At 39.3% G+C, this 288,358-nt stretch overlaps 2 protein-coding genes and 1 long non-coding RNA gene across 4 annotated transcripts; all 3 read right to left on the reverse strand.

Moving 5' to 3' along the window:
- Positions 1 to 6,521: 6,521 nt before the first annotated feature.
- Positions 6,522 to 151,762, reverse strand: MTHFD1L (methylenetetrahydrofolate dehydrogenase (NADP+ dependent) 1 like). Of its 2 annotated transcripts, XM_053938391.1 has the most exons (27): positions 151,628 to 151,762; positions 148,832 to 148,882; positions 148,701 to 148,754; positions 146,057 to 146,181; positions 144,893 to 144,993; positions 143,903 to 144,027; positions 136,697 to 136,808; positions 131,967 to 132,046; positions 131,101 to 131,198; positions 127,098 to 127,271; positions 119,242 to 119,378; positions 117,989 to 118,035; positions 117,047 to 117,154; positions 116,064 to 116,138; positions 114,622 to 114,724; positions 111,336 to 111,412; positions 107,020 to 107,160; positions 100,292 to 100,360; positions 92,847 to 92,958; positions 72,791 to 72,930; positions 71,069 to 71,110; positions 69,931 to 70,031; positions 69,353 to 69,530; positions 56,652 to 56,759; positions 55,102 to 55,254; positions 13,126 to 13,234; positions 6,522 to 9,550 (listed from the first exon to the last, which is right to left on the reverse strand). In XM_053938391.1, exons 1-26 carry the CDS (start codon positions 151,760 to 151,762, stop codon positions 13,145 to 13,147), a joined length of 2,736 nt encoding a protein of 911 aa, XP_053794366.1. In that variant the 3' UTR covers positions 6,522 to 9,550; positions 13,126 to 13,144. The 2 variants fall into 2 exon arrangements, with proteins under 2 accessions (XP_053794366.1, XP_053794367.1); XM_053938392.1 differs by lacking the exons at positions 119,242 to 119,378; positions 127,098 to 127,271; positions 131,101 to 131,198; ... (6 more) ...; positions 148,832 to 148,882; positions 151,628 to 151,762 and adding an exon at positions 118,479 to 118,529.
- Positions 21,369 to 23,702, reverse strand: LOC128785645 (uncharacterized). Its single transcript, XR_008429958.1, has 3 exons — positions 23,629 to 23,702; positions 21,711 to 21,786; positions 21,369 to 21,525 (listed from the first exon to the last, which is right to left on the reverse strand). It is a non-coding gene; the product is annotated as an uncharacterized LOC128785645 (long non-coding RNA).
- Positions 151,763 to 153,238: 1,476 nt separating the features above from the next.
- Positions 153,239 to 242,911, reverse strand: PLEKHG1 (pleckstrin homology and RhoGEF domain containing G1). Its single transcript, XM_053939387.1, has 18 exons — positions 242,848 to 242,911; positions 200,266 to 200,804; positions 182,748 to 182,848; positions 178,128 to 178,197; positions 171,055 to 171,101; positions 170,441 to 170,591; positions 169,325 to 169,456; positions 166,802 to 166,984; positions 166,618 to 166,713; positions 166,418 to 166,504; positions 164,533 to 164,566; positions 163,976 to 164,071; positions 162,716 to 162,754; positions 162,220 to 162,242; positions 161,101 to 161,319; positions 159,885 to 159,992; positions 157,400 to 159,068; positions 153,239 to 156,442 (listed from the first exon to the last, which is right to left on the reverse strand). The coding sequence occupies exons 1-18, from the start codon at positions 242,894 to 242,896 to the stop codon at positions 155,340 to 155,342; spliced, it is 4,746 nt and encodes a 1,581-aa protein (XP_053795362.1). The 5' UTR covers positions 242,897 to 242,911; the 3' UTR covers positions 153,239 to 155,339.
- Positions 242,912 to 288,358: the final 45,447 nt, after the last annotated feature.

Consider the following 288,358-nt stretch of genomic DNA (forward strand, 5'->3'; position numbering starts at 1 on the left):
GCTCCCTTCACTACTTAGTAGGACTTGGGATAATTTAATATATGCAAATGTATACAAAGTGCTATGGAGGATATAAATTTTATTGAACATTAATTGGAAGTGATCTATGGGATCACGCAGAGGTATGAGTGGGCAGGCCATTTCCAGTTTGCATTTATGTGTGTGAAATATGTGTGTGCACACAGATGCACACAGCCCTGGCAGTGATTACCAGTGCTGAAAGCAATCACATGCTGCAGCTGACAAGTCAAAGATCAAGTAGAAGTTTTTTTGTAAAATGGGGGAAATCCTGCTTTGAATAACCAATGACTTGACCTTTGGCAGCTGTTAGTGTAGTTGGTAGCAATTATCCAAATGAGATTAAATTATCAATCTCAAGGCAAGGTATTTTGCATTTTGAATAAAACCAGGGATTAAACACAGACACTTTCTGAATGCCAAGGGAGTTTCCAGCAGGATAACAATTTCAGAGGAAAAGCACACTGCTGTGAGTAAATGGCAGTTTTCTTCCCCCTTCCTTGCTCCTTTTCCTTAGCTTGAGAGCCCTGAGGAAATATTGCTATGAGCTGGTGACAGCACTGCTGGTTTATCCAGCAGGCTGCAAGCGGGACAGAGATGACAGCACTCGCTGTACTTGCAAACCAGGCAGGTGGTGTGCGAGTCCTGCTGGGGGTTCACAAACACCTGTGTGCCAGGTCACAGTATTTTGTGGTTGGATGCTGATTTCTAAAACCTGACACCCATTCCTGAACACCATCCAGAGTCCCAGGAGCACCGGGCATTTCCCCAGAGACACAGAGGACAGCTTGCCCAGGCTGGGCTGAGGGACAGTTTGCCTCAGGGGTACGTGTGGTGCTGTGACTCATGGCACCATGGTGCCAGCCAGTTCCAGGACCGCTGGTACAGCAGGCAGAGCTGGCTGCACAGCAGGATTCAGCCACACCAGCTATTCTCACCACCCTCCTTAGCAATGGAGTGGTTCCTGCAGCACTGTCCCACCTGCTCCAGGGCAAGACTGCCTGCATGGGTTAAGGCACCCAGAACTGGTGGTTTAAACCCATCCAGCTGCTTTCATAGAAGGGGGCTGTGGAGGGGCTACAGCTTTGCTGCCTCTGCTGGGGCAAGGGTAGCTCTGGCCATTGATGCAAACACCTAAGTCCATCAAGCACTGCAAGACCAAAGCTGCCAGCTAAGGACCTGGTGTGGATAGGTGTTACAGCAGACATCACAGCTGAGACAGCCACAGTACACAGAGTATCATCATACAAGTTCAGAAGGCTTCAACCCATACAGAGCAACAACATACCACCCCAGAAGGCTTCAAGCATCTGCTCCTCCTGTCCTTCAGCCCAACCTTTTATACCCCTCACCTTACATGCATTGCACCTGTGTGTCCCTTTGGTGATTGGTCAGTGCACCTGGGCACGCCCAGTCTCATTACCTTCAATGCTGGTCACCTGTCCTGCACAGCTGCAGCCCACTGGGGATGAGGCTCAGCCGCAGCCCACTCCCACTTACCACAAACTGTGTGCCTACAGGTAGGCAGCACCTGTACCTGCCAGACTTCGTTGTTACAGAGAAAATTAAAACACCTGAGGGTTGGGGGGAATGGAATGAGAGTTGTTTCCTTTGGGTATTAAGGCTTTTTCTTCTTGTTTTCTCTCTCAAGTGCTTTGAAATGAGAGATTAGGCCAGTGCTCTGAAAGTCTGCAGGATGTGACTTGGGCTATGACAACTCATCCAGGAGAATGAGCAGGTTAGTGGTCTTAATGTGGCTCCTTTGAGGTGTTGTAGGGGAATAGCTGTGCCATACTTCCACAGTCCAGGGTTCTGGCTGCCCTACCTTTGCAGCAAGCCTTTGGTTTTTCAGCACGTTGCATGAATGAGCAAGTCCGTCAATTTATAGCTGCTAAGTAGCCCTACAGCATGTGAGCTAGTCCCTAAATCTGTACATGAAAACACAAACGTACTTAAAAGAAATTTTGTTTGGTAATAAATATAATGTTGAGCATGTGGTGGTACCTGGTGAGCTCCAGAGGTCCTTTCCATCCTGAGTGGTTCTGTGTGGATAGGGCCCGCATCTGTACCAGATCTAAGTGAATGTTTAAATTATAAAATATTTTTATTAGAAAAAATATAGAGTTATAAGCTGCTGACTCTATACTGGATTCCTCACCTCTACTGAAAATATATTTTTTAAAAAACCTATTTGCCTGCTGGACACTGGCATTTAAATAAATAATGTAGAATGGAGCAGGATTTGTCCTGTTTGTAGGATGGGGTGCTGTGCGGTGCTCAGACTAGGCTTTGGGCTTGGTGGCATTATGGCACATGTCTGCAGTGAGTCCAACTGATCCAGTGCTGATTGTGTCTGCACCGTCCCCAGACACTGGTTTCGAGATTTAGGCAAGGTTTTCTTCTATCCTGCTGCAGCAGATGGCTGTAAACATTTCTGTAGCTGTTCAGGCTCAAGTCAAGCTGGTTGAGGCAATGTGAAATTCTAGGTCAAAAGGTGAAATGCTGCTAAATTTAAGGTTTAAGTTTGTGTAGATGAGTAAATGGTTACTTGGACTGTTTCCATTTCAGTTACGCTAAGTAAGGTATGGCTCTCCAAGCATGTCTCCCTGCCACAGCTGGGTATCACAGCCACTTCCCTTCGGGAGTTATGAAAAAGGTCCTCCCCAAACATGTTTTCCCAAGTATGCAAGCCTAATTGCTCCTGTGCATCCAGGCTTGTCTCTCTAAATGTTTGGATTTGGCTCTGTAGGTTCACTTCATCATCCCTTATACAGGATTAAACAGTATTCTCCTGTCAGTTTGTTCCTACCACTTGTCTTCAAACAGTGGAAAAACCTGAGCGTTAGAGATGTATGGGATAAGAATCCATTTGCAGATACGCAACTATATTTGATGGGATCCTCTCACTGGGAGAGAGTGAGATTTTGGGACTTTTTTTATTTTGTCAGAGCTTAAATGGACAAAACTAGAATACCAGCAGAAAAGCAGTGTTTTAAGGAATCGTTTTTGCACTCAAGTACTCCTTCCCCAAGTAAGGTGTTGGATGAGGATGCTGTTGGTCCTTTCCAAAGGGTTAGAAAAATAAACCATCTGTCTTTTAAACAGCTCGTGAAACTCCTAGTTTGATAATTGCAGGTTGTCTGCACAGCTCCCAGACATGTTTAAATCATACTGGGTATAACTCTTCCATTTCTGCCTCCAGGCTGGTGTGTGGTTTGTTTGTTGCTGAGTAACTGCAGTCGTGGGATAGAGATGTCCAAATTTAGCCAAGGTGAGGTTATCTGTTGCAGCGACCTGCCACAGAGGAGGCACGTATGCAGAGGACTCAGTAAATAGAGGAATCTGAGCCTGGAGCCTCCTTCCTCTCTGGGCTCCATGGCAATTGCTGCCACCCCTCTGATCCCCTGCATTTTCTATAGGTGATGCCAGGCACAAGCTCAGTGCAAGATCTTCTTCCTGTCTCTGTGGATCTAGTAATCCATCCTGTGAGGAAGAATTGATGAGAAACAGCTTACAACACCTTGCTATGAATTGGCTCTTGGTCATCTCCAGAAGCGTTAACTTTCCAAGTATATTATTATCTCAGAAGCTATTTTAGACTTCTTTCTTTTTTTTTTTTAATTGATAACATTTTTCACTTGTTGGTCACTCTCTTTATCTACTATTTCCTAGTTACACTTCAGTACATTGTGCTGATTTAGTGTATTTCTTTAATATCAAATTAGTAGTAAAAGTTCCCCTTTCAGCAGCAATTTGCAGTTAAATGTACTTTTGCTTTATATATAGCCTTCTTCAGAACTGTTGGTGCTAAGTTATATACTGCTCCATTTATAGGATTTTTTAATGTGAGATTTAGTGAAATTGCTTCTCAGACTCACCTTGATTTACAACTGCTTTCATACAAATCTGTCCCAAAAGCATGAACCTGATTCCTATGGTTTGTTCCTTCATTTACCATCTTCATAGTTTTTATTATTTTTCATTTCCCTCATCCTATTGAGAGTTAAATAACTTGAATACTTGGTTATTACTGACAGGACTGAGGTTTAAGGTCTACCTGACTTTCAGTAGTTCAAGAAGCAGAATTAGATAGAGGTTTCATCCTGGATGAACAAGCTTTTGCCAGGTGTTAACATCTGACACTGAGTGACAGCAGTTAACATTCTAAACATAGGGGAAAAATCAGCCTCTGTATGGCACTGATGTGCGGGGCCTGGTTCATTAAACTGCCACCTCAAGCTAATGTCGTAAAGAGCAGATGGGAGTTAGGTGTTGGTTTTGTTGATCTCCTCAGAAACCTCCCTCAGGGAGAGTTCACTTACCTTAAACATTCAAAAGAACCCAACGGGTTGGCAAATAGAACTTTTTCTGACTGCAACAGAGACAGCAAGGTGATTGAGATGAGCTGGAGCCAAGTAGGAGTAGGTGTTGCACCCAAGCACAGAACCAGCGAATAAAGGGATTTTGTGTCCTTGCAGAGATTCTGTCTGACTGAAAGCTGTGTAGGGGCTGGTCTGCTGTCCCAGGTCAGACATTCTCCTCTCTGTTTTCCCCTTCAGCCTTTCCTCAAAAAAGAAAATGGAAGGAAATATCCTGGAGTTCATATAGTGGTGCAGCTACATGTCATGTACATAATACATGTTTTGTACAAATACAGCCATAATTGTATTTTTCTGGAGAATAAATATAAGCTCTGTGTGTGATAAGAACATGCAGGGGCTGCATTATATGGGCAACTAACAGGCTATATCCTGAAAAGCTGAAACTCTTTGGCATTAAGAATGTAACTTTGACCAGATGTTGATGGTAATTGAGTTGAAAGAGCATGATGGAAATTGCCCAGTGGGAAACAATTTAGCTTTTAAAATGTCATAACTTAAAGCTTGATTTAGTGTATTGCATAGAAGTGGGCATGACTTGTATTTGATACGTCCTCTTTTTTATTAGTACTCTGCAAAGTGAAGTTCTTAAGGTGCCTGTGGCATGTGTGTGGGGTGTATTCCAGCTCTGGGCTTCCTCAGTGCTAACTTTTTCTGCTAACATCTCAGCTCATACGAGCATAGAACAGTTTACCTTGGAAGGAACCTGGAGATCACCCAGTGCAGGGTTGATTTTAAAAGGTTCATCAGGGTCTTGCCCAGTTGAGCCAATGCTGGCATGTAGCAGTTTAGCTCCTCCCAATCATTACTCAAAAGGTTTAAGTTAAAAATTTTACTGGGGAAGCAAATATTGAAGATTTTACACAAAAGCTGCATACACAAATTGATTCTTGCTCATGCTTGTGTGTATGTAATACATTACACTCAACCACATGGAGTAGGGAACTATTATTATGACCACACTTGTGAAAATATTTGAATTTAGCTTACTTTATGTAAACTCTCTGGCCTTAACTCCACAATGAATGGTAACATGTATAGCACAGCAGTCCTGTTCTCAGGACAAATGCCTGAAGGAGCTTTCAGTGTTTCCATTCCAACCCTCTCAAGCAGGGGGTCATATCTTGGCCTTAAAATTTTTCTCTATAATATTTTGTCCAAAGAAAATTGCATGAAAACCTGCATGTTTAAAGGGGTAACATCCTCCCTCATCACCCTAGTAATTCTGTGGAGTGGAGAGTTTGCACATGCCTCCCACACTCACCCCTGGCTGACTGGGTGGCTGTCAGTAGGGCAGACCCATGGGCCACCAAGAACAAACCCAGTGCTTGAGACCTGTTCCATATGGGTAAGGTCCTGGCTGAAACATTGCAGAGAAGCTGAGAAGCTGTTTGGAAATCTAGCCATGAGAAGCATGTTAAAATCTTAGTACTAATGCAAACCACATGTCTGGGACTTCATTTAGCTATTTTGAAAACAGGAGTACTGTCAACTGTGTGCCTGCAATGCTCAATACCTTCCCCATTTTACTAATTCGTGCTCCCAGGATGTTTTCTGCTCTGTTATGGCCTAATGATTTAGCACCCATAATTCCTGAAGCTTTTGCGTCACTTGTGTTTGAATCCCACCTTGAGAAGCCCACAGATAATATTTTTGTACCTGACACTGCTTCACACAAATCCAGCTGACAACTGAGAAGTGAAAAGTATCCAACTGACCCTTGCATCTGACCCAGCCCTTCACGTCAAGGACCAAAGGCAACAGCAAGATTATTCTGGGATCAGGACAGGATGTTAGCCTCATGTGTCCTTCCCCAAGCACAAACCAATTTCAAAAGGAGTGTACTGATGGAGAAGAATCCATGGACAACCCTCTAGTGCATGGCCCTTTGTGGCAACAGCCAGGCACCAAACACTTTCCTGGGTTCTGGGAAGCCAGGTAAGAGTCCCATGTTTTGCTCACATCTGGCACTTCACCACACCATGGCTGAGCTCCTCTCCTTCCTTCGCATAGCTGTGTTTAGCTGGAGACACGGGCATGACAAGACTAAGTGGCTTATGAGGAATTAAAAAAAAAAAAAGGAAAGTCACTATTTAAGTAGACAAGATCATAGAGAGAACAATATTAAATAATGGATGTATTTATTAATGAATTCAGACAGGCACCACTTCTGCAAACTAAACGCTAGCACACAGACTTTATTTTAATGTTCATAGCAACTGAAATTCTGGAAGCTTGAATTTCAAACCACAAATGAAGAAACCTGTTGCATGTATTCTGAAGTATTTCAATGTCATTGCAGAATTAGTTCAGCAGTAGCAATAACAAAGTATTCAGTCACTACAGAAAGCAGATCTTCTGATAATAAACAACCGCATGGTGCTAAACACACTTCAGCAAATGCAGGGAGAAGCTTGGCAAGCTGCCTTAGAAAGCTCTGGTTCTGCCATGTGACAATGTTGCTCAGAGTAGATGCAAAAAAAAAAAAAAGGAGTCCCACAGTCACATCCATGCAACAAGTGACACACATACCAATAAGACTGATCTTAAAAAGTTTTCATGTTAAACTCTTCTGGAGGAAGGCCTCAGAATCAGGGGGGGCCCAAGGAACATCTTGTGTCAGTTTCTGCAGCTCAGCTGGTGGCCAATAGCTCAATCCCTTTGGATCAAAGGACAAAAATGCAATTGCTTGAGAGATTTTGGAGCTAGTTAACTAGATGGGGTGGGGGAAAAGCTATGACAAAAGTGGCCATTTCAGCTTTCCTTGAATTATTGAAGCTATCTAAACAATATAACAAATCCTGTGCATATGACAGTAGAAAAATTACAGGATGTTTGCCAACTCTCAACTAAATGAGCTGGAATGGTGTTTTAGGGAGAAACTGCTGGGTCAGATAAATGGCCCCAGCATGTGTGGCTTGAAGGGATAAGATGGAGACAACACTATAGAAAGTATCAAACAGCAGCTTGAGATGACTTACAAAACTTGTTGCTCAAACATCCACATCCATACAGAAGCTTCACAAGCAATCAGACAGTGCCACGTTTAGTTTCCCACACTGCATGGGGACAATTCCAGTGCACCTGCAGGGGAACCACAGTGACTCCTAGAAAGGCACGATTATGTATTTTCTGAATTTCTCTGGACAAAATGGAGGGAAAACCTTACTTATTTTTCTTGTAAAGAAGCTACTAGGAAATCTGTGTCTTGAAAGTACGCTTATTTTCTTCCAAAACTCTTCGGCTATTTCTTAGCTAGATAGATGAGTGTGTGCAAGACTAATTTACAACACTGCTGTGTATATGAGTAGGATTGAGTTGTATTTTGTGGCACAATTTAATAGAAAATATATGAAATCTCTCTTCCCAGCAGCTCTGAGAGCTTGAATTTGACTTTCTACTTATCATGTTTGTCATGCCCCAGTGTAATTAAAGCATCCACAGTCTAGGCTATTATGAGCTCTATCGTCTAGTAAGGTAAAAATATTAAATTGCTCTAGTTTTTACACTTCACAGCAATCCCGGTAGTGCTGGAGGACCACGCTATGAATAGCACTGAAATGCAGTCAGCAGACATTTCCGTGCTACTCCAGGGAAGGCACAGACAATTAATTGTCTCCAGTTTGCTCTACTGTCCATAATTATAGTTTTGAGTTTATAAATAACGAAGCATGATTTTAAGAACCAAAACAAACCCTTCAATTACTACAGAGTTCCTGAGATAATTAAGTCTCCAAATGTGGCTCTGTAGAAGGGAACCAAGGCTACACTGCAAAAGCCCCGTAATATGCAGATGTGCGTAAGCAGAGCAAAGCGACAGGATGGAAAACGTCATCAGGAAAATAAACTCTCTCATCATTATTTCACCGCTTTTTACCTAAAAAAACAATGGCCTATTGTCTCGATTCACCCTATTGTTCTGTCACATTTTTTGTTATTGAAGGAACCAACAGTCAGTCAGCGAGAGTTTCCTGAGGAGTAGCAGTTTGGAAAGTTCAATGCAGTATCCTGTGTTTTGCTACAGGTTTTAGGAAAAGTCAGGAAAGTAGAGTTACTGAGAAAAATTAAAGCACACAGTTTGTAATTCAACTTGTTTGAATACCCCTTCAAATGAAAATACCCTCCACTTTTACGAGTCTGGTCGTTAAAACCTGCAAAATGAAGCAGAAAAAAGCTGTGCCCTGTCTGCATCCTGCTTGATGGACGTTCCTCTGTTGTTACTGGGCCGTTGTGTACTGCCAGCAAAGAACTCTAGGTTGGGAGCCAGCACAGCAGGAGGCTTCATTAGCCATGAACAGGAGCAAAACCGCTTCAGAAGGAGCAGTGCCCTGTCTGAACAACCAGCTTCACCACAACAAGCACATAATCAGCTAGACAGCCTGTAACACACTCTTTGGATAAAGACAGATCTATGGATACAAGACAGCCATGGCTTAAGTGTTTCAAAAGATCTTTGCCCAACAAGGAAACAAATTATACATTAAAAACTTTTTACAAAATACATGCTCTGTTCTTTCTCTGTTTAATATCTTCCTTGCTTGAAGCTTGGCTGTTGCCCAAACGCATCCAGAGCAACACTTGATGATAACTCAAAAATGTGCAGTTAATCCGTATGTAGTTTCAGCTCTTGAATGCCAGGAGCAAAAGTGTACTTTTCAGAGAGAAATAGGCTTGATCACACAGCATAATCATGTTTATGCAAGTTTTTAGTAGATAGCCAAGATAAAGGAAATAATTCTGTACACTCCTCTGAGAAAAGACAAAAACTCTGAGTTGAAAACTGCTCTTTTTCAATGTCATTTTATCCACACAAACAAGCGTAAGCCCCAGTAGAGAGCTTCCTGCATTACAGAAAGTAAAACTTTAGCTTGCTGTGGTGGTTGGTGTTTTTTTTTTTTTTTTTTTTTTTTTTTTTTTTTTTTTTTTTTTTTTTTTTTTTTTGTTTTTTTTTTGGTTTTTTTTTTTTTTTTTTTTTTTTTTTAACCTTACAGCTATATTTCATCATAAAAACTAGTTTGAAGAAAGAGTAAACTTTTGCTCTTTGGTCTATCTTGACATTGCTCCAGAGACACATAACAGGAATATTTCAGATTCATTTTTTGTGTCCTACTTGCAGGAAACAGGAAAAGTTGGAGTTCTTAATTTTCAGGCTTCTGAAATGACAAAGATAAGAAATTTATACATTGAAACAAGATATCTTTGCTTTTTTTAAAGAAAAAAAAAGGCGTCACATTCTAAAATGAGTGCTTCAGTGAAATGGCATATTTTTGCCTTAACCATAATAAAAAAAAAGTATAGTTATGCCATATGCACCTCCTATTTATTATCTGTGCAGCCCTACTAGGTGAGAAACAAAAATCTGTACTTGTACTCCAGCATGATACAGACTTCAGACTGCACATTACTGTAGTAATTGTTGCTGACTGAAAGCTAATTCTGTGGAATGAGACTAAAAGTTTTTTTTTTTTTTTGTTCATAGGCTCAGTTTTGTGGATGTAAGGGAAAGGTCTTAAAACACTTTCTGTTCATATTTGAATAAATGAAGATGAAAATATCTAACAAATAGGTTGCAATTTTAGAACACCAGTTTTGGTCTCCTGCTCTTATGGACTTCTTTATGGCCATGAAGATGGTCACAGGCAGAGCTCTGGGATTCCTCTCAAGTTCAGAAAAGCACTGAGGGCAGCAAAGTATCCACGATGTGCATCAAAATAATTCTGATGCTCTGCCAGTTTTGAAGAGTGTGAGAGTACATCAGACACTGGGGACAGTGGCAGCCTTACGAAGTCACAACCAAGTGAGGAGAACAATTTCCCCTGCAGCCACCAACTCAGATACTCAAAGTCTGCACAGTATGAGCAGACACCAGGTTCAGTTTGGGACTTCCCCTCACTGAGCAAATTTTTTTTTTTTTTTTAAATTTCTTCCTATTGGCTGACTTGTCTCCAGGTAAATCTTACTCTGGTGCTCTCTACAGAGAGCTCCCATGGAAACAATTGCAACTTTCTTAGTGTATGAGTTGGGCAGTATAATTTAAATAGGACAGTGGCCAGTGACGAAGGACTAGCCAGATTCCTTTGGGTTCATTTCTGCATATTAATGTTTCATTTTTTTTTGATAGATCATGTTGCTCCTACAGAGAGACTGCAATATTGTGTACCCATGTATTGGCTATTTGTCAACACAGAAAAACAGAGTTGACTTTTATGATAAGGTTTTTGCTTCTATGACTTTTTAGAGCACGTTCAAATGACTGGTGTGAAGTGATAGAGAAAAATAGAGTGGCAAATGACACCCAGTGTTTTAGCTCAGCCAGAGCCTCACACAGCATCCTGAGAAGCAGGAACTTCTGCCTGTATCTCTTTTACAGGTCTGATGAAGATATGCATTGCAGAGCAGGACATTAACTGCACACTAAAACAACTGTTCTCAGCTCTACAGGCACGTTTATAATTAAATATCTGCAGCTCTTCCAAAAACTTCTAACATTTTTCAATTAAAACGTCTTAAAAATTTGAATCAGCCCTAATGAGCTGGCAAAACACCATATTATTAGTAATATTACATCATACACTAAAATGCTGAAGAATTCAAATTCAATGAAAAAAAATCCCTTGATCTGCCATCACAGAAACAAAGACCTCAAAGCCTAGTATCACCTACAGTGTGGGTTCACTTCAGTGTGTGTGTGAAAACAAAGGATACTACTAAACTTCTCCACAGAAAGTTGGGAGTAAAGACATGGGAATATGATTTCTCTCTTCCACAATTAGCAATGTACAAATCTAGCACATGAACCAGATGAATTTTAGAGCTAATGAACACTTGACTACCTTGTGTGGTGCTCACTGGGTATTACCATACTATCAAGGCATTTATTTAGATTTTAAAGGTAGGAACACAGGTGAGCATGTACCTATATTGGTGAAATATATATATAATCAAGCTGCTTTTTTCTTTAAAAGGTTTAAAGTTAAGGATCATTCATCTGTCAGATGCCAACAATATCTCCACAATGAAATTAAAATAATTTATTAACAGTTTGCTATATATGTTATTTCCTACCTATTATGTTTTTGTGACTTCATTGGCACTTCTTTTTACATCTGACAACACACCATCACTGACTAAACGACAAGTTTAGCATTTTCATTTCATGCACAGCTTCCAGTGAAAGGCCTTCACAGTTGGAATGGAATATTTCATCTGCTTAATTACTGTTGTTCTTCCAAACTCATCAGTCCCTGGTTTGGATGGATTTGTGTAAGACTAGGCAGTAAACACCCAATTAAGCAGGCTATGTGAATCTGCATATAGATTTTACATTAGGATTCTACAGTCATTCCAAATGATTCAGAAGCAATTACATGGCTGACACATGATGAATCAATATGTATGCATGAAGATGCCAGACATATCATGTGTATCAGTAACAAAAATGGGATATATGCCAAGGAGTGGTATGTGCAACGCTACCCAGCCACAGAATAGTCAGGGATGGTTTGCATGCAGGTAATTACCTGTGCATGCAGGTTCACTTTCAAGGTAGGTGCTTTTTACTTGTCTTCACTGGCACACACAAACTGGTGTCTTCACTGGCACACACATCTGCTCTCACCAGATGTTACGTATATTGTGGCGTTCATGTGAATGTGTGGGCAAGTGAACAGTTCACTTGGTCTGGCTGGGTTATGCAAACCTCTCCTCACCTCCAAACAATCCATCAAAACACAGGAATAGAAAATGAAAGCCCTTTCTCTCAGTCCACGGTAAGAAAGGACTGTTAAAGCAGGGCTGAAGCACCTGGGCACATCCACCTCAAAGCTGTGGCTGATCTGTGGTCCCATCACAGTCCTATTAGCTCATAGTAATAGTGTTGTTCTGTCTTAAAAAAGAAAAACCCTTTTGCTCTCCAGACCAATCTATTGGGGGAGAGAGCTAAGTGATGAAAGGAGAGAATCCCATGACAGGCACACATGGTTTGTTTCAGTCAGGGTTACATTCTCTCTTACTCCACTTATTATGTTAAAAGGTTAAAGTGGAGGAGCATGAAATATTTTCATAACATCTTGTATTTTTAAGTGAGGAACATGTGCTGCACAAAATTAAAGCAGGACACCAAGAAGATTAAGTACTTAGAGAAAGGGAGGAGGTGGTGGGGGAACTGCAACCTTCGAGGAAAAGGGAGAGAATCCGGCATGAAAAACAGGCTAAGAGGAAAGCTTTGTGTTCCTGAAATTCTTATTACCATTTGAGAGAGATGACAGCAGCTATGAAAACAAAACACAAGAAAACAAAGCAGAGCTCATGAACAAATTGAGAAATATCTTCTGTGGTATCTAGGCAATGACAGACACACACTGCCACGGGAGTGTAGTATCAAAGAGTGTTTCTTTTGAGGTTAGTAAGATGACATGGTTTCTTCAGACTGCCGTTTTCCATAGCCAAGAGTGGTACAGTTGCAGAGCTGGCTTCTCCTGATGCCAAACTGACAGTGCCAGGAAATCTGAAAGGCACCATCAGTGGACAACAGCAAAGTGCCAGTCGCCATTCAGCAAATGAGAAACCCATGTGATAAATTGCACATTATGAAATACACCCCCAAAGTGTCTGAAATCCTTAGTGAAACTAGAGCCTAGATAAACTCCTGACAACCTTTCTTGCACGCATACTAGGCACAAACATCCTCCCCCAAGCTGGAACAAGAAAATAAAGGCTGTTGACTGACCTGAATTTGGATGTCATTCTCAAAACAATCCTTTCACTTGCTCTGTGATGGGGTCAAGGTCAATGTCATAGAAGCACGGCCTTGTGGGCAGTCCTGGCATGGTGCTCATCTGTGGAAACAATGACATTCAGTTATACTCCTGCACCTGTAAGCAGATAATCAGTCTACCCTTGCATGTAAACCTTAGATTAAGAGAAAGGTTGGATTGTTCAACACAGGCTCGACCACAGATGTGATCTTTACCACATTTTTTGTTTCTGTTAAAAATTTCAAACTTGGTGGTACTTTATGAATTTTTAAGTATGAGCTTCTAAAAGACAAGAAAGAGGAAACAAAAGCCAAAAAAATAGAGCCTAGCACAGCAACCTAAGAATAAATTCTGTAACAAAATGAACACCCTTTGGGACTTGCTTGTTTCCCAAAATATTTATCCAGAACATTTATCCATTTATATCTCCTGAAAAAAAAAAAATCACACAGCAAAGGGCAAAGATGTAATTGTCTGATTTTACCTGGTGTTATGAATGTGTTAAACTCAGACCTCTCCCACAGAAAACCAGAATATAGAAGCAGAATTAATCACAACACTTACCTAATGTCAGGAGCAAATTGAAATAGTTCTACTAAGCATACAGGAATTACAGCTGAATCCTAATTTAGTAGTTAGAACTAACAGGTTGAGATACTAAGCTAAAGCAACCCAATTATCTCAAATTATGCATAATTAAGATCCTGATCTAGCATAAGACACTAGCATCTGCATACTTTTAAACATGTCAATAGTTTCATGGAATTAAATTACACAGCTATAGCTCTGCTCAGGCTACTTATGCTATTATTTGAAATTGGCATTTTTAGCAGCAATTAAAGGCACATGACTGACATTGAAAACTTGAAGTGCCCCACAACAATTTAAGCCCCTTTAAATCAGAGGTTCCCCTGTTTCCCAACTCCCTGCCTCAGGATTCCTCACTCCTCCCCTGCAAAGGAGATGTCTGGAGAGCAGGTTTGGCAGAATAATGCTGGTTTTCGATCTGCTTAATTTTCTCCACTTTCAGCCCCTTAAGCCAGAGGCTTCCCCATTTCCAGTGCCCCCACTGGTACAGTGTAAAGGCTGTGCCTGTGGGGCAGTTTTAAAACAGGACCAGTTTGGATCAACTTGGGTCACTTTGGATTACCACCCTGAATATCTCACTATATTTCCACTAATTCAAGGAACTCTAAAAACAGCATTTGGCCTTAATGCCTCCTTAAACCCTTTTGATATCTTAACCTCATAAGTGGAGAAAGTGGAGAATGCCCCTGCTATAATAAGCCCCATATTAATACCTAAATTGATGAAAGACCTTACAATATCTCAAAACAAACATGGAATTCAACTTTGCTTGACTTTTTGTTGGCTGAGAGTCTTTAAGCATTAAAACTTATTTGCTAGATTTTGAGGAACAAACTTTCCGCCAGGGCAAATCAGCAGAGTTCATGAAAACTGGTGGTTAACCTGACCACAGGAGGCAACCTTCAAACATGGCTGTGTAGGAAAAAAAAAAGCCTTGAGTACCAGAAACACTCCAAACACAATAACCTACAGAAAGGGTCAGATTAGGGTGTGTCTTCACGAGTGAGCTGAAACAGCTTGCTGGAAGAGGGATGTTTCACCCTGGGAACTCCTTGAATGATTCTGCCTTGGAGCTGGCTCTGGCATTCATCTTACTTCAACCAACCTTGTTCAACACACTGAACTGATGTCAATACATGCTTTTGTGGCCAGGGTTGGTTGGCTAATGAACTAAATCTGCTTAGCACATGACCAGATCACCTCCAGGCCCCAGGCTGTGCCGGGGGAGCAGCCAGAGTACACTGTGGCCAGCCATCACCTCCAGCTCTCCAGCAGAGAACTCAAAGCCAGGCAACCTCCTCCCTCTATCCTCCCTAATTCCCCAACAAGCACAGCTCAGCTACAGTGTTTGCTCTGGCCAAAGGCAAGCCCTAACAGGATAACTGGCCTCGAAAGAGGAAAAACTTATGACCACCACCCTAGCTCCAGAGTGCCAGACTTACAGGCCCCCCACACTCTGGGTCAGACTGTGTTTCACTCTGTTAACCCGACGTGCTGCATACTCACTGAGGGGGTCAGCATCTCCCTTATGCCTCAGCTTTGCTCTGAACACTCACGTAATGACTCCATCATGGGAATACAAGCAAAATGTAAGACCTCCCCAGCACAGTCCCATTTGCTCCAGAGGGTAAATGCTGCTGCCATTGCAGAGGTTAATCCCACACTGAGGGGGGAAAGGCGCCTCGGGAGCTCAGTACCGGCGCAGCCATCATCTCACTTGAGATCTAGCTCAGAGGAAAAACAATGCAACAAGCTCTGCTAATGGCCCAGTACATTTCCTCTGTTTTTAAATATAGTTCTTCCTGATGTTTTGTTATTGTACGTAGTAGGATTAAAAGACAAAACTGTCAGTTTGTATTGACCAAACCCTGCCTTTGACTGCATGACATCATTTATTGGCTGACATTACCCTGGCATCTTAGCTAACTACTAAAACACCTTGCTACTATTCTTCATCCATTGGCCACCGTAGTTGGACTACTACATCATTAGGGTTACTTAGTTATTTTCTGTCTCAGATTCCTTCCAGTTTCTGAGTTAATGTTTGACAAGGAACTGCCTTAATGAATTACATCTCCCTGGGAGGGGAATGAACAAATTGCCAGAGAAAACTTTCTGGTTACTTTGTGCATGGCAGTTCAACATCGGAAAGCAAACTCCCAAATTCCAAGGTGTTGTTTTTTTTTTTTTTTAATTTTTTTTAACCATTACTAATTTAGAAGAGGGGTTTTTCTGTTGTTGTTGTTTTTGTTTTGTTTGATTTTTGTTTTGGGGTTTTTTTGGTTTTTTTTGGGGGGTTCTTTTGATTGTTTTTTAAAAGAAATATTAAATACAAGTCCTATATATGTATTTCATATTTTGGATTTTTTTTTCTTTTATAGGCACTGTATTAACTAATGAAAAGTCGCATTAAAAAAACGTAAATATCAAACCAGTTTATTGCTGGTTTGGGAAATACAACTATTCTCATATTGAAAACTGAAGTCAACAAAAGGGAATAGGTTCATTTGAATTAAAACCACTACTGCATAAAATGAAGTACAAGGCAAAAAAAAACACCTCCAGAAGAAACTCTTTGGAACACATACTTATGTGAATTACAGACTGAAAATAAACTAAGTACTGTCATTTTTCCCATGGCCCAGACTTTCAAACAGGCAAAGCCATGTAGATTTATGATCATTACTCTCTGCTCTCATTATCTGTACACGCAGAGGTAACCTGCAGAAGAATCTATCCCTTTTTCATTACTTCAAGGTCAATAGGAAGAGATGGCTGCCTGGCTGAGGAGAGTACTGTTGATTATTCCCTCTGCAGCCCTCCATTTCTCTCCTTCCACCACAAAGGCAGGAGAGAAAAGAGGGCTCAGTCTGCTGCAAGGTTGCAGCGAGGCTTCACCTGACTGGCTTTCCACATGGCTGCAGGCTCAGGATCCTCCTCCCTCTCAACATTTTCTGTGATGCTGAATGAAGGCATTAGTAAGTGAGTTGGTCTTTACTCCAGCAGGCATGATCCAGAGGGATCCCTCTCCCTGACCTCAGTAACCAGAGCCCAGATTTTTGTGCATGGAGGGGGAAAGCCAACCATCCCCTGGCTGTAGCACATTCTGTACCTGCACAGTGCCCAGCAGATTATCTCCACCTCCCCAACGCTTCCTGAAATAACTAATTACTAAAATTACTTCAGTTTTAAGACTTGAAAAAAGCAGAATGAACAACGAAAGAGAAAATATACTTAAAACATAAGTCGCTTTGGTAATTAGCAGCTATGTACAGCACAAGAAAAACCCACAGAAATTTAGTCATACAGCAGCTTGCTTGGCATCTCATAAAACACACATCCTCTATACATTGCCTAGAGAGCAGCACTACTCTCCACTCTAATGCAAAAACATTTGGGTTATAGATTGGTAGCTGTGCAACATGGCTCAGCATGGCTGTGAGGAAAGAACAGGGTAAGAACTTGACAGCACGTTGACAGCAATGACAGCACGTTATCCACCGAAAATCACAAACTAGATTTATATGGCCAAAATAATCAGTACTTAATTTGAACAAAGCTGCTACTATCACACTTTTCCTGGGAGAAGGAAAATATAAGGCATAAGCTTGGTACCTGAAGGCTTAATGCAATTCATATGAATGCTTCATGCAGGGAAAAAAAATTTATACAAATAATTTAGAAATTAATAGGAACTAGTTTTCTAGGAACAGACCATTTTCTCTACAAACTGTGCAACTGTCCATACATCCATGAGAGCAGATCAACTATAGAAAGATGATGTGAAAAATAGAGTGCTATTTATTACTATGGCTCTCTGTGTTTAGAGCAGCAAGTCTTACAGTCAGCTTATCCTAAGGATCATTTACACTCCTGGAAATGCACAACTGGTGGAAGATAAAATACAATTTTAGTTAAGAATGCCTGAAGGCTACTGTTATATTAGGCATTTATGATCCTCCAGAAGTTTACTTACATGATTGAACAAAAGAACCATAATGAGCTTCCTTACAAATTGAGAATGCCAGTTATTTTCAAGAAAGCCATATGCAAGTGTTGCTCTACCCCCACTCCACAAATGCATCCAAAGTTAATGGAAGAGTAACTAAGTTTCATTTAAATTACAGTTGTGTGTTGACTTGTAATTTGAGTTGGCCATGAGATCTACATAACAGTTGTACGCAGTCAAGCACCAAGACTCTGCTCACCACATTTGTTGTGGTCCCATGAGGAACTATGCTGCTTAGCTTCCTTTTTTTATCGTACCTATATGCCTATCAGTGGTTGACATCCTGCCTTTGTGGTGTATTCATCCATATATGTATCTATATTATCTGAAAAAATCCTACCAGAACTTGAGGTTGCCTTAACAGGGTTAGCACAATGGCACAATTTGCAAAACAGATGGTCCCAAGGACCACATCCAATTCATGTTTAGTGTCTTTTCCACCTATAAGACAAGAAGTGTCTATTTTAAAGGAATAACACGGTTTCTGTTGAATGGAGAAAGAAAACCAGAGGAATCTGTACTTACATAAAGTATGGCAAACAACTCATTAGAAAATACTGAAAAATCAGCAAATAGCTTATAGAGGAAACCTCCCTATTGTGTGGCTTATGCAGTTAACATTGACATAAAACACAAGTAATTCACATTTTTTAATTGTATCCTTTTGTTAATTAAATACCCTGTAACAACTCACAACCATTTCAAACTTGAAATACTGCAGAAAACAGATGTTGTTTCTCAAGAGAATCCAGCATGCACATGACTGCGGATAACTCCTCAATAAAATCTGATGGGATGAATTGCATATCCCACACTCCCTCAGCAAGAAACAATACAAGAGGAAACTCAAGAGATTTATAAATAGTGCTATAAACCTGTATGCATTATGGTCAACGTGCCAGAACTTGTTGGAATCCTGAGGCACAGCACGAAGGAGCTGCGCTTCAGGGTTTCAATAATGTTTCCTAGTGTGAGATAGGGCCCTGGAAGACAAATCCACCAACAGAAATGTGCTCGACTTCAGTGCATCTGTCAGTCTCAGGGCATGCAAAGGTGAATGGAATAACTTTCTGAAGAAATCCTTCCATGTCTCCAGTCCTGCCTGCCCTAAGGTGCGCTTTGAGTCCCAATTACTCCCACTGACACATGTGGTGCTGGCCACGCGCTGGAAGCTGGCACCAGGGGAACTGCAGTCCATGGAGCAGGAGAGAGGGATTACCAGTCACCTCACTGCACTGCATGGCTGGAGAGGTGTGTGCAGATCTCTTTACTGGTCTCTGCACTTTCCATTTCAAACTTATACTCAGAAATACTTTATGAGACTATCCCTGCAGGGAGGGTCATGGTAGGACTCCAGCACTCTGAAGCAAGCAACTGTGCAAACACTTCCAGTAAGCAGTCACTTATTTCATCTTCAAATTGGACTGTCCTACAGCACACAGAGGCACTCAGTGTGAAAAGGGTACAGAAAAATTAGGCAGCATATACTAAGTATTTCCAGAATCAGCTAGAAGTTTGTTCCACAGAACTGGAAAATTCCTCCAATCTGCAGAGCTCTATCACTTCAAAGGTAGCTCAGGTTTTGAATGATGCAAAAAAAAAAAAAATGGCATGAAAATAACAAAAGAGAATAGTTAAGAAAACAGCATTTCCAGACCTGCCCTCCTCCCCAATAACTACAAGAAGAAAATCAAAACAAAATGGCCAAAACAAAAAAATGCACAATATAGTCTTCATCTCTTCCACCAACCACGTATTACAGAGGGGAATGATACCATACCAAAGCATGAAGTGATACTCAAGTGACCTTTCACCACCTCTTAAAAGCAAATAAACCTCCAAATCTCATATTAAGAAAAGCAGATGCATAATGGAGGCAAGTTTGTGCTTCCTTCAAAAAACATCAACCTTTACAAACTAATAAATTCAGTTTTGGAAATGGCAATGTTTTTTTAAAAAATTACTTTAATAGTTACATAATTCATAATGTTTAAGAAAATATTGTCTCATTGTTTTTCATTGCCTGAAGATAACAAGGGTTTCTGAAAGCAGCTAAGCAATGATCTTTAGTTACTGTTTAAATAATGGTTTACTTTTAATTTTTAATGAAAATTTGCCAAACCTGATGATGGCCACAGGAGTTAGGGAGAGCGAAGATCGTATTTCCTTCTCAGGAAATCTTTAACAGGAAAGGATCGTGCTGCAATGTCTAAGAACAACCACAGCAAGAAACTCAACACTTTAGCAGCTTTCAAAATGGTTAAAATAATGTTTGAAAAGATGCTGATGCTACCCTGACATATGCTGTAGTGTCCCTTGCAGAAAAATGGCTCTTTTTCACTGGCATGTTGACTGATCTGAGGTGCAGAAGTCCATCTGGCATCAATTATTGTATTATAATTGCCTCTTACTTTGATGTTTTACACATTCTTGGCAATTGTTTGATTTTCGTGAAAGTATTTACAACAACAAAATGTATGGACATTGCTCCTCTGCTCTCAGCATCTGGATGAAGTTATAAAAGTACTGAATATTGATTATACAATCCAAATTGGTCTTGCTGCCAGGTGCTCAAGTTAGGCAGAAGCAACTTGTGCCCTGCTACATCCTCTGAAGGATTATCAGGATCCAACAAATTACTCGTCTTGAATGGAGATGATCTGAACCCAAAAGTGACCTCCTGGGCACCCTAGGGAATAAACAAAACCCACACAATAGTCCACATCTATCCAGTACAGCTTTTGGATCTTTGGGTGCATATCCCAAAGGAAGCAAGGGATTCCTTGGTGAATCAGTCAGTGTACTGGAAGTCAAATGCTGCTGTTAGTGATGTGCTGAAGGACCAAACACCCAGAAAGGACATTTTTCTAGCTATTAAATAAAATATTTAGGAATAGATGTAATCTGTAACAGAATGAGCAATTTCCCCAATTAAGTAAAATATTTATGACTCACATATATGACTACAGTTCCTCTTGGCAGAGTTCTCTCAACTCATTTTCATCTTAGAATTTATAAAACCACACTTGAAGCAGAAGAAAATGGTCCCCGTTATAACAGCACAATGGAAACAATATATTAAATTTTAATTGAAAAATACATGTCACTGAGGTAGCACGTTAGATGGTGTTAGTTGAGTGTACTGTATTCTATACAATCCACACCATGTTTTACAGAGTATTCTGCCCTACACAGGGTAATTGATAAATAAAATACTTCAGAAATGAAAGCTACAAAACCCAACTTAACCAAACAATTCCTCAGAAAAAAAAAAAAAAAATCATGAAGGAAATGAAGGGGGTGAGAAAAAAATGAGACTACAAATTCCAGGTGACTTGTTCCAAAACACTTCCTTCATCCCAGCCCACTCAAATCCATTTCCAGAAGTAATTGCTCCCTTGACCAAGGCCTACATCCTGATTTTCCTTTCCCCCTTGGGCTTTAGACAGAATCCCTGGCAGAGGACTTGTGCTCACTGCCTCTTGTACAAAATCACCTCCTCATACAGGAGAAATCCTTCCCTGCAGCTCAATCCTGATGTCAGATGCTCCCAGGGCTGTTCCCATTCTTGAAAAGTGTCCAATATATCAGACAGTGCTGGAAATGGGCCTCTGAAAGAATAAATCCAGAGCATTTTTCTCAAGTGCTTTAAATAAGATTTATTATTAATATTTAAAGCACCTGATGTTCATGGCTATATAATTCTCCTGCTTTGTTCAGTGTTCGGGTCTCCTGGTAAAGAGGAGGTGTCCAAACTGTGCCAACAGCTCAGTTCCTGGTGAAAACAGAGCAAGTTTTGTGGTATTTGGAGGGGAAAGATCTTGGGTGACCTGTGGCAAGCACATTTCTCTCTCTCTCAGGACTTTTTATTGAGGTGCACAGAGAGAAATGAAAGAGAAAACAATTTCTATTTCTGCTCCTTGTTTTTCTCTTGTGGAATGTGTTTGGAGAATTGCTTACCCAGAGTGAGTGCTTGGTTGGATCATGGTGGATTGTTTGGGCCTGAGAGCCAATCGGATCCACCTGTGTCTGGGCTCTGGAGAACAGGGTCACGAGTTGTGAGTTAGTTAGATATGATAGTTAGAGAAAGTAGCATGCAATATTTAGTATCCTCTTTTATATAGCATATTAATGTATTATAACATAATTATAATAAAGCAATAATTCAGCCTTCTGAAATGGAGTTAGACATCATCATTCTTCCCATTGGGTTCGCCGACATCTACAACAGTGACCCATCTCAGCTGCCTTGTATTTGCTCAGGGACTGGGCACCCTTCCTTTCCTCTGAAACCTGTTAATTTTGTACCAAGTGTGTCTTTAGAAGAGCTGTTCTGGGAGCAAGTCGCACTTTGTGCGGCTGACCTGCACTATGACATTTTGGTTAAAATCTTCATAACTCTGCAAAAACCTCAATTACAGCCCAGAAACTGGAGATGGTGGCAGCAGTAGAATATGTGAAGCAAATATGTGTGCTCAACACGCAACAAACTTTAGCCTTCTCAGCACACCATACTAGAAGAGCACGAGGAGCATCATGCAGTCATTTCATGGCAAATTACAACGTGGAAAAACCAAAAAAGATTGTATAACTGCGGTGAATAAAAGCACATTAAACTGCTGCCATACTAGCCCTTTTGGTTACAATTAACTGGATCCACTGATATCTGAGTAAGTAAAGCTTCCCAGGAAACATCATCTCAGGCAAAGATGATGTGTGTGCGCGTGTGCATATGTGTGCGCATATCTATGGGAAAAACTGCTTCCAACGAACTTAAAGGTATTATAGCGAAGGACTCCTTAAAATTCGTTCTTTTTAACAGTTAAATTGCCAAACTGGCTTGGTCTCATTACTTGGTTTAAACTAAGTGCCAGTGATGACCTTTGTGGTTCCAAAGGGTATTAGGTTTTCGGAAACCACCTCAAAACAATAGAAGGGGAAAAAAGTGGTAGAGGAGGTGACTATACTTTGCTAGTCCCATCTAAGTAGACAAGATCTAGTTTTCAGGACTGGGAAACAATAAAAGCTAGAATGAGCACTTCACAGGTGCAGTTCTCCTTTCTGGTCTGTAGGTATCATGGGAAGTATGAGAAAGAAGAGCCTGGGAAGCTTGTCTCCAAAGAATGATCAAGTGTGGTGGGCACCAACAGCATCAGTCACTATCACTGGACTGTCATCATGTACTAACCTTGACTTGTAAGCATCTCTAACCTCATTAGTTCAAGTTTCTATATCTACTTTCTCAAGTCACTTGTTGTTTGGATAAGCAATTTAAATTATTTGCTCTTTGCAAATTAACCTTAATTAACACACGCTATTTCATGACAGGCTGAAGCAAACAAGAAATAGACAATGACAAAGAAACACTTTATATTGTAATTTTGGATATGGGTGCTTTCTAACCCTACACAGTTTTGCTTTTCAGACAAATTACTGTTCTGATATGCTTGGTCCATGCCATCTTAGCTGCACTGAGGAATTCAAAAGCTTTTCCTTTCTATTTGTTCCTAACCCAGAAGATAAGAATGGATCCAGCTTGGATGGACAAGAATGCCGAACTGTTAAACTGTCTGCGTAAATCAGATAGTCTGAGTCACAATTCCACTGCAGACCTCTGACATTACACACTATTCAATATAGTGTGTCCTCTAGAATCATGCCAGAATGTACTACAGTCGTCTTTGACACGGAACAAAATAGAAAAAATAAGGATATCACTTAGATAGCAATTTTCCTCTTGTAGTCTATCGAACCACTATTTTAAGAAGTGAAGGCTGCTAAGAAAAGCAAGCCTTGAATAACCTATGCTAGAGCTCACACTTCTCTTGGAAAATAAAGGAACATAGAAATACTTTGAAAAAGGCTGAAAGCTACTGACTTGTGATGAACTCGAGTGTTCAGAAGAGCCAGCTCCTTTGTAATCCATCTTAACAGCAGTAAGGAGAAATATACAGCCATCTAATAGCTGTAAGGAGAAAGGAAAAAATTCTAGGCATGAATGTGGAATTTAACTTTCTTATGGCAGTACTGATTTTCAATGTTTCTCTAAGAAGATACTAAAATCTTAATTTCTGTTCACTTTCTGTTAACCACAAGTTAATAAGCTGGCAAGACAGATTTAATTGTCATAGGAAATCAAATAAAATTTTGTTAACTGATGGAGAGCACAATCTTTATCCTACAAATGTGTATTCTTACATAGTAAAATAAAGACCTATGTATTTTTTATTTATAAATATAATTTTTCTCAAAGTACTTACAGATATGAATGAAATACTTCAAGTACATCTGAGAAATAAATAAGATCACCACTTTAAATTGTTAGCTAGGAAGCAGGGAAGGTTAAATGATTTGCCAAAAGGAGCTGAGGTGCTGCCAGGATAATGGAACTTGAAATTGGTAACTGATTCTTATCTTTGTCTCATATAACTGAAATTCAAAAATAACACTGCATGCAACATCTTTTTCTATTAGATAATGAATGCTGTATCAGCATTTTTATACAACTGTGAGAAGTGGAGAACATTTCTCACAATTTGTTCTCTGTGAACTTGCAGTAAGTCACTTCCCTAACCACAGTTCCAGCAATAAAACAACGGTTAACAATATATTCACAAAACCCCCAAAATGTTGCTAAATAATCTAATTAAAATCAACTCTATTCGGAAATATATTTTTTTCAGTCTGAAGAACAAATCAACTCCCAAACAGATGTTTTGTGGGTAGTATTTTTCCCAAATGAAGTATATGAAAGGACAAAAAAGAAAAGGGAATGTAATGAATTTTCTCATCCCAACATTAGTTAGCACAATGTTTTTTTGTTCTGACAAACATCTAGTACAGTCTATGGGAACTTCCTTCCAAGCACTAGAAAAACTGTGAATGTGTCACTAGCATGGAAAGGTTTTTGTGCACATACAGAGTAAATCCTAAAAAGACTAAAAGCAAAAATTGGTAACACAGAAATTAAAAAACAGTTAGAATATAATCCCTCTACTGCCAAAGTGAACAAACTGGCAGTCAAAGCCATAAGCTTTATTTACTCTTATGGTATATCCTCCCAACTCTTCCTAATCAAAACAAGGCCAGTCTGTAATGAACTTTCATTTTTGGCAAAGAAATAATTTACAACTCCACTGCTCAGCCAAAGGCATAACCAACACAACCCGTAACACAGCCGCTAATGTCCAGCCTTCTTCCTTCCCTCCTGGCAACCCCATGAATACAGATCCCCCCAGGATGGCACACCAAACTCACCTGAAGAGCTGCAGTGCCCCTGCAGTGTGTTGCTACCCACCTGCCAGGGCACTTTCCTTGAACAGAGCTGCTGGTGAGTAAGAGCGCTCTCCCTTGAATGCAGCCACAGATCCTGCTGCAATCTCATCAGCAGCTTCCCCTCATTCTCATTTGAAAATTACTTGTTTATTTGTAGGAAAACACTTTATCTTTGCTTCCACATTGCATTTCTCAGACTGTGAGAATAAATACTGACAGTAATGCTACTTTAAAGTTGATTTTTTTTCTGTGGAAGTTATCAAGAAATTTAGCTTTTTTCTTTCTTTCCCTAGAAAATTAAAGAGACAAAGAGCTTCACAAACTCAGAGGGAGCTTATTTGTGCTGTCACAAGCATTCCTTGATCCCATTCTGGATAGATTACCTGCAGAGAGCTGATTTTCCATGTCTACTCTCTGCATCACATCTTTACTACAGGTGCCAAATACAATGGCATTGATGTTCTTTCCTACAGTCTGGAGCAGAGCTCTATAGTCAGCACAGCTCATTCAGAGTCTCAGACACAAAGCAAATCTGACATACGCAGTGCCAGCAGTGTGATGCTTCTCTCTGATGCATAGGCTTTACGCTGCTCCCTGTGCACCACTGCATGTTCCCTCTCCATTTTCCTGCTGCTTTGCTGCAACTATGCCTGACCCTGCAGGATAGTGCAGAGCACATGCCTGGCTGCAGCTGAAACACAGGAATGAGAAAGAGCTGTCAAAGATAGAAGAAGGAGGGGAGTCTGTATCTACTTTGCTTTATTTGTTTGTGAACATCATCTTTCCGTTTGATTCAGTCTAGCAATAAAAGCTCCTGGTGCCTTGCTGCCTACAGGCACAGAGCAGCAGGGTGCTGTACACCACAGAAAGCTGGCACAGTGTGATCAATGACTACAGAAGCTGCACGCCTTAAATCAGCCAGAAGGCAGGCAGGGCGCGTGTGCGTCCCATGTCACAGCAAATGCGCGTGTCCCGGGTGTTGTCTCGTGCACGGGCTGGTGCCAGATGCTGTACGGGGAAAAGCTGAAACTATGGAGGTTGACAAAGCAATCTCTGTCCAGCTGGGAGCTCATAGCTGAAGACCAACTGAATCTTTGAACAATATGCTTAGCATTTTTTCCAAATTACTTACTTGTATTAATTACAACCCTTGTATATTGTAGATGGCTATAACCTCTCAGAAGTCCTGTTAAATTCTTGGACTCAATGGCTTTCCTGTGTTAATGACTTCCACATTTTAGTCACATGTGAGAAAGTATTTCCTTCTTTTATAGAAGTATTAATATAAATGCCTGGCAGCATCTTTTCACAGAATGAAAATATTTTTAAAGATAAACTAGTTCCCAGGCAGTACGGAGACGGCTTCAGATAACCTTTAAATTATGTATAATACCACAGGGACACAATACAGGTATAAATACAAGTCTATGAAATTCACAAGACTTTGGATTTACAGATACAAATTCTATATGAACATGACAACTTAAAAATTCTTGGCATTCTCAGTACTTCAAATATTAGAAACATGGTGACATGTCAAGAGTCTTAAAACTGTTTCTGTGAAGAATGATCCAAGAAGTTTTGATTAAATGGAGAAAAAGAAAGTGGTCAAGTTGCTTAAAAATATGAACCTTTTGCCAAATTGATTCAGGGATAACAGCAAAGCTCTGATAACATCAATCCACTCTAAACATATATTTTAAGTCAGCAAGCCTATGCAAAATACTACATGTCATACTGCGTGCAAGCTGATATTTAAAATCCAGTTCAGTATTTTGTTTTTAGAAGGGAATGGCCACATATTAATGCGCCAATATTAACTGTATGACAGTCTCTGTAACATTCTGCCTTTCAAGATTATTGTCTAGATAAATTCAAATTTTAGCTGAAAAAGGTACTTTACGTAAATTTTAATTTTTGTGAGATCCAGATTATAATGTAGAAGTAACCTGGGTTATGTATGCCTAACATACATGATAACCTTCATAACTGAAAAGTTTCTCTTTCTTGTGAATAGGGTTGCATTGCTCCTCCAGTTATAACTTTGGAGTTTTAACAAGCCAGCTGAAGTGGCTGCAATGTCACACAAATAAGGTTCTTTACGTTTTTGTGGATCTGCTGGGATTACGGGGAAGGTGATGAAAAGCCTGGCAGACACTGAGAAAAACAGCACAGGCCAGAAAGTAATTTCTGGGAGCAGATGTTTGTTCTAAGTGCATTTACAGATGGATGCCATACAAAGGGAAGCTGGCATTTAACAGGTCCTGCACTCATCCACTTCACTGTCACTGAGGCTACTATTAAAAATACATATAAATAAAGACGATCCAGTGAGAGAGAAGGGAAAACAATGACATATCCAGGGCACAACTCCAAATAACGCAGGAGATGGTCTGTGACGTCCTTATTACTCATATCCTCTCATAAGATTTTGACCCTTGCCTACCTCATCTTGATGTTTAAGGCTTATGGTCTCTTTGCTAGTGAAGACCCCTTAAAAAGGAAACAAAAGGCAGCCCTTCACACTGCTGTTCCTTCAGAGAGGGCTGAGGCAGGCAGGGCTGGGAGCCCGGGCTCCTCCCCAAGGCAGCAGTGATTTACAGCTTCCAGAGCACAGGCACCTACATCCAAATTGCTGCCAAGAGGGGCACGCCTGCAGCCTGTTAGACCACTCCCTGGTTCACCAAAGGACTGCACCAGCTTTATGACTGACCAGGGGACAAGGACAGTGGGACTTGGAGCAGGAGCTGAGACAGACACTCCTGCTATCCTTCCCTTAGCTCACATTACCGAAATACCTCAGTCACTTCTCAACCCAGTTTCTGGACAACCACTTGTTTTTCTTTAAAGTGATATAAAGCAAAGTGAAAATATCAGAGGCTTACCTACAAAACACTAAATATAGCAAACTGTGGAGCTGATTCACAAACAAATCAGATGTTCATGCACTCTGGCCACTGCCACCCCTCAGAGAGACAGGGGCTAATACAGCTCCAGCAATATGATTTTCATTTGTAGACACATGTCTGTCAGAACCCTAAACCTCATACTGTATTACCTTTGAGGCTGATATTATGTAGATCTGGAAATAATCAAAGGGCAGTCAGTTGTCTTGAATTTGATAAAATGTAAGAATTTTCCTTACTCAAGTGTCAAAAAATATTAACATAACTTGTACTTTATAAAGGGGAAAGACTCCAAAACCAGGCAGTGTTCCATGTACCTGCAGCGATAAGTAGAAGAATGGTTAGCTATAATATAGACCTACAAAAAAAACCTCCCTTATAAGTTTCTTTTTCCATCTGGGAGAATACTGCAATTCTCCATGAAAAATTCCAAACAGCAGCAAACTGTCATGCTGAATTTTCCTCTACAGTATGTATTTGACTCGGAATCAATCCCACAGAGAACAGCAGACAACATCAAAACAGAAGTCTTTAATTGCCCCATAAAATGAAGATTACTTTAGACCCCTAAAAATGAACTTTTATGAGTATATCCCTGGAAAATGAAACCACTAGACACTGCACTGCAGTTATCTGGGATTCATCTCATATACTACTATTTTTTTAAGCTTTACTGGAAATCATACTGAAAGGCCTACAAGAAGGCACATTTTTGGATTATCATGGCTTTTGTGTCTGGGAAACAGACTTTAAAACATATCTTTAATGAAATGGTCCATTTGGCCTAAACAATCCAAGGAAAGAAAAAAGTTGCTTTTCCTTTAGAAAATGGGACTTTAAATGTTTTCCAGTTGCAAAAGTAAATGTAGGCTGAGCGAACATTTCAGAGCAGCTTCAGTTTACCTGGAAAAAAGCACTTCTAACCTGAAATAAAAATGCTTGCAGCCATTCTGTTTAAATTTTGAAGGTACCCCATTCCAGCATGACACGTGCATGTGTGTGGTAGGTGTCTCTACACTCACCAGATCTCCCATCATGGTCCTCCTGAATGGGGAGTAAAGCAAGTCTCCCAGTTGTGCCTATTTTGTAATGTGCATGTAAAGCATTAGGAAATGGCATTTAAATAATTTGAAATGATTGCTAACATTTCCTTCAGAAAAAGGTGAAAGAATCTTACTGTAGTAATCTGTTCTTACTACAGACTCTGCAGCAGCACATTTATCACTAATATCACATTTCTCAGTAATATACGGAAACGTGGTCACTGACTGACACAGCTTGCTCAGCTACCAGGTATCTCGTGGCAGATGGACTTTCTACATTCAAATTAGGATAACCCTCTGAATAAGCCAAGGGATGGGAGCTCTGGAAGACAGGCTACATTCACCAGAAGGTATTTTTTAATGGTATTATACCAGTGTATCCTACCAGCAAGTTAACCTAAAACAAATTCAAAAGGAATTCAAAGTGGCAACTCGGGAATACCAACAACTCTCCAGCTCAGTGGAAACACATCTATGGGACTTGATGATCCTTATGCAACATGGGCATATTGTGTTACTGAACAACTGGAGCTATTAGGAAAACTAATTTGCTTGTAGTCCCCACTTTTTTATGCCCACATCTTAGGGATTTGTGGTTGTAATGCCACCTTGGCTCTTTCTCCTGAAGGAGCCTTCTCTCTCTCTCTCTTCCAGAGCACAGGAATTAGGATAATTTTTATTTTATTTTTGATTGAGTGTCTAGGAGAGGGAAGAGGAGCCATTGCACTTTGGAGGTGCTCATGTGATTTCATGTGTCTGACTTTATTTTTTTCCTTTTCTACTGGCTTTGACCACTTGAATAAGTTTCAGTATTGCTCTGAGTATCTTTCTCCCTCTTACACATAATCCTTTACAGATTACATGTCTTGTTCAACAGCACAGGGAATATTTGAAACAATACATCTATTTGTATAGCTCTGCCAGACATTCTTCCTATGCTCTTCCTGTGCTGAGTTTGTAATTTTATCTGTCTTTCAAAAATTCAAATAAGGGACTGTTAATAAAAATTAATTAAATTAGTCCTCTGACAATACAGAGCAGCACCACATAGATGACATATTACCAGTTCATGACAGTGCAGTGAGAAGGAAGCAGCAAAGTACCAGTAAGTCTTCAGCATCCCTCAAAATACTGAGGAAGGATGCTCTAAAGTGGCTTGTTAGAAAGGATATCATGTGGTGCAGAATGCAAAACAGCTGCTGCTTTCTATGAGGCATGAGGGAAGCTAAAAATAAAACAAGCAGAAAGGTAAAATGGATGAATCCTGGATGTCTTCTCCTTATTCCTAATGAAAATAACTGTCGGCATTTTTTTTGAGAAACAAGGGTGTAAATATACAGAGGACGGTTAAGAAAGACTATGGATGAAAACACCCAAAGGAGGATCCAAATAATTAATAAACAACCAAGCAATACATCTGCAACATTACATCACAGAAACAACTCTCCAACTGTCCAAAGTGTTTTGTTTTCCAGTAAAGATGCAAAAATCCTAAAATGCATTACACTGTGAATCGATACTACTTTTGTATTTGATTCTATTCCAGCACATATCCAATATGCTGGGGTGGGGAAAAGAGATGAAAGGAGGAGGAAGGATGAAAGATACTTTTATCTGTGAAGGGTATCTGGAAAGGAGCCACTGTGAAGGATAAATAACTTATTTGCCAATCAAAATGAACATGAGGATACAGAGGAATTTTATCCCCATGACTGCTTACCAGTTTCTTCTTACTGTAGTTAAAGCATAAAGATTCTTGACAATGTAATCTCCTTGTGAACGTTTCTAAAATTTTATTTAAATTACTTAATTTCTCCTGAATATGCAAATTCAGAAGTGGAAGCATTCTTAATTGCATACTACAACTAAAGGTGTGTAGTGTGCAGGTAGGTGGGTATGCCCATGTGTGTTCCCTCTATTCTGAATGCCCGCAAATGAAAAGTTTTCTTGTCAAAATGAAGCTAGTTAAAAAAAATGGTATTGCTGTTTTTATTCAAAATTTTCTGTTAAGATTTCCCATCTTGTTCACTTAAGCCTTCAGTTTATGATTTTAAATTATATGAGACTTCTACTTTATTTCTTTCTTCTGGAAACCAGGCATCCCAAAGCAAAATGATGAGTGACAGGCTGAATTGACAGGGTTGACTAGGTTGAAATGCTCCCACCATTCCTGGCTCGCTGCACCTGCGGTTCACAGCACATTAGTCACAATATGTGCTGCAGAGCCCATGCATGCCCCACCTCTAGGTTCCAGCACTGTTAATTGAATTTGGGGATGCAGCCAAATAGCTTAAAACTTTCCCTTTCATATACAATGCAGTACTTTGTCTTGTTAGGACAGGAACCTTGGGTGAGCTTGCTTAGGCGTTCTGCGAAGAGCTAGCACTGAGAACAGTGCAGGGGCTGAGTTTGCCCCAGCCTGCCTTCCTGAGACTTACAGCAGGACTATTTCAGCAGCCACATTTCCCTTCATGGTAGGGCCTTCCAGAGCATCCAGCTGCAGTAATGTAACCTGTCTGTGAGGCAGGGCTGTGTCCAACACAGCCTTGCAGGGAAGTTGATTCACCCCTTTGGCACTTATCCTCTCAAGTGATGAAAACAACTTTATTTTAGAGTCCAATGAAAACCGATAAATTTTGACACTTCCATGCCATTCTTCATACGATCTATACCAAAATGAGGAAACTAATATGGAATATAAATGTGCCAAACCATCTAGAGCTGATCATGCACATCAAACAAGCACCTTTCAGCATTACCTTCCACCTGAATTGTCAGCCAGCCATGTTTCTGCTTAGCTTGAGAAGAGGACTGTGCCCAGCACAGCACCCATTCACAGCTAACCCAAGGGATGTGAACAAAGAAGAAACACTGTGCTTCGAGCTACTGCTCTTAAAATGCTTCAGAGCAAAAGGAACTACAAATTTGGGGTTGAGGAGTGAAGGAGGACTGAAAATCTCAGAACTGGGTATTTCAATAAAATGATAATCAAATATGCATTTAAACACTGTCCAGTACCATTATGTTGTAAGAAACCAATTAACCTTCTTTCAAGTATCACAGTATTTAAGGACTCATTAAATCAATTAATAATATGATACTTCATGCTAGTTCATCAGGTGCTATTAGTAGCACACTGTGTTCTACCACAGTTCCTTTCCCACTTCACTACAGACCAGAATTGAGTATCAATATTTTTGTCATTTGGGTTACAAACCAGGATTATATAAAGTTGTAACCTACTGTTATTAACACTGACTAGAAGTTATGGACAGTAGTAACTACAAAAAATTATAGAGCCAATATAAGCAAAGCAATTGTTACTAAAACAATTACAAAACAATTAAAGCACTCATTTTACAGCTGCTTTTTCCCTGATCCACTTTGGGTGTAAATGGATAATTTTATCTGAGCTCTAGTCACACAGTTGGCAGCTTGTTGGTTTACTGTGGGTAACCAGCAATAAATTTATATGATCAAACCCACTGAGACACAACTGAGATCATTTTGATCATGATGAAGAAAAACAGCTAACATGAATTTTCTAGCTTTCAATAATCCTGTGTGCTTCACAGATCAGTCATATGAAACTAATAACTGATGATGAAACTTTTTATTACGGAAAATCCTTGCCGAAGTGAAGGAAGATATACCAATTCAGGAAACAATCATGGAGAAAAACCCTCCACTAAAAGCATATTACGCCTGAGACTGAAAATAAATGGACTTCATAGGATGATGTGAAAGTCAAAAGACCCATTCAGCAGACAGAAGGTGTGAATTGCCTTCTCATCAGCACAGGTAATATTCCCCAAAACCAGAGGGAAGGTTTGTCCCTGGCTGTATGTTGGTCCAGAACTGTCCTCCTCCCTGCTTGTTCATTATGCCCATGCTGACAATACCCAGCTCAACATAGCATCAAGGTGGCAAAGCATACCCACCGTATCTTTGGAAGCAAAAGCTAATTATATATGTGTGTATTTATTTATTTATATGTATATATATGTAGATGAACATGCCATTGAGCCAGAGGGTGTTCAATGGCACAGTGCCCTGCTCATGGCCATCCTACCAACTTTGGAACCACAGGCAATCCTTCCCATGCCTGCTGTGCCATCCACTGCACCATCACAGATATCCATGCTGTACTGCACAGCATGCCATGGGCTCCTCCCCCTCCACAGCCTAGTAAAGCACTACTTCAACGCTTCTCAAAAGCATCGAAAAGTTAATAGAAGGAAAGAGTTTAAAAAGTCTAAACACAGAGATTTGGAGAAGTTAGTGCTTTAGTGATAAGATTTTGGCCACCTCCTTTAAAACCATTGATGTCTCTCACACTGAGTTACCATGATGCTAATTTAACAGAATTTTTCTTCAATTCTGCATGCCAAAATCAATATCATAGCAGTGGCTATAATTCTCTTTCTCACATCATATACTTGCAGTCCCACTCCATGAGCTGGGAAACCAAATAAGAAACCAAAGAAAAAACAGTTTCATTGCCAAATTGGAAGGACACTAATAAACAAATTCTTGAAACTATCACCTTAAAAACAGACTTTCAAAAGCCTTAGAAGCTTTGGGTCAGTGACTAGACTACAGATGCTAATCCAAAATTTGAGTCAGCTTCTGAAGCAATCAAAAAATATCCATGCCTATCAGACTTCCAGGACCACACTCCTTCTTGCCGTGTTCATCCCATAAAGGCACAAATGCCTGCCCACTTTCGTGTCTGATATCTTGGCCCCATTCCCAGAGCAGTGTGTGATATCCTCCTTCCACTCTTTAAAGATGTGACATAGAATCCAGCTGCAACTACACTGAGATTTGGCTACAAATACCATGTGCAGCATATCAGTTGCTGGAACTTTCATTCTGATATACAAAGCAGTGAGTTATGATAGCTAAATAAATAAAAGATTACACAATAGTAAAACCAACCTGCTTCCTTACAGGATTGTGCAAGCTTCAAATGAATGCTGCAAAGTACTTTGTAAAGGAGAATCATTGTAGGAGTCATGAAGACAGAAAATGGATGGGGATTGTGATGATAGGACCAAGTCCTTTGTCACACTGGCCATAGTTTTAAGAACTAAGAAATAGAAAGGTGAATTCCAGGAATAAAACTCCAATGTTCAACAAGACAATTTTCCAAGCTTTGTGACATTCAGATACTGAACTACCCTTAAAAACAACATGAATTTTATAGTCATTAATTCTTACCTAGCTTTGTAACACATGACTCTATCTATGCTGCTTATTACAAGAATCAGTTCACTTGCATGTTACCAAATCAAATTTCAGTAATACCTACTTTAATTTCATTAGACTTTGAGGAGCTGTGAAAAATATTTTAGCTGAGAAGAAGCCAGAGGTAATCTTCCTAACTCTCAATGTTAGCAATATCCCCAAACAAGACGCCAAAAGATTTGCTACTTAATTGTGCTATGCAGCTCCTTTGACTGGCAGCCATCTCCTTCCCCACCAGCCCATCCCAAGAGAAAAATTCATACTTTTCCTGAATCAGTTGTCCCATGACACTCACTGGAGGTTCAGCAGCAGCAGTATGTGCACAGCTGTAAAACATCTGGCACACAGGTGTATGAAATGGCATTTGCTTGCTGTCTGGCTAGTCACACATTTTTTGGAAAGATAACAAAGAGTTATTGTGCAAAAAGACAGATAGTACTGCTGTGCTCACTATTGTAAGTTGCATTTATCTTCAGTGGTGTAATCTCCAGGGCAAGGAAGAAGAATAAATGTTAAGAAAGAGAAATTTTATGGAAGTCAAGCATGGTCCTTCTCATTGGTACTGATAATCCAGCTTGGATTCAGGTTTATTTCCAAAGAGCAAGTGAGTGGGACTGGAAGGCACAATTTAAATAAATCCTCTGACACTGCCTGAAATGGAATGGGAGCAAATGCTTTCCTTTGGCAGCTTGAACTTACAAGTTAATGCCAGCAACATTACAAACATTAATCTTAAATACAGCACCAACGACAGACTAAACACAAACCTCTACATAAGAAGTAAGGTTGTATAAAAGCAAATTTGATATACAAAAGGCAGCTTACATAGAGCAAAGAAGAAAATGCATTGCTTTCAGCATGAGACATTAGGTACTTGGAAAAAAATACACTAAAAATGCAATCAACGTCACATTTGCTGAAGGTGTTGATTGGACAAAATTGCTAACTCCAGAGTTCTACTTAAAATAGTACAAGACAGACCTACATGGCAAAACTGAGGAGGTAACTCATGCCCAAAGCCTACCACAAGCATGCAGGCACACATGTGAGATTTAACACAACAGGTACAACACTAGCAATGAAGATTTTAGCATGGACTGATTAAGCCACATTGAGAATCCATCAACAGCTTGCACTACAACTGGAAGCTGCATCTTCATCACTGGCACCATTTGGGTATGCCTATGCTTACTCACAGTACAAACATCTTAGATTTCTCCTCATGTGTTGGCAATGGACGTATGGTGGCTTGTGTTGTGGGCCAATGGAAGCAGTGCCTGCTACACGCTTCTTCATTCCCCAGTAACTCATAAAGAAACTTGATGAGACTCTGCTGGCACTAGGGTTCTTCCTACCTGAACCAAGTTTTCAAACAGCAGTCCAAGGAACAGACTCTCTGATTTGCATTCTATTAAATATAAATCACCAGGTCTATATGACATGACAACATAATGATTCAGCTTGCAAACTCACCGTTTTTACTATTGCAGAACTCCAAATTTTCCTCTGCTTTTATCCTCTTTCTGTTAAGAAAGAGCATATTCTACAGCAATACAACACCAAACTCTCAAGGTGGGTAATGCACACAGAAAAAACAAATGTGTAATCTAATCAAATTATCCAAGCAATGTCAAAACCACAAAACACTGACTGGTCTTTTCCACGCACTTTCATACCCAAGAAAATGTTTGCTTTTTCTTTCTATGTTAGCTTTCTTCAGGTTTTCTCCCCAAAAGAAAAGGCTCATCACATCTCTGAAAAGCATACAGTTACTGAAATGAAATGGAACAAGACTGATTAGATGGATAGTCACAAAGACAGGAAACATGAGACAGGCATTTTAGAAGGAAGGGCAAGTCTTTACTGTAAATCAAAGCTTTCCAAATGTTCCCAGCACCAAAATGGATTGGCAGCATGAGGTGATAGGTGCTTTGGCAGAGATAAAACTGACAATGTGAAATGAAATATGTGTAAGTTATTAAAACAGCAAGCTTTGCTGTTAGCTGGGGTTTGTTGAAATTCTAATCAAGTTTCCAAAAAGAATTAATATTTGAAGTTCGAAAGGAATGCCTCATCTATTGGCAGAAGCTTTGGCTCATTTAATTAGTCCTGAAAATGAACGGGTGCAATATTTTTCTTCAACTGATGTCATGCAAATGCATGCACGTTTCAGTTTACCTGTGCTTCTCCAGACTTCACACTTCTTTATCCTTGCTGTTGAGGCAGCTGGAGTCAGTGAGCAACTATCTCCCATTTTGACACTCAAAAAGCAATTCAACTGTTTTGTTATCCTATCAGTACAGGACCAAACCCTCTCAGCATGTTATTGGCAACTTTTTGATTTGAAAAGTAAATGCTAAAGATTTACTAGGAGAAGTAAATCTACATTTCCTCCTCCAAATACTCTGTTCCTAAGGTAGGAAAGTCCCTCTCCAAACACTTCCAAAACAGATCAAAAATAACAAACATATTTCTTTTTGCTTAAGAGATATGAATATTACCTAGAATGCTGAATCAGCAGCTACCTTTACCTTTTGGTCATCCATAAAGGACAACCTTCAAAAGATGAAACAAAGACCTGAAAAAGACCTAGCTTTTGCTAAATAAGTGGCAAGGAGTCAGAAGCAATATTCCATGAGCATCATTGTGCCCTAATGCATCATCTACACTGTAGCAACATTTCATAAACAATTTCAAAACCAGGCTTTGCAGCTGCTTGGCCTGGGATGTGTATCATGGGATCAATACACAAAATGAGAGCAAAACAAATACCTCAGTTGCTACTAAAAATTTCTGCTGGAAAATACCAAAATTTTGTTTTCAGTTTTGTTAAGAGATTGACAGATCCCTCCAAAGGATTGCAGATAAGCAGCTCAACTTTAAATTACAACATTTAAGGTAGATGTTTTTAGCTCTTTATGGGCTTCTTTTTTCTAGTTACCATAACTTTTTATTATTTTATCAAAAATAAGTGAAAACCCAAACCAACAACTTACACATTCCTGTGTTCAAGACCATGTGAACATCAGAGAGTAGGAAGGGTTAACTTGTGTATATTGACATAAACAGGTTGGAAAACAGTACTAAAGAATAGATACTCAGTGCAAAAATTAACACAACTCTGCATTCCTCATTTTGGTCTCTTTCCTACCCTGTACTTAAGTCTCCATTCTGCCCAGGGGCTCCATCTCCTCTCTGGAAGGAGAGGACTGCAGCTGGAAGGGGATGAGGCTGCCCCTAGGCAGCACGTACTCATGTGCACACTGCAGCCCTGCTCTTGCTCATCCACGGCCAAGGTTCTGTGGGACTGCAGGAGCTTTATCTTAGCTCTGTGTAAGCTAACTTGGGACTGGCCATCCTTCTCTGATGTGATAAGCTTGAATTTGTATACACACTCAGGTCAGCAGCTTTCTAATATCTGCATATTTGTGGCATCTGCCAGTTAACGTGGGTCACCAAATGTGCCCTGTGTATTGAGTGGTTAATCTGTGCCTACGGAAATGTTTTGGAATAAATATAACAATCTTCAACATCTCAAAGGATTTTAAGACTTGGGTTGCACTGTCATTCAAACAAGGCCTCAAGTGGCACATACTATTGCTAGCAGTACTGGTTTGATTTCCACAGAAGTCAGGTAATTTCCCAGCTGTGTTGCTTTTGAAGGACAATTTCCTTCTCATCCGAGTACAAGGATTGTACCCAACTTGTGCCTCCTCTGCAACGCGTCAGAAAATGAATGATGAAAGGCACTACGAAAGACACAGCGTGTTACTGCAAATATATCACATGATAGCCTATCAAATGGGAAGAATGGCACTGCAGATTGATTTTGAATAGCACATTTGGGAGTTGCTAAGAATGTCCATTGCACAGTAAACATGTACTGCCTGACATCTTATCTGCCACTGACAACAGATTTTGTATCCATTAATGAACAACTCCCAAAATACACTTTTTGCAGCCTTTATCTAAGAGTATGTGAAGTAACTTGTGATATAAGTTAAATAAACTCTTCAAAATATGCAGCCCCCCCCCCCCCCCCCCCCAAACCAGTCTCCTTAATGTAAGGTCATTTCTGACGTACCTTATTTATCTTTCATGAATGCCTCAAGGCATAAGTAGGTACACTAAGAAATCAACAACCACTTTTACAATTAGGTAATTGAGTCTGCAAATTCCAGTTAATATCCTCGATTCCTGGCTATCAGCTGAAGGCATTATTCAGAGGAGATGCTTGATCCGAAGGGAATGCATGAAAAAGACTGAAAAATAGCTAAGTGTGCATATGGCATTCAAATGAACACAAGAATTTCTTTCAGAAGAGAAGCAAGACATTGCTTGGAAAATTATTACATATTTTGATTAATGGAGATGTAAACCAGAATTATTAAATAGAAAAACCAAAACTTTTGAAGTCTATCAGCTGGAAGGGAAACCAAAAATTGAGAACATGGCTTTAGAGGCAAGATAGAAAATAATATGCCACCTATGAAATGATACACAAAATGGACAAGAAAGGGGCCCTTCACAGCAAGAGAAACAACCAGATGCTGTGAATCGCAGCGACTCTCAGGTGCCAACAGGGTGGAAAGCCAAAAGACTATAGACCTGCTGCCAAAGGGTATAAAATAAACCAGCACATCTAGAACCACACTTAGTACCTACTCTGAGCACACCTGGCTTGATTCCTGGATGCTGGAGGTGACCTCCAGCACAGGTGTGTCTTGGTGTTTGGTAGTACGTGGCAGCCAGAGTGACAAAATTAGTTTATTTTCCCATCCTAATTTTGCCTCAAGATTTGCTGCACTGTTGCAACATTATTTTTTCTACCTAGGAATGTTATTTATTCTTTGAAGGATATGTGGGAAAACAGTACAGGGAGAAGAAACAAGTGTTGTGAGGCGAATGAGAGGGCCTGGAATAAAAAGGGGGGAAATATGTCCTGTGCAAACAGGGATGGTACCAAAGCCACTTGGGAAAACATAGCAGGAAGCAGAGAAAAACACTAGCTGAACTAACAGACAGATTTCATCAGCAAAATGCAAAGAACAGAGGCACATGACTTCAGAAGACAACTGCTAAAAGACAGAAACAATGAAGCAGCAGTAATGATATTATAGAGTCCTTATACCTCTCTGAGACCTGAGAACAAATACCATCTATAATGTAGTACAAGCAACATCCATCTCAGTAGCCTGAACTTCAGGAACAATTCTGCCCTGGTGCCTGTGAACTAGGAGAAATTCCTATTTTGAAGACCTTGAAGTCTAAATAGCCAAAGCAAACAAGGAAAGGAATTTAAAGATATTGAGGGGTTCTGAGAATGAAGTTCTGAGAACTGCATTTTTAAAGCTGCAGTAAAGCACTCCTTATTAAGAATTTATCATATGCATCTTAAAACCCATTCTCAATGGAATTAAGAATCAATACGCCATTGCATCCAAAGCCAGATAATTTTAAATGCAATTAATCTTTTCTTCCATGGAAATTATATAGAGCTGCTAGAATTATGAAGGGCTGAAAATAACATTATTTAGAGGTTGTGAAAAGGCAGAACCACCTGATTGCCTTTTCCCCCCATTTTTTGGAAATGGTTTTCTTTCATTATATTTCTACAGATTAAAACCCAATAAATTTCAGCAGCTGATTTCCTCTGAAAGTCTATTCCTCCTATAGTTACTTTAACAGTTGGACTGAAGTGCATCACAGGATACCCAAATCAGAATAAGAATGGGTCTCAGATGCATTTACCGTAAACAGGCATGTTCTTTCCCATTTTATCTTTGAACACAAAAAAATCAATTAGTTCTTAACTTAGTTTTTTCCCATGAAACTACAAAAATCCATAGAGTTTTGTTGGTTTTCTGTTGTTTTAAAACAGCTCCTGCAACTTCGTTCATAGTTTGTAAGAAACTGCTGTCCTATAGCAGCTGCTTTTAACACTTCCTAAGTAGAGTAGATTTATCTTTTGAATTTCTCACTGCAGTAAGTTGCATCAGACTTATTACACACACGGAACAAAACAAATACAAACTATATGGCAATGCTTCCCCATGACCCGCATTAGTGACGAACACACTAACTCATCTATTTAGAAAAGCAGACCTTATCACGGCATCAAAGACAGAAGCGATTCGGATTGTCTTGCTCTGAATAGCTGGAGGTTTTTCCTCAATTTACAAATGAGTGTAGCAATTTCAATTTAATGTGGTCCTGTAAGTAATTATACCTCATGCAAAATGACACACTAATGTAACACAACGAAGAGCACTGGCCCAAACAAGAGAGATCTTTACACTTCAGTTAAAATTGATTTAGCTGAAGGTTTGAATTCATTTTACAATTAAAGCAAATATATTTTATGCACTTGGCAACCTTTCCTTCAAACTTTCCTTTAATTTGTCAACTTTTTCTACGAATTTACCCACAAGAAATTCCTTGAGGTTTCACACAAATTGCCTTTCTACTTAATTTTTGTTGGTTTTCACTAAAGTACAGAATAAACTTTACTGGAGGGCAAAGTACAATTTACCAAAACAATTTTAAAAAGTGGGAGCTCATTCTGTGGCAAAGGCTAAATTATGTTTTCCAAGAATCACATTTGGCAGGAGTCTTAATACAGCAGACTGCTTTGGTTTCCAGAGGTTACGTCTGAATTAAGAGAGAGCCAGCAACACCAGCCCATAAACAGTAACACAACATGTGAAGGAGAGCTGAAGCAGAGAGCTAAAGATCATGAAAAGTTCAGGACTTTCTGAGATTGAATTTAGGATGTAAAAGCTGCTTACTGCTCAAGCAAGTATCATCAAGAACACACCTTTCATTCAGTACATTCCCTGGCTCACTCATGCCTGGAAGAAGCCAGAAGTCTTCTAATTGACCTCCCTCCCCACCCTCTATCCTTTTTGACAAGCCTGGAAGAACAAGACATAGTGACACTAAAGCAAAAGGATGTAACACTTCATACTCAAGGAGTAAAATGTGATTTGAGTGACACAGAGATGGGGGCCAGCAAGTCTCTCCTTTACAACTACACAGGCAAAAGAAAGGAGGTAACAACACACATTTTAAGGGTATTCACGCTCCTGCTCTTCTGCACAGGTGTTGCAGGCACATGGAAAACACCTCCATTCCTTGAATGAACTCAGTAATATTGGCATGTACATTTTGAAATTCTGACCACATGGAAAAATCCCACATTTGGAGACACATGCTTTTCAGTTCAGGACTGATCCCAAGAACAGCATGTATGTGGCTATTGGTTGGTTTTGTTGTTTTTGGGGTTTTTTTTTTTTGTTTTTTTAATAAACAACTTCCTCTTGGCTGGATCCCCAAAGTTGTAAATTACACATTCTATGTTTAATGTATGCCATAATCTCGTTTGCCATTTTGTTTCCATAAAAAGTTAAGTTTTATGGTGCCAACAACATAGCTAAATTCTCTCCATTTAAATAAAGCCCTTTAACTGAAATTTATTCTCATGTGTATCCTAAGCTGAAACCGAAAACTATTTATATTTGAAGGACCAGAAGGAATATCCTTAATTTCTGCAGTGCAACAATTCAGTTTTTCTTCCTCCACTAGCTTTTCTGCTTCCCAAAGTGGACACATTCCATCCTTTATGTCAAACGTGTCAAAATGGAAACTGCCTCCAGCTGCCAAAACAGCTCCCAGGAGGAAAAAAGAGAGAAAAAAAGGAGGAGGACAAAAAAAAAAAAAAAAAAAGAAGGAAGAGGTGGAAAAGGTGGGGGGGAAAAAAAACGGGGAAAAAAATGCAGGAAAAAAGATTAAAAAGATTAGGCTTTTGACCACTATGATGAAGATATGATGGTCAATTTGCTGCAATGATATATACTAAAACTGAACACAGCAAAGGCGTGGTTTAAGGGGCAAAAAAAATGCATACATTTTCAACACAGTCCACAATCCAAACAAAATGTAGATAAACAACAAAATGACTCCTAATACTCTCAACTGTCAGCAGAAATCTCTCCAGTTATAGAGAAATTTTCCACAAATACTTGATGATCAAACTAAAAGAACACTTCTATCAACAAATCCATTCCCACAATACACATTTTTCTGTACTTATAAGGAAATTCTTCTTATATCACATGATGACTGCTCCATTCATTGCACTCCACCTCCAGTAATAACATGATGAATTAAGTCAAACGTATAAACCAATGGGTGGAAAACTGCCTTTCCAACATAAATACACAGAAATCCTTAAAACAGTTTCAACAAGAAAGAGATAGCACTCAAAAAATGCTGGTCAATGGCAAAGATAAATAGGAACTGATCTGTACAAATACATTTCCTCTGGATACTGATACAGTGCATACAAGAGCAGGAATACTGCTGTTGAGGCTGGGTTTGAATGGGCATTTACAGAAGGTTCAACAAGGTTCAAGTGCTGTGTCCTACACTTGGGTCACAACAACCCCAGGCAGTGCTACTGGCTGGCGGAACAGCAGCTGGAAAGCTGCCCAGCAGAGAAAGACCTGGGAGTGCTCGTCAACAGCAGCTGAACATGAGGTGGCCAAGAAGGCCAGTGGCACCCTGGCCTGTATCAGCAACAGTGTGGCCAGCTGGAGCAGAGAAGTGATTATTCCCCTGTAGTGAGGCTACACCTTGAGTGCTGTGTCCAGTTCCAGGCCCCTCACTACAGGAAGGACATCAAGGTGCTGGAGTGAGTCCAGAGAAGGGCAACAGAGCTGGTGCAGAGTCTGGAGCACAAGACTGATGAGTGACTGAGGGAGCTGGGGGTGTTTAATCTGGAGAAGAGGAGGCTCAGGGGTGACCTTACTGCTCTCCACAACTCCCTGAAAGGAGGCTGTAGCCAGGTGGGGGTTGGCCTCTTCTCCCAGGCAACCAGCAACAGGATGAGAGGATATAGCCTCATGCTGCACCAGGAGAGGTTCAGTTTGGATATTATGAGGAATTTCTTCACAGAAAGGGTGATTAGAAATTGGATTGGGCTTTCCAGGGAGGTGGTGGAGTCACCATCCCTGGAGGCTTTTAAGAAAAGACTGGAAGAAGCGCTCAGTGCCATGGTATAGCTGACAAAGTGGTGTTAGGTTACAGGTTGAAATCCATGATCTCAGAGGTCTTTTCCAAACGAATTGATTCTGTGATTCTATGAAAAGAGTAAAATGATAGAAGAGCAGAAGCACTATTTATATATCAACATCCTTTCAAACAGGCACATATCCTGCATAGTAGTAAAACTCTTGGAAACCTGAAATTGGATCTGAGCCAAAACCATGAGCTGGATGGTGAGAAAAATCTGCAGGACAGCATCCTGAACAACCACTGGCTGAATGAAGCCTGGAGATGCTCACAACTCTACTGTGAGCAGGGAAATCGGGCATATATAATCTCATAATATGAACAGCACTGCATGTAAGATACCAAACTAGCTTTTGTTTTCCAGGAAAATAACCACAGACCCCTGTATTTTGGGTTATTTAATGAATCAAAGAAAGGTAAAAGTCACAGCTTTTGTCACACAGCTTCCTTGCACAAACTCTCAGACTAGCAGTGAGCCCCAGCAGTTTTTGAGAGCTGTGTAAATGTAGTAACTTCTGAGCAGTATGAGGCAAATGTTGCAAATGGAACTGGGAAAAAACAGCTCAGTGGTACCACCTATGTGAGGTTTACTACTTCTTTTTTGGGGGTGCATTTTTCATATTATGTTATAAATAGTATTGCCTAAAAGAAAAAGAAGTGTAATATAAATTAACACTACTGAGATTCCACCTGTCTCAGCTGTCCCTAAGTATACTTCTCCAGCAGTACTTCTGCCCCTCACAGCTGACCGAAAATAAGGAAGAACTCTTAAGTAGTGTTCAACTTCATGCTGTTTTGTGAAAAAATGTAAGTGAAAAGTAAAACCAAGTCAGGAGATTTATTTTCACTTATCTAAGTTAATCTTCAAAAAAAAATACTAGAACCACTACAACAGGTTTCTACAGGTGACAAATTGTCATAGTTCTTCCAGCCTCAGTCTACTGGTTGTTTTTACTGAGTAAGCAAGTAACAAACCCAGATCATCTCTGCGTAAGAGCTTACTGATGACTTACTAAAAGGCAAGCACATTTTCTACATTTCTCTGCTGCTTTCACTTATGGTATGCTCATTTGATTCCAACACTGAAACCAGAAGGCTACCTCAAGACACACTCAATATTCAGTATTTGAAGGGTGTCAGCCTGGTAGGTGCCTTAGAAGATACAAAAGATTTGCCACTTCAGTGAGAGTTATTATGCAATCCTTTCCCATGCAACAATGCAGCTTTCTCATCAACACATAGCCAGTGCTCCTTTATAAACTGCTTTTGATTATAAAACCAGAATTTAGGGAGAATCAGAGCAAGATTTTCTGATGATTGCAGGGGATATAAATGATATTTCTGTAACTATCACAAGCCGCCATATGTTTAATCATTGATGCGTTGGTTACTAAATGATAATTGAAAATTAGTATCTTTATGCCATTTTGCATAGTTGTAAAGAAAAGAAACAGTTGATTTGGACTCAATCACCTTTTTAAAATTGCTGTAGACGTGTAGTCCCCAACTAAAAAAATGAAGTAAAATCCTGTAAAAAAGTGACATGAAAAAATAGCCCCTGAGCAACTGTGCAGAAAAGGAACCATGACCTGATTACCTAATTCTCACTACTTTTCCTGAAAGCATGTACTCTGAGGTCAGCTTTAGACTCAAAGTCTTCAGAGCATTGCTGAGCTTGAAGTAGGACAGCTCGTGCAGAACTTTAACATTTCTAAAATACTTTCTTTCCAATTGCAACATTCTTATATATGACTGAATAGCTCATTCTGAATTTCTTCATGTCACTACCTTTTCTTACTAAGCCTAAAGCCCAGCTCCTTATGTTGTCTAAAGAAACAAGGTTATTAAACAAAGATGCTGTGGTCAGGCACTCCAGCCTAAAATATAATGCAATTATAGAATTTTATCTTCTGAAAATATGGAGTCCCTAGAGAGGAACTGTTTAGCCTACTAGCTCCAAACTTTGACATGTTATTAAAAAACATTATTAAAAATGTGAGTTAAAAAGAATGTTCCAGTTAAAAAGAATGTTCCATTTGTATCAGGCATTTTTATATGACTTCAAGAAAAGCTGAATGTCCAGCTGCCAGACACTAACGTGTAAATTGCCAAGCACTGGTACAGCTAGCATGGGATTATCATCCACTGGATAGTTATGGAGGTAAGAGTCAAAATTATCTCAAAGAAGCCAAACTCTGCTGTAAAAGTGAACACCCACCCATCTGGTGCCACATCTTGGATCTTTTGCAGCTGTCCCAGATGGCACCACTATTGAGCGTGTTTCATTGGGAATACTCTCCTGACACACCTTCGTGCCATTCCCTCGGGTCCTGCCACCAGGACCCAGAAAGGGGAAGTTGTAGACTGCAATGAGGTCTTCCTCTCAGTCTCCTCTTCTGTTCATTTCAGAAACCAAGTGATTTCAGCTGCTCCTCATAAGGCTTCTGCTCCACACCCATCACCACCTTCACAGCTCTCCTCTGGATGCTCTCTAATAGCTTTATATAGTTTTTTTTATGTGGCACCCAAGGCTGCACACAGGACTTGACCAAGTTGGTCAAAAGGTAATGCATGGCATTTCATTATTTCATAAGTAAAGAAAGAGTGCTCTTTTCAAAGCAAAGCCATTACCACTTATCAAAAGCAAAATTCAGTATGCCAGCATTTGTATCCTTTGTATTTTTTAAAATAAGGACACATGAGGAATATCTCAGGAAATACTTTAGGATTTTTATGTGGGAGGCTGGGTGGAGTAGGGGAGGAGTAGCAGCACAACTTTATCTTTTAGCATTGTGCACAGAATGTAGGTCAGCCTACTCCAATGGAAATACCCCATGCTGATTCTTTACATTCTTAGACATAAACATCTCACAATTTTGTAGCCCAGGAAATTGTGAATTTTATTTATGGTCCTGTCCCAGAATTGTCAGGGGGATCTTAATGTTTGTATCTCTGGACTTCTTATTAAAAAAAAAAAAAAAAAAAAAAAAAAATTTAGCTTTTCTAGCAAACTACTAATACAAAGAGATAGTACGTAAATGTTGAGTATTACAGCTTCTATCGTCTATGTCACAACATAATAAATTAGAGAAGCTCAGTTTCTAATTTCTGAGTAAATACTTTCTCTGCGTAACAAATGCAGGATGCATTCATTTCTGGAAATAAATCTTGAAAATGCCCTTCCTTCCCTAGAAAAGCTATTTGTTAACTAATAATAGATATATATTTTACTGTCTAAAATTATAACCTATTTTTAACCTCACATTGTCACACAAAGTTTATGGAGAAAATACTTAAAAAAAGGAAATCAGAGTCCATTTCCCGTTTTAACAAGGATAATCCCTTGACCAGAAGGCAAAAATATTCATTCTTCTTTAATGTTAATTAGCACACTGTTTATTTTATATGTCATAATTTAACAAAAGAAAGCAAGTTGCTGGGAACATTATTAAAGTTCAAAACATCTTTCACCTTATTTATCCAGAACTCAATAAAACTGTTCAGTCACAGACTTGCAGCCTCCAGCTAGGTTCCTGCTATGAGCCTTAAATCATTTTTAGAGTTTCAGTAACAGTAAGTTGCCAAGCTCAAATATACAGCTATCTACATCTGCTAGATAGTTTGTCTTACTGGACAGTCTGGAAAAATTTTACTCACTTGATCCAAACTGTAAAGTTTTTTGCTGCTATCAAGGAATCAATCTTTTTAAAATTTGCAAATCAGCATTTGAAAAAATGCATCTGTAAGAACATTGAAAGGACAATGTTTTTTTTCCTTTAGGTGAGCATAAGATAGCCTCTCAAAAAAGTTGCACATAGACAGTTTTAAAAAGTAACTACTCCTTCCTTAATGAATGTCTGAATCTCTAAAATTCCCATTTGAGCCATAGAGAACCTTTGCAGAAACTGCAATTTCTTCAACTGAGGAAGCTTATCAGGCTGAACAAGCAAAAATAGGGAGCATGAAACACAATTTCATTTTTTCCCTATACAGAGGAACAGCAGAAAGCTGGAAGTGACAGTATGGCTGTTCCTACCACACTGAACCATGACAGGCAGCAGCAATACCCATCCTGCCCCAAAGCAATCAGATTCAGTGACTCCTATGTCTGGCAGCATCAGCCTCTTCCCACAGCAAGTCACCCAAAATATCATGAATGGGGAAGAAATGGCTGCCCTCTCTAATGTTTTAAGTCTGTACATCTTCCACATGGATACCTTAATCTAACCCTTACCACCACTCTTTCAAGGCATTCTATAAACTGACTTTTGAGCTCTTCACATCTGATCAAAGTCCACATGTACTAGGCTGACTGAATGAGCTCTTAACCAAACCCATTTACGTGCTCTGACACACATCAGGTGTGCTAACCAGCACTCTGGGACCAGGGTGGGCAGGCAGCACTGCTGCACCACAGAGAAGATGCCATGATTCACCCACCTGCTTCCCTCTTTGCCCTGCAGAACATGCAGCAACAGTGGGTGTTCTAACTGCTCAGACTTGCACATGCCTGTATTTCCACTGCAACATCCCTATTTCTTGTCTGAAGTCATGCATAACATCCAAGGGCAGTTGTCCAAAATTGGTGCTGGCTTCTGTCCAAATTGCACTTCCCACTTTTAACTGACACATCTTTGTTAAAAGCAAGCCCTGAGAAAATAAGCTAATGTACATCATTTAAAGAGCCCTATACTCCATATGGAATATCAGTCTCTTTTCCTTCTTAACTGATGCAGCCATATCCATTCTTATTGGGGATCATGGACTGTAAATCAGAGACAAGGGAATGAAACAGATGGAAGACATACCCAAACTGGTTATGATCACAGGTAGGTCTCACTGGAACAGAGAGCAAGGATCTTAATGACTCCCAGGCTCCCTGAAGGACCTGAGCAAAGGATGCTTTCCCAGAGGTGCGCCTTTGGCTCCATGTGCTCCACAGGTGATTTCCATTTGCCTACACTGATGGCATCTGCGAGCCTAAGCTGCACTGAGTTCATTACACACAACTTCTCAGCTCTGATGAGGGCAAGACATTCACAACCACAATGAACAAAACTGTTCAGAGCATAACAAGTTCTCTTGGTTCCTGCATCGCGTAAACTTGTCTGCACTAGCCAGGCACTACCCATGATCAGTGAATCCGTACTGCCTGGGCTGGTGTGCTGAGTCAGCTCATCTTAACTGAAAACATGTGCTCAAGCACTCCTGATCCTGGCACACCAGCCTGGGAAATTCCTCTGCAGCTGCTCTGATCCACCATACCTTCCATGCCCTTTCACATGTAAAGCAAAGGAGGTTAGGTGAAATTCCCTCAAGAGATGGGAGACCATCAAAATGCATTTTCAGGGGGTCAGTCTGAAACTTTTTCTGACTAAAGTGAAACGTGAAAGTCACCTCTTATACTTGTAAGTAAGTTTTAAGTTTACCTATTCAGACAAACTACTTTAGGTTACCACTGACATGTCTAAGAGCTTAAACATAATTTTACATTCCTATGGATGTATTTAATATAAATATATTTGGAAAAGATGACCAAGGAAACCTGATTGGAACAAGAAATACACTTGGTTCATTTTTATCACTAAAAAGTTTATTTTATTTAAAACAAAATTTAAACATTTAGATAGAAAAAATTCTCTGACAAGGCTTAAAATATGGTAAGATGGGAAAATAAGTTTGGAAAACAGTGGACACTGGATACAAAGAAATAATATCACAAGAATCATACTGGAATTCCTTATAATGGAGGTTGTAGTAAGAAAAGAAATCTCATCAAAACTAAACATGAAATAACCTACCAAACCACAGGGTCTATTTTCTTATTTGGTAAGTTATGTAGTGATTTCATCCTGTCCCAAAAAAAACAGGTTTTCCTTCAACAATTCAGTTCACTGAATAACACACACACACCTATCAAACTTCTTTTTTCTTCTCAGTAGAAAACAAATCAAAATCATTCATTAATTTCTCTAACTACAAGTGCTGGCCCTCAAGGAATGTAAGGGTAGGTGGAATAAAGCAATAATAAGCTACAAATTTAATCTGGCCAGCAATGGGACATGGTTTTTCATTCAGAAGAGGCAATATATGGTACATTATTATGATGTAGGTTAAATAATGCTTACTAGCAAACAAACAGCAGTCAAGAGTGACAGCATGAACTATACAGAATCTAAGTGTCTTGCCTCTATTATCTGTCAAGGTATGGCAGAGGATGAAGAGCAGCTGGTTTGTGGGGTTTTTTGGGTATTGTTTCAGGTTGTAAGAGAGTATTTTACCATATGCCTGTGTCACAGCCATGGCATGGAGGTACAGTGATCCAAAGCAAAGTATATTTACTCTGGATAAGCACTGGCTTATCCACATCAGTTTAAAGCAGGTAAAGTAAACAGTAAATGCATAGACTATATGGAAACTTCTGTCATGCGAATACATTCTTTTCTATTCACTTTCAAAAGTTACAGAAATTATAATGATATTTTCGAGCCAGCTAAACTCTACTCTTTTCCTCTTAAATTTAAAAAAATCCTTAATCATCAGCACGGCATGTTCTGCTCTCCTGTAAATACATTCATTACTCACATTACTTCTTCCTGCCCAGATCTTAGGTCATGTCATTGTTTTAACTGATGCTGTTGGAACATCTTCAAAGCTCTTTAACCCTTGTGGCTTTTATGTCAGTCTCCTCTTCCAGTTCTCCACGTACATCTCGGATGTGTCTTCAAATCATTTCACAGGTATCTCCTCACATCAGTACAACTCTCAGTTTTTTCCCTTCCAGCCAATCCCATCTCTCCAATCCTGCCCTCAATCTTCTATTCCCATCTTCTGATCATAAATGGCCACAGCCATCCTTGAATCTTAACTGCCTCATAGTCCATGCACCTGGGATGTTTACAAAGGCAAACCGTTTTGGCCCAGGACGACAAACGCAGCGCAACACCATTCCATTATAATCTACAACTTTTTCCTCAGCCCTTCAGCTAAATCATTCACTTAGGACTATTTCTGCCTCATCTACAGACACCCTCCCCTCTCTGGGCAACCCAATACCATCACAATCACATTGTGCAATCCACCAAGAGCCAGAAGTGGATTTCCTCAGTCTACTAACTAACCTCTCAGCCTTTAGCTTTTAGACACAACAAACTGAAGTTGATTGTCCCCACCCTCACTTCCAGCCATCAATCACACCTATCTGGTCACCTCCAGCCCATCAACCCTACCCTGAATAATTTACCAGCCTTCCACCAAGTATAACATAATTCAGCATTTCCACATGTACATAGCTGGTCACTGGACAAGAATGATGCACTCTTTGTAATTCAGAAAACCTCTCTACCTCATTGGGATGACACCTACTGTGATAGATACAAAGGCACATCATCTAACAGAGGGCAGCTTTTCTTTTCCTGTTACCAATTTTCTTTTCCTGTTACTAATTTTCTTTTCCTCTTACCAATTTTCAATAAACAATTGTTAACTTACTTTCCCACATGAGTTGAACTTCATGGCTTTCCTTTACCAGCCCACAGAGTCTGTGAGCACCTAGCTTTCACAACTAGCTGTTCATAGCACTGCTACAACACAGCAACTATACAACACCAAAGGCAGGTGCCAAATGCCACAGGGACATTTTTTGGACTAAGAGTGGTCAGAATGCCTAGCAGAGTTTAAATCCTTCGTAAATACAAAATTGAACTGTAAGCTAAATGTTTTACAAAGCAAATATAAACTTCACTATCATTTCTGTTTTTGAAATGCTGTCCTGTGTTACACAGATCACCAGGATGAGTTGAGCAATCAAACAATTATTATTCATCTTTCCCACAAAAGCACCTCAGAAAAGTGATAAAATGACAATTTGGAGACAATCTGAGCATCATGCACTACTGAAAATCTGCAATTTCACTTCAGGTGGCCCAGACTCCAGCTTATGTTCAATAGACACTCTCAAAATTTGTTAAGTTCTTAACCACAAAGAAAGAAGAAATTAATTCAATAGGGAACAGTATTTTCCTTCTGAACGTATTAATAAAAATATTAATACTTATGAGGTCTTTTTCCTCTTACAATATCCAGGTAATATTTTGGCAAGACAGTCCTGGCTCTCACCCACAAGTGAGCTAGAGCTTTGTTCCTCCCATACACTGATTTCAAACTACACTGGGTCACCCCAAGAGTTCCTTCCAAGGGGATATATTTCAGCAACTTGAACTTCTTTCTCTACGAGGAGAAAAATATTTCTGTAATAGGTTGACCTTTCTTCAGATATGTTGATATCTGAAGGATGTCAGTTCATTGTGAGAATTTGGAAGCTGGCCATGACTCCAAAGGCTCCACATATTTTCAGAGTGACCATGCCTGTAATTTTAACCCATTGAAATGAAAGTGCATGGCTGGAGAAGAGTAGTACATGCTTAAAAATCTCACTGTGACTTAAACACTGATTTATTTCCTGCAGCAGTGATTTGGTAGCATCACTTCACAAAGGCAAAAGGCAACAGGTTTTATTTCTATGACCTTCCTGCATTCTTGCAACTCACATGAAAAGGAACAATGGAAATGTGGCTGAATGTGAGAAAGCACCAAACTGCTATGGCTTTTTGGGTGGGTGTGGAGAGAAACACAAACTACAAAAAATCTAGTAACTCCCCACCCAAGCATTGCTAGTGAATGACCTCACTGGTTTCCTACATATACTCCAGCAGTTTTCCTGCCATCACTCTGTTAAGCCAAGCAATGATGTCAACAGTCCACCTGTGAGAGTGATGTAGCCCTCTGGGTCATGGTCTCAGAGAACTTGGATAAAAGCTGTGCCAGTGTTAATTAAATGCACCTCTTGTTTCACTGCTGATTTCCTCTGATAAGGCTCAGCTCATTTTTCCTGGAAAGACTTCCATGCTGTATGGGAACTGAAGCCAACCATAACACAAACCAAATATTGCTTAGAGAATATGAAGACAACATGTTAAATATTTAGTTTAAAAAAAAAAAAAAACCACTGTGTATCAGAGCTAAGATAAATACAAATCTCATTACTATGCATGTGCTAGTGACAAGACTAAACAACAAATGCTAGTTACTGCAGATAGTTTATTATCTTTCAGCAGTACTTATCTCTCTCATTTGTAATGCTCTTCCCGATTACATTGGAGCAGAACTCTAACAACCTGCTTTACTGATCAGTTCTGACAGGTTAGAATATGAGAAGTTCACCCAGTAAAAAATATGTTTCAAGAATGGAGTTTGACATTTAATTAGCATCATAATTATCACTACAACTTTAATGAAAAATAGCATTCTTTCCTGCTATCAGAAAAGCCTTAGCTGTAAGAAGGTTCTGAGCAGCTTAGGTATTAAGGGACCTCTCCATTAATATAATTAGCCAGCAAGCAGTGGAAGGGAGAAAGATTTTATGCTGCTCCTTCTTTTTTTTCCTACATAAAGAAATCTAGTCCACTGTCATGACTGGATGTTTTCACCATATGCTGTCACTGGGATTTCTGTAATCCCTCTACTCATCTCATTGACTTCCAGCCACTTTAAGCCTTCAGGACATGCCCTTTTACACTTGCTTTGTCCTTGCAGACATTTTCAGATAGCTTTATTAGTAAGAGAACTGCCAAAGCAAGGTTTTCCGTTTTGAAATGAGACATCAAAAATATTTCTCCTTGCACAATTTAAAAAGTAACACTAACCCTAAGACTTAGCTGCTGACAACAACACACGCAAAAAATCTGAAGGTAACAAATTAGTAAAGTGGTTTCAAAAGTTGTGGTACAATTATATTATGAAAGTTTGTTTCATGATGCTCACAACTCTCCACTCTGAAAAGCAGCAAGTTGGACCTCTTGCTAGAAATTTAATTCTAAAGAAAGAACTGTGTGGTAACAATGTTAGGAATACATTCATATTCATTCATTCATTCTGATTTGTAGCAATTGTGATGGTTCCAAGAAGTGCTCTGTCCCACATTCCTGAGCATTTCATTCCTGAGCATTAGCAATATTTTTCCAAACAACCGATGATCGATGTCCATGTATTTACATTTTTACCTCTTGGGGATCTTATGTTTATACAATAACTCACCTACAAACTCTCTTGGAATACATAACACAGACTATACTGCCTTCCCAGCTCAGGATATGGGAGAAGTTCCATGGCTAATACTGCCTCGCACCAAAGTTAGGCTAACTAACTTAGACATGTTTTTTTACACTCTCCTCCAGAAAGAAATCTCATATACAAAATGTCTTTCAAAAGAATTTAATTTTTTTGGTTTCTTAATGGAAACAGAAAGAGGTAATCCTTGAACTTGTTTGGTTTATACTGCTCCTATGGACAGTTTCTATGGATTTATGACACTGAACTGCAGCTAGTTTATAGCAAAGCATGAAGGGTGTGACTCATTCAGAAAGCTCAACCCAAGAATATTTCATTCTGACATCCAACAGAATAGCTCCCTCACGGATTTGAATTAGTTGCTGCCCATTACTCACATGCACTCCTTCTCATAACTTCATGACACACAACTTGCAGTGCAAACTTGAATCCAGGCCATGACGGAGATACTAGAAGTTCTGACAAATTTTACCCCTGTCATCAGTAACTGGAATTTGGTCTTACACAATTTAAATACACAGCTGTGCTCTGCTTCTGGAGGATGTGCATAATGTGGTCATGCAGAAGGAAAGCATATCCCCAAGTCCAGTGACTTAAAGTGACACAGTTTCCTGAACTCCAGGAACCCTCCTGGTCAGAAAGTACTTCCTTCCTCATTTCAAACACTTGATTGTTTCAGAGGGAATTTAAAACAATAGATTAGAAACTTTCAACCTTTCCTAAGTGTACTGCTACACAAGGAAATCAGGCTGTGCTCTGGGGAGATGAGATAACATTGGGAGAGTACTCTTTCCGGAAATGCAATGGCTTTTGCATCCCTTCTCTAGCACCATCCCATGAATCAGCTACATGTAAGTAGTAACTCTAGCTATGAGATGTCAGATGCAGTTCAACTGCTGTTTGGATTAAGATGTGCATGGTTGGCAAAAGGCATGAGCCAACTCACTTCTCAGCTATTTCGAGAAGGCCTGTAAGGGAAGAAAGCACCAGGAGATTCCTAATCTGAGTCTGTACTTGTAAGGATGGATAGGAAGAAAGGATGACGATTGCCTCTTTTTAGCACCTCATTGTTTAAATCTCTAATAAAGGAGAAGGAATGTGCAGTTAAAAATTTCTGCAGTTAAAAATCTACCCCTTCCCACCATAACTTACTTTTACAGCATCAGTAGTGATGTTCACAAAGACTAGGAGCAGATCAGGCTCATCAGCTGAAGAGCAATTATTTTAAACATACTCTGTTCCCCAACACAATTCCTTTAATCTAAATGCATTAAAATGGTTTGTAATGACCAATAAAAGATTTAAAACTTAGAGTAATATCTAACTAGTTACTTACAGGCTGCAATTTGAATAAGAAAAGGCAACGACAAGTAAATTAATTTTTCTACAGTATTAGGGTGCATAAATACCCTAGACTAACCTAAAAACAACAGCAACATAAACAACAGCAAGAGCCATTCTCTCAGACCCGACAGTCAAAGCTCTTATATGACATTGCATTTTCTTGATTATCTTTTCCTATCAATGTAGAGCTACATAAAGTTTGAGGATAAGATTATTAAACAAAAGCAAGAACTCACATGGTTCTACACATTATTTTTGGAGGCAAACAGGAAATGCACTTCCCTGTCAAGCTGGGTGAAAGGGGAGTTAACGAGTCGAACGCTTTGCACTCACCGTTCCTACCAGAGGGTAGATGAATCCAGCTCCAATGCTGGCTCGCACATCGCTAATCGGCAAAATGAAACCAGTGGGAACACCCTTCCTCTCAGGCTGATGGGAGAGGGATAGATGAGTTTTTGCCATACAAATGGGAAGATTTCCAAATCCCTATCAAACAAAGGGAAAGAAAATAAAAATGTTTTAAAAATCACAGTAAAGGCACATTATGTTTTTGTTTTGTTATTAGTGTCTTCTAGGAACCTCTTGTATAGCAGTTCCCTTTGGGCTCTAATGACCCAGTTAGACACCAACCTGAGTCCAGGATTCAGAGTCCAAAATTTTCTAAGGGTATTAATGTTCTCTTGGGGGTAAACACAGATGGTGCTCATGATGCTCTCCTTTGTTTTTAAACAAGACAAAACATGCAGGAGATGATGGCACCCTCTTCACTAATGTCAGTGCACTAATTACTGAAAATGTGGGAGAAAATCAGGAAAAGTGCCTCAGCAGCTCCCCCTGCCCATAATTTGTTTCAAAGTTATTGATTAATCTTGAGTCAGGCACCTTCCACTCTTCTGTTCAATTCTTTTACAAATAGGGCCAGGAGGAGAGATGGGACTTCAGGGAATTGTCCCTGCAGCCCAGTGCTGACAACTCTTTAGGTGACATTGTGAAAATATTTCCTAATATACTAACATTTAGACTAAAAAATGGATTAGAGAATCACTGCAGGAAAAAAGAGGCATGTATTATTTAGCTTCAAGTACACTAAGTAACCTTCTTTTCCATTTAGAAAAATCCAATTAATTCTCAGGAAGTTTGCATTATAGGGAAGATGGCTGTCCACCTGACTAAGGACTTCTGCTTGTCTGACCAAGCTGCTGAAGTTTACTCAGGAATTTTTCCTGGACATATTGTTTCTATTTTCTGACAGAAAGGCTCCAGCCACATTTATGTTCAGAAGCCATTCCACTACAAAAAACACATTCACCTCTCCACATGGTTTCAAAACTTTTCAAACTGTAACATGCTCCCACATGCTTTAGGATAGGTATTTCATGTTCTAGTATTCATAACTCCTTGAACGTAATAGGAACAGAAAGAAATCAAAAGATTTTACAAATATTGGGACCCTTGTTATCAATGTGCATAGCTGTGCACAGGTCTTACTGTGTTTGCAAACTCTTTTTTTGCAGGTACAAATGAACACTCATGCTAAAATTGGTTACATTTGCTAGCAGCAACTTTTGCAGATATGCAGTTGTCAGGTTTAAGTTGTCAGTTATGTCCAGACAGCATAGAAAGTACAGTTTCATGGCCAATCTCAGAAGTATTCTGAACACCGTTCATATCTCACAGGAGATCTCCTACAAGGTTAAAACCATTCTGTTCTACCGAAACTAAACCAATCCATACTGACCTCCACAGTTTCCTACCACGGGTAAGCTCATGCCTTTCAGCAAAGCTTGACTTAAAACTCCAGTCTGAGAATATGTTACACCCTGAAGTTTCCCAAGACTCACGTCCAGCAGGTACCTGCCTGCACAATTCCCTTGTGCTCTTACCTGCCGGGTGTAACGATCAACTTGAGACTGCGCAACAGGAGACAACTCGATATCCTGAGCTCCATACACCTTCTGAGCAATGATCCTTATTTTTTCAACAATAGGAAGCTGCAGAGACAAGGAAACAATACAAGGATGAACACTGGCCAACAGAAACTAGGATCTTGTTTGCTGAGTGAGGTCTTTGAATATCTCATTTAAATTAATCCCTGTTAAACAGGCTTGCTAAAGCATGAGACAAAGTAAAGAGCACTGGTGATGGACATACACAGCTACAGGTACATGACCTAACAGCTGGGATTTCAGCTACTCCATCATTTGGAAGCTGCACAATTTGTGCGTTACGGAGTTGACAACATGAGCTTACGCTAGCCTGAAGTGGGGGAAGAAAATTACTGCCATCTAGTTATGAGAGTGAAGAGATAACCTACACCTCAATCTCCACTGGGTTAACAGGGATCACTAAAACAGAAAGTTTCATTTCAGAACAAAGATAACCTACACGAGTGGACAAGGCAAGGTGGGAGGCAGCCAGGGAAGGGTCCCCTGAGAAGTGAGGAATTGTAGCAGAAAATTCCTGACCCATCACTCCTCCTTTGACTGTGATTTTCTTTTATTGTTATTATTCTTACCTCCTATCCTTTCTAACATGCATATTTTTAATTGTAGCTTTGATATTGTGAAGCACTTTGGACACTTAAAAAAAAGAATATGAAAGCATTCTAGAATTAATTTTGAAACCTCAAGTCACCAAGGTCAATCCCAGTCTCCAAGAGTATTCACATCATGTTATTCAGCTCAAACTGAACAGGTTCTGCTTTGACATCTTGTATTTCAAGGCAGAGGCAGACCCTCACATTCAATCTGTTAGAAAACCCTTAACAGATTTTCAAGAAACAGTTTCTTGTGGTCAGATCAGGCATTACTTTTTGTGCCATAATTTTTGTGTATTTAGAGTAAACAACTCTTTTCTATTTCCTCATTATCTTTCCTTTTGTTTTTAATGACCCAGGAGACAGCAATTGTGACTCCTCTGGCCTATTTTAAACAAGTCATTCTCTGACTTCTTTCAATAGGAACAGGATGATGGAGGAGGGATCTTACCACGAGTTCAGGTAATTCAGTGCTGACTATAGATGGCCAGAGATGTGTGCAATATTAAAGGGAATATCTCATCAGTAACTTGTAGAATACTTAATTAACAACACACGTGGAATAAGTGCTAAACAAAATCTAGAGAGATGATCACTTGAGGAAGAAGACTTGGTAATACAAATACAATACAAAAAGCAATACAAAAAGCACAAGAACACAAAATAAAAGTATCATTTTATTCTAACAAAGGCAAGAAATTAATTAATTTGTGAATAACGAACTCTATCTGATGCATTTATAGGAAGTTCCACAGTTAACCACATTTTTGCAATGCCTGTCTGGAAGTAGTTCTTTTTCTGCAAAGATACATCAGTTGAAGGGTTTGTGTCAGGCCAATTGTTTTTGTATTTATGATTGAATTTTAGAAAAATTAAAGCTTATATTAATAAAGAACTCCAGTAACAGAGGTATCACAAGAAAAGAATCTCTCCAGACTTCCAAGTACTTTAAGTGTAAGGCAGTTAAAAACTACTAAGGCTCAGATAAAATTCCCCCTCAGATCTGAAATTTCAAAGACAGGTTTAAAGAAGCTTCACAAGACACTTTCTGAACATGCTCACTATACAATTACTGCACCTTAATTGGGGGGAATAATGTCACATTCCCAACATCAGGCTTTTTACAGGAATCCAAGCAGTGCAAAAAAATCTAATCAGGACTGGAGATAACACACTGCAAATATCCTGGGTATAATTCCTGGCTGCAGTAAGCTGAATGGAATACTTAGTGTCATGGAGACCCATCACGAGACAAAATTTGTCTCAGGGTGATTATTAAATACATTCATATCCATGGCAGTTTTCAACACAGTGGGAGAAATGCAAAACATGTCTGTTAATTTGCCTTTTGGGTGCTGTTTGCTTGCAGTAAAGGTCTAACAGCAACGGCAAATGGAAAGGCAAAAAGAATTCCATTCCCTGTTGTCAGTGGGCCAACATGGAAACGAACAGCTTTCTGCTTAAACCTCAGTAAATTAATTGAGATGGAGATGGACATTTAGATTCAACTTGCATTTGTGTCAAAACATTTCAAACTAATTTGACAGCAGTATAACTACTGCGCCTTCAGCCCCCTTCCAATGACCACAGCAGTATTTTCCAAAAGAATCCCAGCAGGACTCTGGCTAATATCAGAGGAGAATGCTTTAATGACAGTGGTGGCACTTTGCTTCTCCTGGGATATGTGCAGTGTGTTGCATGACAGAGTCTGAGCTGGACAGTCAAACCATATCCCTACGGATTTATGGCTTGTGGTTTTTTTCCTGGTTTGTTTTTTCTTTAACCAGAATTTCAGATACTTATTGGGTCGGTACCCACACCTCAAATTTTGCAAATGTAACCTCAGATGAATCACCATTGAGGAAGGAGTTGTGGGAGTGTGAAAGGCAAAAAAAAAAAAGTGGTTTCCTGAGCCTGTCATGCTCTTGCTAGGCATGTGCACACAAACAGGTGAGGCAATGTGTGCATGGTGTCAGAGGAGAGTTGGAGCCTATTTAATCTCAGCAGAGGCAAGATGAGTCTTGGCTGAGCCAAATTCAGACAGAAACCAGCAGGAAGGCACAGATGTGCTATGGACATTAACATAGCCCATGCATGCTCTCAGATATGCTTCCTTCCAGAAGTTTCAGGAGTAGGGAAAGGAGTACCCTACACCATGCTAAGGATCCACCTGTTTCCTAGTATTTAGTGTGATTTTTAAGGCATTTTCTATTTAGAATCACAGTGTAACAGGGCATTTCAAGCTAAAAAGTTTCCTGTGTTTCAGTTATCAAGTAATACTGCTGGGAAACTTCACTTTCATTTAAAGAAATATTTTCCAAATGAAAAAAACACCTACTGCTTTACATGAGAAATAAAAATTAATTTTACTTGATAGTGCCATAATGGTATTTTAACAGAAAAGCTCTACTTATTCAAGAGGCATTTTACATAGCAGAAGCCTGGATTTACAAGACACTTGTTTAGCTTTAGTTTTTCAAAAAAACTGTTGATTATTCAGCACTTCACTATCAAAACAGTCTCACTGATGGGCAAAGACATCCACCATATGTAGCAACAATGCTAATTCATATGGAGAAGGGGGCTAAAAATTAAACTCCTATTGCACAAATAACTAAATCTTTAGGGGATTTTAAGCTGGACTTTTGCTCCAGCTGATACCAGACTTACCTAGAAAACAAAATCATGTGTACTACCTGTTTGTGCCTTATATACTTTGGTCAAATGTCTGCCAGCAGAAACCACATATTTCAGATACTTAAAAAAGAGTAATTTCACATCTGCTGTGGTTTGGGAATGGTACTCTCCAATTCAGTGTCCCCACCAAGACTCTCCAGGAATGCCTTCTCCCAGGAACCAACTCCTTTTCCCCTGCTCCCATGATGTGACATCGTGCAGAATAACCTCCTGGCCAACTGCTCAATACTAGTCAATAACCTCCCTTCCAATTGCTGCAAAAATTAACCCTGTCCAGGCCAGAAGCAGGACACCATCTCTCACTTTTATTTTGTCTGAGAATTTTTTACAACAGCGTTAGGAACTTCCTGAACCAGTTGTTCATTCCCACTAGCAAACCCCAGTGCTGCACCCTTAGCTATGCTGATGCAACCATTTGCAGGCCATCACCAAAAGACTCTTAAGGAAAGGAGGATTAAAAGTCTCATATGAATGGGGAGTGTTGATGCATCCCTATCAACAGCAACTTGATTCCACAGCACCTCTGCCACCTGGAGAACTAGGGTGAGAAAGAAAGTTGTAAAATGTCCAGGGTGTCAAAAGCATGAAAGATTTATGATCAACAATAAAAGCTATCCCTCTTCTCAGTTCCCTTATGTAAAGTTGTGACTGTTGCACAACTAAGTACATTTAGGTGAAGATTAGGTGACAGATGGACAATAGACATTATGGATTTGGATAGAACCTGACTTTTATAGATATACAACTATGTATTAGTACTACTGCTGAAGCAATTATGGCAGCTTCAGAGAATTTGTTCCAAATTCAATTTCAGTTTCCTGAGAAAATGGTATCATAAAATACTTATGTAAATTTACATTGAATATGAGAAGATGCTTCAGGGCCTCACAAAACAAATATCTGCAGACAATTCATTAGGATTCTCTCAGAAACAACCAATCTTGCCACTCCTGCCAGAGAGAATGTTCACTTCTGAAGTCTCACACATTTAGAGCTACCAAAGCCATATGCTGCTTTTGAGGCAAGCACAAACACACGCTTGCTGAGGCTGCCAAGCACCCACACCATAAACAGGATTATCTCCTAGGCTAAAGCATAACAAGTGCTAAAGCACAAATTGCTTTGACAAAAACAGTATCTATGTAGCTGTACATTTCCTTACTTGATAGAGAATGACTAAACCACGAAATCAGCACTGATTAACGTGAGAGCCTGTCATTCCCAGGATTGTATTGATTATCTAAACTGAATCATACCAGTGTTATCATCCAGCCATACTGCCACTTCCAGTCCACCTCACTTGCAAGACATGATATTGATGCCAACTGGTGCTGTTTATTACAAAATCTTCTTTCTTCCCTTACTATTGACAGCAACTGACAGCTTTCACTAAAACGTAATTTAATAGGGCTTAATTTCTGCTAACCTTTTCTCACATTTCCTTCACTCTTCATCTCTTCCTTCACTTCTAACAGCTGACTTCAGATTATCAGTTTTTCATGTAGGGCTTGATAAGGATTTCCATGGACAGCCGACCAGCTACAATAGACCTTCCTTTCATCCTTGTTTCTTCTGCTGCTCACACCCATGTGCCAGTGCAACTGAGGTAGCACCGCTGTTTGTGCAGCTGCACATACCAAAGACAGTCATCCAGGCTAAAACATATCCCAGGGAAAAAAACCCTATTGCAATCCCTATCAGTTCACACATCCACCTTATCATAAAGGCAAAGCCTGTGTGAAGCAGGAGGAATTGCTCAAACTGTTCAAATCTGAGCACTGAAAGGTACCAGCAGAGAAAGCGAGTTGGGGCAGGGACACACACCTTGGCTGGGATTCCTGAAATCAGTCTCGATGCCAAAAGTCAGTATTAAGAGAAACAAAGCATGCATATTACCAGGCATCTGGTCTGAGACTGTGTTCAAGATTTCCATCTTTTGCATCCTAATTTGGGCACCTGACTTTTCAAGCTCTTCACCTACTGGAGAAAGGAGTTAATCTTTTTAACTCCCCACAGCCAATCACTGAGACTGCTGAAAACAACCTGTGTTCCCTTCCTCCTTAATTTCTCCTGCTTTTAAACATCCTCCTGACTTCCTCACCAATATATCTCTGCAAAGCCAGAGACAACAGCAGTGAGTCCCTAGTCATACTACATTCCACTAGGTTGCAGCTAAGTCCCACTTCCAAGAGAAGCCCTGGTCTAGTTTAAATTGAGTACCATAAGTGAATGCCCATCAGTGCAGCACTGTCTGACAGGATCTCTTCACAGTTATACAACATAAATACTTAAAACTACTTTATTCTCCAACAAAACTATGATTCTGAGAAAAAACACACATTTAACCAGAGAATATACAAAAGCATTATTTACTTGTAACTTACACATTTAATACTTCCAGTACCTTAAACATTCACTTTAGTCTCAATACCTATTTTTAATTATGACATCACCAGTTTAATTATAAGGTGAGAACCTCTGGCCTTACTGTTACTAAACTGTGTTTTAGCATAAATTCTTAATATAATTTGAAATGCAAGGCAGTGGCACTTTTTTTTTTAAACTTACACATTCACTGAAAGCAATAAAGAAGAATCACTAGTTGGCTAAGTGGAACAGTATGCAGACATCACTCATTCCTCTTCTTGGGAAGGCTGCCAAATGAAAACATGATGGGAGTATGGCTGAAGGTGCTGTGTGGGGTGACAGAGTGCAGTGCTAAAACAATAGCTGACTCTGCACATTTGAACTCCTACTTCTAGCTTTTCCCTTGGATAAAATAAAAACGCATTTATTGAAGCATCTGTATATTCTGGTTCCAGAAGATCTGTGGCTGACAAAAGGATTTCCAAATCTTCCTTTGCTGGCACAGGACAAGAGTTGGTTTTTTTAATTAGTGGAAAAGCATTTTCAGTCAAGCTAAACAGTTTGTGAATCAACACCTAAGCCTGTGGCCTTAGAGATTTATTTTCCATTTCCCCAACTTTGAAATCCCAGCTGTACATAAGAAAATTGTTCTGTGTGCAAAGAATTGGGAAATAATGAAAACAAACATAAAAGTACAGCGCTGTCAAGAGCCTACATCCACAAATAAAGACATGGAGTGGCAGAAAGACAGATTCCAACCCTAGAACACCCAATTCAGTGAAACAAGTGTCCAGACTCCACAGAAATCTCCTTGATGGGAGTGGGAGGAGTGGGAGGTACAGACCTATGGAATTCCTCTTTAATGTGGCTTCATTGCTAGATGTCTTACTGGCAGTAGAGGGGAGGGGGGAAATAGTTTAAAGCCCAGCATACGGTGCAGGGCAGCACAGCCTGCATTTCAGGATAAGAAATCATCACCATCAATTACTAGGAAAAGTTTCAGTAAGGACCATTTTATTTATTCCCACCCCAGCAATACCTAAGGACTTTCCATTAGGTCCACACATGACTGAACTCATGCTGTATGGAGAACAAGACAGAAGCTATTTGCTTCCTAGACAAATGAGCAGAGGTATGCTGGGCTGGTGTGACAGCAGATACACAATAGATGGGTTTCATGGCTTAGCAACTCCATGGTATTAGTAGAGGAAACAGAAAATACTCCTGTTTACAAACTATAAGAAACACACTGCCTTGGGATATTCTTCTGGAGGTTGGCATCCTCAAACACAGGCCCCATGAGCCCTTCTTGACTATGCCTTCATCTTTGAGCTGCTCCTCCTCTTGCAGTACATGTGCCAAGGAGCCTTCTCCTCCACCAATGGGACTCTTCCTCCTCCATTATCACAGCTCATTCTTGCTTTTGGAGACCATGGATGGAAAAGAAAATTATGCACAGAGAACCACTGCTGGCAGAGTTTTCTCTGTTTTGATACTACCCTTAGACCCCTCTGAGTGACCCATTGTCCGTGACAGCTGAAGCAAAGAGTCGAGGGAATGAGATAAGTGACAGCCCACACCATACTGCCACAGCAAAACAGAGGCAGAGGCAGACAAAACTCTGGACTCAGATGCTCCAGATTTGCCCAAACTATTATTATGCTCCCAGCAGGGGAAGAAAATACCAGGGCTCAGGCTGCTAATTGCTTGAATGCCTCTCTGAGAAGTGCTGCTACTCAACCTTGCTCCCAGGGGATGGTCCCAAGCTGAGAAAGATCTCCTTTGTTCTGCAGGCTGGCCAGGCAATGCACTACACTCTGCCTAAATATCTGTGCAATCAACTTTGACTGGATAACCTGGAAATATTTTCATTTGTCATTATATTATCTAAAGGCATAGCGCTGTCAAAAAAAATTGTCATCTGACAAATTTGGAAGGCTGGAACAATCCCTTCTCCTCCCTCCCATTTGTGACCTTTAGAGTCTTCAATTTAGTTTTCCAGTATATCAAAAATATATATCAGTATATATTAGTATATAAAAGATATACCAGTATATCACCAGCATAAATCTGGTGATTTGAGGCTCTTCAATAATATTAGTCAGGTTACCATGTCGTTCTTTTAAGGGGATAGTGCTAACTCACTGACCAGCCAGATATGCTGATCCTGCCTCATGCCAAATGCCAGTCCTTCTCCTTTCTTCTATCTCCCTGGCACCCACTCCACTCCAGCTGCTTGTAGGAAGGGACAATGTCTCTCTTAAAAACCTAATGCCTGCCTTCTTCAGACCTATGCTTCCTCTCCTAGGTTGAGAAGGGCTGCTCTAAGTCAAAGGAGAGTTCACCACAGCAGAAGAGAGGAGACCAGGATAGTGAAGGCAGGTCACTCAACAGGCGTGCATTAGCGAGGAATATAGCTTCCCCCCTTCTCCTGATCAAGAACAGGCGCTGAAGCCAGAGAAATTTGGGAATGGGATGCGTTTCCATCCTCTCCTTTCCTCCCCCTACTTATCTAAACTTACTTTTAATGGTTCAGTCAACTTTATTTTGAGTAATAGCTTTCTGCCGCAACTTAAAGACCCATACTTCAAGAAAACTGAACCCAGAAGGGAAGTCAACAGTGATAAGAGGATTGATATTTTGATATTTTCCATATGTAGCAAGAATATATATTAAAATAAACTGCCACAGATGATTTCACAAAGAGTTCAGGAGGCCTTTTAAACAAACCCATTCTTCAAACACTGAAGAGAAACTCTGCAAGAAACCAACTCAACAGTAACTTAATAGAGGTTATTGTGCAGAGGGGGCAAAAATCCACACTAAAACCACACAATACCATAGTACTTACTTCAATTACTGCCAATAATATTTTAAGCTATGTTATAAACTCTGAAGTCTATGATATGGAAACTCATCCTTGCTACTGAAGCACCCCCCCCCGACCTGTGCAATTCCTAATACTGTAAGCATTTCAGGGTACTCTATCTGTTTCTGTCCTTTTCTTACACTTTTACTGCGGCAATGGTGCAGTATTTACTTGTCATAGGTCATGTCTTGTATTTGATCCATGAAGTGACTGCCATACTCCCAAAACCATATATGAGATATTCTGTTCTCATTCGAAGCCCCCAAAAATATTTGTGCATCTCATACCAAATGTCAAACAAACCCTTGCTATAATCAAGATTAAAAAAAAGTGGGACTTTAGGAAGAGTGCATCATGGAATGACAACCTAGGAAGTTTAAAGACACCAAATTAGATGCTTCAAGGAATCAAATTAGCACAGTCTTCTAATTAGACTGGCTTGCCATGATACTGAACAGGAGCAGAGCCTGAATCCTGAACTGATACAACTGTGTTGTGTCCAATGTCTAAAACGGCTCATTCGGCACATGCTAAGGTTACTGGATAAGATGGCATAAATATATGAAGATACTTCAGAAAAATCCAGCTGATTCTCAACTTTTAACCAGCATATGACAGATCTAGAAAATACTTTCTTCTAGTGTTCTTCTCACACTATACAGATTTGTAAACATCCTTCAAGGAAGCTTTTGTTTTCAAAGACATATCTGGAAATTACATAAAGCACTACAGAGATGCATGCATTTAGAAAAAAAAAATGAAACAAAGAGAGCCCACTTGACATGGGCTATCCTCTAAGTACGTGTCTGCACACTAATAATATAGTTTACTGCAATGTTTGTTCTAACTAGAAAGAAAGGACATAAATCAGTTTTACATAAAAGGGTTTGAAGCTTTTTTTTTAAATACCCTGGGTGTTGCTGTTTAACAAAAGATCAAAATATTGAATGAACCTGTTACAGCTACAGTGGTCTGTGCTGTTAGAAATTTTTCTAATTATAACCAGTTTTGTAAGCAAATTCTGATGAAGCTTTCCAACAGGAAAACAAGGTGCATAGACATCGCAGGATTAAATGGAGACATGGAGTAAAGGGAACAGTAGAGCAATCTCATGAAGACAGACAGGTATATGAATGAAGTGGTAGTGGTTTTAAGCAGAGTATTTTCCCTCTTTGACATTCCAAAAGGGAAAGAAAACAGAAAAAAAAACCCAACCACAATAAATCCTGTGAAACTTGAGGCAACCAGGACTTAATATTATTCAAGTAACTGGACAAGTCTGACAATCAGATAAGGGATGGAACTATGTCCTTTCACTTACACCCCCTTTAGGCACAATGGGGGGGAAATAATCTATCTGAATCCCATTTTACTGCTTCTTATCTCCGTTAAATTTCTTAATTTTACCCCTTTGAACAGCAGAAACCACACCTCAAAATTGCTACAACAACCAAAATCAGGGCAGGCTTATTTGGGAGAGATGGCTTTCCTTCATTTCTCTGTGAGCCTACTAACCAATTGACCTACATACTGTAAAAGTGGCAGCATTGCTGTTTCATTCTCCTACTTCCAGCTGCTTCAATCTCCATCCTTTGCACAGTAACGATGAAACAGAAGCCTGAACTTTACACTTCACTGTTTTTGTTGGCCTGAATGTACTTTTTTACAGTATTTAAAAATCTTTATATGTTTTTATAAAATCCCTTCAACGTATTTTTAAGGCTTACAATACTTGTGTGAAGTTACAGGGTACTAAGTTGATGTAAAGATGTGATTCATTCCCTTTGTGCTCGAGATCCTGCTGCTTATGCAACACAGTACGAAACGACGTGTCTGGGAAAGACATCAAAGTGGAAATCATTCTGATTTTCTTTATAGGCAGAGTCTCCCCCTACCAATCCTTTTTACTCACTAGTACCACCAGATTGTAAGCTACACAGTGTATAGTAACACCAGAGCTTTAGTATGAGCCTTGTCAAAGGCTAATGTGCTATCCCTGTAACACAAGTGTCCAGTGGGGAAAACTATTATATGTATTTCTCAAAGAATTTTTTCCCCCCATTTTATTACACAAGCCCCATAAGATGATAGTCTCAGTTTTCAGAGCATCTCAGTAGAGACAAACTTAGAAAGGCTTATACATTGTCCATTTTTCAGCTGTAAAATTGTTGCATGGGCAAAATGCCTTGAATACATGCTGCAGCACTAATATTCCCAACATATTTCCATCTATTCTGTCAGGGCAGGGGTTAATACTGATATGGGTTGGCTGGATTACTGACATTTTGTAAAACAGCAGGGGAGGTGGAAAGAAAAAATAAAATGGGTGCAAAAGATACAGGGGAGATATCGAGGAGAAGAGAGAATGAAAGATGACCGTAGGGCATATCTACCTCAGGCTGAACTTTTTTCTGGAGAAAAGAATCAAAACAGGAACTTCCAGCCATTTAAAAGAATGAAGCTGAGGTTCTGCTGTAAAAAAATAGCATTTGAACATTTTCTAAAGAAACTTAAGTAGCACGGGCACAGGATCTGAAACTTGACAAGGGCTTCCCTAGAGCCAGAGAAGTCTGTTTGGCTGGTCAGATTTAAACCCACCCACATTTGGATAGCCAGGAAGAAATCACTTGTATAACCTTCTTGGCAATATGTCCCTCCAAATGTTCTGCCAGCACAGTGGTACCCCAGCACCTCCAGTGCTCCCAGGGGTCCAAGCTCCTCTTGACAGCTCACAATGCTGTGATGTTACCTTGCAGACAACTGCAATAACAGTCTCCAAGGCATGGAAAAAGAGTAACTAACTCTGGCAGACACAGGACTGAAACTTGGACCACACTATCCTTTGTTAGGTTATCTGAGGGCTAAGCAAATTAGCCCCAAAGCCCCAGCAAGGATCAAAGGAACAAAGATAGGTGGAGGAACCCTCTGTGATGTAATCACTGGACAAACCTAATCAGTGAAAATTAGAGCACCCTGAGCCTGTTTCCTATGACAATCCAAGAGGAAGATGAGACCATTGTCCTTGGTGTGAAATGCACCAAGATGGGTCAATAGGGAAACTCTTTGATCAAAAAACTTTGCAAATGAAAGGAAGTGATTGCCATACAGCAGCACAGGGCTCTATGGGACATATGAAAAAGCAGATTTTGGGACCATGTGAACTTTATGATGGGATTTTCAAAGAGGATAGTGGGAATGTGTAAAGATTGTTTAGTGGAAAGAGCAAAGATTGGAAAAGGGAGTAATCAAGGTGGACTGAAAAGGAACAAGTGTGGGAAGAAAATGACAGAATAGGGGAAGAAGGGGTCAGTTGTATGTAAAGGTGTCTGGCCAGTAGTCTGACTAACTGAGCTATGTGCTTGAGGATCTCTCTGTTATTAAATCTGGTCTCTGACTGCCTTTTGTGTGGGTGTGCTGTCTGCTTTGTACATATGAGGACAGAGAGTGTGAGGAAAGGACTGTGCCCATCAGCTGTAGTGAGCTGCAAACCTCAGGGGCTTGTGGACTCTGGTACCATCAGCTGGAGCAGGACAAAGGCCCTGGGGGCTGCTCCTGAATAGACAGAGTACCTGGGGCCAGCAGCAGTAGCAGTGATCCATGTACTGTGTGTACCATATTGTACTGGCAGGCTCCAACCTGATCATCAGGAGAGAAGGAAAAGCACTGGGTCACCTGCGCTCTTTGTGTTCAGCTGAGAGCTGGCTGTGTAGGTGGGTGCAGATAAGGGCAGTGCTTCCTCTCTGTATTGACCTGGCTGGGCTGGGCAGATGTGTGGGATGAGCATGGACATGCTACCTGTCACATCCTTCTCATACAGACAGTGAATGCTTCAGGAAACCACAACCTGGTGCAATACCTGTGACTGTGAGACAGCAACTACATCTCTTTTTATTCAACTGATCATTACTAGTGAGTATCCTGCTCTCTCATTAGACAAGCCACAGATTGCTTGTTCTCCCCAGAGATTTTAAAGATTTAAAACCAAGGCAAGTTCCTTTCCAAGTATTTTAGATAACTTTGTTACAATGTTCTCCATGTTCTTCTTGTTTTAAATCCAACTCTTATGCAGAATGCATTCATTAAAAAAAAAAAAAAAAAAAGAAAAGAAATCTTACCTCCAAGCTGTAGAGATATTTGAAACTGTTTTTTTGATTGGCTGCCTTTTCCACAGCTTGAGCTAATTTTACTGCTCCTTTACCACCAGCTGACCAATGATTGCAGGGTACGGCATCAAATGCTCCAGACTCCTTTGCAATCTTACACACCAGATCAACCTCAGCTGGAGAGTCAGTTCTGCCAACCAAACAGTCCTGTCTCATTATTTTGTTTAATTAGTTCTCTGTTACAACCTTACAAACTTAGCCTTATTTTACAATCAGCAGTGGTAAAGCAAGTATATATAGAAATTGTGCCATATACATAATGCATTTAAATGCAGCATATGGATTTACATGTTTCAAGAAAATTTTGTAATTGTTATAGCTAATTAACATGGAATTATCATCATCGTAATAGTATATACATTTTTTGTTGGTTTTAGAATCTTAAGAACAAGCTAAGAACTTAAATATCTTTATATTCCTGATGAAAAAAGGAAATTATTTAATAGCTTCTTTGTTCATGCCAAACTGAATAATTTAAAAACCAAGAAAAGTGAGGAATTTGAACAAGAGTAATGAAAGAACGGACTTACTTGAAGACGTTTAGAGCAACCACAACAGGAACTCCAAAGAGCTGAGTAATTTGAATCTGTTTCTGTAGATTACAGCAGCCATCAGCTACCAGCTGGAGGTTCTGTGCAATTAAATAAAAATTATTGGAAATGGTAAGATACATAAAGTCTTCTCCAGCCAAAGAATTTTCCATAAATTTAAGTGAACATAAACAGTGCTGATCATAGCAGTTGCAGGCAAGTGAAATTCTTCCAGACGAAAGTATTCTGGCACTTATTAATTCTCATTCCAATTAATAAGCACCAGACATAATTAGTGCATGAACCCATTGAGACACAGGATCTTCTGAGACACAGGAAGATGGTGCAGCTGATGACTGGTTGCCTGTCATGATTGTGAAAGGGATGTTAGTCTGCTGTTCGCAAAGTTTACAAACAGACTGCAGTAGTGGGGTGGGGTTTGACATACAGATGTGTTAGATGCAGAGTTCATATATACACATACATAGACTAGCCCAAGCACATTACTGGATTTCCTTATTTACTCTTTTACCTCACACTTTGTAGGCCCTGTCTTAGTTGTAACAAAATAGATACCCTTAGCTTCATAGAAGCAGAAGACCAGAACTTGTCTGGAGTGAAGTAACAAAGAAAACAAACCAGCAGAATTCACTCTTTTTTGAAGAGTGACATCCCACCCCAAATGTGAAGCATAAACATATTAAACTTGTTTTTTAATGAACAGGTTATGCTATCATTAATTTCAGGGAGCGTCCTCGACCCCTACACCACACTGCTCTTGTGCTTTTATAAATGCCTGTACATTGATCAGTCTGAAAACTTAGTGGCCCTGGAAAAACTATTGAAAAAAGGTTATTTTTCAGCTATTTCAGTTCATTATTACAATCCACTATGCAGTCACACACATCATACACCTAAGAGGGGTAACACAAAGGGGCTGAGGGAGGATGAGGTGGTTTTAGTTGTTGGCAGTGCCTGTTAGAGATGTTCACTGAATGTCAGCTTTAGAGCATGCTACTGTCAAACCTGAGGCTGCACACTGTCTAGCCAGAGCAAGAAGTTCTGATTCTCTGTACACCATATTATTTTGTTCCTTTATACAAAACCCTCTTTAAAGTTTTTTAACAGTTCCTCTTACCTCTTCTGTGTATTCTTTCTTCAAGGGTGCACCAGCAGTTACCTGGGATCAGGTAATAATAAACAAGCAAAGTCATCACAGATTGATACTTGTCATAACCCTAAAGGGTCTGAAGTGCAATTTTGCTTGCTTTCTGTACTGCCAGTTAACCCATACCATTGCACCCAGCATCACAGCCTGACTGCAGCTTGTGTTTTATTCCAAGATGCACCAGCACACAAACAATAGCAACACCTCCTATTGTATTTGGGTAGCAAGACACAGGTAGTGCCTCAGCAATTAGCTGCAGAAGACCACTAGGAGAGGCAGCTGGATCTCATTCTACATGTTGTTACAGCACACCAGCAATGCAAAGACAATAGGCAGCAATTTCCAACAGCTGAAGATATAACAGCAACATAGAAGAACATCATCTTTGATGCTCTTTAATTACTGCCCATGGCAAGGAACTACATGCAAGTAATCTGTTGGAAAGCACAAAGGTATACATGCAAAGTGCATCATGGGGGTGATCACTGAGTGATGTACTGAGTCTCCAAACGTCAATCCCAGGCACCAGACTTACTCAATTTTATCTCTAGCATTAGTCCTTTTTATAGTTAACATCCCAGTAAAAGTATCTGGTACTCTACATGCCTCAGTGATGAATGCATTATATTGTAAATAAATTAAACCTTTAAACTTCTAAGGACACAAGTGAGACAGAAATAGACACAGTTATTAAGATATATTTAAGTCCTGTTTTTGCTAGATTGAATGATAACACATGTGAAAATATACTTGCCTTGATAGGGATGGAGAAATAGAATTCAAAATAAAGAAAACATGCATCAGAAGTGTACCAAAATGATAGAAAATTATATCATTATATTAACCTGAAAGACTGAAAAAGGGTAGCTCAGCTTTAACTCTTAGAGAAGATTAGCTGTAAGGGAAACCATGCCTTCTAAAATTTTGTGGCGGTGGAAACAGCTCTGGTATTTTCCCCCAGTGCGACTGTTTCTCTGGCAGCATCACTCTCCAGCATGCTACTGGGCAGATGAAAGTGCTCCTAGGAGTTAAGTGCCTGTGTGCTTGGCTAGCACAGTCTGATCTGATCGCACATTCGGGGAGCATTTCTACAGTCAGTAATCTGTAAAATCTCTTTGTGGCTTAGACAGCAAAAAATGAGACACTGGTGACTCCTGGTACACCAGGAAAACACTTGCAAAATTTCATCAGTCACTTCAATATCCCCGAGGGAATTAATCTGAGCAAAATAAAAGGACATAATGGGTACCCATTACTGGAGTGAAAGAAATGTCAAAACCTTCACTAACAATGTTCTCTACTTCCACTCACATACTGCAACTTGAACTTGTCCCATTCCTCCTTGGCTGTCAAATTTCCCAGCCTGTGAGACTTCAGTGCACTTGCAAATGCTATTTCAAAAGGCAGGGAAAAGAATATCTATCTCTTACTGCTTTTTTTTTTTTTTTTTTTTTTTTAATGCAAGAACCTTCCCTCCCTCTGCAAGATATAGTACTTCTTCAGAGTAATTTGTGGCTTAATTTTAGAGATAGCATTAACTTTAGTGATAACATCTATACAATGAGGTATCTCAGAAGGGTTATCTAAATACTGCCCCATAGACTACCCCAAATATTTCTTAAATCAAGGTATTTTACTTATTTCAAATATTAGCAACAATTTGATTTTTCCAAGAAAGGTGCAAAAACTTACATTTGGCCCACCTCCATGCATCTTCAAAGCCCTCACTGTAGCAACAAGTACAACCACACTGGGAACCAAGCCAGATGCTCTGCATTTGATGTTGAAGAATTTCTCCATCCCAATGTCAGCACCAAAGCCAGCTTCAGTTACTGTTAAACATTAAAAAAACAAAACACAACCACACATTAAACATGCTTTTGGTTAAACACTGGAGGATATCTCTACTTCAGCATACAGTGCACTTAAATACACACCAGTACTCAGTTTTGAATGAACTTTTAAATAGAGGTCTATTTACATTACTGAGTCTGATTAAAAACCTATTCCCAGCTCAGAAATAAATTCTCTTATTCTTATATGTACAATATCCCATCAAAGGTAGTTACATGGTGGGGGGGAAACCAAGCAATTTAAATTAGTTTTTTCAAAGTCAACCAAAGTCTTTTAAATATACTAGTCCTCTAAAACCACTGTTTCTGTGCAATTATGTGTAAAATTATTGCAAGTTTTCAGATATAAGACTTCCCTATATTATTCCTCCTCCTTTAATTTCACTAACAATGTGCTTTCATCACAATTAATGCACCTAAATTCTCCTAGGTTTGCAGAACTTCTGGTAATCTCTTGCTTTTGTGGAGAGGATGTTTAGTTATAAACACAAACCAGCAGTTACAGTCACATTTCAGTGTTGAATATGCTGTTAAATAACTAATTTAATAACAGGATTTTGCACCAAAGAAGTCAGATGTGAATGTAACGTGACACAAGAGAAAAATCTGTGCAGAATTAGGATACACCTGTCAAAGTATGTTTAGTGAAACTACAAATAAAGAGAAGATAATCTGTATGAAATGATACCAGCCTCTTCAGAGTGAATTTGTTCTGAGTTGTCAAATAGAAATTCTTTTGATTGCTTATTTTAAAGTCCAAGTAATTTCTTTCTATTAGGCAAAGACAAGCACACAGAAAATAATAATTAAAAAAGGATTAAATCTCCTGTTGGTTGAAAATTTACTGATGCAACGATTTCCCACCAGAATACATTAAAGAGCTGGGCTCAATGCACAGCTCTCAAAGATGCGAAGGGACTTTCAGGCAGACAAGTCAGGGCGAGAAAACAGCTTGCTCCAGAGGCTTCTGGACCTGACTCCAAGCAGGGCTGGTAACATGTTCTCATAGCCCAAATCAACTTGTAAAAACTCGTAAATTCCCTTCTCTTTCCCTCTTGCCAGCAGTTTTGTCTCTCATACTTAGGAGGGGAAGGGACCACAAAGGGCTGATTGAACATTTCAGGATTGACAACCTTCAGCAGGGTCAAGGAGGAGGACATACAGATGTGCTCTGTTGCTGGGGTAGAAAGCATCTCACTGTTGGCAGCCACTGCACTTCAGGAAGTCCCAGCCTTTGAGCATTTGTCCTAATCCCACTGGTCCTTTTCCACCTCTTCTTCATTTCGCACAGGCTGAAACAATTGCCTGGATCTGCTCTGAGGGAGGAAATGGCTGCTGGGGCTGGGAGAGGAAGCAAGTAGTAGCAAACAAGGGGGTGGACCTGCTGGGGGGAGCAGGGACCTCGTGAAATAGTAACATGGCAAGTGTCATGATTAACGTTCTCCTCAAACATTGTAATAACTATATCATCTTTTTCTAAATAGCCCTGAGAAAAACAGACACACCAAACATGGGAAAAAAATATGTATGTTTACACAAATGCAGTAATTCATAGGAGCAAAGCTAATGCCAGGATAAGTCACATTAAAAGCAGACCCAGGGATCAGATTTCTGCTTTCCAATAACCTTCATTCTTCTTCTCCAGTCTCTTATGTGGCATAGGGTGATTAATGGGAACCCTGAATTAGGAATATATAACCACGATCAATCTTTAATATAAACAACAGATAAACTACCAAGTGCTTGAGAGGGTGGGAAAATAATTTGTCTCTTACAGAGATCGCCAGCACATATACATAGCAGTCTCCTAACATTTCCAAACAAAGTTTCCAGGGAGTTAATCCATTTCATGCCAAGCCTTTTCAGGGGTCAGTTTCCCTCTGAGAAAGGGGGGGACTGCAAGTCTGCCTTTCAGTGGGAGAAAAGCAGAGATGTCAGCCTTCCACAGCAACTGCTTGCACAGCAAGCCACCCTTTGGGCAGTCCAGGCAGCCAGGGCTGTGAATATTCCTCTATTCTTTGCAATCTTCCCTTTGATATGGAGGGAAAAATTCACATTTGCCTAAACCCAAATAGTGTGTCAGAGTTCACTGGAGTGAGTGCTACAACATGGAGACAGGATTTTTTCATTGGACGTGGAGGAAAGGGAGACAAACGTCAGTGCTTTCTCCAGTGTGCGGAAGGAAACAGGATGTAGTAGAAAAGCTGCCTGGATGAAAGTTGCAACTCCATTTTATTTCCTCCAAGGAATATTAAGAAGATAGAATAACATGCCAAGCTATTCTATTTTAAAATCTTTGTGCTGAAACACTTAATACAATTACTTTCAGATTGTTTCCTGCCTTCAAATGAAAGCATCAATGAAAAACACAGACTAAGAATGGGAAGTTTCAAACTACTCTACATTTAATGATCATGAGATAAACCAGCTAATCACTTTAAATGTAACAACAGAAATTGAAAGTAGTACGTGGTGAGCTAATCACTTTACATGTAACAACAGAAAATTAAAGTACTACACGTCCATTTATTTTGATAATAATTTCTCATACATAGTTTGTCAATAGAAGAGAATTACAGGTGAACTCACACAAAATTTAGGCAACAAACATCTACTTCAGTAGTTGTGGTCTGCTGTACTTCAGCTGAAGAAAAGTTTATGACACAAGAACTACCTGCCTATACATCTTAGCCCAACTTCAGCTCCCCTCCCCTAGATGCCTGTTTATCCTGTTTATCCCAAGTGACCATTTCCCAGCTCCATGAATCATGGCTACCTGGGCTGCCTGAAAGCAGGTAGGGGGTTTGTAATAGGTACCAGCATGATGTTAATTGCTTGCTTTGATTTCCAGGCCACAAACACAGTTCCAATGCAATTTTAATGAAAGTAAAGAGGTAAATGATTTGCCTTCAGCAAGTTCACAGAAAACACACAGGTATTTGCGCTTCCAGGCTGAGAACACAGCTCCATGGCAAACATATCAGTGTTATTACAGTCCCAGGCCTTGTTTTGCGTTCTGAATCCCCTCTTTGCGCTGACAAGACTCAGTGATGAGTTGGACAAGTGCTAAAAGGTTACCTTCTGTGCACAATTTTCAGCCAGTACAGCTCTCTGGACTCTCACTGTGTGGTCATATAAAGTACAAAACCAAAAGTGCAAACCTGTTGTTTGATTTTGTACTTCAGTTTTAGAGCCTAAGCATCATAAAGAACATTGGAATGAGGATTAAAAATTAAAATTCCATGTATCAGCAGTGCACTACCATTGCATTACTGTTAAGAGTGGGCTATAGGTCAAACCTAGCAATTAGTTTACATCTATATCAGAAATAAACTGCATCAAAATGGTCAAATAAGGTCAAATAACTTGTTCTCATAAAATATCCACATGAGTGGGACCAAAAGCAGCTCATTCTAACACATCTGGGTAACTGCGGGATCTTGGGTCAAAAAGCCAGTAGGCAAAACACAACACACACTTGCTACAGGTCTTTCTAGAGATCATTTAAGTGACATCTACTTCACCCACTCCTGCTACAAAAATCATCAATAAGCCATAGTTTTCTTTCAGAGCAAGAACCAAAATATCAAAATTAGGTAGGGGGAAAATGGGGAAGGAGAAGCCCATAGGGGTGAAATTAGGCAATAGAGAGAAAAGTCAGTTAGGTGGTGCAAAGTCAGAACAAACTCTCTTCACTGGAGTCTTTAATTCTACTTCAGGGTTCAGGCAAATGAACAAATCACTCTCATGGTTTTGTTTCTTGTTTATAATTATCATAACCTCCTTCATGTAATTACTGCCTTATCAAGGACATCTGGGAATCACCTACATGTGACAATAGCCTAAATAGACAGTGTCCTGTGTTAAGCAGCTAATCAGATTTCACCATCATTCTTAATACAAAATCTAATTTTTCTCCATCTAAAAATACATCTGTCTTGCTAAAGCTGCATAAAGTGGTTCCACATTACTCGTACATTGACATAGTGCTTAAAAAGCTGTACAGAAAGTCATGTTTAGAATATTTTTCAAAAAGCTATTTCACCCACAATTGAACTTGATGTGTACTGAGGGTAATTTCTAATGAAAGTATCTTTTCCTTAGTCAGCCCTTTGTATCAACAAATCAATGTCAAGATAAAGTAGCTGTACTATAAAGGGCCAAGTCAGATGCACACACATGAGGCAAAGCTTGAGGACGAATTGTGAGCCTGGATTCCTGAACAATGTAAAAGGAAATGGAAACTCTGATCTGCAAGTTGCCATTTACTCCCCACATGTAAACATATCTGTTCTAGTGCAGCTGTCTGCTGGTAAACTTGGGAAAGGAAGAGATCAAAGTCACAGAAGCACATGAACTGTGAACCTGGAACTGGAGATATGCTAGCTATAAAGTACTGATACGCTCTTTTTAAAATGAAAAATACCAAGGTGCGCTATCGCCAAAATAAACCAGGATGATCAGTGATTTCTCTAACAGGATATCATATTTTTGTTAGTATAGCTAGGGATGAATAACCAGATGTTTGTCCATTCTGACTCTGGCAATAATTTGATGTGAACTTCCATTATTATGACTGATTTTGGAATGTAACAAATACTTTTTTCTCCCCCTCCCCACCCCCCTAAAAGAGGGAGTTTTCCTGTTCATTTTTCTTTCCACACATTCTCAGATGTCATGGAACACAGGAACTCACTGCTACCACTGCTGAACACAAAGTCCAGCAGAAAACTACACATGAATATGTTAAGCCTGAACATCTTCCATCCCATGAAGAAAATACGTTGCACTGGTTTTCAAAATTTTATGTTGTTGTTGTGAAGTCTAGAAGAAAAGGTAATGGGAAAAATATTTGCCCCTAAGTTTAACAGACCATAAGATAATTGCATGTAATCTGTACTTTCCATCTTTTGCTAAAGAAAGATGCCAGGATGGTATTTGCCCTGCTGACTTCAGGGCACTGGAGGTTTCTGATTGTTGACACCCAATCCATGCTTTTTACTGAACCAGCAGATATGGCAATTCATTCTGCCTTCCTTCAAAGGAGACTTATTATCTCCTTTGGCTGAGTTTCAGGCCTCGGCTAACAGTCACTGCTTGCTGGCAGCAAGGGCTGCATAGGAAACTTGGCTCCCAGGAATACACTTAATTTAAGTGCTGGTTCCCTCGGGACTCCATAACAAGCTATTTCAATCTTTTCCTCAGAAACATTTATTTTTCCATAAGAAACTAATTTTACCATTGAAATGCAGAGTAGCTTTAATTGAGAAACTAAAGGTTACCTCATAACCTCTCACAGTTACTCACTTTCAATATCAATTGCTGTTAACTTTCCAAGAGCATCCCATACATTAAACAAAATAATATGCACAATGACTCATACAGATCATTCCAAGACTATAGACAAAAAAGAAGTACAGGAAGTTCATTTATTTACTGCAAGCCAGATAGGTGAAGAAAACTTTTAAATCACAATCCTGTAACAAGCTTACAATTCCTTTTTCTGGGTGTTAAAGGCCTGTTTATGTATGCATGCTGCAGATGCTGGATTTTAAATTCAGTGTGGGAATCAAACTGAAAACTCCAGGAGCTGGCAGGAGTAGCACTGCGTGACAGAAAGCATGCTCTGCACATCTCCACAGCTCTGCTTGCTTCCCCATCTTGAAAATATACAGAAGTGCAACTGCAGTGATTTCTGCCTCCAAACCACCAACTTAGGGCATAGTTTTACACTGTGGCTGAACCAAATGAGCACCCTGACTTGCTGAAAGGGTAATTCTTGTTCATTCTTAAGTCTTCTACCTTTCTCTCCTGCTCTGTCCCTGCTGCCCAGACTTTTTCGGCATCCATTTAATTGGAAGGTAAATTGTTGCAATTTGCTAAACAGAAAGCAAAAACCAGAGTGCAAAAAAAATTGTCAGTTTTTCCACTGGGCTATATTTGCATTAGTTGAAGTAAGATCAGACAAGTATCTGAACGTGTCCAAACAAGCAGCAGAAGCAAGGGAAGGAAGGAAGATACATTTCAGCAGTGGAAAACTTAATTCTTCCCTAGCTACCTTGTCAAAACATATTCCAATACTTCTAATGTAAAATTTGACATTTTCTTGCAGCTCACTATAGTAATGAGCTCATTATTTAAATTTATTACTAGAGATTAAAACCAGAGGATGTCTTACAAGTCACAAATTATTAATTCTAATAGAAACTAAGTGAGCTGAATGTGGATTCATGGGCTATATGTTTCTTTGAATGGCTCTGCTAAGCCTGTTGGGTTTTACAGTCACTCTCTCGTAATTTCTGTGTCTTATACTCATGTAAAGATCTGTAACTCTTAGGCTAAGTGTTGGGCCCTGACATGAACTGCAATGCATAGCTGAATATACTAACCAAATATACACAGTCCCCGCTTTTGTAGCCTCCTTTTGTTACAACATTAACCAGAAAAATTCAAACAAAAGAACTGTGAATTTTAGGTTGCCTCCTTTCACCATTCACAGCACGTTTTCTTTGAGGTAACAGAGTAACATTTGCTCATAAGACAGATGACCACGTTTGGAGCACAATTAATGGCACAGAAATAAGGCAATTACTTTACATACTTTAAAGATCACCATGGTCTTTGGCAAAAGAATTATTAGTCTTCTGGTAATTACAAAATTAAAACCTCACCACCTCTTTATCTGGAGTTGCATGGAAAGAAAAATTAACAGCAGCACTGATGGCTCTTCATTTAAGGCCATTCTTTTACAATTCTGCAAGGAGTACATTAACTTATGGTACCCACAGTATTTCCCTAAGGGCTTAAAATAAATTTCATCACACTTAAACCACGTTACTCAATGCATATCTCACTACCAGACTTTCATTTACTTCTACTTTTAAAAGATCAGTTGGCTGAAGCTCCTGCCACAAATATACCTTTCATCAGAGTGAAACTGCTTTCTGTTGAGCTCTCAAGTTTTGGGTCCTTCTACACTCCCCTTAAAAAAGCTACTGAAAATGGACTTTGAACATGCTTTGAGAATTCATGTTACAAACATCTGGAAAACACTAACTTCAAGGGGCAGGCAGAGAGCCTGCAAATTTCTTCCCTGGAAAAGTTCTAAGCATTTCATCAAATGGTCATGAAGCAAAACATGCTTTAGCACCAATACTGTACTGTTTTGTGAAAAAGGAAAGAAGAGATGCAAAGAACCCTCTTCTTGAGACAAACCACCATTTCAGCATATGCCCTGGAAGACGACCTATTTTCTGGGCAGCAGAAACACAATCGGGCAACGGATGATGTTACAGGTAGTGATGAGGAACACAGAATTTCTGCAGCCAGACAAAGCTACCATGAGAACCTATCACAACTCCGAGCCAAAATCCATGTGAGCAGCACCTCCCACCACCTGCTGGGCTGTGGGTGCCCTCGCTTGCCTTCAGACGGGCATGGCTGGCAGAGGGGGGAGCCCAGGAAATCACTCTGCCAGCCGCCCGCGCTGCTCCTCGTTCTCGTCACAGAACAAAAGCATTTGTGCACGGACAGCAGAAGAGTGGTGGCGGCCGAGGCTGCGGCGAATGCCACACAACAAAGGGCCGCTGAATCACGATGATCAATGTTCCTGTCACTTGCGCAATCACCCGAGGCACGGCAGGCACGGAGTCATCCATCACCGCCGTGTAAGCCCACCCCGCAGTGCACGCAGCTATTCGCCCCGGGCAGCCGCGGGCAGAACTCCCCCCGACTCTGCACCGAGGCACTTACTTGGAGAAGCGTTCTCCACTCTGCCCTTCTATCATCCGCGGAGCACTTGCATATTATGATAAAGTTTTTGCCCATGACTTAGGCACTGTCTTTTCTGTGTACCCATGTAGTGCATCCTTCTCCCGGAGGGACAAACAGCTTCTGGTTTTATTTCATCCCAGTTAAATCTTTGCTAGGAGACAGAATGCCTTCCTTGCATGACTGGCCTGGGAGAGGACACCAACAACACTATTGACAGCACAGCTACATCTTTTAGAAATTCATGGGAAAGGGCATCTCCTGTTATGTATCCCCAGGAAGAAGGTATTATTCCCCTGCATGAGCAGTTTGTCTTGATGTAAAAATGGCCTAGTGAAATATCTGATGCAAAGGCTCTAAATTATGCTACAAAACCACCCCAAGAGCTTTGCTGGAGAGTTCTGTGAGAGCGGAAATTATTCTACAAAGAGTGCAATTTGTGTGTATTAAACACATACAAAATTTAAGGTATCAATAAACAAAAAGACATTCCAAGGAGACAGAAAACACCAGGTACTGTTAGTAGTATTTTAGGAGACAGGAAATAATTCCTAGTAGTGAGACCGTGCAGCATAAGCCACAGAAGAGCAGAGGAGGGTAAAAGAAGCAGGCAGGAAAAGCCCACTGTGCTGCACAGACTTCATGCAATAGCCACATAGATGGAGAAATGCAGCAGAAGCAACCTTGGAAATCGTGGAAACTCTCCAATACCCTTTGCAGGTAGGCATTAGTTTGGTTGCAATCACCTGCATTTTTAAAATACTATATACAAAACTGGTATTTGAACCTCTACTCAAAATGTAAGATTGATGATCTGCAACAAACTTATTAATATGTATTTGCTGTTTTCCCTATAGATTTTGGATACGGAAAAAAAAACCTCAACTGGTTAAAATTGCTCTGGAAAATAATTGTGTCTATTAAATGATATGATGTCATGTGTAATTTATCTTACAGAAAGAATTACAAACTGAGGAGAGAGAAGGTACTAAGGTCACACACCAACGAATCCCATCTTTCTACATGGAATTCCCAATTAAAAATGTAGTCAAAACCAAAATCAAACCAAACTACAATTCTGCTGGTTTACACGACATATACTTGCAACTGCTCATGGCTAAATCAATTCTTTAATGCCTTTGGTGAATTTATCCACTTAACTACAATTCATGTTATCAGGGCAACAGAATTGCCATTGCAAACTACCCATTACCATTTCTGAAATATTTCTACATTATTAGTTGTCCCTCCTTACTACAGATTATAAATTTTTTTTTTTTTTTCCTCTTCATAATTGCCCATCATCTTGTCATCTTAGCTACTCTATCATCCTTTAGCCCTCCCCCACATTTTTGTGCTTTCTTGCTCCTTGCGCAGTGAAGAACCCTAAAACGTACACTGAATTCCTAATCGGCTTCTGGTCAGGCTGAACCTGCAGCCCTTGATTTATGAAGCTGTTACTCAGTCTCCTGGGAGCTCTGTTTGAGATGCCGTAGATGGAGGCAGCACAAAGATACTGTGTCCTCATGCATGTAAACTATCTGCTTGTCCCTGAAGCTTCATTCCCACTCAGGGTTTGCAGCCAGTGCCAAGCTGAAAATATTTTAGAAGCATGTGCCTTATTCCTGCAGGTAGCAAAGTTGAAGAGTTTGAGCCTGTCAGCTTCAATAAAGCTGTCCAACAATAAAGGGACCAAAAAATAGGCCCACCACGTAAAAGACAGGTAGGCCACCCAAAATTAAAAAAAGGCCGTAACCTACATTTTCTCTTATTGTAGTAACCTAATCTGTTTTCTCAATCAAATCAAATTAATTAAACAGCAGCTTTATAAAACTGCAAAAATTAAATTACAAGGTCAGAGCATTAAACTGACCCTGAGATACCATTTTGGATATTAATCTTTCCTTTTAATGTATTATTTTATAGAACCAGAGAGCAGCATTTGAACACTTTCAAATATTGTCAGCAGCCGACCTCCAAAAGCACTTTGGCTATTTGCCAAAACACCACTCTTCCCATTAACAAATCATACTGGCCATACATAACCTAGCATTATTTGCAATCTCATTAACATGTTTAAAAATGGTTTAGAAACAAATTTACATCCCTAGACATGAATTCTTGAACTTTTCTTTAAAGCTAATCAAATTAGATGGTAAGATCAGATATGTAAACAAACATACTTTCTGTTTTCAAAGAGAAATAACAATTTTTCTGTAATTATTTTCTGTTAAAATACCCAGCATACAACAATACATATAGATTGTTGCCTGAAAACTAAAAAAACCCAACAAAAAGACAATTTAAAGTTATCATATTTTCAGGGAAATCACAGTATTTTTCTTTTATGTTGTATTACCATAGAGTGCTTCATTTCTGAGGAAAAAAAAAAATCTGTAAATAAAAATATTTGGAACCCTTAGCATCTGCACTTTTCTTCCAGGAACATTTAAAGACATAATCTTAACCTTTTCCCCAAACCACATTATTTTAATTGGTCTCATAGAGAGGGCAGTACAGGATGAAAAGAAAACATATCAGAGTTCTGATCCTGAATAAGAAAATGTAGCTTTAAACAATAGTTTTTGAAACCCCTGTTAACAGAGCTCTCAGTGTGCCTGAGCTTATGGAATACCAGTGGAAAACAGAAAATTAACTCTGCAAAATGTAAATTTATACTAGATGACATTAAAACTTTGCCTACTATAATTACTGTAATCAAAAATGGAAATACATATATTTATGGCCTTTTCACATTCCACATTTGTATTGACTTCTCTGAAGCCTTGACAAATTAAGTCAGCCATTGCAAAAGTAAATATACGAAGTAAATAAACAAGCAAGCATTGCACCCTCAGTACGTGTACATTATTAACAATTTTAATTATAAAAGCTTTCAGAAAACAAAGGACTTCAGCCTGCAGATTCAGAACGAGTCAGAAAATAAAAAGCAAACACTGGTTTCTCCAACATGATGTAAATATCTGAAGAAACCTAATTCTTACACAAGTTGTGCATAAAAAGAACATTAGGATTCAGGATCAAAAGGTCAGTAAACCAACCAAACAAAAATCTAATAAAGAGCTAACATTTTCAACTGATATTAAAAATAAACCATCCACTAAAATTAAAATTCAGCCTTTGAAATGGGAATTGAACTCTTTATGCATACTCTGCCCTGCTGACCCTTGCTAAAGGGTGTAAGTCAATATGAAATACTCACAAATGGAGAGAGGATGATGGATTTTCTGCCAAATAACCCTAAGCAAAAGTAACGCTGTTAGCTGGGGAGCCTGCTTTTTTTTCCTTTGCCAAGTGATGAATTAAGAGAACTTCCTAGCATACATGATGTTTTACTGCTTGCAATTTTTTTAACCCCTGGTTCTTTTCTTCTTATAAATAAAAACAATACAACCAGTCGGCAACAAGAGAACAAAAGGAACTGCTTCTTATGTGTTGGGAGTTTTAAAACTAGGTAAGATAGCTAACTTGGGGAGGGAAGGGAAAATGAACAGAAGTTGCAATATCATCAGTTTCTACTCTCTAGAATGGTATTTTATTTATCAGGAAATGGGCAGTGCCTCTACTTTCTGAATGAATGACAGATCCTTCCTATCTATTTTTACCTCTGGGTAGCTATCCTGAGACTGAGAATAATGGATAACCCTTAACAGTTGTACACTCCACTTAGTTTATGAATATCACTGCCAGAGGAAAGAGTTGTGTTAATCTCTAACATGTTGCAGAAGAGGTCAGCATACAGGACATTAAAATACCATGTCAGCTTGTAAGTAAATTCCTGATGCATGTTTAAATACTGCCAGCTGCTGTGGCTCTCCAAAAGCCCTGTTACCTTAAAGTTCCTGTTATAGCAGCACTTGTCATCTCCCCGTTTGCTATGGTGAGACAGTTTTTGCCCCCAAGAAAGTTCATAAACTGAAAGAACACATGGGGAGGAATGGGATTATATGTGCAGGCATAGAGGCTGAAATTACTTGCTTAAGGCCAGAAAGCCAGTCAAGGATGAAGGTGGGAATAAGATGTATGGCTCCTGTCAGGCACTGCAGTGCCACAGCCATGTGACAGAGCAGGACGTCTCCATCAGAGACCGTGTGCTGCTGGTTGCAAGCAATGGGACTCGGCAGCTTTATCTCCTTGTCTTTCACTGGGCCAGAAAGAGGAGACAGGACAGGTTTCCTCATGGCACCAGCTCCTCAGAAGCCAGCCAGCTCTCATTACCAGCCAGCCAAAAGGAAAACTCACATGGCGCTTCCTGTCTGCCCATCATCATTGCAGCACATCTCCCAGGCACACAATCCCATCCCAAACACTATCTCACTGCATCTCCGTTCTATTCTGAAAACCCATATGAAGGGAAGAAAACACAGAATTCTCAAATAAGCTACACATGTCCAGTTCTCTGCTTGTTTGTGACCCAGCCAGCTCAGTGGCAGTGTGACACTTCCTTCAGCACACAGCCAACACACATGTGCCCCATCACAGCTCCTAGTCTGTGAGAAAATAATTTAATCCCTTTTCCAGTGAGGCACAGAGCAGCATCCATCCCCCCAGAAACAATAAAAACCCCATTGAAAACAACTGTGATAAGACCACTCAATCTCTTAATTATTTTCTATCATGTAACCATTAAAATTTCTTTCTTCATACTGAAATCACCAATTAATTCAAAATTCTCTAAATGTACAAATTAAAATGTCTGGTCTCTCACATGACATCTGGCATGAGAACAGTGGTAAATTCTGGTCACTAGGAGGAAAGGCAGTCAAATAAACAGTTTTGCTATCCTGCAGGGTTAACTTCTTGAGTAAAAGATAATGTCACTATTAATTACATAAGCTCTAAAAGAGCTGCTATGCTAGGGAACAAGTGTCAGAACTTGCAAAAGAAATGCAAACAAATTACAAGGGTTCAGTGCCACAAATTAAAACACAGAAGCTGATGATGTGAGGTTATTGTAATATATTGAAATTGGAATTAAAAACCCAAAATACACAAGAGTTGAATGAATTTCTCTTAATAAAGCATGAATCAGAGTTTTCAAAATCCTGGAAGAAGAAGAAAAATACAAACCACAACGCTTGTATCAACATCTCAAATAAGTTTCTTTTTTTTGGTGCCTTATGCCTGAAAAGTATCAAAACCTATCTTCAAGTAATGGAGGGAAGTCTGAGTGACTACAGACTTGATGGTTTTCCAACAGATTTTTAAGAAGAGAATAACTTAAAAAAAAATTGAAATAAGTACAAAATATAACCATTGTCTAACAAACAGATGCCATATTTTAACAGTTAACAGTTTTCTCCAGTGATGAAAATATGACGACATCTCATCAGTGATGAGGAACAAAAGAACCTGCTACAGCAATACACAGGAGTCTGTTAACCAGGCTAGAAGAACATTACTACATGACTAAGGGGAGAACTGTGGGACAGGAGAGAGGACTGGCCCCAGGGCTCCCATTTACTATTTGTTAAACCATGTCCACAGAAAGACTGAGGAGCACTGATGGAGTTTATTGGCAACAGCAAAGCTTGAAAAGGTATCACGTGGGAAAAAGTTTCTGTGGATTTATGAAGAAGAGGAACAGAATAAAAGCTATTTACAGTAAAGAGTTACTGCCATTGGAGAAAAGAGACAAAAATCTGACCTATGATTTGGGAACTTCATACTTGCAAATATCAGGGAGGAGTCTGGGAACCTAGCAGTATTAGTCACAGTCATGTACAGAAAATGTGCCCTTGAATAGTTAGAGACAGTATTATTAAAAATTATCACTTGACAAAGAGAGGACTAAGCTGTAACACAGTATTACAAAAATTAGTTCAAATTGGCCATGGCAAGAGTTAAAAATCCTAGCTGGTCTCAAACTGGAGCTAAGTCAGTTTATGAAGGAGATCACTCGATATGCTTGTCAGATAAAGCAGAGAACTCAGCTAAAAGGCTGATGATTTATAATCACATGTTATTTTATTCCTGTAAATTACCCCTCGCAATTACAGATATAAACAGCAGATTTGGGAACAAACATTTACAAATATGCTTTGTAGCAAGGAAAGGAGAAGTGAATTTCCAATGTATTTTTTGGATTTTTTTTTTTTTAAAGGAAGAAGTTAAAATCTCACTACAAGACAGTCCATAATTTAGGAGGCTTTGTCTTCAAAATAGCACCACCTTTCCTGACTGGGAAAAACATAACTTTTTTTATGCCAAGTGTGATATTTGTCAGACATAATTCAATAGTTCATGATCAATACCAACTTTCAGTTTTGAGTTCAGCTTTGCATAATTTATAGGATTTCAAATTAATTCAGCTCTGAAATACAGTGACATATGATACTGAAGTCAATGCTAGAATGCTTCCTTATACACAAAAACATTCAGGACAGCTCTCTTGTACTCAATCTTTCTTCTGAAAAGCTTTATATTGCAATGTATGCTAAAGAGCAGAAGAAAAAAATTATAGAAATCTGCAAGGTGGAGTCATAACATTCTCAAGGACTCTGAACACACAAAAATATAAGAAAATATTTGATTCTCATTTCACATAATAATTAATAAATTATTTCAAGACTGTTTTAAGCACTAAAGAACAAATAGATAGTACTTTAAATCATTGTCACCTGACTTGCAGCAAGCTACAAGCAAGCATGATTTGAATCCAGATTATTTGTGACAAGGCAGTAAGTAAACTCAGCTTCCAGGAACTCTCATTTCATTCATGCCCATGAGAAAAACCACATTGCACTACATCTCATCTCTGAAGACTTTCCTGCTTACTGGTAAGAAAATTTGCTAAGATTTTAAAAGCATGAAGAAGGAGACGATTTTTTTGTTCCCACTTTACAACAAGTGAAAGCAATGGAATTTACATTTACCTCAGCAGCTGTGAGGAAAGTAATAAAAAGGGCAGCCTGGATGTGAATGGCACCACCACTCACAAGAGAACAGCACAGATTCACGGATCTTCTAGCAGTAATGGTACCTTATTTTGCAGTTTGTGGTACCACTGAGACTTGTATTATTAGACCATGACTTTAAGAGCCTCACAGCAATACCAGCTAACACAGTATCACCTTCCCTCCCGCCCGCCCACTGTCACAGTTGTGCCCAGCACAGCTGCTTGAGCAGCTGCACTATGAATGGGGTCAGAGAAAATACTGTGAAGTTCTGAACATCCTTCTTCTTGTTTGTAGTACACACAGATCAGAGTAGGCAAGCAACACCTACACTGATAATGCTCTCAACCACCCTGTACCGTGAAACCTTAGCTTTGCTTTAACACTTTAACAAGAACAGCCACATTGTTCAGAGAGCAACATCCTGGAGTGCAATCGCACTAAATTTTGGGATTTTTTGTGCAAGTAAGAGTGAACAAGTCAGAGATTAAATAATGCAAGCTAGAAAGATGCTAGGCAGATTCTTAAAAATTAAAGCTTTCTGGAGGGTCACTGCATGGAATCCCCTTCTAATGATATCAAGCAAAAAAATATTAAAAATAAATCCTTGAACTTGACATTTAAATGTAATAATATCACATTACTAGTGGCGCCAAAAGAAGTTTAGCCACAGTATTTGGGCTTTATTTCCTTTTTTGGAAAAAGAGTACACAAAAAAAAATGGATTGAAGTGTCTTATGACATTAAAAAAATCTACTGAAGATTATTCACTTAATGAATTAAACACATACAATTTTTATAAGGTGCTTTATAAACCTGTTAAACAATGTCTGCTCTGAGAGTATGCAAAATGAATAGCCTTTGAAATAAAACTTCGTATGTACTGAAGAGATACAACAGCTAGCATCATTAGCTTACTCTAACCAACAGAGTACCAACACAATAAAAAGAGTCAATTACTTGGCTTATAAAAATTTACTGTGTCCACAAATTCTTTCCAATTACATCAAGTGTACCAACTAAAGAAAGAAACAGAAAGTGGACTTTTCTTAAGTCAGCAACAGTTTTCAACAATTCTCCTCTTGTCACCTGATAAAACACACCAGGACAAAGCTGCCCAGCACAGCATGCTCTCAGCATCCAATGTGACATGCTTATCGGGAGTAGCAAAGAAAGCAATCAACAACCATAAAGTCCAAACCTGAAAAACAAACTTGAGAAGAACTTTGCTTTAGGATTCCAAGGATTTACTCATGCTTTACTTGTCTTCTGATTTACAATAACCCCTCTCTTCAGCTGAACACAAAGGGATTAAAGAGATCGATAGGGTAATCTGTTGAGTTGTATAGTGTATTCCTGACAGCTCAGGAAAAGCCACAAAACCTACAGTTTTTCAGAGAGCCACAAAACCTACAGTTCCAGAGACACAGCAGCTGTGATGATGGGTACATTCACTGTGCCTCAGTGTGGGTGCTCCCCATACAGGAGCTGCCTGCAGCCATCCTCAGTGGGCCACTCATGCTCACAGCAGAGCCAAGGGGAATAGTTTCCCAGAAGGGAAACACTAAGAGGCTGAGAGGACAAACAAGTGCAAACCAGCCAGTGGCAGCTGCAGCATCGCACTTAAAGTTCAGTAGCAAAACTCATACCAAGAACTCAAAGTAAAAAGGCTGAGTTATTGATACATAGCAACAAGGTTCAGGAAAGAGAGAAAGGAAAAGATGAGCTAAAAGGCTTAAGCTATCTAAAACCTAATGAAGGCCTGTGATTCACTTGGATATCTGAAACTGAAGCAGGGAATGCCTTCAGTTAGAGAGTGTTCACAACAGGACTCAATGGTTAAACTTCATTTATATTTTCTTTAAAGCAGACTGTCTACATCACTGTTACCTGACACTACTCAAAAGGCACAGCACGATGCCATTCCAGCTGAAAAGCAAGCAGAGAAATAGGCAATGCAGGGTAGAGAGAAAAAGTAAGGTTTAAAAATAAATTTTAAAAGAACACTTTGAGAGGGTTTCTTTTTTTTTTTTTTTTTTTTTCTTGCCTTGGCTGTGGCACATGGTCACACAAGTAATTGGATCTACATAACAGATTGGTTTCTCATTGCTGGCTGTCCCAGCTCACCCTCTCCTGCACCAGCTCTAGTGTTTTTGTGACTCTGGGCTGAACTGCTTCTGTGTTAAGTCAGCAGAAAACTAAGCCAACAAAAAAGGCAATAGGTTTCTGCTGGGATGTCATGCAAAAACAGTTGAGCACAGGCTGAGAAAGGAGACAGGCTTAGCTGCCCTGGCAATGCAGGCTCAGTCTGGTCAGCTAGTGCATCCACAATAGCTTTACTGGCACTTGAAAGCTCCAAATGAGGCTTTAATACTACAAATATTTATTTCAGGAAAAACACCATCTTATGTGGCATTATATCATCTTCCCCCTGTCACACAAAGCTGTTTGCCCAGACACTGTCTGTTGAGGGGGAAGGAAAGGGCTTTTTTTGTTGTAGTTGTTTTCAATCGAGACCAAGTCTCCAGTAGTTTGTCACATGGCTCTGTGAACAGGTGTGCTGGTGAAACAGAGGGATTGCAAAGGACTGGAAACACGCAGCTTGAGGAAGGAGGGTGCTTAAAGCAGGACAGAGAGTTAAAAAAGTCTGTGTTTGTAAAACTGTTGCAAATTCAAGCTATGCTATTCTCCTTTGTACTGTCCACACACTTAACAGGAAATTCTAATCTAAAATAAATATGGTGTAAATGAAAAAAAAAAAAAGAAATAGATATAAACACTAAATATATAAAACAATAAATACATGAATTATATATATTTTATATCATCACCCCATCTCACAGTGTGGAGCTAATGTATGTACATTACGATATTTATTCTACTATTCACGAAAGTAATTTAATTGCAGAATATGTCACAGATTTCTTATGTTCCTGCTTTGGATGCAGCTGAGAGTAATCTCATAGCCTGTGGTCCCTCAAATGTCTCTCACAGCCACATGGTTCTGCAAGATACCTTACTCTATTTCTAGCACCTTTTGAATTCTTTCCTGAGCTTATGCAACTAACTGACATGGCAGAGCGGTACTGTAATCGCTTGTACAAGATTTAACAAGTGTCAGATCTAATGCATAAGAACACTCCCAAAAGGGAAACGTGGAACAGTGAAAACTTCTACTTTTAGCAGGAGTGAATAAACTTATTCAACAACTTCCCTAACTGCAGCATAGCTGTCCTGCATCCTGGTTGTCTGAAGTAGCTACAGGATCAGCCTTCCTCATGTAATTTCAATGGCCATAGAAGGCTCAGGCAAACTCCATCTGTATGGATGTCACCTCAGTGTGGACTGGTGAGCACTTTGTAGCTGTCATTTTAGACTTCAGTTGTCTAGGGTAGGACAGGAGAGTATTTAATAAACCAGTGGGTGCTATATGTAGTCTCTGCCCACGTGCTCTGACTAGCTACCAGAAAAAATGTATTTTTTTAAACCATAAAACTTATGGTAATTACAACCATTAGAACAACTATTTATACTTGTGACTACCTGCGAAGTTTATTTAAGTAGGCCACTCTAAGAACTATTGCTTTTAATAATCTAACAAAGGACTACAAATCATGCTGAAGTTCCTGGCTCTGCAGAGCAAAGGCAGTCTTATTCTGAAGCCAGTTTCATGGGGATTTGTGTTCTGTGGAATAGAATCTGAACAAGAGCCTTTAGCTGGCAAGGCACAAAGGTTTTCCTATATTGAAGCTATGCTGCTTTGTCTCCCAACAGAGAAACTGGAGCCAAAGACAAACAAAGCAGAAAAGAGAGTTAAAGACAAACAGGTGGATAAGACTGAAAAAAGCACAAGAAATGCAAGAATATGCTCTCTGTGCCTGAGGGACACTCTCAAAGGAAGGGAATCCAAATCTAAGGCAATACATTTTGGACTCTGAAACCTGGATCAAGACTCAAGCCTGTCGCCAACATACTTTCATTCAATTGATACACAACTGAGTCCTCACTTGAAAAGACTGCCCACTGCAGAAACAAAGTCACTTCACATGGCTTATGAAAAATGTTAGCTACCCTAAATTCTTTTGGTCTTCATTCCACAATTCCATGTAACAACAAACATGGCCCAATGAAATAGGAATCCAACTATCATTAAATAAATGTATTCAGAACGCAAGATCTTCTTCTTTGAATGGATGTTTGATTAATAGAGGGAAATAAACAGACCTTTAAGCTGTACAACACTGTAAAAAACAATCCTTTCCTGTATGTAGGTATGACATAAGCATATACATGCATGTTTCTCTACTAGTTTAAGGATTCTAGCATAAGAAATCTCATGTTTCACATTGCTGCATCTTTTCAAGAGCACTGTTTCACAGGTACTCAAACTTCAGCTTTAGGATTAATGTAATCCAGCCTGGATGATCAGGACTCTGAAGAGAATGGCTGCAGCAGTGCAAAGGCATCACCACTGCAGTGAAGGGGCTGCAAGGCCCCTTTTATTTAATTAATTCTAAGGTTTAAACTCTCGCGACCATTTTTATAAAAGCTAGTTCAATGTTCAGCCACAAGTTTATTTTGCCTGCAACTGCCAAGCTCTGTGTGTCTATTGTTGCTTGTGAAGGCTGAATTCCTAATATAAAAAGAGTCAGCCCACTCAAATGCTTTCATGGGAACATAAGGGCCTCGCGGTGAGGTTTGACAATGCAGCTGGACCAACCAAATGGCTCACAGCCACCAAAATGAGGCAGTATTAATCTTTTTTCTACCACCTTGCCTCTGCTAGTCCTCTGCACTGGCTCAGGGACATCTAACCTCTGATTTGGCTGAGTTTATTGAATTGGTAGAGAAATAATTCATCAGGAAAAAAGAATGGTTTCTGTTGGCTTATCAAGTGAGGCCAGATGAATACTAACAGAATGAATAACAGGACACCTCTTTCAATGAATCTGGTTGTTTGACTGGTTCAGCCACCCTGTAGAGTGAACAGGTGAGTCAAACATGGTGACAGGACCATGGTGACAGGACTTGAGAAAAAAGGCAGGGTAAGAGAAGAAGTGCTTTTGGCTTATTACACATTCACATTATTTTATACTGATATTAATAATGAAGTAGTACTCTTACCTGTAACTGCTAATTTTTCCATTCATTTGCATCATTGGCAATTTACTAACAGAACATAATACAATAAACTGAATATTTACTTACCTACAAATCCTTTCTCTCCAACTAATTTAAGAGCAATTTTATCTGCCAAAACAGAAGAATTTCCATGTGCAATGTTAGCAAAAGGTCCAGCGTGAACAAATACTGGTGTTCCCTGGATAATAAAAAAAATGTGTAAGTAATTCAATGTATAGATGTCATGGTTTAACCCCAGCCAGTAACTAAGCCCCACACAGCTGATTACTCACTCCTCTATCAGTAGGATGGCGGAGCAAAACAGAAGGGTTAAAGTCAGAATACTCATGGCTTGAGATAAGGCCAATTTAATAGGTAAAGAAAAGACTGCACACACAGGACCAAAGCAAAACAAGGAATTCATTCCTGCTTCCCGTGGGCTTCCCGGCAGGCAGGTGCTCAGCCCAGGAAAGCAGGGCTCCATCATGTGTAATTGTTACTTGGGAAGACAAAAGCCATCACTCCAAATGTCCCCCCATTCCTCCTTCTTCCCACAGCTCTGTATGCTCAGCATGATGCCATATGGCTGGGAATACCCCGTGGGCCAGTTGGGGACAGCTGTGTAAGACTGTGTCCCCTCCCAACATCTTGTCTACCCCACAGCCTGCTTGCTGGTGGGGTGAGAGACAGAAAAGGCCTTGACTCTGTGCAAGCCCTGCTCAGCAATTATAAAAACATTCCTGTGTTACCAACACTGTATCCAGCACAAATCCAAAACACAGCCCTGTACTAGCTGATGTGAAGATAATTAACCTTATCCCAAGCCAAACCAGCACATTATGTAAGAAACTCAATAATTTTTCAGACTTATCAAAGTCACATATAAATCAAAGCACATATAGCAAGGAAGTGCTATTAGACAATTTAGGGGAACATCTCAGGTGCTTGAGATTTGCCTGCCTCATTCCTAGAAAGGTAATAAACAGTAGTGCAAACCTAGACAACTTCCTAACCCCGCCTTGTACTAGTTGATGTTTCATATTTCCACAGCTCTAATACTGTGGTGTGCCATTCTGGCACACGTCCTGTAACAAGTGCTAAATGCAGCACTGCAGATACACAAGCAGGAGCCCAGCTCCAGCCCTTCTCCAGCCCTGTAAGCCCTGTGTGCTCCTGTTTTCCTCACTGGCTGCAGCAACCATTCCTGTGCTGGCAGAGGAGCCAGCAGGAGCCATGAGGGACCAGAGTCAAGGGTCAAGGAGCTGGAGAGGGAGATGGCAAGGGATGTGCTGGGATGCAATGGGGATACTGACACAATGGAAAACACATTCACTGCTGCTGGAAGCCCAGCAGAACTGAATTATCCTACATTTTTCATGAATTTTCTCCTACAATTTACATGAATTCACCATACATTTGTATTTACACAGGGAAAATCGACTCTGTAGACAAACCAATCTAAACCAGAGAAAGGAGAGGCAAGGAGTGAGCAAATTAGCTACGTATAGGGAATTTGTGAGGTAGAAAGCAGTTCTCAGCTTCCCACTTGTATTTCTGGCAGGGACCCAAAGGAAAGGAGAAATTAGAAAATAATCAGAAAGGATTAGGATTGAGTTCACATTAACTGCTATTTTTTCTCTAAAACAGAATACACAATCAGACAGAAGAATGTCACTTCAGCTGTCCTACTACAAAATACTTAGATAAACAAATGCCCATTGTTGTGTTTATACATCTTAAAGTGCCCAGCTGGTTAAAGAAAAGGTAGGCAGACAATTTCACATTATTTCCATCGATGCTCTTCTCACATTCTATACTAGGAGATACTGCCAGCCCTCAAAATTTCAGGCAAACTACCAGGCAACCTCCTTCAAGTTTTGACCAGAAATACCAGTTAAGGAGGACAGTGTTCTGTGGATCAGCTGCAGGGCACATCTAATAGTCCCCTGAACCACAGCTTGGAAACTATTAACCATAAAATACAAGTTGGTTCTTCCTCTTCCCTTTCCCCAGCCACCAATGTCTTAGGAAATAACCTACATAGGAAAATCTCTATCTCACTACTGTAATCTAAGTGGTGTTTTACAGAAAACATGGACATTTTAGTAATGATAACTAGAAATCATATACAAAAATGATATATCAACAAAAAGCATCTCTTCTTACTGCTTCCTTTAGAAGTAATAGCATATAGTTAATTGTTTTGCTCAGAGGAAAGACAAGTAACTTTTTAGGCACTGCCACATGCACACAGATGGGTGGGGGCTATTCTCCAGGAACAACACAGTTAAGCTACAACTCAGATAACTCTGCCTAATACATGTTAGAGTAGAAACAGGGGACAAAAAAGAGAATGAAGGAGAAATCATGGCCTGTAACAAGAGAACTGATTTAGATCACTCTAATCATTACATAGTGGTTACCTAGGGTTAGCTTTTTTCTTGTTTTCTATCTGCTAATGGACACATACTGCAAAATCAACTGTGATTTTACAAAAGTACACCAAAACTGATCAGGAACTACATGTGCCTTCAAAGCTTCTTACTTGGGCATCAGACTAATAGGTGCTATGCAAAATATGTTATCCCTATCCCAAAGAGCTTGTAACAGAAAATCAAATGTAAACAACTTTCACCAAACTAAGCTGAAGCTTTACTTTAATCAAGGATATGGCATTCAAATAAGTAGGACCACAAATTTTCAGCTACCAGACCATAATGTTTATTCCAATTTGTCTTTTATCACTCAGCAAGACTAATTTTACTCTTCCAACCCCTAACTTCTTGCGGCAAGCAATCACAGGGCTGGTCGTATTAGACCCCAGAGTACACACTGGGCAGATGTGATGCATGGACCCACAGCCACTGCCAGTGACTGGGCAGCCCAGCACACACAGCAGCAGCTATGCAAAGAGAGGTGCCAGAAGGGTCTCCTCCTACATTCCCTGTGCTACTGTGCTTCCAAGAGTTCGTCCACACAACATGGATAGGAAGGGAATGTGGACTGCAGGATCCAAAATCCAGAATACTGGAAGTCAAGAGGCTCCCATGACTAACTCGAAATCCAAACATACTACTAAATCAGTGGCACAGACAGATGCTCCCCTGGAGCTCTGAAATCCACCAGAAGAAAAGGAAGAGCTATTGGAATGTTTTTTTACAAGAGCAAGCCTGGAAGAAAAGTATAGTCTAGGTACTGAAGAGAGTGAACTCCAGCAGGACCTTGGGAGCCTCAGGCACACCTTGGAACAGGGACAGCAATGTCTTCTCAGGCCAGCTTTAGTGACTGGGCCAGTCCATCTGTCCCACTTATCTTTGCTACACTCTTAACAAACTATAAGGAGAACCAAACAGTGGCACAGGGGTGCATTCTGCTGACTATTTTCAGTACAGAAAATATTATTTTCCAAGTTTCAGTAAAAGAAAATAAACCCAGAATGTCAATAAATATCTGAAGCTATCTGGCTGCTAGAAGGATGTTTATAATACTTACTACCATTCTTCTCTCATCTTTACTATGAGTGGCACTTCAAAAGTAACACAACAAACCACCCCAGAGCAGCCAGCCTGCAACTACAAAGGGTTGTCCCATAGAGCAGCTGCTCTGTTACGCATGGTATAAATAAATGCTAAACATTAAGGGATCAGTCGACAAGAGAACAAATCTGTCATGAGAAACATAGATAAACACTATGAAATCATTATGTACATTCCAAACAAAGTAATCTCAATTCTACAGCACTGGATATAAGTAAGCTCCACCGAAGTCTGCAGTTATTGTAGATGGAGTGCCCTGTGTCTCCCATTTTCAGACTTTCACTGTCATTCCTGCATATAAAATGCTGTCAATCACTAACACTTTCAGGCAGAATTTCTGGTGTCAGTGTAGCAGGACTGTGACGGAAAGCAACCCACCAAGAAAGCTCTTTAAAAACCAGCAGATTAATGCACACATCAATTCACATATGAAAAAAAGCACTAACATAAGTTGCCAGTTCAGTTCCACGCAGGACTGACATTTGGTTATTTTTGATTTATGACCTTCTAAGCCTTTTCTCCAGTGCATGCAGACATCCATATAAAGTTGGTGCAAATCTACCAAGCATGTTGCTCTTCTCCCTTTTCACAGGCCCTTAAAAGCAATTCCTCAGACATCCATGGCTTAACACAGTTCCCATCTACAGGCTTGTGGCCAGATCACAGAGGAGTGCAGGTGCACTGGCTACTTTTATCTGGCTACTATCTCAGCAATGGCTCCTTCCAGTCACTGCTACCCACAGTCACTATGACTTACAAATTATGCCAAATCAACTATCAGTCATTCAGAACTACTGCTCTCCCTCATCTGGCAGTCTTTTTGCCATTCCCCAAAGTGATCTGGAAGTCCTACTTTCAGTTTCGTCCTTAATTGCCAGACAGGTCCATGGCCCATTCTGAGCTGTATTTGTGTTTTTTGTAATCATATTATTCTGTTTTTTCACCACCTATGTGCTGTAGGATTATTTATAATTTTTCTGTTGTCAAATCATGGTGCTTTTGCTAAAGCATACTTTATGAAGAACTTGTTCTCCCCAAAGGGATTACGATTATGTTGCCCAATTACTACTGGTAACCTCTCTGGAAACTTAAGATGCTAATTTTTGGATGCTACTTATTAGGTTTATTTCAAGTGCAATGTAGGCTTCATTTATCCTCATTTCTGATTTGCAATTCACACATTCATCAGAAAGATGGCATTACTCACAGCAGAAGAAATACTATTACATCTACCACCCCAGGGTATACTAGGATAAGTTTAGCTTAAAATCTATCACTCTAGAGAGCTCTAAACGCGTAAGTGGATCACTAGAGTACATTCAAGCGTGCAGGACACAACATCATCCTTGTTCCCCTCCTTTTTCTTTTTTAAACTGAAGCTATTAAAAGTAGCACCTCTTACAGTTATTCAGATGAAGAATTAAAAATAATGAAGAGAGCTCAAGAGCAGCAACAGCACAGGCAGTAGTAGAGTAGGCCACTGCATCCCCAGGAAAGCGAAGCGTGTCCTGGGGTGCATCAGGCACAGCATGGCCAGCCAGGCAAGGGAGGGGATTGTCCTGCTCTGCTCTGCACTGGGGCGGCCTCACCTTGAGTGCTGGGGACAATTTTGGGTGTCACAGTGTAAAAAACAGACATTGAGTCATTAGAGAGTACCCAAAGGAAGGCAATGAAGATGGTGAAAGGCCTTGAGGGGCAGCCATCTGAGGAATGGCTGAGGTCACTTGGTCTGTTGAGCCTGGAGGAGACTGAGGGAAGACCTCACTGCAGTTACACCTTCCTTGTGAGGGGAAGAGAAGGGGCACATTGTGATCTCTTCTCTGTGGTAACCAGTGACAGGGCCTGAAGCTGAGGTTTATGTTGAATACTAGGAAAAGGTTCCTCACCCAGAGGATGGTTGGGCACTGGAACAGGGAACACTTCCCCAGGGAAGTGGTCACAGCACCAGCCTGACAGAGTTCAAGAAGTGTTTGTCTTGGGCTCATGGTGTGGTTCTTGGGGCTGTTGCTGTGCTGGGCCAGGAGCTGGGCTTGGTGATCCTTGGGGGTCACTTCTAACTCAGCAGGTTCTGTGATTCGACATGAGAGTAATGACACAGCCCAAAAGGACATCAGCCAAAGCACAGCACTATCTTGGAAAATATTTAGCTAAACTGGGGATCTCCATTACTTGGATACGTGACTCATATTAGCCTGCAAGCCAGCAAGTATCCAAAGGGTGACAAAAATTCATCTTTAAGACTCAAAGCGGAGGAGTGGAGCATGAAGCAGACTTCTGAGCTGCTTTGGTTTGCTGTTTTAAAAATAACTTTGTGAGAAAAATTTAGGGGGAAAATGAATCTTTGGGTAATGTGGTTAGGGTCCTGCTAACAAGCAGTAGTGTTTGATGAAAGTTGGCAGATGGTTCAGCCATACTATAGATTAGACTAGAAAAGAATACCACATAAAAGGCAGGAATTTTATTGCATAGAAATGTGAATATAAAGAAATGCAGGGAAAAAATAAATGCATGCAAGCCCCAGAACCAAATGCCTATCGATCAAAAGAATCTCTTCTGACATTCATAATTGTCTTTCAGAACACTGCAACAAAACCGCAGTATTTTCCAACAGATATGTAAAGTGCAAATAGAATGACAAAACAGAATCAAAGCTACCTTGTCACTGGTGCTTAAGACACACAATGTTACCCAAGTGGTGATTATAATACTGAGCTCTGGCCGTGACATTCTTAATGCTATGTGACCTCCAGTTTCTGCTATTGGATGTTATATTAAAATTATCACACACACACACACACACACACACACACACACACACACACTCATTCTTCATACAGCCACATGAAAGAACGGGTTTTCTTTGCAGGGGAAAAGAATTAAGATGACTATAATAAAATAACATAAAATTCTGTTTTTCTAATATTAAATGTCTAATTTAATTCCAATATTTTCGAGTATTAAATTCTGTTTTTCTAATATTCCCCGAGACTAGAAAGTTGTCCCCATCCAAACACAAAAGCAAAAAGGTCGTTATCACTTCAACATGCTGTAGAAAATGAGACATTTTTATCAACTGGTGATTGCACTGGTATCTTTCTGCACTCTTCAACTTTTCATTATATCAAGAATCATAGTGAAATATTCCAGCTATGTAATTTTAATGGTGAAATGAAAAAAAAGATATACACTGATTTTTCTCCAAGTGCATTTGTTTTCAAAGATGCTTCATTATTTTCTCATTTTTCTTTCTCCTTCTCCCCATGAATGTTGCTCATCAGTTTCCCATAAAAATATCAATACCAGACTGCCCAGGCACAGAGTTAGCTTGCACTAATTCTACATTCTTTAAGCTTTTGGAAGAAAGCTCACTAGGGTAGGTGTACATTCCTCTCATAGCCCATCAAAGCTACATTTAGTCCATGAAGCCACTGTGGCAAGATAGGGTAGCTGGGAAATTTCTTTTGAAAATGCATAAACAGATGAAAGGGTCCTCCTGTGATTTTGAATGGCCCAAACTGTAATACAGATTAGAATGTACACAGGAAAGCACCTTTTCTCCACCCAAAATGCAGGGCTGTGGGAATCATCATGAGAACATCCATATAAAAGAAATACACAAAAAGAACACTTCGCTGTAAGAACAAAGTGGGAAATAGTAGTAAATCTGTGACTTAGAAGATGAACCTGCCTCCCATTGTGCTCAGAAGCAGCTCAACAATGCACTGCAGCTTGTTTGCAACACTAGATAAAATTATGACTATTGACAGATCTCAAAAATGAAAAGACAAAAACCAAAAATATATAAATGCAGATAGAGTTGATTAGTTAACATAAACAAATGAATGTTTGTTAGAATGCCTTCATGGATCAGACCCTGGCTTGAACTTTGAAAGTCAAGCGCAGTTGCTGAAGAGAAGAATGATCAGCACATTATGGAATCAGCACAGTATGGAATCTGAAAGTTGGAGAAGGGCAGGCATCATAAGCCATACTTACCTCTAATGTCTGCATTAGCGTGGGCTTAATTGCATCTTTCATCAAAACTGCCAAAGCACCGGTTACTCCCTAAAAGACAAGAGTCCACATTTTAAGGAAGTCAATTCTAAGGTGCAACATTTCCAAGTTACACTTATAGTTTAAAAACCTTACAGTTCAAAGCAGTGTTGCAGTGATGCATAAAGAATTTATTTAAATATTACCTCAAGACTTCTAAAATTCTGTATTTACAGTGTGTCAAACAAAAAATTATTTTATTCCTAACACACTTAAAAGGCAATAGGTAACTTCTTCGTCCTATTTCATAGAAAGATCAGAAACAGAATTTAGTGATCAGCACGAGGATGTTCAAGGTAACAAAAGATTAAGTGCCAAAGGCCACTGAGACCTGAGAAAGCAAGAAGGCAACAGCTTGATAAAACTGCCTAAAGAAATGACAGATGTATTTATTTTATGACAGAATCAAGAACATAAAACAATAGCTAACAACAACCAGAAAGAGTATTTTTCAAGACTTGTACAAATAGATACATAACAGATACAGGATGAAAGCAGCCACAGAGTTTACCAGGGGCAGATAACAAATATATCACAAGATTAAAAGTTAGAAGTGCCTTACTGTGATGATGAGATCACAAAAAGGAGCTGAGCAAACTGCTGCATTTTGGTTGCAAAAAACCTTACTCCTCCCTAAAAAATCTGTTGAAGTATAAATGTCACACTGACTGACCTTAAAATAAATAAGTCATAACAACCCTCTATACCAAATTTCAATGCTCATTCTAGAAAAAAAAAAAAAAAGTTACAGTGTGTGCACATCACTATCAGATTATATGAAGAGTGCTATCTAGAAACCACAGCATATGCTCAAATTTATTCTTGAATTACTTTGATTTTGAGATGATGGTTTTCATTTTGAAAGAACTAGATCATGGTTCAAAAAAAACCACAGTAGTGTTACAAAGAGTGGCTCACAAATTTGCCAGAGAATGCAAAAAAAAAAAAAAAAAAAAAAAAAGAATATATTTTTGTATTGAAAAGAAACACGAAAAGCAAACAAAAATCCTAGCTGCTGTAAAGTGTTTAAAATGAAGATTCAAAAACATGGGTACAATATCCAAGTTGCCTATAAAGAGATGAACAATAATATTCAAATTAAGAAAAGCAATAAAAATAGTGCCTTTATAATTCCCAACACAGCTTTTGTCAACTAACCCCAAATGTGAGCAATCAAAGTCTGCAAGAAAATTTTGACGGCAACAGATAAGACATAAAAGTTTGTGATGATTAAGTGCAATATTTTATAAAGTACAATTTTCCCCTTTCTGAGCATCACGTCTGAGCACAGACTTCAGAGGAAAATGATGCAGAATATTTGGCCTTAGATAAAACTGAATTGAAACCAAAATAGTAAAACTGGCTTCTACAGATGCATAGCAAGTGTTTCCTTGGAGGACTGTGAAGGAGAGAGAGAAGGAAAAGATTTCTCTTTGCACTCTGCATCTCCCACTATTTACAAAACCCAATGGATGCACAAAGATATAATATGAGAAACTGATAGCAAAACAGCATAGTTTTTTCATCTTCTGAATTAGACTGCTGTTTCTTAGGATGTTAATTTTAGAAGCTAGAATTCAAATGCAAGGAAACATAAGCACTCCAGCTCTTTCAAAATGGGTGAGACTCCACAACCTCCATAGAAACAGCCTGGTGTTCTGCTGTTTATCTACCCAAATACTCTCATTTCTAGAGGAAAAAAAGCAAATGCAAAACTTTACATCTGGTCTTTCAAGTGGCCAAGAGCAGGAATAACTACGTGAGCAGCCACAGATCAGCCCTACTGGAAAGAAGACTTGGGGGAAGAAGAAGTGAAAAATAAAATCAGGACACTTCTCCCCTGCTTCTTCTAGATAATAATGGCTCAAGTCCTGTGTCCTTTGTTTTCTGATGTCTTCACCAATCTGATGAAAACAGTGAAATAAAAAAAACACTTCCTCTGCATTTTAACTTTTTGGGAGATATTACTTATGCATTATTTGGGAAATAGTAGACACACCTTCTGGACATGAGAACTCATTTTATCTGAAGCTGAAAGCAAAGAAAAAAAGACGTAAATACTCCAGTAGGCATATCTTGTGCCTCACATGGTCCTTAACTAGGTTTGGTGTCAACAGCAGGCCTTAAAAGCTAAACAAACAATAAGGTTTTCATACCTATCTGACACAACTGTGAGAATGAAGCTTTCATTTCTTTGTATACTCACCAAGATACTCCTCCAAGTATCTAATATACAATTCCTACAGCTCACTCCAAGTCCTGGATCTGATTCACAAAGCTATTTAAGGAATCAGGTTCCTATTTCCAATTCAGAAAAGGTAGATAAGCTTCTTATAAAACAATTAGGGGCTTTGACACTTACACACCAATTAAGCTTGTGAGAGCTCAAAGATCATTAGATTTCCACTAACTCACTGTCAGAGGAAAGCAGCAAGGCTCTGAATCAATTGTATACAGATGTTCAACTTTTCTGGGTTCCTTCCTGGAACTGATCACAGGTATTCCTGAAAATAATGCTCCTTCCATCTATCCAGCAGCCATCAGGACAGGTATGCTCCCCAGGACAGCACAGATCACAGAGCATAAAATAAATTATACACGTGACACAGAAAAGGCAAACTTAGATGAAAATCCAAAATACTTTCAAAGCAACTTCCAGTGGAGCACTGTCTGAAGTTTATCAAGACTGGAAATGAAAGCTAGCACCAGATGACAAGGAAAGTGATTGAAAGTAACTACTATGAAATGAATAAAGGCTACACAGACTGAAGGGCAGAGAAAAACCCTTTTCTTTATAAGAAAAATAATGAAGTACTTGCAACTTCCCTTCAGTTGAAACTATAGTCTCTAACAAAATAATAAGACTTTCTGCAATTTCAGTCCTGTAAAAAAACTAAACTTTAAACCATAATCTGAGAACTGCAACTCCTTTTGTTTGAAGTGAACACTGTACACAATGTTTCTGATGAACCAGAGAACAAAATCTCACTAGCTGACAGATCATTTACATAAGCAAATATGAAGCTTTTTTTTTTTTTTTTTTTTGTCCCAGAATTACTGAAAGCTAACAGTATGGCACAGCAAGTAAGCTGAGAAGAAGTCTTATTTTTTAAAAAATAGTGACATATTTATTTAATATTTTTCATATCTGCTGAAATACTGATCTAGGGCATATATACTGATTTAGCTTCACATTAAAATATGGTATGTGTCCATCAGAATTCTACCTCACTGTAAAAGCCAAAAAGCAATTAAGTCTTCAAAATACTGTACAATGAGCACCACATTTTGGCAAAAAGTTCAACATATTCCATTACAGAGGAGAGACATTTAATCCATTACTCTTGTGGAAAGAGTCTTCTTAATTCATGAAATATTAAATTTATCTTTTTTTCTATTATTCCTAGCCTGTCTCTGCATATGGTTTATATCTGCCAATGTGTATTTTAGGTTTTACTATTTTATTATGATAATTATATTGCATATAAAGTCAAAATTAAGAGCAATTGTATTTTTGTGAAGTATTTTGTGCATACATCTGGAAACAAATCACAGAGAAAGGTTTAGTGGTTTTGGTTCACATAGATTTCAAAGAATTAAAGACTACTGTCAAATATTTAAACTTGCATAAATTCAATCTGTGTAGGATATAAACATGAACTCCAGAATTTTTTTTAAAGATGGGTAGAACTGACCCATTATTCAGTTTGTGTGGTATTTCTCATGATAAAGGTGCCTTTAAAGTTTCTTAGTACTATATGCAATTGGAGTTCTTTGGGCTAAAATGTTCCATGTCAATGGACTATGACAGATTCAAGCTTTTGAACTTGATTTTGTTTTACAAAAATAGAAGTCAAAATTATTGAACCTGGACTGAGAGCATTCTAACATCTTGTACAGTGTTCTTCCTTTGTTCAGCTGTCTTAAGATCTTTCCTTACTGAACTATAGAGCTTTACCTCTTCACCGACCCTAACCTGAAAGGAGGATGGAAATTCAGGAGCAGAATGGCTTCACATCAAACCTCTTGATATGTGTGAAAATTTTCTCAAGAAATAATCCTTGGATTATATCAACACAGGCAGCACAAGCTGCAGGGGAAGCGGGGAAGAGTAGAGACTACATTTAAAGTCTAGAAACGGTAGGTTTAGTTGCAAGCTGCTCAAACAGACTGACCACCTGTGGGAAGAAACCAGCAAAGGAGACAAAATGCTACATGAAAGAAAAGAAATTTATCTTCTTCGTACATATGAATTATGACTTGTTATGATCTTTGATTATACTTCTCCTGCTGTTGTTTCCAGAGGATTCAACTTTATACAGTTCACTTTCAGCAGTGCAGTATGGTTATTCATATGCTCTCTCCCCTTGTACAAAGTAAGCATTATTTAATTTGATACAGAAATCATAGAGACCCCACTGCTAATTTCTTTTGACATTTTTTAAATCCCAACACCACAGCATTTGACTTCTTCAGCAACATTAGTAAGTCTTTAGAAATGAACAATTGTTCCTGTTCTTCAAAAGAGAAACCTGCACACACAAGAATCAAGCTCAAAAATATTCACCAATTTTGGATGCACAACCTGGGACAACAGAAAATAGTTTCTCCTGGTTTAAAGTTCTTGATGGAGTTTGACTTTCCATAAATTTCAGTTAAGCTCCCTAGTATTAAACCAGACTGAGGAATGCAGAACTCCTTATGTACTGTAAGAATCAGTTTGTGTGGACAGAGCACCTCATGGATGTTTTGCTAAGAACACAGGAATAGAGCTCTCCAAAGAGATGCTTTACATCCTTAACCATGAAATCATATTCCTCTTATTCCCATGGTTCTCATACTCATTTTTAACACACTGCACAACAAAAGAGGCAGGAGATCCTGCACTTCCCAATCATGACATGCACCCAAGTCTTTCCTGTGCATGGGATGAAGAACCTCCAGAGGGAAAAGAATGCAGCAGCATAGCTGCAGATGCTCGTAACACATGTCCTTCAGACTGTGATGATTTTTTCTTTCTGGGCAGGTTTTTTTGTTTTTTTTTTTTTTTTTTTTGTTTTTTTTTTTTTTTGGGGTTTTTTGGGGGTTTTTTTTGTTTGTTTGTTTGGTTTTTTTGTTTTTGTTTTTTTTGTGGTTTTTTTGTTTTTTGTATAATACAAAACACTCCTCTAAAGAACAACTAGAAACACATGTTCAGAACAAGCAAAACTATCAAATGATTGAGACACTAAGCATAGGAAGTTTGTTTTAAAAAAAGCCAAAAAAAACTGAATTAGTACCAGACATTTTGCTGAGCACTACTTTCATTTTAGGGACACAGTGGAAAAGTTCTAAAATTCTTTTGCCCCAGTGGAAAAGCCATTTCTTTCATTCATCAAGCTGATTAGCATTAAGTGGTTAGTAGGTCAAATATTTTGTAGTGCTAATAAATAAAAGTACCTTCATACAAAAGTAGTGTCAAAATTAAAATCACATACTACAAATGCAGTTTTAATTCTAACACGAAATAATTTTAAAGTATTTGCATATGCCTTATAATGTAACTTATTCCCCATTTCCCTCCAGTTGGCCAAGACAAAGTTATACAATTGAAAAGCAAAAGCAAAACTTCAACAGCTAGAATATTAAATGCAGTTCTTCATGTCTTCTGCATAATTGGGAATAGATGATTTACTTTGAATTTTAATGATGACTGTAGTTAGAAATTTTTAACCTTATCTTAATTTAATTCTTAAATCCAGGCACTCTAGATATCATGTTTTCATTTCTTTATTAAACTGGAATCCACTAAGGCTGTGAAGGTGCTCCTGATTTGCAGATTTGCTGTCTTTGCTGACAGGGCAGGATACTCATTGCTTTACTCATTTATTACACATTAAGTTTGAGCAAATGTTCACAAAACAGGGAGAAAGAGGAGAAAACATAAAGAGCCTGTGTGACACGGGCAGCCATTACTGATGGGCTGGCATTAGACTGCTCCTGGACTGCAGCTGATTACAAACATCAGCTGGTAGCTTCTGGCTGCACCAGAACCTGCCATACACAACCATGTGTGAGCTTCCAACCACTGTTCAATGACTCACGGCCCAGATACAAGGGATAGAATGTGATTTTAAAGAAAAAACATACTGATTTTTTTTAGAAGCTGAAGTAGGGAATGAGGAAACAGCAACTAGTGAAGGTAACGAAGAAAAAAAAAATTCTAATGACAGATGAACCTGTCCCAAGCACTATCAGCAACCTTTGAATTAAGAACAGCTTGTTTCCATTCTGATTCAGTGGTACAGGCATTCATGTGGTAACTATCACTGCAACATCTGAGCAGACTCTAAAAGCACAGTAGCAAACATTACCAGCTCTCTCAAATAAGAGCCCGCACTTTGACTCCCTCCAGCACTGAATTTGTTTGCCTTAAGAATTGCAGAAAATGATCCAAGTAGGTTATGGAGACCAGAGGCTTTTTGAACCAGATGTTACCAGAATTGAAGAAATGAGTTCAACATCTTGTTCTCATTCTCAAGCAGGTTTTGGCCCAGAAGATGATCTTTCTTTGATATCTGACTGTGCTGTTCAAAGCAAAATCTTTGGCGTGTACCTGCCTTTTTAATGCTTCAAGAGGCAAAACAAACATGTTTGAGGTTATTCACAGGTCTCTATAGCACTGAACATACCAAATCCTCTGCTGTTACTGGTTCTCCTTTCTTGTCATTAGCCACCACCATTCTCCCCAGTCTTTCTTTCATATCTTGAAGGCTGGTGGTAAGTGCCAAGATGGCCATAATTTCACTTGCAACAGCAATATCAAACTGAGCCTGTAAAGCAGAAATGAGAATCATGAACCAAATCAAAGTCAGCTGAAATACTCACAGGGGATCATCAGGAATAAACTCAGGAAAGATAAATTTCACACTGGAATTCAAACAAGGTCTAAATAGTAACTTACAGCTTTGGAGATTACTCAAGACTAGAGTAACTTGTATGTACAGACTGGGCAATGAGCTGTGGGAAGGAAGAGCTGCAGAAAGGGACCTGCAGGTCCTGGTCAGTGGCAAGTTGAACATGGGTCAGCAGTGCCCTGGCAGCCAGGAGAGCCAACCCTGTCCTGAGGGGCATCAGGCACAGCATGGCCAGCCAGGCAAGGGAAGGGATTGTCCCACTCTGCTCTGCACTGGGGAGGGTCACCTCCAGTGCTGGGGGCAGTTTTGGTGCCATGATACAAGAAAGACATAAAAATATGGGAAAGCATCCAAAGAAGTGCTACAAAAATGGTGACAGACCTTGAGGGGATACCATATGAGGAGCAGCTGAGGTCACTTGGTCTGTTCAGCCTGGATGAGACTGACGGGAGACCTCACTGCAGCCTACAATTTCCTCATGAGGGGAAGAGGAGGGGCAGGCACTGATCTCTCGTGACAGGACCCGAGCAAATGGCCTGAAGTTGTGTCAGGGGAGGTTGTTTCGATATTAGAGAAAGGTTCTTCACCCAGAGGGTGGTTAAGCACAGAGTCCCAGGGAAGTGATCACAGCATCAAGCCTGACAGAGTTCAAGAAGCATTTAGACAATGCTCTCAGGCATAAGGTGTGACTCTTGGGGATGGTCCTGCACAGGGCCAAGTCCAACTTTGATGTATCCCTTTCAACTCAAGATTTTGTATGATTCTGTGAACTTCAAACACTTTATATTCCCTGATTAATATTCTCCATTAGAATACATTCATTTGAGGACCAGTATTACAGACTGTTTAGCCCCTTGGCTCACATTATCCTTAGAGAAGCTCCCTGAAGGATCAAGAATTTTCTTTCTGTGGCAGAAACAGGAAATCACCAGATGTCTTTTGAGCTTTACTGGCCTGAGCAAAGGAACACTGCATTGTGGAGGGTTTTTAAATTTTTTTTTTCTGTAATGATCTCCAACAGCTTTTTATTCTGGTTTCAAAAACATTCTTGTTACATTTGATCATTCTTTTTCTACTTAAGCTCAAAATTTAGAGTCTATGCTCTTAAGACTTGTGCTTGATCTATGAAAACATAAAATATATCTTTGCCCTTTTTTTTTCAAATTAAATGAACAAATATGTAAGTCAAAAAGCACAAAGAACTGTATGTGGCATCAGTTCTATTGCTTTTGTAGAAACACACCCATACTGTGTAGCATTGCAGCACAATGTAAGCAATAGTTTTTACTTTTCTTTAAGAGTATAGATTAGTAGTACTTGCACTAATGCACTATTAGCAAAGCTCAGGCCACATGCTGTCAGAACATAAACAGAGAAGAAAAGAAAAGCCACTAATGTATTATGTGATAGGAATGCAGTGTTGGCAGTGATCAGGAACTGCAATTTTTTTGGTAATCTCTCAATCCCCAGCAATTAAAGTCTACATAAAGTTTAGTAACTGACATCCTACTGCTATCTATGTAAGAAAAAAGCCCAGGACTGTTTCTATCAGACCTCTGGCAGATGTATCCCATACTAATACCAGAGGAATCTGTTCAAATTGAGAGCTTTGTCTGTTTTTAAGAAGCATCTACATAGAACATACACCCTACCATTCTTGTGCATTTCCCTAATACTTTAAGAGCTTCTGCCCTTTTTTAACCCAAAAAGCAGGAACAGCTTTTTTTAGCTGCTCTGCTAAAGCCCAGAGCAGCCCTATTCAGGCTGACCTCTAGGTACCCACTTGTTTAGTCAAAACTTCTGAAGACAACTGAGCACTTTTCTGCTGTGGACATAGGCAGAGAGTCCTACATATCATGGAAAAGAAAAATAATTCTGTAACTGAGACTTTCAGCATAGTGATTCAAGTGAAATGGTGAAATTACAAAACAGATTTTCTGTATTCTTTGGGACCAGTTCTATATGCAATGAACTTTGTTAGCATTGCGATGACATGGATTCCACTATCTTTTTCGAATTTGAGAATATCCTCAGTAAGTCATTGCAGCATATGTAAGACAAGAAATAAGTCTGAGAAATCTATGTCCAACCCATATGGTGAAATACTTCTGATTTATCAGAATGTTTATTGGAAGACCCACAAAAAAAAGTTTTTATCATTGTTTCTATATAAACCCAAAAGGACAGGAAAAACATGGTAGATGCTCAAAGAGTGACATAAAATTTAATTGAAGAAACAGGCACAAAAGATTGTAGTAGCAGGTGCCATTTTAACTCTAAATAACCTCTATACACCTATGAAGTGCTGACAGAAGTCTTAGCTGCAAAGTCAGTTTTTTATTGATGAAAGGGTACACCCACATGGATTCAATTGTAGGATCAAGGGCATCAGTCATGTAATACTCTTCAGAAACCACAGCCTCCCTGTTCATTAAAATGCAGACTTTTGTGCCTGCTGTGCTCCACCATTTTACACAGGTGTCATTGATTTTAAGAGTGCTAGAACATCACTCCAAATATTTATAAAATGCATCTGTTAACTATGAAGTCCTGTTTTCTCTGGATCTCTAGCTAGGCTCTGAAATGAGTTTTCCTAACTGCTAACTCTATTTCTTGAGTCACTAAGTCCACGTTAAAATGTGAATGGATATGCATCAGTCTAACATCACAACACTGAAAGCATTAATTTTACCCGAAAAAGTACAGAAGCAACATTTGACAGCGATATTGTCAAGTACTACTTTATAATAAAATAAGCCACATTTAACTCAGTAGCACAATTACAGAGGTAAAACACTACATAATAAGGCTGGCAGAACCCAGCTTAAGACTAATAATCATATTGAGTCACTGAAACAGATCTAAACATATGAAAGTGTTGAAGGAACTCACACCAAATATAATATTTTGTAGTCCCAGCCCATTATCAGAAATGACTGTTAGCTAATACTGAATTTCCTGTGAGCCGCAGACAGAAGAATTTCTATTTTGTGCATTGAAAACCAAAATAAGTGACCATTTCTAGTGGAAGGGTCCCTGCTTAGGGCAAAGGGGTTGGAACTAGATGATCTTAAAGATCCCTTCCAACCCAAACTGCTCTAGGATTTTTTGATTTCTCTTTGAAGTTCTTCTCTCCAATTTGGCTTTGTTTTACCTGCTCCAAATAATACAGCACTGTGCTTTGGTCTCTTTATTTAGGCATATGTAAAGAAAAATGTTGAAGAAATGGTAAACAAAAAAAAAAAAGTGAAAGCCTTATCTCTACCACAAGAGCTGTTCACATCAAAATAGTCAGAACCTCATTAATTTCATGATCCAGAATGTTAGATTACAAGATCATCATAAAATTAAGAGCCACTCCACATCACCACAATGAATTTACTCCTCCTGACGCTGCTGTTCCATGCTGGGCTGTTTCAGAAATTCATTTACCTACATTACACCAGGAACACTTGCTCAGGTGATGTTGGGAAAGCCTGGCTTTCAATTTATTGGTAAGTTCTTTAATAAACTTCCATAATCGCTCATTTAGTAATGCAGGTTAGCTTTATACACCACTGAAAAGTACAAACATACTCATTTGCTGAACTATCCCTTCAAGCCCACAGAGCAAAAGCAAGCACATGCTCACATTTCTTACAGTTCAGATTCCAAAGCTGAGATGCATGAGAAGGAAATGAGAACTCTGAATAAAAAGCTTATTTGTAAACAATTTTTAAAATTAAATTTAAATGTAATTTGAATTATGTGTGTCCTACATAAATTGCTACAGAGATTTAAAAAAAAATTAAAAGTCATACAAATTAACTTTATGAGGGCATAGAGGCATCTTGGCATAGGACAATGTTACACCCCCAACACATGCAATTTTTTAAGTGCTTTTGACACATTGTAGAATATGCATTGGTTTCTGTTTCTGAAAATTCAGATTCAGTTACTCATTAACATGATCAGTTTCACTGCAAGATTCCTATACAACAGCAACAGACATCATTACTGCAATTCAAAGTATGCTGAAAGAAGTGCAGAAATTCTCTCAGCCTCTAATGCAAAGTCTGTCCAGAATGTGATTTATTCATGCCTTTACCTACCTGACGGACAAATCCTTTCTCTGTGTTTGCCTGCCCAACCGTTATTTTGCGCAGGAATCTGTCATTTGTATCCACCACTGAAATAAGGGAAGAGCAAAAGCAGAACATGTTAACAAGGACTCAGGAATATGGGTTTTTCCAGGCATACCTGTTGTTACACATATGAGATTCAACTGCTCCAACGGCGTAACCAGATGGCCACACTTCTGCATATCAGCACTGGCACTGACTTGGTTGCTTCCTTCTAGCTGATATCGTTTGATGACAGGTTAAAACAACTCAAATACAGTTTATTTGTACAGCATTTGAAGCTAACAGATTCTTAGTATTCTAACATACTATTTAAAATTTTACCTACATGAGAAAAATCAGTCTTAATAGATACAAAGCATCAGATCTACTTCAAATTGTCTGCTTCATCGCTGACTTGTTAAGAATTGACTTTAAGACTGCATGATGTTGGTCAGATTTGGTCAGTTCCTCTTTTAAAGGATGATTATGCTGTCAGATTGGTTCTTCCAGACAAGTATCTTTCACACACATCACAGTAACCAACTAACTCCACATTCAGCTGCACAGCATGAGGACGATCAGAGGGCTGGAGCACCTGTTGTGAAGACAGGCTGAGAGAATTTGGGCTGTTCAGCCTAGAGAAGAGAGGGCTCTTGGGAGACATTATAGCATCTCCCAGTACCTAAAGGGTCCAAAGAGGAACTTTTTACAAGAGCATGTAGTGATAGAACAAGGGGGCATGTCAATTCCTACTCAATGAAAAAATAGACTCTTTTTCTTACAGGTTCTGTAGTCCTAGAAATGTTTAAGTTTGCACCAACCCTAAAATAAAGGTACTCTTGATAAGTTCAGCCTGTAGCTTGGTAATGAACTCAATCTTTTGGTAGATTTGAGTCCTGTTCATTTATAAGTAGAGAGTCCAGGAACCTCCAGAGAAGCTGTCATCATTCAAGGTAAGTGAGCTCCTTCCACTTTTCCTGCTGCTTTTGGAAATTAAAAAAAATTCTGTCTGTACAGAAAAAGATGACATAATTACCCAAGAACAAGAGGGACTTTGAATGTTAATTAAACCCGAGTTCAGAGTTGTGAGTGAGCTGGGAGAAAACCAAGATTTAAATCACTGTCCCCCTTCTTGGGCATTTCTCTTGGGGCTGTTGTAAATACCACACATATCTTTTCTCCTCTGCTCGGTCTTTAGGCCCCTAATTTCTTCAGGAATTCCATTTAAGGGATGGTGCAACACAGATTTGGCCAACTCATTTTGGCTTCTATACATATACAGTCATACTCTAAAATACTACACTACTGGCAGGAATTGCAGAACATCCTGGTACATGGAAGCTGTAGCCTTGCACCAAGCTGTGGTACCATATGGCACAATGAAGCCATATGGCAAGATGATTTCTCCTGCAGAATTCTCCCTTCTCTTCCTCGGAAGCTCAGTCTCACAACACAGCTTAAGCAGACCTAAATGTCTTCCCTGTCTATGCAGGCACTCCTAAGGGCAACTCACCTTCCCACCAGCCTGGACAGCCAGTGAGCTGATTTTTTATCTGCACCTTCCTCGTGAAACCAATGTAACCTAAACACCCCTATCATGAAATTGTAACTGTTTCTGCAACTCCTGGTCACTGAGATATACTTACTTTCTCACTGTGGTCACTCACTCTCCAAGAAAATTCCAATGAGTAGTAATAAAACAAGAAATAACTGGTTTTGCCAAAAAAGCAATTTTTCCTTTTGCAAATCTTCCCTCTTCCTTTACCCAAAGTAAACCTTTCACTAAGGTTTAGGTTCAAATAAGTGTTGGGTTTAATGTATCCACTTCCTTATTCTCTAGAGATGTAAACAGAATCTGACTATCCGGGAAACACAAAGAGGGGAGAAGCTTTCTCACTTTTCAGTATATTGTACGTTTTCAAGTTAGCGTGAGCTGACAATGAGTGGAAAGTTTGTGATACTTCTATGGGAACAGGTTCTGACTAAAATTAATCAATCTTTTCAGAAGATCTGATAGCTTAGCTCCTTTTCCCTACAAATTCCCTGGTATGTAACAAGTTTCACAGACATATGGACTGCAGGAACAGTCCTAAATAAAACATTATCCAAGTTATCTAAACCACTCCTAAATCCAGGTTTTTCTTCTAAAATGTTTAAGGTATGTACATCATATAGAGCTGTGTGGGACAGAAATTTCACTAACATTGTTTGAGATTAATTAAATAACTCCCTTGATGTTAACAGCTGTTGAGCAATGTTGCCTTCTCCCAAACCCATGCTGATAAAAAAGAGGAGTCATATTACACTAAACATTTATATTACTTCTTTATCCTAGTACAGGTCTCTTCCAGACACACTGTGTGACTAATAAAAACATCTTACGCCACAACCCCAGAATTATCTTGAGAAAAATATCCCAAATCTGAGATGACATGCACGCAAAGGGCGCAGTAAAGCATGGCCAAGACTCCTCTCTTCTCGATAGATTCACTTTTTTTTCTGAGCATCACAATATATTCCATTTAACAGTGATAACTTCAGTGTTTGAGAACTAAGAAAGAAAATAAAATCCAGTGGTATTTAGCTCAGAACTTTATGCAGAGTTTACTTCCCTAAAGAAGAAAAAGATAGGTATAGAAATTGAGGTAAACACTGAAATTTGACCCAGCATTAGAACTGGAAAAAGCAGAGGGGAGTTATCTAAGGGTATCAAAGTGGGTATCAGTTTGCTTGCAACAGTACCACATCTTTCATCTCTTTTTCCAAATGAAGCAAACAACTAAAGAGACTTCAAAAAAAACACAGACTTCAGAAAAACACGTAATCCCTTAAGCCTATTTAGTCTCTTGAGCTACCCAGACTGCTGAGTTTGGGAGGATGAGGGACCAAAATCAGGAAGAATAAATACAAATAATCTAGAACCATAACAGACATAGTTAAAAAAAAATGGCTAAGATTTGCAAAATGCACAGAAAGGACACTTTCAAATGTCTGGAGAGGTATTACCTAACGTGAGAGTGACTGGGTGTATTTAAACTGCCAAAGAAACCGATCTTTCAGGATTTTAGCAAAGTCTCTTGAGTTATTGCAGATACTTGACCAAGTTTAGAGCAACTTGCTGCACCTGCATTTGTTATGAACCCACACGTCCCACTTGCAAATTGGTTATTCTTGCTATCAGAGCAGAAACAGCTCTGATTCAGGTAAAATGAAGCAAATTAGGAGATAAGTTATGATGAAATCCAAGGTAAAGTAAGGCTTTCTGACTACATACCTCTTTGCCATGTTATGGTTGATGGGTCAATATCAAGGCGCACAAATTTGCTGATCTCCTCTTCTGTTAAAGTCTCAGGATCAGTCTTGTGTATTCCCAGCCTCTACAGAGAAAAAGTTCAAGAAGTGCAATGAAATGGCTTATTTGTTTCAAATGGTGTAGCTGCTCTGGCTTATCAACCCCACTATATAAGCGAGCTGTTTCAATCTTAGTAATCTCCTGTTTTGAGAAAAATGCAACATGATCCCACAGTGATTTCTTTACAACTGACATCTTGTTATATATAAGGAATCATCACACTGAGAATAATTCACAGCAAAATAATTCAATTATACTGGAAATTATGATTCATGTATTTGAATCTTAAAAAGCCAAACTTTTATTTACTCAGTTGCAGCTCATGTGAAGAGAAAAATCCATTTCAAATATAGAGATAGTTGGTATGTCATAAATAAAGCAAACACTCCCCCTCCTTCCCTAACCTGTTTTCTATAACAGTGTAAACAAGAACAAACTGAAAATATCCCAAAATTCCAATGGAACAATCTCTGAGCCTGACTCTGCCTTAGAGTCAAGCAGGTATCATCCTCATTTTAGTTGACTGACATTCAATTGAGCAGCAAAAAAGCTTAAAATGTTATGAGGACTCTTTTACCCCCCACCAAAACAGAAGCTGGCGCTACCTCTATCCTTCTTTCCACCCCCGAATTCCAAGTGTGCACTTGGCAGCTGCCTGTTGCCATCCCGTGACTGAAACATGGTCAGTCAGGACTCAGGAGCCAACAACAAACATGGAACTGGTCACAGAAGAACTAGAGCTGTCCTTAGGATCATATTTGAGAGGTTCATATTCTCCTTCTCCTACACTAGTGTTCCTTTCTAGGTTTTATCAGAATAGCATTCTCAAATCCAGACATGTTGTACACACATGAATTGCACAGGGAGCTCTTCCGGAAGCATTCAGGAAGCAAGATGGGATGCAAAAATACACTGAGCGTACAAATGTACCCCTTGAAGGAAGAACACTGTCAAATTGATATAAATAAAACCCCAGAAGCATATGCTATATTAAACTTTAAAAATCAGAAAATATTGCAAAACCAAAGAATGTGAGCTTTCAAATGTGACTATACCATAATTGGAAAAGTATTTAAAAAATTCTAACTTTAATATTTCATCAGAAAAGACACAGCATTTAAAAACTTTACTGGCTTATTTCAGGAGAAAAGAATAGTAAAAATGTTAGTTACAAAAAATAATATCAGGCTCAGATCCTATTACTCCAAGGATGATGCTTTCAGGAAAAAGTCTAGAATTGATATATTTATGAGGGTTTATACAAACTCAGTCCCATACATCAAATAATTTTAAATAAGTTGTGTAAGAGAATACATTTCATGAAGAGACACCATAATAGAGGAGAGACTGAATTAACAACTTACCCTCAGACGGGAAAGCTGAATAGCAGAAAATCCTCTCACGCCATTAACTACTGGAACCAGCCTATTATACAAAGACTAGAAAAAACACACAATAAGTTGAAGGAAAAGTTATAAAAAAGTAATGTTTTTTTTAATTTATTCTACCTAATTTCAGTAAGAATTTCCTAACCACATATGTTGTGGACTTCTGGTTAGAGACTTAAAAAACAATTCTGAGAAGGTGGCAGGCTTCTGAGCCATGCCAATGATTTAACCGTCTAAAATTCAATTGCCAGAAATTATTGGTTTTCTCCATTTCACCAAAAAAATGATATATTAATTTTCAAACTGAGAACCTTTTAAAACTTTAGCCAAGATCTAAAGTATTTAAACTACAATTATAATTTCCAAGCTGGCCTAAATGTATATTGACCTAAATGTACATTGTGTACAAATGTACCAAGCAAAGGGTACAACCCTGCTCAGTTTTAATGCTGCAGACAACAAGAAGAGGCTCCTTCTTTGATCTTCTCCCTTCCCTTTAAAACTCCAAGTCAATATTTGTTTAAGGTCACAATATATTTAGCAGAGGGACAAGGATCTAGTTTATTTTCCCCACAACTCTTTCTTAAGGTACATCATACCCAATCACACATCAGAAATACAATTTGTAACTTTAAAATGAGTCTTCAAACTACTGAAAAGAATAGGATTATAGGTAGGGAAAACATGCTTTATTACACTATTTAGTACAGTCAGAAATAGTTGTCAATGTTCTGGGCATGGGGATCCTTGTACAAAAGACTACCTTATGATAGCTATTTGCCAGAAAAATACATTGTATATGGAAAATTTCCCAGCAGAACATAAAATGGCTTCAGCAACAGTTACTGTTCACATGGTGAAAATATAAAATTATAAACAACATGTTTTTCTCTGAAATGCAGTTTACTGAAAAACTGAAAATAAAAAATGTCATCTGGATAGGAGAAAATAATTCTCACCTTATCAGTTTGAGTATTCTCATGCAAGATCCTAGCATCAATAGCAGCAGCCAGCAAATTATTTGCAGCAGTTATAGCATGAATATCTCCAGTCAAATGAAGATTGAACTAGAAAGGGGAAACAACAGGATCTTTGTATAAGAAAATATTTAATTCAATTCACTAAGACAAATTAGCAGCACAAATCATTGCTATCTCCTTGAGACTGAAGCTGTGATTGGTCAGCTGTCAGCATAGGCTAAAGAATTTCAGGTGAAAACACACTGGGCTATATGAAGGACTTGTTTTCATCTGAGTACATGATAAACTAAGCGTAGCCAAGTAATGCCAAGAACCTCTTCATTCTTTGCTAAGTGATTCAAGAGTTACAGTTCCATATCATTAATACAGAATCAGTTCAGCATTACTAACCACTAACTGACCTGGACCAGAGGTGTGGCTACTGCAGAATGTGCCCCAGAGCACAGCATGCATCCTGGCATATGCCAACTTCCTGTTAGCTGCAGGAGAACAGCCCCTAACCTCACAGGCATGAACTTTGCTGATACAAAATTTGACAAACAAAGTTTTGTGAAAACTCTGAAATGAGCATCTTAAATTAAGACTTGTATTACACAGGTGCTGTATTTTTTATGTGTTTGACAGAAGGAGTTGGAAGGTCAGTTTTAATGGCACTTCAGGGCTGACATTAGGACTCTGCTTGGACCAGCTCTTCACCATCAAGGTGGTTCCTCACCAGTTCTAGCCATAGAGAGGTTTTGCTGAGCTCTAAATTAGACTGTCTTGGGGTGAAACAGTCACACATTTCCAAACCAGCACTGTGAATATCATAAAATCATTAGGGTCCAAGAAAACCTCCAAGATCATCAAGTCAATCTTCAACCATGAATACCATCATGCCCATTAAGCCATATCACAGACTGCAAGCTGAGGCTGTCTCACCTCCTCCATGGGGATCACTTGAGCGTATCCACCTCCAGCTGCTCCACCTGCACAGGGAAGCACAGGGTCACATCAGTTTTGGAAAAAAATCAACCGTCTTTAAGCACACAAAGTGAAACATACAGCGATGATGACACATTTTTGGTATTTTGATTTCTATTAGAAGATCAGTGATGCACCCAACTAAACATGATTTCCTTAATCTTGCTGGCTCATTTTTTCAGCAGGTAGTAAAAAAATGAAAGCCTACACATGGTGCAGGCTCTGGCTATGTAAGGGCTACCCTCTGCTCCTGCCCAGATTTAGGACATAGTCATGCACATGCAGCTGCTGGGTGGAAAGACAAAGCAAGCACTGCTTCCGAATGAAACCTTCACATTCACACCCTCGCCTCAGCACTCCTTCCCCTCTACTTCTCACAGTACAGGCAAAGAAATTTGCTGTTGCCTATGCACAAGATGAGTGGAGAGATTAAAGCACTCACACGCACCAGACTTAGCTGAGAAGCACCAAGCACCAGGAGACTTCCAGCTGAAACCAAACTTGTTAACTTAAACTTCAGCAAAGCAAAGCAGAGCAGATGGGGAGTGCTTGCCCAGTTAGGCACCAATTTCAGCTGAGAAATGGCAAAAAAGAGATTGCATTACTTCCTATCATCAGCATTGAGGATGGGCTTGAAATCTGGCTGGGTCTTACCTGGCCCTCAGGCTCTTACAGAGTTTCTAGGCAAAAAGGCAGCAGCTCATGATTAGAGGCGACAGCTCAGGAGAACAGAGAGAAGACGTTCAGACCTAGCCAAAAGTGTGCTGCTGACACAACTGAACCACAACTGCTAAATTCCTTGTATTGCCTGGAAATATCCAATGTGGACCCTTTCTCAAGGAGTAATTAGACAGTAATATTTAGAAACATATTTAAAGAGTCTCCAAGTAGAGGGGTGGCTGGAAGGGTGTGTACTCACACAAACTCCTCATGGCTAATTACATCACTCTGCCTTTCATTATGTTTAGGCTTTATCTGCATTATCAATATATGTTAAGTGCAGGAACATAGGTATGAAACTTGCACAGGAAGCTGTGTGCAAGAAACCTTAATCTATTAGTTACATATGTATTAAAAAATCGAATATGCTACTACTGGGACAATCCACTGAGTGAAGCAATTAAAAAAAGAAGAAAGAAATTTAAAAAGGCAGAAAAGCAGTACTTCCTTTTAATCTGGAAGAGGTCATAGGTTCTGCAAATATTATGTACCTTTCACTCCAAAAGTAGGTCCTTGAGAAGGTTGTCTTAGACAAGCAAAGGAATTAATGTTAAGGTGTGCAGTAAGCGCTTGAACGAGACCAACTGTGACTGTGCTTTTCCCCTCTCCTAGGGGTGTAGGGGTTATTCTAGCAAAACAAGAAAAAAGATTAATCAAATTCTTTGCTGATGTCAGCCTGGCTACGGATATCAGAACTTAGAGCTTTTGATTTCAATGAAGAATATTTGTACAGCAAATTTCAATAAGATTACTTTATCTTCACAAAAATACTGCCACAATGTTAGCCCCTAGCTCAAGCTGGAATGCTAATATACATGTGTCTTCTATTTAAGCAATTTACTATGATAGCAGAAAAAGAGAAGATTATTTTGGCAAAAGTTCTAAAAAGAATATATTGAATTTAGACATTTTTATTACAGCACAAAAGTTTCACCAGTTTCATTAACAAACCATCCATCACGACACTCTAAGCATGTATTAATATTTTTCTGCAGTAATGCATGAGATCTTTTATTCCCACTGCTCAAACTTTGAATGAAATAACAGAATATTTTAAGTTACATAACCAACACTTTTGTTTGTAGAACTCAACTATGCCTCTCCAGCTTCCATGTCACCATAACCCTCAACAATGACAGATCAACTGCTTTTTAAATAAAACAGGACACAAAATCCACTATATTCAATTGAACGTGATTTATTGTACACTTCTGTTTCAGAGATTTAAGGGCAATAGGGGACAATGACTATCATAGTCCATACAAAAGCTCAAAAGCCTCATGCTACAGCTCCCATATTTAGACCATGACTAAAACAGGAGAGAATTTTAAAAAGACCTCCAAACTCAAATCAGAAACTCCGTCCTCCACTCTACTCTTGTCCCTAGAGACAACTCTATTCTTGCCCCTTTAATAAAGGGACAATGACAGCTGATTTTGCAAGTAGAAAACTTCATCATCCTTCAGTGAATGAGAGACACCTGAGTTTAAATGATCCACTCCCTACTTTCAACATCAGCACATTTGTTTATGATCCACATTAAAAGTGTGTGTGGGATACTAGGGTTTTTCTTCTCTCTCTGTTTTTTTTTCTTGATGTATGAACATATCTTATGGCTCCAAAATACACTTCAATGATTCTCTTGAGGCAGCATTTCTTTTTCTGGTTGGCAAAAGAAGAAAGCCCCAGTCCTTTTTCCATTCACACCACTCTCACGCAAATCTTCCCTTCTAGCAAGGAGTAACCATTCATATCTTTGGTGCCTTTTCTACCTGCAGAAAAGTACTTTACTGAAGCTGATGTTAAGAACTAGTGTTCATTCCCAAGGAAATACAAGCATGCACATGGATCCTATTCAAAGGGGAACCCTTATCCTGTGACCTCTTAAAAACCTGAACTGAAACATCTAATTAGAAACACTTCCTTCTCCAACTAGTAATTTTTCCAAGATATTGCTATTCTCAGATCACAATTCAAATGTCACAAAAACATTAATGTAATTGTAAGAATCAGCTTAGTTCAGTCCGTTCACAGACTGGCAAAAGCACTTCTTTGTCCCACAAAAGAAAATAGATGAAAAATGTTAACTTTTCACAAATCTTTTACAGCATCATCAGATCCTTGGCTTTTACTTTAAAAAAGATGCACTAGATAGACATGTCTGGAAAAATCTGGGCAGTTTGGAAGCAAGTCAAATCAGCATCTTTATATTGTTCTAGGAAAAAAAAATTACAATTCAGAAAGGTAATCTTTTAACTAAAGTTTCAGTGCAATCAATGGGTTAAGCACATCTATAAGAGATTCCCTGAATTCCTCGCTTATGTGACCATGGGCCATTTATTTGGGCACTTGGTTTTAGCAATTTTCTCCCACATTTTATAACATGTGTTCACCAACCATCAGATTGTAAAACATCATCAATAACTTAATATTCAGACTATTTCATTATCCTAGAATCGCTCTTCTTTGACTTAAAAAGGAATTAGTAGAATTCTAGCAAAATATCTATGTAGAGCCAAAAAAAAGGTGGGAGATTTAGAGCATATTCTTTATCTATTCTCAAAAGCAGTTTTGGTCCCTGTCGTTTTTTTATCCATATTAGGCCTTCTTATTTCCTTCTGATCTACTGCAAGAGCACAGAATGCTACTTCATTTCTTTTCATTTCAAGTTTGCAAAGTTCAAGTTCCTTTCTTCAAGTTCCTAAAGAAAGGATACTTTTAACCTCTATATTGTCAGGACAGGGAGCCCTCAGGGTTTTACTGTTGCCACACAGATAGTTCCCTTTTTTCTCACCACTCTTTTTCTCACCTCCTTTTTATCCCAGGATCCTTACTTTAGAACAAATTTGTTTCTTTCAGAGCACCGCAGCCAGGTTAACTCACTTTTACTACCAGTTTTACCTTCTCACTACTGTTCTAACACTGGTTTCCCCAAACTCATTCAAATAATTCTTAGCATGGTTTCTCCTTACCCCTTATTCTCCTACTATCTCATTCACTTTTGTCTATTGTCCTAATCTCATTTACTTGATCCTCTTATTCCTGTGCATTAAAACCAGATTTAAGGCATATGTAAGTAATCCTGAGGCATTACTGTGTTCAAAGACTTAACAAGGTAACAATTCTAGAAGCAATCAATTATTTAAAAATAACAACAACAAAACTAAAAGGAAAAACAGTAAGAAAACACCCAAAAGAAAAGTACTCTACTATGAAAGAGACACCTGTAACAGTTTTCTGGAAGTTGCCGGTAAAGAACTTTCCAAAAAACTCCATGCACGTGATGGCTGCACCACTAACTGAAAAATCTGCATTTGCAGGGTACATGTTTGTGGCTACCTCTATTTTTGAGCATCAGACATATGAAGTCACACTCAAGAGATTTCAGAGACACCATCCCTAGTTATTTACTTGGTTAAGCTCAACACATGGCATGTGGCTGATCTAGCATGCACAGCAACACAGGGACTCTTTACAACTTTTATGAAACCAGTAAAATCAAAGATGCAGCCTTCATCCAGCGAAGGAAATGAAATTGCAATTCACAAAAGCACAACCAGAATGCGTGTTGGTAGCATAAGGAATAATATCTACTTGTCACAGAAGAAAACAACACACAGTGAAGTGTCATGTTGCTAAAATGCTCTGGTAACTCGACTGGCCTATTCTAACATGACACTGTAATATGAACCAGAAAGCACTCAGAGTTTTCCAGAAAGCAAAAAGAGAAACACACCTCTGCTCTTTGATTAAACTGGTAGGAAACCTCAAGAGCTAAACAGTTATTAATTAATTTCAACAGTTACCAAAATCTCAGCTTTAAACATTAGTTAAAAGAAGAAGAAAAAAAAAAAAAAAAACACCTGAAATTTAAAGAAAATACTATTCCAATAATTTTCCTTTGAAAGCTTATTTTAAATATCTTCCCTTCTATACCTGCTCTACTTTGATTGGGTTTTATAAATAAAATAATCCACTTAATCTGTTTTGTGGACACTGAGCTGTTTTTGCTGGCTACACTACTGAGCCTACACTCTTGCAGCTTAGGTCATTTGCTCACATGGGTATAAAATTACAACTGCCAATGGCTAACTTTAGCTCAATTGTGCAATGCTGTGTTTTAGCCTTATGCAAATTGAGGAAAAACCTCCTTTAAAATGCAATAAATTTTAATGAACTTCAAGAGGTTTTAACAGCCATTTGCATTATTCTTCAAATTTCTTTAGTATGTTTTCAATCAAAACACAGAAATCTCACAATAATTTTCCACCTTAAACTTTGCCACCTACCAAGCAGTCATCAGCTCCTTGGCAAAGTAAGTTTTCCATAACATTGGAAAGCCTTCTCTCTTTATGGATATCAAAACAAAGATAAGAATATGCAGACTTTTTGTTTGTTTGTTATACTTCACATTAGCTTACAGCAGAGCTGTTTCTGTGGGAAAGCTACAGGAGGTCTCCCAAAGAGAAAATAAACAAACAGGGAGACATACACTGCACCAGCTGTAAACTCCTCACAGCTACGCCAGCCACTGTGACTCCAGCAAGAACTTTACTGGATATGTGACAATTCTCTTTCAAATTTCCTCTGTTCAACTCATAGGTATCAGCAGATTCAAAGATTTTAATGAGTTCCTAATTTGTGTGATCCACATGGAAACCTGTGAAGGCAGACTATGGAGGCCATGGGCAACTGAGTTCCTACCTACATACATCTCCCATCCTAGATTACAACTGTCAGAAATGTATTTCTGAGCACAGAAGTGCTGCAGCTGCTGTTACCTCATCCAATGTCGCAGTGGCATCCTTGGGTTGGGACTGGAGTTTCCAAATACAAAAGCACAGAGATCACTATGAAGCTAAAATGACTGAACAAAGACAGGAAAAGACTGAGGAATCCTCCATTACAAACTCTCATAATCCACTACAGACTCATACAAGACAATCTCAATCAGGAGCTGTGTAATGACATGACCAGTACATGACAACTGTCTCAACTATGACTTTACCTTGGACTGTCAAACAATTCAGGGCATCAACACAGGGGTATTTTCCCCTCTTATCCTTCCTTGTATCTTTCCTCTAATTTTTGTTTTCCTTTTTTCTTAGCTTTTAAGCACCTTGCAGCCCAAGGGACACAGTAAAAAGAAATACAACCTATTTTTGTTTTCCTTCATTTTTACCTTACTGAAAAGGTAGTTAATCACAGAACAATCTGTTACTGTTAGGAGAAAAGTACTGATTTTAAATTTTCCAACATTCAAAATCCAACACACTTCTTGTTAAAATCAGAATTATATTTCATAGTTTTCTCATTTTTTATTCTTCCTCATCTTGCATTTTTGAAGTGAACAAGTTTCCAGAATTATCCACTAAAAGCCTCAACACTGGAGCATTTAGAAGCAAGACACTGAAACATACATACACATAGAGATAGATTCTAACAAACTGCAGCTGTAATTTCATATTGTGTCTGTGAATATGCCATTCACATGCTTGAATCCATGATTAGGTTACCCTGAACACTAAACTTAGCTCCTAGGTCAAGTACAAGCTGCATTAATTTGCATGCTCTCTTCTGGCAATGAGTGGAGGCAGTTTGAGTTAACAGATCCTGTGACATATTATTTAGCATACTAAAATCCTGTTTACAGGCAGTTGATGCCCAAGGACCAATTACTCCATGATAACTTGTGGCTCTGCCCCCACAGTGTCTTAACATGAGTCCTATAGCAAGCCAAACACAGACAAAGAAAATAAAAAAGCAATAATGAAAAAAAAATATAAAAGAATGGTCTCCATACAGAAGTAAATGGAATTTATGAAGAAATAAATTCTTCATTCTATTTTTGGGTGTCAAGATCTGTTAATCAAACTGCAGTATTTCAGCATACGAAGTTTATAATGGATGAGACAGCCATATTTGCTTGTATTTAGAAAGAATAAAAAAGACTTTGCAGTTAGCAACCTTTTAAAGAGCCATAAATACAACTATCCTTAGAGATAAAAAGGTACATTTCAATTGCATTTTCCTGCTTAGAACAAGTTTGGTATTTAGCATATCAGGAATAAACTAGACATGCATTTGCAGCAAATATTTATAAATTCCTAGACATTGTGAAACATTTAAATCTGAATGTGCAATTAAAGGCACAAATGTTGCTGGCTGCATCATGGATGGAGGTTGGAGGTTTTGCAGATTCTTGAATACACACACACACACACACACACACTCTCTATGCTCTTTTCACACACAAGAAATTCCCATCATACATTACAAATATTTCTACCGGAACCATAAGTATAAACACGTATCTTAAATATTTCCTTTGAAGCACTGAAAATTTATTCTGAAGGCCTACACTGCATCATTCTAAGAGTTTTTAAGTATCTTTGGTTATTGTGAACAAACATAATAATCCAAACGGCAGGTTCTGGTTGACCTTGCCTTGGCAAGGGAGAAAATGAAGGCAAATGAGGATACTATTTCACTCCCCAGTTTCTACACTTCAGTGATACTCGATTTTCATTGCATTGAACATTTCCCCATCAGACAGAGTTCCCTGCTTTTCTTAAAATCATTGTCATCTGCTACAGTCATTTCAGCAAGGGAGAGCAGCTGAGAGCATATAAACACACATTATATGTATATTTTATACATACTATATTTCAAAGTCAAGCTTTGAACTCTCTCAGAAGAGAATGTTCCTGCTATTGTAGTGACCTTGCCCAGGCACCCCTACTGCAGCAGTGTGGCTTTGCACTAACCCCACAAGATGCAATGACTTCAGAGATGTTACAAATAGCAACATATTGCATCATCGGGTTGGGTAGGTACCAAACCCAGCCCTTTTTATCTGAGCCATTCTGTATTGGTACATTTTATGTAAACTTAAAAAGAGGATACAATTTTCTGCTTTTTACCAGCTTTTTATCTTGCTGGTCAAGACTTCTGCATTTCTTCCACATGTAGATACACTTCTTTCTATGACAACTGCTTGAGACACCTTCTTTGAAGGAGAATGGGAGACAAAGCAATGTGAAGAAACCTAAGCACTGGTGCATTCAATCTGACACAACTAAAACCCACCCGAATGGGGCTTTGCAACTTGCTATCTTTGCACCTCCAGACATCTTCAAATAACCTCTTCTTCTGTGAGAGGTTTGTTGCTAGGGAAGCCTGGATTGGTCTGCAGCATGATGACCAACTGATGCTGTTTGACATCATGAGCATGAAAATACGTGGCAGCAACTTTCTTCAAACTCAGTCAAATGCTGAACCTGTTTTTGTTTCTCCAATGCCACAAAAAAATCCAAACCAAAATAAAACTATGCCAAAGGACACCAAACTTCTTGTAACTGCTCCACCATCCTCCAAGAATATCTTTAACACTGGACTTCTATCACATAGCTTTGAGGAAAGTTTCATATCTCGCCTGCCTCAGCTTTGTGACATCAAATCAAACTACAACAGCTCCAGCTCAGACAGTGCCAGAAATCCAGGTTGTTCCCACAGGAAGGCAGTAAAGCAAACAGTTTGAGAAACACTAGCCAAGGTGAGGAATTAGTAGGTCAAGGTGGTTAACAACAGCCTTCTCCTTCTGGATCAGCCAAAATTGCATTTTCAACCTGACTGGTTTTACTTAAAAGGAAGCAACCAATAGATTAACTCAGAATATAAAGAACACAGTGCAATTTAAGTATTAATGAAAACCTTCACATGTTTGTTCACAATTAGAAGTCTCCACTTAGTAAACCAGGTGAATGAAAAAGTTGTGCAATTGGATGCAAGAAAAACCTGAAGCTCTTCAGAAGCGAAGTGCATAATTCCTGCTGAGCATTGCATTTACTACAGTCGTGGGAAAAGCAAGCAGGATAAGCCTGCCTGGAGACATGTCTACATTTCAGAGAAAAAACATGGCTTTTTAAACTTTGTACTCTGTTCTTCAATAAAAAAAAGTATTTATTGTTAATATCAACAGATTAGCATGTAGCTTCTGTTAATGTTTGTTTATAAACAGCCACAATACAAGCAGCCCTAAAGATCCAAGTTAAACATTTAAAATTCTGATAAAACAGTAAGAAAAACTCCACTCACCAACATTTCACAGAATCTTAGAACAAATGATCTTTTATAAAATATATTTTAATTCAGTAATAAGAGTTTGGAAGAAAAGCTGTGTTACTTCAAAAAAGTTCAAAATCTGCTCACTTTCAGAAGAGAGCAACATACAGACGAAAACATTCAAGATTCTTATTTTTACAGAGTAAAAAAAGATGTAAGTTGCCTGTTTATATTAATAAGAGTGGAAACAGCAGACATTAATGACATTACATAGCATTCTTACCCAGCAACTAGAACATATTTTCCATCTGGTTGATCCTTTAACCTTTCCAGCAGGGACAAACGTACTTTGGCTTTGGTTTGGCCATAGATCTCAATTTCATCTGTAAGCAATCCTATCTCCTTGGCAAGTACATCAACAGCTTTTGGACTCTGTGCTCGGGAAATCTCAATATCACTGGAAAAGAAAACAAATAGGAGCCAGGAGATTTCTCTCAGCTTAGGTGGTCGACGACAGAACACAAAACAACAGCAAATAATCCAACAATGGAGTTATTGTAATGAGTTTTTCAATTCTCTCTCACATTTTATTAACCAAACCTAAATATTAACTAACATCTAATACAACATTGAAAATCCCGTACAGACTTTGTTAATTGTTACAATCTCACAGAGAGCTCTTGTTTAATCAGATTCCAAATATTACGTAATGCTTTCATATCAAGCTAGAAATGTGTCTGCTGGATGCTCAAGCATGTCCCACTGGAATAGATGTTTCTGGATTTGTTTTTTCCTTTTGTTCTCCTCCCTCACAGCATATTTCAGCACATACAATTTACTAAAAAGTGCATGCATTCCTTGGCCAACAGTCACACAAACACATTTGCTAAACCCAAAGCTTGTGCATGCAGTGCCTTTCATCCGAGGGCAGCGCCAACATCGCTGCTCCCCACGAGGGCACCAAAGGAAACAAGGCATTTGAAGACCAACTCATGCACTTCTAAAACACAGCTAAACTAAGAATGTCCACAGAGCAGGAGTCTAAAGCACAGGGCACAGCCAAGACATCCAGAGAGCTTACAAACTACCTTGCTCCAGCAAGGGCAAGCAGCAGCTGAGGCAAGCCACAGATTCCCTGAGGGGATGTGGCTGTAGGGGACACTATTGTATCTGCAGCTCCTGACCTGGAGAACCTGAGGTCTTTGGATTTAATACTCCATCATGGATTTTTCATTTGTAAGCTTGACTTAGCTGCCCATTATGTCCACATAAGCACACAGCAGCTGTAAGCTCCTGCAGCACGGAAGCCCAGGGCCTGGCACACAGGATGTGAAGAGTTTTCTCCTTGGGCTCTGAATTGCTCACATTAGCACAAAAACAACTTAAAAAATTACTTTCAGCCTAACCAGGCTAAATTTCTTCCTGTAGTTTCAGTTCATCTCAGTATTTTTAAGATAGAATCTGGCAGTGGCATGGAAGCTCGTCCTGAACTTTTGAACATTCTGCAAGACCTTAAATATCCACCAGTGAACATAAAACTACTACCAGATCTCAACTCTGTGTGTGGACTTTGGCCATTCTGCATCCACCCGGCAAATGATCAGTCTGTGCCAACTTAACTGCTTGCAATTCTTTGAAAAAAACCTAGATTGCCTCCATTATTCATTTATAGTTCTCTAGTAGCCCCCTTTTGCACCCTGCAGCAGCTAAGTGAAACCCAGAAACCATCCACCCAAAGAATGACATAATCCAGTACTACAGGACAAGGAGTTACTCAATCACAGCACTAACCTGGAACCTGCTTTCTTTCAAAGACATACTAAGTGCATCCTCTTTCACAAAGGATATACTTTTGGCTTCTTATGTGTCACTTCAAACACAACTAGCCATAAAAATTTAACAAGAACACAAGATGGAATGGCTTACAAACATCACATGGCAAAGACCATCTTAAGTTTTCACTTAGAACTTCCAATATATAAACAACTCAAGTCCCAGAAAATTCTTGCTAAGTTGGTGGTAGTGTGGTCCCTTAAAGACCTAAGAAATGAAAATTTTAAGGGTGACTATTCTTCTGTTAGAATAATTTATGTATTTAGCAAGAGGAGAAAGATGTAGACTAATATGACAAAGTTAGTTTGCATTTTTTTCCTCCTACTAAATGTATTTTCCCAAAACACAGAAGATTAAAGATTTGGTTATACCTGGACTTTAGAAGTTTATATTTGTAGCTGACTCTTTTAGTCTGACAATATATTCTCTGTATTTGAAATACCAGAATTATTCAATATGTTGTGTTATTCAATATTGCTGGAGATGTGCAAAAGTGGTTCTTCTGCATGAATGAAAACTGTTAAGCAAGAAGTCCATCACTGACAATGCTAAGTGATAATTTACAAAATGCAAAAAAATTTGAAAGATAGAGGAAGGCTCTACATCTACTCACCTTTTTTTTTTTTACTGCATACTGTAAGAAAATTTTCCATTCCATTTCCAATATATTTGGAAATACTTCAACCCAGATCTCACAGAAATCAAAAAGCAGATGTTCTTAGCTGTAGTGCTTAAGCAGCTTTGCCTCACTTTCAATGAAAACTCCATCTGTTTCCACACAACGTGGTGTATTACTGAAAGCTTACATTTTATTACAGGATACTTTCCATCTGAAGGGTTTTTTTACATTTAAAAGAAAAAAGACAAAGCTATAGAGCTAGCAGATAAATGCAGGTCCTATTACTAATTATATTATGGTGTGTGTATATATATATATATATACACCATTATTTATTAATTATGTAATTATTGATGTACTAAACACACAATGTCATAGAGAGGGTCGGGAATACCTTTTTGTGAAAGATTTTTTTTTACCATTACCCTCAGGACATTGCATACTTTAACTTTTAATTGTTTATTTAAGGATAGTTTCTTTTAGGCTTCAATTCCAGAAATTGAATTCTAGAATTTCAGAAGAAGCTTAAGCATTTCTGCCTCCTTGCGTCCCTGGTCACAAGAGAAAACTCATTCTTTTGGCATCTCTGGTTTAAATTACATTTGTATTCATTCCCATTAAACTGTTGTAAGAGACAGTGAAAATTAAATCAAAATACAGCATTTTGTCACAGCTTTCCAAAATTACACCAGTAGGATTCAGAATTACAGAATCACAGAGTGGCTGAGGTTAGAAAGAACCTCTGGAAGTCATCTGGTCCAACCCCTCTGCTCATGCAGGGGCATCTAGAGCTGGTTAGTTGCCTATGTCCAGGTGGCTTCTGAATGTCTCTTAGCATAGATGTTTCACAACCACCATGCACAATCTGTGCCAATGTTTGGTCACCCTCACAGTGAAGAAGTATTTCCTGATGTTCAAATGGAGCTTTCCGGGTTTTGGTTTGTGCTCACTGCTGATGGTTCTGTCACTGGACTCCACTGAAAAGAGCCTGCCTCATTTCTCTTTGTATTACTGTACATTGTATTTAGACACATTGATAAGATCCTCCTATCCTCCAGACTATGCAGTTCCAACTCTCTCTGACTTTCTTCTGATGTGAGGTTCCTTCAGCATCTGCAGAAGCAGGCGTATCAATGAGCACAAAAAAAATTTGACACTTTCCTCACTTTCAAGCCATTGGTTCCTCTCTCTGTCACCCAACACAACCAACACATAGCAAAGTACTTCAACACAGTAAAGAGCTCAGGCTGCTTTAAATATCAGGTGTCAGCAATTGTGCCAAGGCAGACCTGAAATCCCTGAGGCTCAGACAGGGGTCTTGGGAAGTGAATGACAGGAGCTGATTGAAAAGACTCTGGCTATGAGAATAAATATGCTTCCTGCTTTTCACACCCACACAGGAATTTAAAAGTCTAATGCAGAAGAAAGTACTTCTACTGAGGGAAGAAAATAAATACAAACTCAAATGCCACTGAAATCACTAAGCCTTAACTAAACACCTTCCTACATCAAGGTTCAGCCATTAGGAACTTCTTGTCTTTTCTATTTCTGTTGGTGTTGCACAAGACTTCTCCTCCCTTCATCAATGAAACCTTCCAGCTTTAGGTCTTCATTCAATGAAACTTTATTCAATGAGTATCATCAAAGGAAAAATTGGCAGCAAATAGAAGCACGTGGTCATGATGAAACATACAAGAGAATGGCACAACATATAGTTCCCATAAGATTATTAATTAATTAGGCACAGCACATTTTTAGGTTGTCACATTTGCTTGCTCTTTTAAAAAATATTTTTCTTTTTTTTTTTTTTTTTTTTCTTTAAAGCACTTATTACCTGGGCACTGGGGAGAGGGGTTGCAGTTTCAGGCTGTGGAGGTTCCACTTCCTATACTGCTGGGACTGGATCCATCGCTCCATGTTTTTTACCATGTTCTGGTTTTAAACAAGAAAACAGCACACAACAGCTGCATCATAAATGCATAAATCATAACTTCAAACAATCTCTAGAGCATGTTGAAATAACTTCTACAGCAAAGGCTAACTTAAAAAAGCCCCAGACTTAAAAATTTTTCCATTTCATGGTTTTAGGACAAATCAAGAGCCACTTTTCTATTGTATGACCACATTTCAAAAAGAAACAACCCCATTAACACATAAGTGGCAGAGAAGAGTCTCTAATTAGGCAGTTGGACATTTTATTCTGGTTAAGATGGAGAATTACTATTCTTCTCTCACACCTTGAAAATAAAGGAAGATATTGATTGTTCATTGACTGACTCATGCTTCTTCCAAAATTAAATAACATACATTAAATTAAATAACATATATTAAATAACATTAAATACAAAATTAAATAACATTTTGGACCCTCTATCCATCATAATGCAAAAATGCAGACAGATACAATTAATCTTCTCAGTCCTACCAGAGTGACATTAGCCACTTGTTGACACAAGTGCTTCTGCCAACCTTTACTGTATTCACCAGAATTATGAGATGTCTGATTTTTAATTTAACTTTCTCTAATTAAATGTAATAAGTACCTGTAATAAGAGCTGCTATTAAAATGGAAGTCAGGTATGATGGTCAAAAGAGCAAAACAAAAGTTAAAATACAAACTGTGGAACCAATTTCTGCAACTTACAGAAAGAGCAACAAATCTGCAACATTGGTACAATCTACAAACAAATGTACACTAACCTGCATTCTCATTGCTACTGCAAGAGAACCAACAATCTTTTCAGCAGCAGGGTTGTTCTGCTGACCATAGCTGGGTTTCTCTGAAAAATATAAGTATTGCACTAATAAATAACAAATCTTCTGTGAGTGGGAGCACGTGTATTTGAAAGTTACGTCCAAATAAAAAAATTCTGAAGGTTGACTTGAAATTTACCAATATTACTGACAAAATTATAGGTGGCTTCTCTAATACTTCAAATGAAATCACCCAGAATGATGAATATACTATGAAAATCAGAGAGTAACTGTATGCTCTGAAACATATTACACAAACCCACACAAAAAAATTCACACAGCTTTATTTGAAAAGCTACCTACATTCTTAAACAGAACACCTAAACGAGCATGGTTAAGACTGTCTTCTCTTTGACACACACATTACAGTGGGTGAGAACAATGAAATGATCACAAATACCATACAAGGATTATTAGAACTTGGAAACAGTATATGCAATTTTTTTGGAATAGCAACAGTTATCTTAATCAGCATGATATTAAAAGTGGGTATTCTGAAGACTCTACACAAGCCAGAGTGACTTCAACTTCAGAGACAGTTATAATTGTTTCTAGTGGCAATATATCAAATGATAATCATACATTAGCTACCCCAACTAAACACATTATTTTGTCATTTTAATGTAATCTTCTGGCTTGTTCTTCTGTTGTTGCTCATTGACTTTTATCTAGACACAATTTCTCCAAAATTCACATCCTAGTCTCTGTGGGCATATGAAGGCCGTAGCCACATTCTGAAGGGCGTAGCTATAATTGTAATAAAAAATAACAACTGTACGCTGACAGCTTTAACCTTTCTGCCACAGGGGAACTGAAGCACAAACCCTGACCTGGTCAAGCTCTTGCTCTGTTCACCCCTTCTGTACTGGTCATAAAAGGCTCACATTTCCTTGCACAAGCACACCTCCCAACAAGGGTCTCAGAGCAGCAGGGCACAGAACATTCTGACTGGAGACGGTGGCAGCTACAGCCCACTCTCCCACATCCTTCGTTGAGAGAGCAGGAGACCCTCTCTGCAGACCCCTCAGCCTCATTCCATGTGTTTCCTGACCCTTTCTCAAACTTTCCCGCCAGTATGCATCTACACATCAGGGACACAGCTAACCAAGCTGAAGGCAACAGTTCTCATATTAAACTCTAATTAAGAAAGTGTCTGAAAAGTCTTTCTACTTGCATTAACACTTGCAATACAAACAAACAAACAAACAAAACCCCAACCATTTCTTCTGGAGATGCTCAGCTTTAGATTTAGACAGAGGAGTTTTATTGGAATAGTCTATTACAGTCATAAGCTGACTCTTGTTGCTTTGAGACCAGGCTGGGAGAGCTGCCAAACAGACAAATGAAGTAGGAAGAATGAAGTTTAAAACCCCCTTTCAGACAGCTGTGCTTTACAGAAACATTTTGACTTTTTATGTTATTTGGCTTAATATGACTATTTTTATCAGGGCAGAGCTAGCATGTGTGTAAATACATATTAGAATTAGACAATTCCCTTCAATAAACTATTTCTCTCAGACTGCCTATGCTACACAGTCACCCCACAAATGACTAACCAGGCTTTTACAGGGGTGAAGGTGAAACTAGAGGTGAAAGTCATGCACGCATGCGGAGTTAGCAAGACAATCAGAGGATTGCAACAGCTCTCCTAGGATAAATTTTCCAGATGGAAGCTGGAATAGCACTCTCTCCTTCAGACTATGGTCAGATCTGAACTTCAGATATTGTGCTCCCTCCTCTGACTTGTACCCTACTGTACAGATGAGTGAGAGCTGCTGTTAGGTGCTACCTGTCTGCTCAGGTAGCTTAGAATACAGAAGAGGTGGGGAAATGGTTGCATTTCCCACTAACATACTTAAACCATGTGGCCTTCAGCTTTCAAGTGACCCCAAAGGAGTTGGACATCAAATCTCAAATAAATCTGGCATCCTTAAGTTTTATTCAGAAAGTTATTTTCCTTTCCATACATTTACATATAAAGTATATTCCTACAAGACTCTACCAGTACTTACCTGATTCCAAGATTGTCAGTGCAACAGAAGTAGATGTTGCGCTGCTAGAAAATTGCAGAATGTTTTAAAATTGTGATAATTTAAAAATTTTTGATTTAAAAAAAAAAAAAAACTTGAAAAAGAATTGTCTCTTTGGAGTGAGGACTTTTATCTCTGATAAAAGACTCTTCTGATTTACAACATTACATTTCCCCAATTCAACTACATCCTTGCAAATTCTGAGTGCTTTTAAAACATGCAAGTGTGTTAGACAACATAAACACCCACACAAGTTGGAAATCTAGTCACCATCTAGCAAGAACAAAAGTTACTTCATGACCATTATTGCTTTCAGGCTTCATTTAGCTCCTGTGACCCCACAGATGTTAAGTCGGACATTTCTAAAGCGAGAAAAAATCCAGAACAATTTCCAAGCACTTCAGCCAGATTCCATGGAAGTCAAGAGACAGTTATAAGATTCAGTTGTTTCTCCAAGGCCACAATTACTCCACAATGGGTTTTCCATAAACATTTTGGAACTAAACTAAGTGCATTCTTCCTGTCAGACACCTGAGTTTCATGTACCTCTCTAGTAAGCCTTGAGACCAACATTTTTATAGCTGGTAAAATGCATTTCTGCTGTAATTGCAAAGTTTCTCCAAGGTTCTGACAACCTCAAAAGCATAACTATAAAGACAGATAGACATTTGGTAGATGAATTCTAGTTAAATTATATTGATAAAAATCTCATGCTGTCTTTCAAAAAAAATGCAGTACTCAACAGAGCACATTGCTAACAAGTTGAAGAATGCAAAGAAATGTATATGCTTATGCCAAATCTTACATTTCCTGCATTAGGAATGAATGTTACTGTGGTATGTAATGCAGTTTTTCTAATAGCACTCTTTCAAAGAAGGGAAACACTAGTATTATCTATAGTTCTTTAGAGTAACTAAGGCATGAAGATATTTAAATCTTAAGATGCAGCATGCAGTTATACTGCATAACTTTTAGGTCTGTGAAGGCTCAGACTCACTTCTGAGAGAATCAGGTGTTTGAAAATGAGGCTTGAATCAGGCAGCACACAGTTCTGGGATAGTCCAGTGATTCCTGGTGCCCACTTAGGCTGCATAGACTGGCTGATCCCACCCTGTCAGAACCACCCCAAGTCTGTCACATAAGAGGTTTCTGCCTTCAAGATTAAAATGAGGAGGGGAGATCCCTTTTAATTAATTTATTTATAGGTATGACTGCTGAACCACCACTCCCTCTCTTCTCTGTTCCTTTCCCTTTCTCCCCCATTCTTCCTTCATGTAAGGCTGTGTCATACTAGTAGGCTGGGTACCTGCTGAAGAGACCTGCGTGCCAAGCCCTGCCCTATAGATACTTAACAATTATATCCAAAAATCTCTAGGGAAAATAAATGGGCATTAGAGATGCAAGGATTCTCCTAGTCACTAGTCCAGGAAAAAGAAAACATGTATTATTTTTGGACTTGAACTTGTGCAGCATCAGGAAGGGAAAAGGCTTAGTACCCACCCTTGAGATCCTCAGTAGGATCAGAGATCTGCTTTGGGAGGTAGACAATGAATGTCCAAATACTTTCAGACAATCAAGTGAATAATAACCCAGATCTCCACACCTGCAGTGTCTGTTCAAGTCAAGAGTGTATCATAAAAGACAAGGAAAGAAATCTATTGCTGAGGCCATGCTTTGCATAGGAACAGCAGCTGCTTTATTATGAGCCTGATCTTGCATTAGCTCTGCATGGAGTATCTGCTTCATTTGCCCTTAGGGAATATCTCTAGTTTAAAACCCATGCAATTAGCTTTTCTTAGCTTTATGCCCATTTCCACAGTTTTAGGTCAACAGATTTCAATCTAGTACACTTGTGATAAGATTTAAAAAAACCCAGATTAACCAGTCATGCTATCCATGTACTTCCTCATTTTCCTATTCATTTGCAGCATAATCTCATTGGGATACTGAGCAGTCAAATTCATAAACACACCAAAAATCTAGAAAATATCTAGAGATCTTCACAGAATTTTAAGGAATTTTACAGGAGCTGTAAAATTACACGTTGTTATTATTATTATTACACATTATTCTAGCAGCAGAGTAACTTCTGGGAAGATTTCTTAATTTTATTCCCAAGAAAATTCTGTAACATTTTTTCAACTGAGAAATTACTGAACACATAAACCCTCCACAACAAATTAGGGGAAAAGGAAGGAGATGAATCCAAACCCTTTTTTGCAGGAATAATTACTGCAGGAGACATTCTGCCTCTTCTTAAATACACTATTTCTGTACTCCCTCGTGCACTTCTCTCTGCAGACAATTTCACAGCACTTTGCAAAACACTATACAAAACAGCACTATGTAATAGCTCATCTGATGACCCAAAAGTCTTCTCTCTGAACTCTCTGACTCCATTAGGTCATCCCTTATCTAACCATCCTGGGTATGAAGAATCTGTTCCAACCTTTCTTCTCCCACCTGACATCTTTTCCCTATTTATACCTCAGAGAAAGGTGTACACATGCCCTGTACACACACCTTTAAAGGCTCTCCTAGAGATGCAGCTTTTAACCACACTGGGTTTTCACCAAGATGCCACACATAACTCAAAGGCTCACTGTACATCACTTGCAAGAACTGTTTCCTTTTATCACCCCTTACCTGACAGAGGATCATGAGCACAGTTGATAACGGTGGCCCCAGGCTTTATCCAGCTCACAGGAACGTCGTCAGGTTTCGTACTGCCGAACACCACCGCGTCTGCATGATGGAGCTAGGCATGGCGCAAAACACCCCCAGAAACAAAACAAGCATTTCATCTTAGAAATACATACTTGGATATGCATCTTAAAAATATTCAGACTTATACAGCAATAGCCTTTGGAGCAAAGGTTTTACAGACAAGAACAAAAACTGATCTAAACTATCCAAACTGATAGTTTGATTCTTACCTGCCACAAAACGTAAGAACAGCATTTAAAATTAAGTTAGGTAAACAAACAAATTGTGAGATCAGGCAACTGAGGTCATAGTAAGTATAAATATTTAATGGGGATTATATCTTTCCAAATAAAAAGTTTTACCATTGTCCTAAAGTCCAAAATAACTTGGAGTAACTTAAGAAAAAGAAAGGTTGAAAGACAGCAAATAGCCACTTATAGAGAGTACAGTCGGACTTGTCTGACAGTAGAAAACCAGGCCAGCTGACAGGAATGCAGAATGACCCCTTTTGAAAAGATCAGTGCCTTTGAATACCAATTAAAGCACTTTTTTTCCTTCTCAGTTCATGTTTGCTAATCACTGCCCCTGATTTAGCTCAACCCAGTAGATGTTGGAGCAAAAATGGTTAATACAAAAATTCTATAATCAAAGACCCAAGTGCCTTTCTTTCCCCACTTCCTCTCCAACAGCGTCCTTTACCAGTGTTAGAATCACTATGAGATAATGGACAGCACCAGAGGCAGATGTATTAAGAGACACTAAAAAAGCAAAACACAGACATAGCATTGCCTCAAGCCTGACTGCAAAAATTATTTCAGAAATACAACAGTTTTGGTAATATTTTGGATAAATGCAAATTAATTCCAAGTGTCACAAACTCAGTGAGCCACTCCATGAATTGATTTGTGACTGACAAGAGTTCCAGCTTCTTTTTTGGCCAAAAGTGCTCTGACACAACCCTGCCCAACACTCTTGCCAAGAAAGAACAGCTACAAATCTTGTCAGGATAGCAGATTTTTGGCACAGCTGAGCATCCAGGAGGGGAGAAGAACGTAACTGCTGCGGAAAGTCAGAAAACTAAAAAAACTCCATCTTCCCCTCAGAGTACCCAAGGATGGCCTAACCCTCCTTAGAGATCTACATGTGGAAACAAAGCCAGAAGTGTGGGAGAAGATTTACTTGCTTGACAAATGGCTAATGCAATGAGCTGATTCAGGCTTCAGTCACATGTCCAGCAACACTCCTGTGATTGCCTGTGCACAGCCATTCAGCCTTATTCAAATTGGTCACACTCCTGAGTCTGGTGCAAATACCAGCTTACATGCCACTCCTAGAAAACCACATAAGTCATAATGCTGGACCAGTGTCAGGTCAAATAATACTGAGAAATCTGTAAGAAATTCTGGATAAAAAGATGCTGCAATGCCTCATGTACCAAGAACACCATGCTGAAGGCACACTTTGCCTTGCAAAGGAAGGAAATCTCTGCTGTAACAATCAACATCAGCACAGAGAAAAACAGCGATTTTTCTCAGTTACATGATCACAGCCCTTTTTTTGCAAGGAAAAAATAATTCATATTCTAGCAGTTATAAATCATATACTGTAAGTCAAGATGCCTTTCCATGCAAAGCCTCTGGGACAAGGACTAAGAGCTTTGCACACCGCTTAGTGAGCTGATGAACAAGTTGAGAGCTGTATGCAACAAGTAATAATTCTGATGAATGTTCAGCCAACACACTTATGACAGAATTGATTCAATGTAACAGTAATGTCAGAAACCAACCCATGGAACCAAATATCCATCTCTATGACTACCGACCCTAATGTTGAAAAATGTTCTTAACAGCTGAACACAATTATTTTTGTAGCCAACATTAACAGTGGTTCGGATAGCTAACATCACACATACCCATAAATTTTAGCAGAAAACCAGCTGGACCTTTCATCTCATTGCCCTGCCCCACCTCCTCTATGAAAAACGTTGCATCACATGGCAGCAAAGAGTTGTACCACAGGTTCAAGACACACTGATTTCTCAAAGCCTTCTCCAGTGTGATTTCCTTTCCCTTATTTCACAAAGAAAACAATATTTTATGAGCAACTATTGAAAAAGTTCCTGCAGAGTCAATAAAATATATATATCACAAACATTTTAGAGAACTTTTTTTCCCCTGTGACTATTTTTAAAAAGTATATCCAGAAACTGGGAGAGCAAGTCCACTGAAAGCAAAATACTGGTGTACACAATTTTGGGTATCCTTGGAAGAGATCTATCTCATCTCCATCAGGGAATTTTAGTTTCACTTGCAAGAAGTTGTGCCCATGCCTCCTTTGCCTTTCGATTTTTCTCTCTTGCCATAATCTACCCTTTTGATTGCCTGTTTAATCACTAAAGCAAGAAGCAAGCCTTGGCATGTGTGTTCAGGGTCAACTCCCACATCAGAAACCGATCATGGACGTGAGAGATGGAAAAGTCCTATGAAATAATCACAATTAGCCTCCCTCAGCAAATGCATCATAGTCCCTGGACAGAGGACACAGAGGACACATCTGACAGGAACCAGATGTTATAGGCAGCCATAGCCAGAAGGTCAAGGAGATACCCATGAGGGAGAACATGTGGCTGCCTGCCTCATGCTTCCTGGACAGCCAGGCTCCATTCCATCAGGCTGGCTAGAGGAAGGAATGACAAGCAGCAGGCCAAACCCTCCCTAATGTACTAGGCAACTGGCTGGAGACAAAGTAAGCCAATAGTCCAGTAGTATCCTGCCTTCTCACCGGTAAATATTGTTTCAGTTGGGAAGAGCTGTGCCAATAAATAATCTGCAACCTTACCTCATAACAAAATATGATCCCCTCCACCAAGATTTAAGTTGAAGCAGATTAAGAAGCACCACCCATTCCCAAGACAGAACACCAAATGTTAAAACAACAATACAGACTTTCCAGCCAAGTATTAAATGATAATGGCACAAAGTAGCTGTATCTTACAGATCACTGAAACTCCATTTTGCTGTGAAGTCTGTATAAAATTTTCATTTTCCCATAGTTAAAATGGACTGCTACAAAAGCCATTTTAAAATGCATGATCAACTAAAATAAAAATTAAAATTAAAAATTGAAATGTCAACCCTCAGAATCCTGGGTATGAAGCTAGGCCATATAAATTTGGAGAGATGTGATGAGGAATAGGAATCTGATTAAAAGTTTTTTCACAACTCTCTTTATGAAAAAAGTCTTTTTGCACATCAAGTTTACAGATCAGATTCCACTTTAACCACAGCAATTCTAACTACTTTCTGAAATGTTAAAAATTTTTTAAGTCTATGACTAGTTTCAGGTACTTTTTCCACCAAGGCATGTACTAATTACACGGTTTCTTCCAGCTTTCCCTGCCACATCACCCTGAACACACTTGCCCTACACAGTGCACGTGAAAAATCAAGCCCACACCTCTGCTGTGGGCTCAAGCCTGCCACTATGATCCACGCTTTAGCAACTGCTCCTCTAGCTTACAGACAGGGGATACATTTCAAAATTGCAAGGAACAGAGACGATGTGCATAAGATGTTGAAGTGGAAATACATCATCATCAGAAACACTCATGCAGCTTCCCTCTCCTCTCCTCTTATGGGATCCGTGTGCCTGGTCTCCTGTTCTTTCATGCTCACAATACAAGATGTATTTTCCTGCCCATAACAAGAGTCTTGGTCTTACCAAGACAGCAAAACTAGGAGAGCAAATAGCTAAGAGATGTCTAAGAGTTTGAAGCTCAAGTGTTGGCTCTAAAGAAAAGCACACTGTGGCCAAAAGAAGTTCTTTTTCAACCTGAAAAGGAAACTCCCATTCAGCACTCCAGCTGAACCACTCTCATACTTCTTAACCTCGCTTTTGCAAACAACTTTTCTATTCCTAATTATACCTAGACAGACCAATGCTCACTTCTTTTACAATAAAATTGTATGATAGCAGCTCTCATAAAAAGCCATGATGTGGTTCACACACAGACTACATTAAAGATGACATGCTGAAATAATGACTGACTGAATCTTGATGACTGAAGCAAAATTCTGTTTTCTTACAGGTACTAAGTATTACCCATGTTTTGACAAGAAAATAATCCATTTTTTTCAATGTGAATCTACTTGACAACCTCCTTTCAAACTAGAAAGTATAATTCTGATATAATAAAGGATTAAACACATCAGCTCCCATTCTTCACATGTAATACTGAACTGACTTTTGGGGAGTCCCATTTTAAAATTACAGGAGAGATGTCCCTAAAAGTATGTCACTAGGTCATTCTTCAGGCACAATGCAGTGAATGTGCTTTGAAGAGCTATCTACACAAAGCTTAAAAGAATGATAACATCTTAAGGTTTTCCTGTAAGATGCTTGCTTCTTTATTTCTCACTTTGTAACTTCTTTTACATTGAACATATCAACACAAAAAGAACACTGTTTCTTCATGACAACTTTGCATAGATGTACCAGAACCTTCTAAAATGCTTTCTTGCATTTGTGAATTATTTGAAAACCCAGGAAGCTCAACAGTTCTGAAGGACATAGCTCAGCTCTGCTGTGAGAACTGAAGGCAAGCAAACCCAAAATGGAAAAAAAGAAATACTAATAATCTGCTCAATTCTGAACATTGAGACTGTGCCCATTATTTCAGAGCAAAGCAATGAAATGAAAATGTACCATTATTTATTTTATTCCTTTTTCCTGCCATAAGACAGAACAGACTTGCTCTAAAGGAGTACACTAAGTCAGATGGTAGATGGCATTATGCTGTTTGTTAGAAGAGCTACCCCTATATTTTTAAACTTTTCCTAAGGTGGATTAAAACATACTTCCTCTTGATCATTTTCAAAATATTTTTGTAAAAGTGCACAAGTGAAAGAAGCAATAACAAGTCTATAGCAATACAAAACCTTATCCAAAAAAACCTGCAAACTTAGTGTTGTGTAACTCATTTAAAATTAAAAGAATTTCTAAAGGAAACACTTGCTGTTATGCTGTCCTTTTTAAAAAAGAAGAGCAAATCAGCAGATTTAGTCTAAGGTAATGTACCAACAACTTAAGAAAGGCATTACATGGTTAAGGTCAGGGTTAGTGCTTCAATGCAAATAGGCCTGGCCAAAGGATTACAACAAATAACATTCCCTACCCTTAAGACATAATTTTCCTTTCCTCTTATATATGGCAAAACAAATGCATCTCAGTGAAAAAATAACACTTTTTGTAAGTTTATCCCTCACTTCCTAAGTGAGGTTAATATGCTACCACAGGTTATACTTCCAAACAACAGCACACAAACTGCCACTGTAGAGGTGTCCTATTCAGAGAAAGGAAAAGTTAGTGTATTGTACAGGAAAAACAAAACATGAATTGATTCTGTCAAGTCTTTGAAAAATGTCAACTATCACATTTTCTTACTTGAAATTCAAATAACAAAAAAATCAAGAGAAGAAACTTGGTGAACATTAAAGCTGTTTTTCATAATCAGCATTTTAAACAAACAGAAGAATATACATTCTACAATCATGTTATCTAACAACATTGTTGTTCAAATACAGGTTGCCAGAGTACTTCGTTGTTTGGTTAGAAACTTGTGCTCAGTTTCTGACTGTCCAGCTTCTGGGAATATGAAACAGGATAGTTTTCCCTGCATGCATTAGATTTTATCAAGGAACTAGAGTTAACTATCAGAGTGACATCCAGACAGGGTCAGCACAGCTCTGGGATTATTGGTGACATGCTGCTCCAGGCTCACAGGTGAGGAAGAGGAAGGTAGGTTTCCCCTGGGTTCTGCTGATTAGTCCCACAGGCAAAGTACAAACTCTCTTACTGCCAAAAGTTAAAATGAACCTGGGAAGACTGAAGTGCACAAAGCCTCAAACTTACGCTTCCCATTCTGTTTCCCATCAGTGGCCTGCTCCAAGAGGTAAGCTATGGGGAATGCCAAAAAGCAAAGCATGATTATGGGAAAGCATCTGGATGGAAGGAAACAGAATTCTCTCCAGCTATTGACAGCACTGCACAAGCAGCTCTGGACCCAATCCAGGTTTTTTTTGCTGTGAACCAGTGGAAACACCTCTGGCCACCCTGTCACCCACCCCATCCAGCCCAGAGCAGTCCTCTAGCACAACCTCAAGCAATGAGAAATAGCTGAGGAATGAGACATGGCAAGGATCAAGTTCACAGCACTCCATCTCCCAGAGAGCCATATGTTTCCTAAGTGCTGTCAGTCACTTAAAAGCCCAGAGCTGAGACAAGCCTGACAAAAACATCCACAGCTGTGAAAACACGGGTTTGCCAGAGAACTTTCTATCACAGCTGCTCGAATTTGTTTCCTCCTCTTGTCTGCGCCTCCAAAGCCTGGAGATTGGACACCATCGTTTTGCCTTGGCTGCCACCCTGTGGCACGGGCTGTCCAACGCAAGAGCTGTCCCCAGCACCTCACCACCGAGCCTGGACCCTGCTGCACGTGCCCCGCGACAATGCAACCCCAGCTGGAGTATTCTGTGAAATCTGGGAGTAAGGAACAAACTGTTAAGTTTCACAGGAAGTCATACCAACTTCTAAGTTGTGTGCAAAAGCTCTGCAAAAAGCAGCCAGGGAGACCATACAAATCCTTTGGTTTAAGGCACCTGAATTTCTTTGAATCCTTTTACATTCTCTTCAGTGATAAAGATTGGGGATTTCTTTGTCCCAAGAGCAGCAACACTTGCAAACTTTTAGGACACAAATCCAGTGGAAGTAATTTCATGCAGATGACAGTATCAGAGGACAAGAAAAAAAAGAGGGCATTTCTCTTGCAGAGAAAGCAAAAAGGAGAGCTAAAACATTTGTTTGTAGGATTCCTTCTCTCACAGTCCTTGGTGTAAAATAATGAAGTTAGAGCAGCTGCTGTTACACGTAATATTCTGGTAGAGGCCAGTGTTTGCACCATTTCTGAGCAAGCAGGAAGGAGAAAAGACCCTAACCCACACCAGCAACCTCAGTGCCACCTGTGACTGCAACGAGGAGTCTCCCTCTTGGGAACAGCAGCTAAGGGCAGGATTGTCAGGTGGACAGCTGACAGGGATGAGCAGACAGTGGAGATGCAGGATGAGCCCAGGCAGGCAGAAGAGCGCTCACCTCACTCTGCAGCTGTGGGGCTTTCCAGTGGCAGCTGAGGACGGCGGCTCCCTGGCGCTGCAGCACGCTCTGCAGGGCAGCACCCTCTGCCCCACACACTCCCACCAGCAGCACCTTCTTCCCACCTGTGCGACACAAGGGAAGTCACTCAGCCATCCCCAGAGCAGGGCACGAGCACCAGCAGCTTCATGGAGCTCCCCCCAGGCCACCCACAGCTGCAGCACTGCGGAAGGGGCTGCAAAGGGGCTCAGAACAGGACAGAACCCTGTGCCTGCACAACCACAGCAGCTGTGCCAGCACAGGCAGCTCTTGTGGAGCCTGTGCAGTGACAGCAACCACAGGTCTTAAGGAGTTTCCTGGTGACTCTCTAAATTCTAGTAAGCAAATACTGTTCTTCTGGCTTTCTGGTATTTTGCACAAATCCTTTCATTCATGTTTGTTACTAAGTTCATTTAACCTCCTGTTTACAGTTCTGCTACAGAAATCCTTGCTTCAACAATTATGAATCACCGTAAGACAACTTCTGAAACACTGCCTTAAACCAACAGTGTCTTCACACACAGTAAACCTGCAATTTCTGTGTCAGCACTGACACAGCACAATCCAAACCAAAGGATTTGCTTAGCAGCAATTTACAGGCAAATCTGGGTTTCTCCAACTCCTCACACTAATCAGAACAACCAAGTAAAATCCCCAAGTGATGCCTGTATTTTCTGTTTGGAAGACTCACATGTCTTCTGTGTCTTCAGTGAAATTAAACCTGCTGATGGCAGCTAACCCCTGCCTAATACCCAAAATCTGTTGGCCTGAGACCTGTTTCTACAAAGACAGCATTCAGATGTCACTGAGCAGGAGGACTCCTCCTCACTAGCAGGAGACAAATACACGTTAGGTGGGAAAGCAACACAAAACAGAAAACACAACAAGGTCACATTATATTTGATTTGGCTCCCAGCCAGGATTAAAACTGATTGTGATAGAAGGGCTCACCTATATCTTCAAGAAGCTCCATCACAGCACACACTGTAGGAGGAACTAGACAGTCACTAACATCACCATGTACCAAACGTCCTAGGTTTACACTGGATAATCTGCAGTGGAAAAATATGACATTTTAACAAAAAAAAAAAAAAAAAAAAAAAGAGTTTGTGTAACATAAATCCCCAGCAATGCTTGTAACATGGCTAACAGCTAAATCCCAAGAGAAACATCTCTCACAAAACCAAATCCTTTGACAGTCATGTACTGCAGCTAATTTGTATCATCCCACACCTCAGTTGGACAAACACTGAGCCTCAAGAGAGGCCATGAAAGGGATCTGAGTTAGAATGAGTAACACAATCCCACGATACACAGGCAGCTCTTTACTTGTCACCCCAGGCTACCCACAGCACATTGGGCACAAACACTTCAGTGGCTGCAGTGACATCAGACCAGTGCTGCCAGAGCCAAGCTGCCTTAGGAGGGAGCAACCCAGGTGCTCCCACACTGCACTCCATTCTCTCTCATACAGAAGGATGCTCCAAATTTTCCATTCTCTGACATCCAGTACTCCATATAATGGAAAGGTTTTTGAAGGATTTTTAGATGAAAAAAAAAAGAGGGAGTGGGATAAAAAAATGGTAATAGCAGGAAGGCTACAAGAGCAACAAAATGATAACTCACAAGCCTAAATTAGACCAGTGGTCTTTTCAGAGAGTAGTACAACTCAACACAGATTGGAAATTTGTGCTAATGGGTCCAAACTATTATAGCTTACTCTCTCACCACAAGAGAGTGCTGTAGGGAAGTTAAAACCTCTGCAATTTTTCTATCAATCCTTCCTGTGAAATTTCAGTACTTTGTGACTACCACTTGTATTACTGAAGTACTGAAATACCTTAAGGATCACCAGTAAACCAAGATTTTATTTTTTATTTCTTTGAAAGGACTAAGCCTTGAATCTACATTATGTAAAAAAAAAAAAAAAAAAAAATATAATGACCAAAACTACTTCAGCAAAAGACTTCTCATTGATTCAGAGGCATCTTTTATCACTGCTCAATAGCACAACTAGACATATTGACTAAGGAATCCATTAATGAAAAGCACAGGAGAAAACTGATTTTACAGAGCCATCAGCCTGCTGATATTATTTCTCAGTGTTCCACTTACCCATCCACATCCTTCTCTGGTTTCACAGCATTTAATACCTTACTGCTATATAAGCTTTCTGGGAGGTCAAGAGCAAGGCCCTGCACATTAGGATCCTCATTGAGTCTCAAGATTTCACTGACAATCTAGGAAGTTAATAAAAAGCATTAAAGATCAGAACAACAGATAAAAGGAGAATCTGATTAGAATGAGGTAAAATCTGTAATTTTTTTTTTCAATTACTTTATGGTCACCTTGGCTTCCCTTGCTTATTACTATAAATTCTAAATGAAAAAGCTCTACTCAGTTTATTATCTGTGGCTTAACAAATTAAGCCACCCTGACTCTATTCTAAACATCTTGCAAAGTCAACACATATTATGTAACATTATGCTGCCAAAAGCAGTTTGTGTTTCACCACTCCAAATCTCAGCAAAAGTTTGTCACTGTAATGGCTTCAGAAGATGCTTTTAGAAGCAGGAGAACTGAGTTAATATAGAGTGCAAAACAGGACCAGACCACGTTCCAGTATAGGGACAAAAACTTGTAACACTTGAAAGAACAATTATACAAGAAAAAACTCATTTTATTAAACCAGCATACATGGTTACCAATTTTCCTTCTCAAAAACCCTGATCCTATGAGCTGGCAATTGCCTTATGAAGAACTGTTATGTTGAAAAGGCACCACAGAGAAGTTTATGACGTTCAAGTACTGAACCAGATGCAAGTTCAAGTGGTTTATAATAGGTCATATCTTGACATCGGACACTGTACTACCTACCCTGGACTCCTTCCTCTCTAAAGTGCAATGCTGATCCATGCTATTCTATGACCAGAAAGAATACAATGGAACCAAACATGTCAAAGTTTTTTAGGTGAGAAATGTCATGCAAGCATGTCTTCCCATCTTATATATAAAATCAGTGTGCAAACATCACAAAGCTTTATAATAGAATTGGATTAACATCCAACAGAAAAGGATTCTAAGTAGGTTTTTTTCCTTCAACTAATACAATGCTTTTTTAAAACGCTTTTCTTGTAAACTATTCATTGTAATTGTGAACTCTATTACCCAAACAATTGATATGCAATCAATATTAAGCTTGGGGAATTATGCAGGAGTTAGATTAGCTGCAACTCTGAACCAAGAGAACGTACTACTTTCATGCTAAACAAGCATATCACTGGTACAGAAATGCCTCTAGTTTCCTGACTCCTGAGGCAAAATCAGGCATATCTCTTAAGGTCCTGCAGCACTTGACAGCAACAAGACTGGTATACATTGCACTATGGACATGAAAAAATCTGCATTTTTCTTTAAAAAAACCCTTGATATGCTACAAAATGCTGAGGGCCTACAGAGCAATTAAAAGTTCAAACTTTATTTCTGTCTCCTGGGAAACGAATTCAGCTTTCCATTTTAATTGCACCTTATTTTAATTCGGCTTTCCATCATCACAGCATTTACATTACTTATAACTCATGCAGGGTAAAGTAGTATAGTATTAACTTGCATTTATTGTACACAGGAAGTGATGGCAAAACCCAAATATGCATGCTATTGAAATCCCTCCCACCTTCCCACACCAGGGAACACAGCTGAGATGTGGATTTTAGTAGATTAAAAAAACCTGTCATAATGAGTAAGCAAGAGAGCAAGCAAACCATAATGAATTTTATTGGAAGTAACTTCCTTTAAATAACAGAAATACCCCAATTTTCTCTTTAAATACACAGCTAAGCCACTTCTAAGATACTACTTCAAACTAACTGCAACTACTGCTGCATATTCACTGTATTTTACCTATTTCATGCTGTGTTACTCCACAGATAAAATGCATTTACCAACAACAGAGTGTATTTGTTTTTCATCTCAAAAGCCGACTTCTTAAACGGGTAGCTGACTATCCATAATCTACAAAGCTTCACAGTAAATTCCTTTCAATGTATCTGGAAGCAGTTCTTCAGATTACACTGCAAGGCAGTAACATTTTAAGAACAAAGTGTACCAAAAAACAAAACAGTACACGGAACTCACAAGCCTGCAGGATTATCAAACTTGCCAAGCACAAGGAGGCCAGCTGATAACAGTGTCATCTTCTACTATACATTCCTTCACTGGTTTAACTTTCACGTGGTTTTCTATATTTAAAACATAATTGATATTAAGTGCTGCACCTTCAACAAGGTAAAGAATTCAGGCCTCTAGTGATTTGAGGGGGATTTTTGTTTTTTTAATACATAATTGAAACATTAAAAGATCAATAGACAAATTCAACACCTCCCTCTCCTTCCCCCCTCCCTTCCCCATATAATCATATAATCTTTTATTTCCCTGAATAATTTGGGCAATAATCAGGTACAGTCACAAGAGCAACTGCAGGAGACAGGATACCTAAGCAGGTATGGGGTTAAACACCAAGCACAAAACCAAAACATTACTCTATTGATTCTGCCCCAGCTTGCTAGGGAATAGCAGACATGCCCGTTAATTCTCTATTTTCTCACTTTTGCCAGTAAGGGAATAATAGTTGCTATTTAAACCAAGGCAATCCTAAACCTAATTTGAGTTAATAGAGGTCAGTCAAAATAATAATGAATGTCAATAATAAAAAAAAGTTTATGACAAAAATGGAAAAGGAAGACTCAGGTACTTCAGTTACCTCATCTTTGGTGCTGCCTTCAGGAAGACAGATGTGAATAACACGTAGACCGATCTGTTAAAAGAAAAGACTTAAAATTACCAAAGGCAAGTAGCTCATGATTATTAACATATGTATCAGCTAAAGCTTACCTCTTTGGCAAAGTTCTTGTTTGCTTCGTGAATCAACTGGTCATTATGTGCCTTGGGGAACAAAACAGCAACTGAGTTTTAAAATAATACATTTTAAAAATGAGTACACTAATGCACATGTCTATGCAAGAAACATAGTGGCAATGTCTGTGTCTAAAGGTATTCAACCAACAATTCTAAGAAAGAAGCAGAAGGCCATCCCTGTTAATCCCAAATAGTTCAAGACTGCTGACAGTGAAAAAAGAGCATTAAAAAGCACAAGCTTCGTGGGGAGGCACAACTCCTGTTAGGGAAGGAGAGCTTGCCCTCTATCCCCCAGCTCCCTCCCTGCTCTGCCAGCATTTCTGGCACTGCACTACCAGCATCCCACTCACTAAACATGGCAGCTGGTGGTGAGTGGCAGCATAGAAGTTGCTGCACTGAGGACACTGTGCAGAGCTCACACTGTGCCAAGGAAGAAGAGATAGGTCTAGGGACAGCTCAGCAGCTGCTCCCCTGTGACAGTAAATGTGGGACTGTACCCCCACACTGACAGCTCAAGAAGTTTGACTGGGATGGAGCAACTGGTGGTACCACACTATCCTCTGTAATGTCCCTGCTGCTGCAGCACTGGCAGGTGAACACTTACCTTGTGTGAGTGCAGAAAGTCCCTGCCCTAAACCAGTTCCTATCAAAACCTGCTGAGCAGCACAGGTGAGGCCAGAGCTCAGCACACGGGCTGGCAGAGTGCAAGGGCAGGACAGGAGGTGCAGGGGAGCCACTGGTGCTGAGCTTTCCAGGGCAACAGCTCCACTGTTAAGCATGATCCTGATCCTTTATCTTACTTTTCAGCATAAAAAAAAAATAAGAAGCACCCACCAATCATTTTTTGCTGTTGCATAGCTTCAACCAAGGTTCAACATGGATACTAAACAACACAGGTACCAATTTTTGCATCGATTCAGATTCAGTTGACTCAAGAGGAACATGGATACTAAACAACACAGGTATCAATTTTTGCATCGATTCAGATTCAGTTGACTCAAGAGGAAAAGGACAGTCCTAAAATCATTCCGCTGCAGGTTCAGCCTTTAAGTCCTCATTCCCAGTCCTGCTGAAGAGGTGGTGCTCTATCATGCTGACCACTGTTACTCACGAGTGACTGGCAAAGGAGGTAACTTCCCTGCCCTCCCTCTGCTCCTCTGGCAGATGTGGCACATGGGGAGCAGCACAAATCTTAAGGCTCTGCCCACATTACTGGTAGAGCAATGCATCACAAGAACATCTGTAGACCAAAGCAAGTTTCCTTTGCACCAACAAATACACATTTAAAATTGGCTTTGCTTCAGTCTTCACAACCAGATTAGAGCTAGAGTGACTGGAAAGCTGGAGAACAGAGCTTAGGTAAATTTTACCCAGAAGGATCTAGGCCACATGTTCCTACAGCCACCTCATGAAGCAGACCAAGTAGGGTAAACAGGGACAAGAGGGACATCCCTTTTTGCCAGCATAAAACATGCATGTGGCCACGCAGAAAACCAGATCCAGGAGACAAATGCGGTTGAAAGACAGCCTCTTTAGACCCCTCAGTCTGGAGAAGATGACAGTCCTAGTCCAGATCATGGTGCAACTGGATGGAGACTAAAACAGGAGCGAGAAAAAACAGGTCACTGCTTTCCTAGCAGTCCTTCAGCTTTAGCCTTAGAGGGCTGCGTGAAAATGCAATTATCAGGGATGGTGAGAGATGAGAGAGCCTGTTCAGATAGCCTTACTAGAAGACCTTCTGAAATAAAGCTGTTGCTGCATTACTTAGATTCACGATCAGTACTTTAAAAATACTTACAGTTGGGTTTTAAACTCAAAACCTACTGGGTCAGTTTCAGTGTGTGCCCACTCAAAACCAATATTGCCATCCTAGGAAACAGGAGAGTAACATTTTTTGCCAGCGTGGCAGTGGGTCCCCTCTGAATGATAAACATCCCTAGTTTTGTGGCTTTCAAACCATAAGAAATCTAAGGATGAACATCTTTCAGCTCTGCAGGGATAGCAATCCTCATCTCTCATTTTGACTGCGCATCAAAAATGGCACTATCAGTGGAATAAAAAGCTCTTCACAGCATTAGTGAAACAATGGTTCTCAATTCTGCAAGATTCCTTCACATCAGAAAGTGCTGCTACTTCTACAGGATGCTGACACTTCACACTTATTTCACACACACTCTTCTGAGCTGACTGGGACTTTTTATTGTGGTTTTCCTCTCCTTAGAAGACCAGGACGACATCGATAAGCTGTAGCTACCCAAAGGTAACATGGTTGACAGGAAGCAAAAAGGTCTTTCATTAATCCTGGCATTGTTATTTCAGGGTGGGAAGTGAAGGGAGGCCCACATTTTCAGGAACATAAGCACTTTGCTCAGGATTGCAAAAAAAGCTTCAAGCTAAATAAAGGTTTGAGAAACCTACTTTAATTCAACTATTAAGTTAATCAACTTAGACAAGTTGTGAGAAAAAGTGATCCACACTTAAAATGAGGAAGACTACATTGGCAAAAGGAAGCAGGAATAAAACTATTCCTTTCCTTTGCAAAGCCTTCCCAGCCTGAAGTTTCCTGTGACTATTTTCAGGCATGAAGAAGGGCAATCTACCATCTGCTGGAACTACCTCATCCTATTGCTTTGCTTTATAATAAAGCAGACAATATTCTTTATAAAAAAAGGATTAAAATTATTTTCTGCATGGTGTGCTTCTGAAGTTTCACACAAGTAGCAGTACCAAAGGAGATCTCTCACAGCCAGTGAGTGCACAGACATACTTTACCTGAATAATGGCAAGCGTTGGCTCAAGCCGAGGGTTTTCTCTCTTCAGAGAGGCCAAGGAATTCTTTGCATTGTCGGTGACTTTGCTGCAACAGAGTGACAAGCAAATCTTTAACAAAATAAACCCTCCTAACATTAGTGGGCAGAAACCAATGTTAATCAACAATGTAACCAAAATGCTTGGGCGCATAAATTTTCAATCTCCAAAATTATGGTTGGATGTGAACTATGAGGGCTGGTGTTCAGCAGGAAGGTACAGAAAAACTTAAAAGGCCAGTATTTTTTTTTTTAATAGGTATGTGGGGCATTGCTCTGACATGCCCAAAACTTTATAGCTAGGCTGTGCTAATTCATGAGAAGGCTTGTCCAGCTCCACCATGGGAAGCGCAGCAGGGAACCACCACACCGAGCTGTCTGATCAGCTCTTGGGTGAGGTGGGTCCTTCATTTCCATACCCTTGGCCAGGGCAGTGACAGATGCAGAAGCCTTTACAGCTGGGGCTGCCACAACTTAACACAGGCTATACCAACCCCATGAGCAGCAGACCAGCTACTTTCATGGATGTGTTTCAAAACCACTGGCAGAAGGGAGACAAGGCAGCTCTGTTTGCCACACTGCTTCTTGGAAAAACTAGTGACAGCCAGGCACTGCGAATGCTTTCTGGAAAAGAAATTCCGGGTAAGTGGCAGCCAGCTCTCCTCGGTTACCTTTGGCGTGTGCAGGACATACTTACCCAGCTGGGCAAAGAGGAGACCCCTTGAAATATGTCTGTCTGTCCCCCATAGCAAAGAAGACAAACAGAGAACAGTGAGGAGTGGATTTTTGACAGCTCCCACACTTGCAGAAGCCAACGATCAGTTCAATTCAATGCCGTTGCAAACTATCCCATCCAGGGGTGAATCGGGACCTGGAGGGGCGAGGGGCCAACCAGGGACACGTTTTTCCAGGCGCACATCTGCGCACTTCCTCACCTGAGCCACCGCCACAAGACGGCAGCTCTGCTCGCTCTGAAAATGCCACCAAAACCCGGAGGAAATCCCGCCAGCGGTTCTGGGGGAAGGGGGGCATTTTACTGAGAGGTCCCCCAAAAATCCCACCTCAAAAACCAACCCGACGCACCCACTGAGGGCTCATCGCCCAAATCCCCCTCACCCCTCCTCCCTCCGTGCCCACACCATCGCACCCCCCGGTTGCATCAGCCGGCGCTGCCTCCCCACGTGCGCCTCTTACCGGGCGGCCGCCGCCGCGCCGCCGGCCCGGGGGAGCGGCGCGCTCAGCCCGCGGCGCGGCGGGGGCGGCGCGGCGGGGAGCGCCGGGGCCAGGCAGCGCCGCAGCGCCGCGCTCCTCATCCCTCCGGTGCGCTCCGGCAGCCGCGGCGGCGGGCACGGGGCAGGGGCGGGAGCGAGGCCGAGGGGCGGGCAGGGATGGAGCACCGCCTGCCCCCACTCCCCGCCCCGCCGCTCCCCCGCTTTCGCTTCTGGTTTTTTTGGCAGGAAAAAAACTCCATCCAAATCACCCCCGAACATCAGGTCCGACAGGCAGAAGCCAATAACTTCATTAACTTCATTCCTCCGCCCCCCGCAATGAAAAGCACCCAAAGTTTTTTGCATACTCAACGTTTATTAAAAATAGTATGAAATGGTCCCTGGGAGAAGTTACAATACTAGCAGAAGTCCCTTTTTTCTGGTTGGTTGGTTGGTTGGCTGGTTGTTTTCCCCTCCCTCCCAATTCCACTGATTGCATGAGATACGAGTTAAACATTCTCCTAAAGCCGTTTAAACAAATCTAGATGTGCGCCCACAGACTTACCTTCTATCCATATTTACAATACTTTACAAGCTATATTAAATAAATATGGGCTCTGCTACACCTTGGCATTTTAAATATGTACAACATTATTTTTCAGTCGGATTTTACTAGATAGATACGGGTCCTATCAGAGGGGGCGTGCTGACTGTAACAAGTATCCCTGTGGTACGAGCTAGTAAGTACCATAACCAACCAGCCCTCAAAATAACAATTCCTAGCCAATGCAACATATTGTGTGGTAAATAATTTAGTCAGTTCTAATAAATTCAAGTCCTCAAATCTTAGTCTACAAGTAATTAGCTGTACACTAATAACTTCAGTTTTTCCTCATGGTAACCAATGTAGTAAATAATCAGCTGTTCTGGAGGTACAGTGCTCTGTAACTGAGGGAAGTGGTATGTGGTTAGTAAAAATAGTATTTCAATGAAATTCCTTTGTTTATTGATATGTTTAACTTGATACTGGCTTTATCCATGTAATCTGAAAAATGTAAGCACCAAAAAAGAACAGTCACAGAAGATGATCAGTGTAGATGTATCTAGGCTTTCCTTTCGGTACAATGTTTTCAAGTAACAGAATCCAAAGCTGTGCAACAAAGGTGATGAAGGGGAGTTAAGTGTAGACGGTATTGGAAAGCCTGTCCTTGCTCTAAACGGCAGCATTTATTCTATACACTATTTGCAAAAGAATGGAATGTATTCTCATTTTTAAGCTACTTTTTATTGTACATAAATTGGATTAGAGTCAGCACTAACTGATTTACAAAAGATAACTTTGACCTCTCTCTGTCAGGGTCACTTCCTGCTACAGGAGATGCATGCCCTGGGGACTGCAGCTTGTCACTCAACCAACAGTATCACTGAACCACCCTATGGGCCAAATGTGCCCCACAATTACTATTTAACCCAAGAATCTGGTCAAGCCTCATTCTCTCGCAGGGTTACTCACACTGGGACTTGAACAAATGCCCAGCAGGTCGCTGCACATAACACAGAGCTTTGTCTCAAACTACCCAGCAGCTTTCAACTGCTGGGTGCTGAGCTACAAGATACTCAGATTTGGCTTGCGTGTCACAAACACCACCATCACTGGAGGTACCAAGACTGGTCTGGCCCTCTTGACAAGCATTGCAGTTCTCCTTCTAATGCCAAAACCATTCCCCAGGCAAGGACTGTGTCACATCCACAGGTTCTCAGAAAAAAAACTCCACTGCCTGTCTTCTGCCTCCTACGAGGTTCCAGAAAGTAGAAGAGGCTTCAGACACAGAGCTATCAGCCTGGTACAAGGACTAGATTTTCTTTAAAATGTAAGAAGCTTGCTCTAAAATAATGTAGCATGTGCACTGGTCCCACACACTTGGAATCTGTCTGATGAAAAGTAACGTGCAAAAAAGTATGTGCAATTGCACACGTAGCCTGTTGGTGTAATCACCAGAACCCTGCTCAGAAATCTGCACAGTCACAGGAACAGCTGCCCAGCCAAATGCTCCTGTATGTAAGCAGAGTAATCATATTTTGGATGCAGAACACTGGACACTAACTGGAAAGTCTACATACCAAGGTTTCAAAATGAAAAAATGGCTTAAGAATCAAATGGCATTACACCTGGTTCGATGGCAAGAATCAGGGGGTATCACACCTAAGAAAGGAAGAGATGTGAAGGTTGAGTAGGAGGTGAGAAGTTCACATGTGCTACAGAGAGACCCCAGACAGTACACATGTGGCCTTTTTCTCATCCAGGATTCTAAACCATTTTTTAAAAGATACATTTTGCATCTATTTACAACATTATTGTGATACAATGCCTGATAGTGTAATATTATGGAAATACGTGATGCCAGTACTGATTGTCCTAGTACATATTCTGTCATGATAAGGCAGTACAGCTAGAAATTATTGAAAGCATCAAGCAAAGCTACTTGAACTGAGACACTGAAACTTTTCCCTTAAAGACTGGACAATATTCTGCTGATTAGGAGATGGTACTCTCCACAGGTAGTCATTCAGTTTATCCGAATCACTATACGTGGTCAGATATGGGGTAAGTGCGTGTTTGCTGCTGGCAGACTTTGCAGGAGTACAGGAGACAGTTTTGCCACAGAACATTTCAGAAGGAACAGCATCTGTGTTATGCAGTTTAGCATCTGATTTCCTTGTTTGGTTCTGAGAAGTCTCCAAGTCAGATCCCTCATCTTCAGACTTTATTTCAACATAGTCATCATCATCCCCTTCTCCTTCTTCAGAATCTTTGAAATTCGAAAAATAGTTCTGAGTAGCCATCTGTGCAGTCAGAGGGGAGGCTCTGTTCACTCTCAGGACCTTTTGAGAATCCTGCAGAATCATATCTGAACAGTTTTCAGGGATCTGCTTTCTGATCTCTGGCCCTGTATATCCTGGAGCAACTCCAGGAGTTTGATGGCTGTTGAATCGAAAGTTCCTATTCAAATGGAGCCTTTTCTTATCAATTTCATTATTATATACAATTGATTCTCCAGACCTGTTGACCACTATTGAGGACGAGGACTGCGACCTGCTGTATGCCTGTGGTTTTACACTGCTTACTCTCCTTCCCAGCGAGTTATAGACGTGATCTTGATGCAAGTTTTCTTTGTTTGGTTGGCTTATAATGGCACTCCACCTCTGCGCTGGGACATGCAAACGGTTGGAAATCTGAAGGGAAGGCACTGAGCCAGCTGATGGCAACTGCTTTGAACTGCTTTTTGTACCAGCTTCTGTAAATGAGTTCTTGGACTTTGTGTCCTGGGATTCGGAACACGGAGAGAAGTCGGCCAGCTCGCCGTTACTGTATGTAGAATGCAAAAGCCAATCTTCTGCTCTTGAGCATTCACTGGAAGGCTGGCAGTAGGGAGGACATGTGGCCATGGGTGTGGAAAACCTCCCAGCTGACGGCTCCTGAGGAGTTGCCCCGGTTTCCTTTTGGACCTTAGGTGTACTGTCTCTGAAGACAATTTGGTCATAAAGCTGGGAATATTCAGCTATTCTGGCACCTAGAAAGAAGAGAGAATTAACTTAGCAGGGACGAGGAATCCATTTCAGTGAATCATACAAAAATTTAAAAATCTCAAAACGCTTAATATTAGAAAGCTCTTAGAGAAGAGCTTTCAGTTGTGTCAATAAATTTGGCCTCTGCAAAGTAACATGAAACAATGGAGGCCTTTGCATAATATTTCAGTACACTTTGTTGAGGAAAAGAAGCATAAAATATCTTGCTACAGTGAGCAGTCATGCAGGACACAATGCAGCACGTGGTTCCAATAATATGCTGCTTCTTTCATGTTAAAATGGAAAAGAACATTCTAAAAATGGCCTGGTAAATAAGATATTTAGGGACTTCTAAAAATATCACAAGGCAAGAATTACACTCTGGTGCATGGAGTCTGCTGGCACCACATCTTCCATTTGTTTCAATTGATCATGGACAAAAACATCTCCAGACCTGTTGCATATCCATGATTTTGCACATTCATCAGCTGATGGAAAGATTATCAGCTCTTTCTTATCTGACCACATTCCTTATGCTTAAGGGTATGATTCTGAATGGTACCTGAGCAAATATGTTTCACTTGTTAGAAGGCAGATCGACTTAAAAAACACTGGTTTAGTCAAACTCTAAAGATCACACTATTAAAGGAAATAACTACTTTTCTGTAGGGAGGCCAATAGTGCTTCAGGCATGATTTCTACTTCTAGCCTCAGTCAAATTGCTCTTTCCTGACACTGCCCTGGTATTTCTTTTCAAAGTCATCAAGTAACGAGAAATGAGATATAAAAGATCATTCATGTTAAAGCAGTCTGAGAAAATTAATTTCAGTTGTAACACAGAAAATACAATTTTGATACTCAATGACCAAGGTGAGAAAAATTCATAATCTTCCAGTTCAGAACACAAAGTTCACTGAAAGTTACTGAAGAAATGTATCTGTACAGAAATGTTTTTAACATACCAATAGCAGGACCTCCTTGTTTCTTCTCCTCCAGAATAGCAGCAAGATCTTTGTGTTTCAGTTTCTGTTGTCTGCTAGCTGGCTGTTCCTGCTCTGGACTTTTAACTTTCAAAAGCTGGTTAGCCTTCTTAATTTTTTGGCTGTACTGCCTTGCCATCATAAAAACTCTGTTCTTTGTTTTATCCATAACAGCCAAGTCATTTTCCACACCCTCTGCAGGTGTGCTGGACAGAACACTACTGGTAGGCTCATATGGACTATCTACAAAAGGCATCTCACTGGAGAAGGAAGATCTATTCAAACTCATAAAAGAGTTCTCCTTGCACGGTGTAGTGTCTTCAAACCTGAGATTAGCCTCACTTATGGTGGCAGCCCTGGGCTTCACAGTTTTAGAGAAAACAGGAGTTTCTGGCAGAGAGAGAGTAGACAGTGAGTACTCTACATCTTTACTCAGTTCAGGTGTGCTACCAGCATGCAGCCTTTCCTGCATGTCATCTTTACAAACAGGAAAGGCTGCAAGGACACGGTCTCTTGTCTTTTCCTCATTTTTCTTGATGTAGTTCTCCAGATCATTCCAAATCTCATCTACTTCTTCTGAGAGTTTATCTGCCACAGACTTATGCGACAGCGAGTCAGAGTTGGAGGAGCTATCAACTAAGCTCAAGTAGTCATTGTCAATGGGAACACGATGGTAAGGACTTTCATCTTCACTGAACTGCAGACTCTCCTCAGAAACAAAATGTCGTAGTTTGTTGCAATATGCAAAGTCTTTTTCCAAAATACTCCTCCTTTTAGAGGATTTCAATGGGTCACATTTAAAATTCAATAGAGATGTTTCTGGAAGCCGTATGGTGTCATAGATGTTGTCTTCAACAATTCTGAGCTCATCCAAACTTGAAGTTGGTGCTTCTTTACTGAGCAGTATCTCTTCCCTGCTAGCATGAATGGAGGTCCTCTTTTGATTTGCTGTTTTCATTTTGGAAGTTGAATCTGAGATGCTTTTATTTTCAGCCTCATAAAGAGAGTCTCTAGCTGATCTTTGGGGACCACGGCCTGTCTCCTCCCTTCTTGTCAGACCCATCAGCTTTAAGTCTTCATAGCTTATATTATCATAAACATGTTCAATATCATCGATAGTCAGCTCCTCTGAAGATTCAGGATACGCATTCCTACTGCTCCCCTCTGCTATCTTCACTTCCCTTCGAGAACCATGCTCCCCTGTTTTATACCTGGCGCTGGCTGGACACATGTTGCTTTCACCAGCACTACTAGCCCGTCTAACAATTTTGTGACGACTGGGGCTGGAAGTCTCATTTTGATGCACTTGCCCCAAGTGCCAGCTGCATGGACGGCCAGAAGAACCCCTCCTTTCTCCACCAGGAGCTGAACTTGTGCTGGATGTAGACGCTGATGGTACAAACATCTGGTAATCATCTTCATCATCTTCATTCTCATAAGGTGGGCGCCGGCTGGGGAACAATGCCTGCCTGATCTGATGGTCCGTCCAGATGTTTCTGACGGAGGTACTTCCCCCCAGGATATTCATGATCAGAGAGTTGCTCTGGGGTGTGCTGAACTGTCTAGGAGACTGCGGCTGTCTAGCTGTGCAGGAAAATGGAAGATCAGTATTCAACTGCATTGACTCTTCATCTGAAGGGTCCTTGGAGCTCTGTGGAGATTTGAAATTTGCACATAACATTAGCATATCCCTTTAATAATACAGCAATTCCCTCTTTTCACAGGACTGCCATAGCACCGGTCTGTCCTGCAGCAGAGAATCATGTGGAGATCGGCAGGGCAAGTGCTCTCTCCCAACAGAGAGTGAGGGAGCCAAGGTGGCAGTGCCAGACTACTTTGCCTCCTAATCCTTCCCATGGCTCAGAGTTCACTCTCGGTGTTTAATAACATCTTACTTCAAACACAAGACAGTAGCTTATGTTAATGCATGAGTAAAGGCAAATTTGTTTGGCAGGAGTTAGATTAAACCTTTTATGCTAACTCTGCAGTTTCACAGTTGGATTAAGCTAATCTGGCTCTGGGCTTGTGCCAAAAGTTTTGTTCTTCTCCTTTTCCTTGCCTATAACCCCAGCAGAAAGGAATCTTATGCTCTCTAGCACATGCCACTGGAAATGTCTTTTTCTTTTTAGTGTAAGTTTTCATCCAGATCTAATTTACAGCAAAGCCATGTGCTCTCTAATGCCAACATAAAGGATGCTTTAGATATTGCTGGCCAGAGTTTGGGGGAGAGAGAGAAAGATAATTCCTTTTGTCTTCAGTTAATGCTGATTGGTTTAGTTAATGACTTGTTTTTCCCAGCCCCCAAAAGAAAGAGTCTTTTGTCATAGACATGAATATTTTAATGATATGAACATTGATACATAACATAAACAGAAGATGATGTCTCTGTCAACCTAAGGAAAACAGATTTCTTTGAGATACCTATGATGCATAGCAAAATAGAAGTAAAAAAATAATAATTACTTACCTGCATTTCACATTTATTTAGATTGAGACTTCTCCGTTTTTCAACATTTTCAGCAGCTTGACTGTTAAGTCTTTTTCTTCCCCCTTTTGATTTCTGCAGTGAGTTTTGCTGTGATTTTAAAGAAAAAAAATGTGAGGGGTAATAAAACCTACATTCTTTGTACAGTCTGGTTCAGAGGAATTACTAGGCGCTACAACAGGTCAGGGACTTATACTGGAAGATGAAACAGCTTATGAGTCTTGCCACAAGAATTATTTGGAGCTTATAAAACCTGTAAAAGTATCATTCCCACATCTAGTAGTAACCACTAAGCTAATAGTATCAATTTTTTGGTGGTATTTTTTTGTGCTTACTTATTCTTTCGTTCTTACTTATGTTGGCAAGAGGGGGAATTACAAGACACCGCACTACACTGGTACAAGATAGTATTTTATGAAATATTTATAATGCAAATAGTGTAATTTCAAAGAGGAAATGCAGTCAACTTCAAAAAGAATCTCAATAACTGGTTTCATATAATTCACAAAATAGATGAACCACACAATGATATGACCTCAGTATCAACTAAACCAAATAAACTGAAAATCTAGATTCTTTAATACAGCCACATTTTGAAGCTGGATTTTTAGTCTTTCAAAGGTACTACATATGTGTGGAAACGTCATACTGAGTAAAAAAAAACTACCATCTGTGCAGTAGTAAGAGATAAATACTCTCATTTTCATAAATCCTACTCAAAACTTCTTATATTCAAGTTCACACATCTGTAGCTATTGCCAGAGGCTCACAGATAAAGAAACATCCCATCACATGCAGCAGTGTCTGAATCTTAATATAATATTCAAGTCCTTGTTTTGAAGACACTATCTCTGCATGAGGCCTAAAAAGGTTTTTGCATGGCATCAGCTGAAGAAGCAAGGAAAAGCCAGTTATGTGCAACAGGTGAAACTTTTCTGTAACAGTCCTTCAGGTTGGAGGATTGCAAAGGACTAAATGAAATTCAAGTAGTGGGAATTTCTCCCTCTGTGTAGGGGCTTTTACATCTTCTCTGTTAAAATACAAGTGAGTATTGTGTGAAGCCTAAATAAAAATGTTTCTACAGAGAGGAAGTTGTAAACATTCGCAGTGCATTCCGGCCTCTTTTACATATAATTTTAATGCTTCTTCCATTCTCCCCAGGAAAAAATTATTTTATTTTTCCCCCTCTTTTTCCTACCTGTTCAGACTCTTCTTCATCATCAGCATCAATCAATTCCGTAGCAGAAGTCTGAAGAGTTTCATCGTGATCACTACTGTAGGCTGGTTCAATAGACTCTTGAAACTGGCTCTCCAGCCCACTGGATTCCAGTGAAACCTTTTTCCTAGAATTCAGCAGGGCTTCTCTTGATCCTAGTTTGGTGGCTTGAGATAACAGGGCTCCTTCAATGCCCATCCGCTTAAAAAAAAACATTATGAAACTTTGATTAGAATTTTATAGAGATTCTACATTTTAGTAAGATCCTCTTACATCAGACTCACAGGCAACGTTTAACCTACAGACAGTTAGCTGCACTGAAATGAGATTTATAAAGAAATAAGTATAACAACCAGTACTTTCCATATATTTAGAACTGAAAAAATATATGCAAAAGACCCCATTCACATCGAATCCTGGGCTTCAATATTATGGCATGACAATGAAGTAATATCTAATATACTCTGTTTATAACACACACCCATACTTTTAAAAAATTCCATCCTAAATAAAACCCTAAGACCTAAAATGCAAAATGAGATTTTCAAACTGCGCTGAGAATTTCAATAAAAATTCTTACAGTAAATGTAAGAATTAGAAATGCTCATTACAATCTGCTTAAGCTGCATGTGCTCTGTTTGGTGATGTATCATTACACACACACACACACACATATATATATATATATATATACATATACATATATATATATATTCTCCTCAGAGTACGTTGAAACTTTCCAGTCTTATTTAATAAATGCAAAGATAGTATGATCCAAAGAATAAACACTATTTTTATACACTGCACTTCCTTGATTCTAGAGGTATTTTTAAGTATCTTATAGCACTAGTAATTGATTGGATTGTATTATAAACCACAATGGATCAATGATTTTCTTCTTTATTAAATAGTCCCAAAAATAGTAAGCTGTATTTCTACTTCTTTCATTCCAGTAATCTTATTTGAGATGCTAAATAACATTTATGGGTTTGTTTTCATTCTCAAGATCAACACAACCAAGAAGATGAAGATTCTCCAGTAAATACTGTGCTCTAAAGTCATATGAATGGGCTAAAACAAGGAATTTAAGAAATGGCTTACCTTCTGCATATCTGGGCTTGCATCTGAAAACAAAAACACATCAGTGAATAATCAAACTGGTGTCAGGCTATGCCCATTTCAATGCTACCCCAATTATGAATTCCCCAAAGCGGGTTGAATGCAGCAGCAATTGAGCAAACAGACTATATAGGATTTCTGATAAAGCAGAGACAGCATGAGCTTTACCAGAGTTCCACTTGAGGCCCTGATTTTGCAGCACTGCTATGATTTGAGGAACTGTTTACAGTCGCCAAGACTTGGTGTGTTCAGTTCCTAGGATGTTTACAGGACCAATCCCCAAGTGTGGAAAAGCAGATATTGGATTTAAATACAAACATTTTGGGTTTGTTTTTTTTTTTTTCTTTTTTTTTCCCCAAAATTTCACTTCCTCCCGCTAATGTATTTAGGGACAGTAACAAGAAAAAAAAATCTGTCTTCAGTTGTTTTAAAAAGTACAGGAGCACCAGGTCAGTAAAAAGTATACAAAGTATCTTACCATTTGACTTCAAAACTTTATGGACTCTAGATGAGGGTTCTGAAAAAGAGAACAATGTGTTTACCCACTGTGGCATTCCAAAAAAAGCTATGGGCATCCTGGACAACTTTTTTTTAACATGTATATAAAAATTTAAATTTCTGAGCTCACACAGTGAAGCCAGATTTTAATTTCTTTATTGCAAAATTTCCTCACAAAGAAGATTTGTTGAAGTGTCAAATCAACAGCTGTTACCAAAGCGCATATTTGTTTCTTAATGCAATAGCATTAAGAATAGCATTGCCCTCTATTCATTAAGGCACACATAAATTTTTATCCCACGCACAGATTCTTGCTTTCAAAAGACCTTATCACCTCTGTTACTGCTCTGCAGTGTTAGAGGTTTTCTATTAGAAATATGCATAAGGTACCAAAGTCTTAGATGGGCTTAGAAAGTGTAAGTAGCTGAAGATTACATAGGAAGCCCTTTGATCACTATTTTGTATTCTTCCTTTCACAGAAAGAGCAGCAGCAATGCAACAAAGGTGTGCAAACACCTCAGAAACAATGGAGAACATACCTCAAACATAATTAGAACTTGACTGCTTTTCAGGCACAAATGCTGCTATATGTTAAATCGTTACATCAATGTCCTCACGAGCCTTGTTTAAGTCATTCCCAATATACAATGTTATACACCAAATTGGAAAGGTCTTTAAGGAGACAAAGAGGGGAACACAGGGACTGCAATATGAAGTGACCCAAATACAAAGACATTGGTAGCTGTCTTTGAGAGCAATTATGGATAGATGTTTGAACTAGGAGGGCAAAAAAAGCCCAGAGTCAGCAAAACCACCTCTCAAATCTCTATTATTCATAAGGCAAACATGGCACTAAGTCTAGATAGTAATCATATTTTGAAATAATAAGCTTATCATAATCAGGATGGACTACTTCTGAGACACTAATAACTGCAGTAAGAGTGGATGTCAGATTTAAATAATGTGATTCCTGCATATGCACTTTAATCTATTAGAGAGTACCAACTGTTCTTTATATATCCACCATTACAAATGTATATTCCTTAAATTAAATGCAAACAGTAGATCAAAAATAAATTACAAGAACAACAAATGGTTAATAAGATACTTCATCCACATCGGAGAGATACCGTGCCATGTTAAATCTGCCTGGAGTGCAGATTAGAAACCAATTCCATGTACCCAGCCTAATCCACCCCTAAAACCTTTTGTCATCTGGGGTGTAAATGAGTTTTTTCACCTGATTTCCTTCGAACTCTGTGAGGAGCAGTGCCTTCCTTAGGCTGGTATGATGATTTCATTTCTCCCTCAGGGCTATAATGGAAGCCTGGGTGATCTGTGGAACAAGCAGAGGCACAGGGAATAAGAGAGTGACAAGGATGGTACTTCACACACTTTGGCAGCTCTCTTTGGAGGCAGCGCCATCATCCCTTTATGCCTAATATAGTTGCACCCCATCAGAGCCTGAAGCTACACAAGCAAGACATGCTGCTGCAGGGTAGCTGTTACCCAGGCAGCCACGGGAATGCTTTACCCATGTAGCTGTGCCTGGCTCCAGAGGGCTAACCCAGGAACATTTATCCACTACCATCATGTTTGTTTGCCAGTTTCTCAGTCAGAGCCTTCCCAAAAGACTCTACAGGATCTGCATCTAACTTTGCCTTTTCCAGCAAGGTCATAATTCAAGGAACATAAGCATGGCCTTCTTCCATCTCAGATGACATCAACAGCTAAAGCCAAAATTTTGAAGATGGTTTTATTAATTTTTAAAAGAAAAGTAAAAAAGAACCAACTTACGTATGGCATCCATTTCAAGAATTGCCTGCTTGGCCTGGAACAAAAAAAGTAACAAATGAAGAAGTTAAAACTGTTAGTAGCAGGACAAGTTGTTTTTGTGCATTACAGATAGTAGTGAGCCTATATGCAAATAACAGCAATTTTAATTTGGGAACTAATGAATATGGTTAGCAACATTACTTTCTTTTTGTTTGTAATTTTTTTTGTTTGTTTTCTCAGTATATTGGACATGTTATATATGGGGAGGAAAATTTTGGTGGCAGGAACTCACCAGAGCTTATCTCCAGGTCTGCACAAAAAAACTGTTTTTCACTGTACCCAGACTCTTTGTCTTGCATGCCCACCTCTGCACAGGCAGTGCAAAGAGAGGAAGAGTGTGTGCCAAAACATAATAATAATACGGTTTAAGTAAGACTGATGCAGGATAAAGAGCATCTCCTGATTGCTTAAAATTTGTCCCTCTTTTAAAATAGGAAAAAAAATCCAGATGTTTTAGGAAGCATATCAGCTACTAAGTAAGAAAATAATCTAAACTGAAACATCCTAAGAGGCTTGCCCTTGTACAGGTGCAGTTTGGTCATTTTCCACCAGGCGTCACATGTGGACTACTATTGCATTCTCCAGAAGCTGGGCAGACAGAAGCCTCACAACAAGCAATTACCGGTTCAACAGGAAAAAAAAAAATTAAATGTACAGATAACTTCAAAGATTTATTTCATTAGAATTTTCTTTTCTCAAGTGAAGTTATTTCTCTGAGAAGAAAATATTTTTGGTTTCACATTTTTTTCTACAGATAAAATAAAAATTGAGTAAGAAATAAGAAAAAATTTACTAAGGCAAAGATCACGCTGTATTTTTTTTTAACAATCTAATAAACTGAAATGAGTATTTAAGTGTAAGTATGGATACTAGCATAAACATTATACCTTCAATAGACTTTGTTAAAAAAAGAGGAGAATTAGCAATAGAACCTGCTAGGGCTTTTTTCTTCCATAAGTCTCTTTTTGTCACACTGTTGAAAATGCATGTTAGTACAGTACAGTGCATGTCAGTCACAGGTAACATTTTTTAGCAATTACAGCATAAAACTGAGTGAAAAAACAGTCAGGGAAACTGGAAAACCAAGAGTAAACTCAGTGTGAAAAAAAATCCTGTTTCCACACCAGTCAATGCCTGCTGTGTCTTGGCAAGAATTAACAAGAGTTAACCCCCTTTGAGAGGTGCTGTATGTTACTCTGGGAGACATCACCTGAAGCTCTATGACTGGATTTCATAAATAAGAGGAGGAGATTTCCTCATTCCAAGAAATTATAGCTATGAATATGGTATCAGTGCCTCATTTTTTCTGGCATAAAGCTCTCTAGCTATCCCACCAGAAAGGGCCAGATGTCCCAGCTAAGGATGCTGGGTTGAGGATGGGTGTGCGTAGTTGCAGCGAAGTGTGTGCTGCCAACGGCTTCACTGCTATGATACCTAACCAAGACTGATTAAAATTAAGAAAACCTACAGTACTGCAAATAGTGCATCCCAGTGCTCTGCAGACAGGCAACACCAAGATAAAATGTGCTCCTAGAGTAATGCTTTCTGACATTGCACCTCTATTACTTATGTCTTGGCAGGCAAATGCTGCTAACCCATTCTTCTACTCCTATACCAAGCCCTGCAGATAATTATAGTGGAACTTTCCCATTAATTCTGAGTAACTTTTTAAGATATAAGGAAACATTAATTAACATCCTGGAGTCCAGACTCTCCATATATTGCATGCATCTTGCAGCTAACAAGAGTGTTATAAGTTAGTACCCACACAAGGAGGTATCTTGTGAATTTGTTTGCGTTTTGTGGTTTTTGTTTGGTTAGTTTTTGGTTTTGCTTTTTTTTTTACCTTGGCAGGAATTTTAGCAGGATGATTTTCTAGAATTAACCTCTTCAAGTGAAGAATCCAAAGGCGCTTGTCTTGCTGTGACTTTGCCTGATAAAAAAATTGGGCAGCATGAGAAAATGCATTCCTGCACCATGCAGGGCCATAAACACTATCTGGACATGAGCCATGTTACCCACTGGGCAGGGAGGTTTCTGTGATACCTGGACAGTATGTTGCATCTTAGGATTTTTGTAATGGAAGACACTAAAGCTAAGTGGTTCCTTTGGTATTACTTCAACAAGCATCAGGTTTCCACACTGCAACAAAGAGAGGAAACAATGTGAATGACAGAGGACTTTTAGAGAGACCTGTAGACAGCACATTATCACCTGCTCTCTGACATACCAGTATGTGAGCTTTGTATGCAAACATTTCATCTCTCTTTTTTGTAATTAGCAGCATCTTGTCAAAGAGGAACAACGTGCGTTCATTTTTGGCTCGCTGAATGCGGAACGTTCCTTCTAACACCAGCTCCCCATAACTCGTGAGGTCTGGCCCTTTCCAGTTAGTGAGCAAACTCTGTATCTCCTGCAATAGGTCAAAGAACAACAATCAAAATTAATTTCAGAGATCTTGTTGAAATAAAAGACCCAAAGGATCTGCTGAGGCCATTCCCACTCTCCTATATAATGTTTAGTATCCAACAGCAGAAATTCACCCGACACCAATCCTGAGGCTGCTAATTTATATATAACATTGCAGCCAGGTGCTTGAAGTCTCACTGCAAAGCCCACACTAAAACATGCCCTGAGTCCTGGTTACTGCCTGTGCATGGACCCAGCAAAGAACCCTGAACTCCCTGGGGCAGCCTGTAATGAAAAAGCACAGCCTCTGTTCCCCTTGCTCCCAAAGATGGAAAATATTTTGTAATTCAGCCATCAGTTTCTCTCATGCTCTCCTTCATGTCCCCAACCAATCCCTCTTAACATTTCCCTCTCATCCTGGGTATCCTCCTGAAGCTGTGTGGTCTCCCACTGAATGAGTTATAATGCTATATCCATGTCCTATAGGCCCATCACAGAAGACACTTCTGTGAGGTGTTTGGATTGAAGAGAAGACTAAAGGACCACAAGTGATTCAGTTAACTGAACATCTGAATATTTGCTTGTATAGCAATGATTTGTGTAGATACCACAGATATTTCTCACCTTATTTATTATTTAGGCCAAAAAAAAAAAAAAAAAAAAAAAAGGTTGGAGAAACATCTAAGAACATCTTCACAAGACTCTGTCACTTAGCTATGGCTATTCTGTTTTCTTAAACTCCTTGTGTTTTCTGTCAATGGCAATGGCATACGACTTAAGCATGGGACATCAAATTCTAAAAGTAGGCTAAACTTTTAACTAGGGAACTCTTTCAAAACATCCATTGGACTTTAAACCTGGCAGCATTAGCAAAGCAGGTACAGATTGCCTCATCCTAGGCTGGCCACTTTAGGACATTAGACTTTAATAGAGCTTTCAGCTAGAAAGCATCCCAGTCCATTTGAAGCACCAGTGGAGGCTAAAGCATTCACAGGAATAAAACCCCAACGCAGCCCACTTTGGACTATAGAGACAGTTGTATTAAAAAAAAAAAAAAAAGGCAAAAAAGACATTTTTAAAAAGTTGCATTGTATCAGATCTCTCCAGGAGCTTGTTAATAAGTGAGGATACAGCACAGGGATCAAGTCCACCACTCTTGAGGGACACTTTGTGCAGGAACTGCTGTTGCAGTACGTGCAGACCACATTGCGGTGTGAGAACCTACAGAAGGCCTATTCCTATGGCTGCAGAAACAGGTTTTACTTTTTTAAGGGGGAACCATGAACATAAACATTTTCCACAAACCCATACATTTGCCAGCTGAGCTCAATAAATTAAAAAAAAAACTTTTGTTTTTTCCAAAAGCATTTAACTCCTATTTATTTCCAAATATAATTACTCAGATTTATAGCAGACTGTTGCTAAAAGTCATTAGCATGCATTTCCAGCAATGTGTGGCAAAGGTTACCCTGCTGCAGGCAAGACACTGTAAAATTTTCCTTACACATAAACAACAGAAACACACAAAAAAACCAATCATTTAAAAATACCCAAAATAGAAAAAAGAAGAAAACCACAAAAAGGGTGAATAAATTTAATGTATGTTAAAAAAAATGGACAAAGAATTACATTATATGGATTTCTGAAATGGGATAAGCTTATTACTCCCTTTTATAAACTAAAAAATCCCCCCAATTTTCTTAAAGTGATGTAAATATTGAAAATGTAACACAAAAGTGTGATTCACTGGGAACCTGGAAAGAGAATGAGAGCATAAATTCTACAAAAGAGCTTGCTCCTTGCTCTTGATGACAAAAATTACTCAGGGTGTAGCTTTTGTTTCTTCTCCCCAAAAAATCTTCATCTGAAGCAAAGCTAGAGTTTTTCCAAATATCATGTTTCTAGCAACGGATAATGAGTTTTCTAAAACCCAAGAGGAAAGTACTTAAACAAGAATCAGCAAAAGAAATGCCTCAAAACAAAATTAATCAGCACAAAGGGAAGAAATCGGAAACCACAGGATTTCTGAACAAAGCCATGCCCTAGGGTTGTACAGCGATGCTGTACAATTGAGGGAAAGGAAGAAAGAAGAGTTATCTTAAGTTCCATATTACTGCAAAATAAATGCTTTACAGGATGCTGCTTGTAGGTTAGAGATGTCTGAGATTTTCCTGCAGCAGTTATGACCATGGTTTCCAAGATCAAACAGCCACAGGCATGCTCAACAGGAGTCTAAATTATGACTGACAAAGATTAAAAGAAAAGATAAACTAAAAAATGTTAATTGCATATATATTGACAAAACCAGCTCACAAACACCCATCAAATCTCTCTGGGAACTCACCTGGAGCCTGATGGCGTGTTCATGTTTCCTCTTCATGTCATTTATATGCCATGCCACTCTCTGCATGGTATCTATGGCATCCAGCACCACATCATAGCCCTCAGTGTCCTTGTCAAGGTGGTTTTCTATTTCCTAAGACAAAGACAAAAAAAACAGAGTCTCCTTATTCCTAAGTGAACTTTCCCAGTCGAATGCAATACTGTATTTTTATCTGTACTGTTTTGTCTGTGCATCACATTCACTCGAAGGCAACGTTCCCGCCTTTGTTAGTGATGCATGTTGCTATCAATTTGATTAACGCAAGATAACAAACAAAATCAAGCCTTTGGGGTCAGTTTAGCAGCAAGGACTCTTGAAGCAGCCAGTGTGACCAGAAAGGCACAGAAAGAGAGCACGGCACACTGACAGGAGATCTTTCAGACAGCATTTAATGGCTTTCCTACAACACAGAACATTTCTACACACTTACAAAACCCTGATGGAATTACACCAGGCTTTGCTTTACAGTTGGAGAGCAGAAAAGCACCAGGCATTTAAAATAAGGATCAGTGTCTTTACACTTCACTAGAACATGACTCTCTAATAGGAAACATATGTGGAAAATGTTAACAATAAAGCATGAATTTCCGAAACTTGCTTAACTCAATTCACTGAATGTGGAAAGAGTTCCCACTTCCTCCATCATTCCTCTCCACAACATTCTTAGCAGTCAGGGTGTTTATATGTATTTAGTCCTTCTTTCAACCACCCCCAGCATTGCAACACGTGGAAAAACACTGCTCTTCATTGGAACAATAAATTTGTGTACAAAATGTTTAATCATGACAAGAATTTTCCAAACAACTTCAGAATTACAGACCAGCTTTCAAGAAAAGTGTTAATTATTTGGATGCAAACACTGATGCAATGTGTCTAAAATAATTACCATAAATTCCCCACTCCAAATAGATGCATATGGTGTGAAGTGACAAAGATAGAAAGTCTCCACATGTTGAAATCAAATACCCACAAAAGGAAGAGCATTTAAGGAAAACCAGAACCTTTCTAACCACCAAGCCTTGTACCAGAGGAAGGAACTACGATGTGCAGCAGCCCTAAACTAAATACATTTCTTACGTGCAAAAGCAGGTGGTACTTGAGGATGCGTTGGACAGGTTTCAAGAGGTAAGAGCCCAGGGGCAGAGAATGCTGCAGTGCTTCTTGCCGCTCTCTGAAGAACTTGGCCAGTGCCTTGTTCCTCATGCACTCTGTCAGAACAGCCACAGACCTGAAAACATCAATACAAGGCTTTAAGACACTCTGTTTCCATAAGTCTGTAGGCAAAGTAAAGAATTGCTTCATTTTTAGATTGTAAAAAGGGGCAGCAGGTTTCCATTCTAATAACTGCTGTTTCTGTTGTTTGGTTTGGCTTTTTTAAAATTTATCTTGTGCATTCAGCTATGTTCTCCCTTGACATGCAACCTGTCTCTCTTACTGGGAATTCTATAAGCAGCATTGCAGAATAAGACCATCATTCTCTGAAGAAGGGTAAAGCAATGAACCACAAGAATAGACAAAACAAAACTTCATTAAAAAAAAAATTGTATTTTTTTCGTTTTTACATAAGAGATAAATTCCCTCTGATTTAGGAAGGGGAGAAGCTGACTTTTTTTTTTTTTTTCATAGAGTTTAACTCGCATTACACAAACTGGCCAAGGGACAAAGGAAGAAAAGGAACTCATAATTCCTACCTTGGGTAGTTGGTGCAGTACTGCGTATATATGTGGAAATCTTCACTCTGCACAGGAAGGAAAAGTTTGCATAGATTGAGCTTTCGTCAAACTAGCGGCTAACGTGTGCAAGATAAAGATGATATCAAGACAAGACCTCCTTCAGCTCCTCATTAATGAATTCTTGTTCACTGTGATAGTCCTAACACAAACAGAATTTAATTTCATCTTTTAGGGGGAGAGATTTTTCCTTTACTTGAAAGAAAAACCAAGAGAACCTACAAAGAGATAAAACAAGTGACTTCACAACGAAGACTCCAAGGTACCCTATGAAAATCTGTACATCTCAAAAAAACCCCAAAAAACCAAAAACCCGTCCAAAACACCATCACTACACATACATCCTTCAAGCAGCTGGCTGCACTTATTTAGTTTTTTTGTGTGCTGAAGCACACCCATATCACAAAATCATAGAATATCCTGAGTTGTAAGGGACTCACAACCACCTCCTGGCCCTGCACAGAACAACCCCAACAATCACACCATGCACCTGGTATATTTACTGGGAGAATTAAGTTCTGCAGGTTATGTTTGGTGTGCCATGAATTTCAAGCAATTATAAATACTTTCACATGTGAGCACAGTCTAAGCGTGAAATTAGAAGCCACAAAAGCGATTTTTTTAAGAAGTAAATTATGTAAAAGTAGACAGCTATTACTCCAACAAGTTGTAACTAGATCTGGGTGGGTTTCCACACTTGCCTGTCACACTGAAATTACTCAAACATAAAGCTGATAAGCTTCTCAGAACTAAAGTCTGAGTTTCATTTATTTTTTTCCTGGCCTAAGATTTTTTCTTAATAATCATCATTTAATTCTATGCAAGAACAGATTTCCAGAAACATTCCCATGTGCTCTAAGTCCACATCTGCCTATGAACTTCTATCCCAAACAAGACACAATTTCTGCAGCTTACTGGAGTCCTAAAGGCTAAGAAAGCACTGCAGAATGGCAAAGTGCTCCCCATATCAATCACTTTTTCTTTCATAAGCCCTCGACAGATAAAACACAGTCCTCCAGCAGTGAATAAGACCCCAGTTTCCACTCCAACCATCTTCAGAATGGGCTCTGGCATTCTGCAGTACAATAGCTGTGCTCCACCAGGGGCTGTCTCCCAGGGATCATTGCTGGTGAATGGCAAGACCAAACATCTGCATTCACAGAATGCACAGTGCTCTGAGGAGCACCACCCCTGGGGAGAGGGCTGACACAGGCTGTGGCTTTTGTTTTTCACTGTTGGGGTTTGGTTGTTTTTCATTCAGCCATTCATCAGAAAGAGCCATCTCAGGCAGTGCCCTTTGCCAATTCTAAGGACACTGGTCCCGTCCCCCTCTCCTGGGGTAAAGCAGGTTGTGCCATTCATCTCTGCACTGAGCAGTGATCCATAAGGACCCCGTACAAAGTAAGATGTTACCCTGCAGGAGTACAAGTCATTGCAATTCATTTCAGTATGTCTTACTGGATTTCAGTATTCACTGTTCTGAGAAAAATAACAAAAGCAAACTTCTAAAAAATGTTTCCCCAGGGGATCGTGATCCCCATTTACTCACTGGTGGGCTGTAAGCTTATTAAACTGCTCTTCTCTTAGAAACTAACAAACCAACTAAAAGTAGTTTTGATACAAATACAGTTAAATAATTTAGCTTGGTTTTTCACGCTTGAACTAACTTTGTCATCGCAGCTAGGTTTTGTGGCAGTGTTACCTATGCCCCATGTCCACATGCAGAGGAAGTGAGCCTGTGTCACAGCCAGTTCCTGTCATGCTTGGAAACCCAGCCACAGCTCCAAACCCTCTCCCCTCAAAATGAAGAATTAACAAACCTCAGAGCTGCAGATTATTACACTGTATAATTTTCTTTGGCAATCACTACCAAACTAGCCAGCACTCATAATAAGCCAGGGTGCTTAAGAGAGAACACTATGGTGAAATTCAGTATGGTGAAAAATGTAATTTATTTTATATATGCATATATTAATTCAAAGTTCTCATTCAGGGAATTTTGGTATAAATTTTAATATATTCCCATAGCTATCTTAACAGAATAATACAATTTATAGAACTACTTCATAAGCAGAGTGAAGAACATTTTGAGCCAATTTATTTTTATGTTTTTATTCTGCTTATATCACATGATTATTCTGCTTTTCAAACAAAAAGGAAAAGAGTATATGTTGTAAAATTTTAACCAATGAAAGTACTATCTGTAAAACAAATAAGGCCAAACACTTCAGGGTTACAGAGTAGGCTGTGTGCACTTTCCCCTCAAAATCAAAAGCATGTCTGAAATCCCCAGGAGCCTTTTCACACTCTTGCTCTTTGGTTTGGTTTTTGGTTTAGGGTTTTTTTACACAAGGTCAGAACTACTTTTAATGGTTTTTTTGTTTTGTTTTGTTTTAAAAGATTTTTCATCTAGCTATTAAATGCAACAAATTTGTATTAAAAAAAAAAAAAAGATAGTTTCTTATGCCCTCGATACCTCTAAACCTTAAGAATGGTTTCACTATCACCCCTGCTTTCTGAACAGACATAACACCAAATTCCATACTGCACTTAACGTGTGTACTCGCTCCAGTGAGCCACAGCTCATTTCACCACACAGAAACATCAGAGAGCATTTACTTTTACTGAGCATAGTGCCAGAAGAAAGTCAACTACATGTGTTTTGCCTCCAGGATGAGATTCTTGATATGCACTCAAACTTGCAGATCTCTTGTGAATCAACACCATACACCTTGCCCAGGCATTAGCCGGATTTATGTGAACATGTTGGGAAAGTGGCCACTTCTAAGAGAAGCTCTTCCTCATCCTGACAAAACTGCACTGCTCAGAACAGTAGAAAAAGAAAAACCAAGAACTAAGATGATTTTATTATTTTTCCAACTACTTTCACAACATAAGGAAAACACCAGCCATGCTCATCAGTATTTCTTCCAACCTTCTTAAACTTACTCAGCTTGAAAATAGTTTTGTTCACATCAACTGTCTTCAGACCAGATTAAAACTGACCCCTGCATGGAGACTGGAATTTCTCCAGAGATCAGTTTAAATCTGGGGGCCCAAAGCTGTTGTGGTAGAAGCTGCAAAAACCTGAGACTCAAGCCAAGAGTTTGTCCACACTGATTGCAAGTCCATCTCAAGAGCAAAGCCAAGCGTGAGCAGACCCCAGCTATACTTACACTGGTTCCTCACACTGGAATCAATTCACTGCACATCTCCTCCACATACATTCCAGATCTTCCCTCAACTCTTAGTGCACTGTGCTTTTTTATAACCATAAAAGGCACTTTAAAAGAAAATGGAGACTGTGAAAATGAGTGGAGTCAATGTACAAATTGAAGCCAATTGCCTGGATCTCCTCTTCACTAATGAGATGCTAGATTAAAGTAATTCTCCCTTTCCCCCTGGTTAAGCTGTTACTGTGCCTTGCAGAAAACATATGTTCTGAATTTCTGGGGTGCTGAGTGAGAAAAGCGATGTGCCAGAATTCAGCTCTCCTTTAAAACAACTCACTTAAATGTAAACTTATAGAATACTGAAGTCAATCTTCTGATTAACACTGGCATCATTACTATGAAAATGAAAGACTGGACTGGCAAAAAAACCTTATAAACAGTCTTCTGTGTGAATAATTAAGCCGTAGCTAAACTTGCACTGGAACCTTTTTATTAGTCTCCAATTAGCTACCAGCAATATGTCTCCAAGAACTTTTACATCTAGTGTTAATACAGCTCTTCTAGACAAAGAGAGAGGATCAGAACTGATATAAACTGAACTAGTACACCACTACCCTCAGAGGCAGGTTATTTCCATGCAGCAGCCATCCCACACTGTAAAACAAATATCCATACCCACACCATCTGCATTTTGAGGCAGAAAAAAAGACTGCAATTCATGATTGGATAGCAGGTTTTAAAATATGTGTGCTTTTCTGTATTTGTGTCTATCTGCCTGTGAGTGATTGATGTATTAAAATATTTAGAAGCAGAGGGATTCAATACAATGCTGTAAGTTGATATTAAATATTTCCATTTCCATAAAGTCATAGCTTTGCATCATTATTTTATTGGTTAATGAGTTTTATGTTACTGGCTAGTTTAGATTAAAAACATTGCTGAAGTCTGTTAATAAATCAAAGCTGCCATTTTAGGGGCTATTTACTTTGGGCACTCAGCACAAAAAATATTAAGATAAAGATTCAAATCCATAATGATGTGTTTTTTGTTCAAATTATGCTGAAGTGTGTTTGGTAATCCTTTCCCTTAAAAGTTACAAGGTTTTTTACTACCAAAGCATGAAAGTTATACACAGGAAACACAGTAATGTATGATTGTGTGAGAGAAGTATAATATGCTATACAAGAAATTTTATTGAGCTAAACCAAATAACAAAGTTCAAAGAGAACGATCCAAAACTTCAAAAATCAAGCTCCCCATGTCTTCCCAAATATAAAACATTTTATACAAGAAGCTCTCGAGCTACTTTAACCATAACTGTTCTGTTATACTGCAAACCAACTTCATGTGATTTCACATGAATCCCTAGAAAGAAACAACTTTTACTTTATGCAGTTACTGAGCTTCTTAAGAGTGCCAAAAGCAAACACAGTAACCACAGTGAAAACTTCATTATACCTTAAGTTTTGCAACACCTACAATATTCACAGTTGGGTGAAAAAATGGCACTATGTCCAGAAGCTCATGTAACCTAAACACAGTTCCACTGGAAGCATTCAGGAAGCTCCAGCACAGCTATATCCATTAGCTAAGGCTGTGAGGTATGACTTCAGCATGATAATATCCCCGTGCTTAACTCACAGTGAAGATCTAACGCTCTCGAAGCAATGAAACAATAAATGGCCAAAGTCCCATAAGACATGAAGGAGCACATGCTGCCAAAAAAGGCAGTTTTATTTCCACTTCTCGATGCTGGGAAGACACAAGCAACCAAGAATGGACAACTGGAGTTTGTTAAGGCAGTCAGCAGTTGCTGTAATGAAATCCTCACGGCCAAAACTAGAACTGTGGGGTATTTTGGTATTGTTTGATTTTGCTTTTAAGTGTTTGCACTTGTCTGGATGGAGCTAAAAAATGCCTGCTAGTACTGCAATCTCTAGCAATTTCTGAGCCATCAGGCAGTTGCCTGCCAATAATACAAATACTAAAAGCATTTGACAAGGGAACAAAAGGCACAAGCAATGATATGCAGATGGGTTTTGAAACCAATGGCCAGAAAGTCTACCAGACAAGCCATTTCAGTTGGCCAAACTGAATGAGAACAGAGTTTTTTCCTGGACTTCTTATTATCAGTTGCACCATCTCTGTTTTGCATGCCAGCAGAACAGTCCCAGCGGTCCCAGCTATAAGAGCAGAAATAGCATTACAGCAGAAATATCTACCAGCTCCAAACTGTTTTATCTGTAAATACCCTGAAGGCCTCCCATTTGGCTTTCACTGCACAGGCATTCTGCTGACTTACTCACAACTTCTTGCCCACCAGGACCCCAGACTGTTTTTATTAAGCTATTGGGCGCATGGGGTTATTCTGTTCCAGAAGCAGGACTTTGCACTTGCCCTTATCCCATTCTCTCTCTCTCCTTCAATTCAATTCAATTCAATTCAATTCAATTCAATTCAATTCAATTCAATTCAATTCAATTCAATTCAATTCAATCCAGGCTATCTTTAGCAATAACAACATGTCATAAACCCCACTGTCATGGGGCAAAAATGCATCCTACTTTTGTAGTAGTGGCACCAAAACGAAGGTCTCTCAGTGCTTACAAAAGACCAATTACTAGATAAATTGCAGCTTTCTCAAACTCAGCTGAACCAAGAGATCTGGTGAAACAGCAGCACTTAGCTGGTATCATCACTCTAATTTACTATAAAATCCCTTATGTCACAACAGTGCCAAACAAATAACTGAATTAATGAGAGGGTGGTCCTGTTAATCCTAAATCCATGTGTTAGACTTCTTACATTGAGTGCTTGGTGCTGACAATGCTGAGTTCAGGACAAAGTATAAAACATGATAGGCTTTGGCTTTTTTGGTTTCTTTGGAGTTTTTTCATGGTTTTGTTTTTTTTTTTTTTTTTTTTTTTTTTTGTTGGTTTTTGTATTAAAATACAAAAAGGCAACCACACCTATAAAGAGATTATTCAACTTTAGACAACTACATGATCTCTCTTCCTCCAGAAATGCCACAGAGATAGCATTATTTTTTTAACACATTTGGGTCCTACAGATTTAAGACATTTGTAGATTCTCCGGTGACATCTGCAGTGAACTAGCATCATCTGTAGCCCAAATTATTTAATTTCTTGTTGTCCTATTTATTATAGCCATTCCTCTTCTCCCTGACTGGTTCTCTGTGTTTCCTACAATGAAGGTCATCTTCTTCCCCGTATTTCTGCTGCATCTAACAACTTCCCATACTCCATATTTTTGGCTTCAGTATAGACCAATAGAATCAAGATGTCCTATCACTGTTCAGAAAATTCAAAGCATTACAGAGAGAATGGGATTTGACTCTTAAGGCTAGACGTTGGGCTATTCCATTTAAAAAGAAAATTTAAGGTATAGTTGTGTGTTTCAGGAAAATTTCTCAGAAAACAATATGGGCAAATTTGGTATGTTAATGCTATTGCCTTTTTTAAGAATGCAGCCAAGTTTTACTCTCTAGTTGTTTTTAAGCTGACAAGGCATAACTGGAGTATCACTTGCCCTACATTAACAGATGCAAGTAAAACAGAGAACCCCTGTAATAGCTGACCAAAAAAAACAAACCCTAAAAATGAACTCAATAAACCAGTTCAGATACACTTACTGAAGAAAATGACACCTTAGTCTTGATTTTTTAGAAATGCAAATCAGAGGCATATCCCTATCAATTACTAATAGAAATCCCTTCCCTTTCCACAGATTTGCTGACTTTTCTTGGTTAACATTACACAAGCTGTCAGGATTAGGTCTCAAAAGATAAAAAATTAATCTTATTTCCCCCATAGCACTCTGCAACTGGTGCTGCAGACTTACCTTGGAAACAAAACAATCTGCTATAGCCACAGGATCATTTTCACAGTTTTCCAAGTCTTGCAGAAGTTCACTAAAACAAAGAACAGGACAAGGTAAGACAATTATGGCAGACCTTGGAATAGACACACCTGTATATTCAGAACCAGACACTGCTGTGCTATTCATGGCAGCACTTAATGATGCAGGGAGCCCTACAAAGGGAACAAGAACACCTTTGATGCCCCTTTTCCCCCCCAGCTGCTGGGTTTTTTTATTTGCAGGCAGAGGAGAACTACAAGGAAATGGTATTCCCACTATTTCAAAATTCAAGTCATCAGGTTGACCATGGATTGGTTGTTCTGCTAAGCAAAGCTGAGCCCCTTCCTTCTGGTAGATGTCCCATCCCTAGAAACATTCAAGGCCAGGTTGGATGGGGCTCTGAGGAGCCTGATCTAATGGAAGATGTCTCTGCTTATTGCAAGGAGGCCAGGCTAGATAACCTATACAGGTGCCTTCCAACCCAAACTATTCCATGACTCTGTGACTGACAGCTCTTTAATAACCATAGTGGTGCAGACAGTTGTGCAGCTTGTATATCAACCAACATGATATAAAACTAAGAAAATGTAAAAGTTACTGAAACATGTCCTATAAAGACTTCTTATGTTCTACAACCTTTACTTGACCAAGGGATGATCAAGTATGAGATGATGAACTGCTCTGAAAAATACCGGTGAGAATGAGGGACATATTTTCACACATGAAGAATGTTATAAAGCTCACTCAGGAAAATTAGTCTACTTTTAGTGGGTTTCTTCATTGAAGATAAAATGGTTAGCCTGGGAAAAGTTTTCTGTAAGGGAATATATACACATATATTCTACATGCATAAAAACAACACATGAGAGGATTTTATAATTTTTACATGCCAAAGAGAAAATTAATTCATTTGAACAGGAGCAAAGCAATAATGGAGCCTGTTTGCTGTTGAATTAAACTCATTTATTGAAATTAAATCTAGTGAAAGAAAGAGTTTAAATAGAAGAAGAAAACCTCAAAGGTTATCTCCTTGATCCAAAGAGTTTTCAGTCCTACTGAAAGACATACTTAGAAAAACGAGAGAAGAAACTAAGTTTTCTGTCAAATTGTTCTCTAAAAAAATTTTCTTCTTCTCCTCCTCACCCTCTTCCCCCTGCCCCTGACCCTTCTCCCACCTCTCCCACATACACACACATACTCCCACAGATGATTTTCCATTTAGGGCTACTTTTCTCCCAACTCACAGCTGGTTCCCTGAACAAGTTTTGCCTTAGAGTTTCTAGGCCTGTATCTAGGGATCTACCCTTTTCCCCTGTAAGCAGACACAATTTCCCTCTGTATGTACAAAAAAGAGTAAACCAGAAGAGTTTCCTGACTTGTTCTTTGCTTCTCTAATTACTGGAGGAAGGAAAGGGAGAAATCAACATGCAGTCACAAGGAACAAAGGCAAAGACCTTGGGTTCAGCAGTCACTAAGTCACTTTGTACAGTGACAATTTAACCTCTACACCTCAATTTCTCCCTTCATCAAAATGGGAATAAAAATATGACCCTTGCTTGATACCCCACCCTCATGAAGCTCATTTACATCAGCAAAGGAAGCAAGCTGTAGCAATGGTGACCACAGTCATCAGTTATACTAACTGACAGTGTCCCACACACGAGTTTTGGAAATAATATCAAACATGCCAAACAGGCTCAGAGGATTCTTGCTGTCTGACAGTCAGACGTTCTCCTGATGGCCTAAAGTACATAACACCTGGGCTGTCATTGTACTCCTACTGGTCTCCGACTAAACCAAATCATTTCTCCTTCATGGTACAGAAGAGGAACACTTAAAGATTGTATATATTCATGCAGTTGAGTCCATTTGTATGTGTTAAACACACTAGTGGTTTATGTCTTCAGCACAAGCCTGGAGTGCAAGGGCTATTTTTAAAAGAGTTTGTTACCTACACTACACTCTCTTCTGTCTCATCTGGATGGTAAGAACAGGATTGGTAAGAGCAGTCTGCCATGGTAAAAACAGCAAGACTGTCATGCTCAGGCATTCTGAAAATCTTAAATAAATTCCTATAAGACCAAGCTGATGTGAAAAAGTAGGGCTGTTACTATAGGCTACATTTAAGTACCTGGCAGGTGGCAGAAAGAAAAACAGGGAAAAGTGTTGGTCCTGTTCACCTGAATACCCAGAGCTTTTCTGCTGGTCACAGTTCTTGGCCTCTGCAACTGGCTTGTGCCAGCCAGCCAGGCAGGGAGCAGGAGCGAGCACTGCTGGAGGAACTCACGCTCTTCCATCTGGATCACTAACAAGATTCAGACTGAAGCAAGACACAGGAGCCAGGGCCAGTTAAGGCCACGTACTGAGCTGTATAGTTTGAGTTACTGTGGGCTGGGAAAATCTGAATCTGTACAAACATCGTCGGGAGCTAATGCTAACTCCTTTGGGATGAGAGAGGGAAGCATAAAGACTGACAATTTTGCATACAGTGCATTCATTATATTTTCAAGTCAAATGAATGAAAGTCTTATTGCAATGCCTTTTAGGATGCTTTGATTTTTTGATGAACTTCTATGATGGCTTCTCCTAGAAGAAGCCAGACCTTATAACCATGAATCTCAGAAATAAATAGTTTTTCAAAAAGAGATCATAATCATGAAGTAGCTAGCAGTTACCATTTTTGCCATTCAATACACCACTTGAAAATCCTAAGCAGTTTAGCTGAGAGAAAGTCCCATTCACTGAAATAAAAATTTCTCAGATCTGCAAGTCTGAAAAAAAACCCAGACTGATTACTGATTAATGGTCAAATTCAAAGTTGAGAAAAACAAGGTAATTCTAAATCTATAAAATCATGCTCACAAAAAACACCCGAAACTACTAACATAGAACTGCCAAGTGGACCTTTTTCTGAAACTAAGAATAAATAAAAAAGCTCTAGAGTATGCTTAAGACCTAAAACCTAAATGGCAAATTACACACAGGAGTAAACTTAATGCTTGAAGCTATATTGGGATCTACAGTGAGTGTTCAGTTTTAAGAACTCACAATTTCCAAGCAGAACTTTATATCAGAATGCCTGAAATACGTTAGTAATTTACTACATGCTATGGACAATTTTCCAGTAAGTTTTAGCCATTCTATCATATCTATCTCTAAAATTGCCCAAAACTGTTTTTTGGTTTTTTTTTTTTTTTTTTCCTAATTGCTGCATTATTTTTTTTTTGCACAGCTCAGTAATTCTGTATAACAACTGATCATACTTGAAAGTACTTTCAGTAGGCAATATTTGCAATAAAGCTGGCATAAATGCATCCTAGCTATCAAGTCTGTAATTTTTCTGGCTTTTGAAGGATCAGAAAATATAACGGCCAGGACTGTATTTTTCCATTCTGTGACCACTGGGAATCTGTAAGCTCACAGTCATTGTCTCATGGCTCTAAAACAGTCCATGAGCTGTTTTAGCATACTCCCACTATGTATTTTCCAGCTGTTAGACATTCAGTAAAGTCAGTTGTTGTAGCTGAAGCAGGACACAGCAGCTTTCTAGTTAAGCATATTTCCATTACCCTGCAGTAGCTATTTTAAGCTTCAGGAAAAGACTTCAGATTTCATCTTTGTCCACAAATTCGGAATAGATCCATTCTCACTCTTTCCTTTGACACTAAACAGCAATCCCAGCAGTCAAATCCCTTAAAAGTAACTTCCCATGACAGTGGAAAAACATTGAAGATGATCTTTGACACAAGTGCTCCACTTCAGACTCCTCTTTTGATTCAATTAAATTATCTACTGTTCTTCAAAGAACACGGTCATTTGGGAGATGTTTTGTTAACTATAGCAAAGCTAAGAGAGCTTTTACAGGAGTATTGGTATATAAAAGATGTGGGAACTTTGTCAATATATTTTCTGCATCGGTTGAATAGTCAGGTTTTCCTTAAATGCAGACTAAGTTAATAATATTTATAGTAACAGGATTCAGACAGAAGTAGCAGTAGCATGCTTCTCAAACTGCAGATACTGAGATCCCACACAATGTGGCACTAGCTATGCAAGCAAGACGCTTTACTTCAGGCTCCCAAGATACACTAGAATCCCACCTACAGAGTTTTGGAGAAGGCTGGAAAGACACTGAACAAAAAACTTCAATTAAGGATAGGTACTTGAATACAGTTTTGAGAAATTAATTCAGGGTGCACCTAGTAGCATAAAACACTACAAAAGCCAGATCTGGGTGATATACATAGGTACACAAAAGGAGCTGATATAGTAGGAGTAAAACATCTCTTCATTAAGGCAAGAATTTCTTTTACAGTGGTCTTGCATTAAGCTCAGCTAAAGCACAGAGCAGGTTAGGCTTACATTCATGTAAATACCCAGCATAAAAGCAAAAAAAGTACATGGAGACCATCTTGGTGCATCAAATAAACAGCTAAAAAATCTGGTGTCAGCAAACCAACTGTGCTTAGAATCAAAATTAGATAATTTTTTTATTTATAGATCTTTGCAGTTTAAAAGTGATAAAAGTGAATTTGGCTTGTTTGCTCCCTCTTGTTAACACAGGCTATTGAAATGTTTCCATTTAGCTAAAAATGAATTTACCTGTTGAAATGGTAGATATCCCGTATGTTTCCAAACAGGGCTGATCTCTCCTCTGTTCCCAGGGAGAGCTTGGTCTGATCAGTGATACAGTCAAGGTAATCCTACAAGAGAAATGAGAGGGAGGTCTTCAGACATTTCCTCCTTTCCTAGATCAGTAAACAAAGCTATGTTTTATTGTACAAGATGAGTCTCTGAATATCAGTTTCACCTTATTATTACAATAAAGCCTTCAGCAGCCCCTCTGAGAACAGTCACTCTCTTATGAACAGTAACAGTACTTATCTGTTCACTGAAACCAAGAAAATAACAAAAGGCTGAAAGCTAAGTTATACCTCTTAGACAGCACAGCCAATGTTTCTCTCTCTACTGATAAACAAATGTTTTCAAATTTCATTCACAGTGACATTTTAATTCATCCTTTGGCTGGCTCAAAGACAAAAAAATGTAAGATGAAGTATACCATTTAATGCAGTCAGCAACAGAAAAACTATATAATGAAGAACAGAAAGCACACAAGCAAGAGAGGCTCAGAAAAGCAACCACTGAATAAATTACTTTTTAAAAATCATGGTTACCAAAGAATTCAGAGTATGTAGAACACAGATCTCAATGTATCTATGTCCATGCAATTTACCAAGCATAGAGTTACATTGCAAATTACATTGCTATATACTCTAGCAAAAATTTCTTTTTGCCCTTACAAGATTGATAGACTCTCATCCAGGGACTTTATTTGAATAAGAACATGACAGCTAGAAAAAGCTCAGATCAGCAGTGTTCTGGGAGAACAATTTTCCCACCTCTTCCCTCACTTCAATAAGAGCTCAATGTCACCTTTTTTCCTGTTGCTGCTACAGTATTAGAAGTCTCTCATAAGGGCAAACAAATCCAGCAGGCTATTTAACTACAGCTCATGAAACAAGAAACCTGATGTGCTGCCACATTCATGAAGAAATTCTGCTGGAGTATGGAAATAAAAGTGGAAACAGCTGAAACAATGTGAAATAAAAATAAATAAAATCCTTTAGCCTGTGGCTAGACAATGTGGTGTGGCAACCTCCCAAAAGCAACACAGCATTCCAGGGTACTGCAGGAAAGGAACCCTGCAAAATGCCAACAGGACCATGCAAACTTCTAAGATATAACTATGTTCCAGAGTCATATAGAAAAAGGTATTATAGAACACATACACTGGCCAAGATTTATTCTCTGTGTAAAATCTGTGAGGACAAAGGATTTGAATCAGCCAAGGATCTGACTTTTGGTTTCTAGATGTCCTCATATGGAAGGTTAAGAATTGCAGGGTTAAGGTTAAGAATTACAGAATCAAAGGCCTAATTCACTGGCCTTATTTAAGCCTCCATGCCCATATCCTTCTGTTCAACTGAAGTAGTGTCAGCAAACTCAGAGGTGTAACCAAGATTCAGGTTTAGGTATCAGCAGAATTTCCTGTCCTCTCCCCCTATCAATAATCCACACTCCGTCATCACCTCCAGTTAAAGGTAGCCCTCATCACTCCCAAAACTCAGTATTTTTTGCTGGGGCAAAGCAAATAAGTCTATTCCAAGGTAACCTCAATGTCTTTAAGAAGAGCAACGAGTGGCAACAGGCAGGCAAGTCCTTGGAGATCCATGACATCTCTCCTGTGATAGCATTCAACCTTACTCCACCTTCCCTCATGGCTGGCAGCAGCCTCAGAGCCCACACCTGACCTTGAAATATATTTGTGCAGGAAGCCTTTGGAATCGCATCCACAGGCTCCCTGAACTTCAGCTTTTTATTTATCCTCAGAAGCTGCAGAAGAGTAAAAAGGTTCAGGATGGTGAGGCAGACAGGACTGCAGCAAGCAGTACATTGGGTCAAAGGCAGAAGTAGATAATAAATTCAGGTCTACTCCAGTAATAGTATTAAACAAATAACCTTTTCTGACCAGAGACACATCTTCATAATATAAAAGCAAAGAATAGAAGAGTTTCAGTGGAACTGTGAATCTCTGAAAACATTTTTAGCACTGCAGGGACACTGCAGCACCCTGAGCTGATATGACAAGATTGGGCTGCAGAGGAATGGAAATCTTAAAATAAGTAACTCCATACAGCACATTAAATGAATCAAGAGGAGTTCCTTTCCAATTCGTTCATCTCAACATAGCTGGAGCTTGGGTTTCTTCAAAATAACAAACATTCCACAGTTATTTCCAGTATTGTTGACAGTGTTATATGCATGACCTGGTTTCTGCTCCTTTTTTACTCTTATCCTGATTTTCCTCCACATAGACCTACTCTTCTCAGTCGTTTATGAATTATTAGTAAGAAAGAGGGAACCAGGTACCCTTCTAATGATGCTGCCAAGCAGCAGCCTGCAGGTGCTTTGGCAGTTTCCCTGCACTCCTGTAACACATGCCAGCATCAGCCTCCATACACCACACACCCACAGTCTGTGCTCCCTTTTGCTAGAAGTTCCTTCAGACTGTACTTCAGGCCCTCTTCTTCAGCCAGCCTCAGATCAGAAACAAACCAGAAACAACTGGGTGGATTTGTGCTTCCCTAGGGTAAGGCAAGATGGTTATTTGTTCAAAACGCTTGCGATTCAGAATTACCTTATATCTCATCTCATACTGTTAGGAAATTACACACTTTGGAGACTGCTGTCCTGGTTTAGCTTTCTGTCTTCGTCAATATTACAGACTTGAGACTACAGACATGTTTACATCGCTGTTATTCATGTAAGCAGATAGACACACAGCAAAAAGCTCCAGGTATCCAAGTTTTTGTGAAAAAGGTGGACCTTGGACAGTTCTAACACATTGGCGCAATGCAGTTCAGGCCCTGCACAGCAGCACACTGCTTGCACTGGCTCAGCGAGTGGGACCTGTTTGATTACACTGCTTTATAGTGCATGTGTGCTCTCATAAAGGCTTCATGAACTCATCCAGGAAACAGATGCAGTATTGGCATATAACGTCTTCTGCAAGGACAACACCACAGCCAGATCAAAGCTACCCAGACGTGGGGGTTTTCCTAATTATTTCTGAGCAAATGGTACTTTACCCCCATGGTAGTCACTGCTGTGTATCAACAGCTGCTATCATCTGGAGCCATAATGAAAGGTTTGGAGCTACAAGATAACAGGGCAGGGTGCAAATGTAATGACATAGTGCAGAAATCAATGAAATTTATCAGAACAGAGTACCGGCCTTATTCACTTTATTTGTTTCTTGTCAGCATCTGTGAACCCTCTGTCGGCACCGAATGATTTGTTTATAACCTTTGCCTTTTATTGCTTCTCTGCAGTTATGGCATAAACATCTAGCTTACTTTATAGGAGAAAAAACCCCTCACAAATGTCCGTCTCCTTAGATTGATTTATGGACCATGGTTTCTCTCATGGCATTGCATAATTTTGTCCTCCCTTTTCCTTGAAACTCTCCAAAAACTAGGAGAGTCTTGCCAGACTGCCCTGCCTTTCTTTCTTGCCGGAAAGAAAGACATTCTCCCCATTTGTCTTTCATCATGCCAAATCCATCAGAAGGAATGTCTGCTAGAAACTGCATATTCTAACTATTCTCTCCTCCTCCACAATCACCAAAAAAAAAAAAAAAAACCAACTCTCTAGAGGAATAAAATTATGAAAACACTAACCTCAGGGGCCAAAAAATACAATTTTATGAATCAGAAATGAGAGAAAACTTTCAAGAAAAGCACAAAATGAGCAAAATTATCATCACATATTGATTAATGTTTTCCATGACCAAATTTTAGAAATCAAATGCAAATGAGTGGGACATTTTCATCTAGCCACCCCGTTTTCCTTTGAACACATATGCACACTTATCTTAAAAAACTTCATCTATTGTTGTTTAGACCATAGTATAAATCAGCCATCACTGTGGTAATGTTAAAATTACACATAAAAAGGGATAATAGTAATGTTAACACAGTAAATTAAAAAAATTGGGTGAAAAACCACACTGCCTTGTAAAATGAGAAGCAATTTTTATCCTGCTCTGCAAGAAACATATATACTATATAAGTTCTTAGTAATCCCTTTACAGGTCAGGAGTGTGCATATAAAAACATCACAAAAGATAAGCAAAATTGTTAAAAGAGCAGTGTAGTTGCACAGGTACATCTTTGCCAAGAGACAGGCACACAAGACTGAAAATTTTATTAAATATCAATACCAAAAAAATAATCAAAAGAGGATTCTACCCACTAGGAAACCTTGCTTTCTAATGCCTAAACAAGCTGCAGGAGAAAGCAAAGCTGCCCTATGTCTCTGATTTCAGCATCACACTCTGGGTTCAAGAGCTGAGGACTTACATCACAAAGCCTCAGTCTCTGACCTAAAAATATTTAAAACCAGGTATTTATCAAAACTTCAATGGCTTAGAGTAGTGTTTCAGACAAAGGAAGGAGAGGTAATATTAAATCAAGCAGGACATGATCCAGGCAGGGCCATAGCATCACTAGGACTCTCAGTTTTCTGATACTCCCTAGATCTGTGCTACTAGTAAAGCAGATTTTACTCCTAGGTACTACCCCATACTCATGGCCATATTTTTTCCCTACTCCCCTCTACCCAACAACGATGTGTTTGGCCAAAATCAGATGGCTGTGCAGACGAGGAACCATTGAAACACCTCAGCAGCCTTAGCCATCTAAGCACTACTTCCAGATCACTTGGAGGAAAAGGCTGCAGGCCAGAAGGAAAACATACCACAAAATTGATCACATTTGTAGCCTGCTAGCTAGAACCAATCTGCCCGAACTAGCCACACACTTGTAAACTAAGAAAGTTGGGCAACAGATGTACATTAGAATAGACACTATAAAATGCCTCCCAGGGTTTATTCTGCTAATTTATAGGTAACTATATATATACCAATTCACCTTTTGCCTGATTTTTTTTCCTATTCTTTTTTCCCTGTTATTTATTTTATTTATTAATTTATCCAGCATGTATAGCAGCATACTCTGAATGCCTTGTGGTTCAAAGAATAGCACACTATCCACACAACAGGTGGCCAAGAATGATGAATTTTAGTGATGGCAGCTCATTGCAGCTCTTTTCATTTATTTAAAGTACTGCTGTGCTCTGCAAAGGCAATGAACATTTGTATACTATGCCTACTTTGCTATATTGCTCTGGTTCCTTTGGCTATACAAGTCCAAGGTATTGAAACCTAAAAATGCTTGCACTGTGCACCCTACAGATTCACTACATGCAAACCCAGAAACCTAAATAGGAAAGAAAATTTCTGTTAGCATGTCTTTCTACTTTCTCCTTTTACTGGTACTTGGTGGGGTTTTCTATACAGACATCTGAAGCTGAAAAAACCTCACATAGACCAAAGCAGAGACAGGTCTGAAAGACCTGCCCCTACCTGGGGCAATGCTCACTAAGGCACAGCACAGTCCTGCCACTGACCAACAGCCTAAGCCAGGGTCTTTGTGAGAACAACACAGGATTGGAGACACAGCCTCCTCTGCTCCCTTCAGCAGCGTGAGCAGAAAGCTCCTGTGCTCCATGTGCTTCCTCCTCACCTTTTCCATTTGTTTTATATCCCTCAGCACCTTGCATGTTAGACTGCCACTTGTCAGCAGCAGCAAAGCTCTGCCCTTGTGGGAAATGGGCGTGCCAGGCCTTGCAAGTGGGCTTCGGAGGACACGCCTACATGTCCAAGGACATGCTTGGAGAGCACTAACTCTCCAAGGAGCCATCAAGGGAAAACGACATGGAGAAGACCTCCCAGCACTGACAGTCAGCCACTCTCCAAATGGGAGCAGCCAAGGTAACCCATCCGCTTTACACAATCTGACACTAGATGCGGTTTGTGATTGATTTCTTTCCTCTCCAATATCCCTGCAGAAGAGTGGAGTCTCTGAGCTGGCAGGAGGCCGCCTTGCCAGCACCATCCTCTCCCCAGGTGGATGGTGGAGGATCCATACCGAGCTCACCTGTGCTTCCTGCCAGCTTCCTGGGAAGTGCCAATTGACACGTGCAGCTGGCTCACACGCAGCCCGTGGGTAGCGGCAATAAAGCGTGACACGGTAAGATGATACTCTGCTGACTGACTGCATGTAAGAAGGGCAAAGATTGATGGTGGGAGCACTCGTGAGAACATAGTATGAGGAAAGACTAAAAATAGAGAAAGCACATGTAAGTTTTATTTCCACTGTTTAACATTGCAGAGTAAGGTGATCACGACAGAGATCTCCCTACACTTCACACAGCTAGGGCTTTGTAAATAAGTTAACAGTATTAACTTAAATTTTACCTAGAGAAGTGGATTTAAAAAAAAAAGTATTTATTTCTATGTAGCTATTCCAGAGGGACAGATTTTTGATAATCGACTTCCTCACCTATATTATAGATGTTAAAACTGTCCCATTTGCAGCTACTAAGGCCTGGAAGTAGTGACCCCTAGTAGGTCCCCTTGGCTTCATCCACATAGATGGAAAGCCATAGGGTGAGTTATGTGTCAGCTAAAATTAGCAGTGAGGGATTCCTGAGTCCTAACACTATGCCTTCCACCTTGAAAACACTCTTTCTTTGATTTAGGCTGCCTTTGAACAGTTGTGCACATGAGCACAGGCACAGTCGTATACAAAGTTGGAAATTTCTAGGGCACATCAATGTCAACAATTTAACAGTCAGGAGATCTTGTCACAGGACTTCAAGCTGTCAGAGCACAGCTAATCTCATGAAATGAACTAAAGAATTTGCCCTGGAAAACTCTGTCAGTGAGAGGTCCCTCAACACTCTGTTGCACTGAATCCATTCATAGGGGCCCTGGGCAAGGACAACTGCCTCACCAGTGTGCATGGCTGGGAGACAGCAGAACAACTTCCTGCAGCTGTGGGTTCCCCCTCCCTGCTTTAGAGCCTGAACCTTTAAAGCAAGCTCTGCACAAACTCTTGCCCCTGCTCCAGTGTCAGAGGATGCCTGTATCAATTTCCAGCTTTGTCCCACAGTTCCCTTCTAGGACTGGGGTGGGAGGATGCACATGTCCTACTCCACCAGCTGAGGGTCTTATGTCCTTTCTTTTTGCCCAGTGTATGCTTTCTTCTTATGTCCCATGAGACATTTCAGCATGAAATACAAACAAATACAACAAAGCTCTCTGGGAGGGTCAAAACCTGACACCAGCTGATCCAGCATTGAACTGTCAGCCTGTCTGGATGGACTGGTCTCATGGATTTTTGCCTTCTTTGTCATAGTGAATTTTTGCTCTAACGAAACACAGTCAGAGTTCAGTAATATTCCTTTGTTCAACTGCAGGAATTCCATGCTAAAATCTGCCATCTTAAAAAGACACCTTGGAAGGCAGGCTGTCAATTAAATCAAACTGTAATTTGACAGAGATGCATTAAAGCACTCAGATTGAAACTGTGATTGATGGATTGTACACAGACAAGTCCTGTAAATGGTCCAACATCTGTAAACATGATTATGGGTAAATCACTGGGAACAGAAACTCATATGAAACATCACTTAGACACTTCAGCACACTAACTTATTGAAGTCGATACCCACTGATTAAAACCATGTCCCACATTTATCTTCAGTTATCAGCCAGCACCCACTGCCACATCACAGCTACAAGATTTTTTTCCAGAAGCTGGCACTCAGAATTGCTGCTCAGAGGTGTGGTAAGAAGCAAGTTCAGAGCACAGGTGGAGATCACGGGATCACAAATGCTATCAGTAGTTTACTGACATGTCATTAAGGAGTAATGTGATGCCCTCATCTAATGCCTTTCTAAAGTTAAAAGGAAACACAGAAGAAATAAGCTACAGTAATGAAAACAGCCAAGTGAAAATAATTAATAGTAATTAGGATGTCAATTAGTTTGAGGTTGCTAGGCAAAGTGCTGTAAAGATTTCTAGATCTACATCATTGGTGTCAATCATGATCATCATTCAATAACCTCAATCTTGCTCAAAAAAGCACCAGCTGGAAGTGCTTAGCAAGTATAAATTAAAAAAAAATTAAACTTCATCTATAAATTATTTCTTCCAACATACTTTTGTTGATCTGATTATAAGCTTATTGAACCATAGTCAAACAAAACATTGAGAATTATTAAGGCATATTAGGCCTTCCAATATACAAATCACCCAGGAAAAGAACCTGAGCCTTGTGGTGTAGACCCTTGCCCTGTTAAATAAACTTTCCCCAATTTGTAAGGCAAATGCATATAACATTTTTAAAAAGAGATCTCAATATGCTTACAAGTTAAATGAGACATTCCAGAAGAGAAATGTTTATTTTAAAACACAAGAAGGGAAACTGAAAGAGTCTGATTTCCAAAGAATGAAAATGCAAACCCAGCAAAATGGAGAAAATCTGCACACATCCTAAACACGCATTTATCTTAACCTTAGTAACCACATGATTACCAGAGACTTCTGGATGGCTTTTCTTATGAATATATGAAGAGCAATGAAATGGAACTTTATAGTGAGTGGTTTGCAAGGAAAAACTCTGCTAAAGTGTCTTATTTGCAAAATGGTCTGCTCATGAAACCAGGAAAAATAGCAGCTACCTCCACCTTAATTTGCTGGAGTGGTAAGAGCGAAAAAGAGGGAGACTACTGTGTGGTTTGTTAAGCATTCAGGCTTAAAGGTCATGGATTACTAGAACATTGTTCACTGACAAGTAATATTTAATAACAGTGATATAACAACTTTAAAAGCAGTCAAGTATTTTCATGGAGCAAAATGAAAATGGGTATATATATGTATACAAAGAAATTTCCAGAAACTATGGCCTGGCTGGAAATGCAGAAATGTTTTTGCCTTTAAGATATCACCTCCACATGATGAAATTTCGTTACAGAAAATCCCAATCATTCTGCAAAAAATATATAACCTCACTAAACCATTGTAATGTTTACTGAAAATTTTGCAGCATAAGTTATACTTCCTCTCCCTGCCTCTCAGCTCTCAGATCTCTTCTTCACAGTTTTCCTACCTACTCTATAAACTTTTGTAAAGCTGCTGCTGCTCTGTTCTGTGGAGCTCCTTATCCACAGCCAGTAAGCAACAACAAGACGGAGGGCAGAGGTGAAGAGACCTCTCTTTTGTTACTTCCTGAATCCCAGAAGGGCTCCATGCATCCCCCTAGGCAGGGATACAACCTCCCGCTCCAGCCTCAGTGAAGTCACAGGAAGGGCATTTCAATCCTGGAGCCCCCTGGCCACCACCAGCACTCCTAAATGGCACACTCCATATTTAAATTACATCTACCCCTTGCCCCCCTGCTCCCAAAAGAATAAAGCTTTCTGGAACAGAAGATTAACTTTCATCCTTTAATCTATATTCATTCACATTCAGCAAGTGGGTAGGAGGTTGCAGACAGCACGGTCGAATGATTTACGCCCTGCTGCCAGAAAAGGGAGGACAAGAGTAACAGCAGCCAGGCTTTTTGGCAATTCTGTGGCTCCCTGGAAGAGCAGCAGCCCTCCCTGCTGCTTCTCTCCCACCCACAGTTTAAGAAAGGCTCACTGTACATTTATAGACAGCTCATTTATTACTGCAGTGTAACTCACCCTTCTGTGCTGTGCAAACACAGAGCTGACCTTAAAACAAACCCAAAGCTATGGATATACATTTGTGCTGTCTTAACGTTTGCAGTCCCAGTCAACCAGTGAAGCTCTGCAATCACCTGACAAAGACAGCCTCTTTCCCAGCGAGTTTCTACAATGTAGCTGTAAGATAAGAACTGGATGCAAAGTACAGGTGAAGGAAAAAGAAGGCAGCAATGACATTTTATTCAGTGTCTTTCAAGTACTTGGGAACATGCTGAATGAAAGAAATTTATGAATGCTGCCAGCAGAAATAAGACTGAAGTAGTGGTGATGCGGATAAGAAAAACCATGCATCAGTATATTTAACTCTGGCTTTGCATATTTCCCGTGAAGCTAGTTTACAAACAGCTCCCTCTTCATGCCACAGCATAAGCAGATGCTTACACCACACAAGTTCTTTATTAGGTTACTTCTGGTTGTCCACAACACGATATTCATATTGTACAGCTATAAAACCTCTTTTCCCAAAACCCAGAACCTTTCTCATCCTGCCCAGAAGCAAAACGAGGTTTGGGTTTTGCTTCTGCTTTTGTTAGGCATCATTAAAGGGCACATATGATGAGGAGTTTACAGCATATGTAGCTGGCAAAACACTTTTGTTCAAGATCTCGGGGTTCCAGAAACAACCACATCTAAAACTATTTAAGACACAAACAGAAAACCCAGTTTGTGTATATTTCCACTACTTTAGGTTGCTTAAGGATGTTTAATATGGCTCACATACAGGAAGGAAGAAGTCTGTAGGGAAAATGGAACTAACCCTGAAGTGCATCAGAAGAAAGAAGTCTGATTTACTCTAGGTATTTATTTAAGGGTAGCCAGAATAGCTATTTACACCTGTTTGGTAACTTACCCTGTGGTGTTCCTAACTACCTCCCTTCTCAGCAGTCTGCACTGGTCCTGATTCATAAACAGCAACTCTGTAAACAAAATGCAACACTACTGTTCTCTAATAAACCTACTTACAAATTCATTACAAATAATTAAGTGGAATATTTTTCTGCTCTGATTTATATTGCTGTTTAAACTTCACAAACCTCAAGAAGGCCTCTTGGACATGTATTGAGATGCTTCAGTTTCAGCTGTCATATCACAGTATTACTGGAAAAAACTTCCATTGCTTTAAGCCAAACTTTCCATTAAAGAGGTCAATCAGAATTTGACACTGCTCTTTCTTCATGGATGAAAGAAAAGCAGTGAGAAAGTTCAGCTCAAAAATTTAACAAATACTAATCACAGTTAAACTTATCACTGTTGCATAATCATACTACATTTATACAAAACATAGTATTTGTTTTTCACATAAATTGTTTATCCAAATTTTCACATGCAACTTATGTCAGCAGTCCAAAGGTATCTTTCTCAGGTATGCAGGTTAGCAGGCATAGAAAAAGAGCTCATGTGTCAAAATTAGCTATAATGTGGGAACAGGCATTATGGGATGGTTTAGCTATACTGGAATTCCCAGATTTTGAATCTACAAAGAATTAACATTCACAGCAACACTACCCAGCAAACCCAGAGCACAAGCAACTATGCTTTTACTAACACATCACAAGTGACAATGTGCACACTGCAGTCTTCAGAGTGGTCTTTTTAACTAACTGCTTAAAACACAGAAGGAGTTCTCTAGCTGCAGCACCGGGAGACAGGAAACAGGGAACAATAACATTCCGACATTGACTTCCTCTCAGAAGGGCTTCCCTTCATCACTGGTGCCCCAACACGTATCTACCTTAAACATCCAACATTTCCCCTTGCACGGCTTGCCCCCACAGACGTGTTCACCTCAGATGAAGCTCTCCATGCCAGAAACCTGCCTCCCTGATGAGTTGTTCTAGGAGATTTCAGCAAAGCCATTCCCCTGAGGCTTTTTGAGAAAGAATGCCCTTTTTTGCTCATGTTGAAAAATTTTGGTGACCTTTCCCCTGAGAAGACAAGCACCCCCAGGCTGACTAGCAGGGACATGAACCATACCCTCCTGTCTCAGGGAGAGACAGCAGCAGATTCAAGCATAATGGAGACTTTGTTTCTCAGAGTAATGCTTTTGCTGCTTTAATGTAAATTCCTCTATTTTTGACCATGCTGGGGTGGGGTGAAGAGGAACCCTCCAAATTCACGTATCCTCAGTAGGAACTTCTAGCAATGGTCCTTTGCAAGGTTCAGCTCAGGCTTCACAAGGCCTTAACCCACAACTGCCATTCTCAGGTGCTGCCAGCGACATCTGGCTCAGATCCAATCCTCTGAGGCAAGAGCATGGAAAAGATTGTTCCCATGTCTCAGTGACTCTCTGCAAACCATAAACAGTATAGAAAACCATGCTGTGCAATTTCAGGGCAGAGGAGACATAAAGGAATACTACAGAAAGATGGGAAGGACAAAATGGGAACCAAGGAAAGCCCGGTGGACATCCCTCGTAACTTCTGTGCACTTAAGAGGGCAGAAAAATTAGGAATGGTGATGAAAATGTTGTCAGGCCTGCTGAGAGAACTATGGAGAGAGCTCTGTAATCAGAAGAAATGAAGAACATGAGAAAGATTAATACTAAAAAGCAAAAGATCACATAAGGAAATGAGACAACATACTGATGGGATGCAGATGGGATTTACTGAGAGAAGACTTAGGACAGAGAGGTAGCAAGATCATAAGCAGGAGATTGTGCAGTGGGGAATGGGGCTTTTTCAAATGAGGAGACTTAGGTATAAAAGGAGGGACAAAGGGACAAAGATCTGGAGAGGAGAAAGGACAAAGACTTCAACTAGTTCAGTGGAGACAGTTTTAAAAAAAGTCACATTTGGAATTAAAGTGTAGAGGAATTAATTCACATAAATGAAGTCTCCCAGATTTCAAATGGAGTTCAAGATTTCTGAAGTTCAACCTCTGTTTGCATCAAATAAATGTGAAACACACTGACAATGCACACTTCAGTCCTCTCTAGTTGTTCTATAGATACCAATGCCCCTTTACTTATATTTTTATACTGATAGGGGTGCAGATGCAAGTATTGTAACAGTGCATTTGCATTATTCTTTCATTTTGCAAAGGTAAAACAGAAATGTTAATGTCTTTCTACAGTTACAAGCATTTATAAAAATTATGAATGGGAGCTTCTGACTCCTATGAACTGCAAGGGCAAAACACAGATTTTTTTATAACTTCAGGAATATCATTTTACTCAGGGGAGAAAAAAAATCACTTCAGTAAGTGACTCTAATTTAAATTCAGGTCTATTCTAACTACATTACTACTTGAAAAAGTCAGGCTAGGTCCTGAAGAGGAAAAGGTCAGTGAGTTCTGCCCTGGCCAGTACACCTGTCAGCATGACACAAGCAGGAAGCAGAGGTATCCAATTTCTCATCACAAACTTGCCCAAAACAAGCTTCAAGCTGCACTCATTCAAAATTGTAATTATCCTTAACAGATCATCTGATAAAACATAGCAAATGGTGGAAAAGTTCACTCTATCCCTGTTGCAATGCTTGCCTGTGCAAGAATCACAACAGCGTGCCTCAAAACAATCCTAACTCAACTGTCCTTCCAGGTCACAGGCAAAATGGCTGTACTGGCTAGGAAAGCAGTTGTTTTTTAATGCTTATCCTGGAGCAAAGGTGCCAATAGCACCTGTACCTCATCCTAAACCTGCCAAATACTTCTTGTCAGCAGTTGGAAAGAAAACTGGAAAACCTCAGCAGCTTTCCAGGTTCATTAAAATATCACATTAACCACCTCCCATGAAGTCAATTTCTACTTCTGTCTACCAACTTGGCACTGTTAAGATCACCCAGATACTCAAAAGGCAACAGAAATTATGACTTTTTACTTTATTTATTTACTTACCAATGCCCTAACAGCATTAGGTCAATACAAGCATAAAAAGGATAAAATTCTATTTTGCCCCATTCCTCCATAGTATTTTACTTCAGGCATGACAACTCCATATTCTAAGGACAACACAGGTTGGAAAGGACACTGCCCAAAATACTGTGCTAGGCTAACTCTTAATGAACTGACTTTTGATATTATGACTAGTACCAGGATCCCATATGAATTTCACAATCATCCATGTTAATAGGTCATTTGTGCTCAGCTAGCCCTGGAAACCAGTTCCTGGCACAGTAAAGACAAGAAGGTAATAAAGCACAGTCATCAGGTATTCACCAAGGGAAAGTTGACCAGTCTGATAACCTTTTAACCATGAAATGACTGGCTTGGTAGATGAATGGAAAGCAGTGGATATTGTCTACCTCAACTTCAGGAAGGCTCTTACATGCCTTAAGATCCTCATGTACAAGCTGAAGGAGTAGGAGTTCGATAAGCAGACAGTAAGTTTGACGGAGAACTGGCTGAACCAACAGGACCTGAGGGGGGTGATCACAGGCACAAAATCTAGTTGGAGGCCAGTGGCTAGTGGCATACCCTAGGGGCTAATACTGGGTTCCATCCTGGTTTATGTATTCATTACTGATCTGGCTAATGGGAAAGAGCATGGGTATATAAAAAGAAATGATCAAGTGAAATAAACAAAACTGACACCCCCTCCACCACTGAAACTAATAAAAAAAAAGTTCCCACACCCTAAAAATCTAAAGCCCAAAAAATAGCACCCCCAACTGAAGGAAGGGAAAAAAATTAGGCAAATTTGCTTAGCATTTTTATACCAGAAATGTAGAGAATGTAGATTCATGGATGTGAGTTTTGACACCCTCTCAGTTCCAGTCCTGAAACCTGTTTCAAAGTCCTGGGAACAACAGTGAGAACACATTCTTTTCAAGTATGTTTCTACTGCCTACAGAGAATGTAGCATCGGCAAATCCCCTCTACTAGAGGATAAAAAGCATTAGACTATATCTCTACTGATAGTTCTCAGATGGGGGTAGAGGGTGATTAAAACAGCACCTATTGATTTTTCCCTTTTTGTTCTTATGCTGCCCTCAATCTGACACCTCTTCAGGTTTTAGGTCTTTGTATGTGGGTTTCCCCCCCTCCTCTTTCTCCCTCCCTCTGCCAAAAAAACCCATCCTGAAACAAAAAAATCCAGCCCTCCTTACTACTTTTAGACTGTGTACATAAGCTTCTGGGGGTCCTGGTGGACAACAAGCTGTCCATGAGCCAGCAGTGGGCCCTTGTGGCCAAGAAGGCCAATGGTATCCTAGGGTCCCTCAGGAAAAGCATTGCCAGCTGGTCAAGGGACGTGATCCTGCCCCTTTGCTCAGCCCTGGTGAGGCCACATCTGGAGTGCTGCATCCAGTCCTGGGCTACTCAGCACCAGAGACATGGAGCTCCTAGAGTGAGTCCAGTGGAGGGCAATGAATATGATTTAGTCCACTGGGGCATCTCTCTTACAATGAAAGGTTCAGAGAGTTGTGCTTGTTCCACCTTGAGAAGAGGGAAATCTTGTCAGTGAATCACCTGACGGGAGGGTGTGAAGAGGATGCTTCCAGGCTCTTCTCTGGGGTGCCAAGCACTAGGGTGAGAGGCAACAGGCAGAAACTGATGCACAGGAAGCTCTACCTGAATATGAGGAAGGGTAACTGAGCACTGGAACAGATTGTCCAGAGAGGCTGTGGACTCTCCCTCACTGGAGGTATTCAAGGACCATCTGTACACAATCTTGTGCCAAGTGCTCTAGGATGACCATGCTTGAGCAGGGAGGTTGGACTAGATGACCCCAGCAGTGGTTATGTATTGACTGTCAGCTGAAAACTCACTAGTGAGCTCCAGTTCCATCCAATCTTGTACTTCAACTTTCCACTTTCTGGGTTTTCCCTCATTTCCTCACATTGTTTTCCCACTAACTATTTTCTCTCTCTCCACTTACCACTGGTTCACTTGCTTATGCTTTACTGCACCAGCTCCCACGTTCATGTGTCTCTTCACTTCCCACACACTTCTTGGGCAGCAGTTGCCCTTTGACCTCTCTCCAGCTCCCCTTTTCCCACTCTCATCCCATTTCCCAACCAGCTGCCAAATCTGACCCATGTCTATCTGGAAAATAAGACAAATCAAGCTGCTTTCCTTCATCTTAGTTTGGCTCAGCACCTGGCACCTGCCTGCCAAACTACGTGGCCTCAAATCACAGAGGCCCAGATAATCAAGCTCTATAAGGCTACAGCACTCCTACAGATCTCTGTGGAGTCTTCCCAGTCTTCTCACAACCCCCACCCTTGCTTGGGTGAATTATTGCAGCATTGCTAAGGTAACTTGTGGAGAAAGGAATCCTGAGAAACTTTCAAAATGTGCCCTTCTGAAGAAGTTTGCTCCAAGTCACCCCTCCCTTCCCTGAAACCAAGAGAACCATTCTGCACAGGCTGAGGCAGCTGGTTCCCCACTGTCTTCACTACCTGGGAGGCAGTTCCTTTGAAGTCCTTGCATCCCCATCACCTACCTAAGAAAAGCTCCACTGCCAACCACTCGATGTGCTGTCTAGTATCACACAAAGCTTTCTAGATTCATTATCAGTTGCTGCAGGAAATAGGCTTGGGTATTTCACAGGTTCACAATTACTTCAGTTCTTCCATAACTAAAAAAGCATTTGTCTTATTTACTCTACATCTACTGTAGTGATGCTGGAAGTATTCTCCAGAAAGCATTTATTGGTATTCCTGCTTGTAATTGGAAAATCTGTAACAAGATATTTATTTTAGTTTTCAGTTTCTCAAGTTGTACAGTTTACAGCATAGGAGGATGCATCCTCCTTCCATCCAAAACCATGGAAGTCATGCCTAGTGAGTGGTTACTATGCACAGAAGCTGACTTGGTTCTGCAACATCTGACAACCTTAAACAGTCCAAAATGAAACTGGGGCAACAGTTGAATGTAGTGAAACAGCACCAGCTATGGAAACCAATGAAATCTTGCCGAAACAGCAACCTTTCTCAGAACTTTGCAGGGTGGGGTGCTGGTGTTTTAATCACAACATGCATTTGAGTTATCAAAGCCTTCACATTTTTCCTCTGCTATTGTGGGACCATGCAGGTTAGAGATGAAGGTGGGGAGAGTGTCTCCAGCTGGCTGATATTTCCTATATCAGGTGACTACATACACCTGAGAGCTCTATATATACCTGGAGCTCTATGTTCTACAAACAGCACACAGCACTTCTTGTGTGTTAAACATGTAGACTACAAACAATAGCCAAGGGAATCAATTGTCATCTTCAAAAATGCAAAGCAGAATGATGCTGATGGCACAGACACACGTACAGAGTGAAAAGAACAATCTACCAGAAGGGCTCATCCATATTTTACCCTGTACTAGAAAGAGGAAATGAAAGGTACTGTTAGGCTAGGGATTGGACAAAAAGTCTATTGCTGCTAATAAATGCTATATCCATTCAGAATAAATATTAAAGAAAACATAATTCCTTCATATTACAGCCAAACAACAGTATTTTCCAGCAGATACATATGCCATAGTCAATACCAAAGGCCAAGGACAGAGAGAGAACAGACTTCAGCTGTGAGCTGTATGAAAAGGACAGGGGAAAAGGCAGGAAAGAACTTGCAGGGCTAGGACTCCGGGAGGGCCAGGAAAAATCAGTAAGACTCTTCAGATAAAGCATATGAAGAGGCAGTTAAATCTGTCTTACTTCTTGCTATACATTCTAGGACACAGAGTAGTTCTTTTTTTGTAAATATAAAAATATTATAATTTTTTTTACTGCAAAGCATTTATCACTCTTTGTTCACTACTGCTGTCAGCTGTAGGATGTTTCTGTTATTTCTTCATGAACACACAGTAACATCTTAGATTTATCAAATCAAATGAAAACTAGAAATACACTTGAACAATGATGTTACACTAATCGATAAAGACCAGCAAATGCCAGTTCCATTGTCAGGTCCATCTGTACCACTGCGAAATCAAACAATGTAAAAAATGGCATTATGGAGCAGTTAACACTGTCTTAACCAAGCCCCCTACCTTGACAATGCTGTTTAGATCCTGCACGTACATCCTCTCTGTCTCCAGAATCTCTTGGACGACTCTGTCTACATAGAGGAGTTTTGGACTGGTGGGCTCTGTGGCCAGGGACATCGCACCGTTTTTGCTTGCTCCTTTTGGTTCTGCTTTCCTTGGCATGTTTGGCCTTTTCTCAAGGCTTCCCTCAGGATCCTCTTGCTCCACAGAAGAGTTTTTGCGCGTCTTGCTGCTGGAAAATCGCCTGGCTGGGACCAGTTCTAGCTTGATGGCACCTGTTTCTTTATCCTGGTTAAACAAACCCAAGTGGCTGTTTGAAACCAAGGTCATTCTGCTTCCAAAGGAGCAGTGGCTGTCCCTGGAGGATGCAGAGGAGGAAGTGGAACTAAAGCTGACAGGACGGTCACTGTCTGACAGGTCCATGGTGTTTTTCTCACAGTAGTGGAAAGATCTGTTCTCCTTGTGCAAATCTTCCTCCTTCTTCTTGGAGTCAAGGGCCTCTGTCACAGCTGGTACAACATCAAGAGGTAAGTGGAAGTCATCTAAACAAACAAATAAACAAACAGAAGAAGTGGGTTTATTGTCTCTGCTCCATGTAACGCAAAACTTGATGGCAGATACTTTTAAAGCTTTTTGCATAGAAAGCAGCCAAAACTCTGAACCAAAAGACAACCAGAACAACTTGGTTTGGGGGGCTGTAACTGTAACTCTAATGATTTTTAGGTTGATCCCCCAATGAGAGCTACAACACTGCATTCCTCCTGCTTACACTTCTGTCTCTGGCACATCCTTTTTCTGCCAGTGTGCTGGGCTTGTTTCTAGCACATCCACTGCTCAGGCTCGACACAGGAGAAAAACAGAACTCAAAACATTTTCCCTAAAGTTATAAAAGACCCTCACAACTTTAGTGGGAGCAGTCTCTGCTATCTCCCAGCTGAGCCCTGACCCTGGATTGGGAGGTTTGGAAATCCCAAGAAACACACAGTGATACCAGAAAGTGTCTTTCATTTTGAATCCCGTAAAGCCAACAGTCCTTAAAAAACTCAAAGCAGTTATCAATTACCAGCTCTGTGGCTTGTACAAAAATACTAAAAGCAGAACAATTTCCCAAGGAAAATAATGTAGTTTCTGAAGAAAGAGTCCCGATTGGAAAGAGTACTGCCAAATAATTCCACTTTCTACTGGGAAAATAAGTAATTCTAAAACTGTTGTGTTCAAGCCAGAATATTACCCCCTGCTGAACTGACCCAAAGCTGTTTTTCAGATCAGTGCAACAACAAAATAAGATGTCTGTCTTCCTGTTGGAATTTCAATTCTGCTTTATTTTCCTTGCCAAACTACCCTGCGGGACACTGTCCATGATGCAATGTAGATTCGTCTCTGGCCAAGTTGTGTGTGATGAAGCATAAGAATCTGCAAAAGTAGCTGCAGGTAAATTCAATACTTCAAAGCTTTGTTTCCCTAAGAAGTGTCCTCCCCAAAAAAATCTTGCCACAAACTCATGGAATTTCATAATGCCTGTCCTGTGATAAAAGGCAAACTTGTGACAATTTAGGAAGAAAAGCAATACTGAAGCTACCCACAGCACGGTAGCTTAGTCCTTATTTTAGTTCAGTGACAACTTTTCAAAAATTCATACCAGTAATTACAGCTCTTGACAATAGTTTCAGTAAAGAAACCATAAAGCTGCAAATCAAACCCGCCCAACCTTTAAGGTGGCCCTTCTTGAACTGAGTCAGACTTGCTATGCAATTACAAGCAGAAACCTCCCGGACACACAGCTCCTGCAGCTGTCAGAGCAGGGGGAGGATTTCATCCAAAGCTGAAAGCAACTCTCCCATTTTTCAAAATAAATCCAAAGCAAACAGGAATAAAATACCAGAGAAAAATGTTTTGATTTATTTGGCCTGTCTTGAATGCATAAGATTTCATTTGGATGTGAGTAATTACTAGCACCATTTCAGTCATGACGGGATTAGCTTTTTATTAAGGAGAAGTATTGCCCTCAAGGTGATGCACAGAATTAACACCAAGAGTAATTTGCTCATTACAAGGGTTAGAAATTGTCCATTAGATTAAAAATCTAATTCAGCAGGTCTGTACCTCTGTTTTTATCTTAGAGTCTCCAAATCTATAGCCTTTCTTTGTGCCAGGTTCTTCTAGTTTTGAAGCACAGAAGCATATTTTCTTACCCTTTTTGAATAAACCACATCAAGTACCAATTCCAAAATAAGATATAAAGCAATAAAATAGGGGGAAAATTTAAACAGAAAAATGCAGTGAAATTCTCTTGTTTCTATGTGGGTATAGAAAGTGATATGTGCCTTGCTATTACTGGTGATAAGAAAGTATACATTTTTGATAAGGAAGAATGTATTTTTGTTATCAGCTTTGGATCATTTTTCACATTCAAGTTAGAAAGCACAACATTGCTGAATGAAAAATGCCCCCTTGAAAAATGCACAGGATAAACATGATAACAGGGGCAGCACTTCCGCTAACTTACTCCAAGGTATTTTCTAAAATTACATGACAAAGAAATACCTGATTAGCTACATTTAGGAGGGAAGCAAAGGATTCTTATGAAATTCCATTACTCCACATTCTTTTCTTCCTGTTTCATTAACATATGGTCTGCCTCTCAGGTAATAATGCAAAGGCATTAATAGTAGTATTTGCTTCATAAAATTTTTCATTAATATAAAAAAATAGAAACAAAATACAGTTCACATCAATGACACTGGAGTAAAAAAAAATGTTAAAGGTAGTTTTACATAGGACACATTTGTAGCCAGAAGCATTAGGAGAACCTAATATGTTTTAGAAAACCAAAGTAAATCCACTTATTCTCTTGTTTAATGACAGTGTTATTGCTTATCAAAAAAGCTGAGGATTATTTGGAATAGTTGAAATGGGCTTTCTCTTTAATACCTGTATCCCCAGTGACCTTGGCAAACCCCAGGCAACTGCAAGGCATGGCTAATTAATTGCATGCAACATGGTTGACTCAAGTTCCTCTATTTTTTATATAAATTGCTATTCTTGGATACTTCTACATAAACTACACCAAACTAGGTATTTGCTACTTGGTCTGTTGTGTCCTCAGAACCTCATCCTGACTATTAATCTGAAAACTTATTTTTTACTTCATTTTTACTCCTTTCCCAGGCAGATGTAAATTGTCATTTGGCTTCTCTGTGGAGAGTTCTGTTACAATTTTGTCCATTGTGTCTCCAACCAGTAAAATATGTTTCTCAGGTGCACTCTGATGGCGCAGAAGCAGTGTTCCTGCAGAGCACCAGGTAGGCAACCTAGGCAGCTGGCACACTTGTAAGAAAGGCAGAGCGCAGAGGACTGGGGATTTCAGCATGACACAGAACCAGGAAGCAGCTTCCTTTCCTCAGCTGGCAAGTCCTAAACCAAACACTCTGCTCATGGAAATCAGGGCTTCGGGGTACACCCTGGTTCTGCCCAGCTCTCAGTTCCTGCCTCAGGTATAGGTAGCTGTGAAAAACCTATAGCCTTTCCCAATAACACAGGATCTGGAAATCTTGCAAGGCTTCACAAGTTTGTCTTCAGAAACCCATCTGAGCATTGTACTTGACATTGGTGAGGCCACTCCTCAGATCCTGTGTTCAGTTTTGGGCCCCTCACTGAAAGAAAGACGCTAAGGTGCTGGAGTGCCTCCAGAGAAGGGCAACAGAGCTGGGAAGGGTCTGGAGTACAAATCTTGTGAGGAGCATGTGAAGGAGCTGAGGGTGTTCAGTTCAGACAAAAGGAGGTTCCAGGGGAGACCTTATTGCTCTCTGTAACTACCTACCTAAAAGGAGGTTGTAGCTAGGTGGGGGTTAGCCTTTTCTCCCAAATAACAAATGATAGGACAAGAGGAAACAGCCTCAAGTAGCACCAGGGGAGGTTTAGAGTGGATATTAGGAAATACTTCTTTACCAAATGGTCTGTCAAGCACTGGAACAGGCTAAATAGGGAAATGGTGGAGTCACCATCCCTGGAGGTATTTAAAGGATATGTAGATGTGGCACTTGGTGACATGGTTTAGTGGTGGACTTGGCATGACCACTGGGCTAACAGTTGGACCTGATCATCTTAGAACACTTAGGCAGGAAAATAACCTCTACAACTACCCTCGCTGTTAAAATTAGGAAGAGTTTTTAGATGATTTCTGCAGTCACAAGGGCATCAGGACAGAAAGCAATTGAATGGAGGTCACTACCATAGCTACATGCCCATCCTCTTTTCTCTTGTCAGGGTCTGTATTTGGCTTTTCAGAGCTCCAAGGAGTACTTTTACTCTGCAGTTGTACCACAAAGTAACTTCACGCTCCCACCAACTACCTAAGGTCTGTAGCAAATGCCTGGTGAGAAATTCAAAAATGAACTAATGAGAGTGAAGAGAGAGTAAACAGCCTCCCCCAGGATTGCTCTCTATGAATCATAACTGACCCAGTGACTTTGCAAACCCTGTAACCTCTTGTAAGTTTCTGTCTTTCATAGAAACTTACTATAAAAAGCAAGTAATTTGTCCCATACCCTGTAGGACTGATTTACAAGCCCACTCCACCCTATCCTCCCAGTTTCAGCAGCAGCACCAGTGGGTAGGTGCATTCATCAAAACTCAGTCTGCAAACACTGTGTGAAATTGTAGGTACCCCCAGAGCCTGCAGAGGCACACACTCTGAGCAAGTCTTCTATACCCTGACCCATGTCTGGCCTGGTTCACTGCTTTTTTTGTTAGGCTTTCTTTTGGTTACTGAACCTTTTCAAGGATGAATCAAAATAATATTGAGAACTTTTGTCAGTTGTGAATAACAGTATTTAACTCAGTCTGGGGAGAAAACAAAAAAAAAGAAATCTTCAATTTGCATACTTTAATTAAGGAATAACAGTAATTACTTGTTAGTTCAGCACTGAAAGGAGCATAATTACTACTTGTCCCTACTCACAAGGAAACATGCTCCCCAAACAAGGTCATTTCTTGTTTGTGCCTTCGCATTAATTCAGTTTCTCTCTCCCCCTTCCCAGCCCCTGCAAAGCTCCCTGCTCCTGTGTCACACACACACACACACTGGCATGGCACGACCCCAGAGCACTCCCCAGCAAGAACAATGACACGTCCCTGCTCCACAGACATGCAAGGGCAAGGAATACTACTGTTTCATCCCAACAGGCAACTCTAATATTAGTTACAAGGCTGAAGGCACATGCAAAACAACCATCTCGGCATGTCTCGGGTTTTCATTGCGCAGTCATAAACAAGTTCTCACCAAAAATGCATAACCTTCTTCTATCACTTGCTTTTCTTTAACGAAAACCTCCTTCCTGAAATTATATTTGTGGTAATGATAAATGGTTTTCCATTATCTCTGCACTTTGGCTATGCTAGAACATTAGTATACAATGAGAGATAAAGTGCTTTGACTTTAAATATAAAACTGACTTAAAGATCCCCAAGTCCTATCTAAATAGAGGTGTTTATTCCTCCAAGTTGTTTACTGCACATGAAATTTTACAACATACTGCACAAGTAAAAACTCTGAAGTTAATTTATATTCATGATTAGCATTGTTATTGCCTTTCTCCTGGCAAGAAAAAGAGCACCTCAGGTGTTATCTGCAAAGTCAACATTACCAGAAATTACAGTCTTCACATCCTCTGGAGTTTAGCTACCAAAAAGCGATGAGACTACAAGAAATATCTTTCCTGGCTTTTTTTTCCTATGATATCTTCATATTTCAAATAAAGCATTCATACTGTGGATACAATTAAGCAAACTAGTTTAGAATAATTTCTACATTCAGTATCAAATTCGAAATGCAACACTGGAATTCAGAAACAAAAACGTTCTACAGCTTCCTGACTGAGAAAGATTAAAATCCATCCACTTCCAATCCCAAATGATCTTAAATACACTCCCTATATCGCCTGCTCTGAATCCTGTCCAAGTGAAGGACAGCAGATTTTTAATCACTACATTTCATATATGAATACATATCAGTTCTAAAACTAACACCCTCTGTGAAAAATAGCACACTAGAGAGCTACAATATTTGCAGGATTAGATGTCTAGCCTGGACTGTCACAAACGATTCTCTGCCAAGTATTTTAACTGAACTTTGAGGAACAGAAATCCCATTGATTAGAAATCTCACAACAAGGGAAATGTGCTTCTCTCAGTCCAATTACTGTCCCCTCACCCCCACTGCCTGCAGTATTTAAAGCAGAATAGCCTCTGTCACAACCAAGCACGCTAATACCCCAGAACATTATTGCAAGGGAAAATCCTCTGCGACAGTATCTCACCACTGAGGAATGTCTCTGGCTCCTCGAGCCTGGGCTGAACAAGTCCTCTCTCTTTTTCAGTCCTCCCTGAAGAGCCCACGAGCTACCTGTGCGGCAGAGGAGAGGCGCGGGCTCTGACTTCAGCTGTTCCCGAATTAGCTCATTGGGCACTCAGGTAAAACGAGAAGCTCTTACTAGTCTGTACAGCTCCTTCGCCAGAAATATTGCATGAGTCAGCTTTTATCTATCAAAACCCTAAACACAAAGGCTTTACAGAAACCTGATTCACAACTTTCTCATCGCCTTTTTCCCAGAGCACCGACAGCCTTCGGCATCACTACAAGCTTTAAATGACATATGACATCATGCAATTCAGGGACAGGACAATGGGCATCACTGTGGGTAACTTTAAAATGCACGCTTCACTGAGCAACACCCACTAACTTCCATTTTTCCAGGCACAACACTGAGCAAACATCAAATAGAGCCCCCACTTCCACAGCATTTGTTTCCTTGATTTGTAGACAATATTGATAAGCATGTAAAGCAAATAAATCACTTGCTGGTACTGTGAAATTTCTGTGTTTACATTAGAAACTTCCATGAACTTGCAATATAATAGGATGATCCTAGGAAATTGAAACATTCTGGATCTTATTCTGCCCTAACATAAACAGGAACAGGCTTTTGCAGAATGCTTGCAAAGCTTCAGAGGTTTGGGGTTTTTTTCAGGGCAAGAGAAATTAATTTCAGAAGAAAATGTGAAAACCATACCATCAAGTGTTCTGTGCTAAATCACAACAAAGACAAGTAAAAGGAAAAAGAAAAAAAAAAAGGAAAAAAAAAAGAAAAAAGAAAGGAGAGGAGACAGTGAGAGGAGAAGCAGGAGAAAAGAAAAGATGAAAAATAGAAAACTAGAAAAAAGGATATAGGCTCGTGCTAACCTGCTAACCCATGAGAAAGCTGACATCTCCTTTCCCTGCAGAGGGTGTGGTGGCATTTCCATCTTGGAGCTGGGAGGCAAAAGTCAGAAGAGTTCCCAGCTGCTGGCACCACTTTCCAGGTGTGCTCTCACAGCTGCATGCTGAAACGTAGCCCAGAAAGAGGCATTCTATCTTTAAAACTATGTTTGAAATCCACTACCTGTGTTCTTGCACATGACACGGCCTCAGCTTCATTCTGAGTATTCCTAAAGAGCACAGTCCTTGAACAACGCCTTACAGCAGGAAACCGGAGGTAGAAAAGGAAGCAAAGACAGCCTTGAGACCATTGGCAAAGCTGTGAAACACTTGATCTGAACATCAGGGCTCTTGGGGTGAAAGTCCCTTTTACCCAGGCTAAAATATCAGGTGTTTACAGCCTGCCATGCTGACATCACAGATCACTGAGATAGGCTCTGTCCTGTATTCTCTGGATTCTCCCACAGCTTCTGAGAACTTTTTTAATACTTACATATTTACATTAAAAGATCTTTTTGCAAGATATATGCAAAACACTTTAGAGTGAGCTACCACATATCAGTAAGTCTTGGACACACTCAAAGGCACAGAATGGCCAACACTGGTGCCAAAATTTTCAGTACATCTACAGTGCAGCACTCATCTACTCAAATCACTTGAATATGGCAAATATACCATACATTTGCTATGTTCCACATGCACACATATTTCTGTCAGGAGCTAATGATTTACTCCTCTGAACTTCTGCTTCCTCACACCTTGTGCCCACCTTGCCTACAAAGCTTTTATCACCGCCAAGTCAGGTTTGAACTAATTCCTGGACAGACCTGTGGAGCATTAACCAGACTACTTGGTCAATTCTGTGAAGTCCTAAGATATACAAGTAGTATCAGCAGTTTCATCATTTAGTGGTGACAAAGCTCCTGAAGTCTGAAGTCTCAATGACAAAAAGCGTCCCACATCTGTTTCAGGGGGCTGGGTAAAAAGAGGGGCTGCAGCACTGCAGTGTGAGCTTCAGCCACTGGTCTGAACTGGCACAGGGAGCTCTCCTGTGGGTGGAGAGAAGAGGGAAACAGAGCTGACATCTTTACTTTGCTCTGTCTTGGTCTTTTATCTCTGCACACCCACACCTGACCTTAGCTCTCCCTTCCATCCCGATGTGTAAGTCAGCAAAAGTTTCCCCCACACATAAGAATTTCCCCAAGAACAACCCCTCAACCTCCATCACTTTAAACATGCACAGCTCTGAGAGGTGTCAGGGCAGAAGACTGGAAACCAGAAAGCCTCCTGTTTTACTGATGTGCATCACAAATGCAGTACACAGATGTGTCAGAAAAATAATGGGTTGGCCCCACTTCTCATTTGCTGGTATTTCATGCACTTTGTTTATCTGCATTATATTTTAGGAGTTGCATACCTTTCTCTGCCCCATCTCCTGCTTCCTTCTATTGTATGTACAGTGGCATAAGACCACATTTTTAGTGTATCAGGATTAAGATTTGAGCAGGGTGACCTGCTTTTATTTTGGAACAAGGCTTTGATTTTTCTAAACTTGAACAATAAGTGAAGTTTACAGAGGTTAAGAATAGTTCCCAGCTGGCTAAGAATTTACTGAAAAAGTAAGTTATCTCAGCAAAATTTTAAAAACTCACCCCAACTCAACCACAAGGTACCTTCAGGCTAAAGGACACGCTGACATCTTCCCTGGAAGTGCAATGTAATGTATTAATAACTCTCTGCAATGCAGTAGCTATTTAATCTGTACACAGTGCTGCAGAGACACCTAACAAAAGGAACAAGCCATCACATGCTGCTGATATACTGCAACACAAACAGAGCATATGGATCCAATCCTCCATTTAAAAGCCTTTTAGAAGAATTGTTTTGCATCTCCTTGTCAATTTTGAAGGCTGGCTTCTCTCCTCTTTAAAAAGATTTTTAAAAAGGCACAGTTAAATTCTTTTCTATATCAGAGGAAATGAAAATTCAGTGAAGATTTGTGGATGTGAATGCACACAGAGGAATAACACCCTAGACGACAAGGAGGGGTAATACCCTAGATGACAAGCAATGAAAGCTTTTACATCCTTTTCTTTGCTTATACTGGCATTTACTGAACAAGTGTGAGAAATGTGTTCAACATGATGCTACTTGAACGTTTTAGTATTTTTACACTCAAACTGTTGTGCCAGAATGAAAATCCACATGTAGCTTTCCTTCCACCCAGCACCACACAGGATCAGGCCTTGCTGCTGGCACCTTACCAGTGACTTTCCATGCCACACTGTATCACTGTAACAGTGCTTGGACACCACATTTGGTTTTTACTTCTTCCCAGACGAATCTACTGCTCTGAGCAAATGTCCTGCCAGGCCAACATGTAACAAACTACTGTTTTCAACATCATCTAAGCAACCTAAAGTTGCTACTGAAGTTCACAGCTTTTCAAAGCCCACTGCAGCACGAGCACATTGAGGGTCCTGGCTAGCAGCCAATATAGCACATAACATTTGTTGCTTTACCAAGAACATTGGGAGGTTTTTAAGACTAAAAATTGTTAACTGTCTCTCACTTTAAAACAGGTAAAATAAACTTTAGGGAATGAGACACAGTTTCAGAAGAAGGAAACATAGCATCTATGAATCATTGTTGCTAGTTCAATGAAAAAGTTGTATGACCCTAAAGAAGACATCCTTTTACAGCCTCTTTCACTTTCAATATAACTTGTAACTACAGTATCTAGCACAAATAGATTAGTTCTTTTAAACTTTTAAACTAGTTTTTTGTTTGCTTCTGCCTCCAAATTCTCTGTTGACTTACAAATCTTTCCAGTGAAAATCCTGCATGAAGCAAAACACATTTTATAAAAGCCAGCTCTCTGATATAGCAGACAGTGTTAGATGCCAAATAGAAGCGAGTTGCAGAAGCTTTAAATAATTGATGTTTTTCTTTAAATACAGCTAAACAGTCTCTCCCATTTGGTTTTGAACTAAAGCCACTTACTGGAACCTCTGCACCTCAGGAACCAACCAGAATTTTGAAACAGAACAGAAATAGTAACAGTAGGCTCCTCCTAACAGATGTTCACATTTACAATAAAATGAAAACTTTCTTCTTCTCTTTTGAATAAAAATATAAGTTGCAGAAAGCAGTGTTCATGTTTATGTCTTGGGGAAAAGAATCCTTAAATTGTACACAGGTTGGAACTAAGACATAGTGGTGGTGTGGCTGCACCACAGACTGGCTGTGGCATTTCAAGTCAGTTGTTTTCTTGTGCTCACCCTCCTGAAAGGGAACATTAGGTCTTATTTTTAAGGTGGCATTACAACAGTAAGCTAACAGCTCTTTCAAAATCCCAGTTCAACAGGAACATATGCAATGACAGTTAAAGAATTCTGGATTTAATAAATGACTGCAGCTGATTTTTACAAAATACAATAATCAGTATTTTGATATCTCACAAACCTTTAAATGAAAATAAATAAAAAGAAACCAAGCAGATGTTCAGGTTCAAAGGAGTTTAACATACACAATACCTTCTCACTGTACTGCTTCTACAGCTAAGTGTGGAATTTTACATAAATATGGTCAAGAAGATTAAGACTGCCAAATGGCAGCAAAATAACAGGTCACAGCAGAATAATCAAAGGTGTCTTGTTGCTGCCACAAACATCAGATCCTTAAAAATGCAGCCACTCCAGTTCTTCATTTTTTTATTTTCTGCTGATGACCCCATCCCATCAGGACTGCCATTTACCTTGATTTGGTCTTTCCAAATTACCCCTTGGAGCATGGGGAGAACATCTACATTTTTAAATTATGGGCATCCCCGCACCTTTCCTCTCAGTGTCCTTGCCTGTTGCAATAAAGATAAAATACAGTGCTACATGGAAATGAAAGTTCCCTTCCTTGTCAGCTATTCAGGCATGTCTATGAAAGCCACTCCAATGGATCCACGTTTGGAATGAAGAAGTCTTCATAATGCTTTCACAGTTGCTTTTAGGCCCTTCTGCAGCATCTACAATACTTCCTACTACTTCCTTGCTGTTATTTCATGGACACAAACCATTGAGAGCAAAATTCCTATCCCAACAAGCAATACTTTCCTTGGAGTTTTTGTATTCAAGAAGCAAAGCATGAATTGAGAGGGATATCTCTGCAATGTCAGTGTATAGAGCAGTGCAGCCTCTGCATCCATATGCAGATGGTGTTAATGCCTGCAACACTTATTGACATATCAGAATTCAAGATTAACAGTGACAACAATCACACTTCAGAAGGCACAGGGCAAGAAGCAAACAGATTAGAGGCCCAGACTTGGTAACAGAGAACATTTGGTACATAATTCACAGCAACTAACTTCCTGAGTCATAAGCCTTTCTCTGTGCTTTCTTATCAGAACAATAAAAAGCTTAATTTGAACCAGACAGTCATTTTATTAAAGCTATATATATTGCAGAATCCCTGTGCTTTCTTTACCAACAGCTACAGAAAAATAATCCTACTGACTTCAAAGTATCAAAATTCTCTAACACTCCTATTCAGGGGTATATTCATTGAATTTTATAGACATGTAACACCATACAAAGAAAGTTAGTATAAAAAAGGGATCTTCAGATTTCTTCTGACCATTGGATTTATTATTCAATTTTTTGTCAATCTGGAGGAAAAAAAAAAACCCTGGCAAATGTAAACAAGAGAGGGGCATGAAACCTCTTTAAAATGTACCATGTTGTGGTTCACACCAAGGTAGCTGAGATTTAAAACATGCATGAAAAGACATCAGATAACAACTGTCTGCTACCATCCTTCTGCTTTTCTGGCTTTTATAGTCAGTACCATTTTACCTCTCTTTAGCAGCCTTCAAGCACTTCTATATAGGCCAGTTTTCAGAGCTCTTCTTGTTAACTACAATAAACAACATCTAAACCCTTTGGTATTCAGTAGACAACTCAGACTAATCTTCTCAGTGTTTAGATCAGAGACAGGGAAAACAGAAACTTAGATTCCTATTTAAATCCAGTTAGTACAGCTAAAGCAGTTATTTTTCTCAGATTTTTCCTTCACACTTTATATTTCTTCCAGACAGAGACATTCAGTCCCACCACTTTCCTTGTTTGGGTTTTTCACTTGCTTGTTTTCTATGACAAAGAAGTAGCAAATCCTTCCTTTTTAAAATATTAGAGCTAGGATCCAAATCAAATTCTGAAATACAAAACACACAGCCTGGACTTGGACAAACTTGGCCACAAAGGCCAATTTTGCTCTAAAACAGGTGAGGGCGAGAGCTGAGGAGGGGAGGATCTATTAACTCTGTGGTGGAACTGCAGGATTTTCCCAACAAGCCATACTAAAACCCAATTCTTTTTGTTATTCATGTTTATAGAGAGAACATCAAAGCTTTCTCAACTCCATGGCCTACACACATGGGAACTTACAAGGTAATTCACTTAAGAGCCATTTTCATTACTTATCTAGAGTCTCTTTTTATTTAAGAAACACCCAAACCCCCACACAGTTAAGCATTTCTCTTCTTCCAAAACCTGTGACCAAATCTGGACCATAAAGCTGTAAATCCTCAATGAAATAACTTCTGTTATGTCCACGCTTTTCCTTAATTTCAAATATCACCTTCCAACTTCCCTCAGGGAAAGCTTTCATTTAACATTCAAACATGAAACCCATCATGAGGGGAAAAAAATCCTTCCCCTCTCTTTCATGCTCTCCCAGGGGCACAGCGCTGAGCAGCAGATCCCGGCAAGGGACTCGCCACAGATGAGAACGAAGCTGGTAGAGCAGAGGAGCCCTGAGGAATGGCCAACTGCCCCCAGGCTTCTCCCAGCCCTCTGACAAGGAGGCTACAAGCTGAAAATCAGTTTCCCTCAGTCTGCCCTGACATCCCCAGCGCCCCGAGACTTTTCACAGCTGAACAATGCTGCGCATTCACTATTGAGCTCCGAGGCGCAGAGACACACCGAGAGGCCCTACATTGGTATTGTTCCATGGCCTTCAGCCTGTTACCACAGCTATTAGCTGGCGTGCTCACTTTTCAAACCCTCATCTCTTTGGAAACCCTGACTACCATTATTTTATTGCAAAGAGGCACAGGTTAAAAGAAGTTTAGCTGGGCAGTCCCCTACTCTTCCCTCTCTGGTATTACTTATAATGTATGACTCACATAGGCAGAATTTCATTAACTTTTACATTTATATAGAAATTCTGTCACTATTGAAGTGTTCCCTTAACAAAGATCTTGACAAAAGATTTGTGAAGTTTTTGTAATTAAGTCAGTAAGAGAATGCAAACAGGTGACCAGCCGTAACAATTTAGTAAAAGATGAAATTATTTGCAAGCTGGTTCACTTCAAGTAACTTTATTCAGCAAAAGAGAAGGATGGTGGGTTTATTCAATTTTTTCTACTTTTGGACTAATTTCCAAATACAGCCATGGATGAAATCAACTATACTTATTTCAGTATCCAAAACCATGTATCTCGTAATACCACAGGCCATCATAATGGTTATTTTCCTTGCCAGGCCAAGTAGCATGAGAGTAAAAGCCCCTTTTACAATTGATCAGTATCACTTAACAGATTACCAAAAGATAATACATTTCCTCTTCAATGAATATTCAGTTAATATATGTTCTTTATTATGTAAAACTAATGGACTTGAAACACTTCAAACCTTTAAACTATGCACAGAACCTGCCAATTACAAAGTCATTGCAAAATATTTTGAAGGTTAGAAAAACAATGTGGGAGAAACATTCCCCTCCTGATGAAACTACAGCAAAGTTCTTTGAAAATAATGACAAAGGCATCTTGCACTGAAGGCCTGAACACTTTGTAGCCAGAACAGCCAAATTGACTGTGGTCATATTGCTGCCTTTTGCATGGCAATTGTTACAGCTAATCTTGACTCAGAAAAATGCAACATCAAAAACTGAAGAGTGACACAGCTAAACTGTGACAAGAACACGCACACTGATAGAAAGAAGAGAAGATTCCAGTGGATCACCATGGGTAAGAGATCTTCAATGGCAAAATTACCAGAGAGAGACTGGTAAAAAGCACCTCCCAACAAGCACAGCACAGATTCACTGATATTATCAAGAAGAAGCTTCAATATCCATAATCCCCTTTGCCCTTTAAAGGGTAATAACATGAAGTTATTTTTAGGATTCAAAGATCAGCATTGACACAAACTGTTTCTAGAAGTATCTACCAGAGGATTGTACAGAATCTTACCCAGTTTGATCACTACATTTAACATATATTGATATATGTTGGATATGTGATTTATTTAGAACTCATTCATACCCAGGGGGAAAAGGATTTTTTGTGTTAGAAGAACATTCAAGAAAAAATCCTGATACAGCTGATAATTTATTGATAATACTTTTGCATCTGCCAATAACTCTACAATGGAAGAATACTGCACAGGGAGAAATGTGAGAGGATAAAAGCCCAGGAAAAAAAGAACAGAATGCCTAGCTACTCAATAGTGTTAGACAGCCACCACTGCCAATTTGTAAGATTTTGAGTTGTGGTCTTACATTTTATGGATTTTCTTAGCAGTCACAATAACACTGACATACAGGGATAGGAGCAAACTAGTATCATAGGGACTTGCCAGATTTGTAAGTGGAGGGATCATGAGGTATTTTCATTATCAAGTTCTATTTATTATGAAAAGGATAGCTCAAACTCCAAGCCCCACTATGTCAGCACTATCTCTCACATCCAAAGGTGGCAAGAAGCATATTTAAGATAAAAGAGATGATAATCAACATTAGCAAACAGGAAAACAATTATGCAGTATGCACTAAGTGTGTTATACTGGAGCCCACCATTCCCCCCCGTCCCTGTATTGACACTCCTTTCTCTTATGTTTGCTTTTCTCTTTTCATACTAACACAGTTGGTTTAGGAACATATCGCTGATACCAGTGGTTCTGCTTTGAGCCAGTAATATTACCCTGCACATAGTGATGTAGCTAGGAATCCCTCCTTAGCACTCCCACTTGCCCCTTTCATTTATCCCCTCTTTGTTACAGAGATGAATGGGTGTGGGCAGTGACAGCTTATACTTTGCACAAATAAAGGTAATTCACTATGCAACTCCACAGTCTCATCTGAAAAAGATTTCTTTTAAGGAGAGGGAAAAAAAAAAAAAAAGAAAGAAAAGAAAAAACCTTTGGACTTGCCAAATCAGTACAGAAGGGATGTACATGCAGCATGTCAGGGTTTTCAAATTTCCAAAGTGCTTAGATATGGACTTTTTCCATGTGAGTTTTAAGGAAAGATTTACTGTATTTAGATCAGAAGCTAAAATAACCTACTAAAGCCCTACTAAAATGGGGGGGGGGGGGAAATCATACTTTTCATTAGTAATTAGTTATTAGTAGCCCATGAGAATAATGTTAAATGCACTTAGAAGACAAGCTGGTTTTGTCTGCATAACCCGGAGTTGATGCTGCAGTGTCTGCCATCAGCCCTGTGCAGATTCCCAGTCCCACTGGCAACAGAAGCCTCAGTTAGTGCATCTCTAGGGTCCAGAACAGGACTGCACCCATTCTGATACTTTTGCTGCTTTAGACAGACCCTTAACTGTGCAGAAGCCATCTGACACGTGCTTATAGCACATGTAATCACTGTGGTGTCCTTTGGCAATACATTCAGATATGGTTTTTATGACATAAGGAGAGGAAAAAAACTTTCAACTTTATATTTTATATATATATATAAGGCATAAATATGTGCATAATAATCATCTGTTGCCAGATGATACACCTTATTTTGAGAAAGAAGGACAAAGCTGGATCAAAAAGTTGTCACAATTACAACTCGCCACTCTTACTGGAAAAACACAGGCAAGGTTAAATAGTTTTGATATAATGGTTATGCTTTCCAAGTGTGATAAAAGTAGGACTGGCATTGAGTTGCTGAAGCCTGAAGGTTTGATAGATATAACACTCTGAGACAGAAGACAGACAGAACTTCTTCCTTCAGCACCTACATGCACCATTGACTTGGGACACTCATGAGGCTGAGGTCAGCCATGAGAAAACACTGAGCGTGCAGACCCTATCAACTGATTCCTTTCCAAACGCTATAAACTCCTGCATTTCCCAGCTTGTTACAACAGCAAGGGCATTTTAGCAACTTCACACAGGGCTCTGTGGTCTTGACTTTTCAGACTTATCTCACTTGACACATGAACAGAAGAAAAATACAGTTGTGACTTTGCTGAGCCTCCTTTTACAGTGGAGAATCAGTGGTCTAAACTATTTGCAAGTCAATTTTACAGTCATATGTTCAAGAGATATGAATAAAACTTTAAAAAATTCATCTTTTACTACACCACATGAAAATTCAACACACAATTGTGTGAAGGAAGAAGAGGGTCTCTTCTTTTTTTTTACCAGTGTGCAAAACATCTTGTGTAAACCTACTCCCCCCTCACTGCTTTGGGCTCAGTTTACACTCTGATCATAACAAGAGATGTTTCCTTCTGCAGTTGTTACTCTATACTTCAATTCCCCATCACAAACAGCCAGGCTTGTAAAAACAGACATGTCAAAAGGTTAAGAAATGAACAAATAGATTTCCTCCAGCTGTAGGAAAGTAGCTGACAACCCCAAACTTTTGTATCACAAGAGAAAAATATTACTTTATACTAAATGTCTGGTATTGATTTAAAATAGAAATAAAGGAGCAAATTAAATTAATCTAGCAAAAAAGTAAGCAATTGCATGAAGAAATATTTTCAGTTTGAGAAAACTAGATGATCTTTAAGTAGGAAGAAAAGCATCTTAAGAGATTAATGATCTGGTGTGTGCATTATTAATCCAAAGCAAAATCCATTATAAGAAGTACCCTGTTTAAATAAGCATTATGGAAATATTAACTAGAACATATTAGTAATAATAGTATCAGCATAAAGGTTGTTCAGCAGGGACTACAAACATTTTACTAATCTATTCCAGAGGTTGTATCAAATTTGTAATGCTCCTGAATATTTGATAATTTGCTTTCAACATTTGGCTTTCATGAAGGATGCAAAATGATCTGTACTTTTTCTTCTGCTTACAGCCTTTAAACCCAAAGAAGACTTAAACAGAAAAGTTACCTTCTGCAGGGTGGGGAAAGGGATTTCCTAAAGCCTTTCTTTTCTCCTCTTTCCTCTCCACCCTCCAGTAAATGAAATTAAAGGTCAGTAAGTATTCACTGCAGTGGAAAGCCCCATGTTACAAAAATAAATGAATTACAAAAAGTCATCCAAGATTACAATATCTTGACATGTATTCTCTAGACTATTCCCAAAAGCCAGACACAGTTGTGGAAATGCACAAAGTATCCTGACATTGCTAGCAAACTAGATTAAAATATATATATATATATATATGCATTGCAAAAAAATCCACACCATACACAGGAACAACATACCTCCCCAAATTTTTGCTCTTGTCATTTAAGACATTCATCTCTGAAGGAAACAATAATATAATGCATTTTCCATCTGCTGTCTTTCTGTCTGTACTCTAAAGGCACCAGAAAAAAATATATCTTAAAAAAATATTTTCTTAATAATCTTTAAATATTTTCTTAGATCTTTTGACAGGCTGTAATGAAACAGTTATCTGGTTTATATGCTAATTTAAATCCTTGCAGGAGGATTAAATGCTAACATAAGGATATAATTGTCAGAAAAATGTACTTATGATCCTAATTTTCAGACAAGTTCAATCTCAGAGCACTCTAAGGGAGTCACTTTAAATCCCTGTTAAGCCCACTGGTGGGCTTGCCTCTCTCCTCGCACTCTGGATCACACACCTTCAAGCCTACTAAGAGCTCACCCCAGCAGTAATGGTCCTGTGGACACCCAGCTCCCTTTCCACCTGCACCAGGCTTCTGCTCAAGCTGGGCAGCTGCAGGACTGCTCCCACCATAGGGAGGGAGTGACCGGAGTGCACGGCCCAGGGGCTACTGGGGGAGGAGGAATTATCCCCTCTGTCACTGCACACTGCACAGAGTTTCCTCTGTGTTTGGAAACCTCAGGGAGAACAAAGGTACCTGCACTCTGGAGCTGCACAAAACCCAAGCTGAGCCGTCCCAAAGACTGGACAGATAGTTTTTGCAGGTTCAGCTAGAAAACATGCCCATGCCCTTACCTATCAAAGGACCTCGGGGGAGGTGTTGTGGGTTATTAAAAAGCAAAAGAACCTGATGACAAACAGGCAGACCGACAGACCATATCCTCCTTATATCCTCATTTAAATACAGCCTTAGGCTTCAGGCATGCAGTGTCATTGATTAAACTGGAATTAAGAAATCTAACAACATGTTGTGTGTGTCTGTGTCTGCATGCATGCGTGTGTGTAAAGAAATGCACACATAGCACATTAGTTTCCAGACAGACATCACTTCATGTCAGCTGATTCAAACAAAACCGAGTTGCAGTAAGCCTCAATGATTTCAGATGTACACTTTGGGACTTCCTATCTCTTTAAGAGATAGTTCCTTTGGGTAGTGTTAAATGTATCCTTTTCCTTTCTTCCCATATTCTCCTACAAGTATGCTTGTACAGTACAGCTTCACTTATAGCTGTATGTGTAGCTTTTATATATACATATATATAAGTGTATCTTATATATAGCTTCACAAGTATAGCTTCACTTCAATCCATCCTTTGTAGATCACTTACATGGAGACATACAAGTGACTTATTTTGAACCATAGAAAGGTAAATCGTTGAACTTAGAAAGTCAGCAAGCCAGAGGAAAAATGCTTCTGGAAAGCATTTTTTTTCCTATAGCTATCAACTTTTAGAGAGACCAAATCTCTCAATCACAAAAGGAAACTGGAATGATATGTGAGGCCATGATCTCCTTAACCTTTAACTAAGGAAAACAACTACTTGTGCTTTCACACGTGTCTGCACATCACACTTCCACAAATCAATCTCTAGAGATAAAACTACATTAGCAGTGACAGGAATAGGATATTATGCTGACACCCAAAATAACAAAGATTTTGCACTTCTATGGTTTATGTATAAACACATTATGAAGCATCTCTAAAACACTCCAAGTCTGCAGGTTTTTTCTATATGTTCTGCTTCTTTCCCCCATCTCAAGGAGAAATGGCAAATGAAACATCCAGAAATAACATATTTTGGGTTGTAAGACAGCTTTTCATTCTTATACAGCTATGTCAAACCATACAAAATGTAAATACCATGATGATCAAATCAGCCCCACAGCATTTAACATTTGTCACTCAGGTAGTGAATTAAAGACATTCAGGTCCTTGACTGAGATGACAGAACACATGCATACACAGATGGACAAGCTTCAATGGCCAAAGAGAATGGTTATCCCCATGACCAATTCAGGAAAGACCCTCTTCTCAAAATTTTGAAAATACATGAAAATAAAATGTGTCACTATTTATAATTTTTCTTGCTATTTCATTCTTAGAAATTAGTTTGCCTTCGAAATTAATTGATATAGCACAATATATCTTCTATTTTAAATGACTCAACACCCAATGCTTATTATATTACATTATATAGCTGGTACATGAAAAGAAAATATTAACAAAAAAAAAATGCCATATATAGTTTTACAGAACAGCATTATCAGAAATTTAGAAAAGATTCTGATTTTAAGATCTTATAAGAACTCCAAATATTGATGAAAACTCTTAGAGGAAGCAGGCAAAAGAGAGAAAGATGGAAAAGGTGAAAAAAATAGGAAAAGCTTACCCCAAAAAACTCTTCCTACAGCAAATGCAGATAATAGCAGATAATTAGGCACCGTGCTTCTCAAATATCCTAGAAATGTTATTGTCCAGAAACACACTTGCAGAGAGAGCCCTCTGCCCCACCCTGCCGTGATTACTCAAGCACTTGTGAAGCTGCCTAACTGGTCACTCTCCTGGAGACCTTCAGCACAGGATTAACAAGCAGCTAAGAGCCATCCTTTCGTTCCAATTTTAAAACCCCAGTTTGGATACTGAGCCGGACATCTGCCATCACTGCAGGCCTCAAAGAGGGATAAGGTTTAAAAAAAAAAAAAAAAAAAAAAAAGAAAAGCATGTTTCGTTCTTTCGGGAAAGTTCTTTTTCCCTGTCTGCTGCTCTGCAGCATCTTCAGCCTCCTCGGGGAGTGCGTTTATTCCACTGCCAGTTTTACATTCCAATTCCAGAGAGCTGCAGGCACAGCAAGCAGTATCTTTCAGTTACTTAAGTTTGGGAGTCCTCCAGGATTGTTTTCCATAAGCTGTCTGGGAAATGCTGCTTGATAAATTCGCACTATGGTTAGGACTCAAGCTCCTTGTACAGACTGCAGAAAAGACTGACAGAAAAGACTTTTTAAAACAGTAACATCCCCACCATATGCACATACCCCATCACCAACCTAGACTCAGATAATCTGGCAAGAGAAATAGGAAGAAAAATTCTATTTTCTGCCAAAAGAAAATAAATTAGTTGTACATCAAATTAATTATAATAACTTAAGGACAAAAGCAGAATCTTCTCAAATTTCTGAAGTGCACATCTTTACATATACATCTCTTTATTCTCCCTTCTAGACACATGGTTAAATTACTGAAATTACCAAGCAGCACCAAAGCCACAGTGGATATCTCTTTACTGAAAATAGATGAAAATGTGTCAGCCTAACTTCTTTTCCATGGTGTGCATGAATACTAAATTTTCTTCTCTTCAAACACAGTCATGGAGAGACAGAGAGTTGTTTTCCATTTTGTTTGTTTTTGGGGTTTTAATTATTAATTTTGTAAGTACTATTTTTTCCTAATCCAAAACTGAAAGCTTGCAAATCTTCAAAAAGAGCGGAAACAACAGGAAAAGAGAGAAAACACTACAGCTATGTAAGCAAGAGTCTTCCTTTTTTCTAAAATTATTTTGAACAAAAAGACTTATGGTATATGGTACCACTTGCTAGCAAAGCCGCACGCACACTAATTGCATGAGGTGAGTTTCAGACATAAATAATGTTAGTAGATAAGCAAAGGGTAGAGCACTGTGCATAATAAGGAACCCGCAGTGACGTTTAAACAGTCAACTCTAGCCCTTAAAGAATACAAGAGTTTAGGTCCCAGAAGTATCACTTAGCTGTTTGAAGGGCAGGGCATGCCAGATGTGCAATTACCACATGTTCTAAAACACCTATTATTGCTCACTATCACTGGCTGTGTTCACTACGGCCTGTATTATCAGTAGTACAATGCATGCCTTAGTAAAGTTGTTCATAAAGAGTCAAAATATTACTTGAAGTTATCCCAGCATTAAAACATAAGTTCTAGCTGTATTGGGGGGGCAATAGATACACTGAATAAGGGCTAAGCTGAATAACAACTACAATTGAATGCTCCATCAGTGTTTGTCAAACAGCTATGTGCTTGCAAAGCAATAAATTTAAAAGAAAGCTCACTGTATTTTCCAGAACCTAACTTCAGCAATTATCACATCAGCAACTACATGGTTCCCAGCATTTATTAAAATACACTCCACAAACCTAAGTAATATACTTCATGGGTGGGGGCCAACAGCCTGCTCATTTAAGCCTCAGGGAAACTACCTGTCCCTTCTTTCATGTGTTTTGACCAAATTTTGCAACAAGGAAGCTGCAAATTGAAAGAAACTAAGTAATGAAGGTTTTTCATTAATTCTTTTTAACAGCTGTGTGAATTAAAGATAAAGAATGTTTACTCCCTAGAAATCATATTAAAGTATGAAGTGAGTCAGGGCCCCTAGAGATAAGAAAATCATGTCTTCAGATAGGCTTTGCAAAGCTTAATTTTAAATTGAAAAGACTGACAAGTCCTGAGATTTAATTACTACTGGCAGGTCTGGACCACTGGGAACATTTCCATAATTTCAATCATCAAAGTAATTATTGAAGGTTTTAGGGCTGGATGGGGGAAAAAGGAGCTGGGATGGCAAAGAGGAAAGGAGCAAAGGAGGCAGCTTGTTTCTCATAATCAACATAGCAATTTTTAACTTTGCAGTTCTGCACCTAACTTTGATCAAAAAAGAAAAATAAACTCAACCCAATGATAACACTTGAAGCCTCTGAACAAACAAACAGAAAACTAATTTAATCATCTTCCAGCTCCCTCCCTCAGGCAGCAACTAAGCAAATGAGCCACATCTTCCTGAACTAAAATTCATGAGTAAATACAGTGTTTGTCTTTTCAGCTCTTTTCAGTATGACCAGGAACAGATTTGTTCCTTTCATTACTGTAATCAGCATCCAAAAATTGGAGTTTTTATATCACACTTATTCAAAAATGAAATTATTTGACAAATTTCATGCACTTTTCTAATACACATGAAGAATTTGGGGAAAGCAGGGTTTGGCTGCATGTATCAAAAAGTACTGCTCTGTCAGGTAATACTTGATTTGATTCCAAGTTTCCCATTTTTACAGGCTTGGCTTTGGCCACCACATTCAAATATCAATAGTGAATTCACCAAACAGCAATGTGCGCTTTTATCTTTATCACATATGCTTAACTTTGTTCTTCTGAACAAAGAATGAAGGTCAGAGCAATCTCACTTGTCCTCTTAAGTAGAGTTCCCTACTCATATATTAAACATATCTTACTTAGAAGTTATATGTCCATGAATTCACTCAAAGCATTTCCTACTCTTTTTGTTCTGTTTTGTTTTTTATTAAAAGCTCTTCCATCGCAATTACACAACCTGCCTAGACTGCGACAATGTCACAGCTCTGTCGTGGAGTGTATTTTCCTACAGAGAAATTTCAGGTTTTTTTGTAAATATGCATTTTTACAGAGTAATGCTAGTTTGAAAACACAGAAGAGATTTCCCTAAAACAAACAGAAAGGCCAGAGACCAGTACATTAAAGGCAGCACTTTTTTTGGACATGCCAAGGAAAGGACAGATACAGTCACATGACCATTGATTTCTGAGCAGGCACTGACAAGATCCTGGTGCAAATGTAGCAGCAGAAGGGCCACCAGCTCTTTTAACATTACTCAGCTTAAAGGAGGAACAGCCACAAGACCACTAAATCCCCACCATCACTGTTGGATTATATTTAATGCTGAATAAAACATATACTGCCAGTATAATCTAGATATAGAAATATAGAATCTAAGCATACAAATATAGATTATTTGCTACCTTGATAATATGATTTAGAAGTCTTTCCACAAAAACAGGATAAAATGCTAAGCAAGGCTTTGCATTTTAGTTCACTTGCTATATTAATTAGAAACACCTCATGTCACTTCACAATTTATTCTTACATAGACCTAGCAAGTAGAAATATAAGAAAAATAGTCAGTGTTGTATATGGACTATAGATACAGTCATCATATTGGGCTAACATGCAGAGAAGCTCAATGATTGTGTAAATGAAGAGGAAAGTGTTGAATTTGAAGCATTTACAACATTTTCAATTTTCAGTAAGTTAAGGATCTAAGATCTTTTACAGTTTGCCTTCTATAACCTAGAGGAGTAGAAACAAACAGAAACTACAGTAGATATATCCTTATAAACAATGTCTTTGTAATCTTAGATTAAGAACTAGATCAGACTAATGACAGTAGCATAAAATAAAACATATTCCCCGACTTCCTCATAGCTTTTATCTGCCAAGAGCAATTAAGAGTACTGCACCTTTGGGGAGTCATGAGGAAGGGAGGGAATGCTTGATGAGGTTATGACCCTTTCCCTGATAAAAAACAAAGATCTGACTCCATTCCACAAGAGACTGGAGACCAAAAGCTATTATGCTTTCGATTTTCCCCTGGAACCTGTTCACTCTTAAAAGTCTTACCAGCAGTATCAGCATTACATTCAGATGTGCAGATCTAAAAAACAGTAAAAATAATAATAACAATAAAAAAAATTAAAAGTTGAGCTCTCAAAATCTGAGTGAATATTTTGGTTGAGTTTCCCCTTTGATCTGAACAACTCAACCCTGAATTCCAAGTTCAATGCCTCTGAGCAGACATATTCTGTACTACCGTTACATGTTAAACTTGCAGCAAAAATAACAAATTCATGAACACTTGCTTTTATTGGGTCTAAACCAGCATTCTTCCTGCACTCTTCTGCCAGCTGGAGCCTGGGTGATCACTTTCAGTTCAAACACCTGTGCCCGTGGCCATGACACCTGCTTGAGGGTCCATTCCCACTAACTCCCCCTAAAGCTCAAAAAAGTTTTCAAATATGGGCATATGTAATCCTTCCTTCAGAGCCTAAATGCAGGGAGTATGAGAGAAAAAACAGCCTCCACTGCACCAAGGAGATACATCATCGTCTAGACCAGTTTACACCATTATACACTAATGGCAATATTACTGTTGCTGCAGTATCTTGAATAAGAGCAACAAAACAAACTCAAAACAGATCAGATTTTTTTTTCTTGTAAGGAAAGCCTACACAATTACCTAATCTGAAATGACAAACTACCTGGCTCCTGGGTTAAAAAAAAAAATTAATATGAAGGCTGCTTTTTCAGGTATGATGTCTAGAAGTTTCTTTTACCATGCAGAATATAGTTAAGCCAAAATTATGATTTCTTTACTTCTGTCTAATTCAAGTTCCCTACACTACTACTCTTCTCTCAATATAGGACAGGAGAAAGCATTAACTTCTGCCATGCTCCTTGTTCTCCTCCTGTGATAGGATACTCTCAATTAACCAGTTGTCAGTGCAATAATATACTATTACAAAACCAGAAACCTGAGAAACAGAATACAATGGTTTCACAGATTTTCTTTTTCAGTTACCACTATCAGAATTCTCTAGGATTACCTTTAATCCTGTAATCAGAAAGACCATTTCACAATGGGGCTAAGAATTTACCAAAACCAAACTAAAATGATATCTTTTTTTTTTTGCCAAGGGACTAAAGTTGAAGTAGTACCGTCATTGTAAAATGGAAATAGGCTCCCGTTTTGTTCGTGCTGAATTGTAGAATACGCTGTGATATCAGCTTGCTTTAGATGAAGAGATCCAAGTGCCTACTAGGATTTCACATTGTGATTGCTATCGCAAATTAGCCATTGTCATTGAACAATTCCCTCCTTTGGAGCACTGAAAACATAGCCTTGGACATTTGATTAACAAATTCAGTCCTCCCATGCATAAACAAAAGAAAAAGATTCCTTTGTAAAATGGCACAACAAAAGGTAACAAACCATATCACAGGCATAAGCACATCACTGGCACTCCTTCTGAGGTTAATCACAGGCATCCAGCCTGCCACCACTGAGAAGAAATTTACATTCATCTGTATTATTAATTTGCTTACCAGCAACCTCACTGTTTACCTGACACTTTGTTCACTTACCATTTATACTGGGACAAGTTACAAAAAGGCATTTCAAGGGAAATTCCAAAGCTCAACATAAATAAAGGATTAGTTGGTGGACACTACTTTCAAGACAAGGAGGTATATGCCAGCAGTAAAGGCACCTGAGCTAATTAAGCCCTTCTAACCACAGGATGTTTACTCTGTACAAAAATTGGCTTCAAATGTTTTCAATGTGACACTAGCTGCAGAACAGCTAACAAAAGTAGCTGTTTGCACAAAACAAAATGAAAATGGAATGACAAAAAAACCTTGTCTGGGTTTGAAACTCCAACTTGTTTGATTTCAGTATAAAGTTACTCAGTTATGAATGAGGGATGAAACAATGGTAGCCAGACAGAACATGCCCAATAAGCAAAAAAAAAAAAAAAAAAAAAAGCCTTTTAAACAGGATTATACCAACCACTGAGCAAATATTGTAAAAAAAATTAAAACCCACCAAAAACACACCTTAAAATCAGAGCTCCTGTTTGCTCTCCTTCAGACAGATTAGAGATTTGGAGAGCACAGATCATAATCACAGGCTTTATTTAAATATCATTGTACAAAGAATAAGCTAGTCTGGGCACTGCATTCCAAATGCAACCAAGTAATTATACCAAATAATTGGTAAACATAATTCCAGGACTTTGAAAATTGGCGCTTAGTCCTGGAAAGCGCAGACATTTGTGGTGTATTTTACAGGCAAATCCGTTTTTCTACATCATTTTCCAATCCTTCAAGCAAGGATAAGGTATCCTTCCATCCACCCTGAAGGGATGCAGTTTCAAAGGAAACCCCTAGATAGGTTTTTATTCTTCTTGGTGTTTATGTGCACATTGACTCCTTCAAAGTAGGGCAGTTTAATCTGTCAGTAAAATGACATTTGCATTTCTCCTGCTTATGACATTGAGATTTTAATTGTTTTTTTAAAGAGCATGTTTCATGCTTTTTGTTTTGAATTGTAATCTGCAGTTCAGCAGAGATCCCCCTAGATTCTAGAACCATAATGCTTCTTCCCTTTAATTTGAGTGGAAGAGACCTGTGAGAGCTTGAGAGCTGTAGTATCCAATTATCACTGTAAACATATTTTTAAGATTCTATTTGTCTATGATAATCATCCTCTGCAAATCCATAACCAAAGAGTAACTATCACTAATTTAATCTCTCAACAAAATCTGTCTCGTTGTGTTACAGTATGGGTGAAGCTTCACCTGATACAGAGCCAGCCACTACCCCTCTGTTTTGTGTCCTAGTCAGAACTTGCATCCTTCCAGCTGCAAACAACTATCTCCTGCAACAAAACAAGCAGTAGGTGTTAAAGAGCCTTACAGCAGTGGATAGTTACTACTTTATACAAATAGGATTGTAAGCAGCATCTTTTTTTGCCTTAGGATAAGATCTGGGACTACAGGGACAAAGAAGGGTGATAGGCAGAGTGAAACTTTATTAAGTACTAACCATGGAGGAGAAAAAAGAAAATTCCCCTGAGATGACAGGTTAAATTCTTCCCTTTGGGTAGCCTAGAACACTGTCAAGTTCCTATCAGGTTCCTTAGGCAAGTCAGGGACTTGTTTAAGTATTACAGGCAAGGAAATAAACAGACCCAGATTTCAAAGTCTTGTCCCAGAGCCAACAAAAACGCCACTTTCCCTCTGCAAGCTGTGCCTGTTGCTCTGTGTAAAGCTATCAATTACATCCTTTCCCAACTTGGCGTTAAAAGTATCAAATTGCCCTGGCTGGATGAGAAACAGCCTCTCATCTGCTTCAGAAGTGATGTTTTTATTGCTTGAGTCCAGAAGTTCCATTATTCCATTAACACAGAGTTAACACCAGAGTGAAGGGAAAATGAGTTACAGTCACTTTTTCAGCATGCATGAAGCAGAACATCTTACTAAGGCCTGAATAATGTTGAATCAAGACTTCAAATTTACTAAAGTTGGGCAAATCCACTGCTCAAACTATGATTTACCCTGCAAAGTATTTTAAACGAACATGGATGTTTAGCCTCAAAGCCCAGTGGTAAGTGGGCTCAGACATGGTTAATCAGTTCACATGCAAAAAAATCCCTCCAACGAAAAAAAAATTACATTCCTGCTGGTCTTGCTCCCGAAACGTGATTTGCATGCTGGGTGAGAGCAAGCAGAGGTAAGTGAATATGTAACTAGACACAGGATGGGACTGTTCCTTCTTATGGTACTACTGATAACTCTGCTTAGCTGCAGTATGAAATAATAGCTCTTTTCCTGCAAGGTGGAAATTTTCATGTGAGTACTTAGCAACGAGCATGCCAACTTCTCTGTATCTATGAATCCTTCATGAATTTACTCATTTGCTTAAATGTCTTGTTCTGAAAGCTTTGTAGTACTGAGTCCAAATATACTGATTTCTGATTCAATAGGCACTTTTAAAGTTATGTTTTTTCTATGCTAATATTAGAATTGCTGCTATTGGCAGCATAGTTTATAGGAGGTGTTTCAAAACTAACTTATTTTGACTTTTAAGCAGAGGAACGGCATTCAAAGTCCACATAAGCTTTCCAGACATTCCATCCCCACACCTAATTTAAACAAAAAATATTGCTATGACATCTTGACGTGAAGATCTCAGAGTGTCTTAAACACACTGAATAAACTTCAGAAGACTATTCTGTGATACTAACCACAATTATTCTGTAGTTACAAGGACATAGCACAGTAACTTGGACTCTAAGCCAACCACCTATGACCCAAAACAGAAAACAAATAGATTTTGTCTGTGTTTGCGTATTTGCCTCAGGACACAGTTTCTTCAGGGATTTTTTTTTGTTGTTCTCAAAGTTGGCAATCCACAAATCAGCCTAGATTAGTCACCTCCCCAGAACATAGTAGTGTTTCAAAAAGGATATATTTTAAGCAGAAATTTAGCATTAAATACAGCATCCTTAGAACTTTTAACCATAACTGTGCATCAGTTTATTTACCACAGTGGTAAATAAAGCCAGTGAATCACTGTATATTTCAGTTTCTTTTGCATCAGGGTGTTTGACACTACACTCTTTTCAGTATTCAATACTGATAAAGAGGACTCTTGGCAGTCTAGCAAGAGTAATCTCTTGTGAGAATCTAAAGAGTTGACAAGGGATTTCTCAGTAATATAAGTCATAATTAGGACCATGCCAACAAGCAAATTTGTGAGTCTTTATTTTGATCACAAAGTCACATGCACAAGACTAGTAGACATAATATGCAAAAACAAACTTGACTACTTTGAAGAAGCAGATAATATTGTGTGCACAGATGTGGATAACTAAGCAACAATTCAACATCATAGAAGAGGTAGGGGATTTTTTTGTGTTTCTGAGAACAGAGTTCTCTTACATAACTTTTAGGAAATCCTTCACTGATGACTTCTGAGCCTAAATTACAAAATCCCACTTTGCTTTAAACAAATCAATTTCACTTTTGAATGTTTCCTAATGTTCTTCTGGTAGGTAAAAAAAATAGGAAAGAAAAGAACCCACAAATCTCCAACATTCAGGGTTGTATTACACACAGGAACTAAAAACGTATTTCCCATTTGTTTGGTAAGTAGGCCACAGATTACTTTTTCTTAATTCTGAAACTCATCCAAGTTAAAAATCTGAGCTCTTTTTCAAGCTTTGATTACTGTTTAGATTTCAGTGGCACATATACAAAACCACCCTAGAGCCCTCCCTTGCATTTGTATTAATATTTGCAATATAACACACATAAGGAAAGAAAGGTGGGCATCTAGGTAAGAGAGAGACCAGCCCTTAGCTTCCTTGCAGTCTACTTTAGCAACAGCACCTCTCAATCAGGAGGTGCTTCTTTGGCAAGGAGCTACAAAAAGCAGTCCCAATCCTTCTCTCCTTTCTAACTCCCAGCCAATCTGATTATCAGAATTTTCAAGTACTCTGCCAAGGTACTGAGAAAAGATCACAGGATAAAGTCTAACAGCTACAACTGTGTGATTTAAGAACGAAAGTGACTTTAAGTCATCAGTTCAGTACTGTTTCCTCTAATTACTGGATCATTTCCTATCTGGACATTTATAGTTTTTGATTATACAGCTGCTAAGATACCTGTGATCACAGATGACTGCTATATTCAACAGCATCCAAAGTTCAAGGCAACAAAGTGAGCTCAAAGTAGCTTTTATCTTCCTTTCTGCTTAACCCTTCTAACACCCTGCACTATTATATGGTAATGCAAGTTACTGCTTCTCTGCAAACTCACAATACCAGGGTGGGCAGAGAAGAACATTACAAAAAAAACCACCCTGGATTTAAAAATTACCTGAAAAATGGACTCTGTTATTTAGTAGTTTAGCATAGTTTTACTCTGTAACATGCATGCCATTCAAAAATTTTATTATCAATTTGGACTAGCTCAGAGATTTAAACTAGGGACTGCTCTCTCTTCCCTACCAAGAGAAAAAATAATAGAAATGTAAAAAAAAAGGAAATAAAAGAAAGATTTAAAAAGAAAAAAGGAAAAGAATGTGCATTAATTACAAGGTACTGACTGACCTGGATTAGCCTTTATTTCATGTCAGCAGAAAAGAATTCTGAACATCTGCATCAATTACAAGGACTGCTGTTCCAAGTGGATTTCTTGTGAGCAATAAATGAAGAAAATCAACTTTTGGCTTGTTTCTGTGCCTAAGTTTAACCCTGTGTAGTCTACTAATGAGATAGTACCTTTCTTACAAAGTCTTTCACATTATTTTAGGAATAGAGCAATATTCCATCTCATCAAGTTTCTGCCTGTATACTTTAATTCCAAATGGCTGCAGGACCAGTTTTCCCCTATTTATAAATAATCCTAAGCATCTTAATCAAGTGGGAATAGGGAAAAGATGCCTTCTATACAAATGAAAAGATCTGCAGGATTTCAGTGCACTTAACCTCTAGCTCTTACATTTCAAAAAGAGCATCCAGGCATTGTAAAGACTGCAAAAGAAGACATGAGAAACATATCCTGTCAGAAATCCTACACTGTAACAACAGGCAAAAGAAGCTCAATCTGTTCAATTTACACAGTCAACAGGTACCTGTCTGAGGGTCACAACCATTTCTTCAAACAAAAGTTTAATGGTTTAAGCTAAACACACAGACATGTTCAGTCTAGAAACAGGATTGAACTGATGGCACAATTAGGGATAAAAATCTTCTTGTCATGGTTGATTCTACAATATAAGTTATTGCTTAAAAGACTAAATCTCTTTCTAAACAGTACGAGATCCCAGAAACAAAACCTTTGCAATTCAGGACTTCAGCTTCCAAAGGCCACATTTTGCAGAGGATGGGCTCATACACCTATTGCAGTACTTCCAGGCTTTAGAAACTTCTAGACACCTCTCCAACAGGTGCAGATTCTATGTTAATTCTCTTCATCAGGAAGTCCACAAAACTCCTGTGAGGACAAAAATTCCCACATTTCTTCATACACCAAATCCAATAGGTAATAGGTGTATTGACAAGCAGAATTACTGCTGAAATCAGCATTGGCCTTGGAAGAAAGACCAATTAGCATATACAATCAAACCATACAGTTTTGATTATTTTTACTTTTATAATTTTAAATTTCATCTTTATACAAGGCACAGAACTATCAAAGGTATTCAAACACAGAAAGTCTCATATGCAATGGTTTTGCAGCTCTTCATAAAATCAAAGTTAAGAAAACGAAGATGTCATCTCTGCAGGGACACATTGTGCATTAAAGCCAGATGAAACACTTAGAAGCCAAGACCTGGAAGACGTTGCTAATTGGAAAAAAGGTAGAAAAAAGTTAGTGACTTGTCAAGTGTTACTATACCTTGTTCAGTAGAAAGAGCACATATTCTGTAAAACTATGAAGTGTTTCAGATAAAATACATAGTAGCAGAACTTGCTTAAGTGGAAAACGTACTTCCAAATACATAATGTACTGGTAGAAAAATTATATCTGATGTATAAAGTGAAATATCAATTAGTTGTGCTTCTTGACAGATTGTAAAAACAACTATAGGCTGAAATGTTTGAACTGGGATTTTCATATATCTTTACAAAGTAACAAACTAAGTCAGCCAAATACAGTACTTGAATACATCCAGACTTGAGGAAGCTTGCCAGAATGTCTAACTTGGCAGAAAAAGATTAAGCAGGATCAAGTCTGGTCAACAGGCATTATTTTTGGCTCTACTCAGGAGTTTTTTTGGTTGGTTGGTTGGTTGATTGGTTGGTTGTTTTCTTTGTTTTCTGGTTCTTTTTTTTCTCCTCTTAATATGCATTCATTTTAGAGGAATTTTAAAGGCTTAAACCTGGAACCAAGAAGCCTTCCTGTATATCAGTGCTTACAAACACACTTGCTGTTTTATGTCAAAGACAACCTAAATTTATTTTCTTTAATTAAAAAAAAAAAAAAATAGACACAAACCCTGTATTTTTTTCCCTCCATACAGTATCTTCAGTGTGATTTTTCCTGCCCCGCAAGCTTCCCTCCTCCCCATGTTCTCTGTATTTCACATTAAAGATTTCCTGGTATGACATTATCAGTGTGGCCTTTCCAGCTCTTTTATTCACATGCAGAGAAGGGTGTGGGTAACTTATAAAAGTAGCTGTAAAGTAAATATGCCTATAAACTCTGACAATTTTATAAAAGGCAGTTATTTGTCTGTATTCAGAAGTGACAACAATGCAGTGACATTTTCCCACAATAGGTAAGTGCAAACTTGGTTTTGGGTATTGTACTCTTCAGAACCAGCAGTAATTCAATGACTTTTAAATTTGTGAACCTAAAAAGCTCATGCAATAATTTTTATTCTTAGTGAGACTTTGATTTGCCCATCTCTTAAGGAGAGGGTCCACAGAAGCCAGCTATCCAGGTAGCCCAGCTGTCTTCCAAGGATGTGAAAATCTAAATACAGGCTCAGCACCCACAAAGAAGTAGAAATTTAAAAACTAAAAACAACCCCCAAAAACTTCTCATTTAGAAACACTACATTCTTAAAACACTAAAGAAATGTATGAAGCAGAGTCAAATCCTGCCCCATCAGGGCTCATAAAAAAATTTACCTCTACCCAAACAAAGTCTAAACCACTATCGTCAGGCTGTTCACAAGAAAGGGCTCAGCACTTAAAAATGTGTTGCAATTCTGGTGGTTTTGGCTCACTCTCCTGCACCCTGATTACACAAACACAGCCCCAGCTGGGGCCAATGCTAGCTCTGATAGGGTCATACTGCTCCTCCCTGGTGGCTGGGAGAGCTCAATGTAGCACAGGGCACAGGAACACGCCAGGACAGTTGGATTTAGACCACAAAACTACTCCAAAGGCATGATCTGAATCATATCCACATGTCTGCATCTGTCTGAAAGACGTGTGGCAAAATGGACTGGAGTTGCTATATTAATAATGTGGATTCTAGGCAGGACTGAAGTGATGAGCAAGTCGTGGTCTGTGATGAATGCACAGCATCTATATATGATACAAAAGTGATCCTTTAAGTCATAACATGATCCTTTAAGTCACAACAGAAGATTGCAGAGCCCCAGCTGTATACAGAATCAATTGTTCTCATTCTAAAGCAGAAACTCTAGCTTTCTGATTTGACATAGAAGTTTCTGGAAGCAGTGTACAATTTCCCCAGAAGCATAAAGCACTGTGAGTTCCCACTGCTGCTTCTCCAAATCAATTGAAGCTTGTCATGTCATCATAAGCCCTTCAGCCCCTTTTTGGCTGTTGGCCAAAAAAAACCAGTACTTTCAGTATACCTGAAGCCTTGGAGAGCAGATAAAACTTTATTGTCAGAAAACCTTAGGCATTAACGTAAGACCTGTTCAAAAAAGCCCTCAGTCCCTATCACCCTGGTTGTAGCCATATCTTGCAGTAAGAGCTGAAGAATTGTGACCAACACAGGAACTCAGGTTCTCAATAGCATTAGATTTCTTCACCATGTGAAATGCAGGCATTATTTTTCTTCAGCATTTCTCTTATGAAACACTTAAAATATTTCTAAGCACTTCATTAAATGCACAACATTGACAGAAAATATGCAACGAGCTGAATATTTTTATTTGTAGATCCTAAAATTACCATGTGAAGATGTAACCTGAAACCTCAGTGCTGCAACACAACTTGCCCATATAGCTCCTTGCACCCACTGATTTCTCCATAATTACAAGAAGCCACCTCCTTCCAGGATTGCAGTGCTCTTTTAAGACCAAAGTCCAAAGAAGCGGGGTCCAGGTATATAAGAAGATGCAGGTGTGAGTTTTTTCCTTCAAGAGGTTGAAATGAGATGAGAGGGGTGGCAAGCAGCAGAACTAACAATAATCGGTAATAACGAATAGGGATATAAAATACAATTAGGACATTCTTCATCAATATTTCTGAGGAGAGAAATGAACAACAGTTCATGACAGACTTCACACTCAAGAAAGTCATCTTTCTGTCACATGTCTTCTTTCTGTCACAAGGATTACCTAGCTAGCAGCTGTCGGTGGAATGGGTCTTTAAATACTTTGCCTGTTTCAGCAGTTCACAAAATATTTGTGTGGTGGGGTTGAGGAGGGCAGTTTTGGGACTCCTTCAATTTCCTATTTGAAATTTGCCAAATGCTGTAAGATTAGACCAGTGCCTCTAGTTAATATTGCTACCTCTTTGAAGGGGAAAAAATCCTCAAACATTTTAGACAGCCCTTAAACAAAAATAATATATTTTACTACTACTCAGTTGTGGAAAAAAAATCACTAATAACATGAGAAAAATTCTATTTATACATATCATACTTACAGTGTGAAGAAGGCTCTCTGTGTGTCTTTTTGAGTGACTACAGAGCTCCTAGGACTTAGATCTAATACCAAGATTCTCACAGGGTAGGGATCCTAAGTGGGGACCAAACCTTGAATGCAGCCGTTTGCTTTTTAGGAGAGCTGCAGCAGAATCTTATCTTCCTAAAGGATTTCCTGTCGCCTACAATTTGTATTCATATGGCAAAACCACAAAACATTCATGCCAGGACATTCCATCTTTAGAAACACCGGCTTACTTCAGATATTGCCAGACAGAACCATCTCCTGGCCAGACATCAGGCAAAATTCCCTAACAAATAGCCTCATACATGACTTGTTTCTTCCAACATTGCTTTCCATTGTGAAACACATACCCTCTCATAAGATAAGATTTAACCATGAACATGAAATTTTTATGCAGTGAAAAGTACAAATACATGAACTGATAACCACCCTTCTTAACAAACAGACATTGAGAACAAGCATGTGGTTTATAACTATCTTGACAGAAAGTAGACAAAACAGAACCCAAATAACTTGGATTGCCTGGCTTTCCTGAACCAAAATTCTGAGGACAAAATCCTGAACCAGATTTCCTAGGACAGAGGTTAAGCTCAAATTCTTAACACCTTAATCAATTTTTTGGTCATTCCATCATTTGAAGCACAGGCTACATTGTGTGCATATGGGAAAACAAGTGTTTACTTCACCTGGAAACTGTGTCCGTTTTAAATTATTCTACAATATATATGCTGCAGGAACCATTGCCAAGATGTATGTAATGGAATTTATTTTAAGACCCACTCCACAAAAGCCACAACTAAGAACACATTTTTTTTTTTTTAAGAATTTGTTAACTTCTCATGTTTTGAACTGCACAATTGGTTTTGCAGCATATTCTGACCAAAGAGATGACCAAAAACTAATGTGGATATAATTTAAAGAATTAAAGTATCCTGTTTGCTCTTTTGCCTGCACCACTAATGGATCTGGGTACAGTACAACAAAAGCAGCCTCCCACCTTTACTCCCCTTCCCTGCTCTCCTCAGCTTGCTGACTCTTCAAGAAGTTGACTTCAGGAGTTTGACGTATCGCTTCAAAATTTTTTATTGCTCATAAAACATCAAAGCTACCTCCCCTTCTGGTTTATCAGCAAGCAGCATTTACCCCCTTTTTAAGCTAAATAAAACTACAGGCAAGCAATTAAAAAAGCAAAACTACAACTAAGCTTTCCTCTGTATATATTAATCTCTCAAGTTGAAATTTAGCATATCAAGGCCTCTCAGCCCACTTCTAATGCCAGTGGCATAGTTTGAAATTACTGTTAGACATAAAACCGGGTAAATAAACAACAAAAAATAGTGATACTTACTACTAGCAGGCTTACATTTGCTATCTATATAGCACCTGTCAAAATTATTCAGAACCAAGTGGTCAATAACAGGGAGGTACCTGTGCTGCTGCAACTCAAACAGAAAAATGTAGTTTTATCTTTATTTTTACTACTTTGGATCTTTTGGTTTTAAGGATCTGGTCAGCACAAGATGAAAGAATGTAACCTTGACATTGTCATTTATCTTAAGAGTTGCAGCTCACTTTAATTGGTAGCAAGTAATCCATTTTTGTCTGTTATCCTTCCATGTCCTTTAAGTTACTTTGGAAGAAATACGGCTGGGGAGGTGGTGGAAATAATGAATCTGAAAACAGATTTCTGGCTTGTCACTTGAATAAAGCAGCAAGGCAAAATACAACAGAAATTCCAAAAGGAAGAGGAAAAGCACAGTTGTGGGGATGAAAGCTGATTTACATTTAAGAAACTGTTGAAAGACTAACTGTTATTATTACTTATTTTCCATATATTAAACCTGTGCAGTTGCCAGCAATCTGGACTGTGTTTCCACAAAATGACATGGAATATATGACAGTAAAGAAAAAACCAACACCAAAAAAAAAAAAAACAAAAAAAAAACAACCCCAAAACAATAGCAACTGTTTAACAACAGTAATTGTTCTGTTTGGTGACAAAGTCTTCCCAATAAAGGAATCTCAAGAGAAGCAATGGTTATCAATCCCAATCTAGAAAGAGCAGATGCAAAGCATACTGCTAAGATCTGTAATCACAGAATAGTACATTTATGTTTTTACTCCAGGTCATACACAGCTAAGACTCCAGTATTAGAGTGTAACTTCTGGTTGGGGCCTTCTCCAAGAACTATTATGGTACTCAAATTACTTTTAAACACAAAAAGATAATTTAAACCTTCAGTAGCTTTTTTTAGGATCAGCAGCACATTTCTGAGGTGGTAAATGAGACAGATGCTAAACATATCAAAAAAACTAAAAAAACTATTTATAAAGGAATGTTCAATCTTTTTGTCAAGCATTTTATATACACAGCTAAGCTCAAAATAATTAATAAATTCAATAATTAGACACTGTTTATCATTTCTGATAGGAAAAGGAATTTTTACACTTCAATACACAGATAATTAGTATGCCACTTCTTTCTTTTCTCTAGCAAGGAACCTTTCCCCCTCCAGGAATGTTTGAATTGTTTTAGATTTCTCTCAATTTGAAAGATCAATTTAAAAATAAATTAATAACATTAGGACTCAGAAGGGCTTTGAAGAAACTAGTTGGTTTTCATCAAGATGCATCACATTTGACTGCTTCATGCAAACCACATTTCGCCTCCCTATTTTGAACTACCCCAAACTGGTTATTTAATATGTGCACATTATACACATAATTTTACATTATATGCAATTTATTGATACAAAAGCAAAAAAAATGCATCAAACTCAAGTGCTACACTTCTTAATTGCTTGAGAACTAAGAATCAGTTACCCTTGAAACAGAAAAATATAAGTAATTCTTTGAAAATGTGATCACTGATATAAAAAAAACCCTCCATAGTTTTCCAAACCTCAAGTTCAGGCCACATAAACTTTTTATAATTCGTGGATGACTGGAACACTGATCTTTGGCAGGATACCAGCCAGTCAGGACACCAGGGAAAGTGCTCGGCATTTGAAGAACAAGTCATTCTACTTGTTAATGGCCCAACCTTTGTAATCTGTGACTTAATCACCATTACATTACAGCAACTGCATCTTCACTTCTGATGAAGAGCAGGCTTTCCTGTACTCAAACATTTCACAACGTCCAGAACAGTCTGCCTCTCACTGCCCTAGTTGAAGGCAGCCACCACCACCTCCTCCTCCTCTTCACTGAGCTGAGGAAGTTTGGAAGCCCGTCCAGTTTCAACCGTTGGCGACTGAGAAACAAAGTGGGACCCAGCCAGAGTGGCTCAGTGACTAAGGCAGTTCATCGAAGTGCCTTCAGGAAAATAGCCAGTTGATTCAAGGCTGTGGTTTAACACCTCAGGCACTAGCAGAGAACATGAGCTGTGCTGCACACCGCAGGGGCTGCACACGAACTGGCTGTAGCAAAGCAGCTGGCTTCGGCTCGTGTGAGCGCTCAACTTCTGCGGACTGGAGGCTCGCCCAGATGTCAAGAGTTATGACAAGAGTCATTATGCCTTGTGACAACAGCCTACAACCCCTTTTTCAAAGGAATATGTGCTACCCTCTTGCAGTGTGCATAGGGAAGCTAGCAATTTAGTGAGGAGTCAGAATCAAAATATCCAGTTTCATCACCCTTCCACTTTGCTTTTCTCCCATTTTCAATCAGATTTCAAACCTACTTCGGCTTCATCACCTCCTTCTATAAACACTAGGGTTAAGAATTTCAGATACCATCTTTATGCAGAGAATTCCTCCTCCATCAAGATACGATTTTGGGGGCATTAAAAGCTGCTGCAAAATGAGGCTATGAATAGCAACTAAGGAATAACCTGGCACAGGAAGATAAAATTACTGGGGATAGTGAGGATATAAAAAGCATGTATTATGTTTTCCCCATCACTTTTCTAGCTTCCAGCCATTTTCAGCTGAAGGCCTTTCCTTAGTTTACAGTGGCTCATTTATTTGGAGCTGTCTTCTCTGGTCTCCCTTTCAATTCATGAGTTTTTAAAATTCACAATATTATCTTGCAGGGAAGTCTACAATGTCCACCACCTTCTGCATAAATAGACAAGGCCTTTTATGTTCCATCTCACCCACTCAGTGTCAGCACACAGATTTTTTGGTGCCCATCTCAGCCCAGTGATGTACCATTAAGCCTACAAGTGCACTATCACCATAGTTTTCCTATAACTTCACAAGCACACAGGATCTTAAAAAGCTTTAGATAAGATGCTTCATTTTCCCATCTCTTTCTGTGTTTCTCTAAAAGGGGTATAGTAATAATAAAGTGTAACAACAACTTTCTCCATTACACATGATGCACTGAAAGCCCACACAGCACTGGGGCAAAAGGCAGCACGCAGTACTTACTAGCCTGTATGGCCACACCCTGGCAATCCTGCCATGAAAGAATCAGCCTCAGCAAAATCTGGAAGTAGGAAAACTGATGCTATTTTCTTCACTGCATTTGAAGTGTATGATCCATGGGGCTGTGTTTGCACATTTTTTCCTGTGCAGTGTTGCACATTACAGCAGAAATAGCACACAAACCTAAGTCAGAAGAGTTACAAAATGTGATGAGATTTATCACAAGCAGCAACAGAAACAGCTGGTAGGCTCCCACTAGTGCCATCAGATACACAATGCAAGGAAAACCACTGCTTGTTGCTGTAGGATATTTTACAATGACATAAGCTTGCTGTCCACAGGGATTTGTCAGCGGCTGTTTATAAAGTCCAGGTGTAACATTCGTTTCCTTCAGGATGCAAGTGTGGACCATGAAGTCAGTAAGAGAGGATCCAGCTGTGGGAAGTCATGCCTCCTTCTTTATGAAAAAGTTGGTGTGGGAAGAGGGAAAGGAAGAAGACTTTATGGGAATTTAACTTCCTCATGTCTTCTTCAAATATGCCTACTTTAAGGCACAGAAAAACAACCAGTCAAGCAGACTGCAGAAACTGAATAAAGCTTCCCACATCCATATATATCTTCTAAGCGTTTTGCATAAAGCTACTGCTAAGGTAGCACTTGACTGATATCCCTAAAACTTTGAGTCTGTGAATCTTCCAAATAGATACTAAGGCAGACCTCATCTGGTTTCTTTGGAGCAAGCCTAGCTATGTTATGAACAGCTGTTCACAGGTATTATGACAATAAATTAATCCACTATCCACAGGATGAAACACTTGTGTTTTATGAAAAAAATATTCAGTATCATCAAAATTTTTGTTAAGCTAGAAGAAGTTTTAATCCTATAAAACAGATCATTTTTAGTGAAAGAATTCTACAATAATTCCCCAAATTTTTGCAAATAAGTAACTCCTCAGCTCTAGATACCATCATGAGCAGCCACTGTGAATCACAGCGGCCTCTCTAAAGAAGAGATGAAGAATTTGGGCAGTGGCTGGGGTGCTGCTGTCACAGCCTCATTTCCAGTGGTTAACTGTACTAGAAGTTTAAGAGTGTCTTTTCAGTAAACACAAGCAGAAAAAAATGCCAATTCCTTTGCAAGCTAAACCAGAAATACACTCAATCCACTTCCTGGTATTGACACAGTACATTGTTCTAAATGCATCCATTGTAAATAGAATATAATAGCTTTGCCAAAGGAAAACAGTTAAGAAATAATTATACGTGGATCATGGTAGGAGTTTTTTTGTCTTAATTTGTTTGTCTACCACTCCTTGATAGCTGGACAAGCTTCTTGAAGAATATTTTTCCCTGTGTGATATACACACACGTCCATCTTTGCCACAACCAAATCTCCAGGTCCTGGGTTTTTTCTCCTGATAGCACAAAGCAAGCATTGACATTTATAAATACAACTGTTGACTCTAAAAGGTTTGACAGAAGAGGTGGCAGAAAAGCAAATAGTCTGCCCACCCACTGGGGACCCTTGAGTCAAGGACTAAGTTACTGTAACTTAATTACAGGAAACTCCTTTCTCAATTGTCTGCTCCTGTGTGCTTCACGGCTTAACTGGAGTATATGGAGCAGTGGGTCAGGGGCAGGGTGGGGCACTGCTAGGTTAAAGCAACACTGGCTTTTTCAAAGTTTCCAGATAATCAGTTACTTGCCAACACTTTGCTCAACCCAACTTGACCCTGATGAACATTAGAGGTTAATTGTTAGAAATTTGTAACAACAAATACACCTTTTTCTTTTCTTTTAACCAATGACTGCAAGAACATTTCTTTGGGGAAAAAACCAAGCAGTACTAAGTTGTTATGATTTCTGGAAATAATCACAAAAGTTCATATAAATGTTTATGCACATAAGGAGCATTGCCATTTTAATCATGAGAAATGAAACACCCACTTCTCAATTCTGACTCAGTCATACCAGTAAAATATTTCTACATACCAGTTAGCTGTATAAATGCTAAGTAAATAGAGATGTATATGATCAAAGACTAACTGTGGAAGTTTATCTTGTAATCCGTGCTGCAGCAGCCACTGTCATATATGTCTGATCATTTTTTTCAGTAAACATTATCATAACATCTTTGAATGTATTTATTACAATAAACCAACACAAACTCTCATTAACTTCCAGCACTCATGACTTCATATCATTAGAATGTTTTATCTATAGTAGAGCATTTTCATCAAGACATAAAAACAGGTCTCTTAAGTGCAGTTGCATTATTCTTTGTATTTTTAATCTAAAAATTAGTTCTTAAAGAGCAATTAAAAACAAAACATCCAGATTAAACCTGGAAAAAGTTTTGTTTTAGTAAACATTGCATTTGTTAAAGCACACACAGAGAATCACACAGAATATTCTGAGTTGGAAGGGACCCACAAGTATCAGCAACTACAACTCTAACATGAATGGCCCATACAGGGGCCAAAGCTCTGACCTTGGCATTATCAGCATCCTGCTCTAAGCAAGTAAGGATATTTTATACAGACTCTGGAATAACTTCATGAGCTCTTATCGCAACAAAGTACAATGATAACTGCAATTTGAAAATGAAGATTCAGAATAATCTCATCATTTCAGTTAGCGAAATTTTATTGTAGGTTTTTGCTCCAAGTGGACTCACGCCAATGCTTTTAGCATAAGCATTTATTTATAAGGATGACACAACATGTGCATCAGAGAGAGCTCAGTCTTTAAAAGACTAGCTGTAATTGCTTCTCCTCTTGTGCTGAGAGTTCTCTCAGTAACATGTTAAGCTTTACAGTAGATTTTAAAAGGCCTTCTGCAGTTAAGCATAATTTAATACAGAAGAGAAATACCTTTCTCTACTGTATTTGATGCACTTCTTGAAATTATTATTGCAGCTTGTTCCTCCATGCCTTTCAAATGCCAAAACTGAGGTTCAAAATCTACAAAAATACTTAAAACTAAATTTTGAGACATCTGTCTTGAGGCATAGAACAAACAAACCTGACCTGTAAGCTTTAGTTAAACTAAACCACACATTTTAATTAATATAGCCCTTGTGTGAGGACAGCAATGATCTGGAAAGCAAGGATATACAAGAGCTACTATAGTTTTTACACAATACTGTCAGAAACACCTCACAATCTTCACAAGAAATAGCAAATTTTTATAAAATGTTTTAATGACACATCCAGCAGTGATTCTGGGGAAGGAATCAAACTAGGCAGGGCTACAACTGTTTTCAAAGAACTAATTTTCCCTGAAACCAAGTACCAAACCTTCAGATGTGGGAATTTTAAATTAATAGACCTCACAAGGAAACAAAATAGTCTGAGTGAGCATTTCAAGATTCTACTGATTTAGTGAAAATCACACAGACAATTCCTCCTTGTATCAATCAACCCACATCTTAAATGTTCAGCTTTGGTTCTGTGAGACTCAAGTATCCCATAGAAAAAACTGGCTTCAGTTAACAGGATCTCTTTAGCAAATGGGACAAAACATCTTCAATGCTGAAATCCTAGCAGTGCACTTCCCCATTATTATATATTTTAGTACTACCATGGGTGATGGGCTGGGGGGGATGGAGAGGTTACTCAAAGACAAGTGAAAATTTCCTGCTATCTAGATAAACATGCATATATAATACTAATCCATGTCTCCCTTAAAATTAAGGCCAGTAAGGGAAACTAGTTTTTAAATTCAAAAAATTCTTCACAGAATCCAAACACTTCTTTTTTTCTTTCAATAGACAAAAGAATAGAAGAAAACTACTAACCTTCACTTCTGGGCACAGGCTCTGTAGCACCTGGTGTTTTATCTGGCATCTCTGCAGATACAGGCTTAGTAGAACCTAATGGACACAAAGCAAAGGCAGAGTTCTCCATCAAAACCAGCACGTTTCAGTAAGGCACTCCCCTGCTCCACAGCCCCTGTGAAGGATGGGTGTTCAGCTTTCATCACTTCTGTGTCTGTGTATAAGAAGTGTAAACAGACAAAACTCTCTCAGGATTAACTGCAATGCCATTCAGGAGGCTCTCAGTTGGATGCACTACCAGGTAGGCACAAAAGAACCCTCTCATACCTGAGAGCACTAATTACATCTGGTGAACTTCTGCCTTTGGTTTCACACATTTTTCTGCCTCAGTTAATTTCTAGTGAGAGGTCTGTGAACTGGGATGGAAGAGCTGCTTACACGCAGGTACTGCTGAAATTAACCATGGAGTGACCATCCAGAGGGTCACAACAGCCCGCATCAAACAGAAAATCCCACTAACTTAAAGCTTTATTACATTGCAGAGCACCAATATTTCTTCCAGCACAGCGTTGGGCAGAGAAGAAAAGGCTTCTCAGGAAGGCAGTGAACACATCTCCTCTTACAGCAACCTTATGTACCCTCTGTGGTACTGGCCAATGGTCAACATGTGGCCACCACACACTGGCTGGGATTTGGCATCCTCCTTTCCAGCACCTTTGAATATTTTCCCATCACCAGCAATACTGACACTCCATTTTACATCATGAAAGCCTCAAGATCAGACAGGATGCACCAAGACCAGACAAATCAGAACAAGGGTGATTCTCTGTCTGAAGGAGTTTGTGTGCCAAGTGGGACAGGGACTTCACCTCAGCTGACAATTCACACAGCTCAGTGCTGTGTACAGCACTGTACAGAGTGCACAGCATTGGGAGTATTCACAGTACAGCCTTAAATCCTTATGAAGGAATTATCTACTTTCTAACAACACTGAGGTGAACAGCTGATTTTGCATGCAGTTTTCAAGTCAGCCATCAGATCCAGGGTTATTGGAGACCTCCCTGGATAACCCAGCAGCAGAACTGAGACTGAATTTAAATAAACGGCCCTTTTTTCCTCCCTTCTTAAATTACTTTGCTTTCAAATTCATATAGCTTGTTTTGAATCCTATTCTCAGACATAAAATGAAAACATTTCTCCTGTAGTATCCAATAAAGAGCTTAGGTTTACATTACAACCAAACTATACAAAATTTGTAGGATTTCTTAAGCTGTTTCAGGTGTATTTCAAGTATATTTGTTATATTTAATTCACAAATATGTAAAATACTTAGAAACATTAGACACATGTGAGGCTACAATCCACTGGCACATATGAAGGTAGAAATTAATTTCTATTTAGCTAATGGAAATTCTACTAGATTTTCTATATGATTTGCTAGATCAGCCAATTCATCTCTACTCAAGATAAAATCCACCACATCTTACTCAGGAATCACTTTGTCCTCAATATAGATGTTTCATCCACACAACAGTGCACACACTGAAGACTGTGAGCTAGCTAAACATCTTCTCTAAATCCCCCAAATTAATAGCTGTAATGTTTATCCACCTGAAGGTCTGGGTTTATGAGTTCATAAAACACAGCTGGACAGTGCCACAAACTGAACAAACAAGTGTGCCCGCAACAGAGGCTTAAACAACTACAAAAACCTAGGGGTCTTCAAACTCCTGTATAAACCTGCTGTAAAACAGAACCCGCTCTCCAGAAGACAATTAAAAACTAAATTTGTTCTTCAAACAGATTACTCAAATTTAATTATCTATGCTTATCATCACTAAGCAGCTGGCTAGAATAAATACACCAACTAATTCTAAAACTTGGCAAGCTCGTGTCTAACCCTCTGCATTCAATGATGCACTACATATTCTCTGAACATTACACCAGTTTATAAATCAAATTCCAGTTATCCAGTGATTTACTAGTAAACTTGATAGGAACCAGTTAATCACACAATATATTTGAAACAAGAAATTTCATCAATAAATAATATATTTACTTTCTGTGATTAATTTTGAAATACAAAAAACATTTTATTTAAATTTTAAATAAATCACTTCATATCACTTATTCAGGAAAAAAATATGTTAAAAATGGAAAAACATGGATATCCACATATTTGTTTTCTGGTTTTGGTTGGTTGGAGTTGCATAGACTTGAAATAAATATGTTAAGTAAACTTCACCATGAAAATGCTCACAGAGTCACTACTGACATGTTAATGACAAAATAAAAAAATAAAATCAGTAGTCTCAGAAATTATTTTGGGCTTCTTTACTGACATTTTGTAGAGGTGCTAAACACAAGCAAGAAAAAAAGACTATTTTTCTTGCCTCTTCTGCCCTGATTTTTATTTACATAAGTCAAATCTTTTCTTGTCTAAAGTAGGCCAGCCTTTTCTACTTGGCCTTCTAAGGAAGTGACAGCCTTGCTTTTCTGTTATCAAAACTCAAAACCAGAAAGCAATTTTACTGCAAGTAAGGCACACCCCAACAGTCATTTATCCGAATTTAATGGCGTTCCTGTGCTTATCCCTTGCTATGGAGTATGACCTATCATTCCCAATACAAAACCAAGTGCGATTCAAATGGGTGTTGAATGACCTTGTCATTTTTAATAAAGAAATAGTAGCTTGAAAGCTGGATCATTCAATTAGTGCACACAAACCAAGGTATTTATTGAACAGGTTCAGACCTGCCACTGCTACAACAACTCTGTTTCAAGAGCTCATTTGGATAATCCATGGCAATTTTAAAAACTACGATCCCATTGATGGTTTTCTACAGACTTGCCAGTTTAGCAGCTCTGCATTACAAAACATGATAGCAAGGGCTTAACACAGCTACAACAGGTAAAAGAAAGTCAGCCTCTGTGCCTAGAAAAGTGCATCTTCAGAACAATGTCTAGAAACTCTCACGCCTCCAAGATCCCTGAGTCCAGCTGTTAAACTGACAGTGCCAAGTCCACCCCTAAATCATGTCCCTAAGTGCCATGTCTACGTATCTCTTAAATATCTCCACGTATTTCCACCTCTTCCTTGGCCAGCCTGTTTCAATGCTTGAAAAACCCTTTCCATAAAGAATTTATTCCCCCAAATATTCTTGTCACTGTCTGTAATGGTTTTCAGTAATGAAAAACACATTTCAGTTTGAAATATGTTGCTGCTTTTTCTAAAGCTTACAGATTAGTTGTGCCAGAATTGTACAACCAGGTGCAAACACGACACAGTCTTCAGCACTTTTCCAATTCATTATCAATTGAAAACGTTACATCTAAAAACTGCGGTCCAGTAACATGGCACAGAACAGTATTTTATTACATCTTTAAAAAGTACACAAACCTATATATTTTTAAAAATACCTTTCCCCTTTTTGTCTCATTAGTGCAAAACAGTTGCATGCTATTGCTAGAAATTGCAGAATATACTGAAAAAATTAAAAAAAAAAGATATACAGAACTCTGCTCTGTTTTCTGTAACACACCAAGTTTTGAATTATTCAAAAAACAGAAGTCAGTGTTGAGCATTCCTTTATTTATAAAATTCCTCCTTTCAATCTAGGAAGGAAATCTCTGAAAAAAAATATTAATCAGACAAGGAAACTAAATCTCTCTCTCTCTGCAGTAAGGCCATGCTGGACTCATATAAAATCCGGTCAAAAATCAGCATTTGGGGTACAAGCTTGCTAGTAAATGTAAAAGGAAATAATGCTTGCTCACTTTCTATACAAATAATTTTCACTTATCCAGACAATATTATTAGTAGCAGTACCCCAAAGTTTTTAAGCACCTTATTAAAAAACATTCCAGACCCTTCTAAATACTCTTGTAATATAATAATTGAAATAGTTTAAATTGCCTCTGAATCTCAGGCTCAGCTATTTTAAAAGTCCATGAGGTACCTTGTATTTTTTAATTCATCAGTCAAAACTGCTACCTATTGCTTAGAGCACTTTTTTCACAGAACACCCTAGTAAGAGAACTTGAAATACATATGCATTGATAATTTATGAATAAACACAGCTATACTGTTTACATTTCTCAGTTAAGCAAAACTCTTTAACAGCAACCAAAACCAGTCAGATGTATGACCATGCATTTTCATGGGCCATAATCAGCCAGGGCCACCCAAACAGGCATACTGGGAGGTCCTAGTTCAAGAAATTTTTTGTTCCTACCAGTAGATTGATTTGCCTTTAAAATCCTGAGCTGCTAAAAACTGCAAATCAGCTTTAGTGTTATGAAAAACATAAGATCCTTTAAACACAGCATCTAAGCCAATAGTGTGCTGTAGGTGAATTAGTAAAATTTATTTAAATTTATAGCACATGGGTAGCTAAAAAATACTTTTAAAAAATCGTGCTCACAAAAAATATGGATTACTTGTGTTTCACAGACAAATATATTCCTTGTCTCTTTAATTAACTGTACTTTGCAAAAAAAAAAAAAAAAAAAAAAAGAAAACCATCAGTAAGAGTTTCCAACTATTCAAAGTCACTATTAATCACAATTTTCACTTTTAAAGTTTCATGGACAAATTTCCATTGGAGAGAAGAATTCTATTCCACTTTTATTCTTTGAAAAATTTATTGCTATATTCTCAAAAAAAGCATAAAGGCGCTTGAAAGAGACTATTGTTTGTCACAGGACTGTTTGCAGATCTAACTACGGAGCTCAGCTATGTATTTATGTTGAACAATGATCATCACTAACCAAAATCTAACCTGACCCTCCTCCTTTGTGTCAAACCCTTGGCCCTTAATCTACATCTGCTCCAAATAGCTGGAAGTGATCATATTCAAGAAAGTTGGTTGGATTTCTTCAAAAACTTTTCAAATACAGTTACTTTTCAATGACACACACTGCACTTCTCCCCCATCTTCCATAGACACAATCAACATTGATATAAGATTTTGCTGTGGTCACTTTATTCACAATCAGAATATATATTCCCTTACAATACTTCATTACAGTTTTAAATGCTGCCTTTTACAGATTAAACAGTCAGTGCCTTATACACATATCAATTCATGTAAAACAACTGAAATTCTGAAATTCTACATTACATGCTGTGCTGTTAACAGAAAAACTATCTGTTGGTTTATTTTTTAAACAGTTTCTAGATTAGTTATTTCTGCTGCAATTAAAAAAAAAGGTGTAAGAGTGGTAGAAATAAAATAGATATTAGTAGGTTTTTTGACATGAAATATTTTGCAAACAAATAAGGACAATTAGATGCCCAGAGAGAGCCTGCACAGATAGCCACCCTTCTTGGATGAATGGTGCTGGATGTTGCATTTCTGAATGTAAAACAACTCACAGAACCCCAAAACCAGCATTCACGTTCTCAGGTTTCACAATGAACTCCAAACTCCAAGGATGGCTATGGTAAAATTCATACTCACATAAACACACGCAGACTCTGACATTTGACTCTTAAATATTGCATATTATCTTTGTTAGAAAATAAGGACATCTGTCCCTGATCTAGTTTTTGCCATTTGTTTGCCTACAAAATCCCTTCTGGAGCAGATGCATTGCTGTTCTGAACCCCTTGAGAATAGCTTTGATCCCAGGTCACATAAACCATAAAACAAGCTTATATGCTAACACTAACACACAGTTCCTTCTCATGAACCAAGAAGGGACACTGAAAGAAACCCCAAATAACATTTACCTAAGGGATAGCAGTTATGAGGACAAAAACCAAGCCCTCACTTCTGCTTCTATTCACCACCACCCCTCAGCCTTCCTACGTAATATGGCAGTACCTGTTTAAGATTCAAATGTTATTTCATGTTCATAGTTATTCCTTCAAAAATGGCACAGAATTCTAATGGCTCCTTTCATTCCCTTCCAGCAGCACTCTGGATGTGGGTGTGAGTTACAGCTTCCCTTCTACAACAATGTCCCACAAAAATCTTCCAGTCTTTTCCCCCCTGCACATCAACACATACCAAAATGTTCCAGCTTTGAGGGGTTTTGCTGGAGCTTGGGGTTTGGATTTTGTGGGGCTTTTTTTTGTAAGATGCTATAGATTTTGCTGATATTCCCGAACTATGCCATCCTTTCACTTTCTTTTCCACAGAAAGGCAGTAACTGTGACACTTAAGACAAATGCAGCAAGAGATGACCTGGTCCAAATAAGGCCCTCTGATCTATATTGGCAAGAAGGATCAAAACCCCCTTTACACATTTGCCCATTGACAAAAGCCACAGTAACATCATTCTCTCTCCTGCCCACTTCTTCAAAACTTATTTAATCTACAGCATCCTCTGCCTAGATTCTGGAGCTAATCATCCATACTGTGGCTCCAATCCAAAATACTTAACTTTTTGCCAGCAGACGAAGACCAAATCACAGAATCCCTTTGTCACTTTCATTCTGGTTTACTGCAATTCACAGTGTTTGAATGTGAAAAACATCATAAATGTTCTAATGTAAGGAATGAGCTGTCTGGCTCCTCTGTGGTTTATCTGCTACGCGTATGTCTTCTTCCTCCTCCCGTCTCTCCAACACTTTTGAATCCATTCCCAGTGCTATTCCACGGTTTTGGTCATGGTTTTCCAAACCCACTAAAAGATCAAGTTCAGCAGCTAATCACCATGTTTCAGTCTGCAAGGCAAGACAGTGTATTTTTTACCAAGTAACACAGGATACGAGGTCTAGAAGGGCATGTGACACAATATTTTCTCCTTCAAACTTTGTATAGAACTTGAAAAGATGAGCCATACTCAACTTTTGGTCTGCGTCCAACCACATTGCAAGGCTCCTTACTTAAAACAGCATATGCTGCTTCTATGCCAAGTGAAACAAAGAGGAAAACTCCCCACAGGGTCTTGTGGGAGGAGGAAGAGGGATCAAAACCTTGACTGACACTCCCCAAATGCCCTTGTGAAGTATATGCTAAAAGCCTAAGCAGAAAGACATCCGCTTTAATTGGTGAAATGCATGTATTTCCTGCATGTATGCATTAACTCTGTGCTGATCACAGTCGTTTCTCGGCTCAGCAAAAGCGCTGTCTTTCAAACGCAAGTCATCTCAGTGCAGTTTGTAGAAAATTCCTAAGTACAATTAACCATTGCTATTCCTCTTTCTGTAAAAATGAACCACTGACGAGTGTTTTTGAAAATATTTTTTAGCACGTTCTCTATTGTACACGCAGCTTTGCTCAAGACAAGGAATCACGCTGAGCTACAGCACGCTGACAGAAAACGACCCGAGGCCTCCCCGTGCGGCGCTGGGAAGCCGCGGCAGCGCCTGCCCGCGATGCTGCCGCTCGCAGCCGCAAAGGCACCGCTTCCAGCAGAGCTCCCGCAGGTGGCACTCGCTGCTGCTCCGCCGGGAAGACAAAACTGAGTGCTTGCCCCAGAACCTGTCTCTCCCTCCTGGTCAGTGTGTCGGGCGAGGGCTAGAAATCATTCTGAGTTGTCGTGTCTATCACTCGAGTCTGAATTTGGGGTTGGGTAGCCTGACAGCTAAGCTGCTGTATCACCTTTTGCTTATTTCAAAACTCCCTATAACCAGAATGAACAGAATTATTTCATAAAGCACCGGGTATTTTTCAAATTATGTATACAGATTGCTTCTCTCATGCCTTTGTACAGTGCAGTTAATCCCAGCAGCTCTTCCAGGTCTTCATTAAAGTTAAAAACCCCACATGAACAAAGGAAAAAAAAATCCATCAAAAGATCATGTTTCACTTACATTCAGAAGGTCTGTCACTTCAGACACTTTCTTTTGAATCTAAGCTTGAGAAAACAGAGAGACTTAGGTAAAGTGGCTCAGCACAGGACATGCCTGACATACACTGATGAAAACCAAGGAAAAGCAGGATAAGCAGGTCAGTCCCAAGATATTTAGGGACTTAGAGGCAAGTCTCAGCACAGACCATTGAGAGTATAGCAGTAGCAAGTCATAGCTGCCAAGAACAGCTATCGTTATCACAAAATACTGTTGTCATCTATTCAAAGGAATCTGCTACTCAACATCCATACAGTGAAGCACACAATGTATTCTAAGCAAAGCATTTTCTGAGCAAGTTAAAAGCCCCATGTAATGCATTACATGTAGTTACTCTGCAAAAACCAACCAACAGTATAGTTTTCTTTATTGACTCTTAGAAAGATAGAGATAAAATCTTTTAACTGAGCTTTCCTTACATTGCTTCCTGATTTCATTTTTTAGATAATAGTACTTCTACTGTTACGTGCTAATTAGGGCCACACAAAGAAAACTGAATTTGAAACAAACCTATTCAAAAATAAACCAAATGCCTCAACATAGCAAGAACTCACAGTTCAGCATTTTATTTATTACAAGAGCTTATTTCCAGCACCATTAATTTGTGACTCTTCAGTAATGCATATACCAAGGGCAGAAATAGCACAAAAAGCACTATGCACATACACCAGTTACAGCACTAAAGAGACCACAGGATTTTAGGGTACAAGTCCTCACATTGTGATAACAGTCAAACCCATGGCCAGAACCCTGACAGTTGCCAGAGAAGAATACCTGAGTTTCCCCTCAACAAATTCTCTGACACTATCAGAATTTACACAGTCCTGTTACTATGTCACCCGAAATACAGTGTCTGAATGTTGGGTTTACAGCTGCACTTCTGCCTTGCTCACAATTCACCCTTCCAGCTATACACTCCAGGTAACTGTTCAGACTTTGTGGGGGAAAATAAAGTTTAAAGTTTTGGGTTTTTTTTAATCTATGTTAGGTATTTTGAGTGGTCATTAGCATCCCCTCTTCTTGCATCTTTCTCAAGAGAAATACAACTACAAATGCATTAGGTCTTGTATTTTGTTGAAGAACATCCAGATGAGGGCCATCAAGTTGATTAGAGGAATGGAGCACCTCTCCTAGGAGGAAAGGCTGAGACAATTGGGGTTTTCCATCCTGGAGAAGAAAAGGCTTCAGGGTGACCTGACTGTGGCCTTCCAGCATGTGAAGCAGGCCTATGAGAAAGCTGGAGATGGACTTTTTTTACAAGATCATGTAGTGACAGGACAAGCGAGAATGGCTTCAAACTGAAAGGAAATAGGTTTAGATTAATTTGTTACTGTGGGTGGTGAGGCACTCGAAAGAGTTGCCCTGAAAAGTGGCAAATACCCCATCCCTGGAAGTGTTTAAGCCAGGTTAGATATAGCTCTGAGCAACCTGGTCTTGTGGAAGGTGTCTCTGCCCATGGCAGGGAGGCTGGAACTAGATCTCTTTAAGATCTCTTCCAACCAAAGCCATTCTACAGTTTCATTCTAGTGAGCTGCAGAACTTAAACCTCACAACCAGGCCAAAAGTTTTGCCTTAATAAATGAAGAAAAAAAATTCCAAAATATTCCACAGCTGGATGTGAACCTGTCAAACTTCTTCACTAGCAGAGACTGCTCTATAGTGTACATGGTTAAGAAAAGGAAACTGAAGAGGAAAGAATTTCAGCATTGTTTATCGCAAAATTACTCAAATTCCTTTCAAAGCTCTGAACTTTGCTACAATTAGGAGAGATGCTGATTTGGCTAATAAAGTCAGAGAGATGCACACACACAGAGAGTCCTTAGTTTGTCCTTTTCACATTCTGTCCCTCTTTTTTATAATCAAGCCTTAGTCTTTTTTATATTCAAGCCTCCAGTGCTCAGCAACTACAGTTTTAACATTTCTGGTTAAAGACAAGGACTGCTGCTGCTGTTCCACTCCACTAACAGAAAAAAAAACAAACAAGCAAACGAGCAATAACCCAGCTAGCATCCTAACATTCAGTTTTTATTCCCATTTCTCTTTTATACAAGAAAAAACAAGCAAAACAAACAAACAAAAAATCCTCCAGACTCACATACAGAGTATATATATGCTATATATACTGGCATATATAGTAAAGAGCCCCTGATACCTGTTTTTACAGGCAGCAAGCCTCCTCCAAATTGTATTTTCTATTAGAGAGGTTTTATAGCACTTAAAAAGACACTTCTCTTTTTACGTGATGCCTGTGGTTGGGGTATCATTAACATCATCTTGGAAAGGACTACTGCTGGGCAAATGCATAATTTCATGGAAGAAATAAAATCAAAACAAGGAAGCAAAGTTGTTGTTGGAGCCCAAGGAATCCAATTACAGCAAACAAGTCAAATAACTGTGAAAATAAACTATAATATGCAAAGCCTTAAATGAACTTGAATCCAGTCCTATGTGCTAGATAAATAATACAGCGATGGATAACATACCAATGAATCCCAATACGTCTGAAGAACTGGATCTAACGATGGTAGAAAATCTTACTGTGTCTGCAGGTATTTCACCCTCTGGCACTTCCTTTTTGTATTTTTCATTTCTGTTTCAGGAAATTTCTTGACACCCAACTAAAGTTCACTAACTTTGTCACACTTACTTGTCAGAAGGAAGGAAACAACCTTGCCATCCGCTTAGTAAGGACATCAGGCTGCATCTGTTACGCAGGCTGGTTTCTCTTGAAATCACAGGACTATGATAATAATGAAGGTTTTTCTGGGTCTTGTTTCATTTTAAATTAAAACTTTATAGCCCTCTTACAGAGAAATTCCTTATAGTCAAGGTCAGTAGAAATCTATTATCTATGGGAAGAATTAAATTTGTCAGTATTTTAACTCTGTGTAGGGCTAAAGCCAAGGCACTAAGATAGGGAATGACATTTTCCTTAACTCACATAACTGGTATGCAATGTAAACCCTGACAACTTGACAGAGATAAGGTGCATCCAGAAGCAAATACTCCAAGAGTACAGAACAGCCCAATGCTTTTCAAGGGTATAAATACAGAAAAGTGCTATTCAAAACCAGGGGTTTTTCTGTTTCAGGGGTATTTCTTCTCTGCACTTAAACACGTTTCTGAAAGGTCTCCCCCACCCCCCCCAAAAAAAACCCACCAAAAACCACAAAATGCTGCTCTGCACCAAATTAAAATCACAAATTTATTCTCTCATACGTATATTTTTTAAAAGCACTGCTGTTTTTCTTCCAATTTGGCTAATAGCAGAGAAATTAGTATGCATTAGGTTGCTACACCTCTTCTGTAAAATACTTGTAATATGTTTGGGTTCACTGCATATTTTCAAAGAAGTAACTTCAGACCTCATTATAGAAGAAAACCACTGGACTTCCAGAATAAGGTCATACTGATGAAAGACAAAAATGTCAGCACTGTCCAGAAAGTCAATTTACTTTCTTAAAAATTTTCCTAAACAATGTTAATTCCAAGTAAAGAGAGAACAATATTTTTCCCTTCAACTGTAAACTCTTTCGGAGAGTTAAAGGGGGGGTGGGGGGGGTGGTGGGGGGAGATACAAAGGAATGTTTGGTTTGGCATTGCTGACAAGGGGAATGTTTATGAAGGGGAAGCCTACTTAAAACCAGAGTAATGGATAATTATTGCTTTATATGTAGATCCTTCATTAGTTTTGTCTCCATGACACACAGTGACACTGTTACATTTATAAGGGAAGACTCAGACAAAAATTCACCATGAGCAGAACAGGCTCCTACAAAGCCCATTTGTGTGTCTCCTTCAACTGCAATTGCCTGAGTACAGCATTACTGCTGAAATGAGAGCTTTAGACATGGACTTTATAATTATTAGACATAAGTAATATAAGTAATACTCAGTTGGCTTTTCCAGAAATTGTCATTTGAGTGGCTAGCCAAAGTAGAGCCATACATAACTACTTAGCCACGCCCTCTGAAACACGTTTGTTGTGGGTTTTTTACCCACAGCCATCAGAAAAAGTCCATCTAACTTTCTGACTGCAGTGAAGTATCATTAATGAAAATTTTGGGGTTTTGTTTTCATCACAGAGTATGCAACATTATGAAACAACACAGCAAATCACATAGGAGTCAACAGTTAAAGCTTTCTGAGCTCTGACATATTCCAAGCTCCGAATGCTGCCAAACCTGGCAGCCCCCCAGCCCTGGCTCAGGCAGCTGACTGTAGGACCCTTTCATGTTCCTTCAGCTTTTCCTTCTCCCTACTTTGGGAATACATACACCTATGTGTATATATTTATATACACACTGTGCACACATGTTAAAAAAGATGAAGTTAATAACAGACAAGGTAACAGCATTGAGTACATTCCCTTGCAATTTACCCAAATGAATGGCCTCATAACTCAGATTGGGACATTTCCAGTAAAAATACTCCACTATTTATCAAGCCACTCCAGAGTGCAACTGCTGAAGCATGGCCTGCAAACAATATGCTTTCTAGAGCCAAAGTCTGCAGTTATCTACAGAAGACTCTGACTACTTGGGATGGAGAAGCCAGAGCCCTCTTGCTGAATATTAGCTTTGTAAAGTATGTCCCCAATTCAGAGTTCTGTAACTGCAGGCATAGTCCAACTGGCTTTTGTAGCACTGAATTGCATATGCAGAGAAACTACAGTTTCAAATCACATTCATGCTTAGTCTCTGACAGAGCACATGCATTCATATAGTCATTAAATACATTCATTATAAAGAATAAGGAATGTTAGATGAAATAGGACTAGAAATGGAATGGAAATTATTTCAGCACTTGTACTTGATCAGCACAAGTATGGAGTCCAGGAGACTAAAACTGGTAAAAGGGAAACCACTCACAGTAACAATCTTTAACCTGCCAGAATTTCCAAAGGAATTTGAATGACCATTTTGACAGAAGCAGGTGACAAGCTGTTGAATGAACATTTCTTTTGGGTTAAACTGCTGTATTCTCTAGACATGGAAACTCCTTCTATATAAACACGTAAAACCTCTTATCTCCACTGTTCTTTCTCAGAAGAGCTAAATTTCTTAGTAAACATTGAATTGCCAAATGCAACCTTCACTAGCCCCTGACCAAAATGTTACTTCCATTCTGAAAAAACACATGGGGAAAAAATAACATGACTAAAGACTATTATAGTTGGAAAGGTGATTTCCTTCAGATGAATGTTTTTCTTCTTTCTACATCAGTCTAGGAGACATGGTTTGATCAATCAATTGTTTCTAAGTAATTCTCGACAACTGCAAGAAGTCTGAGCCATTGTGCACTTTGATACTTCATTCACCTTCTCATAAAATAAAATAAATAACTTAGACTTATCTTTCAAACACAGAAACAAAGAAATACCTATTATGTGGTAAAATAACATAAAATCCAGCTATAGCAATACCACTGACAACTCCAGAAGAACTTATTTTTAAGAAAACAGCTTTATATTTCATTGGTCATTTGATCTAGTACTGGAAACCAACAAAAATAAGGACAGGGTGTGAGCAGGAATCTCTAAATAGGCTTGATTAAAGTAAATATTCAAAGGGATATTACTCAAGTCAGTACCAAGAGCTTCAGCCAGTTTCCAAAGCCTTTTGAATTCTCAGAGCTAAGCCCGGTGAATTCAGATGAAAGTTCCTTTTCTTCCACTTTTAAGGGAAGAAATAACTTATGTGAACTTTCTGCAAAACACCCTTCTGAGTTTAGTAACTGGGGAACAAACCTAAATCACTGCCAAAACACACAACAAACCATTTATAAACCTTAATGTTTCATTCAAATATAAGTACTGATCTACTGAAACAACACAGAGGTATTCCAATAATGCTGTTTCAAGTTATGTAATACTACCCTCAGTACGTAAAAACCCCAGCTCCTCCATTCTTGCTGCCTAGCCCACATTTTGTCCTCTGAGGAACACAGGCACACAGAGTGCATACTAACAACACCAGGTTCCCACTGAACCTGGCAAGAGGCACAGCAGAGCAAGGAAACCACCTGGCCCTGCCTCACTCTGAGATTATGCCAGCCTGTTCAGTGGGGCTACAGGAAAAAAAGAAAAAGTCCCTGTTGTATTTCAAACAGACACTAAGAGCTATGTATATTACCACAAAAAGCAGGGAACCACTCTATCTGATGAGCAAATGAGTTTCTATAGCCCTCTAAGCCTTAGTGCATTTAGGCAAGAGGAGCAGGGGGAAGAAGCATTTGCTCCCTTTAAATTCCATTACAGTTACTCCATCTCCTTCTCATCCTGCCACTGTTCCCACAGCCTTGCAGTATTCCCAGAGATACCACCAAGCTACTATCACTTTTCCCCCAGTGGTTACCACTATGTGTTCATCCACCAGGGCATATCAATTTAACAAGTGCCAAGTCAGTTCCAAACTCTTCTGTTTCCTCTTTCCCAGTTCCAAACTTCCCCATTTCTGTCTACAAAACAAACAATCCAGAAATTCACTTTGAAGTAAACAACAGCAATTCTGTAGAGCAAACTTACACAAGCAAGGAACTAAAAAAGTCTGCAGAGAAATGCTGACTGAGAAGATGTGCTCACATCAAATAAAAAGTCACTCTTGATCTTCCCCACAGTGAAAACACTCATGGGATTTCTGGACCAACCTTCAGATTCTCTGATGCTGAATAAATGCTGAAGTCACATTGCAGGGTTTCATCATCAGAAAAACAAAGGCTATTCTTAAATTAATGCATTAGATGTGCCCAAGAAGTGCTCCTGGGTGCAAAAGCAAGCTGGCACAGAATAACAGATCTGTGGTAATGAATAATCCTAGTCTCCAAAACAGGGTGCATAAAAGCCATCTCTCAAGTGATGGCTGAACTGCACTAGGGACTGAGTCATGCCTGGAAACTGTCTGTGGAGAAGGATGTCATTTCCCAATATCACACCAGGAAACATGACCATCATAGACCATCTTCTCCCAGGCCTGGCAACACTCCTAGGCCCATCTGAATTTTACACAGGTGTAACCTTACAGCACTCCTCTCTCAGGCCACGTATGCTCATAAAACTTTGCTGACACATAGTTTAGTAGAATTTTTATTTTTATTTACCCTATATCCAAACTAACACTTCATATAGAGTATGAGATACACTTCGAAAATATTCCACCCAATCATATCAGAACACCATGGACACTGTAATCTTCAAGATATCTTCCAAGAGCAGCATTTTTGGAAGTAGAGGTTTGTAGTCCAACATTAGCATATAAGAATCATCAAGGAAAATTTGTTTACTTTTAGTGATAAAATCAAAGGCAGGAAGCATGATACTATAGAAATATTAAGACATTTGTATGATGCCTAATTATAAATAGATGTGTGTTTACATTATGCTTTCTACATACACAGAAAGAAGCATGCATTTTTCTACCAGTACTGCCAGTTCATTTTAAGGAAAACCCCCCAGCTACTAATCTAATTTCCAGCAGGCATGCAGCAGTTTATGTCACTCACCTTGAAGATTAATATCCAAGAAAGCAGGGAAGGAAATTACTTGTGCAGGGGAATTTCATGCCTCCCTCATTTACACAGTTATTTACACTACAGAATTTACTCAAGTATCTTTATGTCTCATAAAGGTATGGGTAAGACAAAATATGATTTGACAATCTCAAGAAATGTATACCACTCTCATTGCTGAAAGGCTGTTACAGAGCTTCATGAGAATTAGAGTTTCAGGCAGTTAAATACATCTTGGGAAGCAATTTAGGTACATTGAATGAATAGCAAGAGGGATGAAGAGCCGGGGACTCAGTTTATCACATATGTACTGTTGCACCATAGGAGATGAAACACAACAGCACTTGTGTGAGGCTCCTCCAGTCCCCAGAGTAAAAAGCATTTGGGTTTTTTGCCTCTCATCTCTCCTGGCTGGTGGGGGAATCAAACAAGCTGTTCTCGGGAATAATAGTAAGCTTCAACCCTTGGAAGACAGTCCTCTCATTCATGCAAAAATTACCTAAATTTTACAGTTTCATCCATCTTTTGTTTCCTTGTTCTTTGCTTAGTAACAATACAGAAATTAAGATTTGCCCAAGCATGTTACCACAGGCGTCACTCTGTCTCTTAAAGCCTGCTGGACATCAACAGCCCAGCAGATGGTCATTACTCCAAATTCCCCACCCTCCATCATCATTAATTCAGGAGTAAACTCATTTCAATGGGCTAGCCCCAATTCATAAAGAACTCATTGTCCTGACCAAATTAATAGCTTTACATCTTGCATTACCAGATGTGCTTCAGAGACACAGCAACATTTTATATTATAATGTGCTGTTTAAAGTCCACTTCAATGTCATTTCTCATAAATATTGCTGTAAGGTAAACGAACCTATTCCCAAAATAAACACAAAAACTCTGTATTTTTGGTTTAGATCCTAGAAAGATTTGGCACAAGCACTGCTCAATTATCCTGCAACCCACTTGATCAAAAGCTGTCTACTCTGATAGCACAGACTTTTGAAAGGCTTTACTTCACCCTGAAGATTAATAAACCCTCAACACTGGCACATCCAGTGAAGAGACAGACACTTACTGTGCCTATTACATAAGCAACACAGTTTAGACCAATCATAATAATAATAGCAACAAATAGGACAAATAAAATTTATAAGAATTTGGAGTAGGTCTTAAATTCACCAGCAAATTTTGATACATGTCAAATGGGGAATGAAAAAGAACAGAGGAAATCATTTGTCATTAATTGAGTCATGTCATATCTGCCATTTTTCAACAAGTTTGCATTAAAACAATGGAAGACTCTTTTCCATAGGAACAATTTGCAGAACTGAACATCAATAGACTAGAATTAACTAGGAAGCCATCTTTCCCACTTAATGCGAAAATAAAAAGTAGAATTTTGAAAATAGACATGTTCCTTGTGGGAAAGAGTTAGATATCATTGAATGACTCTAATTCAAAAAGAAAGTATAATTAAAAATAGAAACAGAGCTTTCCAGAAAGATAGCATTCTCTTGAGTTTTAAGTTACATTGTTATTTTTCCATGGAACTGAAACACGTTTTCTTACAATCCTATATCTGAAAAACTTCTCTTGCTGATAGTTTTGTCAAAAACTGCTTGTGTGAAATGTTCTGTTTTCAATAAATTGTTGTTTTCCAACAAAATATTTTTGGCTGAAAAATTCCTAACTGGCTTGATTTGTAAAATCATTTCTTGAGTGTAACATTTCATCAAGTCCAATGCCTTTCCTTAGTTAAAAGGGTGCATTGTGTATTTTAAAAGATATCCACTCACTCTCATACTGGCACAAAACAAGCAACATTTGTGTTTAAACCTGTGATGCATGGTAAGCATTTTTCCTAAGAAATCTATTTCTACATAGAAGAAATAAATATAATAACTATGATATTAGGGTCTGTTCTATTCTACCTTGAAAACAGGATTAGAATCTACATTTCCAATAAACCTTAACCTCTATTTGATCACAATCAAAACATATAACTATCTTTACTAAGTAACTTTACACATTTAAATTATGTGGTAAGCAAATATCATCCAGGTGGATTTACCCTGGAAGTGCAGTTTACAGCCATAACTGAAGGAAAGGAGTGAGGGCTGAAATGTCTGCGGTCTGACAAACATAATTCTGGGAAGGGACAAGGGAGAAAGGGAGAAAAATAAATATATTCTTATTAAAAGAAAAACAAGGAAAAAGTTATGGCTCTTATCAAATTCCGTACTGGTATAATTTTTAATACAATAGAAACTCATTAATCAAGAACATAAGATAATTTGATGTATTGCACTTCTGTAGCTGAAGCTAAATATGCAAAGGTTGAGGGTTTTCATGTATTAAGTATTTTTTCAAATTCCTACATAGCATAACTAATAAAAATATTTACTTTTACAAAGGGTCAAGTGGACAGAACATAATTCTCCCAGAAGGAAACCAGATGTTCAGTTTCTTCAAAGCGATGTCCATACTGATAAAAGCAGTAGCTAATCTTTCTTTTAGAGGTTGAAGGTCTTGTTGAAGTTTCTTTTACTGAAGAGCTATGTATCAAGCTTTAATGAATATCTGCCTCAATGGAAGAAGTATTTTTAATTTCTAATAGAATTTTGGCTTGTGTGTATAGTAATCAATGTGTATGTACTGAAAGAGCTGTCTTTGAAAATTTTGTAAAACAATTCATAGTCATGCTCTAGGTCACATGTTGCATCTTAAACTCATGATAAAAGAAGTCGCATCTGTTCTCAAAGCCAAGATTCCATAATAAAACCATCTTAGCAAACTCCTATATAGTAATTTGAATACATTAAATCTCACAAATATTCAAGTGTTTCTCACAAGTACTTCAAGTGGTGCAGAATAATCTATCAATGTAGAGCTCAGAATTGTAAAAAGCTCAAATTAACAATATATTATTTTTCTTAATAATGCACTCTTTATAAAGCTCAATATATTAAGAGAACCATAAAATGGAATTTACAAAAACTTGAACAAATAAATTTTGAATGATTCTGTGGGCTGTATTACTTGGCTTTTGCCATGACTAATATTTAGCTACACCATAATGCTTGCCAAGAGATGCAAGATAATTCTGAAATCCTGTGGGGGTAGGCTAAATGTTTAAAAGGTTTCAGAGGCATGAACAGGGTCTCTTATCTCACTCAGAATGCAAAAGGATTACTTAGTTGCTTAAATTACTCTTAGATAAGTCTTTGGGGAAAAAAAACCCCAGTTTTATCACAGATAGAAGGAAACCCCACCCAATTTAAATTTAAATTTAAATTTGGAGTTATGATACCTGCTTTTTCATCTTCTGAATTCTGTTCTGATCAAGGAATGACTAAAGGTTAATCTGGGACATTAACTGCAGCATGATTCACTTAGGGTACCACGAATTTTATGTTCAGCCATGTTGATGTGCACCTACAGCACAGAATGCGCTCCCACTTTTCCCATCTCTAGTGGCCAGGTGCATCTGTTATTTGAAAAACCTGTTTAGCTTAAGGAAGGCTGCAAGCTTCCAGCTAAACAGCATTCTATGGATAGAAAGCTGCACATCTCAACATACCCTTTGTTAAAGGATCCTCTCCTAAGAGGACAGGGACAAAACAGCTCTTGGGATTGCAAGTGACAAGAAAGGGCTGAAAAAAAAAAAAAACAATTTTATCCAGTACCCATCAGAAACCCCCAAGGAAGAGGGCAGCTCTAGGCAGTCCCTCGACTTTAATTAACCAGCTGCATCCAAGCCCAACACAAACTGTTAGTTTAAGTACCAATGTGTTTAGTCTGTGCAAAAGCAGAGTACTGGCACCTTACTTACAAGAAACAGTGCAATTAAACAGGATGAAAGAAAAGGAAGGAACAAAGAACAACTAAATAAGTGGTAAGAATTGAGACTTACAGAGCTCTTTCAATTAATGGTTTTTCAAGCACTTTGCATGGCAAGAGAGAACAAAATGGTCAAGACACACACTCAGGGTTTGCATAGAGTGCATACCACTTTCACATCTTTATAATACAAGAGTTAAACAGAAAAAGTTGTGGAAAAATTATGGCTGGTGTGATGGAAGGTACAAGCTGTGGTACACTCTGCTACCATAACTCACTTCACCTAGCTGCTTTACTGGCCTCCCGCAATCATTTCTCCAGACATTTGTCTTCCCCAGCATCAAGTCCCATTCTTCTCTCAGGCCAGACACTTACCAATAGCTCACCATTCATCTGCCTCCAGAACTTCTTTCCCTGTCATCTGTAAAGCCAAGTAAGGAGCTCCACACATGACCAACCTCCTCTCTCGGAGAGCAGGAGCACACTACAGAGCTCCCCAGTTTGTTTCACTTCTGGGAGCTATGCTGCAACACATCAAGCAGTAGATGCTCAAGCAGGAGCCGGACCATGGTATCACAGACTTGGAAAGGGCATCTTAGATATTGTAGTGAAAGCTGTGTGAATGTTTCAGCTTTTGGGTCCTTGGTATGAGTGATATCTTATTTCTCCCCTTCCCCAAAGGAAGCCATTTCCAGCTTGATTTTGGAGTATTAAATCTACAGTGCAGTCAACTATGAAGACAGGACTCACATGCAACCAATACATAGCACATCCCCGAAGATTTTGTAAGATTCTGTGTGTGTGTGTGTGTGTGTGTGTGTATGCATGTGTAAAATACACTTGTTTGAAAAGCAAGTTATTTTCTTCCAGTGTGCAATTTGTTTTTCTGCTCTGGCTACACCTGTGATAAAGGAACAACACTGTTCCTGTACCCTCTCTATTAACTAATTCTGAACAGGACAAAAAAGAAAAACCAACCAACCAAAGGAAAAAAAAAAGAAAAAAAGAAAAAAAAAGTAGTCTTCAAGACAGTTTCACTGCTGTACAGGATGCTCACCAGAAAACAACAGATGTGCTATAATCACTACTGCCCATTCATTTCCTTTCCGCCAGAAAGAAAGCAGCAGTCATCAATTAAGAAGCCCTATCTACAGGACACAAAAGGAAGTATACACTTCTCCTTGGTCACTTGACTGCAACAATAGGAGATGGCAGCGGGAAAGGACTGACCGCTCTGAGCAAGTGCGGCAGGGGGAAAGCAGATAGGCGTGAGTGAACTTGTTTCTTTGGATTTTTTTTAAAAGATATATATATGAATTTCTGTTCAACACTTTAATATGCAAATGTTTAAAAATTAAATCACTTTGTCTACAAGTTATACAAAATCCTAATTATATAATTTCTGATTTTTTCAGACTTTCATTTACTCCATTTCACAGCAGAAAATCCTGAACATGGGAACTGACAAGAGAATTAAGCAGCCTCTATCTGGAAAAGCTGTTTTATCTATTAACAAAGGCTTTCTGAAACAGTTATCACAATTTCTATAAAAACATTAGTCTAAGCATACTAGGTACATAGAATTTCAATACATCACTGGCATAAATCATTTGGATTAGCATTTTTTAAGAAGTCTTGTCAAATCTGGGAATCCTTCCATTAAAGATTATGTTTGCCGGTCAGCTTCATCGCTCTGAAATAGAATGACAGCTTTCATAAAACTGCCAAAACCAGAAAACCCTAGAGATGGGCTTTATATTATGTCTGTTCCACAAGTGTAGTCAGCCACAAAGGGTTTGCTGGAAACTTATTAAAAATGTGAGCTTTAATTAAGGTATTAGGCCCTAATCTAGCATGCTAAATTAAACCCCAAATATTCCCATGGACACTAATGCAACTGCTCTAAGAGCTTGGTAGGCACTTCCCACAATAGGAAAGCTTTTACAGGCCTTCACATTGCAACTGAACCTTTATTTTCACTCTGTATCTTTGCTTCATTGCATACCAAAAATAGACCCAACTTACAGAAAAGCTCATATGTGGGCATAGGATCATTCCTCTCCACCCCCACACAGATTTGCAAGCCCTCACACCACTAAAGGCATGACCTAAACAAAGCATTCAGTGATGCATAAATGCTCAAGGAATTTTTTTAATGTATTGACTTTTACCATAAACACACTGCATATTAAAAGTCACATAGAATTGTCAGAATAAAGTATATTGATCTAATGTGTCCTTCTCTGCTACAACATGTTATGATTTAATAGATGCTGAAGCCCATTTTAATCTTTCTAAAGATATTCTAACCACCAACTTATTGAAACAATTAAAACCAAACAATATTGTTATATAAGTCAAATGGATAATAACAAAATAGAAAAAAAAATCATAAAACATTTCCCCTCACCACCCCCAAAACTTTTTCAGAGTGAAAATATTCTTAGATGTTCCAGATTTAAGCCTGACATGTAAAGCAAATTTGGCAAAATTACCAGTGGTTTTTTGGTAAGATTCAACATCTGTGTCTCAAAGCTCTATCTGCCTAAACCATTAAGCTCCTATTTTTTTGGAACACCAGTCCTCATATTTTGTGTTTCTTCCTTTTCCCACAAAATTAATTCCTTACAACATGCACTTCATCTAGTCCTTGAATGCCTTATCCCCTTAGTTGATACATTCCCACACGCTCCAGTTTTGTTGACACAACAATTTTTTGAAGCACTTCACAGTGAATGTTTGTCTGCCGGGGATCCCAAAGAATCTTAGGAAATCCTCTGCATCTTAGACCACAGGCACAATCCATGTTATCTCTGCTTTCAGAAAAGAGGTTATTTTGAGTCTGCTTTTCTGTTCATCATGAAAACACAATAAAACCACTGCAACTCACAACCAAGGCCAAGCAGCACACATTAAATGAAATGGAGATCAGGGAAGGGGGAGAGTTTGTGCAAATAATTCACTCTAAGGTCACTGGGCAAATACTTTGCATGCATTTGGATATGCACAAACTTGAAGCTAAATAAATAAAATTATTTCCTCTGTGGAAGATGGGAATGTACAGCCCCTCCACACTTGCGGATGAAAAAATATGCTAGTAATTAACCATCAGCAAATAACACAGAGAACTAATGTACTGAATTTAGGTCATGCCAATTATTTTTCTCTAATGCACGTTAAAACATGTAACCTTATCCAAATCTTGCTATTTTTGGAAAAGGCTGAAGAGGAATTTCTGGTCTTTCCTCTTGCAGTCTCCACAAAACATTTTTCTACTTACAGAGACTGTTCCCCTTGGATCCAAAGGAAAGCAAGATCTCACTAATGTTTGTCAGATGTAAGCTTCAATCTAATGCTGCACAGTCCTGCAAGTGTCTCTCTATAACAGTTATGCAATCTCAAAGCATTGCAGTCAAAATAAAGTTGCCATTCTTCTAAAATTTCATAAACATTTGAACACAATTGGATCATAAATACATACTACAAAGTTATAATATAAGCCCCACTATCAGTAAGGTAAAAGAATAAATATTATTAATTAGTGGTCTAATATAGCATATTAGTATTCCCTCTACAGGTCACAGAAGCCAGAGGTGCAATCAACATAATGCAACTTTGTTTTTTTATTATACACATATCCATGCTACACTGGTTTCAACATTAGCAGTGGAAGGAGTGAAGTAGATTACCTATAAGGCATCAAGTTTTTCTAAATAGCAGTGTCTGAGTTGTTAGCCACTGAACATCAGCTTTTTTCAGAGAGAAGAAAAGGCTCCTTTAGGTTGGCACCAGGAATCTTTCTTGTTGGAGAGAAGGAGAAGGAGAAAGGGATCTTGCCTAAAGCGCTCTTATTTAATATTTTTCTGTAGTCTCCTTCCAGCCCTATTGTGAAGTTTTCTGGAATGTCAATTTGTTTCAGATAATCAAATGAGTGAAATCAGTTATTGCAATCAGGTTACATTTCTACAGCATGTAAATCTGCTTTTCCTACGTTCCCAAGTTCCCTAGATGCTCCAAGACTGCCAGGCAGTGAGATTATATAAACAAAATTAAATTACTAAAAAATAAGCTAAAATGACATAGACTAACATAGGAAATCTCATGAGAACAAAGTTGTCCTGGATCTCCCCATCCCCACAGGGAGACCATTGTTTCTCCATGAAAGTGGCACTTTCACTTCCAAAGCGAGAGAATCAAGAAACCAAACAAAATTTCAGCTACAGATCTTTAGCAAAATCTCAGTTTCAGAAACAAAGGCTAAAACTGAACAGTTAACCTCCCCTAACTGTTTAGATGCCTCCCCAAAACCGAAATTAATTAGCATAAAACCCCAGTGTGCACATGAGGAACATCCTCTCTCCTGGCTAACCAACACACCAGGCCCCTTCAGCACAGTGACCTACTGTGGGTTTGGATACTAAGTAGCCTCATATTTAACCTGAGGCACATTCACCATAGACCAATGGTAATCCTCTCAGTCAGAGGCACACCAAGCATCATCTCATACTTAAAATGAAGTTAAAAAAAAAAAAAAAAAAAGTTAAAATAATAGTAAAAAAAATTACCTGGTAGAGTACTCACCAAATATATCACTGTTAGGTTGGGCAAAATGGAGTCACTTTTCCTCTCCTCCGTTGAGTTTCTGTCATTCTGCAGAAAGGAGGATGGAAATTATGGAATTAGAGAAAGGATAAAAGGGAGCTCAGCTGCACAGCTCAGCAGGGGTCCAGGCACACCTCAGTTTATTCCCCCTAAGTCACGCTCACCGTACGTATGCCTCCCCTTCTGTCCTAAAGAGCAGCTGAATAAAACATAGCACGGGCTGAATCCAGTTCAGACAAGCTAAGGAGTCAGATTTTGAATAGGAATTAGACACTAATGTGATTCTGAAAATCCCATTAAGAGCCTTTACCACCTCTCCCTACCTATATATCTTTAAAAATCTGGATCAGACAGCTTGCCTATGGTCGTGCTGTATGCCTGTGCTGAAGCAAGGAAGTACTGCTGGGTTCCCAAGCTCTAAACCCCAAGGACTTCAGGCCACACTCCTTCTGGAAATTGTTATAGCTGATTTTCAACTTAATTATCTTTAATGCCTGGAAACCTCTATCCAAATGAGCCCTCACTTCCCTGGTAAGCAACATCAGTGGCCTATAAAGTACATCAGAGACATGGCTCACTGTCATCTGCACAGTACCTCCATCAAATCTAGGTATTTTCACAAGGTCAACAAAGCATGATAAATAACCGAACAAAAACAGTGCTTCTCCTACCACTTCACAAAACCCAGCTATTTAGGTAGAATTGTGGTGCAGCTTTTTCTCACAAAATTTATTAGCCTGCTTTGAAGCCTAAAAATGGAGGATTTTGATTTAACAAGGGAAAGAACTCATTCCCTCTGCTAAACTTGTAACTCCTTCCAGCCTCAGCACAGTATCAACTGGAACTAAACACAGATACCTTTTTTATTATTTTCATTTCTCTAAGATACTGCTTTATGTTTCCCTTTTCTAGAGGATCCAACATTAATTCACCTCTCCTTCTGTGCTATTTTTGTGCCATGGACTGAGCCAAAGGTGACAGTGAAGAATCCACAGAAACTGAACATCAAATGTTCCTGTTCTGAACTTTCAAGAAACTATTTAATATCTGTCTTCTTTTTTTATATCATCATAAGGCCTGTTTATATACTTGCAGTGGAAACAGTGCACATTCAGCTGCAATTGATTTCCTGTATGGCAAAATACCTCAGGCATTCAGCTGGCTGGGAACACTATGGAGGCCTCTTACCATCATCAGTTTTTTGAGGAAGCTCTGCCCAATGCTTGTTCTTATGCCAGAATAAATGAGAGACCCTGCTAAGTGTCCAAGTTAATTTGGTCTAGCTGAACCAAATCATAAACAGGCAAAATTTTATATTTCAAAAATACTGGTCTATTTTTAACTTCAACAGTAATGCCATCAATTCAATCTTGCTAACGGGGCATAATGTTCATCTACAGATGAACAGATTTTTAAATACAAAAAAACTAATCCATCTGAAATTCTTTTTTAATAAAGTATCAATATATTTGCCTTCTCCATGCTATCTTTGTAGCAATAAATTAACAGGCAATTTCACAGACTAAAAGAGTAGATTTTTTTCTTTTGATAACAATGAGTGACAACTACAGCAATAATTTTATTTACTTCACTTAATTTTTCCTTTTAATAACTGAAGACACAGAGTAGTCTCCACCAACACTTCTAGGAATCTGAAGAAGACTACATGGGTAGTCTCACCAAGTTCCTGTGATCAGACTGTAACAGCTGTAACATTCAAATGCCCAACCTGTACTTCAGATTGTAAATTAAGCAAAACAGAAATGCAAAGTGACCTATAATTACCATCCTACTTTCCAGTTATCATGGAAGTTTCCCTAGCCTGAAATCCTCCAGAGTCAAAGGACTCAATTTCAACTGCTTGAGAACCCAGTTTCTTTAAGAATCCTAGAAAAAACAGACTGACGATACAACTATTCAAATATAGACACATTTGTGTGTATATATATATTATATACATTATATATAAATGAATGAAAATCAGGAATCTAGATAACCCAGAAGAAGCCTAAACATTTTACTGGGGCTCTCTTGTTTGACAGTAATTTCATCAATAACAGTTTCTTAATTCTAGGGTAAAATTATTTGCCAAAAGCTGAGATAGTCTCTAACCCCCAGTGGATACAATGGCCTTTCAAACCCTGAGACAGGGTTTTACAGTCACATCCAAACTGACTAAAGTACAAGCTCTTGGATGCTACAGAATGTTCTATCAGCCTTCTTTAACTTTCCCAAGAAGGTTTTCTACAGATTTTACTATCCTCACACTATAGAACAGGCAATAGACAATCTGTAAGGAAAATGAATTTTTCATCCTGTGAAATATTTTTCAGTAAGAGGATGGGTGCTTTACTTTATCCCTTAGGAGTCATTGAGATTATCTTTACCTCAGTTTTCCTTAAAACTGTAAATGACACATAACCCTTGTATTCTAAACACTCTCTCAGTGTGGTGAAAGTTAATATTATCACTTCAGTGCAGTTAATGGGTTCCCTCAAATCATGGGGTCTGAGCTTTGAAATCCCTGCTTTTAAAGAATTTCCTTTTGCTGTTTCAGCTAGGGTAAAAGACCACAGTAAGCCAGAGCCATCCAACTACATGTAATTGTGTTCCACAAACTTACATGTGGGAATTTGCTTCAATTTAAATATGATATCAAGACATTCATTCAATTCATTGACATTCGTGATCTCACCTAGTCCCGAACCACACCTCACATTCATACAACTCCATCCTTACAACTTGGATTATATTGTGTATTTGACATAATAAAATTGTATCAACACATACTGTAGCATTTTAAAACAAATACTCTTGCCAAAGAATTCCACATACTGACCCTCTAAGAAAAGCTCAGAATAAAATTCTTTGTAGATGTTCCCATGTGGTAGACAGCAAACTATTGTGCAAGTTTAATCACCAGTGAGGAGGACTAAAGTAAAAATTTATTTGATATGACTTTTACTGAGCTGTGTGCCAGTTCCTAAAGCCCAACTTTTCTGGTTGAGGAATGCAGTTTGCTGTTACAGGAAGACCACATGCTTTCTCACTGCACAATATAACCAGCTAACAGACGGAAAATGTGCCACATCCCAAGCAAACGGATTTATTCCACATGCAATCAGCTGAGAGCTTTCCCAGACATATTAAGCTAATTTCATGGGCTAAGTTCATGCAGCGCTCCTGGAGTTTCTTTCACTCTACCCATTCACAACAGTGAACAGTACAAAGGTGAGCTGCATGACAAGGTCATCAGTGGAATGAGTCTTTGCCAGAACTCCTCCAGACCATCCCTGCTATGACCTCAAACTGTCCCCAGGAAAGAAGTCAGCATTGGGCAAGTATGGGCATAGACAAGTAACTGTGATCCAGATACTGGAACTAATCACCCCCTGATATGACTCAATATTTATAATTAACAAATAAAAGGAACCAACCCAGTACATTTTCCTGAAATCATCAGAAGATGGGCATCACTGATCCTCTATTAAATATTGAAAGAACTCTTTGTGCAATACTGATGTTGATTTAAAGAGCAAAAGGGGAAAAAAATCCCGTAACATTTAGTGGGCAGACTCTTTATCGCTACAAGACAGCAGGAACGAAGAAGCATTCAGATGGCCCTAGCATCCAGACGCCTGTGGAAGCTCCAAGAGCTGCATGATGCACACAGCCAGGGTGGGCAGGTGCATCTGTCAGGTATGTATGTCAGCACTATCCCCTTGAGATGAAAGAGACTCACAAGCAACAGATCTTCAGTGACAAAGGCTGATGACCAGTTTTTCTTCTGAAGAGAGCAAATGAGATAATCATGGTTTTATTTTTTTCAGAATTCTTCCTTGAAAAGCAGCCACAGCCCCTATCCTGTCCAAACAGCATACAGTGGTGTCTGGGAGAAAACCTTTCTCTTGCATACCCTACCTGTGCCTATCACAGGTCCCAGTCACATCAATGCTTCACAAAAACAGGGCAGGAAAAAAAAAATCACCTATTCTCCTTGCTTTGACCTTGTGGCAGTCTGAGTCAGTACCTAATCAGTGCTTTGGATGAACGAACTGCTTTAAAGGGGCCTGAGGAGAGCAAGAGCCAAATCTGTGTTTGAGAACAAAGGTTTATCAGCAGGATCCTCTGCTGCAAGATTGCAGAAAGAATCTCTTCAATGTGGTTCCTTTTGGATCTGCAGTGTGCATGGCAGCAGCAGGACAGCCTAGGTCTAAGATGAAGAGCACAAGTGATACTGTCAGCATGCACAGCCATGAATGAGGAAGCACACCTGTGTTGAGAACAGGCCACATTGCCAAGGAGAGAGCTGCTGCAGGTGAAGTGGCAAAGTGCAAACTGCAGTAACTGAGATCACCAGGATGAGTCAGCAGGAAGGAGATCAGCTCTAAAATCTGCCCAGCACAGCTTGTGCCTTAGCAAACCATTCTGTCCTTCACACCAAGAGAAAAGTGGGGTTTTCTTAGTGCTCTGGTCTGCATTCCCCTCTGGCAGGCTCTAAGAAAATGGAAAACAGTTCCTGAAGAGAAGGTCTGCAGAAAACCTGTCCTTTTCTCCTGAGAATTATGCCTAGCACTGACTCTCCTAGCACAGATATCTCTGATACCAATTTAGGAACCATGTCATCTAAAGCAATGGAGGAGCACAAGCATGCCAAGATACTGCCCTATATATCAGAAAGAAACCTGGGAGATTAAATGGTCATTAATGCCCTCACAAATTACGTACTTTCCCATATTAACAGATCACAGTATTCTAGAGTGGCCTACCGAAACATCTACACTGTGTCTGATGCTTGGTGCTGCAGGTAGAGTTTAAGAAAGTAAGTCAGCATCTTTGCCCCAAAAGTCTGGGAAAAAACTGAGAAGATTAAATGAGTTCAAGCTCAGGAGGAGGAGATGCTGGAGGCAATCTCCTCATACCATAAGGCAGAAGAGCCTTCACAGTACAACCAACCTGATAAGGCAAGGATTCTCAGAGGCTATATCCAGTGAGGAGTGGGCTAGTGATCCTGTCTGCCAGCAGGACACAGACAGCAACCCTTTTCAAGGCAGGAGGAGCACAGAATGACCAAGATAAAGCAAATCAGAGATTTATGACTTCAGATTCATCCAACATGAGAGAGACTGACAATTACCAGAAAAGACTGACAGAAAGAAGACATTACAAACCACATGCTGGTAGAGTATGAGGGAAGGCAAACTCTCTCTCCAAATTCAATAACAATTTATTGAATCGTTCATCTCTGTCTACCATTCAAATAGGCTGACTGCTCTACAAGCAACTGAATGTGATGTGACACAAGCAAATGAACTGTGATGACATCACTCAGACACTGAGGTGCGACAGCTCTCTGAGCAACCTCATGAGGCATGTTATCAGGATAGTGAGAAGGAATTGGAAAGTAAACAGTGAGAAACCTTCATAAGCACTTGAGTATGAAGCACGCTCATCTTGGCAGCACCAATACTGCTTGTAAGCCAAACCCAAGTTTCTGCTATTAACTTGGTTTCAGTTTAAAACAATAAATGGAAAGCTCTGTGCATACTGAAGTGATAAAGATTACTGACATGCAAACAAGTAGTTCTTCAGCTCACCTATTTTCAAAATTATTTACAAAGAAGGAACTATAATTTTCCCCCATATCAGACATCAAGGACACAAAGCACTATGTTACTTTATACTGAAGCATCACAGATCAGCAGCAGCAGCAGAAAGCAAGCTGCTCTGTCTCTGCCTTTCTGAAATGTGTTGGGACCTCAGCTATGGATCTGGACTCATTGGGGTAGGCAATGCAAATACAGAAAAAGAAACAAAGACAAAAAGAAAATCCCCAAACAACACATTGATTCTGGTATGTAGAAATCACAATTAAGCTGCAGCAGACAGTGTATCTAATCTTAGGGGACATACATGAGGGTAAACATTTTCTAAATACTTTAACAAACCAGAGCTTACAGGAGGTTAGGGATGAAAACTTGCTTGTGTTTACAGATAACTTTGCATAACACAAGGGGAAGCATGGGAGAAAGTAAAAGCACCAGAGCCTATGCACTAAATCTAGGAGCTAGAGTCTCCTTATGTGGGCTAATTAAAAGCCAGAAACCGACCTTGAAGCCCACACCCAGATGACAATGCTGGAAGATGTCAGCCATGACCATGAAAAGAAACTGGCTGTTACACTGTCCCCAGTTCTGCTCCTTATGACAACCCAAACAGCCATGTTCCTCCCAAGGTTTTATCTCCAATGGCTGTGAGTAAACAAAGGAGCAGGTGATTCAATCACTGTATCCACGACATACTTTTTATCTCTGCTCTGTACTTCCAGTGAAAGGAAGCATGCATCTTATCAGCAGAAAACAGTAGCTGAATGATACTAATGCTTGGAGCGTGATCCTGAAACAGCTGAATGGATATGAAGGTTTAAATATTTAAATGTTAACATTCATTAAGTTAGGTTTTAAAACAGCTGGGCAGGGCTCACATGCAAGTTTCTACAGAATGTATGCTTACAGGAAGAGGCTTGGCACCACTTGCAGTGTGAAACTCAGAGCAGGCAAGCAAGACTTCAAGGATTCAAAGTTAATTAGCACTGCTTCAGTTTAAAGTTTACATGGGAAACTGCTGCTAACCCAATTTATACCTGTTCACTACACTTACAAAAAACACATGCCGCCTCCACTAGCATAATCATCATGGTCCCATAGAACATTGGGAAGCAGAACTAGTGGAGCTCATGTTGAGGAAGGAAGAAAAGAATCAAGTTAAATAAATGAAGTCACTCTTACAGATAAATTTTCAAAGTGTCACCTTGCTTTGTATTTTCACAGCAATGCTCTCCATTGTGATTAGTGAAAACACAGGTAGTGACCACTCCCACATGCAGGTACTTTAGTAGGCACCCCAGTGAAGAGATGACAGTGGGTTTAAGAGTTTGTAACATGGCTTAGACAACTGCTTCTTTCAGGCCTCCTTGCTATGTGTAAGTAGTTTTCCCCTCTATTTCCTTCCCCAGTCCTCCTTGACTAGGCCCCTTTCTTTTCCTGTATTTGTAATCAAGTTCATGGTTAAACCTATTTCAGGCCAAGTTCATATGAACTCAACTTTGGTGAATCAGGCTAGACTAACCTATTTGATACAACAACCATAACTAAAAAAAAAAAAAAAATTATATCCTTAACATTATTTGAGAAACTTTAAACACTAAGAGATAGTTTGTCACAAACTTTTTTTTTTAATTAATGAATACTAAAAGGCTATACTGATACTTTTATATTTTAGTTATTATTCAATCCGTTCAGATTCATCTCTTGTATTCTTAGCCATGTATATAAAAGACTTACTTTTGTAAGTAAGTAAAAGTACTTACTTTAAGTACTAAAGGTACTTACAGTTGTAACTGTTGCCACTGCACGAAGATTGACTTTACTCTTCATTCCCTTTACTCCTGTTCCCAGGCCAGTTTTGTGGTTTCACCACTCACTGTGGTGTGTGAGGCTTTTCTGAAGTGGAGGGGAAATCTAGGCTCCACAACCTTTGCATTCTAAGTTTACAAGAATAACACTTTCTTCCACTTTTTTTTCCTCATTGACAGTCCTACTAGCTACAACTTTTTTATGTGCAGTGACAGTAATGCAGATTCTCAGAATTAACCATTCAGCAACAGTTCTGCAAGCCTTTTGGTCACTCCAGACTTTGCTGAGGGCTGCAAAAATTCTTTTCCCCCACCTCCCCCTCACAATTCTACAGAAGCAGAATATAATTTAGAGAAAGTAGTGGTAAGACATCCTCATTGTCCCCACCAGAAAAAATTCCATCTTATTATAAGAGGATCACCATCTCTCCAAATGTCTTCAGTAGACATTACATTATTAACTTGCATTTTTTCATATTTTATTGTTCTATCTTCTATTGTATATTCTAGCTAAGGATCTGTTCACTATATTTGGCAATTAAGAAATTTATGGCAAAGTAACTTAAAGCCATAATTAATTTAACATATCAATAAGACATGTTTCTTTAACACAGCAACCTTCCTTCTCAACATGACTGAATGCAAAAGAGAATGCACATCAGATTGATTCCTTTGTTCTAATTTATAACTGCAACAGCTTTATACCTATCTAATCTGAGAAACACTTCTAAATGGAGCCTGCAAATGGCTCCCTTCATCAGCTTGGATGTTCCCATTATTTCCTGACCCAGCACATCTGACCCTATGGAGATGGGGTACATGACAGGGCCATGCTGCCACCCAGAAATGTGGTCCCTCTTCTTCATAACCCCATGCTCCCAAGACCAAGAGCTGCAGCTCTGGCTTGGCCGGTAGAAACTTAGGGATGCCCAGCAATTACTGGAACGGCAACCAAGCATGAAGGAAACTAATAAATATATAAAAATCAACAGTCGACTGAGTCTTTGGCATACTTTAACAACTATGCTAAGTATCTGTTAAAATATTGCTATTTTGGAATTCTTAAAAAATTGAGAGATAAAATAAAAAAGCTCCATCCATTCTGTAGTATCCTTCCCTAAGAATTGCTCTGGTTTAGGACTGGTCTTTTTTAGTAACAATTTCAGAGATGACACCTCTGTACAGAAACTTTTTTTCAATAGCAGTATCTCAGGCTAATCTGTGGATCTACCCTTCAAAATTACTAACAGCAGATTTTATAACTGTGTTCTTGATTTCTCCATTTTTGGGTTGATCTCAAAAGTACTGCCCCTAGCCTAAAAGTATGGATGATGCTACTACAAAGCAAGATAAAATGACAGAAGCCAATGTCAAATTACAGTTCTGTTAGTGTTCTATGGTTAGAGAAACAGACCAGCTTTGCACTGCTGAGTTTGCATTCAAAGACAATAAAGCACTGCTTCAAGTAATGCCTTTGTCAGTTGCTACAGCCCTATCTAGTTAGCAGGGCTTTAAAAAGCCTTTTCTGAATGGGAGCCAAGAAATCACAAGTATATGAAAGGCAGAGGACAACAGGTATACAACAACCCAATCCAAATAAATGCACACAAGGAGGCTTCCAAACATGCATACTGCTCCAAATGACTTCACAAAAATACTATCACCCGTGCCACATGAAAGACTGTGTCAGTGAAAGGTTCAAAAACCAACCTACACAAATAACATTAGGAAAAGTACCCAAACTCACTACTTGCCACTTATTAGAAAAGTAAGCAGGTATTTTCACTTCCCTTCTAGGGAACAACAAAGGTTTAAAATAAAATAACAAAACAAAACTACAAAAAATCCCAAAACACAATCCCATAAAAAAACCTACCTAGACAAAAACACCCCATTTCCACACAGGAAGGTACCAAGTGTTCAGTTAGTTAGCTCCAAACTCTTTCTACCTTTTTCCATGGCCTCACAATCAAATCACTTTAGTCTCAAAGTATGCCTCTAGACAGTTAATTTGTAGTCTCACATCCTGCCCAAGGAAGAAGAACACATTAGCAGATGTCCTGAAATAATGAGAACTGCCAACGAACTAGGTTCACTGCTTGAAGATTTCCACTTAAAAATCAAGTCAATGCTGTCTTTGCAAGATGTTATCAAGTAAGACATTTTACTTGATATTACAAACTGATTTGGCTACACACCTATTTTTTTCCTCTTTTTTTTTTGAAAATCAAAAGTAAAACAGCAAGAAAAATGACACCTTAACACCTAGTGTTAGAATCATAGCATGCCTTTGCAGAGATGCATTAAGTTGTGTGGTCACAGGTCTACGTTGTTTGCTTAGGGCTCTCTAGATCTGTGAGAAACAGCCAGCATTCCTGTAAGTGAACACATTTAAAACTGAACCTTTTATCAGAGTGTTTTGCACTATTTCTAGTTTGCCAACTGAGAACACAGAGCAGAAGTAGAGTTCAAGTTTAATAGCTAAACATCTGCATGGACCCGAGAACAATACCAATATTCATTAAGAGGCCAATCTCAAACTGCCTTCTCATATTTTCGAGACAAGCACTCCATTAATACATTTCCTAACCTTAGCATAACTCTTATGTTTTCATCCCAAAGCACCCACACACACATTGGTGAAGAGTTCCCAAAATTATGACAACTAAGCATCCTACACACACACACCGGAAAAAAAAAAAAAAACCCTAAAAATAAATCTCAAGGAAGCTATATATTGTGCCTTGCCAACCACAGTGAATTGTACAGCCAGGAGTTGCTACAGCCAGATTTAGCTTCACACAAGCTAACAGGATTCCTTTATAAATTTAGCTAGAGGCACGGGCAACAAACGCTTGTGGAAATTTGAACCACAACTCTCCAGCAGCAAAGACTGCTCCCTCCAAGAATGAAACAGTAGCAAAAGATTACTATTAGTAGGCTCTTATTACACAGCTTTCAAAACACCTATAAGTCATCAGGTTCTCTAGGCAGAGTTATTAAACTGCTGAAGTACCAGCGAACATTAAAAGAAAAAAGCAAGGCCACAGCTTTCTGCATCTGCCAATTAATAATCAAAGGAGGAAAAAAGCCAACTACAGAGAGACCGTATTGGAAACCAGCTGAACGTTCGTCTAAGTTTGATTAAGGTCCTTTTCCCACATACTTGGAGCAGTGTGGCTTGTGAAGAAAGAAGGAAACGAGTCCCTCAGGTCTGTCAGTGCTAACTGAAGGATGAGATCTGAAGGGCTTCTCCTTCAGCAAGAGGGACTGGGACACACGACCCGCAAAGCAGGGAAAAGATGAGTGCAGGATATGGGGAAATGCATGCAGGGTCCTATAGGGCATCTCTGCCCCATTGCCTCTCCACAGAATCAAAGCTCTACTTAACAATAGATCAATCATATTTTTAAACCTCTTTAGGCCATGCTTACCAAAATCCCATTAACTTTAAAACATTTTTAAAAAAATAGAGGGTGGGTTTGGGGGGTTTGTTAAAGCATCCCCACAAAACCTGAGGCCCTATGAAATTTTATCATATTTTAAAAGAAGCACCTTCTCCCTCGCCGAAGAAACTCGATGAAGCCGCCAGGCTCGGGCTGAACCGGTGCAGCTCGGCCAGGCTACCCCGGGCTCCGGCGGAGCACAGAGCGCCGCGGCAGCCGCGGTGGGAGCCCGGCGCACGGTGCCTGCGGCGGGCAGCGGCGCGGCGCGCACAAAGGCTGCGCTCACGGAACGCCCGCTCCGCTGCGGAGCCCCCGGCGCGGTTTCGGGGGCCGCGGGACAGCGGCTACCTCCCCGTCCGCCCCGAGCCCAGCCGGGAGCCGCCGCCCCCTCCCCGGCGCGCCCCACCGAACAAAGCCCCCGGCAGCGCTCACCGGCACCCTCTCGCCGTCTTCTGCCCTCGCCCACCGCTCCTCCTCCCGCTGAAAATCCAGGCGCAGGGGCGCGGGCCGGAGTGCGGGCGGTCACCCCGCTCCGCAGCCCATTCAGCGGCGCCGGCCGGGTGTCCCCCTCGCAGCGCCCGTGGCCGCGCCCCGGCTCGCTCCGGGCAGCGGCTTAATCTCCAAACTTCCTCCTCCTCCTCCCGGCCGGGCAGAGGAGTCTGTGAAACTCCCCTCCTCCATGCAGCTCCCGCAGCCCAGCCGCTGCCTCAGCCCCTCCCCGGGGAGGCCTGGCCCGGCTCTGAGCTGGTGCTTGCTCTGCTCTGCTTCCCCTCCCTACTCCGCCGCCCCCCAGCCCCCGAGGCTGGGAAAGGGGGGGAAAGAGATTAACCACTCGGATTTGTCTCTGGAACGGAGCCAAAGAGAGCAGTCGGATTACAGCCCCGGGAAGAAGAAGGGAGGAAAAGGGAATGGGGGATAAAAAAAAAAAAAAAAAAAAAAAAAAAAAAAAAAAAAAAAAAAAAAAAAAAAAAAAAAAAAAAAGAAAGGAAAGGAAAAAAAATCCGCTACTGTTTCCACGGAGGGAAGAGCGCTGGGCTCTCCTGCCCTCCCCCGCGTGTCAGGTCACAGCCTCTCCCGCCCGGCTGCGAGCCGCATCCCCTCCTCGCTGCCCACCGGCTCCTCTTCGCCACCACAGGTCTGAAGTTCAACTCACAAGTCTGAGAGAGCTTCTTTAAATGAGTTGCCGAATTGCCAGAATGTGAAAGGGGCAAGTCCACGACGAAACACAGACCCGTAAAAAGCAGAATCCAAGAGGTTGTAGATAGAGAGTACACCTGCCTCGTGGCAGGCTGCTGGGTCATCTTCTTTGGAAAGGTGAGTTTAAAGTTACACATTAAAAAAGAATACATTAAAAAGACACACACAAAAGAAAAAAAATGGCTGAAATAAAGCCTGAATTCTTCATACATGTTCAGTGCTCCTTATTCCTCTGAGCTCTAACAAAATCCTTGGTTTCCTGTAGAACCTCATTCCATGTTTCACATTTAGTAAAGCTGTATTGCTATTGTTCCATAACAGTTTCTCCCTCTACTCATGGTAATGTACAGCATGTGGAATGCAAGGAAAATTGGGAGGTTAGAACAGCTCATATTTTTCAGATGTCAAAACAAGTAATTACAGCAGTAATTCAGAAAAGCAGGAACTTTCAGTGTTTGCCCTCATCTTACCTGTTCTCACCGGAATCATAAAAAAACAAACCAAAAAAGCCTCCAAAACCACCTTGGTCAGGGTCTGCTTCTCTATCATTGGTTCAGAAGCCCAGAGCTCTTTCCCAGCATACACACTGAATATTCTTCAGACCGGTGCTGAATTTTAAAAGATTACCCCATTTATTAATTCATTTTGGTCACATTTCAAAACAAAAGTTTGTGTTTAATAAGTGGGACTATATTACCTTTTCAAGAAAAAAATAAACATTTTAATGACAGCTGTTCTTGCACATAACATTTGGACATTGCAGAATTACGGCATAGTTATCATAGAATCACACAATATTCTGAGTTAGAAGAGACTCAGTTGGAAGTCCAAGTCCTGATCCTGCAGAGCACAGCCTCAGGAGTCCCACCCTGTGCCCGAGAGTGTTATCCAAATGCTTCCTGAACTCTGTCAGGCTGGTGCTGTAACCACTTCCCTGGGGAGTCTGTTCCAGTGCCCAGTCACCCTCTGGGTGAAGAACCTTATCACCAAGGAGTAAATCTCATTCCACTCCTATTTCCTTGGGAGCCATCACTACTGTCCTACCGGGCAGGAAAAGCAGATAACAGAAGGCTGGACTCCACAGTTAATACTTTGGAATGGTATTCTACAAAGTTGCTTGACATGGGGGCAAGTGGGTAAAGGGCAATTTCAGATGAGATTTAGTAGCTCCAGTAAAATCAGCCCACTGGTTGTGATCTCCTGCACTACATAGCTACTCCATGTCTGAATTCAGCATCCAGCTGAGCACACATCCTTGCCTCAGTACACTACACTCTGGCCTTGTGCTGGGAACAAAAAGTTAGCCTTCATTTGCAAGTCAATAGAAAAAAAAAAAAAAGAAAAAAAAAAAAAAAGAAGCAAAACTTCTCTGATGAAACTGCTGGGAGAGAAGCATTTGTAACTCTTTCCCATTTGGGGAATCAGGGAATGTTTTTCCTTTATGAATAGATCTTTGAAAGATAGTAATAAAACAAACTACTGCTTGATGCATTTAACTTGGTCCAAATTAAAACAAATGAAAATGCACACACATCCCCAAATGGGAAATACAGCAAAAGCCCCAAACCACAGACTATTCCAAGTTCCTTTAAGAAACTGTACAGTCTCTCCAAATATGTTTTAAAGACCTTACATGATCTGTTCCATATGGAGTTTGTTTTTCCTCAGTGCTGTGACTAACAGGAAAAATCTTCAAGAGGAGAAGTCTCTTCCTCTCTCTTCATCCTTCTACCTCTGTTTCCCCAAAGGACTGGTCATGAGTCTGTCTGGTTTCTGTTTGCTTGTGCTAAAAATAATGTAACAGTGGACTGACAAAATACACTGAATTTTAAGGCAATTGGCTGATAATGCAGGATTATTGCTGCAGAAAGAGTGAGAGAGGTTTAAAGGCCAAGCTTTACAACACTGTAACACAAAATAGTGTATCTGAAGAACCATCCATTTTTAGAGGAATTAGATACATGGACAAGTTGTGGGAACTCCTGTCTTTGAAGGTAATTCACGTGACTATTGGTAAAAGGGCACAAGTGACAAGGAAGCTGCAGGCAGGTGAACCTTTCTCCTGGGTTTTCTTCTGTGCACCAGAAGGTCACTGGCAGAGGGGGGAGCACCAGTTGTTGTCAGTCGTCTTCAGCAGCACTCCTGTGCACAGGCAAGAAGCAAGTCTTTGTTCCCTCAGCTACACCTTTTTTGACACACCTTTTTCTGCTCACTCTCACAGCATCTCTCATACTCTCACACTGCAGGATCCCTGCCTTTCCCCATACATAAGGTGGGACCCAGCTCCATCTGCCAGCTCTTCACTTCTATCCCTCCTGCTGTGCTGGCAGTCAGAAACTTGCACCGCTAACGAGATCGTGTCTTTCACAATGGTGGCTAGGACTTCCCTTCATGTACTATTTCAAAGTGATTTGCTTACTATATTGGGTATCTATAACCTAAAATTATTTTCCTTCTAGGTCTGCTTATATCAACTGGTCTATCAATAAGTTTGTACATATGTTCTCAAACATCACAGCATTTCTTTACGTCACCAGTCATTGTGTTAATATTTTCCTCATTCTGGCTGTGACTCAGCAAAACTATAACCAATGCCTTTAAATGTACAGAAATTACTGTCACTTCAGTTTTGCTGAGTGATGATGAATTTCAGCATTCACTTGAGGACAAGTTTATCTGTTCTGAGTTAGAATCCGGGGGGAAAAAGCCTGTCGGTACAATAAAAGAAAAATGCTACTTGTAAAGACACCCCACACACACACACTTAAAAGAAAAAGACATATCCCAGAATTGATAGTTTGGTGAGGGGGAGGTTCTGTAGAAGAAAACTGATGCTTCCATGCCATGCTCAAGGGTGTAAAGCAGAGAAAACAGATATAATGTTAACCTGGTCACTCCCCAGTCAGCAATAATAATAATAATAATAATAATAATAATAATAATAATAATAATGATAATATGCAATGTTCTCCTTGCCTTGTGTCCAAATTAATTATTCCACCCACAATACAATTTAATTGGCAGGCACAGGTACACTCATTTGCTTTGCAAAGCAATATTATTAAATGTAGGGGGTTTTTAGAGCTGTGCTCCTCTTTCATAGAACACACTCTTTCATGTACACTAATGCCAAGGAGTACACAACCATTCTGGTAATTATATGTTCCAGTAAAATCATTAATATCAAATAAAATGCTATCATACCTACTTTATGCCTGTATCCTGCAGGTATTCAATTACCTCCAAGTTGATGAGATACCTGCGTGAAAAAAATTTAGAAGCATATTTAAGTCTTTACAGCAGCAGCTGCTAAAACATTTAATTACAAAGTTCAAAATATTTTACTCCCAATCTTACTGTAAAGTTTAAGTGGAAATACTGTAAATACAAGATGACTTTGCATGCCACTTGCCTTGGGAAACAAATAGTGTGCATAAAGAATGGGAGTAAGAGGATAAAGTTTAGTAGTTACAAGTATGAAGACTGTCAATATAAGAAAAGAGCAAAATATTGTACAGAAGGAAATTATTGAACTTAATCTTTCTAGGGAGAGGGTTTGACTCCTTTGTCTGGGAATATTTCCATGCAGAAGTAAACCATCTTTGAGATTATTTGCTTTTCCATATAGCAGCACTGCTTGGATCTTCCACAAATGCAACTGTATTTGATAAAAAAAAGCATGAAGACCAGCTGCAGTTTTCATGAAATAGGCTTCTGGTAAATTCAAAAGCCAGTGCAATTATGTTGTCAGCTCAGGTCTCAAATTCCTTACAAGTCTTGGGTCTTAAGCACAACCTCCACCACGATGCTTTTTTTTATTGTGCTAAATAATAGCTGTCTACATTTCCCATCTGTTCTTCTCCAGAAAGTTTTTCCTCTGTATTATTCCTGAAAACATTTGCATCTACACCCTTGCAAACAAAACCCATGTTTCAGTCTTACAAGGATTCATCTTCTACTCAATTAAATTTTCTTTGGAATATTTTAGGTTATAAGGCTGGAATTGAGCTGTTAATTTCAAACTTTGGCCTTCAGACGTCTTGCTCTAGAAGAAAGTGCCCACTAGTTCCATGCTCCTCATAACAAAGCCACCAGTTAATGATGACCATTGCAACCCCTCCAGGATGGAAGATGCTTACCCCATTTTCTCTGGACAGGACAGTCAAAAGCTCAAAATATAGCTGGAGCAGGATCCCAGCCACTTCCTCTTCTCTGTTTAGTTGCTTGCACAGCAAACAGCATTACTGGGCACATAGGAGCTGCTTGTTTCTCAAAATTCAGATGCCTCTTTTTGGCTTAAATTAATTAGTCACAAAAAGAGTATTAAGATGTCACAAGGAGGCCTTCATCTTGTGTGTTTTATTTAGGGGCTGCAAGATCATGGTCTTTAAAAGGATTTTTTCTTGCTGCATGCTTTCTGGTGAGTCTACGTGTACAAAAAAGCAGGATCAAGTCCAAGGTCTTCAGAGCACAACAAGGATTATATTAGACTTGCTTTAAGCAGCAACTAAGAGTTACTTTTCAACACTACTAATACAGGTGCTCAGATGGCAGATGAACTCATCTGATTACAGGATTCCAACTTCAAGGAAACTCCTTCAAATATAAGAAACCACTGGTTTCTTCTGACTCATCTAGGTTATTAAAAAAAACTTTTACTACTTACATGGAAATCTTGTGGTTCCCTGCTTTCAGCTGTAGCTTTTAAAGCACAATGCTCCACAATAATTAGACTAATTGTTTTAAACTACCTTCTGAGTAATAAGTAATAAACATGCTTTTTTTTTCTTAGGCAATAAACTAAATTCAGCCCCTAACTTCTTCAAGATCACCATCGAATCCCTGGAGTATTTCTTTCTCAAGCACAAATAGCCCTGGAGTCTTCCTTGCATTCATTCTAGTTTGCTGCCCATCAGAGAGTGAGGACCCCAGAGCAGGAAGATTGCAAGGGCAGTTCTCTGGGCATGCATCAGAGAGGATCCCAAGGGGCAAACTTCCAAGAAGGAGCTAAGAGGACTGTAATCTCCTTTGCTGTATCGCTGTCTAATGCAACTCGCAGTCCAAATCACCTATCAGATAACTGTTTGGCCACTGTTCAGCCACCCCGATCCTCATCAAAGCCACATCCCGTGCTGACCTAACCTACTACCACAGAAAAAGATTTTCCTCTCTCTTAGTAAATTCTACGAGTGGCAAAAGCCAACCACATCATGGGCAGTGGGCATAATTCATCACAACCCTCAGGAAATTTGAGTAACACTGAAAAATTCACTCTCAGCCACTGGAGACTTGTCAAGGGAAGGTGATATTTCAGATCCTATCAGGACAGAACAAAGATGTAACAAACTCGCTGTAGTTTCATTCTGCACCTATCTACTTGAATGCAGACAGGAGAGTGGAAAAGGAAGTCTAAAGCTTTATCAGGACTTGCAACAACGAAGGCTGTAAACCTCCAAATGGGAACTTGCATTGAGCTCGGTCAGTGCCTGTCCGGAAGAAGGATGCAAGCCCTAAAATGAAGATCTGTCATTGACAAAAAGAGAACCTCTTACAGTTTTTACACATCCTGCTACCTACATATGGTTGCATATGGCAGTATAAAAAACCAAAATACATTAAACAGAAGCAAGAAAAAAGATAGTAGCTCAACCTCAGACAAAGGAGATTAAGAGCAGAAGAGATACCTCATGAACTAATGAAATAGGGAAGAAAAACAGAAGAAAATAAAAAAAAAAAGTAAAAAAGGAAACCCAAAAATCCTAAGGTGTTATGGTCAGTGTTGTTAGTTCCTGTTACTTAATATAGAAGTCTAGTAACAGAGAGCAACCCCAAATTAAAATCAGAAACAATATCGTTTAGAAAAGGCAATGTGTTGCAGCATTTTGTAAATACTTGTTCATACAACATGACATGGCCTATGCATACCAGTTATTCTATCTCTGTTCACAAAGCAATTCTCTATATAAATGTATGAAATTTGAATGTTAATGTAACCAAAAGAGTTCCAAATTATTCTGACGCATGACTGAATGTCAATTATCACTGTTTTGAAAAAAAAAATCCACCAGTCAATCAGCCAGCACACTGTATTATTATTACAGATGCAAGAGTTACCAAATAAAGGCACATCAAAATTGGAGTATTTGGAAATAGCAGATCAGAGAATCTCAGAATTTTCAGAGCATCTCAGAGACAATAGTGCCCAACTTTCACTGAATACTTTTACTACATTACTCTGCTATCTCAAGATATGACAGATAAAATCACTTTCATAGTATCTTTCTCACAGCTGATGTAAGAAAGAGAGAAAAGTCTGTTCTGTTTCCTCAAGCTTTCAACTTTGTTGTACATCTGTCCCAGGACAGTGTCCCACTACATCACTTTGAACAAAAAAGCCAACAAACACTTAAGTCTGTTAACTGCCTGTAAATCTGAGCAGCTGTGTCGTGAGTCATTTCAGGACTGGCTAATAATTGAATAAACAACTGTAATTGTGCTCCATGAAACTCCCATGTTTCCTTTCAGTCTTGGCTTCTCTCATGAAAACTGTACAAGTTAGGGTGCAACCACAAAAAGTCAGCTAAGACAATGTTTACCTCATACCTCTAGTCTACCAACCATCATGAAAAACACATCCTGCTTCTGAGAATGTAATAGTAATCATTTCCAAATATTCCAGTGATGAGATGGTTTCTTACAGAGTGATATTTTTGAGGACCCTCAGATAAAACTGCCATTTATTATTTATACTAAAATAATGCTCACAAAGCACAGTGACCAATGAACTGAATGCACTGTTTGTAAAAAAGAATGAAAAGGTCTCTATACCAGGGAATTTACAATCTAAGTGATGTTGAGAGTGTACTGAACCTTTGAGTAAATGTAGCTTAAATTTCAGCTGGAAAGGAGGTCTCTTTCTAGATCAGTAGTGGCCTTTAACATGTGCTCTACTACTAGGAGACCTGGAAAGATAACTGAGAAAAGGAAGTTTGGTTCAGTGGACTTAGATTCACTTTACAGGGGTCCACAAATTTGAAAGAGATTGAAAATACCCATCTTCCTAAAGATTTGCAAACTATACCACAGAATTGCATTCTTGCTCAATTATTTGATGGGATCATTTCCACACTACTGGCTAAACAAGAGAAGCAGTCACTCTGGGAACTTCTGAGAGACAGTGAAAGGCAGCAATATTCCTAAGCCGCAGACTTCTGTTGCCTTCCAGCCAAGTCTCCAGACTCATCCATGCATGCTGAACATTTAGCAGCAGCATCTGGGAGAAAGCTAAGAGAGAAGAGCCTAGGAGCCAGAGTAACTCACCTTAGTTTTGCAAAGTGTTGGAAAGAGTAAAAACAATCTCTAGGGTCTGTAAAAATCTATAGATTTTACTAGTATATAAAGTAATTCCTATTAAACCTCATGAGGTTTATGCAAAAAGTTTGTAATATGAAGATTCCCTATTGGTGAGCAGATAGCTTCGCTGCTGTGACTAATTCAACTTTTGATGGCTTTGCCAAGGCTATAAACAAAGTTTCAGGCTGTTTTATTGACAAGGATGCTGCTGGAAAAACCTCTGACACCCTCCAGGTTTGTATTTCTTTTCACCTACAAGACACCGCTATAGCTTGCACAATATCAAGGCACAAAAAAAAGCAAGAAGCACTTGTGTCTGAAGCCTGAATTTGCTTTGGTAGTTAGTAACTATCTGCTTTGCCATTCCTGGAGGAATTTCTTTAATAAGAGCCTATGTTAATAAGGTTAAGAGATATCCTGGTAGAGCAAGAAGTCCAGAAGTGCAGAGTCAATCTGGGGCAAAATAGAGAAGCAAAATGAAAGAAGCAAAAAGTTTTAAAATGCTCTCAAGACTATATATTTGGTTTTGACCTGCGGAGTGAAGATCTGTTTTAATCACAACATGTTATTATAGCCAATATAATTGGCTATAATATTGGCCAGTATAATTATTTTTCTGAATCTTATGGACAGGTATGACATGAAACTGTTTCACTGGAAAACAATACCTATAGATGCAGACACTGTTTTTTGTTCTTGTGTATAAAAACAAGAGAGTCACAAAGAATCTTTCTTTGTCTACCAGGCAGCTGATACGCATGGTATACAAAGAAAAACTTTTTTTCAGCATGTTTCCCAGAATGAAGTCCCTTTTGACAGTAGTTAACAAGCAAAGAACCATCTTTATTTAAATACATGTTAGAAGCAGAATATTTTTCTATTCTACCCTAATCACTTGAACTATGTAAAGTAGTCCTTTTTACTACCTTCTTTCTTTTGATTGAAAAAAACCCCACACTTTTATGCTGCCTTTCTATAGGCCCAAGACAAGTGTTTTGACCGGCTGAGTGTACGGTATGGACCTATTGTAGGCTTCCACAAAAAAAAAAAAAAAAATTAAGCCAAATGTTTGTTAAAATCAGTTGTTCCTGTCTGGGGCAAAAGATTTAGCAAGTGGGGGAAAAAAGAGAATTTTCTCACAATACCAAATATCTTGATCAATCTCTCTCATTCTACAACCCATCCTTTTGCCACTTTTCACATTTTTAAGTTCTTTGTGGGGATCTTGGACTTATCATGTCTATCCTATCACTGCATTCATTGATTCTTGGCGCCAATTTTTTTTGCACAGAAGGAGAACATAATTTCATAACCGTAAAAACGGAATAAATATCCCTAGAAAGAAAGAGACCTCCGATTTTATCTTATATTGCTCATCTTGTTTCTTTTGCATATTATCAAACATGTAATGCCATATATTATAATGATAAAATACTGAGTCTAGAAAACACTGTGCTGCAAGCAGGTTTTCTGTGTAAAATACGATGCATGAGGACAATTAAGTGTTAGTGTTAAAGTAGGAGGGTAGTGATAGAAATTTCTTAAGAAAAGGGAGGAAAAATGCCATCATTTCTGATCTGCCCCCTCTCCCTTTTGGGAAGTCTGGGAAGGCTTTCCTCTCCCCCTGGGAAGATACTCTGAAGCAGAAAAAGTAGAGGAAAAAAATTATTCTTGGAAGGGCAGTCAGAGAGCAAACACATTCACACATCCTTCCTTTTGAGTAGACTTTTCTGAAAATTGCCTCAGATGTCTGCTGAGCTCTCATGGAAAGATTTTTCCTTTTTATTAAAAAAAATAGTCAAAACCTTCCTCTTTGTGTTTTGGAGCCAGTAACTCTCCTTATTGGCAGCAGTTTCCAAACCTGTTATTGAACAAACCTAAAAAAGTTTACACTGAAGGAAAAGCATCTGCCTTGACTGGGACCTTGGAGACAACAGCTTAGGCAGCAATAGTCTACCCAAAGCCCATCAGTAATTAGCATGCAGTCACTCATCACATCAATCTCTGCCTAAAACAGTTCTCAGCAGCTTCGGGTTAAAGGAAAACGTATACTCATTGTAGATGTTTTGCTTGTGTTTGATGTAGTAGACTAGTGCTGAACTATAGGCAAACATAGAATGAGGTGAATCAGAGGAAAAATTGTATTCTTCCATTTGAAGAACACTTTGAGTTTGGACAAGGCTGTTAAAACAAGTAGTAAAAGGAAATTAAAATTAGCACTGGTTATTTCTCTCAAGAAGTTCCCTTCCAAAATTCCAATGAAAATTGACTTTGACCTGGCAGATTTATGAGGCTTTGAAACTTTCAGTTGGAGCCCAAGCAATAGTTTGTTTTGTGTTTAGAATAATAATGCTTCTTAACTGAGGCAAAGAG

The sequence above is a fragment of the Vidua chalybeata genome, chromosome 3 (genome assembly GCF_026979565.1).
Source record: "Vidua chalybeata isolate OUT-0048 chromosome 3, bVidCha1 merged haplotype, whole genome shotgun sequence".
Classification (NCBI taxonomy): Eukaryota; Metazoa; Chordata; class Aves; order Passeriformes; family Viduidae; genus Vidua; species Vidua chalybeata.

Coding starts and splice junctions, on each gene's coding strand:
- MTHFD1L (XM_053938391.1), bottom strand. CDS start 151,762: ATGTTAGGAGGGTTTATTTTGTTAAAGATTTGCTTGTCACTCTGTTGC. Junction 127,272..131,100: donor CCCCTCTCCCCAGTGCCCAG/GTAATAAGTGCT, acceptor TTTCTTTTCCAG/TGATATTGAGATTTCCCGAG. Junction 55,255..56,651: donor TTGATCGTTACACCCGGCAG/GTAAGAGCACAA, acceptor TTTGTTTGATAG/GGATTTGGAAATCTTCCCAT.
- PLEKHG1 (XM_053939387.1), bottom strand. CDS start 242,896: ATGCCAGATAAAACACCAGGTGCTACAGAGCCTGTGCCCAGAAGTGAA. Junction 166,714..166,801: donor CATACAAAGCTCACATACTG/GTATGTCAGAGA, acceptor TCTTTGTTGCAG/TGTGGAAACCTGATGCTTGT. Junction 156,443..157,399: donor ACAAGGAGGTCCTGCTATTG/GTATGTTAAAAA, acceptor TCTTCTTTCTAG/GTGCCAGAATAGCTGAATAT.